The sequence below is a fragment of the Myiozetetes cayanensis genome, unplaced genomic scaffold (assembly GCF_022539395.1).
Source record: "Myiozetetes cayanensis isolate MyiCay16 unplaced genomic scaffold, myiCay2020 scf16, whole genome shotgun sequence".
NCBI classification, from domain to species: domain Eukaryota; kingdom Metazoa; phylum Chordata; class Aves; order Passeriformes; family Tyrannidae; genus Myiozetetes; species Myiozetetes cayanensis.
In genome coordinates, this window is record NW_026087270.1 from 9,461,760 (window position 1) to 9,740,511 (window position 278,752).

The 278,752-nt window shown below is 45.8% G+C and overlaps 20 protein-coding genes and 1 non-coding gene across 34 annotated transcripts in view; 9 read left to right on the top strand and 12 right to left on the bottom strand.

Moving 5' to 3' along the window:
* The first annotated feature begins 20,635 nt into the window (after window positions 1-20,635).
* DNAJA2 (DnaJ heat shock protein family (Hsp40) member A2) lies at window positions 20,636-32,455 on the top strand. Its single transcript, XM_050311164.1, has 9 exons — window positions 20,636-20,841; window positions 23,442-23,501; window positions 24,497-24,717; window positions 26,093-26,173; window positions 26,500-26,633; window positions 28,251-28,447; window positions 29,899-30,043; window positions 30,212-30,339; window positions 30,844-32,455. Exons 1-9 carry the CDS (start codon window positions 20,764-20,766, stop codon window positions 31,030-31,032), a joined length of 1,233 nt encoding a protein of 410 aa, XP_050167121.1. The 5' UTR covers window positions 20,636-20,763; the 3' UTR covers window positions 31,033-32,455.
* Window positions 32,456-33,360: 905 nt separating this feature from the next.
* LOC126637736 (borealin-2-like) lies at window positions 33,361-40,172 on the bottom strand. Its single transcript, XM_050311165.1, is given in 11 exon segments — window positions 33,361-33,506; window positions 34,262-34,348; window positions 34,571-34,703; window positions 35,891-35,929; window positions 36,635-36,702; window positions 37,496-37,563; window positions 38,199-38,259; window positions 38,579-38,619; window positions 39,615-39,743; window positions 40,014-40,077; window positions 40,080-40,172. Coding segments are annotated over 11 exon segments (831 nt in total). The 3' UTR covers window positions 33,361-33,458.
* Window positions 40,173-51,927: 11,755 nt separating this feature from the next.
* LOC126637942 (carbohydrate sulfotransferase 6-like) lies at window positions 51,928-59,383 on the bottom strand. The gene is made up of 2 exons (XM_050311504.1): window positions 59,237-59,383; window positions 51,928-54,039 (listed from the first exon to the last, which is right to left on the bottom strand). The coding sequence occupies exons 1-2, from the start codon at window positions 59,362-59,364 to the stop codon at window positions 52,830-52,832; spliced, it is 1,338 nt and encodes a 445-aa protein (XP_050167461.1). The 5' UTR covers window positions 59,365-59,383; the 3' UTR covers window positions 51,928-52,829.
* A 2,255-nt stretch (window positions 59,384-61,638) lies between these two features.
* On the bottom strand, window positions 61,639-65,979 carry TMEM231 (transmembrane protein 231). The gene is made up of 7 exons (XM_050311505.1): window positions 65,821-65,979; window positions 65,575-65,744; window positions 64,473-64,601; window positions 63,322-63,465; window positions 62,973-63,054; window positions 62,728-62,838; window positions 61,639-62,049 (listed from the first exon to the last, which is right to left on the bottom strand). Exons 1-7 carry the CDS (start codon window positions 65,960-65,962, stop codon window positions 61,865-61,867), a joined length of 963 nt encoding a protein of 320 aa, XP_050167462.1. The 5' UTR covers window positions 65,963-65,979; the 3' UTR covers window positions 61,639-61,864.
* A 340-nt stretch (window positions 65,980-66,319) lies between these two features.
* On the top strand, window positions 66,320-71,521 carry GABARAPL2 (GABA type A receptor associated protein like 2). The gene is made up of 4 exons (XM_050311129.1): window positions 66,320-66,478; window positions 66,789-66,844; window positions 68,748-68,920; window positions 70,941-71,521. The coding sequence occupies exons 1-4, from the start codon at window positions 66,445-66,447 to the stop codon at window positions 71,029-71,031; spliced, it is 354 nt and encodes a 117-aa protein (XP_050167086.1). The 5' UTR covers window positions 66,320-66,444; the 3' UTR covers window positions 71,032-71,521.
* Window positions 69,340-95,908, bottom strand: ADAT1 (adenosine deaminase tRNA specific 1). 2 transcript variants are annotated; one of them, XM_050311127.1, is made up of 10 exons: window positions 95,664-95,908; window positions 94,841-94,909; window positions 94,074-94,128; window positions 93,182-93,312; window positions 91,474-92,092; window positions 89,265-89,410; window positions 86,952-87,051; window positions 84,303-84,389; window positions 76,450-77,916; window positions 69,340-70,659 (listed from the first exon to the last, which is right to left on the bottom strand). In XM_050311127.1, exons 1-9 carry the CDS (start codon window positions 95,830-95,832, stop codon window positions 77,784-77,786), a joined length of 1,509 nt encoding a protein of 502 aa, XP_050167084.1. In that variant the 5' UTR covers window positions 95,833-95,908; the 3' UTR covers window positions 69,340-70,659; window positions 76,450-77,783. The 2 variants fall into 2 exon arrangements, with proteins under 2 accessions (XP_050167084.1, XP_050167085.1); XM_050311128.1 differs by lacking the exons at window positions 69,340-70,659; window positions 76,450-77,916; window positions 84,303-84,389 and adding an exon at window positions 84,947-86,367.
* Window positions 95,909-96,145: 237 nt separating this feature from the next.
* On the bottom strand, window positions 96,146-106,375 carry KARS1 (lysyl-tRNA synthetase 1). Of its 2 annotated transcripts, none has more exons than XM_050311575.1 (14): window positions 105,997-106,375; window positions 105,155-105,299; window positions 104,803-104,968; window positions 104,248-104,341; window positions 103,809-103,995; window positions 103,426-103,551; window positions 102,582-102,701; window positions 102,209-102,371; window positions 101,936-102,109; window positions 101,146-101,231; window positions 100,355-100,440; window positions 99,901-100,027; window positions 97,349-97,492; window positions 96,146-97,081 (listed from the first exon to the last, which is right to left on the bottom strand). In XM_050311575.1, the coding sequence occupies exons 1-14, from the start codon at window positions 106,065-106,067 to the stop codon at window positions 96,995-96,997; spliced, it is 1,776 nt and encodes a 591-aa protein (XP_050167532.1). In that variant the 5' UTR covers window positions 106,068-106,375; the 3' UTR covers window positions 96,146-96,994. The 2 variants fall into 2 exon arrangements, with proteins under 2 accessions (XP_050167532.1, XP_050167531.1); XM_050311574.1 differs by lacking the exon at window positions 105,997-106,375 and adding an exon at window positions 105,771-105,937.
* TERF2IP (TERF2 interacting protein) lies at window positions 106,197-108,479 on the top strand. Its single transcript, XM_050311577.1, is given in 5 exon segments — window positions 106,197-106,232; window positions 106,234-106,601; window positions 106,603-106,823; window positions 106,914-106,990; window positions 107,563-108,479. Coding segments are annotated over 5 exon segments (1,143 nt in total). The 3' UTR covers window positions 108,004-108,479.
* A 1,620-nt stretch (window positions 108,480-110,099) lies between these two features.
* LOC126637988 (carbohydrate sulfotransferase 4-like) lies at window positions 110,100-111,979 on the bottom strand. Its single transcript, XM_050311576.1, has one exon. It carries the CDS (start codon window positions 111,868-111,870, stop codon window positions 110,653-110,655), a length of 1,218 nt encoding a protein of 405 aa, XP_050167533.1. The 5' UTR covers window positions 111,871-111,979; the 3' UTR covers window positions 110,100-110,652.
* A 12,317-nt stretch (window positions 111,980-124,296) lies between these two features.
* On the bottom strand, window positions 124,297-133,949 carry TAT (tyrosine aminotransferase). Its single transcript, XM_050311579.1, has 12 exons — window positions 133,786-133,949; window positions 131,978-132,220; window positions 131,730-131,834; window positions 130,897-130,964; window positions 130,347-130,505; window positions 130,042-130,180; window positions 129,467-129,519; window positions 128,955-129,107; window positions 127,924-128,052; window positions 127,409-127,492; window positions 125,728-125,826; window positions 124,297-124,965 (listed from the first exon to the last, which is right to left on the bottom strand). Exons 2-12 carry the CDS (start codon window positions 132,210-132,212, stop codon window positions 124,822-124,824), a joined length of 1,368 nt encoding a protein of 455 aa, XP_050167536.1. The 5' UTR covers window positions 132,213-132,220; window positions 133,786-133,949; the 3' UTR covers window positions 124,297-124,821.
* Window positions 133,950-140,896: 6,947 nt separating this feature from the next.
* Window positions 140,897-143,167, top strand: MARVELD3 (MARVEL domain containing 3). The gene is made up of 3 exons (XM_050311580.1): window positions 140,897-141,072; window positions 141,420-141,490; window positions 141,612-143,167. The coding sequence occupies exons 1-3, from the start codon at window positions 141,014-141,016 to the stop codon at window positions 142,211-142,213; spliced, it is 732 nt and encodes a 243-aa protein (XP_050167537.1). The 5' UTR covers window positions 140,897-141,013; the 3' UTR covers window positions 142,214-143,167.
* Window positions 143,168-143,686: 519 nt separating this feature from the next.
* PHLPP2 (PH domain and leucine rich repeat protein phosphatase 2) lies at window positions 143,687-179,030 on the bottom strand. Its single transcript, XM_050311578.1, has 19 exons — window positions 178,883-179,030; window positions 178,431-178,675; window positions 171,722-171,855; window positions 166,106-166,296; window positions 165,568-165,693; window positions 164,203-164,357; window positions 160,023-160,169; window positions 158,012-158,242; window positions 157,087-157,289; window positions 156,519-156,579; window positions 155,832-155,927; window positions 154,510-154,665; window positions 153,558-153,758; window positions 152,924-153,086; window positions 151,557-151,687; window positions 151,091-151,201; window positions 150,440-150,628; window positions 150,079-150,310; window positions 143,687-148,741 (listed from the first exon to the last, which is right to left on the bottom strand). The coding sequence occupies exons 1-19, from the start codon at window positions 179,006-179,008 to the stop codon at window positions 147,602-147,604; spliced, it is 4,038 nt and encodes a 1,345-aa protein (XP_050167535.1). The 5' UTR covers window positions 179,009-179,030; the 3' UTR covers window positions 143,687-147,601.
* Window positions 179,031-180,061: 1,031 nt separating this feature from the next.
* On the bottom strand, window positions 180,062-219,572 carry AP1G1 (adaptor related protein complex 1 subunit gamma 1). Its single transcript, XM_050311584.1, has 23 exons — window positions 219,423-219,572; window positions 210,575-210,778; window positions 206,171-206,295; window positions 203,991-204,132; window positions 202,676-202,772; window positions 201,779-201,855; window positions 199,498-199,593; window positions 198,923-199,003; window positions 198,579-198,677; window positions 198,117-198,172; window positions 197,155-197,268; window positions 194,324-194,464; window positions 193,960-194,014; window positions 192,780-192,902; window positions 192,358-192,447; window positions 191,726-191,853; window positions 191,020-191,124; window positions 188,782-188,923; window positions 188,112-188,238; window positions 187,577-187,672; window positions 187,169-187,329; window positions 186,092-186,190; window positions 180,062-183,978 (listed from the first exon to the last, which is right to left on the bottom strand). Exons 2-23 carry the CDS (start codon window positions 210,773-210,775, stop codon window positions 183,877-183,879), a joined length of 2,457 nt encoding a protein of 818 aa, XP_050167541.1. The 5' UTR covers window positions 210,776-210,778; window positions 219,423-219,572; the 3' UTR covers window positions 180,062-183,876.
* Window positions 196,007-196,093, bottom strand: LOC126638097 (small nucleolar RNA SNORD71). Its single transcript, XR_007628505.1, has one exon. It is a non-coding gene; the product is annotated as a small nucleolar RNA SNORD71 (small nucleolar RNA).
* A 748-nt stretch (window positions 219,573-220,320) lies between the features above and the next one.
* ATXN1L (ataxin 1 like) lies at window positions 220,321-227,147 on the top strand. The gene is given in 3 exon segments (XM_050311585.1): window positions 220,321-220,368; window positions 220,580-220,729; window positions 220,732-227,147. Coding segments are annotated over 2 exon segments (2,058 nt in total). The 5' UTR covers window positions 220,321-220,368; window positions 220,580-220,689; the 3' UTR covers window positions 222,750-227,147.
* Window positions 227,148-228,922: 1,775 nt separating this feature from the next.
* Window positions 228,923-241,586, bottom strand: ZNF821 (zinc finger protein 821). Of its 7 annotated transcripts, XM_050311586.1 has the most exons (10): window positions 241,479-241,586; window positions 241,056-241,207; window positions 239,711-239,800; window positions 237,506-237,696; window positions 235,769-235,834; window positions 232,847-232,972; window positions 232,200-232,342; window positions 231,553-231,657; window positions 230,527-230,693; window positions 228,923-229,827 (listed from the first exon to the last, which is right to left on the bottom strand). In XM_050311586.1, exons 4-10 carry the CDS (start codon window positions 237,519-237,521, stop codon window positions 229,173-229,175), a joined length of 1,278 nt encoding a protein of 425 aa, XP_050167543.1. In that variant the 5' UTR covers window positions 237,522-237,696; window positions 239,711-239,800; window positions 241,056-241,207; window positions 241,479-241,586; the 3' UTR covers window positions 228,923-229,172. The 7 variants fall into 7 exon arrangements, with proteins under 7 accessions (XP_050167543.1, XP_050167546.1, XP_050167544.1 ...); XM_050311589.1 differs by lacking the exon at window positions 235,769-235,834; XM_050311587.1 differs by lacking the exons at window positions 235,769-235,834; window positions 237,506-237,696.
* A 32-nt stretch (window positions 241,587-241,618) lies between these two features.
* IST1 (IST1 factor associated with ESCRT-III) lies at window positions 241,619-248,794 on the top strand. 3 transcript variants are annotated; one of them, XM_050311593.1, is made up of 10 exons: window positions 241,624-241,854; window positions 242,769-242,868; window positions 243,470-243,650; window positions 243,883-243,970; window positions 244,269-244,352; window positions 244,728-244,838; window positions 245,151-245,357; window positions 246,436-246,528; window positions 247,703-247,748; window positions 247,909-248,794. In XM_050311593.1, the coding sequence occupies exons 2-10, from the start codon at window positions 242,778-242,780 to the stop codon at window positions 248,106-248,108; spliced, it is 1,101 nt and encodes a 366-aa protein (XP_050167550.1). In that variant the 5' UTR covers window positions 241,624-241,854; window positions 242,769-242,777; the 3' UTR covers window positions 248,109-248,794. The 3 variants fall into 3 exon arrangements, with proteins under 3 accessions (XP_050167553.1, XP_050167550.1, XP_050167551.1); XM_050311594.1 differs by having other exon boundaries at window positions 242,772-242,868; XM_050311596.1 differs by lacking the exons at window positions 247,703-247,748; window positions 247,909-248,794 and adding an exon at window positions 247,471-247,696 and having other exon boundaries at window positions 241,619-241,854.
* A 313-nt stretch (window positions 248,795-249,107) lies between these two features.
* On the top strand, window positions 249,108-252,915 carry DHODH (dihydroorotate dehydrogenase (quinone)). 2 transcript variants are annotated; one of them, XM_050311239.1, is made up of 9 exons: window positions 249,108-249,116; window positions 249,422-249,619; window positions 249,893-250,092; window positions 250,400-250,482; window positions 250,992-251,179; window positions 251,627-251,740; window positions 252,063-252,216; window positions 252,291-252,450; window positions 252,595-252,915. In XM_050311239.1, exons 1-9 carry the CDS (start codon window positions 249,111-249,113, stop codon window positions 252,647-252,649), a joined length of 1,158 nt encoding a protein of 385 aa, XP_050167196.1. In that variant the 5' UTR covers window positions 249,108-249,110; the 3' UTR covers window positions 252,650-252,915. The 2 variants fall into 2 exon arrangements, with proteins under 2 accessions (XP_050167196.1, XP_050167197.1); XM_050311240.1 differs by having other exon boundaries at window positions 250,400-250,479.
* Window positions 252,916-254,816: 1,901 nt separating this feature from the next.
* LOC126637981 (haptoglobin-like) lies at window positions 254,817-256,680 on the top strand. Of its 2 annotated transcripts, none has more exons than XM_050311568.1 (5): window positions 254,817-254,846; window positions 255,126-255,199; window positions 255,352-255,456; window positions 255,646-255,720; window positions 255,857-256,680. In XM_050311568.1, the coding sequence occupies exons 1-5, from the start codon at window positions 254,842-254,844 to the stop codon at window positions 256,618-256,620; spliced, it is 1,023 nt and encodes a 340-aa protein (XP_050167525.1). In that variant the 5' UTR covers window positions 254,817-254,841; the 3' UTR covers window positions 256,621-256,680. The 2 variants fall into 2 exon arrangements, with proteins under 2 accessions (XP_050167525.1, XP_050167526.1); XM_050311569.1 differs by having other exon boundaries at window positions 254,821-254,846; window positions 255,126-255,187.
* An 830-nt stretch (window positions 256,681-257,510) lies between these two features.
* On the top strand, window positions 257,511-266,660 carry DHX38 (DEAH-box helicase 38). Of its 2 annotated transcripts, XM_050311195.1 has the most exons (26): window positions 257,511-257,854; window positions 258,099-258,286; window positions 258,444-258,548; window positions 258,872-259,037; window positions 259,150-259,268; window positions 259,386-259,462; window positions 259,549-259,704; window positions 260,361-260,522; window positions 260,599-260,706; window positions 261,259-261,371; window positions 261,474-261,611; window positions 261,836-262,022; window positions 262,113-262,298; window positions 262,733-262,873; window positions 263,046-263,156; window positions 263,229-263,345; window positions 263,576-263,683; window positions 263,778-263,890; window positions 264,403-264,611; window positions 264,697-264,851; window positions 264,944-265,099; window positions 265,175-265,309; window positions 265,388-265,513; window positions 265,918-266,013; window positions 266,151-266,272; window positions 266,393-266,660. In XM_050311195.1, the coding sequence occupies exons 1-26, from the start codon at window positions 257,526-257,528 to the stop codon at window positions 266,475-266,477; spliced, it is 3,708 nt and encodes a 1,235-aa protein (XP_050167152.1). In that variant the 5' UTR covers window positions 257,511-257,525; the 3' UTR covers window positions 266,478-266,660. The 2 variants fall into 2 exon arrangements, with proteins under 2 accessions (XP_050167152.1, XP_050167153.1); XM_050311196.1 differs by lacking the exon at window positions 257,511-257,854 and having other exon boundaries at window positions 258,144-258,286; window positions 258,943-259,037.
* The window catches only part of LOC126638024 (transcription factor SPT20 homolog), a 36,848-nt gene continuing 24,639 nt past the window's right edge, over window positions 266,544-278,752 (bottom strand). The window contains exons 3-8 of the mRNA XM_050311634.1: window positions 268,815-269,063; window positions 268,055-268,183; window positions 267,591-267,755; window positions 267,319-267,480; window positions 267,086-267,226; window positions 266,544-266,768 (exon numbers count right to left, since the gene is read on the bottom strand). Of these exons, the coding sequence (XP_050167591.1) occupies window positions 266,544-266,768; window positions 267,086-267,226; window positions 267,319-267,480; window positions 267,591-267,755; window positions 268,055-268,183; window positions 268,815-269,063 (1,071 nt within the window). The remainder of the gene's footprint in view (window positions 266,769-267,085; window positions 267,227-267,318; window positions 267,481-267,590; window positions 267,756-268,054; window positions 268,184-268,814; window positions 269,064-278,752) is intronic.

The window sequence follows — 278,752 nt, forward strand, 5'->3', positions numbered from 1 at the left end:
GAAGAAACTCTTTGTCATAACCTCTTACAGAAAGCAAAAGCTAGGTAGGAAAGTATAAAAAAGAAAGGTTAAGTTACAAAAGTATCAGAAAGATGCTACGCAATCACAGCCTACAAAGGGCTGAAACATTGAACTGCCTGTGTAACCCAAGACATAACTCGTGTCTCTCTAATGCCAATATAAAGCTGCAAATCGAAAATAGGTTTACTTTTCTAGAGCTCAGAAACACTACAGTATTATTGAAGCACCACAGTCTAGTATGCACAATTTGTCTCATTTGTTACCAGTGAAGTTCATCACCCATCCATGGGTCTAATTTGGGTTAGACGCCACTGAAGGTTTTACACCGTGACAGTGATGCAGAAATGCATCACTCATGATCCTGATGGTGCATAAAGGAGATCAAATACCAAGTTCTTCATTTCTAGTGCAAAAAACCTCTTAAGCACAGGCAAATCTGATTACTCAAGAATATTGTCCTCTTTAGCCTGTTCCAGCAGCAAACATTTAAAAAATAGCTAAACCTATTTTCTCATCAGATGGGGCCATGTGTCCAGTAATGTCTGTACACAGCACATCTAAACAAATGTATCTTCATTAGTTTCATGTCAGTGCTAGCTCAAATAACAACAACAGTAACCTCAGATGGAATATGCTGCCAAAGCCTGCCAGCTCTGCTTTTTCCTACAGTGTTATCGTCCATTAAAGCTGTTGATTATGAAATTACTTTCTATCCTTGTCCTTCACTCCATCTGACCAACAGCTCAGTGACTACTGCTCTCTGCTGTCTGCATGCAGATAATAATTCATATTCCAACTCCAAGAAACATAGGGAAGTATGGTGGTGTGTTCCTGTAGCACTTATTTAAAATACTGACCCATTAATACCTGTCACAAATAGGGGAGACAATCTGCTAAGCAGTTATCCAGCAGCCCTATAAGTATCTACACATATCATTGAAGATATGTATATTTTCATCTTGGACAACCAAAATTTTTAAAAGTACGTATACAAGAGAGAAAGAAGGACATTTTGGAACATATAACAAGGGGATTAAATATTTCCTGGTTTATTATCAGCTTACTATCAGCATTAAAGATGAATAGTGTATGACTACCTAGAAATTACATGTCCAAACAACTGAAGAGAGAGTAAAGTTTGAACAACTCATCACATCCATCTTCAGGGAAACAAATTCGGGTACGTTACTGTCACAGATTTTGCTTGACATGGTTTCAGGTTTCAATCCAGTTATGTGGAAAATCTTGGGAACATCAAAGAAATAACTCTTCCCCCCCGTCTTCTGAACACAAACAAGTGAAAAGTTTTTTCATAAATCCTTAAAGCTGGATGCATGGCTTATACAGAGGGAAAGACAACACTAAAAAAAAAATGTTTCTCTAAATTCTGACTTACTCTGGAAAAAGCAATGATGCCTCAATTACATCTCTACCAAAACAGAGGCTTTTAGAAAATTCTTTCACTAGACAGCAGTTCACTGAATTGCTACATTAATGTACATTTCAGGCTTTGAAGTCAGGGGGCCAAAGCAGAAACAAACCAAGAAAAAAGGCATGCCATGCCCCCTTTACAATTACATTAGTGATTTCTCCCATCTCTGTGGTAAGGTTATTTACTGTATCTAGATTTCTCATTCTCCTAAAAAGACTGAGTGGGGAGACAAGATAAATATTTCTTATTTCATTTACAGAAGTTGTATAGCTCACTTATTTAATTAGTTTTGTCGTGACTTACAGTGGGCAAAGCAAGAGCAAAACTCTCTTTACATCCTGATAAGCAAACAAATGAAAGGCTTCTGTTCCTCCATTAAGGGCAGCCAAAACACCCTGAGGGCAAAATAAATAAGCAGAGAGCAGACAGGAAAAACTGACTTGCAGTGATGTGATATTCTAGCAACAACTAAGTCATAGCACTACCATGGAAGGAGAGTCCCATCAGTCAAGTATCTAATTCCTGCAGCCATTGCATTTGCAGGCTCAGAAATCAATTAGGAAAGGTCATGAGTGAAGGTACATCCGTGTTTGTGCCTTTCTACATCAACTATTTCAACAGTTTCAAGAGTACTTTTGTCTGCTGTGGACTGTAATTTTAAGCACACAACTGTACTACAGTCATATCACAATATAATACTGATTGGATAAGGATACAGATGTGGTTAAATTCCAAAAGATAGAACAATCACTTTTCTCTCAGCAGTCATGGATTTCTTCCCAATTATGTCACTGTTATCTGTTTTCTTGGTTGATCAATTGACATCAAATGATCCAATTTGTCTAGTAATTTAATGGATGCAGTAATAAAAATGTAACTAAATATTACCAATGGTGTGACAATACTAGTTTTCTATAAAATTAATTTTTAATTCTAAATGTTAGAGCAGACATGAAATATTCACCTTAGGCTTTTCAACTTTAGACTTTTAGTTTTGTGCTCTTGAAACAAGACAACATGCACATCACTGAAAGGAATCTGCATTCTCTTCATTATATTTTCCTCCAAAACAAGATTGTGGCAATTTGCCAGAGCTACTTTCCCAGCACAGAAGAAAACCCAAAACAATGAAGAAATAGAAGTATTTAAAAAACCGCATTAAAGTAAGTACTTTATTTAGGCTAGAGGGAAAGGAAGAAAAAAACCAGAAACACACAGAAGTTATGCAGTTACCAAATACTATCTTCCACTTTGATACATATGATTACTTCCTGCTGTCTCTGGGAAAAGGGCAACCACTACTCTCATTTATAAAAAAAAAAACAAACACCACTGTTTTTTGCCATATAAGCAACAAGGAGCAGAACAAAATGTGACCACAGGATGCAGGGCATGGTGCTTCTAACAAGTCTCAGTCACAGTGGGCAAGTTCCAACTTAAAGAAACAAAAAGACAGGTCAGTTGGTAAAGTAATTAACACAAGATCTCTTTAAAATTAGATTTAAAACTGTCCTAAATGAATAACCAAAGCAGCAACGAAGTAAATATAACTTTTTGTCACAATGTTAAGGTATCTGAAGACATCGGCAGGATCTTGACTATGCAGGTACCACATCTTTCCTAAGTTCTGTCTACTTTTTCTTTTATCCAGGTCCTGAAATATGAGACATTAGAGTGTATTTGTTAATGAGTAAATTATATTTAGATTAAAAAAAATGAAAAGCAAATATCCACACAAGATGGTAAATACACCCAGTACATTAGTGATAGGTCTTTTCAATTCATCTGCAGCCAGAACACTGGCATTGTTGTTGCAATGGGGATTATGCTGACAGGGGCTTTTTGGCAGCATATGAACAGGTGATGTTTATTGCTCAGGTCATGTTCTTCCAGAGTAAACATTTGTAAACAAATTACTGCTTAAACTGCCGTTTCCTGGCCAAGAGTACACGCGTGTCATCTGGTTTTGGGCACAGTTGCTTTCATCTAATGCAGATGATACTGGAAATATGAAAGAAAAAAGTAGTCACAAAAATAGATGAAACTGTTCTGGTACAGAAAGGAGGATAACAGGAATGACAAAGCTCTATTCTGGAGCAGACATGGCTAACAAAGCTCAGTGAATTGTATTTCATTTGTCTTTCAGAAGTAAAAAAAAACCAACAAAACAAAACCAAAAACCCAACAAAAAAACCAGAGAAGGGTGGGAGAAAGAACAAACTCCTTTTCTCTATAGCATAATCGGAATTTCCCACCTTGTAGTAACTTTGAATTTTGGTTCAATTTAAATCAACACAATTCCATAAAGGTTGGAATGGTCACAGAGAATGGCAGCAGGGGTTAGTGACTAGATATTAAATTGAAATGTCTCACTTTGCTGGCTTAGATCTATTAATTGATTTTTTAAAAAAATCTATTGTTTTTTAACTTATACTCAGCTCTTCTCTCTATCTAGTGCCCAGTCACCTTTGAGGTAGAAAGTAAAAGCAGCCATTCCAGCAAGAGGGTAAGTTTAGGTTACAATACTGAACAAAACATATAGTCCATTCCCTGAGGAAAAAAAGCCCATAACCCTTCAAGAAAAAAACATCCAAGTAATGGATCATTTAAAGCCTCCAAGAAGAGTCTGCTTTAGTGGAAACTAAGCAGAAAATTAGAGAAAATGGAAACAAATACTTCATTTATACCTGTGGCTATGAAAGTAGATTAAAAAAAGAAGATGAAAGGCTTCAAGTTCCACTGCTGCATATCCTGAGCCACAACAGGCTCAAAAGGCTACAGACACATTTTTGCTCTCACAGTGGAAGAGAGGACTAGAATAGCAATTCTAAACTCCAGAGACGATTCCTATCCTTTCAAAACAGGGCTCAATGATAGATTAATGTTTTTTTAAGTAAACACCAAGAGGACAGATGAATAAACTAAATATATAATAGATTTTAAACCACTCTAGTATTGGAAACATTTGAGGATTGTTGTTCTTTTAAGAGCAACCTAAGAACCATATAGAATCTAGTATAAATAATTCTCAAATCCTTCTACATTTATTGCTAGTGACATAGCATTCAAATACAAGACAGCATAATAATTAATGCCTCAATTAATTATGGCAATTAAGTTTCTTTCAACTGAAGAAACTGAGTGCTTGACAAGAGATAAGGGATATATTATGATTTACTCATCTGAGCACTTACTTGTGTTAGCAATGAATCTAGCCACATAAATAACGAGTGTGTAGAAACAAGTGGTTTTTATGACAAATGAAACACTTATTTTCAGATGCTCATAAAAACTCCATGTTCTAACCAAAGAGAGAAGGAGCTCCAGGCATGGGCAGAGCAGGTGCTGCCTAACGGGGAGGCTGCTGGAGGCAGCAAACCTGCAACGGAGCTGCCACCTGCTATATCTGCATGTGGGGAACTCTGCCCAGAGATCCTGACTGGGGACTTTGTGGGGTGTTTTTATAGCTTAGAGGTTCTTCACTCTCCCAGGGTCTCAGCCTGAAAAGGTAGAGACTCAAAGCAGTAATTCTATAGAATGTCTTCACTTCCATAAGGAAAAAAAACCATATAAAAAGATATAAAAACCTGCTTTCTCTCTTTCCCCAGGATCATGGAGTAATATCGCTATTTCAGGCAGAAGGGTATTACAAAAAACAAGACAAAAGAAGCCCAAACAAACTTTTCACCCACATCTAATTGCTTCTGGAGACCTAGCAGGAGGGGGTTCTACAAAGAGCAGAAAGAAGACTGGCACAGGACAAGGATTTCTTCTCTTGTCAGTAGGGCCCACACTGCCCTGTTCTCCTCATACTTGCACCACCAAGCACCAACTCACATGACTGTCTTTTTGAGGTGTATCAGCGATGCTTTGCTCATGTGTTTTTGTCATCAGAGTTTACATTCTTTTTCCTGTGAAAAGAATGCCTCTAGATTATACTCTACCAAATTAAAATACTGTGAGTACTATAAGCCATTTCTAGCACATTTTACCAATGCTGCTCCAACACAGTTATAATATAACATTTCCCATCACTGTTACTCTGAAAATTTTAATTCCAGACAACCTGACAGAACAAGTCTGTCTCGATGATACTTTACCCAACCTTCAAACATAAGGTTTGGAGATGATAGTTGAATATTACAGTCTTTGTTTTGGCAAAGCACCATATATCACATCTGTCCAAATTGTGCACTGTGAAATAGTATATCCTAAGCACTAGAAAACCCCAAAACATATATCTTATGTTTTAAAGCAAAAGTGGATAAAACCAGACCTTTTGCTACTTGTCCGTGTTTTCTTTTCTTGATTCAGCATTATTTACAGATAAGCTACAAACAATAGAGAGGCAATAAAAAGAAAGCTGAACTAACAAAGCACATGACAGTAAACAGCTTATCAGCAAGAGCTGTATCCCCTCCCTCATTCAAGTGAAAGAAGATCTAGAATTTATAGGATGTTGGCAAAAACACTTTAGAGATTTGAAGCACACACAGGAGGAACAGGACACTTGCCAAAGTCCGCACAAGGGCAGAAAGATATGAACAATCATTATCTGTGCAAGTCAGCTGGAGAAAGCTACTCAAAAGTATGCAGTGAGAGGAGACAGGGCTGCAAAGTCAGCTCACAGCAGACCTTTCTGCCCCAGCTTTCCCAGCTGACGTAGCAGCGACTGACAGCACCATAGAAAATAAAACATGGCAGTTTTTTGGGTCAAGCTGCTTTCCTCCTATGGGATATGTACTCAGATTTGGAAGAGACAGAAAATAAATATACTAGAAGGTAATTGTAACATTTATCTATAGATGTCTCAGACTTTGATGATGCAATCCTATTAGTAGCTCTCAGTACAGTGGCTTTTTTAACCCCTGCTAAAATAAAAGCCCTCTACTGCACAACTGATCTGGTTGTTCCTCTGAAACAGTCACTTCAAGAAGTTTGAATTCTAAAACACTAAAAAAAAATAAAACAAATAGGAATTGCCTTTTAGCGTATAAAGTTGTCAAGACAATAGAGACTTATAAAACATTAATCACTGTCTGAACATATTTGATTTATAGGCTGAAGCTATTTTTATAAGCACCAACATATTTTTTGTTAGAAAACCATCTGTTGTTCTATGCTGCCATACAATCTTAAAAGGATACAGATGCAAACCACTGAGGTACCTTCTGTGCTAGTTTTTTATAGAAAGTTAGGGAGGATTTTTGGTCCTTTTAAAATAATTTTTCTTCGGTTATTCAACTATCAGATCAGCAGGACACTTCCAGCACTAATGAATGTAGTGTTGTGTTGGACACACATGTTACTGGGATAGCTTGGATCAAAAAAAAAAAAAAAAACACACAAAAAGCCTGGAACACCAAGGGAATCCTGATAAATCAGAACAATGTAATAGCCTTGAAGTCTTCCAGGACTTTATCTCAGAACCAAGTCACAGACAAAGGTCAGAAAAGAAGTAATGAGGTTGCCCTGAAACTATGCTGAGAAAGGAAGACTGCAAGACTTTGTAATTTAGACAATGTTAAATCAGACAGTATTGCCTTAGAGAAATGCTTATTGAATTTTAAAAGCATAATCAAAACCAAAAATTCAGCTATTTTTTCAAATAATTATTTTTGTAAATACACATCCCCATACATTTATCCAAATTTACCAAAGCACTAATCATCTCTGCTTGTTTCGCTTTTACAAAATCTATTAAAGGCAATTTTGATTAGAATGTCACAAGACATGTGAGCTTACATTTGTACAGGCAAATGTCTAAACTTCTGAAACACAGCCCCACTTAAATTTCTTGCCTGCAAAACTACTATAGGTACTCTACTTCTCTATTCTTTCCCAGTTCTCAGTGCTCTGTGATCCATTTTAGCTACCAGTTTATTTTCTTTGGTATTTCCTGGGGCTTACAGGAAATAAAACATAATCCTTTCTTCCAGTGCTTATATTGGTTCATGATTGCAGAATAAAAAAAATTGTAAGAAATTCTTGGTTTTGAAGAATCCAAGGCCATGCCAGCTGCATTTCCTTCACTGTTATGATTTCTTATGTTTTAAAGAATAACACAAAATTTAATCCTTGCACTGAATAATGACAGTACAATAAAAGAATAGATCTTATTGTGCAATTTGGAGTCCTTAAGTCAACTGAAGCATGACTTTCTTCCAGAATATTTTTAACTGGAATTAATACTAATACAGTGATGGCCTCAATTCTAGCCCTGAGCACATGAACTAACACAAAAATGAAACCAAAGAGTTCCAGCTCAATAAATAGAAGCAAGTACTACAGCAGAAAAACATGTCCTGATTCATCACTGTAGAAGCACACATGAAAACTGAGAAGTTCCTTAAGCAGTTTAAGAATTGGCCCATATTTATCAGAAGTACAATAGTTCAGCTGTGGAATTAAAGACCAACAGCTGAGCACATCAAGTGTGTCTGACTGACAGCACTGATGGAGTCCAAATCAAAATACTCGTAAACCTAAATGGATAGTAAAGTGTCTAAGAATTTAAATTTCAAATTTTAGCAAAGTCCTTGAATTTTCTGTGTAACAACTTTTTGGAAAACTTCTGGAAATGCAGCGTAAAAAAAGAGTAAAGCTTGAATCACCTCTTATTAAACGGTGTCTCCCCTCACAAGTGACGTACTGACACCAAGCTGAGAATGCCTTAACCAGGTCTAATAGGTGAAGTTCAGCTCTACAAAATATCAGTTTAAATTCCATGCACCAGGTGGAGTTTACATAGAGTTTAAGAGGCACGTAAGTCCTGAGTCAGCTTCCTGCTCAGGAATCAATTTTACCTCAACGCACAAAGCAAACTACAGCGAAAGAAAGGTTAGCACATAGTATTTAAAAGAAAATATGACATTCAGAAAAAAGTAAATATCATCATAATCTCTATAGTATTCACCTCCTCGCTAAGCTAGAAATGAATAGGAGAGCTGTCAGTTCAGTCAAGAGGAGTCTGCATAATACACAAAAAACAGGTACACAATTATTGTTATTTTTATGTGAAATCCAAATTTTCTGCATAAAGATGTTCTAAATACAATCCCAGATCACATATTTATGTCTTTGTTGTAAACAGAAAAAAAGAAAAACATGAAAAACATTCTAGAACAATAACAAGACTTCGAACATTTTTCCATTGTTCAGACTAACAATATGAAATGAAGGCAAAGAATCAACCAGATAACAAGCTACGTTGAATTACATGAAACTCATTATTGGGTTGACACAAGCAAGGTTTTGTACTACATATATATATAAAAAGATTATATAAAATTCTGGCCTGGATTTACGTAAAGGGGAAGAAATTTAGATTCTATTATACTTGAGCCTGTTTTGCAATGTAACTGTAATAATTACCAAGTGAGTTTCCTGCACCACACTTGAGGTAGTATCTGATCTATTGTTAAAAATTTTGGTTTTAAAAGACTACCAAGCTTGAATTATGTTTTAGCATTGAAATAAAATCTTCAGATTCAGCACAGAATTTAGAGTCTTCTAATACACTAGATAAATAACACATTCAAAAGTATTTTCAGGAAAACGAGAGCTGCTCTATCAGTCTGGCACTATATTTAAATCTCTCTTTAAAATGCAGGTCGTTTTTCCTCCAACAAGCATCTACAGATAATAATAATATCTAAAGGTAATTTCTGGCACATATGCATATTATAATTATTTTTCTTATTGGTTTTAATATGCAACATCAGTAGCTTTACAAATTTTGATTTTTTTATTTAAAATTTCCAGCAAGAATTTGCATTCTTATGTGTGCTATTCCTCATGTTTCCTGCAATTCAGAGGGTTTGTTTGTTTTTAAACCCATTTCAGTACATTTTAAGGCAAGCTGATGTTCATTAATGTGTATGTTTATTGGAGGTTAAATTATATATTGCAAAATACCTGTCATATTTTGATTTTTCTGTTCTCATTTTATTTTTAGGGAAGTCTAGTTTGACTGACACTTTGCACAAGGAATCTACTGAATTCATGCATTGACTTTTGGCTGACACTGTAGGAATGCACCAAACCAGCTGAGGGCTTTTCACCGATGCAGACAAAATTCAGCACTGCAATACAGCAACAAGGGACAAAGAGCAGGAGAGGGAATTAAGGGCCAGGGCTGCCTCTTGCCCTGCTGTGCACCTGGTCTTGCTGTTCACCACCATCCCCATCTCCTGGGGATACCAAACCATGCCCCCTTGATTTCTGCAGCTACATAACCCCACAAAAGATGGTAACCCTCTTTTTGGCCTTTGATCCCCTAATTTTGCAGTTATGTGGATACCTTACTTGCCCCAAAATTTTCGTATAAATTCTCTCTGAGTTTACAATTCAACTCATACTCATCACCACCTCAAGACTGAGAAGAGCTGGCAAGGGTAGTTCTAGCCAGGATTTTCAGTGCAGGATTGGTTCAATTTGATTAATTCAGAATCTGTTGGAAGCAGCAGGCCAAGTCCATGTTGCTGTGTTGTAGCCAGGTTCTTTGCTCTGTGTCAGCTCAGAACCCGCACTGAACTCTCCTTCTCCTACACATTGTGGCAGTGCTTGGATATCCCCCTTTGTCACGTAGCATTAGCAGAGATGCTCCCTGTCAGGAGCACCGAGCAGTTACTGCCCAAATGTTCCCACCCTTGACAAGAAAAGGCAATGCTGAAGGTGGTGTTTGTGAGCTGGAGCAATGCTGGAGGGCAGCTGGGCTCATTACTCACTTCTCCATCTGGAAACAGCAGACTTATTGCTATGAGACCTTACCCCACCAGGGCATCTTAACGTGGAGATTATCAATATACTCAGTGTAATTCAGCTCCTCATTTAATTGTCAGCACGCCAAAGCCATATACTGTAATTGTATCAACTGAGCCAAATCAGCTTGTTTGATTAACTGATTTCTTCTGGTTTTAGCTAATAGAACTGAGTGAATTAAAGACCCCAAGCTTTCAGATTTTTTTTCCCCTCTCTATAAAAAGCCAAACTGTTTTAAGGCTTAATAAGGTAACAACCACTTAGCAACACACAGACTGTGTTCCCATATGCTGGTCAAGAAAGCTCCTCTCCACTATTCAGTGAATCCAGTTAGGAAGCCAGACTGCAACCACTGCTGCACCAGTTCTATGCTGGATTATCAAAATAAAAAGGCACAAAAATCTTAGCTTCATTTTTATACAGGTTACAAGTGATGAAAGAGTAGAGCTGATTCTCTTAAAAGGATATATTTCTAAGAGCCTGTCCACAAAACCTGAAGTTCCTTGAAATTATACCTGAGATGAGGACCATTTACAAATAAAAATCACATTTTATAACACTATATATATATTACATTATATAGAGAACTATACAAGCATAGTTCAGGATCCTGCCTTAAACATCTGCTGACATTAACAGTCTGAAATAAGCAGTGTGGTTTCCACAGGGTATTTTAAAATATTGAAATCATTAATATGTCCATTTTTTAACACCCCCCCCGAATTTAAAAATCTGCATCATCCTGTTTTGTCCCCATACTTCTACTCTACAGTTTCTGCTTTCCCCCACCCAGTGATTTGTCAGCAGAATGCTTTATCTCTGTTAAATGACACACTACATTCCTACAACCAAGAATACCACAGAAAAAGCTTCTCTCAGTCTCTTCTGTACTTTAAATAATGAAGTTTTTCCTTTCAGCTAGTAATCAGAAGCCCCAGGATTTCTGCCAAATGTGTGTTTCTTGGATACCAAGCAAAGGCTTTCTGTCTTCCATTTAGTTCTTTAGTTCCATTTTCTGAGTTAAAGTGATGGCTCCACAAAATGTTTATTCACAGTTTATAAACTTGCAAAAAGGAATAGGTTGTGTCTTCATTAACTCCTATCAATGCAATCAGTAGGAAAACAGAAAATGTTATTTTGACTGTTCAAGTTTAAAATTATTTCCTGATTAACTATTTCATATAAAAATCACCTAAGTAACACAAAAGAGGGTAAGGAGATGCAAGCCCCTTCATAACTTTATTTCTTGTTCCCTAAGAGATCCTCTCTGAACTTCTTACAGGAGATAGTTTCTCCTTGAAAATGAAAGATCAGGAAGCAAAGAATTCGCTTAACACACAAAGCTGTGATCTCTACTAAAAGATAAGGTGGGGTGTTACAAGTCCTGGCTGTGTTCATGAGATGCTCCTGAGAGATGGTTACACTTCACATTAAATGAAACAGAGAAGTAGCTTTGTAGGAGTAGCACTCTCCAGGACACAGCCCTTACCTAAACCTTCCTGCTGCTGCAAGATGTATGGCAAATGTAAGTCATCCTCTGCTTTCAATTTGGCTGCCATTTACAAACCTTTTTTCCTCCTTTTCAGCTGTTATTTATAGGTTCCAAATGACTTTATTCTTCTCACTGTTATTTCTGTTACCATGTCCAAACTGGAAACACTGGGTTATATTTGAACTGGTTTCCTGCATAATACAATATAACCAACTGCCAGAGCTGTCTGACCAGGCAACATGGAGCAGATTTTGCTGAAGGTGACAGTTGATTGAATTCACAGAAGCCCCATTACCAAGATTATTCCGAATTTAATTTACTGTCAGTTTAGTAAATTGTGTTTCTAAGCATCTATTTTCAAGTTACTATGGAAACAAATCCTGATGCTTCTGTCATAACTGAAAATTTAAGAGGAGTAATTTTAATGAAAAGTGTTACTGTGACAAATTGAAGTTTTGGGTATTTTTTAAGCAAGTTTTTAGGCGGGGCACGGCAGCGGCAGGTACGGGACCAGACCCATTTCCCGAGCCAGAGCTCCCTCCAGCGGCGTCCGGAGCGAGCAGGGGGAGCCCCGGCACACACGGGCTGACCTCCCCGCTGCGCCCATCGCAGTTTCCAAACAGAGGAAAAAGCATTCTTTTAATTAAAGGAAACAATTAAGGGGGAGAAAATAACACCCAGAAAATAAGAAAGTTCATAACCTTAAGGTAACTGAATTCAACTCAGGTCAGCTGCATCCCAAACTCTCCCAGTACAAGCTATTTTTTTTTTCTTTTTAAAGTCACCAACAACAAAATTACTTTGATTTGGAGAAGTGACACATTTTAAATACCAGGCTTTTCTCCCTCCCCCCCGCCCAAGATCTGCTGTTAAAAATGAGAAAAGAACAAGTATGTTCTTTGAACTACATGCTTCAGCCTTACTCAGGAATGAAGTGTGCCCATTTCAACTGGCTTGAGGGGGACTGATTTCTTTACTGATAGAAAAAACATTTCAAAGTTCAGAAGTTTATTTGAAGATATCTAAGATAAAGCACATTAATTGTTCTTTTCCTAGTGGGCCTGCTTCTCTGATCATGAAGGCAGAATAGGAAGATTTCAGCAAGACAGCATGGCCACCCTATGCTATTTTCAGCACTCTATTCCCTCATCTTCTGACACAGCACTAGGAATATCCACATTCCTTATCACAGAGCCAGTCTGCTTCTCCTTAACTGCCACATGGCAAACTTCTGAGATGCAGGAAAAAAGCAAATAAGCAGCAAGTGACAAGAGTTTAAGTCCTTTACCACAGACTTTTCACAAAGGGAGCTGCTGGGCATGTAACAGCACAAAGCTCACCACCTGGTGAGTGCAGTTCTTTGGCACATGACCTTAAAGAACTGTTCTCAGCTTTAATCAGAGATGGCTGGAAAGCATTCTGGGGAGAACTCTGGCCTTGAGAAACGCCTACCCCTCTCAAGCCTCAGACCTCTGGTAGAGAAGGGGTGTTTTGTCAGTGACTCTCAGCTCCAGTGCCACAGGGCTCAGACAAACAGCCTGACTGCAGGTACTGTCTGGACACAGCTGAGCTGCAGGAAACTGGGTGGGATGTGGGTGGAAATTTGCAGGGGGTGGCAATGGATATCAACTTGCAGAGACAAACAAAGTGGAATTAAGTATTTCTGTAGTTTCTCTTGACATTTTCTTCATAGGGATCAGATGCCAATTTCCCTTATTCCTTACAGAGATGTGATAAGGAAGGAAAAAAAGGAAGAAATCTCCAATACTTGGCTGATACGCTAAGTTGTGTTTTCAACGTAATACAGATTTAAAAGACAGGAAAACTGTGCACACAAAAAGTCAGATTCCCTTGGAAATCCCCTTTTTTCAGGACTCCTCCCCTTTCCTGTTTAATTTTCAAATCAGATTTCAACTGGTGACGCTGCAGTTATCTCATGAAAGGAAAAACCACCGAGCTCTATTAAAACCACTAACAAACCAAAATCATAACTGGGGTAAATTCTTTAGAACGCCACCTCAATACTGCAAATATTCTTAGATGAGAATGAGGGAAGCCAGCCTTCCCTTCAGTGGAAGTTTGATTAGATGATCTTAAATCCCCCAATCATCTGTGTGAACCCTGTGTCCAAATTATGACAGCCGTCTCTGGGGACTGTAAGTCTGAATATCTGAACTATTACTGTTTCTTACAAACTCTTTCATTATTTTTTTTCAGGCTTCCCCCATGCCCCCCCCTCCACCTTTGAATTACCAAAAAAAAAAAAAAAACCTAATTAAATAACACAGGAAGAGATTCTACTTTCTCACCTTTCACCCTTCCCAAACCTCTCATAAGAAGTCAGAAATGAGTCATTATTCAAGTGAAAGAGTATGATGACAAGTTGAGTTATTGTTCACATTTTTACAGAGCACAAAGGTAACAGATACATGAATAAACAATTTCTTCTTTTAGTAGTAGAGAAGATCTGCAAGACAACTTTAGTACTTCTCTCCACTAAGTCACATATTATTCCTGAAGGCTAAGATTTGTTGGGAGCTGAAAGGCAGACATCTCATACTTTCACATACTCTGTCCATGTTATTAGTTCAGTGACAGATATAAGACTAATCCCATTTTAACTTTTATTCAAAAGTGTTTCAAATTGGCAAAGCTTAGACAGGCATTGGATAAAGCTCCAGACTTGCTCTTATGCTGAAATCAACAGTAAAACTGAGATCAACTGGAGCAAGACTGAAGCTAAAGTTATGAAGTGACCTTTAGAACCAAAACAAATAATGCAATAGGTATTGGTGCATGGTTAAACAAACTCGTAAAAATCTATGTATAAGGATAGATGTGCCCTTTGGTACACTGCTCTGAAATAGCACTTTTGAATTGGTCAGGAAATACTGCTCCTGTAAAATTGTTTCATTTTGGAAGGCTACAAATGTGACAATCCTATGCATTTATCTAGACACAAAGATCTATCTTATACATCAAACTTTTATCAGTTGAGCTTTCTCAAAGGTAACACATAACTATAGACATCAGAATTTTGGCTACATAAAGGAAGAAAGGAAATGCTTCCTAACTTTAGATGAAACATTATTCTTTGTTGTTTTTTTCTGCAGTCTTTGCACTCATGGAAATAGCTGTGGTGAAATATTTTGTGTAGATTAATTTATCTGAGAAAAAAATGTAAACCAGAGAGAGCATGTGCAATGGAAAACATTGTAAAAAATGTAAAGACTGCAGATTCTAATAAATTGCATTTCCTAAACACCAATTGTGTGTTGATCTAGTAATAATTTGATTCTTGGCTGTAATAAGATTAATTACAAATATAAGTTCAAAGCATAGAGGAAAGAGTCACAATTCATCAGCAGGTGGAATTCAGCAACAGCTTTCAGGAATGTGTTTACTCTGTTCAAGGACAAGATTCTGTCAGAAGTTGGACTGGTTTCGTTTAAGATGGATTATGGGTAGGTTAATGAGCAGGTGTGGTTTCCTCTATAGAATAAATAAGTTCTTGAGTGAATAGCTGATGGCTTCTACAGGATACTTTCATTGCATTTTATACATGCCTCAAAATATTACACACCTTTGCTGCCTCTTTTCTTTTAAAAAGGCCTGCACTGTTGCAGATGGACACATTCAGTGGCAGCTTATTACCTCAAGAAGCCAGATTACTTTTTTCTTTTGCTAAAGCATTCTTAAAATAAGTAGACATTAAACAACTGCTGTTTATTTCTAGTTACCTTCTCCAGGGGTTTCTTTCATCCTGGCTTCAACTTTTGTACAGTCTGTTCAGCACTAACTTGCTACCCTTCTTCACAGTGGTTACCTTCTCACACTACATGTAGAGGGCCTGGTCTACTTGTAACAGCTGCAACATAATTCAGAAAAATTTAAATTGACTTCAAGGTATAATAACAATATCTTTACATTTATGTGACATGAAAATGTCCCCTTTACTCTCTTTTGAGATTAAGCCTTTTGTTGAGAATAGGTCTCCACTTAAAGAACAAACACAACACAAAGTAGTAAATGAGACTTATTTTTCACAGAATTTTTGCACCCATTACAGAAAACAGGCCCTAATAGGAGAGACTGTTAAAGGCATATAGTTCAAAGTATGTAAACTTTAGTTGAATCAAAATTTTAAGCAGGAAAAGAAGGTATTAAGAAAAAAATTCTAAAAACCACTTCTTGTTGTTTAAAGGTGAACAGTGAGGAGAAAATTAAACCCCTTCCTTCAACCCATGTTGCTCTGTGATCTCTGAAACTGCACCCAAAAACTCCAAAACCTAAATCCATACTCAAAGCAAAGGAAAAAAATATTTGCCCCATAACCTTCATATGGAAAAATCTGGTAAAGCCCAACTGCCTTGATAACCTGGCATTTAAAAATGCAGAACTCTTAAATTATTTTTCTTACTGGCTCAAAAGGAAAACCCCTTAAGCTATCCCCCTTCCCACTCCCCCTTAACAGATTCCTGCAGTACAACCTTTTTAGCTTGTTTAGCACTACCTGCCAAAGTTCCCCTCCTTGCTGATGTCTGCTTTAATTTTGTAATGAAAACATGCAGAGCATTCAGTTAAAAGTAACACTCTGATTTTCTATCAGCTATGCTCAGTCAGGGTTGCAAGCAAATGACAGGCCAGTGATTCAGTTTGGGCCAGAGATTCAGTTAACTGAACAAGATGGGAAAAACTACTGACATGGCATTAAAAAAAGTATCACTGGAAATCAAAAATAACACTATGAGATGATGATAAAAATTACAGATAGTGCTGTGAGTGTGGCTGGATCCAGCAGGTGCTCAAGGAGGAGTTAGAGGAGAAAAGGGCAGACAGAATTGGAAGGGACTATGAGGGACCTTCCGGGGAGTAAAGTCATCCAAGGCCACCAGGACCTCAGTAACTGTGTCAGTAATACCAGCTAAGGCTGAGATTATCTAAGTAACAGTATCTAAGTAACCCAAATCTGAGTGCACATGTAGCAAAACCAGAGCCAATGGCGAATAAGCTACTAGGGGTGGGTTGTTTATTTGGGAGGAGACTGAGATGGAAAAGCAGAGGTGTAAGGGCAGCAAAAACAAGGGCTGGGAAAAGGCAAAAGGAATGAGGTGTGCAAGTCATTACTGATGCTGCACACAGGAACCTGTCAGGCAGCCCTGGCTTTCGTCACCACACCTGTGCAGGACAATAAACCAAACCTGTTGTTCTGATCATATCAAAAAGTGGAACCTGCCTCCCTGGCCAGGGGAATTCGGGCAGAGACAGGAAGGGCGCTCTTCCTGATCAGTGAGGGAACAACTGGCTGGCACTCAAGGTCTGGTTGTTGTGCCCTCTCTGGCTGCCAGCAGAGGCAGCTGCCCACTTCCTAACAGGTTCTTTAGTTGGGAGTCCTAAAGTTCTCTACAAGCTTCAGGTTCTTTGTTCTTTACTGGTTTGCTTTCTTTTTCTTTTCAGTCTAAGTGCATTTTTCAGTAGTATTTAAATAGAACACTCTTTTTAATTTTAATTTGACTGTATAGCATTAAACCAGGAGTTAGTGATGCCTCATCATATTTTCATGTTAAGACCATGTTGAACACATTAATTGAACATGAAGGGGGGTTATTTAATTTGTATTAACATGAAACCGATCTCTTTCCAAATTTCCTGTAATAAACATAATCAATACTTGTTTGATTTCTAATGAAGTATTGTAAAATGCTTCATCTTCATAAAGAAATTAAATTTGTTTCATATAAAGAATTAAAAACGGGGTCTGAAACAACAACTGAATTTGAGTGGTCCCTTCTAGTGCCTGTGTAAAGCCAAAACAATACCTCGAAGAGCTGAGAACTGTGCAGTCCATGTAGAAGCAAACAAAGCTTCACATAGCAACTGCTTTTCATCACATTGTATGATAATAATAACATTAGAAACTAAATGAAAGAGCTCTTATCTGGAAATAGAGTAAAATAATTTTAAAAGAATGAAAAATACATACAAAGAAAACAGACAATGGGCAAGTGTTACCAAAAAAAGTGGGGGAGGACACAACATTTCAGCTGTGAGCCTAACGTGTTCTGTCAGTACAACTCACAAGTCAGTGGTAAAAGCAGTAATGCAGGACGAGGAAACTTCACCTTGCTCTTCGTCTACATTTTAATTTAATAAAAAGGTAATCATCTTGTGATTCCTTAGTTCCACTTGAAAATAAAATGTAAAGTTTCATCCCAGGGGAGTTTTCTCATTATTTTTTACTTAGTGTGATTGTGCAAGACACAAACCAGGCCTGTAGTAACAAGTCTGTTTTGGCAGGGAAGAGGGAAGTTCGCAAACACTGCTTCTAAACTGCCTCCTTGGCCTGTGTTCAAGCTGATACACCGAGTTCACCTCTCACCCCCATGGCCACCAATCTGCTGTCTCATGGTCGGGCTGCCAACGGGACCTCAAGATGCCAAGTGGCTTCAGAAGTCACTCAGCTCACAGGACAGGTAAGTCTGGGCTGCACCATGCTTGTGGTGAACTTCCTCCCCACAGGAATAGATAAGAATGGCACCCCACTGGTTTGAGCAACCTCACCCTCCCTTATTTTTTTTTATCACAAGGACACATATAATCGCTATAGTATGTTAAATATTACTTATATCAGTCCTGATGATTCTGCTTAACTCCTGAAGTTGCAAGTCTGTCCTGCAGGGCAAAGAAGTGCTTCTCCACACACTCCTTATTTTTCTTCCTGACTGCCTACTAAAAAGAAAATCCCATGTAACAAAGACACACAAACCCCATCTAGAAACATACCAAACTGTAAAGTAAGCACAATCCAAAACAAGATATCCTATCAAGCCAGATAGGCATGCCAGACAGTTCTTAGAGTAGCTGAATTTAGCCTTGCCAAATTAAAAGATGAAGCCAAATAGAGCAATACACAAATAAACCAAATGTGAGGCCTTATTGGGTTTAGCCACATGTATTAAACCATACAATTCCCAAAGCCTGTACACACAGCTTCCAAAAACACCAAAAAACCATACCTCTTCTTATGAGGGTATTTTTCTTTCTGCACATCTCTGAACCAGACTAATAATTACAGCCCACAGGACTCTTTCCAATAGCCATTCTCTGCCCTGCCACTATTTTTCTCCCTCAAGAACTAGTCTGCATTTTCTTTTGAAGCTCTTGACTGCTGCCACACCTACAAAAACCAGAGGTAGATATTACCATCATCTACTGACCCAGATTACTGCAGACTGAATAAACACATTGATGGAATTTAGGGCCCCATAAACACCTGCCTAAAAATGAGCAGAGAAGCCATCGCAGACTACACTTCCAAATCCAGCCACTGCAACCACAAAGCTGTGTGAAGGAACTGAAAATGAAGAGTAACCTGACATACAATGAGGGAAGAAGGCTTCAAGCACTGAGATCTGTTCCCCTTTGGCAAGCAGCCTACTCAATTTTCTACACCACAAGCCTATTCATCATTTCAAAGGGCCTTTTCTGCTCTCTCTTATATGCCAGACCAGTAATCTGTTCTCAGCAGACTCTCCTCAGGGCTCAGCCTTGCTCACCTCTTCTTCAGGGAGTACCCTCTCTGAAGCACAACCTGGGTTTATCCAGAGAGAAGTCAGGAAGCTGATTTCCTATTTTCTGCCCTTGTTTGCAGACCCCATCCTGTCATCCTCAGTCACACACTTGCCACAAATTTTGGACCCTTCCAGCAGCCCCCACCTAACAAGGGTCCAATGACAAGGAGACTACACCCGAGGAAAGTGTAGTGCCTCGCCAGGCATGAAGAGACAAATCTCTAATTAGACACAACCCAGCTTTTTATTTGTCTGCTAGAAGTGGTGCCCAGCTGGGGCCTCGGGGCTGGTACACTTTGTGAGTCACTCTGGGCCCAGCATAGCAACTGGTGCTTCAGATCCCAGTAGTGCAGCAAAGCACAAAAACTGAGCAGACGGGTACCAGTGCTGTATTTATAACTGCTTAGCAACATGTCCCTGAAGAAAGTTCAGTGAGACCAAATGCTGGGGCCTAAACTTTGGCCGCAACAACCCCATGCAGTGCTACAGGCTGAGGGTAGAGTGGCTGGAGAGCTGCCCAGTGGAAAAGGACCTGCTGTTCGACAGCAGCTGAACTTTAACCAGCATGTGCCCAGGAGGCCAAGGAGGCCACTGCCGTCCTGGCCTGTACCAGCAATAGTGTGGCCAGCAGGAGCAGGGCAGTGACTGTCCCCCTGTGCTGGGCACTGGTGAGACCACAGCTCGAGTGCTGGGCCCAGTTCCGGGCCCCTCAGTTCAGGAAGGACATTGAGGGGCTGAAGAGTATCCAGAGAAGGGAACAGAGCTGGGGAAGGGTCTGGAGCACATATCCTGTGAGGAGTGGCTGAGGGGGCTGAGGGTGTTTAGCCTGGAGAAAAGGAGCCTCAGGGGTGACTTTATCACTCTCTACAACCCCCTGAAGGAGGTTGTTGTCAGGGGCTTGTCAGGCTCTTCTCCCAGGCAACAGGACAAGACGATGCAGCTTTAAGCTGCACCAGGGAAGGTTTGGTTTGGACATTAGGACCAAATTCTTCACAGAAAGGGTGATTAGACATTGCAATGCGCTGCCCAGGGAGGTGGTGGAGTCACTGTCCCTGGAGGTGCTTAAACACTCAGGCGCTCCGGGCTAGGTGACCAAGTGGGAATCGGCCACAGGTTGGACTCGATGACCATGAAGATCTTTTCCAACCTCACTGATTCCGTGGCCGTGACAGGAGCGGAGGGGCAGCTGCGGACCCCGTTCGGGTGCGCAGCGCCCTCAGCCCGGGCACAGCCAGCCCGCCCTCCCGCCGGGGGTCCCCTCACGGCGCCCGCGCACAGCGCCCCCTGCCGCGCCGCAACGCAACTGGGTCAGGCGGCCCCGCGGCGGGGGCGGGGCCGCACCGCCCGCGCGTCGCGGGCGCGGTGACGCAGCGCGTGCGCGGTGACGTCGCGGGCGGCCCGTGCCCGTGTCCTGCCGCCGGTCCCGGCCCTGCCCGCCCGCCCTCGGCCCGCCCGGCCCCGCTCGGCCCCGCCGCCCGCACGACATGGCCAACGTGGCCGACACCAAGCTCTACGATATCCTCGGGGTGCCGCCCGGCGCCTCCGACAACGAGCTCAAGAAGGTGCGGCGCAGGGGCGGAGGCCGGGCGGTGCGGGGGGTGGGGAGGCCGGGCCCGGCCGGGCAAGGCTCGCGGGCGGACCGTGAGGGGAGCGAGGCCGCGGGGGCGCCGGGGCCGCGGGGAGGCCGCTGGCAGGGCGAGGGCCCGGCGGGAGGAGGAGGAGGAAGAGGAGGGGGCGGCGGGGCCCGGCCCGGCCCTGCTCCGGCGGGCCCCGCGCGGGCTGCGGGCGCGGGCGGGACGCGGCTCGTCCCTCCCCCGCGGCACCGCGCGGTGCGCGGCCGGGAAGAGCTGTTTTGGGGAGGGGGGGAATCCCCGCGGGGGGATTCTCTCCGGGGCCATTGTCCGCCCCACGTGCGGGCCGGGGTGGGGGCTCGGTCCCGCTCTCACAGGGGATCCCTCCCGGGCCGGGAGCGGCGGGGCGAGGTAAACAAAGAGCGGAGGTGAGAGCTCGCAGCCGGGTCATCAGCACGGCGATCACACCCTGTAGCGTATGAAGCACTTTTTTTGTGGAAGGCCGTAATGACCGTTCACACGTGAGGGAGGAGAATGAACCAGACAGTTCACTCGCAGCGGCTTCCGCGGGTGGGTGGTGCTGGCACCGACAACTGCGCCTTACCCGGCATGCTCGCGGCAGCCTCATTTGTGCAGGGATCGGCGATTGCAGTGTTGAAATATAGTGCTGGAGATGGAAGGTTGTGCTTGGTGTACAGCACTGCCCAGGAGAATATTGTATTTTCTTACAGAACTCTCTTAAATATATCCGTGTCCTGTAAGAATGAAAAACTCGGGACACATTTTCTACTAGGTTAGCCTGCATTGCTCAGTATTAATTACTACAGGTTAAACTAAACGTGGAATGTAAAGTTTCCAGCTGCTACAGCGAGGAGTTCATCAGTGTGTTATCCTCATTGAGAGGTTTCATGGATGCTTTAAAATCTCGTATTTTAGCACATTTACAACACTATAGAAAAGTGAAGACAAATAGTCGATATCTCAGTCAAAAGGGGCTGAGAGAATAGGTCTTAACACTGGTTAAATTAACTTTTATTCAAATTATAATATGTTACCAGTGTAGACCTTGATTCTGAATCTGTTTCTGATTAAATGAATAGTGGTGGCTTCCTTTAGGACCGTGGGTAGTTGTAAAAATTGCTGGGGCCTGGAATGCTGTTATCAGCAAAGAGACATCTTTTTGAAGATCACCGTGTGAGCTCCTTTCTTCCTGATTAGATAATGTTATTTAGGTTATCAGTTCAGTGGTGGTTTGTTTTTTTTCTTGGCTAGGCTCCTTAAAATATGTGGGGAAAATCCATTTTTATGGAATGCGTAGATTTGTGGACAGTTAGGCTTTGTTACTGTTGGGTAATTTGTCCTGAAGACATGTGATTTTTGTTTTTTCTATTTATTATGGTTCAGAATATTTAGCTTGTAATATCAACATTCTGGGTTTTATTTCATTAGTTCTTTTTAAAGCTTCATTTCTTGATTGATTGCATACAGAAGTACAGAGTGTTTCAAGACAAAATCAGTAAAGCGAAGTAACTGTGCAGATATAGAAAAATGAAATTTTCTTGTTCAAAAGTTGTAAAGTTATGATCTCTGTAAAGCTTTGTGTGTAAAGCTCTCTTAACACTGGAGTTCTAAAGAGTTAGTTTAGGTGGTCAGTTATACAGAAATAAAGCCTTTGGAAAGTCCACTCTAAGAACTGATATTTCAGTTTTTTGCAATTGCATCACTGTAGCTTTTTAAGAGACATATAATTTAGAGAAGAAAAGACTGTATACAACGTAACTTGTTAATATCTGTTCCTTGATTGTTTCTGAGGGGTACTGAGCTGGGGGAAGGGTTGTGGTCTTTACTGCTGGAAACTCAAATTGTAGAAACAGTCTCTTCCTGTTGTGTTAATTTGATTTGGTCCTCCGAAGTGTAAGTGGAACAGATGAAGAGCTGCTGAACAGCAAGTGATGATCCTGGGAGTCAAAGCTCTGGTCAAAAAAAACATTCTGAAAAATTTCTTCTGGCTATTTGGCTGTACTTTTTCATCCTGCTGTTTTAGAACAGTGAAGTTAAATAAATACGTACATTTCTGCACATGTAACTCATGTACTTAGTTCAAAGTGAGATGAAATCTTCCATTATTGATAGGTAAGGAAGAATAAAATGATGGTTGTGAGGAGTGGTTGTAGGGTTGAATGAGAAGCTGAGGCAGCCATTTTGTTGTTAGTTACTGCTGTGATTGAGGGGAAAGACAAACGGACTGAAATTTGCTGCTGTGCTGTAGGTTTTGAGTGGGTTCTCTAGAGTAAGTAATTTTAATGAAAGTCCAATGGGATTCTTCCTGTAAGCTAATGAAGAGAAGCAGAAAAACTAGTTCTGGCTATTGTGTGCTATAGCTGTGTTTAAATCCAAATGTAGTTAATTTATGCATGTAACAATGGCAGAATGTTTTATATATCATTTCAATGTATGAGTGATTTTGAAACACTAGAACTTTTTCATTTTGATTTATTAGGATTTTCTTTCTTTTGGGGACATTACTTGAGTTTCTTAGAAAAGAACTAATTAATTGAAATTTAAACTAATTTTCTACCTTTTTCAACTAGGCATACAGAAAGCTGGCTAAGGAATACCATCCTGATAAGAATCCAAATGCAGGCGACAAAGTAAGACAACTTCTTTCTCGTTTTTAAATGCCCTAAGTTTGCCACTACAGCAGCATCTAAGGAACAAAGTACAGGTGTTGGGGACTTGCTATTCAGTTTGTTCAGAAATAATAACTGTTAGAGGGAGCCTTGTCTAGTCAACTTTTTTCACAGTCTCAAAATCTGCCAGTGTGCTTCATGACAAAATGCAGCAGTTGGTTGAGTCAAACTGGTAGAGAAGGTAATGCTGAGGAGAAAACTGCCTCTCTTTGTCTGCTGAGATGGTGTCAGCTGGCATTGGCATCCGTGTAGGTATTTGAAAAAGGTAGTCAGTTTTCCAAGTTTTTACAACATGGAAAACTATATGTTGTAGAGGTTCTTGAAACTGCTGCAGCATGAAACAAATTACGTATGTGGGAAGGTTGAATTAGGTTTGTTATGCTAAAAGCAATTTAAAAATTGTCAATTAGGTTGACTCAGCTGATTATCTGTAACAAAATTGAAGTTCTGAAGGCTGCTTAGGGGTGAGCAGAGATGACTATGAAAAGATACTAATTTGTTAAAAGTACAAATACATTAATATACATTTTACTAAGTTACTTAATTGTTAGTGTATTTTAAGTGCCTAACGTATCTTGAAGTCTTTGCCATTAGTATGTCATTAGCTCTGTTTGGTATTTTCCCTGTTGGCTTCTGCAGACTTGTGTACTTAGGGGTTTTTCTTTTTTTTTTTTTTTAATTTGTAAGAAATCTTGTCTTATTCTAAGCACAGTATATAAGAATAAAGCCAACCAAGTTTTGCAGTAAAATGTCTTATTTTATGGTGAGGAGTAGCACAACTAAGTGACAACTAAGCCCAAGTTTGACTTTTAAGTCTTGCTTAGAATAAGTTATATTAGAAAAAGGGTGGAAAACTGTTCTGTAATTGGTGGATGTTCATGCTGGGCAAGAAACAAGTAAAATACTCCCTTGAAGTTCTAAATTACCATGCACTGTTTTGACTGTTCCTCTTCTAGTTCAAAGAAATAAGCTTTGCCTATGAAGTATTGTCAAACCCGGAGAAACGTGAGTTATATGATAGATATGGAGAGCAGGGTCTCCGAGAAGGGAGTGGAAGCAGTGGAATGGACGATATTTTCTCCCATATCTTTGGTGGTGGATTGTTCAATTTCATGGGAGGTCAGAGTAGAAGTCGTAATGGTAGAAGAAGAGGAGAAGATATGATGCATCCACTCAAGTGAGTATCTTGGTACTGCAGTTTGTACTTCCAAGCTTTCCTGATCAGTAGTTGGCTCTGCTGGTTTCTGTTCTTGATGTGCTTCTCGGTTAAGATCCTCTGCTGTCTGCAGTGGTTTTCAGACCTGCATGTTGTGTGTAGAGCAGGAGGGTGGTCAGTGGAGTTACCAACGGTTGGTTAATCTGTATAACCATGTATCAACTTGATAATTTGATTTGCCAGGTTATTAAAATGTATGTACCTCATTAGCTTTATTTACTTCGTTTTGCTCTTTAACTATGTTTGATAGTTCTTACCTGAAAAAAACTTTAACAAACAAGTATTACTTACTAGCTGGATTCTTAAAAAAGTGGAGGTGCTCTGTAAAGACTTCAGTTGACTTGCATTGATAGTCCAATATCAGCTGGAACTACAGCTGAACCTTGTAATTAATGGAAAAGTGTGTGTGGCAGGTTTGGTTTTGGTTTGGCTTTTTTTCAAAGCCATTCTTGAATGTCACATCTAATTGTGTTTTGTAGATCTCTTCCTGCAGTCATGACTGGCTTTTTGCCTGCTGAGCAGGTCCTTTCTAAGTTCTAAAGCTACGTCTTTCCTGTGGTCAGCAAACCGTGCTTAGTAAAATCTGTTTAATTTTACATGCTTAGTTTAGCAGCTAGTGCTGCTTGGTATATTATTAATTAGCTTTGATTTTGTTGCTATTTGTAAACACTGATGCCAAGCAACCTTTTCTCTATACATTGAGTTGCAATTTCTATTCACCAACAAACCCTTGTAGGAGAAACACTAAGTATGTGTACATAATCTTCTAGCGGTATATAAAGGTTATTGGAGTTTGATAGTGTGTTCAAGAGCTTCTAAAAAAATTAAAGCATGAACAAGTCTAAGGGATTAAGTGGCCTTGAGGACATGCTAATCCCACCTCACTAAACTCTCTTGTGTGGAAAGCCAGTACAGTAGTAAGTATTCTAAATGTGTTCTTACATATTCGTGCCATAAATACTGTCTGGACTGTCTCACCTGCCTGGTAGAAATACAAATAATAATTAAATATGACTATATAATAACACCTAAAATGCTAGATCAGCTTGTTTCCTATTGAGAAACACAAACAGTCCTATCTGGCTTCTTCTGATTAAATTACAGCTTTTCTCTGAAACTGTGTTCAGGTTTACAAGTGTATATTGACATGCATGAAATATTTTTTTAGTAACTCCTTGTGAAAGCCAAAACGACACTTTAAAATCATATTTGAATACCAGATTTAATCTTTTTATGAAGTTCTATTTTTCTTTCATTTGTCCTAGGCAAGTATTTTAGTTGCATGAGGAAAGTAAGTTGTTAATTGATAACCCAGGAGAAATGCTTTATTTTGTAGAGTCTCTTTAGAAGATCTGTATAATGGAAAGACAACTAAACTACAACTTAGCAAGAATGTCCTTTGTAGTGCATGTAATGGGTAAGTTTGTTTGTATTTTTGAGTTCTCTGATTGCTTTGTTGGCAGATAGTGTAACGAAGGATGTCCTATGTCGGATCTTTATCAGTATTTAACTTACTGGAGCCTGCTTTCAGAGTAGCAAATCGTTGAACTTGAATGACACTGTTGATGGAACTGGAACTATTCAAGGGCTTTGTCTGGGGGAAGGGTGGGAGAGGAGAGAACTTACTTCTAATTGGCAGTGCAGTTAGGCATGTAGGCATGTTAACCTTCTGATGGAGGGTTTTTTTTGGTTGTATGTTTCTGAAAAACTAACCTTTCATGCAACTGGTGGTTTCCATTGCAGGCAGGGAGGGAAGGCTGGATCTGTTCAGAAGTGTAACGCGTGCCGGGGCAGAGGAGTGCGTATCATGATCCGACAGCTGGCCCCCGGGATGGTTCAGCAGATGCAGTCTGTGTGCTCTGACTGCAATGGAGAAGGTAGGCCAAGCTGTGCTCTGCTGCTAAATGTGTGTGGTTGGATTCAGCCTCCTGCTTAAGTCTCAGGAGGAACTTATCCAGGACAGTTCTGCCCCCATCTACTCAGCTGTATCTCAATCTGGTGTCAACATGGAGGAATCACTTTACTCAGAACAGCAGCAAGATTTACAGTGTTTAATGCTGAAAAGCAGCCTAGAAGCTTGATAAATAGGGATTGATTGTTTTTAAAAACACTTAGATGTGGGTATTACTTATTGCTCTTATTCTTGTGTTAAAGAAAAAAACTAAGATATTGCTGGTTTAGGAGCTGCTTGTCTTTTCATATCTCCTAATATCCAAGGACAGCTTTAGGTTAAAAATGGAAACCTAAAATTGAATTTTTAACTTGTTCAAATTAAGAAGATATCTTTGGCTGAATTGGTTCTGTTTGGGGGGAACAAGCTCAGCACGTGATCTGCACTTAGTGTGATTTCTTTTTTAGGTCTTCTGCAGTTTGCAGAGTAGTAACATCACCCTGTGGATGATTGTAATTTCTGAGGGTTGTGATGAGTAAAAAAAATTGTATTTTGTGACTAGTCAAAACATTTCATAAATGATGTTGTCTTTATCATTTCACATACCTAACCTACGTATTTAGTAGTTTCAACTGCATCATAATGTTGTGCTGTGTTTCACAGAAAGGTGGTTTAAGCTGAAAAGTGTAATATTTTAAAGCAAATGCATCTGCTTGTGGCACTTAGTACTGAAGTTGTGCAGTGTGTGTGCCGTAATACTTCGGTTACTGTGCACAAAGACAAAGCTCTCTTGACAAAGGTGAGGTAGAAGAGAGTCTTGAAGCCATTTTGGAGTGTCATCCTTCAGTTTGCTGGAAACAATAATTGCCTTTCCAGAGGTCACAGATAATATGAAAAACTACCCAAAGTTCCAGAGTATAGAGGTGAAATCTCTTATGTGTCAGAAAATGTTAGATTGTTTCTGTGGGAAAACCTTTATATTGCTCTTGCATGAAACTAATTTGACCTACTCTCTTCCCATGTTTTGTGTGCAAGACTCCTGCTGGATGCATTTACACAGTACTGTGGGAAATGGGGCAGGCAGGGAACAAAATCCAGTGGTCCTTTTTCACTGTTTTTAACAGAAGTGGAACTGAGGTTTCCTAAATTCATTGAAATATTTTGGAATTTCTATTCTGACTTTTAAGGGAGAAGAGTTGCTTCAGTGTGGCTTTAGCTTATGTTATCTCTAGCATAACAAGAAATGTGAAAATAGGCTTTTCATTTATTTTAAGGGTAGTAAGTTGAATGGTAAGGACTTAAGGAACACAAAGTCTTGATTTGCCATTTTTCAAAATCCTTGATAAGACAGCTTGGAAGGTTTTGTGTATCTTTCTTGTTATTTACTGACACTCCACCTTTTTTTTTTTTTTCTTCCCTTCCTTCCCCCTCTCCCAGCTAGGGTAAATGGAGCTTGGATTTCCTCTTGTGAGGAATTCATAAAGCAACATCTAAATCACTAGTTGTGTTGCGTGAATTCTTCAGCCTGCTTTCAAATAGTTTTTCTTCAGAATTGGATGCAATTATGTGGAAATCTCTGAACTCAAAAATTGTCTTTATTTAGGTGAAGTAATTAATGAAAAAGACCGCTGTAAAAAATGTGAAGGGAAGAAGGTGATCAAGGAGGTAAAAATACTTGAAGTCCATGTAGACAAAGGCATGAAACATGGACAGAGAATTACATTCAGTGGAGAAGCAGATCAGGCTCCAGGTGTGGAACCAGGCGATATTGTCCTTTTGCTCCAAGAAAAGGAGAATGAGGTAATACTTTTATCTTTTAAATGCCCTTTATCCTAGTTGTTAATATTTAAGTTGTATAGATGGCCATTCATTTAAAGTAATTCATATAGTTGGAGCTCTGGGAGAGATGTTGAGTAACATTTAATAAATTTATAGCATGTAACGTGGCTTTCATGGTGAGCCAGAGAAAACTCTGCAAGTCCTTAGCCAGAGGACAGGCAGATTCTGGTGCTTCCTACTGCTAACAAAAGGTAGCTTTCTCAGATAAGCTCAGAGTGACTTTGATGCAGTAGATGCAGTGAAGAGCTGTTCAGGTTGTTAACTTTAATCTGCTTTGCTTGTGACACTAACAAAATGCTAAATGTTGCTTTTTTGAATGTCTTGTGACATGTCAGGGAACTCCTGATAAAATCCCCAGATGGTGCTTTCTGTGTCTGTCACTGTGGTTCTGGAAATAACACAAAATGGTGATGTTGCTGATTCACTAACAAAGCAGAAGCATTATTATTTTATACTAGACTCGTGCTCACTGTATTCTGGAGTGTATAGGTTACACTTTGGAATTAAATATGGCAATTTATCTCTTTCTGTTAAAACTCTCTTGGGGCAGAGTTGAGGTGACTGCACTTTTTTTTCCAACGCTTTTGTTTAAAAGTGCCAGGTATGACACTTTTAAATTTCATCACACATGTGATGAAATAAGAAATAGTTGGTGTGTTATACTCAGGGGAAGAGGGGGGTGTCTGTTGTGACAAAAAGAATACCATTGAGTACAAATTTAAACTCCAGTCATATATTAAGGATATAATGTTGGTTAGCTGATAATTAGGTACTTTGTAAGATTTTCAAAGCTGTGTCAAGGACTGCTAGTCTGTCAGTCTGTACTTTGTCCTAGAGAATAAAACTAGACAGACTTTTAATGTTCTTAAAATTTTCCATGAGGTGGCAGTCATGGTTCTGCCAATGGATAAATCTTAGATTTACTCTGATTAAGAATCTTGAGCAATATGGCTTAAAGATCACTTCTGCCAGCTGTGGACTAACTGATTGAAGTCCTGCTGTAGATCCAGTTTGCTAAAGCAGATATGCATGATGACAAAATAGAAGTTGAGAAACAAAGATGTGGTTTATGTACTTCAGTGCAGGAGAAGTATTGTTGTAACTTTTGTTGATATGTTGCTGTGTGGAAGATGTTGGGGTAAAAGAGCAGTGCTGCTATACAGGCCTTGTTTAATTTAAACCTTAGCTCACAGCGTGTAGTGTGGTTTGCCTTATCTTAGATGACACTTGTGTCAGGCACAAACTTTCCAAGCACGTTAAACAGTCTGAATTAACAGAATCAAGTTAACTTATACAAAGGCCATTGCTCTGACATTGAATTTTAAGGATAAATAATAATGAACTCATTAAATAATGAGCCTGGTGGAGTTATGATTATAGGACTAGAAAAGGCATCTGTTTTTGTTTTTCAGGTGTTCCAGCGAGATGTGAATGATTTGCATATGACACACAAGATTGGACTCGTTGAAGCACTGTGTGGGTTTCAGTTCACATTTAAGCACCTTGATGGACGTCAGATTGTGGTTAAATATCCTCCTGGAAAAGTAATTGAACCAGGTAAGCTTGGCCTGATGAGCATTCCTCTGATTATGCTTTTGTGATGCTTTAACACTTAATCCCATTCTTGTCCTGTTAACTGAACCTAAGCAAGAAAAGCCAAGAGAGCTGTATGGAGACAATGGTTCTGCAGTAGCACTCTCCAGCTTACTTCTCTTTGAATTCCAGGCTGTGTCCGTGTAGTCAGAGGTGAAGGAATGCCACAGTATCGCAATCCTTTTGAGAAGGGAGATCTTTACATTAAATTTGACGTTCAGTTTCCTGAAAATAACTGGATTAGCCCAGAAAAGCTTTCAGTAAGTAGTTTTTCAAGCATAACTGTGGTGTCTTATTTGACAGTGTGTGCCAATGGCATGTGTTGTACCTCACGTGCTTGCTTTCAGAGCTTAAATTTAGATGCAAGTACAATTGTTCTTTTAACCTTTTTTATGGGCAGCATGTTACTTGGAATTACTCACTGGAATAAGAATTTATATACCTGTCTTTAAGAGCCGTGCAGATGTTATGCAGGCGAAGGCAGGAGGAAGAATCTCTCTGTTGCTGTGTGATAAGTTGTCAGAGTGCAACTGTATTTACTGATTGCACTTTCAGTTGTTGATATGTCGAGCTGTTGGTTTTCTTTCTGTGGTGTCTTCCAATTGATACAAACACTTTTAAATGAGTCTGTACTTCAGGGCTTTCATCTACTTGGACTTCTAAACCAAACCTGCTCTGTGAGATGTCTTGAAGCTGTGGGAATCTGGTGACTTTACGCAGCAGTTGTAGGTGCAATACTGAATGCATTTCTTTTTTTGGGGCAGGAACTTGAAGATCTTCTGCCAGCTAGACCAGAGTTTCCAAATGTAATTGGTGATGCAGAAGAGGTAGATCTTCAAGAATTTGATACCACTCGTGGTTCAGGTGGTGGCCAGAGACGTGAAGCTTATAATGATAGTTCTGATGAAGAAAGCAGCCATCATGGACCTGGGGTACAGTGTGCCCATCAGTAAACATTTGTCTAAAAAGTTGCACAAGGATTTTCTTTCAAATTTTGCCTGACTTGTTTTCAACAATCCAGCTGGATTGTATAAGTAATCCAGATGAACCAATGGACATCTATTGCTGTATGTGTAACTTTTAAATTGGTCTATAGTATCTACAGAGTGTAATTTAAACTAACCACAAGCTTACATCTTCATTTTGACTGTGTAGCAGAATAAAGCACTTGAAAGGAAGACAAGACTCCTTTTCACATGGGTTTTAAGTTTGTCCTCGTATCTGTGCTTGATTTTTATCAGTTTTGTGTAGATTTTAAGTTTCATATTTTAAATTCAAATTCTACATTGTAAAGTTTGTGTACAATTTGTCCTGAGGCTTGGTATTTGGCTGCACCTGCATAAGCTGCTACAAGTAGAATCAAGAATTTCATAGCCTGTATCTATCATCTAGATGCATGGTAATAAATGGGCTTTGCACATAATGGGTTTAGAGCTGACTGGGAACAATGAAAGACTGAATTAGAAGTGGTTGTAAGTTTTTTCTACCATCTTGTGAACGGTTTCTGAAATTAAATAAAAGCAGTTGGTGTATAATATATTTCTTTTGCCTTGTAACTCTTACTTTTCCAGTGGCTTTAACTAGTCTGTGTACGAGGAGACTGTGTAGATGATAGACATTTTGTAAACATAGGGAGGCTGAAGCTGCTTTAAGACTAAGCTAAGGTTAAGTAACAATTGTGTGCCACGTACAAGTCTTTTCCTGAAATGAAACATGACTAAATGGGCACAGGGAAGGTTGCAGCCATGTCCCCTTTGTGTGAAAAAAACACAAGGATATCCGAATTCAGTTTGAAGATAAGAAAACATTTAAATGGGGATGCTTGTATTCTGAAATAATGGTGTTTTTCTTTTAGCCTTTGAATCCTACTCAAAGCCTGATTCAGCCTCACTTCCTAGAGAAATGTTTCCAGTTTAAAAAAAATGTATTTGACCTGGAAACATAATAAATGTAGATGGTTTTGTTACTTTCTTAGTAGTTTACACTTTGTTTTAATTATGAAGATATTAAGTTCTCCAGCTTCAGTTCTGTTACTTTGAGTTGGTAAAAACGCCCCAACAAGGCAAAAATGTGACCTTAATTAAGGAATGTTGTGCATGAACAATGTTGGGTTGGTAAGCTGCCTCTCTATAGCAAGGTTTCTCTCCCTGTTAAAGTGAGAAAGTTGAAGCTCTACTTTTCTTTACAATTCTGAAGTGTGACTTGTTTAGTTATTGCTCTGATAGTTGTTGACATTTTACCAATGAGAGGTTGGAGGGACAAACTCCAGGGGTTTCCATGTGCTTGGGTAGGCATTGGCATTTGAGTGTTGCTGAACATCCTTGTTATAGACTCTAAAAATGAAGCAAAAATAAATACTGTTTGATCTGTATTTCAGTATTGACTTATGCTGTGGCATTCTCTGGTGGATCTTTTATTTTCATTTATTAAAACTTTGGGTTGCTTTTTGTGAAGCCATGGTTACATGCTGATCCTTTCTCCTGACTACTGTTCTCCAAGAAGTCAACCACTCTAACCTGTAATGCTTAAATGATTTCAAGCACCTACCTTCTGCTTTTAAGTAGTAGCTTTAAGATACACCTCCTTGAAAAATAAGAGTAATATTCTAAACTTTAAATCTCCTTTCAAATTGCTTTTTTGAGGGGGAAGGGAGGAGGTTGCTGAAGTGGAAGGTGGAGGAGGAGTTGATCACTGTAATTCAGGCTAGTTCTCCTCCAGTCCTGAGATGGCATTAATTTAGGCTCTCACCAGCACCATCAAAATGGTGAGGCACCCACAGGGGTGTGTTGGCCTGTCGCAAAGCATGCCCAGCACTGCCTTTTCCAACCACTTGAAAAACTGCATTTTTCCCTCAGTGTAGTTTGTGAGTGAACAGTTCATGTTGAAATGTCCATTTGCCTGCAATAATCAGAAGCTGATACCCCATGATTAATTCAATGGAAAATGGATGTTAATTCAGGTTAAACTATTGAGAACTGCCTAACTATTCGTGAATGTTCTGTACACTTCATGTATAATGTAAAGGAGAAGTTTATTCTTACACTAATGAACAGCTATGTAAAAAAAACAGAGTCCTGTTTAGAATATCAGAGTTCAAACTTATTTCCTACCTCTAACCTATTACTGATCATTTTACTGTGAACTGCTGTTTAACTAAGCCTTTTACAGAGAACTTGAAAAAGTAGCATTTTCTTCTGCTTTAGTATCTTTCACAGAGATAACAGGAACTTAATGAGACACATCACATGATATAAAAGCTTACAAAAACATTTACTGGGCAGTATACAGCTTTATTAAGACATAACAGACATTATCTAAACACTTCAGAGGCAGCATGCCAGAGCTGTCACCAATATCCTGTGGGCACAAGACAGTTCCATTAACTTGGTTTAGCTGTTGCCTTTCCACAGAGTACAGTCAGCTCACTCTAAGGGGGAAAAATCATTTTAGTTCAAGCCACCCAACAGAGCTTGGAAGAAGAAAACATTGCTCTTGCTGAAGCAAGCAGTGAATTCTCACTCCCTCCCCCACAGCAGGGCCATATTATAAAAGAACAGCTTCCAGACCTTTATTTTAACTCAAATAGCTGCACTGAGGTCTCAATACCTGCACAGCTGTAAACTGGTTAATATTTCTTATGTCTGGATGGGTTTTCATTACTTCAAACTACACCCAGGTACCCTCATCTTCAGAAGAGTGGGGCACTCTGTGCTACAAAGTTTCTACTCCACTTCCTTTTGCTTCAAAACCCTTTACCTCCCTGAATCCAAGGTAAGGCAGTTCCTATTCAATTGCAGCAGAGAACTAACAGGTGTATAGTCCTTAGCAAGGACCACAGAATAGTAGATTATAATAAGATTCAAACCTTGGCTGTAGCTTCGCTAGCCTTTGTGAATATGAGGTAAGAGAATGGCACTTTGCTCACATGGTAGGAGAGACACCAGAGCGTTGCAGAAGGAAGAGTTTGTGCTCCTGTGGTCCCCCAGGCCGTTACCAAACTGCACGTGCTTTTTCAAGGGCATTTACTCCTACACGTGGTCCATGTGCAGCAGTTCTCTCCCTCCCAATTTATGCCAACCCATTTAGGCTTAAACTCCAAAGACTTAAAGCACTTAGAATTTATGTTCATGAGAGTATCTCACGTGAAAAATCAGGACTAGGTGTCTACTAGTTTAAGCTTACCACCAAGTTATGAATGTGCTGTACTGTATCCTGATTTAGTAGTTGCACATCAATATTATGGAGGTCTCCACCAGCTGTACAGAGCGTCTAAATGTGAAGAGAAAGAGTTTTAAAAGTTACTCTGAAAGTTTTTACTCTCATGCCCAGCTTCTCTGAAAATCATGCTTCCCTGCTACACTGCACAACTTTTAGCAACCATTTTTCCTTTTGTTTAGCAGCATCTCATTCAGGAATAACGAGTTATCACTATCAGAGTATTCACACTGATCAACTACTGTAAGTTAAAAATGCTTAAAATAAAAAATATACCTGTCCATCAGCCAGGGGAATGTTTACAAATGGAACTGGTTTATTTTGGGGTACTGATTTACTTCTTTTTAACATGCCTTGAACTCTTCCACGGGTAGGTAAAGTTCTTGAGCCCGTCTGTTGTAATCCAGCACTAGAATACAATAAAGATGTTAGTCTGAGGTTAATTAACTTCCTGTGGTCTGCTGGAAATTTTCAGTCAAATCCAAGTAGTAGGAACTACCCTTAAGAGAAAGGCAATCAGCTTTAAATTTGTCCAGTTCTACCACAAGACTCCAGGAAATCCAACCATCAGCAGCATTCGCTGGGTAATGTTTTATGCCCCTGAGACTGCAGTAACCTTCTGAGCCAGTTACAGGCCAGGGAGCAAGCTGACATTTGGACCACTCAGTAACAAGAATATCCACTCTCCAATATCTGCAGTGAATGTTTACAGTTTGGGAAAGAGGAAACTGTCATGCCTCAGGGCTCAAGATAAGACATGTGCTGTGTCTCTACTACAGAGGGAGAGATCAGTAAATACCAAAGCTGCTTCCTCTCAGAGGGACAGGGCACACCTTATGCCGTACAGAATTCCTAAGCTTTCATTACACAAATCTTCTTACTCTGCCTAAAAAATGGGTATGTTCTACATGGAAACAAGCCTTTGACATTTATATCAGGCCAAGGTGAAACTGAGCCAGTTGCTGGTTTTAGGACCCATTTAAGTTATTCATCCTCTCACTTCAGCTGGTGACTTGAGCCAAAACCAATCTCTGTCATGTATGGAGAATGATATTAACTGAAAATCTGTTTGGTATGCAAAGAACTGATTATCAGCGTATTTGGGTTTTGTGGGAGTTGCTTTATTTTTTTAATACAGCAGTGTTGGTAACAGTTTAATCAAGGCTGACCTCTGAGAACAAGTTTGAGCCGTAAACCCTTAAATAGTGAGTGAGAATAGAATTTATACTCTTAATATTTTTTTTTAAACTAACTTTGGTTAGGACATCAAATCCTGTACCTCCATGAGAATGCAAGTTAACACCCACACTCAAAGCAGGAAATGTAACCGGTTCACATCCCCACTGTCAAATTTAAGGGCAGACCATGAAGATCTATTACATCTGGATTGATGATGATTAATATCTAGATTGATAATAATGTAGATATAGTGTCTTGGCTCATCTGATTAGAGCATGAGTTTGATCCCTGTATGGGCTGTTCACTTAAGAGTTGGACTCGATGATCCCTGTGGGTCCCTTACAACTCAGAATATTCTGTGAAATTCTGTGGTATTTAACAAAATTATTTCTTAAGAACAAGTCAAAAACCCCTTACCTGTTGGGTACCTTTGGAGTGGCTCTGAGGTTTGTGGCACTGCAATGAGAAGTAAGAGACTTTACCCTTCTGAAAGTGTGACTTGCAGAAGGATGTTAACGCACTCCAAAAAAAGTAGTTATCAGTTTAGTGTTGTGTTTGGGGTTTTGTTGGTTTGTTTGTTTGTTCTTGTTTTATTATTGTTTTTATTTATTCCTCCTCATCTACTTCTAATGTGGAGTTTTAGCTGAGATGGAAATAGACAGATAGTGGGTTAGAGAATGGATTAGAGAGTGCTCCAGGACAGAGATCTAGGGTATACTCATGTGAAAAAGCCCTCCTGAGGTAAACATGGTATTGTGGGACCTAACAACATACAGGAACAAAAGAATTAATTAATGTGAGTAGGTAAGAGAGGGCTGCAATAACCAAACTGAGTGTTTATTACAGAACAATTTATTAGTCCTGACAGACTTTCCTTACGTGTTCTCTTCTATTAAGTATTGTTTGGAAATCCAGACTGATTCCCTAAGCTCAGAACTCTGCACCATTCAGTGGGAGATACAACTCCATGCCTTCATCAGCTAGAGGTGTTTTTTTGTCCAGGGTTCACATATCCACAGTGCATCTCACTCAGTCAGGGAAGACATCCTTATCAGATGTATTCCTGTTGGGCTCAAATCTCAGCTACTTGATTCGAAAATAATTTTATTCAGCATTCACAAGTTCAGGTGAATTAAATAAGCCATCAAAGGTCAGTCTTACCTAGAAAGAGGGTTCAGTTTGCCGTTTAAACCAGAGGCCAATGAAACCAACGACTTGGTTTTGGAAATCTGAAAATGTTTATGTAAAACTGCAGTTTAAAAGAAGTGGCATTTGAAAGCAAAATGATAGGTATTTGCAGGAAACAATACTGTAAGAATTCCCTGTGGAAAAAGAGCAGTTAAGCCCCACGGTGCTGCCTTTTATATAGTTCTACATATATACAAAATGCAAATGTGCATTCTAAAAGGAGTGTCGTACTGTCAAAACATATTCATGCTGAAGTTCTGTACAGCCAACCACCTGTCTCATACATCCCCCTTCCAGCTTCTAAACCTTACAACTAACGCCTTTAACTCTGCATAGAATGTTTTTGTCTTTGTTGTCATCTTGCTACATATTTCAGTGCCTGGCTGAGGAGCTACTTTGCACAGACAGACTGAGGTGATAAAATTAATACTTGATTTGGTTTAGAGATCAAGATGGAAAGAATGCACTAGTCATTCAAATACAGAAAAGAATTAATTAAAATAGGAAGGCTTTTTAAAAAAAGAAGTTTCAACAAAAAATGGTTCCTCAAAGCTTCAAGACTCATTGGCAAGTCAAGAGAGAATGACTATGCCAGTATTTGCAAGTCTGTGTGAATTAGTCACTACAAGTGCAGATACTATATTTCATTATGAAAATTATTTACTATACTGATTAGCCTTGCTTAACTTAAAATATGTTAAATTTATAACAGCTGATTGTTCAAAAAAACAGCAGGTCACTGGCCTGCCTGGTCATGGATCTGGCAGGGTTCATGGCAGGTCAAAACTGACTAAGCCCTTATGTTTTTTGAATATAAAGAAAAAACAGACTTACTTTTTTAGTTACTTTCTTTGCAGAACTGTGCTTGGCATCTTCATATTCCACAATTGTAGTTACCTTAACTAGAAATATATTAGCAAGACAAGGAAAATAAAAATCTCAGGAAGAGCACAAAACACCACTTCAGACTTGTGTTTAAAGCCATTTTCCCCACTGACAGTTACATATCACTGCTGCTCCCAGTGGTCAGTCACCTGGGACACACTCCAAAACAAACTCTGTCTGTTCCTTGCAGACACTGAGACACACAGGGCAGTTAAAAAGACACCAGATAATCCCTTAACTCCCAGACAAAACAGAATTACATCTCAGTGTCCTCCTTATTGCTTATATTGGGATGTGAAGAAAAATGGTGTTTTTCTTACAAAGCTCAGTGGGCAGAAGGTCAAAGGGGAAGCAAGAAAAGAGGGTGACTTCCCTAGCTCTTCTGCTATACTGTAAAGCACTGACAAGTCACTTAAATCTATATCTTCTCACCATTTTCCGTGATGAATCCAAAAGGCAGGATACTTTACAGTACCTCAACAGCAGCATAACTCATGATCCTCCACACTGAATGCTGAGGGGAACTGTTGCACGCTTTCCCCTCTTGTGTTCTTCAGGCTTAACATTCCCTTTAGAAATGCTCAGTTCAAACCAATTTAAAAAAAAGAGAAAATTTAAGAACCACAGGCTAGGTATTATTGGATTGACTTGCCTTTTTTGCTGTTGGTCTTCACCAGTTTTGGATTTGGTATGTCTTCTAGAGAGCAGTCAGTCTAAAAAAATGTTTATACAACAAAGGAGGGTCAACAGATTTTGCCTGGTAGATGAATATTATGTTACAGAAGCACATGAAAGCAAGAAGTAGGATTGGCCAAACACCAGTTTATTTTTTCAGAAACATCTGAATTTCTGCCAACAAATGACCTTAAAATTTAGGTAATGTTCATAACTGCACTGTGACTGGCTATCTTTTCATATAATCTTCGATTTAAACACACAGCCAAACAAAATATTTTGTCTGAAATATGTACAGCAGGGAGAGAAGAACTCTAATTCTTTAAACTGTGATAAAATTTGAAAACACACACTTACCACTGCAGCAGCAAGAGCCACTTCCTCCCCTCCTTGCAAATCTGTAACTCAAGAAAGCGTAACTTGTTTAGATACTATTACTTGTGTCATTTTTATCTTCAGTTTTTTATCTTACGGCCTATGAAGCAGAACAAGTAATTCAGGATTACAGTGGCTTAAATAGTTAACCTTAGTTAGCATACATGTTGCATTGGAACAAGATTCAAGTTGTGTAGAACAACAGTCATCCTCCAAAACCATGAAAATTTCAGTATGTTTAATCTTTGAAAGGATACTGAGTGTAGTCACAGAGTATATAACGTGAATTCCGAGAAGAACCACACACACACATTGTAGGCAGAATGCTTTTAGGCAGAAGTTTCTCAAGAAAAGCACTGAAATTCATACTCAGGCTTATGGTAAACTCAAGTTCATCAAGAGTCGTAAGTTTGATCTTTGTTTGGTCCCTGCAATTTCCAGCTGCAAGGTAGATTCCAAAAACATCAGTTCTCACCAGAATATGTATCTGAGGCTGAGTGTACACCACATCTTAAACCACTGCATAAATGGGAGTTAAAATTAAACTTGCTTATCAGCTCACCTGTGCTCATCAGCACAGGTGAACAACTAGCTGAGAATGGCTGTTGTAAAAGACTTCAAACTGACAAAGACAAAAAAAAATCTCTGTAGCTGGGATTGACAGAGTCAGATGGACAGAAGCACTTACGCTTTCATGCACAGAAAATGCTAGGTTTGTAATTATTCCTTGTCCTTCAGATTTTAAATGACTATTTAAGAGCACACATAAAAACCCTCCAGACTCTATACACACACTAATTCTACACCCTGTTTTACACAGATCAGTCTATTTGAACAAGAGTGCTCAGTGAGCATCTGCACGGCAAAAGCTCTGCTGATTAGCTTAAAATACTCAGCAGACAAAGCAAACTTGTTCATAAAAGTCCCCAAGTTTACAGGTTTTCTCACACCAGTCACAGACACATCCTGCCCTAATCCTGTCCTCACCCCTCGCAAGGACAGGGCCACGCACACTTACTGAGCAACTCTTTCCTTTTCATTTTCTTGATGGCAGCCGGCATCCTCAGCAGCTCCACTGCAAACGCCTTCTCAGCTGTTTGCAACAGCGAATCGAGCTCCTTCTTCATCTCTTGGACGTGCTCCTTGGCTTCAAAACAAAACAGGCTTTTATTGCCATGCGTGTTTCATATTTCGAAGTATAAGCGCTGGAAGATCGCTTATAAAAGAAAGTTAAAACAACGTTTTATCGGGAGAAACTCGTCTTGGGAGTCGAAGCGCCTGCTACCAGCCACTCCGGGGGACGAGAACCGCCGTGCCGGCCCGGGGGCTCTTCCAGCCGGAGCCGCTGTTCCCTCCACCCATCCCGGGCAAGGAAGCGCCGGCGGGCGGGCACCACCTCCTCCGCCCCCGGCCATACCCTGCTGGTCGAAGTCGCTGAGGAAGAGCGCGATGCGCTGGTCCTTCTTCCCCTGCGACAGCCCGGGGCGCTGGTCCCGCTCCTGGGGCAGCGCCCCCGGTCCGGCTCCAAGCCCGAGTCCGAGCTGTGCCGCTTTCCCGGGGGCTTCCTCAGGGGCATGGCAACCAGCCCGCCGGGAACCGAGCCCGGGACCGCGGGGAGAGCGGGGGATCCTCCCTCCCTCCGCCCCCGCCCGCGGGCCGGGCGGACACACCTCGGGGAGGGGATGGGGAGGACACACCCTCGGGGAGGGGAGGGGACGGCCCGGAGCGGGGGATGAGGGGGATCTGCGGGTGCCCCCTGTCCCAGGGATGGCCAGAGAGACATAAAGCCTATCCTATCCTATCCTATCCTATCCTATCCTATCCTATCCTATCCTATCCTATCCTATCCTATCCTATTCTGTGCTGTAGTGATAGGACAAGGAATAATGGGTACAAATTGAAAGAGGGGGAATTTAGGTTAGATGTAACAAAGAAATTTTTTACTGTAAACGTGGTTAGACACTGGCACAGGTTGGTCAAGGAGGTTGTGGATGCCCCACCCCTGACACCACTCAAGGCCAAGTTGGATAAGGCCTTGAGCAACCTGGTCCAGTGGAAGATGTCCCTGCACATGGTAGGGTTTGGGATTAGATAGACTTTAAGGTCCCTTCCAACCCCTTAACATTCTCATGCCCTGACAGGAGCTGGGCCGGCTCACACGTACACACACAAGGCTTGGTCCTGGTGGAACAAATTAATTGTGCTGTTTTGTAACTCATTTGAAGCGACCACTGCAAATCTGAGCACACAAGGAGGGAGTGCTCCCATCCCTGATGAGTAGTGACCAAGGCCAGAGGGTGTCCAGGGCCAGGGGCAGGCAGTGGATGTGCTGTCAGGGCTTGGACAGGTACTGTGAAACCTTTCTGCCCTATTTTAGAGCCAAGGCTTGGGTTTAGATAATTCATTGTGCAGAATATGAAAAGCTTCAAAGCTAGCAAAGTGAATAACCTGTTCTGCCTCATGCAAATTGTTACAGGTTGTGTAAATTCTAATCGTGTGAACACAGGATTTAATGAACATGTAATAAAGTAGAACATTAGAAAGGCATGACTACACCTAATATTGAATATTCAAATCCATATCCTTAAAAGTAGAATCCCTCGAAGAAACCTATTATCTTACATACATCCAAATAAAAAAATCATGCCAGAGCATGAGCATTTTGAGTTTTGTACAAATTTGACCAAGGAACTCTATAAAAAGGAATTTAGACAATATTTTAAAAACACTAGTGGTTTTCACACAGCGTACACAGTTGATGCTGCAAGCTCTCTGTAGTAGTTTTTTTCTGTATCATATGCATCTGGCACAGTATCCTTATCTCCTGAGCCAGATGGGACAGCCTATGTCACTGAAAAAAAAGCTGTAAAAAATCTGACGTAACTCATAAGCATTTTGTGTCAGATCATGTTCTTGTTTGTAAAACAAACAATGTACCTCCCTCCTACCATTATATTTTGATTTAAAAGTATAAGAATTGCTGTCCCAATAAAACAAAAAGCCTTTCACACCTGTAAGTTATCATTAGAAACTTGTAAACCTTTATATTTTTTTCCAGAAATATCAGGTGCAAATGCAAAGTAAATATAAAATCTATTGACTTATTAGATTACAAATACTATCCCATGAAAAAGCTGTAGTTACAAAAATAAAAAAAATATTCTAACTCCCACTGTTAGATCTTAGTTTCAATCCACACTGCGTTACAAGCACAAAGCCAGATCTCCCTTGGACACATTCCTAGACAGGAAAGTGCTGTTTGTCTTATTTTTACATCAATATTCTGATCTCCTACTATGGTTTTGCTTTGTGGATTTGTTTCATTAGTGCACATTAAGGATGCCAACAGATAAAAGGTTGTATTTATCAATGGATAGTAGCATTCTGTCTGCTGTCCTCCCACAAGTGCATTTCTCCAAGGATAAAAGCATGATTTTTTTTTCTCTCCAAGCCTCCACAGTCACTCTGTGTAGCAATGTGCCATTTCTATTCATGAACCTGGGACCACTGGCAGGTGATTGACAGGGACTAAATTCTTCTCACAGACTTCAGTGAGGGACTGTGAGCAGTACACCCACTCCTAACACTGTGTCATACTCATGGCTGCTCTCAAGGACAGTTATTGGCAACACCTCTTGTCCTCCACACATAATAAATTGGCACAGGTTCATCCAAATGGTGATTCTGTAGCCCTTGGCTTTAGTAATTTGTATCAACAGAGGATGTTGAACCAGCTACACAGGCAGCCTAACAAAGTGTTAGTAGACATGAAAATGAATTTACTTCTAAATAACAACTTAAAATTAATGACTGGATTAAATGTGATATTCTTAATGAATAAACCCTGTAAATGCTGAGCCGAAACCTGACAAATGCGAATGCTTTCACATCTGAATACTGGAAGCTCTGTTCCTTTAGCCTTTATCAGAGCCAGCAGGAGGTGTCCAGCTTCCAGCGTTGGAGAAACAGAAGCTGTCCTTTGTTTTGCAGGGAAACTGGCATAGATTAGTGGAGTCATACAGCTGCACTCTTAGATAGCAACCTCGTTGAGCCAGGCTTTAATAAGCACTCAGGGTCATTCAGCCAGTGGCATGACTGTGGAAGATTTAAGTGTCAGCTGTACCATCATTCTCTTTATGCTTGGTGCAAGACTTTGTCCTTAAAAGACCTTTTCCTTCCTCAGAAATCCCCCCCAGCATTTCCCCTGGTAACATGTGTTAGCCTTTGCCAGTTCAAGCTGGATTTTGGCCACACCACTCTGACATGTGGTTCCAAACAAATGTTCTCCATAGACAAAGCAGTTCTGGAAGTGTGTTGTGTTTCAGTCTACCTGAAAGGACTGGCTGTGCTCACATCTGCTTTGAAACACTACTGTGTGTGTAAAAGAAGTGAGTTAACAGGAGACTTGTGAAGCTGTTATGAGACTGAAATGTTCAGTGCTCTTGTGCTGGGATTTTGTGTTGAACAGCACATGAAGAAGAAGATTATATTCCTCATTATGTTTCAGTTTCATAAAAAGAGGGTTCAAGCAGACACTGTATTCACTCCTCTGGTCAAAGCTGTATATTCCATTCTGATTATGCCATGATGGCAGGATTTCTTTTTAGCAGAATTACAGAGGTATCTGCATACATGTGCAAAGATTTTTTTTAAATAAGCATGATGTACCTACATGTTTAATCAGATTTGGAGAAGACTTCATATTTAACAACAACAAAAATTAAACCAAACAATACTTATAATGTAGGGGCTTGAATTTTTGTTTAGTAGAATTTTAGGATGGGAAACACATCCCTAACTAAATAATTTATCTTGGCATTTCCATTGGGTAAAAAAACCCACAAAACAGTAATAATTTTAATGAGCAATTCTTTTTCTCAACCTATTGAGTCAAAAGTCCACAATGTAACTTCCAATCAAGGCCCAAAAACATTTACTGAGTCTTTCTTCTCACCACTTTCTTCACATTCTTCCCCTTAAAAAAAAAAGTTGGTGTAGCAATGTCTTCTATACCAGACATTAACGTTAATACTCCAATAAGTTGTAGCAGTATCTGAGACTGGTTCTTTCTATTTTGAATTTAGTTAAATTAGATAAACAGCACATTCTCAGAATATCTTTGTCCATTGTCTTCATTTGCTCTGAAGGGGAGGGGACAAGGGGAGAAAAACCACAGTAGTTTCATGCATGTTTTTCAAGAAACTTTATGTGGAAGTCTTTCACTTTCTCCAATAGGATCTTCAGCTTCTCTACTGGAGGAAGAATGGTCATTCTGAATAATAATATTTAAAGAAAGAAAAAAAACAATCCATGTTATCTTTAGAACAAACTAAACTGTGATCTTTGCCCAGACCTTGATTAATCTCAGGGCACATCAAGTAACGTTAAGTTTAATACCTGTTTTGATGTGATTCTCTTATTTCATGCTTTTATACTTTAATTGAACTATACTATTAAACCAGAGCAATTTGTTTCAGTTGCTTAATTCATAGGAATTCAATAATTGTTATTTTCTGTTGAGTGGTAAAGAAGGTCATCAGTAAGAAACAACAGCAAAGTGGTTTCCATAGCTGGGCCAAATTATACCCAACTTTTTGAGCTTTAGGAGTGGGAAGTTATGAGTAAATGTACATTCTTTCTTTAATTGAAAACTGAATTCAGAAGCATTGAAACAATGCAACATCCCACTCTGCAGTTTTTAGTCCCTTTTTCCCTTCTCCTGCATGATATGAAAATCCCACGGAGTATTTATGGCAGACTATGCAAGACCTACAGAGCAGAGTATTTTTCCCACACTGGTGCAGGAATGGACTCACTGGTTTTTCCTGGAGCTGTTTGTTACCCAGATATCTCACCCAGCTGGCTGTGTTGCAGAACTACCAAGGCTAAAGATACCCTCTGTTATTTGTTTCAGACTGAAGAAGACTAAATGCCATGATAAATTCCAGCTATCAGTGGCTTGGCTGGAGCAAAGTGCTGTTTATTGGAAGCAAAAGCAACAGAGTTTATGTTCACAGTTTGGGTATTGGATTATTTAGCTCAACACCTTGTTTTTGTAAAGTGAAAAGTTATTCAATGTTTTTAAGGAACAGTTCTATAGGGAAAATACTGCACTTTTAATGCAGTTTCTCCATATGGAAACACTGTTTAATTCCCCTTCCTCCCAAAGAAGGCAGGACAATTTTTGTAATTCTATAGCAAAGTTTAAGATTAAAGTCTAGGCTAATATTATTGTTCATATTCCTGGAGAAGGCATTTCAAATGCCAATGTATAAAAATAGAATAAAATTATGTCCTTTTTTTCTCATGAAACCTTATCTTACATTATTAACTCCTTATTCTATTTACTAAAGAAGATGAGGAACAATTGCTAATGGGACAGTTCACAAGTTCACACTGTGAATTAAATAACAGTACTTCATGGAGGAACAGGGCTGAAGAACCTACACAAAACACCCACTTCAAAAGTAAAGGGTTTAGGTAATGTTGTTATTCTCCTTGACTTGCTTGTACCTTTTTGTCAAAAGTCTCAAAATTGTACTTAGAAAAATCTAAGGCACTGACATTTGATAAGATTAAATTAATTTGAGAACTGTGTGTTCCAGTTCTGTTGGCAGTTACTATTTTTCCCCCCTGAATTATCTGCTGATTAGGAAGTCCCCTGGAAAGTTCTTAAATACATGCAAGTTATAAACCTAATCAAATAAGCAGCTGAAAATCAGCCCTATTTTTATTCTCACCTGTGTTGATAAAATTCCCTTTAAAAAATGAGTATTACACATCAGGTATCAGAGCTCTAGTTAGGAACAGAAAGACTTGTCATGTAGTGATAGAGGTTACTGACCCAAATGCAAAAAGGTAAAATTTGTAAGGAAACCTCCCTCCCTCTTTCCCAGACTTTTAATTTCTTAATCCAGACTGAGTTTCATTGTTACAAGTGAGAAACTATGTGTGTACTTCAACACAGGTTACCATGTTGCTCAGTGTACAGAGGCACTGGATACCTAAGAACAAGGCTGATTTTATAACTATATTTGAACTTACATTCCTGTTTAAATTTTAGTAAGAGCAGATCTTATTTAGTAATCTTTTTGTCATATTAAACACAGGAGAAAAGTTGAATTTACTGGCAAGAAAACTGACTTGATAATGCCTCCTCAGTATTTTTAAATGTAGTCATGTTGAATTAATTTTAAATGCACTGCATAATTCTGTAAATTTGTGTCATTACAGGATTGTCTGAGGAGAAAGGAAAGAAGACTGGTCTCTGTGAATATTTTGAGTTCCCAATACTTTGAACAGGTTTAGGAAATGCATAAAAGAATGAGCAGGTTATTGCTGACCTTTATGAACTGTGCATAAAATTCTTCTCCAGATACTGGAGGATTCACTACAATATCCACTGCTGCTTGTCCTGAGACTTGGGGACAAAGGCAAACAGAAAGCAGTTTAACAAGCTGTCCTTTAATTTCTGGGTGCTAGTAAATGACCTCCATGGTAACCTCCTCTGTAGCCACATCTGTGACAAAGTGAACAGAAAAGATTGGTCAACCTTAAGTGTATAAATACTGCGAAAGCAATTAAAGTGATTGCAGAAGGGGAAAGACAATTAAGGAGAATCTCACAATATGTAACATGCAGGTTGTTGAAAGAACTGTTACACTGATAATGGTTTAAGCTGGAACTACATGGGATGTCAGTAAGTCCTAGTATCCCATACAGAGATGAAGGTGTAAATGCAGCTTCCCTGTCAGGTGAGTTAACATGGATTGTTTAATTGTCAAAACAGGAGCACATGGCTGTAGTAACATACATTTCATCAAAAAATTCTTTTTCTTCCATCTCCTCCTCCCCAAAACAACCAAACCCAAATATTTACCGCATCAGACATCCCAGCAGTTATTGAGCTGTTCCTCTGAATGTTGGAGACCAGTTTTCCATCATCACAAGTCTAGATTGGGACTATAGGATTTCACCTTTGTGGAACTGAGATATTCAGTGTCTGAAATAAACGTGCTTATTACTTGGTGCTTTGAAAACCACAGAGCTAATCCATTACTCTGTGCTTTAAATGCTTTGTTCTGTCTCTTGATTGTTTTTAGGTAAAATTCATAGAAGATGGTGGATTACCTTCAGGTCAGTAACATGAAAGGGCTGTCCAACCAGATTAATGAGGAAGATGAAATAAAAAAACCTAAATCAGACTTACTTGCCCATGTATCCCTCAGAGGTAGAGTGAAAAGAGGCCAGCTCAACACTGTTGTAGTACTCGGGTCCCATCTCATACAGAATCTTTTTGAAAGAATGGAACTGGTATCCTTCAGAGTACACACTGTCCTGGTAAACCTGAACAGTCAGAAGACATTAATGTGCTCTGTTCTCCCAACTAAGGACAAAACATGGCCTTTTAGAGAGACAGATCTGAAGAAACAGTGGTAACACTCAAAACTTAAGGGCTGTTAGAAGATACAAGGTTCTTTGTTAAGTAATAGTTACTGTCATGATATACTTTATATCATGTGACCATAGTTAAAGGTTCAGCCTTTGGAAGAACACTGAGCTTCTTTGTATACAATTTAACCTTTACTTGCATGTTTAAATTGATTTTCCTTCTGTTTCTTTCATTTGAAGTGGTCTCAGCTTCACACAGGTTTTTAGGTCAGTTCCAACAAAGTTCCTCCTTGTGCTCCCTACGCTTTCTCTCTAGTTCAAATCCAGATCAAGCCACCTGTTATACTGATCCTTTGGCACTAAGGATCCTGAATGTTTGCTCATGTCTTAATATGATAACAGAGAATCTGTTCCCTGTACTTAAAAAATACCAATACCACACACGGAACAAAATTATACTTCATATGAGTACTCTCAGCTGTGCTTTTGAGAGAACACAATATTCCATTACCTCATCAGCCAGAAGAAAAAGTTTCTCTTCACGGGCAAAGTGTATCACATCTTCAAAGCACTTTCTATTTTGCACCTGTCCTATGGTTTATTTTTAAAGCAAGAAGAAAGTTAGCATGTCATGGCTTCCAATGATTATGCCTGATCAACTGCAAAATTCAGGAAAAACATTCTGAGCACAACACTACAGGAAAAGTTGGAAACGGGAATATCAAGATCATGATTTTTCTGCTGTGCCCAGTTATAAGCGAAGAAGTCCCAGCTAGTTCTTGCTTGTTGCCTTCCATTCACTTTATCTCACTAACCACAAGAGACCAATGAATAAAACCAGAAATTAAAACTGGGGCCTGTGCAGATTCTTCTTTGGAACAGAGACCTGTTTTAGATTAGGATCAATTGTGGCCAGCTGGGAACAAAACTGCAGTCGCATTATGTTTCCACCTCAGTAACAGAAGAGACTAAAATCTTGGGATGGAAACATAATGGTATCACGTAGTTTATGTGCAGAAGATACAGGCAGAAATGCAATGTTTGTGCTAAGGTTAGTCCAGAGGATTTACCTGTGTGAGTCTATGTATAGGTTTTTTACATGTGAAATAAATGAGTGTATTTGGTACAGGTAGTAGAGAGATTTCTTGCTTTTATAACCAAGGGAGAACTCTGATGTGCAGGTGCAACCGAAGCAAACATCCTTATCAGCATTTAATTGACAGTGCAAACCTAAAAACATCTCTTCAAATACAGCAGCATATCCTTTAGTTTCTCAGTGGTTCTAGTACAAAATCTGCTGTTCTGTGCTTCTCATCACATATTGACTCAGCTGCTAAGTTAATGATTTATAATCAACATAATTTTGTACCCACTATGAGTTTAAAAATACCAAGCATTCAAAAAATATAATCAGGACCATATTTTAAAACTCCTTAACACCCTCTGTCCCCAGAGTTATGAAGCTGCTTTATCTTTGGAAGGGCCAAATAATGAGACTCGTAGGACTGCTGGTTTTTCATCACTGGTGAAATCAAATCAGCATGGTACAGATCCGATGTGCTATGCTGCCATTCCTGACAAGCTGCCAGCATCACAAACTCTGGAAAGCCAAGTCACTACCAACATCTGGAGTGCTGCTCCCATCAGAACATTGTGATTCTGAGCTCTGCCACTAGATGTCATTAAAAAAAACACTTTTACCAACAGGTTATGAAAGGCTGCCTTAATAAAAGCAGTCTGAAACCCACACTCTGAAACCCACACTCTGGAACCCAAAAAATCCTACACTGCTTCTCTCCTTCCCCCACAGCATCTGCCACAACCACTTTTCAGTCACTTGTAGCAGAAATGTCTAGGATCACCCCAAGTTCATGTGCAGTTTACAGAGCACAACTAATAACTTTAAATAAAATGAGATGTTAAATACCCATGTGCATCATTGCTGACTATGAGCAAGAAATAAAGAGTAAAAATAAGCCCAGGCCAGGCTAAGGAGTGGATTCAAACTATGAAGGCTAAAACTGATGGACAAGGAAGTGACAAGTGCACATCTATTTTTGAGCACTGTCATAAAGCCACAGAATCTTCTTTGCTTGCTGGGTGGTGTGAAATAATTGTGCCTGACTTAAGTTTCCTCACTCAGTTATATGCTAGTACTCTTCCTGGTAATATTTCTACAAAAACATGATTTATAAAGACAGAGAAGCTTTGCAAGTACTGCACAAGTGTATTGGGCAAAACAGTAATTCAGGGCACAAAGTTCCCTGGTGTCCTAAACATTTACTTTTAGAGGACTAAAAGTTCTATTGGGTCTGTACATGGGTCTTTGGCCACAGCTGGGAAGCTGCTGGTAAAGTAGGAGAGCAAAGCTAAGCTGTCATTCTGCCTTGTGCTCATGGAGTGCCTAGTCCTGTGACTGAGGATAAAAAGAACACTTGATTGTCCTAGACTTCTACACTTAATTGTACTCAATTGATAGTTTTGACTAGAACTTGTGTGTTTTGCACTGTGGGATGTGAATAAAATAAACCCAACCCAAAAGGCTGCATATGCATATATTAGGTATTTTTGTATATAGGAGAGTGGTAAATTTCTCAAATGCCTGGAAAGATACGCCAGTTATGCCATATGCAAAGTGATGTCAATAGAATCCCAGAGTGTTTGGACACAACAGAAGCTGAGGACATAGCTGAGCCTTCATACATGGCCTAGGAGTAGCAAGACTTGATACCAAGTGTAGGGTTTTACCAAATTAACCTTCACTGGAAGTGAGGTTATTCTATTTAATATCCAGAGATCAAGACATTTATATTAAATAAAATTAAACATTATGCATTATTTATATAGGTTGGTACAGATGTGGGTGCAACACTTCAAATGACCATATTTAGTGAAGCCACTTTTGTGTTGGATCAACAAATTTCCTGAAATCGAGGTTTTGCTAGAACACAGCACTGCACTTAAAGCTACACAGAGGGATGAGGTTTTGACCTTTGATTTTTCCCAAGAAAGCCAATCTCTCCTTCTCAGCCAAGAAGACAACAGCAGTGAGCTGTCAGACTACCAACACAGTCACTTCCATGCAGCTGCAGGTCCACTCACCTCAGACTGTGTGTTTATGGAGTGCTGTGCAGAGGCTGATGAGCTCAGGGGCCAGGAGAAGGGATTGATACACAATACTGGAGACAGGGAGGGACAAGAGGAGGCAGAAAACAATATAGCAGATCAGTATACAGTGATTTTAGTTTTACAGGAATTTAGAGGTACAGTTGCTCTTGGTACATATCAATTCAAGAAAAAAAAACATTTAGACTCCAGTTACAGAACTTCAACTTATCCACTGAAACTAACAGGGTGTGTTCAGAATTATCATCTTATTTGAATATTTTAACTGTTTCATGTCTACTTGCTCAGAGTCTACTGAGCTAACACAAATTACTGGAAATACGTGATCTACTGAAAACAAAACTAATTTCTGAAGTATTATGTAAGGATGAATTTCTTCCATTTTACTCCAGCACAGGGCTGTGGGATCTTACCCTTAAGCAGAAGGGAGCACACAAGTGGACAAGACTTAGCATTCTCAGAATTCACACCACATTCCTGAATTTGAGAATCACTACAAAGAAAGATTGAGCCAAAATTCAAATGTATTCCCAGTAACTCTTACATGCCAAATGCACTGTGTGGATTTATTGTGCCAAACTACGACAGGAAAGGGATTAATTGAGGAACTTCTCAGTTTTGATAAATGTATTTTTAATGTTCTACATTAAAAGACAAAACTGATACAAAGAAGGTGAAGATAAAATGCATTCTGTATTAGGTTGTGTTGTTCGGAACAGTCCAAGGCTGAAATACTGCTAAGGTAACCAATGTTTAGGTCTTGTTTATTTTAAGAAGCTTCACAGCACCTAATCTCAAAATATGCTGGTGCAAATAGGCACTGCAATCACAAAAATTAAGAAATATGCCAATTACTGTAACACGTGCTCTGAAATGTCACTGTTGACCTACCTGAACTAAGGTAATTAAGTGTGCCAGACTCTTCACTGTACCCAGTAGCTGTAACAGTATCTGCAGAGTAGAAACTCTAGTGGCATTTGCCAGGTACAACTAGGCAATACAGCTGCTAAATGAGAAAGAATTGCTGGTCACAGCAGTGAGCTCCCTACAGCCTCCCATACTTACAGATTTATCAGAAGCAGCAGATTCAGGGTCTCTCCTTTTGGAGCCCAGCCCCAAAATGGAAGCTTCTTGCAACTGGCGGCAACTGGAACTTTAGGTCCTCAGGAAAGCGACTCCCTCCCCTGAGTGCTGGCTCACCTGCCTGAGCACCTTCGGTGCTTATATCCCATGTCACTCCCTGCACTGTACATTCACACCAATAAACAAAACCTCCAAGCTCTTCCTCGAGCTGCATCTTCCCAAGCCTGAATGAGTTCAAGAAGCTTTAGATGGTAGTCTCAGGTGTATGATGTGACTCTTGCAGATGGTCCTGTGCAGGGCTAGTGGTAGGACTCGATGATCCTTGTGGGTCCCTTCCGACCCAGCATATTCTGTGAGATTCCATGTGATTCCCTGTGCCCCCACACTGCCCCACCTGCTCAGGTGCTGCTCCCCACCCCTGCACTGCCCCTGGGCATGGGGCTCGTCCCTCGGCACCTTGCTTGAGCAAAGCTCCATCTCCAGGTACATCCAGGTGCTCCGCCAGCCCCTACGAGATGCTCTCACCATCGTTCCTCGAGAGATGCCCTGGGACCGCCCCCCTCTGGCCGCTCCCGGCGGAGGGGGCACCCGGGTGACCGCCGAGAGCTGCACCCAGAAGGACCCGCCCCTCCTCACCCTCACGGGCCACACGCGAAGGGGTAAAGGGACAGAGCGATCCACCGGGAAAGGCATCCCCTGCCCGTTCCCCGCCCCGCTCCGCCTCTGGCTCTCCGCCCACTGCCCCCCGGGCTCCAGGGCCGGCCTGATCTCCCTGTGAGCTGCCGCCCTCCGAGCTGTTCTGTTTTCCCTGCCAGCTGCCGCCCCTCTGCCCAGTTCCCAGCCAGCTCCCTGATCTTCACTGACAACGTGTGGTCCTGAAGACAGAGGGTAACTGCGCTGCAGGAGCGAGTGTGCACCTGCTCTGTGTCACAGAATGCCACAGGGACACCATTACCCACCTGTGATTCTACTCAAAGATTCTTCACGTATTTTTTGCTTTTTGCACTCCATACCAACATCACATTCGAGTATCTGATTGTAAACGTTGCCACTCCAAGGGAACCAGTATGAAATCAATAAATTAAGTTCCTATTTAAGCCTTTTACAACAGAACTTGCTCCAGCTTTGGGAAAACGTTTGTGTTAAAATTTAAAACATCTAGAGAAGTCTAAAAAAAAATACACAACTGCACAACAGCTTTAAAGGAAAGAAAAAAGTCAAATGAAGGAATTTAGTATCTACTTCATTCCATTTATACAAATAAAGAACTGTGATTCTTAAATATATAAAACATGAAAACAGAAGTGAACTACTATCAATAAAGACATCTTTGAGAATTCCTCTTGTAACAGAAAGTACTTAAATTATAGTACTTTAAAACAATGCTGTGAGCAGCACAGCTCAGTTGTATATTTACAACCTGACAATTATCTTGCCTTTTTTTGTTTTAGAGGTGTAAGAACCTCAGGAAAAAAAAACTCCTTCCATTAATGGAAAAATAGTAGACAGAAAGATACTTAAAGTCATCAGTCAAGGATTTTCCAATCACTATATGCTGAGCAGTAGAGAAACACTCAAACATCTACCTTGCCCCTCCCAACCCCCCCCCCCCCAGTTTCTCAAAAATAATGTTTCAGTGCTTTGGATTAAATGATAACCAACTGAATTGATTTTGTCGTCTTGGCAACACTAAATCCAATGTCAGATCTCTTTGTTCTTTTTCGGAATCCACCAGTTGATAGCCAAGCATGTTTATAGCACCTTTGCAAACTTCCTGTACTTTCTTAACTTTCTGAAAGGGAAGAACGTTTCTCCAGGCCTGTGAAACACTAACTGCATCTCGAGACGTGATTTTGAAGGCTTCTTTTTTTTTTCCCGGTCCCTGTCCATGTGTGATATTATAGATCCAGCTTTTGAGCCTAGGAGTCAAATTAAGATCAGCAAATTTGTACATTTCTGAGATTTCTGATAATGGATCTCTCACCAGATCTTCAAAACGGATCATTAAATAGCGATTTTTAAGGAAATTAGGTGGTTTTAGAGTAGCCGTTTCATAAATCTGAACGTGACTTCTACAAACCTCTTGCATGACTTTGTATTTGCTGTCTTCCACTTTAGTGCCATTGGTACTCAAGACAATTCCATTGTCACGGGCTAATGCTTTCACCGATTGTTCCCGTGACTTAACGACTGCCCTGGGGTCACGGACCAGGTGAATAATTTTGAGATTCAGGGATGGGTCAGTGAGAAGAGGGTAGAGGACCTTCAAGTCAAAGAATCGAACTTCCTTGATGACAACGTGGCTGTAAGTTTTACAGGCTTCCTCCACCTTGCTGAACGGATACCGCCCACAAAGAGTCTTGCAGGCCATTTCACTGGTGATGTCAGTGCGTTGAAAAGAGTCACAAGCAGGAGCTGAGCACAGAGCCCGACTCGTTGCCCACTGGAAAAGATCGGATAAGTTTCTTTTCCAAGGCATGTAAGCATCAAACACAGACATGTCACACAGGAAGACCGACCGGACTAAGTCCCGCACTGCCATGTGTAAGACTTTGGCACTGTTCTGAGACATTGTAACCCACACGTGCCACGCAGGCTCCATCAGGTAGAAGACACTGGGGTGCTGGCTGAAGAGCTGCCCGACAAAGGAAGATCCCGACCGCCAGGAGGAGAGAATGAGGATGTGGACTTGGGACGGTTTCTCCTCAGCCTGAGGCATGAAGCTGCTGTACCGGGCATACATGAAGAGTAAGAATCCAGTCTGAACTGTAACAAAAAGTATAACGACTGTGCTAGGAATCCGAATCCTTGCCATTCTCACCGAGGAAGAGCAATAAGAAAAGCTGAAAAAGAGAAGAGAAATGCTGGTGAACCATTGCTGCTGTGGCACAATAACGATAAAACACAATAGAAACTCTTGCATTAGTAAAACCTTGCTTCAAATAGGCAGGTATGTATGTGGCACTAACTGCTTCCTTAACCAGTTGCACTTGGAGATGGTCATGTGCAGGTGAGAGCTGCTAGAAACTGAAAGGAAGTAACGTGTGACAATAAGATCACTGCACAAATAAGTAAATGTCTGATGTTGAAGAAAACCTTGATGCAACTCAACACTTGGATTTAAAAAAAAAAAATCTACAAAGTACACAAAGCTCTCAACTTGAATACTTGTAAATACTGCCAAGTAAAAAAAAAAAAAATCCCTCTGAATCACTCCACTGTATTTCTGCTTCAGTTTGACACTACAAGGACTTCTATTCCCTAAAAGGAGTAGATGGGAACATCAGTAACTGGCTGCTGAAACAAAAAACATCTTCTTTTCTAATGTGAGTGCTGTACTCTGCAGTGGCAGTAGGATGCTATACCAATGGATGCTTGTGCACAACCCTCTATTTTTCAAACTGCAGAAAATGGGTGAAAACTCATAACCTGAAGCCACATGTGGCCACAGATGATAAAATGAAAAAGCAGCTGACATGTGTCTTTGGTTTGGAACACATATACCCCAAGACTGAATACCCTGAGTTTGCATTTAAGGGAATTACCTATTTGGCAATTAGAAATGTCTGCACATAACTCCTAGAAAATTTTAGACATATCAACCCCAAGTGGAATTGTTTTACTTTGTAATCAAAGTTCAAGTCATATGCATTCCTCACAGCTTTTAACAAGAGGGTTTTGGCACCTACTCCTTTGTGCCCTCAGTTGTGCAGATTCCACTTGTAAGCAATCAGTATAAGTTAGCAGGCAAGGTATTAGGAAAGTATGAGTCTTCGTGTATGCAGATCATCTCCATATTTGCTATCTAGCTGCATTTACACAATTTGTGTCTTGTTACTGTGAGAGAGACATATACCAACACACTCTAGACTCTTGAAACCATGCAGACTAGCAAATACAGATACACACTCGTTTGGCATAATACAATTCATTAAGTTCTTAGTGCTGATGTGCCCACAAGAATTCTTCAAGACAATATAGCTGAATACAGTAAGGAACGAAGATCAACGCACAAGGACAGTCAATGACTTCTGTAAAAGGAATACTGAAGTGGCAATTGCTCCTCAGTCTAAAAAAGAGGTTCCCTAGAACAGGGAAATCACAACTGGCCTGGAGAGAACAACTGCAAAAACACTCATAACTGCTCAAAATAGGAAAATTGGGGGAATTGAATTAATGATCTCTCATTACAAAACCTCTTTGTATGCTGAACCTAAAAATATGAAACCCTGCCTTAAAATGCTGTGGCAGCAGAACTATACAAGAGTTCAACAAACAATTATATTGATTAGAAGCAAGTAATGGAAGAAAAGCCTCTCAGGACTCACCAGAGGGTGCTGTTAGGCCAGCTCTTTCAGCACAGAAAGGCAGTGTGCCAAAACTGCATTGGTTACTAGGTGAAACACTAGTCTGTGACTTGCTCTGCATTGCCTCACCTCTACTTCTGCCAGTGCCCTCCTCCTCTGCCAATGGCTCAGCGGCACCACCTGTCCATCCCAGGCTCCTCTCAGGAGAGCCAAAGAGGGGCTCGTTCTGCCTCCTTTCTTCCTTCTTTGCTCCACAGCGGTGCTTCCGTGGCTGCACCTGCCTGACCAGAGCAGGCCTGCTGACCACAGGCATGGGGGAAAGGGCAGCAGAGGGGCCAGATGTCCTTACTGCCAATCCAGATGCCACCTCAGTGACAAAACTCTAGCAAGCACCTCCTCATAGACTTGCAATCATTCTGTCCCTAAGTGGCAAGGGAGCTGCAGCAGGCAGAAAAACAGACTGTGACAGCAAGTTGCAGCACAGAGCACTCCAACACCTCTCAGGCATGAAGTATTGCAGTACTCGATGGCATCATGATACATGTTTTTGTAAATATTGAATACTGCTAAGCATAAATTATTTTAATAAAAGTTACACTGTTATTCCTTTTCTGTGAGTGTAATGTAATGCAGTAATGCTTTGTTTGTGATACTGTTTCTTCAGGAAGAGCCCTGGTAAAGAGCAGAATAATCAGAAGTTGTACTCTCACAACTTCTTGAAACACAATCATCTCTTTGCAGGCCAATGCAAATGTTCAAAATGTGATCTGAAAAGCATCTGAATATATGGCTTAGCTGACAGTCCCAAGTCAAGCTCTGTCACCGGGCCTGCCTGCTAACAGCTACTAATGGAAACGAGATCCTGGACTAGATGAACCCTGGGATAGTCCCAGAATAACTATTCTTCCATAACGTCCAAAGGAAATTATACAAACTGGCCAACAGAGCAATCATTTTCTTCATGACTTCAACTGTCTCTGATAGACTGCTGAGCTGCAGGGCTGCTTGCATCTGCCACTGCTTGCCAAGAAACTAAATACAACACAGAAAGCTATCCAGTTTTCCCAAGCAGGGTAAAAATACAGCCAGTGGTAGCAGGGCTTGTTTTCTAAAGAGAGCACTTTTCAGACCCAGAATGGCAGAAAAGAGAGAAAGAAATTGTGTAAAGGATGATTATTTAGCTCTTGCTTTCAGGGACTTTTATTCCTTTGTCGCGTAAGTCACGTAATGTTGGAACTGAGTAATGAGATCTTTGCAGGTCAGCTCTGAAAGAATTACAGTTTCTAAGTAACTTCCTTTCAGCACAGAATTCAACCAGAAGAGGCCTAGAAAATTGTCAACAATAAGCTTTATAGCTAAAAAAACCAAAACCAACCAAACAAACAAAAACCCTTCCTATTTACACTGCTCATTTTTTTTTTCTGGGATACTAAAAAGATGGTAGAAAGACAGAAAGAGAGTGTCTCACATTAGAACTGTAAAAAAATATGCTCTCTCTTTGAGTTTGGGACAAAAGGTTGGGATGAAAGACTCCCTCAGAACCAACAGGCCTAAGTCTGTTTTGGGAAGACTGAAAACCCTGGCTGGAATAAAGCAAAATATCTGAGTGAAGAATTATAAATACCTGCTCCCCTACAATGACTTCTGAGCAACTGAATTTTAACTGTCTTTATCAGTCTTCCCTGGCCATTTTGAGTCTAAGAAAATGTCCAGCACACATTATTTTAAAACAGTTTATGCAGCACTTTTAAAGCCAAAGTCTTTATAGATTACACAGAAATTACTTCAGCTTCATATAATGTTCTCAAATAATTTCCCAGATTGATCTTTTCCACTGAAAAACAAATACCTAGTGCTCTATTATATGTTCAGCCTTTTGATAGCCAACAATGATTGTCCTGTATGTTTGTCATACACTAAATGCTGACTTTTCAGAGCAATATATGAGATGAATATATGTAGTTATGTACTTATGATTCACCAGATGCAGCAGTACTGACTGTGAAAAGAATAATAATGGTAAATGTCATCATGCATTTTGTAGAAATAATAGGAAAATATTTGTGCATGGCATGATAAATAGAGCAAAGATCACCTGAAGGTCTACTATCCCTCATGGAGATGTTTACTCACTGCATACTTCACCTATAAGACATCACACCAATGACATCACCATCAGAATTGCTTCTGTGGGCTCAACATTAGGAACACACTTCGCTGCTTTAAAAAGTGAAATGCAGGAATGTGACAAAGCTGGTCAAAGAAAAACGCACAACAATAGTACCAGTAATTCTTGCCGCAATCACCCAGCTGACAAAACATCACTTTCCAGTGTTCTTCTGCAGCTAAAAAGCACACACCTTCCTAAGGCTGTTATTGCCAACAATACGCAGATTGATCTTTGAATGGGGAAAGAAAAAGTTCGTTTGGAGGGTGCCTTCTATAAGTATTGCTACTTCAAAAAGTTAAAAGTCTTTCTAAGAGCTGGCCAATAGTAAATAGTTGAAATTCAAAAGCCTGCTTAATTTTTTAATAGAACAGTGAAACTGCAACTAAAATAATTAAAGTACAGTAAATGTACTGTAATAATTCTGAATTATAACAATATATTGGTACTCCAGCTGATACTGTTAATTTAGCTTTTGGAAATGTACTTCTTTTCACAATCTAGGGGCAAATGAGATTGGAACAACTGTTTCTAGGAAATTATCTGGCTTAAATCATTTATGATACAATTAAACGTACCATGGATTTAATTACATTATGATTAGAGGTGTGGTTTTTTAAAAGGTACTGTTTCCTTTGTGTTATATTTATAATTTCTGGAGTTAGATAAAGTTGTCCAGCCTGAAGAAAAGGCAGTATCAAGGCATAGCCCTACACCGCCTGTTTCTCCATGCAGTGCAGCTGAAGATCATGAAGTGTTTTCAGCTACTAGAATTACTGGTGCTCAAGAAATGAGGTCTGCTTAGCTGCAATTTTTGTTAGGAATTTTTACTATGGCAAAACTGGGGTGGCAAAGAGACGCCTGCAGCGACTGAATGCTATTCATTTACTTGAGACTCTGCCTGCAAAGGTGCAATAGTGTCCTCAAATTCAAACCGTCAGAGGACAAATGGGCTGAGGTGTGCCCTGTATGCCCCACTGAAGCAACTGTTGCAACTAAGAAATAAAGACAAATTCTTCCGACCGGTGTGTGACCTTCATTTGGAAAGAGAGGCTGGACACAATAGAAAAATGGGAAAGGATTTCCCGGAACGACGGGAAATGTCCTCTAAAGCACCTTATTTCACCACCTAACTCTACCACCTCAACCTGAATCAGCCATGTTCTCTAGGGAAGAGGGAAGAAGAAGAACAAAAACCTAACCAAAAAAAGGTCTGGTTTTCGACAGCGCTTGACCTCTGTCAACAACCGCCTACACCTCAAACAACGGCCGGCTCGAGACGGCGGACAACGAACGACTCCGCCGCACCTGGGCTTACCGCTACTTCACCGCCACGGGCAGGGGCGAGTGCGGACGCCTCGAAAACATCCCCCGAAACCTAGCGCGAGTGCGAAGGGCTCGAATACATCCCCCGAAACCTAGCGCGAGTGCGAAGGGCTCGAACGCATCCCTGAAGCGTAGTGAGACTGACTATAAGCACCGTTGAGACCGGAAAAAACGGTCTGACTGGGACGACGAGTCCCCTGCCAACAGCCGCCACCCCCACCCGCAGCAGCCCGCCCGTACCTTCCCGCCGCCACCGCCGCGGCTCCGAGCTGCCCACAGAGACAATGAGCCGCTTTCAGACGTGGCCGAGGCGCCGGGGCAGCGGGAGGAGCCCGGGAGGGAGCCGATCCGCCCCGCTCCGAGAGCATCCCCGGGCAGAGGCGCAGCCTGGCAGAGGCGGCCCCGCCCAGCACGGGCTGCCCGGCGGCTCGAGCGGCACCGGCGCCCGCCCCGCCGCAGCCACGAGAGCCCGGTCCGAGCGCGGCACCCGCCGGGGACGGCTCGGGGCAGCGCCGCGAGTGCCTCGGGCCCGCCTGCCGCCGCAGCCCCCTCCTCTTCCTCCCTCTCTTCCTTCTGCCCCCGAGCCCGCCCCAGCACCGGGCGCACAGGGCTCGCCTCAGGCGAGCAGAACCGGAGGGTCCTGCCCCTGTAAACGGGCTGCTCGGCCGGTTAACGAGCACCGGGGTCGTTTCTTTTATCCCAGCTCCACCCCTTAAAAGACTCCTGAAACATGGCTCTTACACGGACACATTCCCACTTCAGTTTATGCATAGGACCTTTAACCAGATGCTTACTTTTTCTTCCTACAGAACCACTTACAGGACTTTGATTAATCACAGCAAGCCACTGTGTCCTTCCTCAGTGAAGAGCATTTAGGTTGTTCTCTGGCATATGTGTACACATAAGACCTGTGTAGTAGCACTGTGGTGGATGGCAGTGGTTTCAGATGGTTGTCTTTTTATTTCGGGTCGCTTAGAAAGCTAAAGGAAGAGTCCTTGCAGATAGCCTTCTGAGAAAGGCTCTTCCTACACGAACCTCCCTTAATAGTACTTGCATTGGATTCTCAGGTATATTTTTTCCCTGTAGTTTAGTTTATTGCTGCAGCCATAAAATCTTAGCTTTTTTCTACTGCTTGGTTACTTACAGAAGTAGAATGTCTCTTCAAGCTTGAGAAAGGAGTCTATGAACCAAGAACTATTTTCATTATAACAGTGATCCAGGAAGTTACCACAGCAGAGGTACCACAAACAAGTTTTTTTTTCCCTTGCTCTGGTCACACTTGCCTTTAGGGCTCCATTTACCCTGCATTCACTTACCACAGTCATGAAGCACACCTCTTTCAAAAGAAATGGAGGGATTGTTTCAGGTCATACTAAACACTTACATGCCACTGGCAAACAAATAACTCTTTGATTTCATCCTTTTAAATTATATAGTTATCTGCTTAAATTACTGTAGAGGATTTTTTCCAGCTTTCCCTTTCTAAAGGAAAAGAGAACATAAGGATATTTTAATCTGTGTTTCCTTTCTCCATTTCTTATTTCACATGTATTCACTGAACTGTTGCTCTGAGCAGCATCTCTGGTCATTACTTAATGTGAAAGGCTACAACAGCAGAGAACAGTGAGATAGGAACTAATGGAGTTTCCCGGTACTGTTGTTTTCTGGCACTAGTGTCTTTCCTGTTCCTGTTGCTACCTTAAACATGTTTCTGTTCAGCTAGGAGGAAGACTGTTATATACATTCCATTTTTGCGAGAGTACAACATTCAAGTCCTTAAAATGAGGTCCTGTGGTCTCTCCAGAGATTTCCACCCCTTGCTTATGCCCATCCTAATGCTTGTGCAGACACATACTCAGGGAACTGAGTCATCTGAAAAAGTGATTATATTTGGTAAATATCATCTTCACCAGGTGATTATAATTGTTATCAGTTCTAAGCTGTTTAAGTTCTGAAAGTAATTATTCACTTCCTTTGGAACTCCAAAGCTTCTCTGGTAGTATTTTTTGTTACTTTTCTTTCAATAAATACCAGGCTTCTCTGTTTTACTATTCACAATTCACAGTTAATGGTCTAGTGCTACAGTAATAATGCCAATAGTAAGTGGTTATGCAAACCTTGCACACAACTATCACCCACAACCCAGTTTCTCACATCAGCCTTGAATTTATCCACCATCCAATTTAATAACTAAATTGCTGAGCATGTAACTGTGCCACGTAACTGTGGCTGTACTGTGACAGGAGTGTCTCTGACCTTAACTCATCCATACATTTTTTCACATTCCTCATATTTTGTTTCATTTCATAGTGCACATCAATGCATGTACAAATAGCTCTGGACAGAAGTCTAAGTCAGCAGTGAATTAATTCACAAGACAGTAAAAACAGTTTATATTGTTACTTTTAGCATATTATTTTCAGTCTTCAAGCTATAGCAAAATGAAGATAATGCAAAAGCAGACTCATTGCTTCCTACTCGCTTTTAAAGCATGTTCCAATTGCAAAAAACAAACAAACCAACCAAACAAACCAAAAAAACCAAACAACCCCCCCCCAAAACCCCAAACCAAACCAAACCAAAAAACCCCAAACAAAACGAAACAAAACAAAAAAACAAACAACAACAAAAAAACACCCCAGGCTGTTATTTAACTTTTAATTGTCAAAAAAATTAAAATTTTCAGCTCCAAAGCAGTGTTCCCAAAAAATTAGATGAATGAACATATATTTAAAAAGAAAGCACAAACAGAGCATACTTGGAACATACTTACAAAATTCGGATCTTTGAAAGTAAAAAGTGAATAGAGAAGAAAAGCAGGTGACTATTTTTGAACTGTGTTTCTTTAAAGTGTTCTCAGGCACCTTCTCAGAACTGGTGCTGTTTGTAGCTTAGTACTGGAGATGTTGGCAGAACTGATGATACTGGAATTGTAGTCAACACGTGATTCTGGAACAAAAACATCTTAATCCTACCAAACACCCAAAGAAAGATAAGGAGGATGCTGACATACTGGATCCAGGCAAATTTAATAATTTCCCAAAATCCTGGCTGATATTTAAAGAAAGTCAAGGAGTGTTAATGAAGAAGCTTCTGATTGCAATAAGTAAACAAAGGAACTCAGAGGCAGAAAGGCACAAAATCTGTTAAGATATCAATTTTTGTGGCAAATGGAAAGCCTCTTAACCACAGAAACACCAAAAAGCCTTTTACAATAGTAGGTAACAAAAGCTGCAGAGAATATCTGTCCTAGAAAGCATTTAAACTAATTCTGGGTAAAGTACCTATTTTGTGCCTGACTCACCAGAAAGTTGTTATTGGTAATAGGCATGCAGGTAAACAAACCTCGTAAGAATTATGCTCCATATAGACTCTTTTAAACACAGGCTTGTTCTTGTCTGAGAAAATGAGCAACAACATAACGAACAAAGCAAGATTCATTAAGAATATTCACTGAAAATGGCTAAGAAACTGCCTTAAAGGCCTGCTCAGTAAAGCTGAAAAGCAACACGAGTTCCCAGTAGAGAAAGGCAGAAGGTGGTCAGGCAAGAAGAACCATCTGAAGGAATGGACAAACAGGTATTTCACTAACTCCAGAACTTCAACATTTCCTTAGCTAATGAAGAAAAAGTTTAGCAACAAATCTAGGAGAAAACAGTTTTCACTTGGCCTGTAGGTGAAGGCCCAAATAATGCAACCCAGTTATGTCACAGTTTATGCAGTTTTCAAAGGATATAAAATAACTTCCACTGGGTAACGAATAGTGGCATTAATGACAAATGGTGTATCTGCTGCTCTTCCTGTCATCCAAAGAGGGCTGGGATCTGAAAAGACTGTTGTCACTAAAATGGGGAAAGGAAATATCCAGGTTAAGGGGCTTTTAGGTCTTAATACAGAACACAAATACCTCACAAAACATCTGCCAATATGTGCACTACTACCGCCCTGTAGTTCACAGCTACACGTTCAGGCTTACCATTTCTATCCCAGTATGCTGCAATGATGTTTGTTAGATCGTAGTCACTTGCAAAAGGACTTGTGCCATTGACCACAGACACCTGTTACAACAAGGAGACACTTGTATTATTTGTCCAGTCTTCGAGACAGTAATTCTACAGAGTTTCTCACACAAAGTAACCATGCCCTTGAGGGAATGCACATAAACATCAGACTGAACATCTTGGCAGAATAACCTCTTCCCTCTTTTAGCCTAACAAAACACCAGCTCCAAAGTTTCACAGTTCACTCTGTGTAGGACTACAAATAATCAGGGTGTCACCTATGATACCAGGAGGATAGAAGGGCAGGGAAAAACATATGCTCACATTGTATCTGGTATCCAGTCCACAATGGTTCAGTAATTGCCTCTGCTTCAATTTCAGGTCTCCATTCATATAGAGCCGAGACCCTGGCACAGGAGAAAAAAACTGAAGAAAAGCCATGCTCTGCATCACAAATGTTGACATTCTCTGAAATGGTGAACACAAGAAAAGAGAATTTAGGCAGGGGGACACCCCACACACACACTTTTTTACCTCTTTGTATCTATTCAGTATTTTTCTGACCCCTAAGTTTCAGATCATTACATTAGTCTAAACAAGGGAATGCCAAATAAAATATTTTTTTTTTTTAATAAAGTGATCTAACTTAAGTTATTACATACAAAGTTCCACAGGAAATTCAATCCAGCAGTCTGTGGCTAATGACATAATGACAGGTAAACAGTAGCAAGATGACTAAACCCATTCCTTACAGACACACTTTAAAAAACTCAGCAATCAAAATCAAGGACTGCTGCTCTGCAATAAGGACCAAATAAAAAAGTTCCTTAGCTCTTATCAACATGAAGGAAAATTTTCACATTTACAGTGGAATAGAAGTGTTGTGAATATTGTAACTCTCTGTGATACTAATCACTGATCTAATATTTGTCTTCCTGTAACACTTTCTTCCTCCTCACAGTTACAAGATACAGAAGATCCTGGTAGATCATTACCAACATATTAAGAGTTGTTAAGTAAGCAAAATCTATGGAGTTTTAGGCTGTTTCAATAGCCTGCCTCTCCACTTCAGAAAACTAACTGGTTGTCAAGACACAGCAGTGTGTCCTGTAACAGTAAGAGTGCACATCCTTCTCCCTACTGCAAGACTCTCAGTTATTTCCTGGTGCCACCCACACTGATACTCAGTGTTGTGCATCTCTATCCTCTATGCTGCACTACAGCCCAAGAGAATATAGAGCTTAAAAAAAATTTAAAAAAAAAAATAATTCTAACAAAGCGTATCAAAATATGCAACAGAGCTAGACTAGGAATGACTCGGTAGAGGAGGAAAAAATTAAATATTTGTTAGTAAAATACATACTTTTAGATAGGAATTTCAAATGTGAAAAGTTTCTTTTCATTGTTTGCATAACCACTATTGGAATATTACACAGGGTCTGTACATCACAACAAACATTATTAAAAATGCTCACATAAAGCTGGTAGGAAAAGAGTAGAATCAGCTGAATGCCAAGTACATGCTCTGTAGGTTGGAGCGGAAGTTCCAATTCAAAATGCAACTGATCCATTTTGCCATCTTGATTTTTGTCTTCTTCTCTAGTCTAAAAGAATATGATTTTTTAAAAATAAGGGAATTTCTGTTAGAAAGAAAACCAGAAAAGATAAAACCCCAGGGGACCTCCACAACTGCAGCATGCACAATCAAAGGAAGCAAATAAGCTGCAGCATTAGGAAAGAAAGAAAAAGTTGCTTGACTTGATAAACCAAGAACTGGAGACAAAGAAGAAGCCTGCAACATTGTCTGTTATACAACATCTCATATGCCACCCCAGGAAGGGAAAGCTCACTAGACCCTTCAAAGTCTTTTCTGCCCTACACCATTCTGACCATCTCCCCCACATCCTACAAAGCACGCCTTAGTGCTGGATCTTCTGTCACACCCTGTGCAAATACGACTGGTGGTCAGGCTTTTGCCTCCTGCCACTGCAGTGTGACTCTTAATGGCCTCTGTACTCCCATTCCTGGCTGTGAGCCAAGGCTTGCTACACCTCTGTGCCACAAACACCCAGTACCTCAGCTATTTGCAGGCATAGCAGGACTCGTAACAGAGGCAGACAGAAAAATAACTGCCACTGTGGAATCCCAGAAGGAACTATGACTGCAAGGCAAAGGCTGTGTGCTTTAGAAAGCTCATACCTGCTTCCAAAACAAGAGCCTACCTAGCAACCCATGCAAGTTCACATCATGATAAGCCATGGGGAGGAGGGCACAACTGATTTGAGGGAAGTGATGTGTTCGTGCAAACCACCAGTGGTGCTTAGGGACACGGTTCAGTGGTGAAACTGGTAGTTTGGTCAATAGTTGGACTTGATGATCTTAAGGATCTTTTCCAACCTAAATAATTCTATGATACAGAAGCACTGAAGAGGGAGTTAAACCAGACTCGTTAGAAATCACTTGTCCCAACTGAATTCTGATGTGAGGCACGAGGTTATGCGTGAAGCTGCTGCTCCTCGCAGGCAGCAGTGCCCGCTCATGCCCCGAGCCGGCTGCCCCACTCTGCAGCAGTCCTACCGCCAGGAGCGGGACTCGGAGCCGCTCCTCCTGCAGCCTGTTGAACGCTGGGAACGTGCTCCACGCCAAGAAGCTGCCCGGGCCGGGCCCGGTGGTGGCGACGAGGAGAACCTCGTACCGGAACCGCACAGTGGGCTGCTCAAGGTACGTGCTCTGCTTCAGCCAGAAACCTGAGGGCAGAGACAGCACGAGATTTCAGGGCCGAGCCGGGTCCGGCCGGGCCGCGCGGGGTCGAGTGGCGCTCACCGTGGCTCCGGTAGGCCACCAGCAGCGGCGGCACATAGGTGAGCGCGGTGATGAGCAACAGCGCCAGCGCCGCGGCGGAGCAGAGCCCGGCCCGGTAGCGCGTGTAGAGCGCGGGGTGCGAGAACAGCTCCACGCCGACCATGGCGAGCACCGCACTCGCGTCCCGCTCCCGCCGCGGGACTGACGGCGGCCGCGCCAATCAGCGCCCAGGGGCCGGGCGTGCCAGCCAATGAGCGCGCAGCACCGCCCCCGGGGACGCGGGGCAGAGCCGGCGGCGGGTGCGGTGCCGGGCACTGCGGGGACATTGCCGGGAACCGCGGGGACATTTCCGGGCACTGCCGGGCCGGCCCAGCCCGTGCCGCGGTCCCGAGGGCCCCCGCAGCGCCGCGGGCGGGGCGCCGGCCGGTAGCTCCGCTCCTGGAGCCACAGCCCCGCCCCGCGATCCCCGGGCGGAAGCGCGGCGGGCCGGGCGGTTGCCGGGGAACGGGCGAGCCGGAAGTCCCGCCTGTCGAGGCTCGGCTGTTGTTGTTGTGACAGGGATCGTGACAGCGACAGGCCCGGCACGAGCCCCCGCCCCCCGCACTCGGGCCTCGCCGCCGGCTCCGCTTCCCGCCCGCCCGCACCATGAAGTGGATGTTCAAGGAGGACCACGCGCTGGGTAAGGGTGGGCCCGGGCCGGGCGCTGCCCGGCGGCGGCCCCGCCGCCCTCGGTCAGCTGTGTCGCCATCTGCCCCGGTCGGCTCCCCCAGCCTCTCGCCTGTGGGCGGGGAGCCGCTTGCGGCCCTCGCCGAAGGGCGGTGTGATGCCATGCCCGGGGACGGCCTCGCCGAACAGCTGGAGATCTCTCGGAGGGTGGGGAGGTGGCCGCGATCCTCGCAGGCTCTCGGCCCTGCGGGCGCTGCCCTCTCGGCCTAGGACGCCGGCAGTGCTGTTACGATGCAGTGACTAATCGCGAGTTTTGTTCACAGAGCACAGATGTGTCGAGTCGGCAAAAATCCGAGCCAAATACCCCGACCGTGTCCCGGTGAGTAACCGAGCCAGCTTCCTCAGAGTACTTAGAGGCAAAGGTGGATAAGGTGTTTCCATTCTTCACACTCTTTGATCAGTCTCTACTAAGTAAATTCATGTTCCTTCTTGTATCCTTAGGTGTTTTAAAGAAGCCCCAAACACATCTAACTAATCCAGTGTTCCCTTCTCTTCCCCAGTGCCTATTGACAAATAAGCAAGAGTGCCTAACTTTATAAACACTTTTTGGGTATTTTTATGATTTATTAGTGTCTTGGTTTCTTCTAATGGCAATTATATCCCAGCAAACATCTTCATTATCTTGAGGATTCATTCTGGGCCTGATCCTAGGAAAGATTATGAGTTCTTTAAACCTTAACAATCTGTCCTGGATATATGAGTTGGATGGTATTCCCTCATGTATTGCATGCCTATAACCAATCATCACGGTGAATCTCCTCATGCAAACCCTGTTGTTTGAAGAGCCAGTTCAAGTGGTGAGCCCTCCTTTCTGCATTAATACCTACCAATCTGCTAAATAGTGAATGACCTCTCTTCTTCACTGCCACAATCCCTTTAATCATGTTTCAGTCTGTGAAATGACCACACTTCACATCCTTATGTAACAGCTAGCAACATGTCCACATTCTCAACTTACTTGCTTGTGTGTAAAATGTCCCACATCCCATCTGACCATGTGCCAGTTAGTGCTACTCCTGCCTCACCTTTTGGTAAACAACTTCTCCATTAGCACAGCCCAGAGGAGAATCTTCCCACTGCCTTTCTCTGCTGCTCAGTTGCACCTAGTTGTCACAACATTTTCTCCAGCTGCACTCTGGCAAGCTGATGTGATCCTTGACATTTTCTCTTGCCCAGCTGTCCCCTCATACATGGACTGCAGCATCCTTAATGACCACACATCTCCACAGACACCCATTCGTCCACTTCAAGAATATCCTTCTTAACTATAGGGGAAAAAAGACACAGAAACTCCCGGTGTGAGACAGAATTACATGCTGCTGTATCAGGAATGGACAACAAGGTGTACATAGATACAGGAATTGAATCTCAAATTGCAGTGTAGTGCTTTGTCTGGACAGGTCCATGTTTTCTGCTTGATGATTCAGATTGAGCCACGTGCCTTTCATAAAATAGTTGGTACCAGTTTAACAGCCAAAAGTGTTTTTCAAACAGTGTTTTAAGGGGAACACAGAGCTAAGGAATGGAGACACTGGAACATCCTGTAAAACTGATTTCCCCACCTGCTGCATTTTTCCTTCAAGAACTAGCCTGTGTGGAGCAATAAGCATCAGGTCTTTTCCACAAGTAGTGCTTAATTCTCCTTTCCCCTGTACGTTTTGTTTAGTTTTGTTTCTTTTTGTTTCATTTTGCTTGTGGCCATCTTGCTCTTTCCTTCCTGTAATCTATTTCTGATTTCCTAAGGTATGATGAAAGATGTTCTAATGTCAGTTCAGCATAATACAAAGGTGGTCTCACCAGTACCAGTACTTTACCTAAGGCAGCCCAGGACACCATTAGCCTTATTTGCTGCCAGGGCCCATGGCTGGCTTATTTTCAACTTTGGGTCCACATTGCAGTGATATCATATCATCACTGTACAAAGTTAAATGACGTGTACTTCCCTATCACGGGTTTCTTTTGGGCATAATGCAGCTTTTTACCTCATGATTGTCAGCCTCAGATATAGGAAGTTTTGAGCCATTGTGTGTATGAATGTAGGTTTTGGTGTAGCTGTAAAATCAAGTTTTACAGTGCTGAGCCAGTTCTACCTCTCATTTGGTTGCAGTCAAGAAACCTTTTTGTTCCTCCCCTCTGCTCACTGTTGCAAGCCCCTGCCAGCAAGAGATTTACCCAGGCTGTCTGTTCATACCAATCCTGACCTTCACACCTTCACTTCACAGGTCATAGTGGAGAAGGTCTCCGGATCTCAGATTGTTGATATTGACAAGAGGAAGTACTTAGTTCCATCTGACATCACCGTGGCCCAGTTCATGTGGATCATCAGGAAGAGGATTCAACTGCCATCTGAGAAAGCAATATTCCTCTTTGTAGACAAGACTGTCCCACAATCCAGGTGAGAGGATATTCACTTGGTATTCAGAACCATTTCAGCAAGCCTGTGCATATCAGAGAGTCAGTAACACCATTCTTTGAGGCTCATTCGGTGGTTTTAGGAGGTGTTTGGTTACATCTTTATCTCACTGTGAAAGGGTTTTTTCCTCATGAGTTTGATAAACATTTTTTGAGCCAGGCTTAAAGGAAAAGTGACTGAAAACTATATTATAACTTACTTCCATGGCAAAAGGGTGAGCTTTGCAGTTATGATATCCTTGGTTGAGTGCATGAACACATACATCATTAATCTTAAAAAAATAATTATTCTCAACGTAACAGAAAAGATGCATATTAAATATTTAATAGCAAATGTCATAAATTATTCTAAAAAACCCAATAACCTGTCAGTTTACAAAGAAATTATGATGTTACAGACTATTTGCTGTTACTTTTTTTTTAATTTACTTATTATCATCTATAAACAAAACAACACACAATTGCTATAGAAAGGTTTTTCACGTTGCTTTTATATAGGAGTAAGTTTCACTGTTGTCTGCTACATACAGAATATAGCAGAAGCAGCTACTACAACTGCTTTGTATTCGAGATTTTTTAATAACATTTGAAGAAATAGTACAGTCATGCTGTTACGTGGCTTAGATGTAATATTATTACTTACTTGTTGTAACAGTAACAGTCCCTCCAGGTAACCTGTCCAGACTCAGGAACATTTTTTATTTACACTGTGATGCACAGTAGGGAGAACCATGAGAACCATCTTTTTCTACTTGTTTTCTTTTAAGAGTAATAGGAATGCCTATGTCATCTTCATAACAGGACTGTAGAACAGCTAGGAACAGGACAGACAGACACACTGTCTCATGTCACATGTTCACGATGAGGTGTCACATCTTAACTGGAAAAACAGGGCCTTGAACCTTCAGTATTAATGTAAAAATGATAACTTCTTAACAGATAAAATATCCTGTTAATGGCTCTGCTCATCTCATAGGCTGAGTTTATTACATAAACTGGATGAGGAGAGGAGGATGTCAAGGGTTAGTGATCTATCTGCTACTCACCAGTTTTCTTCCACTTCAAGCGCTGCTTCCAAATCCTCCCAGCTCCTCTCTTGGGTAGAACGACACGGTCATTTTCCCTGTCACTCCCATCCAGTCTCCATCTTTCCGTTTGTGAGCCTTTTCCCAGTCTTGGAAAGCTGGAGAAAGGTGAGCTGAGGAGGAACCATTTGTGCACCTGACTGATGTCAACTGCCTGTTCCATCTGTAGGTCAATGGTTGGAGCAGTTGTACTTGCCAAGTAATTGCTTAGGTTTCTTTTTGTTTTCAAAATACAGACATTGCCCTAAAGACCACAGCTGCTTAGACTGTGAAGGGCCACATGCCTATTAAGTTTAAGAAATTTTTTATTTGATCAAACGTTCAAAACCTCAGCCACAGAAAAAGCACTAGTTTCCAACTAAATTGTAATGTATTGCCCACATATTTTTGTACCAGCACTATTTGAAGTCATCACTTTATGCCAATATAGAGAACAAAGCTTTTGCCTCCCAAAACAACTTGGACCTCAAAGAAATGGTCCAAAAAAGAGCCTGACTGAACATTCACAACTATACCAGGTGGAGGGAGGAATGAGGTTGCTCACACAAGAAACAGGATATTAACACAGCTGCATTCAAGGTACTATCAGGCCATTGGTCCTGGTATTAGTCACAGCATCTGATGCATGATTCAGAACCTGAAATACAGTAATACAGTCAGTAATTTATTTCCTATTAAATGGAAACGTTGTGACAAATGCTTTTGTGAAGAATTATCAAAAACTTACTCTGCAGAGAGCCCAGGATCATTTTGCTAACTCAGGAGTCGACTGCTTTTCATATATCCTCGTTGTTGCATTTTAATTTATATACAGATTTATAAGTTTTAGCTTTTATTACTCCTTGTTTATGCAAGGAGTGTTAATATTTGCAACTGTCATGAGCCAAGCAAATCATTTCTCTTTTTTTCCCCTTCAAGCTTAACTATGGGACAGCTTTATGAGAAGGAAAAGGATGAGGATGGATTCTTATATGTTGCCTACAGTGGAGAGAACACATTTGGTTTCTGAATGGTGGGTCTTGGATACTATACCATCCTGCTGTGTATCTTGTAAATAGCTGATCATTTTCTGTTCGGATGTCCACAGAAGTTCCTTCTATATACATGCATTTGTAACTGGATTTATTTCTTAATATATTGATAGATCTTGTTTTATTAGACTGTTAAATTATAAAAAAAAGTTTTGTTGGTTTTGTGCATTTTTGGTTTTTTCTCATGGCTGTGAATTCCCAGAGCCTCACTTCTTTGGAGGATACATTTGATGACATTGATAAAATAATAAAGCAAAGTAGTTGGGCTACTAAAACATGAAGAGAAGAACACACATTTATTCTGTTTTGAGGTGTTAGTTTAAGAAAAATAAAACCAATAAATTAGTATTGGGAACACTGGATTTGCTAGCTTCTAAGCAGGAGCAAGATGCTGATCGTGTTGAATTGAGCCAGTATGTTCCTCTTTCTCAATTAACAAACAAGTACAATAAAAATTCCTGTCACAAACAGGCAGTGCTGTCATTTCTTTACCCTAATTTTGGCCAGAAAGTTACACATCACATTTACTAGATGCTATACAGCTGCTTATATTACTTAGTAGACACTGTACAGCTTCTCAAACTTTAGCATGGCTGATGATGCAAGGAAGAAACAAGGAGCTCTCTGTGGGTTCCAAAACCAAGAGCTTCTGATCTACTGGATCTCATCAGGAAAAGAGCTGTGCTGGCCCACAGGCTGTCAATGGATGAGTAAATACCATGGACTTTGGAGAACAGGACCCAGGTGTCAGAAGCACAGCATGTAAGGAAAGGGCACCTAGGAGAAGGAATTATACAAATAGGAGACCCAGAGAGCTGAAGAAGTGGAAGGTATAATTCTTACATGAGTTATTGCAGAGCAAGAAATAATTGCAAAGGTGTTCAGATTAAAACAGCTGCATGAGCAGCTCTTAAAAAAAAAAAAAAAAAAAACCAAAACCTAAAACACCCCCTCACCCTAAAAAGTAGTTGCATTACAGGCAGTTATACACATCCTTTCCAATCACAACTCTGTAGATATTGTAAGGACGTTACAGAACCCAGTATGGGAAAGAACAGCTTCCCTGTACAGCTGACTGGTCTGGGGACACACCTCAGGGAGGGGACACCATTCAGAGGGACTGGAGAAGCTCAAGAAGTGCACCCATGTGAACCTCATGAAGTTCAACAAGTGCAAGGTGCTGCAGCTGGGCCAGGCCAACCCCCAGGATCAGTAGAGGCTGGGACCGAACGGAATGAGAGCAACCCTGAGAAGGACTTCAGGATACTGGAGGATGAGAAACTGGACATGAGCTGGCAATCTGCACTCACAGGTCAGAAAAACCAACCGCGTCCTGGGCTGCATCGAAAAAAGCATGGCCAGCAGGGTAAGGGAGGGGATTCTGTCCCTCTCCTCTGCTCTGGTGAGACTGAAGCACAGCTCAGGCTCCTCAGCACAGGAAAGACACAGTCCTGTTGGAGCAGGTCCAGAGGAGGTCACAAAAATTACCGAGGGCTGGAACAACTCTCCTATGAAGACAGGCTGAGAGAGCTGAAGATGCCCAGAGAAGGCTCCAGAGAGACCTTATTGCAGCTTTTCAGTACTTAAAAGAGGGCCTGTAAGAAAGATGGGGCAGACATTTTAATGGTTTTAAACTATGAGGGTAGGCTCTGACTAGATTTAAGGAAGAAATTTTTTTTTTTTTATGAGGATGATTAAAAAACTGAACAGGGTGCCCAGGGAGGTTCTAAATGCGCCCTTCCTGGAAACATTGAAGGTCAGACTGAACAAGGCTCTGAGCACCCTGTTCTAGTGGAAGGTGTCCCTGCTTACTGCAGGAGGGTTGGACCTTTGGAGGTCCTAACTATCCAAACCACTCTATGATTCTGCTTTGATGAGACAGACAGAATTAGAATGCTGCATGCACAATAAAGAATTCAGATCAGTTCCTCCAGTTTATTGAGCCCTGTTGCCAAAGCACGAACACAGTGCAGCAAAAGTGAAGAGCCTTAGTCAGAAACCCAAATCTTCTCTTCAAATGGGCTTAGCAAAGTTACACAGCTACTTCTACTTACAGGCAAAGAAGCAAACCTGTGGATCACCCAGGAGAGGAGGGTGGAAAAACCACCTCATTGACCCAGTTGCACAGTACTGAAGTTCATGCCTTTCTATTAAAGGATACCACTGGCTTGGAAAAGTAGCATCACTCTGACCTTCCTAAGCCAGCAAGGAAACACCAAATACAGTTTACATTCCTAATAGAAGTTTTACTTCATTTTCACACTACGTGGTGCATAAAAATTTAATTTTTAAAATGTTTCCAGTTACAGCGGGAATTTTATCCCTTTCCAAAATTAAATTCATACTAACCTGAAGTTCCATGAAGACACATCATGCCTAGAATTATGTTTGGCTCTGCAGTCATTCACAAGTATTGGCAGAAATACTGCAAAATGTGAAGGTAGGAGCCTCTGAAACGTTCACACTACTCTACTATTGAGGCTTGTCACAGTAACTGTGCTCCATGTGCTGACTGCATCAGAAAATGCTCTGTTGGTCTCAGTAAGCCTTTCATTATTCACAATAGCACTGCACTGTATAGCACTGCTTTAGTAAACATTCCGTCACTGCTTCCATCCTGAATTCCTTCTCAGCCCCCTTCCAGGCATTAATGTTTACTCTTAACAGAATTTTTGATTCAGAATGAAGAAAAGTGATTTCATCTGTCTTTTTTATTTTTTATTACCTTTTATTACTGGAAAGTGTTGTTTCCTTTAAGCTGAAACATCACAGTTTTTCTATACTTATCAAGTAGTCTTTTTTCTTATCTGTTAACACATCACTTAAAACTGCTAGATAAAGGTAATTACATGCTAGCAAATAGGTACATCTAAAAGCAAGGGAAGATGTTACGATCGAGGTGACTTTTGGATTACCCTTCATAATCCTCTTAGAGCACCATGTAACTGTTCTCTTTAATATCTCTGTATTTGTTTAGATTTAGGAGCCCAGATATGCAAGTATTTCTAAAGAATGCAAGGATTAATGTTCTACAGTAGTAACTCTACTTTTCCTCTGCAGATGCACTTAAAATGGCAATAAAACATCAAGAGATTTCCTTTTGAAATGCATAGATGAAACACATCCCTTTAGAAAGTACAGTCACTCCTGTAAAATTATTAAAAGCATTTGGGTCCCATATGATCTTCACTTGCTGTTAACCCTTTAGGACTGGGAAGGCATTTCAGTTGATACACTGAATAGAAAATGAAGAAATACCTCGTTACTACTACACAGCAGCACTTCTGTATCACCTATCTTTAAGCTAAATTGAAATGTCACCTCCAATATAACTAGACTAGTACTGGACTAATTTAGTATTCAGTAAATATTTAGTATTCTGACCAATTAGATGGTCTTTTCTCAAAAATTATCTTGCTTCTACCTGTAAATCATTGCTGCAACCCACTTATGGCATTATCAGATACTATGAGAGAAAGAACACTTTTCTTTCCTCCTTACCAACAGAATTCTCCTGCCCTCAGCAGCACAGCCTGAGCTCTTCCTTTCCTCTAGGGCTTACTGGATTTATTGCAAAGCTCATTTAACTCCTAGTGAAAGGCTACACCTTGCTTCAGACTCCTGGTTTTTCTACAAATACAGTAATTTAAATAGTCTTCAATTTACTCTGAATGTACTGAGATCAGTAAGCCTTCCAGCCTGTGTAAGATGAGCAGTGGAAGCATGCTGTGAAGATCAAAAATCTTGCTTTTTCAAAGTTAGTGGGATGATAGCACCTTGTCTCATGGAACTGCAGCCTCCAGGTCAAACAGACTGGTTACTGCTACCCTGGGACAAAACCACTTGTTTCTATGCTCTGGTGTTGACTTCCTTAAGGATGAGCAGGGAGTCTGCCCTGCCTTCTGAGAACAGAATGATGTCTGCAATAGTGAAGCTGTTAAAGAACATCCCACTCAATGATTGCAGTTTCTTTGGCAATCAGGGACCATTGGTCCCCATGCTAGTTTGGGAAAGTCAAGGACCTATCTGGGTAGTACAAATATGCTCTGCACAGCATTTTACACATCCCATGGGAGTCTTGGCACCCTCCCATGCTCTGCTGCTCCCACTACCAGCTGTTTGGTTACCTTCATTAACCATGAACTGTGGGCACTTCATTCCTGCTGCTTCCCTCCCCCAGCTCTGCTCCCCTGTGGCAGGGTCTGCACTCTGCTGTCCTCCCTGTGCCTTGCCTGTCCCTGCTTCTCAGCCTCTCAGCTATCCCAGCACAGAGGAGTGATACAAGCTTGGAACACATCAACTGGTACTTTCCAGGAGCAATTCTTCCAAAGATCTGCTGACAATGATCAAAGTGTAGTTCATTACCTCTTACAAAATCAGAGACTGTGGTTTAAAAATCAGAAGGGAAAGATGCAAAGATAGGAGAGGACAGTTTCACGGTACTGCCTACAGCATTTCCTGACATTTTTTAATTAAACAGATGCAGCATTTAAATACTTATTTTCCATCATAGAAATGCCACCCAGTTGAGTATAAGATCCTCCACAGGCTTAGTCTTTTAAATGTTGTTTTGTTTTAGCTCCTTCCCTCTCTTTTATATTCATTGACATGCTCTAGCTTAAATACGTCCTCGACCCCACCCAAAAAGTGAGGTTAATATCAGTATTCAGCACCTCAAAAACTGCTTTTAAACCTGACAAGTAACAGAAAAATGGCAGTCTATAGCTCAAATTTTAGAAAAGAGTTATAAGAATTTAAATCATATAACTGCTCATCTGAAAACCAGTCTGATGCCAGGACTACAGAACGAGCCTTATGCAACCCATTTTAATATTGCAGCTGAATAGGAAATGGGAACATTCCAGTCTGGTCAGCAGGTTCACTACAGACATTGCTGATTAACAAAGGGAGACGAGGTATGGTAAGTTAATAGTTTCTCCAAGAAAAGGAAAGGACAAAGGTAAATTTCAGGAACCTGGAAATTTACTGGTAGCTCCTTAGGTACACTACAGTACTCAGCCTTTGAAATGCTATTTGCTCATCTACAGTAACTGCTACCATTTATCTTCAGCAGTTCACCCTGTAGCCCATGTGCAATGGCATCTGGCCATTTTTTATCCTCTGAGACTTATGCAAGTCACCCATCTCCATAATCCCCTGCCCTCTACAAACACACACAATGACTCCCCCCTCACCAGTACAACTGGTCTTTCTGCATGTTAGTGCTGCATTTGAGAGGACAGGCTTATACACACAGAATTCAAGTTATTTGCTATTTCTTCAACAAGTGAGACAGAACTATACTTATCTGACACGTCAATGTAAGTGCTAAGTAAAAGGATTTACTGTAATCAATTCTCAGAATGTAATGTGATGTATACTGTTTGGTCCCATACCTAGCTCAGTAGGTTGACAGCAGAGGCTGTCTGGAGAACTGCTGTGCCCATTTTTCAAATCCAAAACTGTAATACACCGAAGAGCAGAAAATTCAAATCACTGAAGAATTCCTGAGTTCTAAATTATCCACTTCTTTCATCCTGCCATTGCCTTGTTCAAATCTTTCATGATTTCTGGTTCACGAGAGAAAAAATACAAAAGGGGAGTGTGCTCAGTAGCAGTTACACAGTCCTGAACTTGCTCAGAAGGCAATAACTGGGACAGAAAGTTTAGGGAGGATTATCCTCTGCTTCCCCCACAACTGCTTGCAGTGTTGATGGTTTTGCCATGTAGATGTTAGCTGGTAATAAAGCATGATGACAAGAGACTGCAAGACACATGCCAGAGACTACTTTCACTCCCCCCAAAGCATCTCCACCTTTGCCAGGCTATTAATGAACACTTGCCAGGGAACAGTGACATAAATGGCTAAGGCATTTCTGCTTTTAATTAACCATCTCCCACGGGGGGATAAAGGGGATGCACAGTGCTTGAAACACTGAAAAGCAGGTAAATGTTGAACCACATAATTCAGGAGATTTCTTTCCTTCCTACAGAAGCAAAGCAGTTGGAGGGTTATCTGTCCAAGTCCTGAAATTAAGAGAGATGCACAGGATATCACAAGTGGTACTATTTGACACAGACTCCTCCCCACTGCTCTTTTACTTCTGCTGTGGCTATAGCTGTGGCTATATTTAGTAAACAGCACTATATATGACGGATTACCAGAAAAAATGACATTTTAACAGAACAAGTATTTCCAGTTAGAAGCAATGGGGCTGGGGGACATGGAAAATTCTTCCAGGCACCAGACAGGGAGAGCCAAGAGTTATAAAAATATTACTTACTATACATTAGCGTTGTCCCAGCAACAGAAAAACAACCATAACATTATGAGGAGTGGAAGAAAAAAGCAGCACTAAAATTTTACAATGACAGGCTTTCTTCCATAGCACTGCTTCACTTTCAGGTGACATTACATTCACTGCAACAATTATGGCAGACTGATCATATCCTCATATAACAGAGGGCAGCATATCCCTGCTTCCTTTCTTTTGGAGGCATATTGTTTCATGCAGCTTAGAACTTTAAGTCAGCAATGATCCTTTTCTGCATTTTAATAAAAAGGGCGCTTCAACACAACTAAAATAAAGGCTTCTCTAGATTTCTTTCCTTTTCACTCCTGTCTCTTTACAGCACATGAACTGAGGACATCTTTTCCTGGACCTTGAACTGCAGAGGTATCTGCTGTGGACCAGAGCTTATTGCTGGATTTACATAGCCACATGGATTCTCATGTGAAGTGCAAGTATTCCTTGGCATTCTTGACCCAACCCAGCAGGGCTTGGCTACGCAGCACTTTCCAGGCTTCTTGATAATTTAATGCAGCTTCCTTGTAGTCCCAGTAGGTTTTTAGAGTCTTCATCCTGACAGAAAATGCACAAAAATGAAAACAATTCTGTGATCCTATTGAATGTGATGTCACAGAATGAAAAAAACAATCAAACGTCTCAGAACATGATGATGCCCTGTGAGCTCTTTCATGCTAAGAGGTGAAATCCTCTTCTAGGGAGACTTGGAGAGGTCCAGGCCCTAAAGCCAGACATTGTCAGCAGTCTTACAAAAGGAAGCAAAACAACTCTTCTACCATGCTTCATACACACTCTCCAGCAATAGAAGTGTTTAATTGTGTGACCACAGGCTACAGAAAATTTCCATGATAGCAAAGAATGCTGAAGCAAAGCTGAAAAGGTGGCTAGAGGTGCTTTGAGTTGGGTAGAAGCAGCCTTAGCTTGCTAGAATAGAAATATGCTTGCTGGCTGGAAGGGAAAGGGACAGAACAAACAGGTCAGTTCTTTTCCAACACAAAATTAATGGGAAAGAGTGAAACAAAGGAGAAAATAATTTTTTTCTTTCCCTAAAGCTAAAGAGACTCAGTGGTTTTGGTGCTCTGTTCCCCTTCCTCAAGCAGCACCTACTCCCCACCGTCTCAGCAGAACTATTGGTTCTCAGAACTCTGCTGAGTACATTAAGCCATTGATTTTCAAAACAGGGAAATTCAGGTCTAGAGTATCTGACAACAAGTGTCTCTAAGACAATTTCATCAAGATGTTTTTCCTTTCCTTGCATTCCTTTCTCAGCTTCTTTCATCTCCCTTTGCCAAAAAGTCTGTCAGCCACATGTGCTGTGCAATGTTTTTACACGTTAAACCCAATACGAAGGAAAGATGACAGGCAACGTGACCTTCACCAAGAAACAGGAAGGGCCAAACTACTACAGGAACCCTAATCTAAAAAGTCTGAGAACCACTGCACTAACTTCTAGAACAGGCTTTAATGCTCCAAGGCAATAATGATCACCCTTCACCCCCAAAAACAACCCCTCCATAACTGCAGACCATCAGAAGCTGTGTTTCAGGCATTGAGCATTCTGCTATAAATTTATTTCTAGAACACTGTGACATGCATAGCAAGCCATATTATCTATCCTGCAGACTTTATGTTCTGAATGTGTGAGAGTGGTGAGCCTGTCTATGCCTCTGCTGAACATGGGAGATGTCTTCCCCTTAAAAAACCTGCCCTGCACTCTCATCACAGCTAATTCATTCTGCTTTCTCTACCTCTTCCACATTAATCATAGTCTGTGAAACTAACTCTGAGCTCCTCTGCAAAGTTCCATGGAAGGGCCCCCTGCAACTCTCCCCCACCTGGGCAGTGGAACAGTCACAGAACCCCATAATCTGTAGTGGATCATGGTTTAGGAGCATCACTGAACAGGCAAAAGGCCAGCAACTATCTGCATAAGCAGCATTCAGGAAACAACCCAGTCCAAGAGGGATCAAAGTCAACCCTCCAGAACTGGTTCCAAAACCCTGGCATAGGCAAGCTGTTTCTCTTCCAAGTACTGTAACATGTGCCTCAAACAGAGTACAAACCACCTGCACCTTCACCTCCATTTCATCTATTTTTCATTTCTTCCTTGCTAAATGGTGCTCTTTTTTCCTGAATCTGCTGTCAAATCAGCAGCTCTGACTCATATCTATCAGTCTGACCCAATTTAACCAAAACACATATGGGATTTTTCTAACCTACATTATTCCAACAGACCTTTGTTTGGAAACTCTTACAGCAGATAGTAAAAAGATAGCTAGATCAAAAGCAGGGTAGACAGGAGCAAGATTTTCACCACACTGTAGCAACTACTAGAGCACATGTGACCACAGCCTCATGGGGTCTCAATCTCCAAGCAGACAGCAACAGTACAGTGATTTAAAAGTGCATGCAACAGAAATTTAAAAAGTATTTTAAACAGCTTCCTCAAAGAGCAGACAAAATCAATAGATTTAGTTAACTCATGCTCAATTTCTGCATTAAGCTTCTAAGAAATATTCAACATAGATACAGGAAAAGTGCTTTCAAATTCTAAGTACATTGTATATGCATAAAAACCTTATGTGACTTGACTGTACCTCAGATGTAGTTAAGGCTCTGAGCTTTAATAATGAAGAACCTGTGACCTTTTTTTGGCAGAAGCAAACACCAGTTTGCTGCCCCAGGCAAAGTTCAACACAGTCACAGCATCTCTACCCTATCCAACTCTGTCTGACATACATTTCTTGCATATTTCCCTTTACTATTTCAATCTTGCCCCTACACTGCTGTGCAAGGGAGAGACAGGGATTCTGATGGCTGTGTGCCACAGACATGAGAAATGGTCCACAGACTTCACTCTGTAAGGTAACACAAAAAAGCCTTACGCAAATCACCGTTACGCTTGAAAACATTCACACGCTCAGCTACATGCAAGGCTGAGCAGGAATGGGCTCATAAAACACGCAGCCTGCAAAGAAAAGCAATACACTGCAGCAATGCTTCCTTCTCAGGTAACAAATCCTACCTTTAACCCCATACTCAGTTTCAAACTTTTATGTTTAACCCATAACGTACTTTCAAGATTGCAGACACATTGCACGTGAAATATACGCACATAAGCACAAGGAATGGACCAAAATATTACTCATACAAAAATTAATGAATCACGTCTAAGAGGACAAAAGCTCACAGATCTTCAGTATATAAAAATCTGTTGTGAATCCATAATATAAGGGGCCAAGGAAACCAGACTTTAGCTGCTTATATTAGTATCTTCTTCAATGCTGCAGATAAAAGGCAGTCATTGCAGGCAAACTTTGTAACTGACACGAGCTGTGAAGAAGATACAGATCAAAGTCCCAGAGTGAGCCACCTCAATAAGTGAGTTCCACTCAAACAGAGCAAGTGTGAACAATAACACGGGGTTCTGTAGCATCTGGAAGATTATTACTGCACTGCTGGGTTCTATCTCGGGAGACCAGATTTCAAAACGTTACTGAAAAATTGGAAAATGAGCTTTCCAGTGTCACCTGAGACGTGGAAAACTGAATCACACAGTGTAATAGAAAAAAAAAAATCAAATTGTGAGATAATTATGATGGCTAATCACGGGCAGAAAATGCCACTTAATAACAGCCTCTTCAATCTGGCAAAGACCTAACAAACATCTGTAATGTAAAATATATAAAAGACTTTCTTAGATCAGAGGGCCTAACTGTCCCAAAGGCCTCTATGCAGTGGTAGGACCACTGCAGGAATTATTTAATGTACAAACTTTAAAAGAAAACTGAAAAGGGACTAGAAAATTGCAACAAAATTCCACATGTGTTTGTGTTGTATTGTGATTGTTTTTAACTGGAGAACAGCAGTGAAACTGCACCATCAGTGCCCCCAGTGACAGTCACTTTCATTAGGCCAACACTTCCTTACAATCACCCTCAGTCACTCCAGCAGCAAATACTTAGTAGTCACCTTTTGTTTCAGGCAAAAACTCTTAAACATGAAGCCCAAGTGAACATTTTATACTTCAGCCTACGGAGCCATCTCAAAGTCCTTGCACTCCTCTGTACAACAGCCCACCCCCTCATCAATTATGTGCCACTGGAACTGGAATCATCCATACTGCAGACTGAACAGGAAGGAGGAATAATAGTAAAATCTTAATTGTGATGGCTCCTGACTACAATTTAAGAGAAAAGAGGATTAGTCATCCATTTAACAAGCCCAGCAAGAAAGGGTAGGTTTATTTTACAAAGTCTCCTTTAGATTCAAAGGGTCACACAGCCAGACACACCTTGTTCAAATAGCAATGCCTGGTGACTCTGTATGGTGGGTGTCACTGTACAACAACAGAAGGCTTTCACTTCCTCAGATGATGAATAGGGCATGTTTTTTCTAAGAGGGGGGAAAAAACCTAATTATGCAAAAAAACTCCTTTGCCCTGTTACTACTGAGCAAACTGCAAACAATACCGCAGAGGATTTCACATAACATTTCAGATTAGCAATGACACAACACTGTCCACCTATGTGTCATCATTCCCTGAACACTGAAAACAGAAAACATGAAAAGGGAAAAAAAAAAAAAAGATGGATTTATGCACCAGTTATTTCAAAACTCTAACATGAGAGGGAGTCAACTGAAAAGAATGAAGCTTGGCAGGTGGAGGTAAGAGGTAATAAAGAAACAACATTTTAGTTAGTCTAGATAGAGAGATGATTGAGAATTGAAGTAAGGCACAGAAGGCAGATCATAGAAATTACCAGAAAGGAAGGAAGAATGGGACAACCTAATACAGCATTATCTGGTTCTTGGTGAAGAAGTAGTGCATGCCAGCCAAACACCACCTCCTTCTTAGTCTCAGCTGAAAGCAAATAACTTAAATCCTAAAAAAAACCAATGGCTGAATGATGCTGAACATCTTAGCTAAGCTTGCCTTCTAGGAGAGCCAGCAAAGTTCTGGCCACAGTAGGCTCTCAATCTGTTCCAATTTAACAGTGCCCACACTGATCCTCTGGACAGAAGCAAAGAATGAAGAAGAAAGGAAGACAAAAGAAGCAGGAGAAGCAGCTTTAGATACACAAAAGAAGAAAACAAAACATCAGAATCAGTATAAAACTTTAACTTCCCTGGTTCCTAGGCCTAACAGTGGACAACAGTTAAGTTGGAAGGAAGGGTTAAGTGAAGAATGATCCTTGTCCTAATACACCCTGCAACTACAAAACAAGCTATTCAGCAAATTTGAAATTATTACAGAATGAGTCTTCCCCAGTGGAACAGAACCAGTTAAAAAATGAATCAGCTGCACAAGCTGACTGGTGAGCTGGCACCTCTACTGTATATGTAGAGTTTGTGCAGCCTAAAAACGGCGTCACATCTGTGAATCAGCTGGACTTTGTTAGGAGTAGTCCAGACAGAAAAACAGCAGAGGACAAAAAAGTCAAAGGAAATGGCAAAGCCACTTGAGTCTAGAAAAGCCCTGAGGTGAAGTGACTTTATGTAAGCAGCACATGATCAGAACAATGAGTCACCTACCCAACAACGCACCAGTTCACAACCTGTTCTGAGGAAATTATGATGGCTAAACAAGTGAGGACAAACTCCTACCCAAAAGAAGCTAGTAATAGTATATTTTATAATAATATTATATTTTATTATAATAATAATAATTTTATATTTAAAACTGATTTAAGAAGAAAGTGTAGCTCTACTTTAGAACAAGTTGAAAGCATCTCATGCTGACATCAGAACTTTGAAATAGTTATGAGACACTTCTACAGGATTTTTAATTTAACAAAATTCAAAAGCAAGCAAGATCTATCAATTAATGATCTGGGGTGCACTTTGGCTAATTTCACTGCATCTACTGTGTTGGTACCATGAAAGGCTGAAAGGGCCTGTCTCCCCTGCTTACAGCCACACACCTCCTACTTCCTCTTTTAACTTTCCATGAGCCAATTCAGCTCATAAGTCCAAGAGAAAACACAGAAACCAAGAAAATTGTTTTCATCCACATTAGCTAGTTGAACTGACTCACTATGGGATTGGAGAAGTGCTGTTGATACAAGGGAGAAAGCAGGAAAAACAGCCAGTAGCAGCAGAGACTGCTGTGGGACCATCCCTATCAGCAGCTACAAGCAGTTAAATTAGCTCAAGAGTTGGTGTACCTGCACCCTAGAGCTGGTGAAATCATACCTGGAAATAAGTCTAAATAAAATAAACCTTCCATGGCAATGAATTTGGAACCTTCTACCTCTCTCAGAATCTCTAAGCCAAAGAGAGAAGTTTCTGTGTACGTGAAAATATGCCTTACTTTATGGCAGCTGTTTGGGCTGGAATGCCAACAAATACATAATGCACATAATGCTAAGGCAGACTGGATGATTACTGCAAGTAATTGACTCCAGTTTGATAAACCAAACTTGTTTCTAATAATGTAAAGGAAAATTCCAAGTATGGCCTCTTTGCACAAAAGCTTCCTTCTGTTCCTTCCAGAAAGTCTCCACCTATGTAACACATGCATTGCACAAAGAGCCCTACACACTATCTCACCTTATTAGCTCTTATTCCACCATACACCAAGAAAAGATTTTAGCCTAGACTTAAAAAAAAATGGTTTTACTGAAACTCTTCCTTCTTGTGAAACAAAGAAATGGCATTTGATAGAATTACTAAACACCAACTAGATATCAAGAACCCCACAATTTTCGGATGCGGGGTTTGAACACCACCAAGGGCAGGCAGCTGATCTAATAGCCATGTTTTCAAAAAAAAGATACTACTGCCTCATCTTGTGTCTCTTTTCACATTTTTCAAGTATCAAATTTCAACAATAAACTTATCTGAAGGAAGATTCATGAGCAGATTCTAGTATCATCACAGTGTTCTTTGGTTTCATTAAGATAAGCTCACTCTTCTAAATGCAATAATAATGTCTTTACCGGAGAGTGTCTGGTAGATCCTCTTGTGAAATACTTGTCACCAGCTTTTGGAATTTATGGAAGAGTTCCACTTTACAGATCTTGGATCTGATACATATAAAAAGAAAAAAATAATTAGAAATCCTGATAGAAAAAATAAATCAGAAGTTTACCTCCCCGTGAAGAGCAGAGATCAGTGTCTGCTCCTCCACGTCTCCTCCTGAGGAAGTTGTAACTGCGATGAGTTCTCCCCTCAGTCTCCTCTTCTCCAGGCTGAACAAATTAAGTCATCTCAGCTGCTCCTCATAAGGCTTCTCCTCCAGACCCTTCATTATCTTGATGGCCCCTTCTCTGGACATTATTAGCTTTATATTCTTCTTATTTTCTGGTGCTCAAAACTGCCACAATACTCAAGGTGAGGCCACCCCAGTGCAGAGCAGAGCAGAGCAGGACAATCCCCCCTCACCTGGCCAGCGATGCTTTGCGTGATGCCCCCCAGGACATGGATGGCCCTCCTGGCTGCCAGGGCACTGCTGACTCATATCCAGCTTGCCATTGACCAGGACCCCCAGGTCCCTTTCTACAGAGCACTGCTCTCCAGCCTCTCATTCCCCAGTCTGTATGTACATCCAGGGTTGCCCCATCCCAGGTGCAGAAACCAGGAGTTTTCTTTTTCAAACTTCATAATGGTTGGTGATTGCCCAGCCCTCTAATTTGTTGAGGTCTCTGCAGGGCCTCTCGTCCTTCCAGGGACTCGACAGCTCCTCCCAGTTTAGTATCATTGGCAAACTCAGTGTACCTTCAAGTCCTGTGTCCAAGTCGTTTATGAAGATGCTGAAAAGCACTGACCCTAAAATGAAGCCCTGTTGAACCCCACTGGTGACCAGGACATGCAAAGACACTCTACAATTTAATCTTCAACTTAATCTGTCAAAGGTTCATATTGTAGTCTTTGGTGATGTAGTTAATTAAGCATTAACAAAAGCACATACCAGACATTTACCTACAAATTCCTTTTGGTCAGTCAGCTTTACCTTCCTTGATATTTAGTGTTATCTAGCATATTGAAGGGGAAAAAACCTCACTCTCTGGCAATCACTGTGAGATTCCTTGAGAGAAAAAAGAACATAGAAATACTTATCATGTTTATTATTAACCACCACCACCCCCTACAAGGCTGTAAATTTCTTATTTTCATTATAAAAGTTCCTTTTGTGACTGTTTATCATCAAAGTGTAAATAGTTTACTTGTTCCTTGACTTTTTTTTTAATCCTGATTTCCTAAGGAAACAAGATGTTTGTAATCACAGTCTTGTAGACTCTAATAACTTCTGAATGTTTTAGTGAATTTCGAGCACATATTGAGAGGAGGATCTCTCAACACTAATTAAGTTCTAACACTTCTGTGCTAACTGGCAGCTAGCAGATGGCTCTCAAGTTTTAGAGCTGATACACAAATGCTATGTAACAAATTTAAGCCTCCTGAGAAAAAGGGGTTGGTTGGTTTGTTTGATCTTTCACACGTCTTCTGGAATACATTACACACCACATGTTGAAAACTACTATTCTACAGTGCATACAAAGGCTGTCTCAAAACACACACCAAGTCACCCAGGTCACCCATGTCAGCAACACCCCGAACACCAAGACTGGTCACAAAGCACAAAATTCCTCTTCTTTACACGGAAAATTTGAAAATACTAGGATATACCAGTATGAACTTTAGTCAAGTCAGGCCTAACCTCAAGAAGCTCAGAATGTGCAACTTCCAGGCATGTGAAGAAATTCTCCACAAGAATTGTCTAGGCTCCCCTTATTATGTTATTCACTACTCAGGATTATTGTCATTCTCCCAGAAAGTCTGGAAAAAATGAACAATATGACCATTGATAAACTGGTAGTAGAAGCAGCCAACAACTAATACACGAACCCTAACTCTCAAGCTGAATTTCCACAGCTCACTGATAATTTTGGTCACCTCACCTAAACTGAAGATAACACAGAGATGGAGAAATTTGTCTTCAGATGTTACAAGTAATTGTTCTCAACCACAAGAAAAATACGTAACTGTTTTTTTAAGCATCACCTGTTGATAGAAGATTAGGAGATGTTTTAAAGAGCACAGTGCCAAGACCACAGTTGGAAAGGTTACATGTTTCATGTTAGGAATGTGCTGCAAGCATTTCAATACATTTTCAAACTTTAAGGTAGAAAGTCATATTTCAAAGTAACACTTCTAACAATCATACACCCAGTTCAGCTGGCTTGGCTCTTACAGAAAAAGAAATCTGTAAAAAGTGAACCTGCAACATACACATTTCCTTCCTAGTCATCAACCCCAAAAAAACCATAAAGCAAAAATTCTAACTTCACCAGTAAATATCCTTTTCATAAAAATTTATCATAGTCAACTGCCATTATCTACAATGCTCTCAGCAATGACAAAGAACCAGGATAAACTTGTTAACTCTCATTTAACTTTTTTATTGCAACTCCCCTCTCTCCCTTACACAGTGACTCTCCCGTTTTCCCTGCTCCCTACCTTCCCTCCTTTTTCCCATTCCCCAGACTTCCCTCTACTCTGACAACACTCCACACATCACATGAGCTGACAGAGACATGTATGCTAACAAATAAAACGTGTGTCTGGGTATTACAACGTTCTCACACCTGCTCTGATGGCTCCCAATCCCCTTCTTTGTTGTTCCCTGGCGGAAGCCATTTGAGGTGACATCCAGAGGGTCCTCAGGGACTGCACTCCAACTGATAGCTGTAGGAGAAAGGATTAAGAACAAGGGAGATGCTCTTATCACAAAAGCAGAACCTAGCAGTTCCTATGTGTTCACATGCTGCTTCCCAAAATAACTCAGACTAGAAAGAGGACCATGGTTCTCTAGGGCCAAAATTTCAGGACCTAAAAGAACAGGTAAACTTCATTTAATTTTTTAAAAAAATTAAAACACGCATACACACACATAGAGAGCTTTCATGTTAATTAGATCCTTTAAGAATGCGTGCCTCTAAATATCTGGCCTCCAGCTTTGTAATTCTCCCTTTCTTAGGGGGATTCTACTTTCTTTTGCACATCCTGTCTGGACAAAGCATGAAGAAATTTCCAAGTCAGATGGCTTATTTTCACATCAGGCAGTGAATACTCCCCTAAGCTACTTGCACCAGTCATTCAGTGTTTTCCTTATTAATTTATTGTTTGCTATTATTTTATTGTGTAAGTAGTTCTATATTTGATAACTGATGTACATCAAACATCTGTGGACTTTACTTGAAAAATATTATTAGCTAGTAGACAAAAACAGTTTGCTGAAAGAGGTAGAAAATGGCAACAACCTTATCCTTTACCCCAATTTTAGGAACTTTGTAATCATCTTAGACTGTAAACTTCATAATGCTGAAACTCTGCATAGGACACATTACAATTTATAAGTAACCAGCAAAGCATCAGCAGTGTTGGCAGAACGTGGCATGTCCCATCTGCCCCTGCACATCAGGTCCTTTAACTTCTACTGCCACAAGACAACTTCTGTTCCCTAAGTTCTCCCATTTCTCTGTGTTCCTAACGGGCAAAACAGCTGCATGTTCATTAACTCTAAAGACCATCTTGCCATCCAAGACTCTCAAAGACTGGTTATGATTCAACTGCAACTGTCAGACTCCACTAAGTGTCAATTGTACCTGCACTGTGATTGAAGTACAATTCTGTATCACTCCACTAAATTACAATCTTGTGTAGCATGAAATAACATTACATATATACAATTGGTATTAAACCCTCCACATGTAGAGTATCTAAAACTCAGCTGCTCAGAGGACATGAGATTATGACAAGCAGATACAAAGTCACTTAAAAATGAGAACACCTTCTATTCTTTCACTTCTTCACAATTATCTCAAACTTCAAAATATTAGAACATGTTTTTCTTTTTTAAAAATACCAGCTGAAATGTTCCTATCGAGCATATTTCAATGCTCAGGGTAACAGCCCAGAATTTAGAGTTTATTCTGATTTTCACTCCTTCAAGAAAAGAATCAACCCAGAATAATTCATATGTGCAAAAAACCCTGTGATAAAGCATCATTCATTTAACAGAATGACCTGAAAAGTGTACAGAAAGACAGACATACACTGAATTTAGTCACAGTTTGTTTCAGATCTTTTTTGATAACTGAATTGGCACTATTTTTCAATGATGAATTTTGTTTCCTATCTCAGAAAATCAAAAGAGTTTCCTTCCTGGAACTTATAAATAACTACAATTTAACGAATCTGAATTCCATTAAGGAACCCTTTGTTTCCATTCTATTTTATCATCAGCTCTATTGTAATAGAAAAACTTCCAGTTTTGCTTCAGACAGCAGAAGGCAGGCATGTCCAAGTTTAAAGAAACTGCTTTAACATACACAGAGTGGCAGCTCCATTTTTTTCCCCAAATGAGACCATGTTGCTAAATCACAACGAGACTTGCATATTCATTCATCACCATGACAAAACATGCCATGTCCAAAATCTCTATCAATTAAACCTTTACACGATACTACTCTGTATTCTTTCTTCGTTCAGATTTCTGGAGCAATTACAAGCATAACTCAGCATGGTAAGTCTTCTTTTCATTACCAAGGAGAATGCAAAACTAACTGAAACAAGAAGTCTTTTGATATTTTTGTTTTCTTCGTGCCCTGAGAACTTTCGTTTTCCCTGGTCATTTTCTGTCTGTGTTTAAATTATAAATTCTTAATGTCATCAACCAAGTGTTTATTCAGTTTGAAAACTCCCTACAGGAAACTAGAGACCGAGCTGAACAATATTAATTATTAGCAATTAAGTTATGACCTGAAATTAATTTCCTGCTGTTCATACTTTGCCTCTGGCACTGGCACTGAATGACGTTCTGTTCCAAACAATCCAAACCACCTCATTTCTATTTGGACTTTTGCACTCAGTTATGCAACTGGCCCAAGTTAACTCACCTGCACTACAAGGAACAAGTTTTGTTTTGCTGTTAGTTTGACCTTCCTGAACTGCCTCACGACTGTGTTCGAATCGAAGATCCGACTGCAGCAGCTTAACTTCCTGAGCCAGAAAACCATCTGGTAAAGATGAGATGTGCTTACACCTAAAGTAAACCCAAAAAAATGCAAATGATTTTCAGTCTGCTCTTCCCAAACAAGCCCATTTGGTGTAAGTTTCCTTCATCTAAAATATGTTCCTTTTTTCATTAAAACTGAATTCAACATGAGTTATAAAGGAGAGACAATGAGGTTTGGAGGCATTTTTCCCTTCAACAAAAAGTATTTGTTGAAAAAAACAAAAACAAGCCAGATTAGTTTATTATGACCTTGACCATTCTAGAAAAACTACAGTGAATTGATTTTTTAAAAGGTCTATTAAAAGCTAGTACGCAGGATAAAAGCTGCAATATACTCCTGCAATCACAAAGAAAAATAATAATAATAATTAAGCACTTACATAGTCAATCACATTACATTAGCAATTTTTTAATGAGCCTAAAGGTTCATAATCAAAGCCAAAATAGACACAAAATATACTTGCAGTTCCATGTGTAATCTCATCTTTGTTATCTTAAATCACCGTTGCATACTGAATGAGATTAGCATATGACAAAAAAAGGATATGTGTTTAATCACCATAATATTTACATAGAGCAGGAACAAATTAAGACTGATGTCTTGTCAGATGCAGTAGTCTGAAAAAGTGCAGTCTAAGAATAGACTTTGCAATTGAAGAATAATGAGGCTAGGCAAATTCTTGTCACATGAGTTACAGAGGAAGGAAAGGATTATACAGAGAGCTCCACTGGATAGGTAGTTAGAGTTTCCCCATTAACAGACTATGACCTCTCTTAAAATCATCCTTGAAGGACGCAGGGCTATGGACAAAAGGAGTTACTAAACAAAGTTAAACCTTTCATATGAACTGGTCTAGTAACTGCCTCTTCAAGAAAATGGTTCAGCTCCCTGGTTTCTTTCTTGCTCTCCTTTCTCTCTACTCTGTCCAGATCCATTTACTCTTTACTACTTGCAGATGCCTTTGTTGGACTCCTTTAGCCTCCCAAGTAAGAAAAACATCCACTTCCTATCCTTTCATTGCTGAGATAGTTTTCATCAGTTCAAGGATCTGAGGAGAAAGCGAGCCAGGGCACAACAGATGACTTTCCTCATTTAGCAGCACTGCACTTCCACGTAAATTTCCCTGAGGTGACAGGTTGTGTTAGGAGAGCTCTACTCCTGACAGCAGGGACAGAGATTGAATCTTGGATGTAATTCAGACTAAAGCAGCAGACAAATTTTTACCACCACGGAAATGCATATAAGCTTTGCCTTTCCAGTGTAACACAACCCTGTCTTCTTCCAGTGGACCAGTGCAAGCTGTCACATGCTAGTCCTGAACATTTCAGTAAATCAGAGAACACCTGAGGTTGGAAGAGACCTCTTGTAAGTCATCTGGTCCAACCGCCCCATCTCCAGCAAAGCCACCTACAGCCTGCTGCTCAGGAGTGTCCAGATAATTTTGAGTAACTCCAAGATGGGAGACACCACAACCTCTCTGGGCAACATCTGCCAGTGCTCCATCACACTCACAGTAAAAAAGGGTTTCAACTTCAGGTCTAGCTGGACACCCTAATCCTTTTGTGTGCAGCTTCTTTCCATCTGGGCAGCCCCAAGCATGTATAGATGCAGGAAGCTGCACTTTCCCTTGCTGAACTTCATGATGTTCCTACCTTTCTCCAGCCTGTTGAGGTCCCTCTGGATGGCAGCACAATGCCCTGGCGTATCAGCCACTCCTCTCCATTTTGAGTCTTCAGCAAACTTGCTGGGCATATCCTCTGCACCATCATCCAGATGATTAATGAAGATATTAAACAGGACTGGATCTAGTACTGACCCTGGGGTACATGGCTACTTACACCTTCAGCTACACTTTGCCCAGTGATCACTACTCTCTGGCTCTGAGTCTGAATGACTCTGGGCTCAGCCACTCAGATTTCAATCCACATGTCTGCTCATCCAGCTCGTAGTTTAACAGGTTCTCTATGAGGACCTTACAAGATGCAGTGTCAAAAGCTTTCTGAAGTTCTGATATTTGTGTGGCACATGCTGTCTTTCCAAATTCACTGTATCCACACACGCCATCTGATTTCCAAAGGAGAGCGCTTACCTTTCGATGATTGCTCTCTGCATGGCTTCTTGGCTATACGGACACTTCCCCACTATAACTGCTGACAGATACACCGGATGCTGCAGGAAATGCATGAGAAGAGCTCCTTGGCACCCTAACACATTCCAGCGAGCCAGTTTATCACTGCAGGACATAGAGCATGTTCTGTCTCCACGACCTGGCTTCACTCGTAATAATCCCACACAGTGGTAGCCCAGCCCAGGTGTTCGGGCATCATCCAGCTCTCCAGGCACACATTTGGCTCCAGTTCTATGAACATCTACTACCTTTGGTCTCACTAAGCCAGTCTCCTTATTAGCTGTTTGCACCTCTGCAGAACATTCACAGCATTTTTTATTTGTGTTATCTTCTCGTTTTACGGATTCTTGCTGAACAGGCAGGTCTTCAGTGATTGTGGAAAAACAACCATCATCTCCAGTCTTCATTCTCTTGATTGCACGATTACTTGCCATGCTCTCTGCTTTCCTTTTATCTTCTGGACACAAATGATCGTGGTTACTTCTGCACTCTGCTGATTGTCCAGCTGCATCATCTGCAGTCACTGGCTTAGAAAGCTGGTTCTCTGGTTCAGTGATTGGAATAATAGAAGCATCTCCACCTAGAACCAAAGAAATAACATAAAATTAGCCAAAACCACATTTCATGACTGGAACATGTCATACCAGTAGTATCACAACTACTGTTGCTTTCACAGAGTTGCACTCAGGAAAATTTAACTACAAGAACGTGGTTTTAAAACAACATTGTCCTGTGCAGTGATAAATCAGATTTCACTGAAATTTGAGCCAATATATGCTCAGTTTCAAGTTTTGCTTTCTACATAAGAAACAAGCAAAATTTAGAACAAAATCTGTAAAGGAAAAGGTAACAAAGGCATTTGACAGACTACAACCAGTGCTGAAGACTTACAGGAAAACCAGTCTGATCTAACTAAACAACGTGAACCTCAAAAGAGTAATTAAAGAATAATTTGTCAAATAAGGGTGAAAACTTCAATCTGTATCACTGAAACAAGCTCAAAGCAAGCAAAGCAAGTCTGACAGGCCTGGTGACAAAAAGAGCATTTTCCATGACAGAAATTTCATTGCATTCCATAAAAAGTTCTGAGTTGGGGAGCTGGAGTTGTTTTGTTGGTGGGGCTTTTCTTGTTGTTCTTCAGGAGTTTGGTTTTAGTTGGGGGGGGTCATTTTGGGGGTGTTTTTTTTGGTTGGTTTTGGTTTGCTTGTTGGTTTCAGGTTTTTTGTGGGTTTTTTGGGGTTTTTTGTTTCACTGGGTTGAGGGGGGTATTGTTTGTTCGGTTGTTTTTAGTAACTGTGGTAAATGTCAGCATTTTTTATTAGAATTTTAATCCAAGGAGAATGTTTAAAGCAAAGCAACCACACAATATGACAGGACCTTTAACGAGTATGTTAGTTTCTGGAAAAGAAAATCCTAGCTATTATTGCTTAAAGTGAAACATTCTACCATATAATGAGCAGTATATCAGATTTACTGAGCTCTCATCTGGTGAGATAAAATGCCACATCTATCTGTAGAGGACCAGTCAAGTACATCTTCAGGCACATACCAGTAACATGAATTACTGCCTCACTCCCACTCCAGACCAAAGAGAGACCAAAGAAAGACAAGGGGCAGAAAAGATTCTAAAAGTGGGAGCAAGGTAATTGGTTCACTCCAGCATACTCACATGGGGTATGACTGGAGAAGAAAACAAATATGATATTTGGTTTGAGTTTCCATTTTCCAGTTTCAGTTCCCGGACTAAAGATACTGCACTGCTGATGGGAAGCTGCCAGCCACATCTGATGGAGAAGGTACCTGTTAGGCAGAAAATTTTCATGAAACATTTACTTCATTTTTGATGCATGGGAAAACAACAAAACTTAGATGCCCTCTAGTGCCTGTTCTTTCCTGATGGAGTGTATGAGAAGCCAATCAGTTATTCTTCTACAGATAGATGGGATCCAACATACTCCATAAACAAAAACACATAATTGGAATTTCAATAACAGACCTCAAGGAGTTGGATTCAGTGGAGTTAAGTATCTCCTCAAATTGTGTATATAAGGTACTCTCCTTCCACTGTGTGCATTTCTACCAGCACTGGAACTCATCTGATCCTGTAAGACTCGGTTTGGTGGTATCGAATTGCAAGAAGTGTAGTCATTTCTGCAGAATTACTATTCTCCTGCCTCAGTTCCTTGAACCTGCTTATCCCATGTAAACAAGAGGACTGGTATGTGGGAAACAGCAAAACTTCTACCCTTGACCAATAGTTATCAGACCTGCATTGATGTCACATGAAATTAGACCCTAATTCTTTATAAAGAGGCTCTACAAGAACACAGAAGAAACAAGCTTTTGTACAGAGACCTTTAACACCAGAAGTGTTGAAGTAAGGCTAAAATCTTGCTAACAATGGGAAACAGTGTTGCCTGCAGAAAAAATAATGCAGTGTTTCATTACATTCTCCTATCTGAAGCTGCAAAATATGGCTATTTCAGCAATAGATCAAAACCATTTGTATCTCAAGCACTTCAAGTGGCGTTGAGTAACAGCACACGAACTTCACGCCTCACCTCTGGAAGCTCCTCTTGGCCACAACTTCAGCATGACTGTCATTCAAAATGTCTCCTAAAGCAACAACCAAGTGAGAATATGAATCATGACTGAAAAGCAGACAAACAAAGCAAACAGAATTTCACATAGGACAGTTCTCCAGATCTGTTAGCATTTGAAGGTTTAACATTGGTATTACGTTATTGCAACATATTTAAATTTCCAATCACCACAAAAGGAGCCTACACAAATGAAGGATAAAAATGGCAGAGCAAGGAAAGCCCTGCAATAAATAATGAGAAATGGCAGTTGTGGGCAGTCATGTATCTAACCCATACACTTTTGGTACAAACACTTCAAACTACCTAGTTTCAGAATATACAGTAAGGGAGAAAAAGCCTGTTAGTGCCTTCCTGGTGTCACCCCTATCCAAACTCAGTAGTGGCATCTTTTGCATCAGACCACAGCCAAACTAGACTGTCAGGTAACCAAAGCACAATTACTTTGCTTGTGTTTTGCTTTGCTTTTAGCTATAATGTCTTTGAGTATGCAGACTCAAGGCCTAAGCTAAACATTTCAACATACAAAAAGTTCATTCACCTTTAAGCCAGCAAGTGCAGCAATCTTTCAGGTTGTCTAAGCTCCTCTCTCTTTCATAAGGTGAGGTCTGGCTTCATTCCAGAATAAGTCTGAGCAGAATGCCTTGTACATTTTTATTGATTCTACGACACCAGCAAGAGAGAAGGTAACATAGATAGTCCGTTCTTGAATTTTACACCATACTTACCATTTTTTCTCATTTTGTTCTGGCCAATACATTTTGTTCCAGTTCCCATAGCAACAACTTCTTTAGTTACTGAAAAAGAAACATTAACTGAACAAACTATCACCAACTATTGCCAGAAGTGATGCTCTCACACAGTCATTCTGGTAAGACAACACACAGAACATCGTGTAGAAGGGAATGGACAGGGAGATAGGCCATGCAACCTTACAGAAAAGAAACAGATGCAGAACTGAATACAGGAGGCAGAGGCACCAGTGTGAAGAAAAGTCTATGATGGCAAGGCAGGAACGCCATTACAGGCTTGATGTGCCAGGCAGCACAAGTGGACACTGGCAGAGCATTCCCCAAACACGTAAGTAATAAACACAGGATACAATCTGCCTGACAACACTGAAGTGCCAGGTAAGAGAAAGGAGAATAAACACAAGTGCAAAATGCAGTAAGACAGTCTGTTAAAGGAGAGTAAACTGAGAGCTTTCTAGAATTCTTTCAAATAGCAGCTAAACATTTTAGTGTTTATATTAGGAATTCAGGTTCTGCCTAGACCTTCAACACGTACTGAACAGCCAAATGCAGGCTTTCACCTTCTTAGTTAGTCTGGGAAGAACAGCGTTTCACTATAACCATCCCTTTCCAGACAGAAGTTGTAAAAGCTTTTACAATCACAAAGAGTAAAGAATTTGGGTGGAGATAGAAATGGGACAGGAAGGGGTGTATGCTTCTCTTAAAAGTCATCTTGGGGGCGGGGGGGGGAAGCGCATCAAGGACCGCCACCTCCTCTCCCCCTTCCCCACCTCCCACCCCTATCCCAACTCATTCTTACCCTGGAGGTTCCCTGGACTACCGAGAACCTCAGTCTGGGCTGCAGACTCCACTTTGACAACAGCTGCCAGTGAAGTCCATTCCCTCTTTGGGTCTGGCTTCCCCTGCTTGGGGAGTCTCGTCCTGTAATGGAGGTAGCACAGCCCAGCGATTTCATCGGCTGACCACATGGCTGCCGGTCAGGTGCGGGTTCCCTCCCTGCCCGTGACACCCCGCGAACACAACGCGGCCACCCGCACCGCCACCCGCGCCCTGTGAGGACACGGGCGGGGACACGGCCGCGCACGCGCCCCTGGGAGGCTCCCGCGCACGCGCGCAGAGAGCGGGGTCGGAGCAAAGATTCCCCCACCACGGGAATTTCGGCAGCGTCGAGCAGGGGTCCTTTACTGACAGCACTGGGGCGCACCGGGAATAAACCCGTTCTTAAGTGCTCGAACAACACCACAAAAGCAAAACCCTTATCTTTCCACAAGCCATTACACATTCACGCTAAATCGCGCCTAGTCCGCGCCCACTCTTTATTTATCGATGTCATTATTTCACGGTCTCTGCTCCCATCTAGCGTCCTTTTATTACAAGTACAGTCTCTCAGAAACACATCTTCTTAGTCCATAAATAATTCCGTTGTACTGCTTGTATCTTTTCTCTTCGAATGACTTGTCTCACAGCCTTGAACGCTGGATGTTGATTGGTTACTTGTCAGTTCACAGATATATGCTCTTTGCAAAAGTTATGCTCCTTTCCCAGTTCCTGTTATCTAAAAATTAGAAAATTCTCAGCAAGTTAAGCAAAAGCAAAGGTTCTTGTACACAGAACTTTAGCCTAAAATAATTGTACGTTAATTCTTTATTAACTGTTTTCTATTAAAGTGTTAGTAGAAAAAATTAAAATCTTTAAAAAACTTATACTAATAAATTCAAACTTAATTTGGAATATAAAAGATTTAGCAGATAGTGTTTTACGGTTCCCTTTCAGTTGTCTCATTTCCAGCTCATGAAACTGGTTCTTCTGTTCTTCATTCTTGGTTGGGTATCTCACAGCATTGGAGGCTGCTTTCTCATTGGTTACTCCTTTTAAGCAATACAAAACCAAACATACATACTTTTCATGTTCAAACTATGTGTCTTATCTTAAAGGTTATAGGATTCTCAGGCAAATTTCTCAGAAAAAGAAACCTTTCAACAACATTAATCTCAGGCAAGTTTCTCAGGTAAATTAAGCACAGTCAGGTAACAGCATTAACAATCTTTTTCAGGGTGCAAAGAGCATTGCCTTTATTTATGTCTGCGCCACCCCGTGCTCACACAGAGGTGCCCGCAGCGGTCTGGAGCCTCACACAGAGGTGCCTTCGGCGGGGGGCTCAGGCTGTGCCTCCTTCTTGTTGTCCTCTGGCTTCATGGCAGGGAAGAGCAGCACCTCCTGTGAATGGTGACAGCATCAGTACAGCAAGCAGGTCTTGTGAGAGCAGCCCTGGCCTAGCTCAGCCTCCCCAGAGCCAAGCAGGCACAATGAAGCTTTTCCTAGAGGGATTGTGCATCTCCAGGCCCCTCCCACGGCTGCACTGCCTGTCACTGGTCTCCAGGCCCCTCCCACAGCTGCAGTGTTGAGGAGATGGCCAGCTTTGCAGAATCCCATTCCCTGCTCCCCGAGGAGCCTGCAGTAGGCACTGCCACTGCCGATGCTTACCTTGATGTTATTGGAGTCTGTAAGGAACATGGTCAAGCGATCAATTCCCATGCCCCAGCCGGCTGTAGGAGGAAGGCCATACTCCAGTGCGGTGCAGAAGTTTTCATCAATAAACATGGCTTCATCATCACCTGCAGCTTTTGCCTAAATGAGGAAATTAATAGTAAAAGGTGGATTGTACAGAGCTAGATAGCATTACTTTTGCTACCATAAAAGAGGAATACTAGTACTTGTAGCAGCCATGTAGCTGATGAAACCTAAGCTCTGTACAGCTGTGGAAGCAAGTAACAAATGGAGGAACTGTAGCACCTGGACAACTGTGGGGGTCACTTGTACAGATGCTCCCAAAATAGCTCCAGGCTCAGTTCCTTGCTGACCTGTCATTTTCCTTTCTTGGCAAAAGCCCAGGCTCTTCACTTCAGTAAAAAAAGGCTATTTTCAAAGCCATACAGCAGAAGATTGAAACTTACTATCAAGTAAGTTAGTTAACACAAGTCTATTTTACTGACTTTGACAATTGTTTAATCCTCTCAGGCACTATGAAGCGATTAGAGAGTATAAAGGACAGCTTTGTTTCTGCAAACCACAGCATCTGACCTCAATCATTTGGGGACAAGCATGCATTCATGGCTGTGTATACCTAATTAATAACAAAATGAGTTTCAGTCACTCCTTTAAGAGGCCTATTATTTAGAGAAACCTAGTACCATAAATTTGCAAGCTAATAATTTCTAATCTGCAGCTCTGCTCTGCGAGTTGACTTAAAATATTAATAACTCAGTTCAGGACATTAGGCTATTTCTTACACAGCATTCAAACTCTTACTGGACATGAAAATTTATTTAAGAACTTAAAGTATAATGTTGTATGACTGTAGGGTGATAGACCAATTTAAGGCCAGGATGACCGTCCTGATCAGTTATGGTTACAGGGAACACCTCAGCACCTGGAGGGGGCATTCCCAGGAACCCAGTGTCACAAAGAGGGACAAAGAGACCACCATGGCTTCCCGAAAGTCCTCAGCAAAATGGGGAGACTTCTCAGCAACAGAGTGATAGGATTACCAAGGGATGGAGTGTTATGTTAAAAGCATGGCCTTTCTTCACAACATCCTATGGGAACACAGGGAGCTGATCCTAAGGCCTATGTCATCTGTTTATCACCCCAAAAATTATTATTGACTATAGGCACTCAAACTGCTTAAGAAAAAAAATTATAAAAAGAGATCAGACACAAACAAAATTGGGGAGAAGTTCCATCATCTCTGCAGGGGTAACTGACAAGCTGCCCTGTCTTCCTTTGGACACTGTAGGGGTGAGCAACCATTTACTTGGCTTTCTTTACCTTGACCTTGCCTTATACCTTATAGATGACCATCTTTCACCATCTTATCTACTAATTGTACTTTGCTACTTTGCTTTAGAGATACTAATTTTACCTTGCCCTACACCTTGTAACTTACCAGGGATATATCTTACTCAATATTCTTTTTTTTGGTTGTTCTAAATTGTACTTTATTGCTGACTCGTTGTTCATGTTTTGCTTTAAGGTGTGCACTTCCTTATCTTAGTGAATTAAAACGTGTGTTAGTGGGAAGCGGCTATATTCTTTTTTTTTTTTTTTTTTTGCTTTGTGTTAATGAGTGTGTTTAGATTTTGTTCTAGTCTCTGTACATTGGTCTGTCGTGGAGGGGGATTGCTTGAGTTTTGTATTAAGGCTTAGGTAGTTGTATTGTTTTGTAAAGTATGCTTCTGGTTTTTGGGTTTTTTATTAGTTAAGTGCCATCATGCAGTTAAACGTTATCACCAGTGATGTGAACCCTACTGTAGTTTGTCACATACTTATATTAATAAAAGTTATTTTGTGAGTTGCTAGAGTTAACCCGGTTTGTTTGTGGTGCTGGCAGCCTCGTAACTTGTAGGAGAACGTTGCTGAGAAGGTTCTCCATTGCTATTACGTGCCGTCCCCATATCAGAGTATCAGAAGTCCTGTCCATTGCAGTGAATCTGTCTAGCGAAGGGTCTCTTTAGGTGAGGCATGGACAGACTGTTTTGGGCTTTAAAAAGCTTTGGTATTCTGGGGACACTGATAGCCAATAAGAAATATGTTAATACAGGTGGGACAAGAAATCTTTGCACTGCTGCCCCTTTTTACTTGACATATGACTACATAAATACTTAGCTGGGGAAAAATAACTTTCAACCTAGGCAAGACACGGAAAAACACTTTGCTCATTTGCATTTTTCCAGATTAGTACTTTAGGTAGAATAAAAGGGAAGATATTCCAAAACGAAGTTGCACTAAAAAAACCCAATCAACAGCAGTGTTTGGACTTGTTTACCTTACAGAGCAAGGTTCCTTACCTTAGAGAGCAAGGTTCCTTTAAGAAAAATTACATTTTAATGACAGGCTTTCACTTGACTGAGCCAATATGCCTCAAAGTAGTAACTCTTTTCAGCAGTAGGTACTAATGACTGATTTGGAGGAGACACAGGAAATACTCTTTGCTTACATGTCTGTATCATTGATTCACTGTCAGCAAGACATCATACCTTGGCCTGATCCTCAAAGAGCTCCCGCTGTCGGACGGGATCGTTGAGCTCTGTGTACGCATTGCACACTTCCTTCTTCATCACAAAGAGTTCGAAGCGTTCGGTCAGTCCTGCATGGGAGCGATGCCTGAGTGAGGGAGGCAAAACAGTCAAACCTTAAAATTAACATATTTACTGAAGCAAAGAGCACATGCATTACTATGGGGGACTGTGCACACTTGGCACTATCAGCTGTCAAAACTTCAAACTACTAAGCATCGACACACTTTTTCCCTGGATGATGGGTTTCACAGCTCAGGAACCAATCTTGATTTGTGTCAGAATTCGCAAATTAGCACACAACATCAAAATCTCTGTTTTCACAAATGTGAATTCTTTTTTTTTTTTTCTTTTTTATAAAATAGGGGTAGAGGATTTAAAAGAATTACATGCTGACTGTGACTCATACTCTTACCATTTGGCAAGAGGACTCATGACCTGTGGGTGATCACAGATGAATGTAGGGTTGATACATGTGACTTCCAGGAATTCACCAACTAACTGGGAAAATGAAAGTAAAAACAATTACACAGAGTACAAAGAAAAACAATTACACAGAGTACAAAGAAAAACAATTACACAGAGTACAAAAGCAATATCTCTTTCCTAACACTGCCTTCACAAAGCATCCTGATTTCTTCCCTTTGCTACTGAAGGTGGTACCATAAATCTGAAGTTTCCCAAGTAATAATTTCTGATCATGGCAATGTCTTCATTAACTGAGTGGGTGTCTGAGTCAGATAAGAAAAATGACCTAACAAAAACTATATAATAATTCATTTTGCATGTTACAGCAAAGGCCAATAGGAAAAACATCAGAAAAACAGCTGTCAGACAATGTCTGGGTACAAAGGAATACAGCTGACAGAAGTACATGGTAAGTCTACCTGTTTGGTAAGGTACATACAGATACATCTCACAGACAAAACTGACATAAGATAAAGTAGATCTGCTTTAACCACAAGAGACTAGCTATCAAACTAAAATTCCCTAGCACTCAAATTAAGCAGACATAAGTAAACTACGTTTTAGTGTAGACAACACAAAAGATTTTGACACAGCCAATTTTCTCGCTCTAATATGGCAATAGCTGAAATGCACTTCAGCACGTTTTCCCAGGTGCAGCTAAACTTCTTCTCTGAAGAGGCTTCTGTTGATACAGATAAATCCTCAAAGACATTAGGATTATAAAAACAGCACCCTTACTTTGTCAAGAAGCCTGGCTGTTGTCCTGGGAGGTGGACATTCAATGTCTCTCTCTGCACAAAGATTATCAAAGAACTTGCGAGTTTCTGAAATTGTAAACAAAAAATTAGAAAAGCCACCCTAGTAACCATTTTTTGTTCTTACTACATCCTTCAACATGTCATAAGAGTGATTTAGAAAATCTTAATGATAGACATCATGGAGAACCATGAGCTTAAATGTCAATCTACAAAAATAGTGCCTGGCTTTAATAATTTACAGTAAAATATAAGTTATCTTATACTTCAGAAATTTGATACCACCACATGATTGCTGGACATTATTATTGGAAGAAAAAAAAAATCACTAAGAAGTGTATGAATTTGGTTTTTTATGTCTCTTGATTCCAGGAATAAAATGGCACACATGTATATTTCGAAGAAAGTCCATAATAATCATACACCTAAGCTATGACTGCAGGCACAGAAACTCAACTGCACCAAAGACAGAAGAAATAAGTAAAAAGTTGGATCCCTTCAACAGATCAGGAAATCCCTAGATCACACTTCTTGAGTACATCCTTTCACATATACTCAAAGGAAGAGCCAAAAAGAGTCAGATCCTGCCAAAGACTGCAAAGTATTAAGGCTTCTTTCTGGACTCAGGTAAAGTGACAAAACCACAGAGAAGTAATCCCGTCATTAGTACTACCTCAAAAATGCAGCTGACAAACTGCAGGCTCAGAACTTGCTACCTTTTGCACACTTTCTGTTAAGGAAGAATTACAGGACATTCATACTCAGCATCTAACCTTCAGTTTCAAACTGCTCAGTTGGTGGAAATTTCACTCCCAGGGCCTTTTCCAGATCATAGACCATGCTGATTCGCCGGAAGGGAGGTGTAAAATCTATCTCATAGGCCTGTCCATCTGGACCATCTGGATGATAAGTGATCTTGTAACTCCCAGTAATGTGTTTCACCATCCCTACAAAAGGAACTTGGAGTTTAGAAGAAGAGTATGCCACATAATAAGCAATTCTCCCAGAGATTCTTCCTCTTTTGTTATTAATACTGCATACATCACCTGAAAGCAACTTCTCTGTAATGTCCATCAAGTCATGGTAGTCTGCATAAGCCATGTAGAATTCACAAGTTGTGAACTCAGGATTGTGAGTCAAATCGATTCCTTCATTCCGGAACTGCCGCCCAATTTCATATACTCTGTCCAGACCTCCAACCACCAACATCTAAACAAAATGAAATTGTAGTAAATACACTGACTTTTTCAAAAGACTTTAAAGAGAGCTCAAACACACAACTGCAGCACAACCTTACAAATATCATTCAAGATGAGACAAGTCCACTTTTCTTCAAGAATAACTCTCATTTGAGCTACATTTCCTTTTTTAAAACAGTTTGAAGAATACAGACTTAGCCATGAGAGGCTTGCATTCTACCTTATGGTAAAGCTCTGGAGCAATTCTCATATACAAATTCATTTCCAATTCATTGTGGTATGTGATAAATGGTCTTGCCACAGCTCCACCTGGAATTATATTCATCATAGGAGTTTCAATCTGTAAAATAACAACAAAAATTGTCCTGTTTTCATCAGATCTGTTTCCAAAACAGAACTGCACAGATCAACCAAACAAACTGCACCTAGTTTTGATGGCAAATCTTTGTATTTCACTTATTGACATTTCACTACATGAAATAGATGAAAAATATACAAAAACAATTTTGACGTGCACTTCTTTCATGCAGTCAGTAAAAACAATTTACATAATTGATCTGTTGCTATCAAGAGTCGTTCACATTTACTACAAACATGAACCTGCTGTTACCAAAGCCAGGAACAGCGCCATGACATTATCACAAAATCCTCTGTCTACACTGAAGAAAATGAAGGTCAACAAGGTCAAGTGCAAGTTCCTGCACATGGGCAATCCAGTTTGACCCACAGGAAGTAAACCCTGCTTATATCTCCAGCCGCAAAACACCATTTCAGAGATGTTGTTTCCACATAATGTAGTGGAATAAGGAAAAAATAGTTTGGAGTACTACCTTGATAAAAGGTTCCCAAGTCATAACCTCACCAATTGATGAATAGTCTTAACTTCAAAAAGAGAGGAAAGGAATGGCTCTCATTACATTAAACTGATAAAACACACCATGCTAAGCTAATTCTTGTCACTTCTGGAAGTACTTTGCATATGAGCCTGAATATAAAGCACCCTTGAAGCTGAGAAGCTCTGAACACTTTCAGTATTGGGAGAGAAATAAACACTGAAGCCTTACCTCAAGGAAGCCCAACTCATCTAGAAAGCTCCGAAGGTAAGTGATGATCTTTGCACGAGTTATAAATTTCTGCCTCACGTAATCGTTAAGAATTAAATCCAAGTATCTCTGACGATACCTAGTTTCCTGAAAAGAACGTATACCCTTAGAACAAGCTAGACAAAATGTGATGCAAAAGGAAAAAAAAAAATCAAACCAAAACTAATGTTCCTTTTTTGACTGACAACATCAACGGGTACCAAAAGTCATCCATTCAGACCTATCTGTGGCATTCCTGCCCATGGTAGGGGTGTTGGAACTAAACGATCTTTAAGGTCCCTTCCAACTCTAACCCTTCTATGATCTGTGAAATTGCCTCCAAGACTGGCAGGTATGACAAGTACCTTATCTTTGAGGCCAAAATGAAGATGAGGCAACATGTGCAGGCATGGAGACAACAGAGTAATTTCATAAGGAATAATACTCAGTTCCCCTTTCTTTGTTTTCCCAGGATTCCCCTCTACACCAACAATGTCCCCACGACGTAGCTTGTTGTTAACACGGAAATACTCTTCCTCGGATTTGTAAAAGCTGTAATGACAAAACAAATGTAAGCAGGTTTGTTTAAAATTCAATCTTCCAAATGGCCCTCAAGTCTCTCCCAAGACCAAATCCTTAAAAATAAATAAAATTACTCAACAAGGAAGACAACCAAAACATTTAAGAATAATATTATCTGGCTGCCTAAGCCAACCCATAGATGAAATAGAACACTCAGATACAAATCTCTAGGCCCCAAACTACAGTGCTGTTCAGGATGCTACTGGGAATACCTCTCCTTACCTGGAATTTGCCATGACCTGCAACTTGACTCCTTCGCCACGAAGATCATAGAAAATCAGTTTCCCTCCAGAGGCACGCTTTGCATGGATTCGACCTAAATATCAAAGTACGCAGAACATCAGGAAAAGAGTCCCCAGCAGACAGGAAACAGGGACAAAAGCCACAGAATTATCACTTGGACAAAGAATCATCATCTCTGCACTCAGCACCGAGCGGGATTACTGCTGCTGAGTCCAATCTCATGCCACGAGAGCTTCAGGCATGATCCCGGAAGCCCAGGTGGAGCAAAACTGTTGCTGACTGTGAAAGAGAAGCAGTTAAGTCTCAAAGTTAATATCATATGCACTTTGGGTCCTGGAGTTCACATTACAATCTGATCTTCTGGTTGTAAGGGATGCTGCACAGGTCCACCCAGTCTGAAGGGACATGTCTCAAATCATTTAACACTGCTACAGATTTCATGACCGAGTAACAGAGGATCAGCAAAATTCAAAGAGACCAGCCCATCAATAAAAGCAGCTAAGACATATTTCTGTATCCCACAGAAGCCTTTACCTGCCACTCTCACTGTAATGCCTGTCAGGTGATCTCCTGGCTGCAGGTGACTGTACTTGTCTATAAAATCTGAGAGAGATAAGTCTACATGGAACTTGTGGGGATAGGGATCTTCATTGGTGCCCTTCAGCTGCTGGATTGCATGGCTACGAATCTTGAAGTATTGCTGTCACCAGAAACAAACAAAACCAAACGATTTTATTAGAATCTCAAAATATATTACAGGCTGTAAATTAAAATGCAGCTGCCCTTATACAGGAAAAGCCATTTTGTTACTCATGAATAAAAAAATAAAATTTAAGTCAATAAGATTTATTCACAGACAGTAATAAACATGAAGCCAGATGCTCACATTTGGATCCAAGCTTTCCTCATCAGCTCCAGCATTATTCTCAGAAGTCAAGGAAGGCTTATTTAAATCCTTTTCACTTTGCTCTTTCTGCTTTGCCTCTTTTTCAGCTATTTTTCTCTCAGCCTTTAAACGTCTTTTCAGCTCACTGGAAAAGAGAAACCAGATGTAGCAGGTACCTTGATACTTCTACAGGGAAACAATTGTATAGTAAGATTTTAGCAGAATGATACCAAATAACCCCATCACTTCTTTTAATCTGCCCAAAAGTCAAGATGATGCTTAAGCACTTTATTCTTTGAACTCTTTTAGTTCATCTCCTACGACACAATTACTTCGGGAAAGTGAAAGCGAAATGAAACAGGGGAGACAACGCCCAAGCGCCCAGCGACATTCCATTCCCATTTTACTACTATGAGCCTGACAGCCCCACGCTGCATGAAAGTGAAACAAGGCGAAGTTCCCACTGCAGAAGGTCAGAGGAACGTAGGATTCCCGAAGCCGCCTTCGCGGTCCGGCCCGTTTCCCCAGGGCCCTCAAGCTCCTGCCGCGCTCCCGACCCCGCCGTCCGGGACTCCGTGAGGACAGAACCGGTCCGAGCCAGACGCAAAGCACCGACCTGCTTCGGTCATGAAGCGCCTGCCGCCATCGGAGCGCGGGCGCGGCCCTCCAGGCCCAGCCGCGGAGCCGCGCGGCGCCGGGGCTCAGCATGGGGCTCCGCCGGGTGCCTTGGCGGAGACACGCACCGGGTCAGCCGGACACTCGCCTTGCCTTGCCTTGCCTCGCCTTGCCTCACTTTCACCTTCACCTCCCCGGCCCGGCCCCGCCTGCCCGCCCACCCTCACTTTTTGCTGAGGTGCGACTCGGTCTCCGCCGCCTCGCACACGCGCTCCGCCGCTCCCGCCGCTGCCGCCATGTCCCGCTGCCAGCGCCGCCCTTCCGCCCGCCCGGCCCTGCGCGCGGGGTGACGGCGATGGGCCGGCGATGGGCGGGGATGGGGGGCGGGATGGGGGCGATGATGGCGATGGGCGGGCTGGGGACGGCGATGGCGACGGGCGGGCGCGGGGAGTGTTGGCGATGGGCGGGCTGAGGGCGGTGATGGCGATGGGCGGGCGGAGGGAGTGTTGGCGATGGGCCGGCCCGAGGCAGCGATGGCGGGCGGGCGCGGGGCGGCGATGGCAGACGGCGCGGCGGGGGCGGCGCGGTCCCGTTCGCTGTTCCTGTGGGACGACGGGCGCCCGATGCGGTTCTACGTGCGGCCCGGGGTGTCCAAGTTGCGGCTGGCGCCGCTGGTGCTGGCGGGCGGCGGGCGGCTGTGCCGCGTGCAGGAGCCCGGGGCCGTACTCCTGGCGGAGCCCGGCGAGGCGGCTCCCGGCGGGGCCGTCTCCACCGAGTACGTGACGGAGTGCGTGGAGCGCAACGAGCGGCTGCCGATGGAGCCCTTCGTGCTGCCCGCCTGCCGCCCCCGCCGCGGCCGCCGCCGCCCCGCGCTGCCGCCTGTCCTTCACGGAGGCCGAGGACGCGGCGCTGCTGCGGGCGGTGCGCGCCCGGGGCGCGGCGCGGGCGGGCGGGCGAGCGCTGTGGATGGAGCTGGAGCGGAGCGGGCTGACCCGGCACAGCTGGCAGGCCATGCGCGACCGCTTCCTGCGGCACCTGCGGCCGCTGCTCGGGGGTGAGCGCGGGGCACACGGCGGGCAGGGCGCGGGGGGCGGTGGCGGGGCCGGGCCCGGGCCCCGCTGACGGAGCCCGCGTGTTTCCGCAGAGCTCCCGCAGGCGGAGGAGGCCTCGCAGGTCACGGGTCTCTTCGCGGCCAGTAACCGGGAGTTCGATTGCGCGGAGGTGAGTGTGGCCAGCCCAGGCAGCAGCGGTGCCGTGAGCGGCTCGGGGCCGACCCTCCCCGGTGTCCCAGGCGGCAGCACCGCATCATTAACAAGTGAAATGCCTTTGCACCGTGACATCCCTTCTGTGGCTGAACGGGAGCTTCTTGTGAGCTGTCAGCGATGTAGCTTGAGATGGATGGGGCCTCGCTGCTGCAGCTTTTCTTAACTTTGTTTTCTGCCCAAGTTAACATGAGGAGGTTTATGTGATGGGATTGTCACGTTAAAACCTGCGTTGGCAAATAGAAATCATCTTTTCACCTCAGGCATAAAATGTTCCTGCAGCTGCATCAACACTTTTGCTTTTTATGCTCAGTTTGTTCAAAGTCTCCCTTATATTTCATGCCTTTCTATGATCGAGTCTATCTTCATTAACACAGCTTAACTTCAGTCATTGAATTTTACTATGCCTAGTAATTTCTGAGGTTTTTATATACTGTAGAGTCACAGTGGAAGGTAGCTGGTAGCAGTAGTAAAAAAAACTGGCCAGAAAATACCATGTCTAATCGGTGACTCCACTTCTCTTACTCTCAGTCAGAAAGTGACGCTTCAGACGTTTCAGAAGAACTTTCTACACAAGATGGAGGAGGAAGTTCCCCAGGAGAAACAGCATTTGATTTGAAAACTGGACTAGAGGACTCTGCTTTCCCTGACACTCAGTTACAAAGGGAAGAAAGACCAACAAGCACTTGTTCTTCCAATGTGGTGGGAGAAGTAGTAAAAACTATGCAGCACTTCATGGAGAAGTTCAGTGTGGACCTGTTCACTGTTACTCAGGCCTTTCTGAAAAACAGTGGTGAAGTGGAGGCTACTTCAGACTTTCTGCAGATGGGGCAGCGCTTGGATGGCTACCCTGTGTGGAGCAGAGAGGATGATTTAGAATTGCTAAAGGATGATGAACATGTCAGAAATAAATTGATAGCAAAATTTGGAGCTGAAAATGTAGCAAAGCGGATAGCATTTAGGAAGAGTTAGCAAGAGGAGGACAACTGATCTAGGACTGTGGCAAGAACTTTACAGTCATTTCAGAAATGTGATGGAAAATTTTATCAACATTATGAAGTTTCAGAATTTTAATTTTTTTTTAATAAAAGGCCCGTTTTTATCTCTACAGATCGAAGTGTTGCAGCTTCCTTAATCTAGGCAAAGTAACACATGTACCAGACCATATATTCTAGTTGGAAAAAGTACACCAGCTTCCAGGGCCATGTGCAACAGCAGAAGTAGGAGAGACAAGTTAACTAAGAGTGCCCAGAGTTAAGGTATCATCTAAGTTGTGTTTAAGAGAGAACACCCTTGCTAGTATAGAGTCACAATCTGAAAAACTCTGTACTTTTAGCACATTGTGCTCTGGTCACTTAATATTATTTGAAGTGAATCCTATAAATCCGGAGTTCGTTCTTTTGGTGATATTAAATGGGCTGGTAAAAGGAAATTTTTTTTTTCCTAAAGATTTATGTTTTGGGTTTTTTGCTTATTGCACTGTGGCACTCAAGGTGGATTGGGAAATTGCTGATTTTAAGCCAAATTCAGATGATCTTGAAAGTAAGTAACAGTTTGATATAATGAGACTACTATTTCAGAAAACCAGAGAAACACCTGAAACACTGGGGGGTTAACCAATGTAACCAAATAAATGCTAAAACAGCACTATGCAGTGTTTTACTGGACAGGTCATTCCTGCTGCAAAACCACGAATTATTTGGCACATTCATGCTGTTCAGACTGGTTATTTGGTTTGTGTGGAAAGCCAGACAAGCACTTAACAAGGGAGTGCAAGACATCACAGCAAATAAAAGAGTAAGATTTTTTTTAATTAGAAACTTTACCAGCTGGATTTAAAATCGAGGTACTGCTGATGACCAGGTTTGTGAACAGGACATTTGTCACCTCTTGCACCAAAAACCTTCCCATTCTAGGAAGCAGAAGTGAAAGTAATTTTCAAAGCAGTATACTAAGAAAATGTATTATATATTACTTTTATGTCATTTATTTACTGACTGACTGGAAACACTATGAAAGGTTTTTGTTCAGGTAAACATTTGATACACAGCATTGGTTGAGTCCACTGAAGATAAGTATTTATAATAAAACTTAAGCCACTCAAGCACGTTGGTTAACGTAGAGATATAATTAGCAATGTATTGAAAAGACTATTTTTGTTCAAAATCAGGCTTCTTGGCACTTAAAGTAGGAAGCTCTTTACTATAACTTCAATAAGAAGAGGCTTCTGAGACCCCATGCTATTAGCTGCATATGTTAATGTCTATTTTAAAGGTACTTTGAAGAAAAACTGTCTGTGTGCGTCTCTGGCACAGTACAAGTACCACTTCTCTATGTCAGCCTACCTGCCCTGTTGGCATAAACACTGTAAAGGAAAATGCCTTGTTTTCCGTGGACTTAGTATCATGATGCCAGTGCTGCCTGCTCAGCATGGATTTTGTGATTCAAAAACAAGATCCCCCATAATAACTCTATTATTTCCATAATAAAACATCCCACCCTTTGCAGGGATTAGAGGTTTAGCTGTAGGAATATAGATATCCACATTGCTAAGGTAGCAAGTGATCTGTAGATACGTGTTAAAGGGACTCCCCAATTTACATGTGGAATAGATGTTTAGGAAGAGGTATTTGTAGGCATTTCACTCCTCCCCAAGTCTGGTAACAAGTTTTTCTTCTTGTCTTCTAGAACACCGATAAAACCAGGTAAAAATAATTCTGTTGTTCTGGTTTGAGCTACATATTCCCATTGGAGGTGGGAGAATGGCATCTCCAATTGTGCCATGGGCTTCTTCAGTCCACTCCTATAAACCTATCTTCCCAGTTCCAGTATTTATACCAATGGAATCCGTGTCCTTACCTTGTCTTTAGGATCTCAGCCTTAGCATGAATTCCAGTCACACATGTGGACTGTGAGAACTCCCAACTATTCTCAGGTTTGAAAGCTAGAAGACAGAATTATTTCAGCTAAAAAAATAAATGGATTCATATAATCTCAGAAATGGATCCCCACATGCAAATCCAGGAGTTTTTATTTTCAAAAATAGTGGGTTTATTCCATTTTCCCATTATACAGTAAGTGAACACAAACATTTCCCCAACATTACCAGCAAGGCTGGATACCCAGACAAAGGAATGGAGCAAAAGGAAAACTAGGCTTGAAAACTCAAGTGTTCAAAAAAAAAGCATCTTTCCAGAAACCAAATGTTGATCATCCTTACATCTCTTCTGGTATTACATATCCCATGTGGCAGCACAGCAAATAATGTTCTCTCTATTCAGCTTCCTTTTATATTTCCTCTTCCTTTGCAGTGCAATTGCTCCGTGTGTTTTCCCCAGTACTTAACTGTGGTCTGTGGCAGGGTTGAGTTCTGATATCTAGTCCCACTGCTTTGCTATTCCATGTGCTCCAATCTAAACATAATTTGGAGAACAAACTCGCATTACTTCAGCCTTCATTGTGGCTGAATCTCCAGGGGCCTTAGAGCTTCTGAGAGCTCTCGTGAATGCAGTCAGGATTCCTATGTTACTTGTCCTTACATCCATGCACACGTCCTTACACTTCTATGCCTGCACCTCTGTCCTCTTTTGTTCTAGTGAACAGTTCTGCACTCTGCAGGCTTCAGAGAGTAGGTACAGACACCAGCTTTTCTGCCTTTAGACTTTGGTACTCAGAGGAGTTCTGGGCAAACAAAAGATCCAGTGACATATTCTTTTGCTCTTCTTCAGATTGAATGAGCCGGTAGCCCAGCAAGTCCATCGCATCCTTGCACACATTTTGCACTTTTTTAATTTTCTGGAAGGGAAGTGTCTTCCTCCAGGCCTGGGATACTCTCTGTGCATCTCTGGACTCAATTCCAAAGGCCCGTGCTCCGAGACCTTTCCCATGAGTGATGTTGTGCACCCACTTCTGTAGTTCTGGTGTGAAATGGAGTTCTGCAAACCTGTACATCTGCGCAGCCTTTGCCAGCGGGTCTCTGACAATGTCTTCGTAGCGAACCAGCAAGTATCGGTCTTTCAGGAAGCTGGGAGTGGCCTGACTGCCTGCCTTATAAATCTCAACATGACTTTTGCAAATTACTTGCATTGTGTTGTAGGGCATCATTTCACCCTTTGCCCCCCAAGACCCCATAATAATGTTACTGTCACGTTTCAGGTCTGCCACTGTTTTCTCGCGGGAACTGAACACAGCCCGGGGATCACGGACCAAGTGAATAATTTTGAGGTTGAGGGACGGATCATTGAGGAGGGGGTAAAGGACTTTCAGATCAAAGAACCGAACCTCCTTGATGGCAATGTGGCTGTAGGTTTTACAAGCTTCCTCCACCTTGCTGAATGGGTACTTGCTGCAGATCTTTTTGCAATTGCTTGCAGTGATTATGTCAGTGCGATTGAACAAGTCACAGGCAGGTGGGGAGCACAAGGCTCGGCTTGTCTCCCATAGAAATAAATCGGACTTTTTCTTCTGGCTAGACATGTAAGCATCAAACACAGACATGTCACACAGAAAGACCGACCGGACTAAGTCCCGCACTGCCATGTGTAAGACTTTGGCACTGTTCTGAGACATCTTAACCCAGACATGCCATGCGGGCTCCATCAGGTAGAAAACACTGGGGTGCTGGCTGAAGATTTGTCCAGTGAAGGAAGATCCTGATCGCCAGGAGGAGAGAATGAGGATGTGGACTGGAGAAGGTTTTTCTTCCAAGGGGGCATTGTTGTTACAGGGCAGGAAGTGGATGAGGAGGAAGAACAGAACTACCAGGATCAGGAGCAAGTGCACTCTTCTAGACTTCACCATGGTTGCAATGCATCTGCAGAGACGGAGGAAGTTCAGCATCACAGGATCACAAAGAAGGCAGGATGTGGTGCATCAGGCTCCTGTGAATTTCTCTGCAGGCACAGGGTTTTAGAAAGCTGTCACAATACCAGTGACAACCACTGCACAAGGCGTCTTTGGAAAGGACATAAGTTCTGCAGGGCTGGAGGTTTTCTGTAACAAAAACACAGCTTGTCAGTAAGTTAGTCTAATGTTGTCAGTAAGTGTTGTCTAAAGCTGTCCTAAAAGATATTGAAAAGCTTGTCTGCATTTTTATCAAAGTTTAAGAGCTAATTGAATGCATTGAAATAAGTCTGTACACACAAATGTGTACTTCATGTACACAAGCCCTGCAGACATGATCTGGGCAATTTTTATGAAGAAAAGTTGTTAAAAAAATCACTTTTTGTGGAGAATTCAACAGTTCCACACTGTTACTTTTAAATACCTGCTCTGATCATCATTTACAATTATTTTAATGCCAAAATGCCGTAAACATACAATACAGGTTTCAGTTTGGTTTGATTGTATTCTTTTTGAAATTTCGGGAAACATTTTTTGTCACCATAGGCAAAAACTCACATACCAAAGGAAGTAATTTGGCACTGTAATAAATCCAAGCAGAACAATATCTCCTCCACAGGCAGAGCATCATAAACAGTTTTGCTAAACAGGCCTACAGTGTAGGCAGGCTTAACTGCCTACCAGCCTTCTTCTTAGCCTAACTCCTTTTTAAAGACTGTCTCCTGCTACCCTTCTTTCCTACCCCACTCATTCCATAGGTCTTGAATGAGAAGAGGTACAATAGAATGTGCTAATTAAACTCAAAGTTCTGCCCAAAGCTGGCTCCTTGTTTCTCACACTGAACCTCTGTTTCAAAAAGTACATTAAAGCATGCTCTGCCAACTGCTCCTGTCTTGTGCGCTCTCCTTCCCTCCCCCAGCAGTGCCTGACTGTGCCTTGAATACAGAGGGGTGCTCACAGCACTGGCCATCCAGGGGGTCTGCCTTCTTGAGGCCCAGGTACCATGGGGTGCTCCCCATCACTCCCTGCCAGCCTGGCAGTTCAGCTGTGCCACAGCCGAGACAGACCCCTCTCGCCAGTGCAGCTGCTTTACATTTTCCAAGGTGAACCAACATTAAAAAACCTTGCTGGTTCTTAGTCATGGTCAGTCCTTCCAGGTACATCCACAGCCAGACAGGACAGAGAGAGCAGGGCCTTCAGGGCTGTGGGGCAAGATGGAAGTTCCTTGTGGACAGAGCGGCACCAGAGCTCAGGTCCAGCGTTGTACACTACTTTTGGGCGGCCCACGACTGCACGGGCCCATGCAGAGCAGCAGCCCCCCTACTAAAGCAGCAAAGGTATAATATGTGACCCAACCAGCCACAATGCAGACACTGCTTCCCTGCTACATGTGAGCCATGTCATGTTCTGGGTCCATGGTAATCATGGCTGCTCCCAGAGTTTTCCTAACCTCCTCCTTATGACCTGCCTCAATTTCCCTCTGCAGTGAAGCTTTTCAGACTAATTTGTGTGGAGGTGCCTCCTCCTATTATTTCAGTTCCTCTAGTACTGATGTTTTAGATTTTCAGGTACAGTTACTGCTGCTTACCAACTAGGAACTCATCTGTCCCTCCAACATACATGCATAAATTGACTTGTTTATCTAAACCATCTGCTGGGCATTGTTTTGATCTTAGAGTTTATAAGGCAGCAATTATAATTTCTCAGAGCCAGGACAATACCCAGCCAAATGGGTAAGCCTGGTTGTTGCCAGTAAGTGCTACCACAATATGAATTTTCCTTTGGTAATGTCTTGCAAGGGTGGGGCTGTGCATTAGTAAGGGCCCACATGCTTCTGGTCTCCTGGACAAGAAGCCCACTGATTTTTTTGGTTACACAAACGGCCTGTAGTGTTCAGGTCTGACCAGAAGCTGAATCAGGTTGCTATTTGGACCAACCCAGGAAGAGCTGCAAACAAAGAGTGTGTAAAAGTCAGTCACTTATCAACTTCCTCCTTGCAAATACAATGCAAGGAATACAGAAGTGTTTACCAAAAGTCCTGGCTTCCAAATTAACTTTGACAATATCACTTCAATCGGATTAATATTGTTACTCTAAGTCCTCACACAGTTCCTGGACCATAGCCAGAAGTTATTAATCAAGAAAACTGTTGAGCAGACATGCACACTGGCATGAAAATGCCTAGGCAGATTTAAAACCGCAGAAATAATTATTTCTTTGGGAACTTGCATGCAAATAGTCTGAGAATAGATTCAGGTTTTTTTAGGAAGAAAGGGCATGTTTTTGTCTTGAATCGAATCAGGGTGGGATAGCTTCACGTTTTAGACATTTGACAGAGTATGCAGGCCATTCCCTTGACTGTTCTTGGTAGAAATGACCTCATGTGAGGCCAGAGCCTCAATAGCCTCTTCACTCTTATACAAGAAATAGTGATGATCATTGCCCTGACAAATCTGTTCTACAGAGGGAAGAAGGACTGAAATGAGTTGTGTGCCTGGTGAAGTGGAATAGAGTAGCAGCAAAGAACAGTAGAAGTTCTATCATACCTTCCTAATATAAAAGAAATACTAATTACATAACCTTATTTTTCACCACTGTATCTCTGAATCAGGGCAGCTGGGACGTTTCTAAACTCAGGTCTCAAGCTTAACCACATTTTCCCTACAGCAAACATCCAGAGTCACCAGGGATTCAGTTAATTTCATTTCCAAAACTGAAAATATGAAGCTCTCATAGAGCTGCCGAGTAAAGATCAGCCCAGAGCGACTGAGACAATCTCAGCTGCAGAACAAAAAAAGACACATTGATGCTGTGTGCTGGCAGAGAGATGAGCCAGGATCTGGCTGAGAGAAGAAAGAATAGGAAGAATCTCAGGGTACGAAGGATGAAGCATAGGAACTACTGAAAAAAATGACAATCCAGTGTCACTTTGTTAGTCTCCCACAGCAAATGTATGAGAACACTAAGAATCCACAAAGATCCCAATCTGCCTGCCTGAGCAGCAAGAGTCTCAAAAAAAAAAAAAAAAAAAAAAAGTAGAGTTTTATGCTTTTCCAGAAAGACACAGGGACCTTGGAAAATCTTGATCCTGGCAAAGAGCAAGCATTACAGAAAGAAACAATCAGCCCAAGGGAAATATACCCATCAAACACGTTCTGAACATTGGGTGGCACGTCCCCAGGGTTTGTTGAATCTATGCACGCCTGGGGTGGGTGTGAGATAGCCCAAAATACCTCATGCTGTGCAGGCTGGTGACTAGTGCTCTGCCAGTCTGGGGGGAGTTCTCCAGACCTGTACACATTCCCCACTGCTGAAGTGGCAGCAGTATAGTGAAGAGGATCTGGTGCCAGGGAAGCTCCCAGCACTGGTCTTTGATGGCACTGATGGTTGCTCATAGTTTTTTCAAATGCTTCTTCAGTTTGTCCTGGTCATCTTCTGCAAAATTAGAAGTCATCTACCCACTCAGAGGAGAGCAGCTGGCAGGACAGTCACTAGTAGGAAAAGCTGAGTAAGGGTACTGAGAAGACAGTCTGTAGAAGCAGGAGCTACCCTCTAAATCAAGCCAACAGCTTCTGTCTGCAGGAAGAATTGTAGCAATTTGCTGGCATCTGTATGTTTGCAGTGTTTTACAAAAATAATCTCCCAGTTCAGGATGCTGAGCATAAGCAGTGACTACAGTCCTGGGCACAAGAGCATCCACACCAGATACCAAGAAATGGTTGAAAATCTCTCACCTTAGCAAGTCCTCCTGAAGCACCACCGGGCCTGATTCAAGCAAAGCTGCCCTCAAAGTTCATTGCTGTGATGCACAGCTCTCTAAGCAGTCACACGAACACTCTGCCTTCATGCTGGGCTCTCATCTACACGTGTTCCGAGCTCCTACCTACACCTGTGGCTGCTCCCTCCTGTCCCCTTCATTTGTGTACATCCCAGCTCTAAGAGTGACTGCTCTGCACTGCCCGCCTACTTTGATCAGCTCAGGCTAGAAAGGCTCCACCCTGCACTAAGCACAAAGCATCGAACTCCAGGGGCTCAGATGACCAGGCACTGCTAATAAAGGAGAAGGGCCAGAAAGTTCACGAAGGAGGCTGAGAAGCGCTTTTAAGCTAAGCCCTGTTGCAAGCAAAAGAGGTGGCTGTCTCTAAAAGGAGGAACAGGGACATCTATGGAGTGTCAGCAGTGCCACCAGGAGTGCAGAGACAAGGTGTATTTTCCTACCATTGCTCTGGTTGCTTGTCATATTGTCAGGAAATGCTAATTCACATAAAATCTTTTTGTCTCTTCTCTGTCTGTGCCTTGCTTGAATTAAACATTTGGGGGCTGGGAAAGAAAATTGTGTGAAAGAAGCTGTGGAAGGAGCAGCTGGACTTGGCCTGTTAATGATTCACAAAGGTGCTGGAGCTGCAGTGGGGCTGTGCTAGGTAAGGTAGTGGACCAGGGCAGCCACGGGGCTCAAGAGAAATGGTACTGTGTAGAGACAATTACTTTGGGTCATTCCTATTCCACATCTCATATTTTCTGTCACACAGTTTGGAGAGATGTAGACCTTCTCTTAATGGTGTCCCCTGTCCCCAGGGACATTACTGAGCTGCTCTCAGGGCAAGTGGAGTATAGGAGACAGCAGAAGCAAAAAATCTGGGCAAGGCTGGTGCTTCCAGGAGGGGAAACAACCCGAATGGGGCAGGTCCTGTTCCATTTCACTTGCTGCATTGCCAACACAAATGGTCAAGCCCTGGTAACCCTGGGCTGGGAAACAAGGTGAGAAGCTGGCAGTGGCCCAGGTAGGGCCCTGTAATGAACCATGCAATGATTTGTGAGACCTGAATTTCAGCTGTGTGTTCCCATGCCCTGCACTGACACTGTCCGTAGGAAGGATTTACCTGTAGGTCATGAAGTGTTGCAAAACCTTTGTAAAGGTCACACTACTTGAGTGGCTCTTCCTGAAGCATTTTCCTCCCTGGCCAACAGCTGCATGAGCAGAGATGTATCAGAATTTCTGTTCTGGCTGTGTGTAGTTTGCCTGAGGATGTGTCTGATGAGAGAACAAGGCATACCTGGAGCAGTGAAACCAGCTCAGCTGTATGGTTGGATTAACCCCATGCCCTGTGTTCTGCCATTGTCAAAAGCCAATGCCTAGGGAAGAGAACAAGAAACACATTTCCTCCCTACATGCTCTCTTGGCCTGAAGCCAGGGATGTGGATGACACAATTCACCTCTCTGAATGGAGATATCCAAAATAAACTAGCGAATGATGTCCGGACAGTTCCTGTTCCTTTTCTGTTGGCTGTGACAAGAGTGGAGGGTGATGCTTGCATAAACATAGAAGATGTCTAAACTCAGTTCAGATTAACCTTGTCTTTGCATTTGACAGCACCTAGATTTTTTATATTCACTTCTCCAATCTTGTTTTGAACTCAGATACTTTTGACATCAACAAGATGTCCTGGAAATAGGTGTATGCTTGGCTGCATGTTGTGAGAACTACTTCCCTCTGTTTTGAACCTACGTATAAAAACTGTTTTTGATATTATCACTTTTTTTTTTTTTTTAATCAAGAAAGACAATGAGTAATTTCTCCCTACCTGTAGTCCTCGAGCTATCCAAGATTTTAATATCTGCTCTTGTACACCCTGCAGAACAATTCATAGTAGGCTGACACCTAAAGCAGCTCATGGCGATCATGCTGTGGAAGTCTCTACATCTTTTAGGTAGGTGATGGGATGGTTCACATTTTCTGCATCCCAAAGGTTATTGATACCAGGGAGCTGCTGGAAGAGTCAGTGCTATAACTGCACTGGTGGATGCTTACCACAGAAAGATGTCTCCCTTTCAAAGCAGAGGGAGTTCACTTGCTTTTTAGCTGACACCACTAAAGCTGTAGAGGAAAGATGGAAATGTATGGCTGTGCAAGATTGAGTATGACAGAAAGCTGCAATGGCTGCTCACATAAAAGCTATGAATGTTCTCCTGTGCTGATTACTGGATTTGAGTACTGCTGTATCATTGTGTTTCAAATTGCACAGGGAAAACTCTGCTCCTTCCAGAAAAGAAACCTGACGGTAATTTGACAGGCTGGTGTGCTCCTGCACTGAAGTTGCTAAGGCCTTTTCCTTGTGTTAGAGATAAGTTTTAAAGCTATATTTTTATTTAGAAGCAGTTTGAGATAAATAGATGTGTTTGAATTGGCACATAAGTACCCAAAGTTGCAGTAGGCAAGAGCAAGGATAGTGGCTGATTCCCTCTCTCTCACCCTGAGTGCAGTTGCAGTATCATTTATTGTTTTCATTGTAATATAGCATTCTAATATCAAGCGGTGGGAGAACAGGAAAATGGGAAAACATGAATGAAAGAAAGAAAGAAGGTTGTGAAAATAAGGCTCTAAAAATGAGGTCACATCATACTTTACCAACACATTACAGAAAAGACAAAAAAAGTAAGAAAAAAAAGTATTTATTCTACTTTTGAATTAATTTCACTAGTCCACTTCTGCCTTCTTTACATACATAGGCAGTCTATAACCAGAAATCAGCAAGACACTGAATCCTAGAGCAGAACAGCTAGTTTAGGGTAGAGAGAAACAACTGCAATAAGCAGACCTGAAGCATTCATAAGCTCACACAGTGCACTGGAGTACAGAAGAACCAACTACCATGCTAGCACCAACTACTTCTGCCAGGTATCCAGGAAATAAGTCATTTAGACCTATTGACAGCACCTACTTGCTCTGGCAAAGCTTCAGGGAACACTAACCCAAGTCAAACGAGAGAACTGAAGACAATACATGACAGCACTGTGAGAGCCTGTGCCAGACAGCCAAACCATGAGGAAAATCCCAGTGCTGCTGCCCCCCAGGAAGCTCTCCCAGTACTGGGGACACAGGCTGAAGGCCACTATAGAAGAGATAACTATAACCTTCTTCTGACCAGTTTAACTTAGCTAGTTTTAGGTGCCTTCTAGTGACTGGAACCCTGCTGAGGCTGTGTCTTTCATGGCTATCATGTCAATAGCAAGACTTTGCCCATGCTGAGCCTTCCTTCTCCTGCAGAACTCCTCTGCCCTCTCACACTCTGGTTTGCAAAATCCCTCCCAGTCACCTCAAGTAAGTATTGTTTCCCATCCCACTGCTGCTGCCTCCTCTTACATCCACAGTGTTTCCCTGACTACTTCTCTGTCGCGGTCGAGGCGGGGAGGCGACATGGGTTTCAGGATACCAGCAGCTTTTTTTATTGCAACAGTGCAGCTACCTTTATACAGTTCTGGGGTGTCACATGTACACACAGCACTGGTTTACAACTATCATAACAACCTATTATTGGACATACAGCCACATGTCCTAACACCATAGGTTGACATTCCTCACAGAAAACCCACTGTGTCACAGTCCCCACTGTCCATGGTTAACCCTCTGCCAGGTGTAAGAAGTTCCATCTTCAGGATTTCAGCATACTGAGAGCCCAGAACCAGCTGGGCTCCCCAACAACTCCCCCTCTTTTGTATTATAGAAAATTGCCAGCATCAGCTAATACAGGGCCCTTGCACTAGTGACATGGCAATAGCAATAATACAATACAATTACACACATAGGCAAAGAATTAACCAGTCCTTCTTTCATCAGTCCACAAGAATGGTATTCCTTCTTCTCAGTGTTGAATGTCCATAAATGAGTTGTCCATGTAGCTTGTGTGTGTACAACAGGCAGGTAGAAAGCAGACTGTTGGAGGATAAGAATATTGCTCCTCAAAAGCTAGCTGAACAGACAAGTATCCTCCCCCCCCCTTTTTTTTTTTTCATTTTTTTAATTTTTCCTTTTTTAAAATTTTTTCTATTTTTCTCTTTTTTTTTTTTTCTCATATTATAATTGGTAGTTTTTGACTTAAAGTCTTTCAGTGCTTCAAAAAGCAGGTGTCAAGGAAGTTAATAATTCCATGACTCCCCTGAAAGCAACTTTAGAAGTCCTGGCATCCTTGATCTCTGCTCCAAATTAGCATTTTTGCAGGAGCAGGGCATCTAGCTTGATTCCATGTTTCTCTTTAGCAATAACTGCCACTCTGGATGACAGAGTCATCCTCTCTAGATAACATGGAACCTATTATACTCCGGTGGTTCACCTGTTCTAGACAGTTGTCTCCAAAATATCTGGACCGGGCCCCTGCGACTTTCTTGTCGCTTTTAAAATCTACACCGGAGTTCCCGCCTCCAACAGCTCTCTCGGAGCTGTCTCTCTCCATCCTTGTTCAGGACGTGAAAACCTTCTAGATTGCTTAAGGAGGTATTAATGTAAGTTACAAGCAGAGTAATAATAAAAGCGAAGCTAAACTGTACCTGAAATGCTGCCTTTGAGCAGCAGACTGCTGATAAACGGCAGTTGCCGGGATACCGAGATTTCGCAGGAGTCCGAGCCAAGCGGGGGAGGCGGCACACAGCAATTTACCTGCCCGGCAGCTGCGGGAGTAACGAAGGCAGGGTCGCTCGGAACAAAGAGCACTGCTGAGTCAGGGCACGTTTGGGGTGCGGTCTCAGCTGCTCCACGCACAGTCAGGGACGTCCCGTGATAGCGGGGGGACGCGAACCGGGCACGGAGCAGGGTAAAGAGCTGCGCACAGCCGAGATGTCAGGAGAGGGGCTACTCAGTTTACATACTGGCACACAGGTTGCGTACGCAGCCAGGCGGTGTCCGTGGGGCTGCAGCTGGAACGCGGAGCGAGATAACAGAATGCTCCAGGGGGAAGAGCGGGGCAGCCCTGCGGGAAGGCTGGGAGCGGAGCGAGATTACGAATGCTCCGAGGTAGAACGGGGCAGCGCGGCAGGAGGGTTGATAACGGACCGCTCAGTAACTTACGTAGCCGTGAAAAAGTCTCAGCAGCAGCGAAAAAGTTCTCAGTAGTAGCGAAAGGCAGCTCAGCAGCGTGCGATCTCTCGGGCTGAGAAGCAGTGAAACGGGGGGGTCAGCGGCCGTCTGATCCCTCCGGGTAGCAGCTTCCCGAGGTCCCGCCCGAGCGATTCTTCGTTCGCTTCTTGTCGTCAAGTTCTCTTCTATCTTCCTTCGCAATCACGTCGTGGGTTCACCGTACGTCGCGGTCGAGGCGGGGAGGCGACATGGGTTTCAGGATACCAGCAGCTTTTTTTATTGCAACAGTGCAGCTACCTTTATACAGTTCTGGGATGTCACATGTACACACAGCACTGGTTTACAACTATCATAAAAACTTATGATTGGACATACAGTCACATGTCCTAACACCATAGGTTGACATTCCTCACAGGAAACCCACTGTGTCACAGTCCCCACTGTCCGTGGTTAACCCTCTGCCAGGTGTAAGAAGTTCCATCTTCAGGATTTCAGCATACTGAGAGCCCAGAACCAGCTGGGCTCCCCAACGCTTCTCATCCTCATGGAAGTCTACCTGTGCTTCCCTTTGCTGCGTGTCTTGAGTGATGCCACCAGAGCAAGTCAGCTCCTTTGGCCTCTGACAGGCCTGCACAGCCTGGGAGAACAAGGTTACGTGCCAGCTATGTACAGAGAAGTGTTGCATGGACACCTTCCCCTGGGGTCCCACTCCCACACCATGCTCATGCCTTGCCTGACCTCCCAGGCGCCCTGGGACTCCACAGCCTTCGTATTCGTCCCCAGACTGACTCCTGCAACCATCCTGGGTCCAGATCAGTGCAAACCACATCTTCCCACTGCAGGTGTACAGAGTGGCTACATGCTGGCAGAGAGCAGACCAGTGCAGACAAGCTCTTGCAGCAAAAAGCCATGGCACCAAGACAGGAAGACCCTCAAGGACCCCTTTGCTCTACAGCCTTGTTGTAGTCAGCCAGGGCTGCTAGAAGAGGGAGTGAGTGAGGCCAGGGCTGCATTCAGGTTCCTAAGGCACCTGTGGGAGCTGATGGCCTCACTGCTGGCAGGTGTGATATGGCCCTGCATGCCAGCAGTGCTGAACCCTGCTGCCAGCCCCTTCGGAAGCTGAGGACTAGTATACCTCATCTGCATTGGCCCCTGAGCTGAGAAGTTCCTTCCTTTCCAAGAAGAGCACTAGGCACCAGATTGCCTCTCTGCCTACATCCCCATGTCTGGGGTAGGTCACTCACCTCCTAAACACAGCCAGTCCAGACAGCAGAGAAGAGCAGAAGCACACTGCAAGCCTGTGCCAGAGTGTACCACTGGTGCTCCCCAGCTAAGACAGGGAGCTTGGCTGTGGATCAGTGTGGGAGCTGGCAGAGGCAGGATGCAGGGACAAACACAAAACCACAGATGAATTACAGAGTAAATTTATTTCCACTACCTCACTAACCAGAGGATCCTCAAAGCAGTACCCAAAGGCAGAGGCACACAAACAGGGATACCAGCACTGTGGAGCCTGGTCCTTGCTCAAGGATCACCAAACCAGATCTTTTCACCTGTATATCAGAGCTTGTTGCAGGCTTAGTTTACCACTGAGATTTGATCTTAACACAGCAGAGCAGGAATCTCAAGCATGTTCAGTGGGGTGTTTCTCAGTCTATCACAGGCCTGTGTTATCTAAACACAGATGTACTACTCATCAAACACACAAGGCTAAACAACAACTAGTCCAATACATATGTTCTTCTACACCTCACCTCAGCTGCAAGTCACTTGAGTGTGTCTACAATTTTCCTCACCAATCTGCTGTTACTTTCCCACAGTCAGGTAGAAGGGCTCTCAGGGAGTTCTACTAAAGCCCTGCAGACCTTGTCTGAGCATCTGCAAAGAGCAGCTTCAGGGCAGTGTCTTGACTTCTTGCTTGGTCTCATTACTGAAGGGGCTTTCTTCAGCACAAAGCACCTCCAAACCCCAGCTTAGGCTAGTTTGTGTGGCTGGCAGGGTGCTCTAGGCTACACCCACACAGTGACGCAAAGCATCTGAGTATAATACCTGAAAAATGATACCAGCACATTTGTGGTTTAATGCTAGTTTGCTATTTCATCAGGGAAAACTTAGGTGTGGTCAAAAGGCAGTGTTATGTTTGCAAAATATGGCAAAAGAGGATGTGGCCTTGAGAAATCTAAATATACTGAATATTGCAAGGTATGGCTCCCTCAGCATCCCAGGCCAAATGCTACTGGGTCAAGAAAAAATAAAATCATGTTAATTATTGCAAAATATTTGCATGTTAACAGACATCTCTGAGGGAACTCTGAAAAAAACGGGGTTCCTGAAGGGAGAGTGATCTCAAATGAGCAGCTTTCTCTAAAAGCAGGATCTGTTCATTAGTAATGGGGATTAAAGCCACAGAACCTTAGATGCATGAAAAGTTCAAGGAAACACATGAAACTTGTCAGCTGTAGTAGGTGCAAGATGGTGTAACAATGTAGAAACATCACTCTGTAAAGGTCTCCTGGCCCAGCAGACCAGGAGAAATCTCTAATGCTCACCCATAGTCCCAGCTTCCCTCTCTTTTTGTTCTGTGATTGCTTTCTTTGAAGTGAAAAGATGTAGCATGGACACTCAGCTGACGTGTCAAAGACCTTTTCATACACTGCTATCTTTCTCATATAGATACCTCCCCTCTAATGGACTACTGGTACCCAGATTTTGTATTAGGCAAGGTAAGGGGAGACTGTGAGATGCCTACAGAACCTGTCAGGTCTGGCAGTGTGTAATCTAGAGCTAGCTCACTTTTCCTGTCACTAGTGAGGCAGGGTTGACCCGTGGATCCCAAGTCTGCAGGAGGACAGGTGAGCAGAGCTGGAGGGGACGACGTGAGGCTCTGTGCAGCTTTCCTCCTCAGTCAGTTCCAGAAGTGGCTCCCGGGCAGCTCACCAGGACGTGTGCTCTGGTGGCTGTTATCACCTCCTCTTGTTTCCACCAAACGAACAGATATCAGGCCACTATTTCCTTATTACTCTATGGAGCTGATGTATTCAGCAATCAATAACCCTGGCCCCACTGGCATGTCACAAAAACCCCATACAATATGCACCATGGGGCACCGCCCTATGATTCACCGCTGCAGCAGAAAATGTGTGGCTGCCCCAGCCCTGAGTGCTTAGGCACCAGTACCCTGCATGGCTGGCTTGGTCCCAGGAGCAGCTGCCTCCCCACAGCAGTTGCCACCAGCACCCGCTGCTCTGTTGGGGTCCATGGTAGGAGGGCTGTGAGGGCCAAGGAGCAGGTGCAGACAGGACCGTTCTCTGTGGAGCAGCCAGGCTGCCACAGAGAGCTGCCCTGGCTCCAGTCTGTGTCAATCTTGCAGGGCCCATCCTGCCTCCAGGCCTGATGGGTTCCTTTGGGGATCTGAGGCACTCTCACCCTGTCTGTGCTGTCACACCGGACAGCTCTGGGCAGCCAGCCACAAGGTGGGGACAGACCCTGGGGCACTGCAGCCCCATGGGGCCAGCAAGGGTGACACACACAGTGACAGAGCTTGACCTGGCACAGCAGGAGCACAGTGCAGGAATGACATGTCAGAATCTTTATTAATAAAAAAAGTTACAATAACTTACTCCCTTTGTCACACAAAGGGCTCAGTATAAAGAGCTCTGGCCTCCTAAGGTAACACAAGTAAGTGAGAGGTGGGTACTTTTCTCTTATCCTCTGAGACAGTGGCCCCTAGGGTAAGCATGGCCAGCACAGGAGTCACAGGCCAACGGAGCCTTTGCCACAGGGCCTGGCCCAGGAACAGCCTTCTGCCCCTGCCTGCAGCTGGTTCACAGGCAGCACAGACCAACACAGGGTACAGATGCTGACTATATGGAGACCAGGGGGACTGGATGCGAGAGGGTGTGCAGGCTGTAGTGGAGGAAAAGAGGAAGTGGTGTCTTCTTCCCATAGTGCTGAGGGGTCTCTGGAGCACAAAAATTGACACAGCAAGACAGTGGCTCTTGCAGGCAGAGGGATGTGGGGCTGGCTGGAAGCAGCTCTGCCTGCCTGGCTGCTGCCTCACACAAGGTCTAGCCCGACAGAGGCAGGAGGCCAGTTGTGGCTACTTGTCACACTCCAGATCCTGGGCCCCCTCAGCACCCTGGTAGTGCATCTCACAGAACTCCTGAATGCGACTGCAGGCCTCCAAGATCATCTCCGCAGGCACGGTGATCACCACTCGGAAGAAGTTTGGGTACTCAAAGCACTGAAAGAAGAAAAGATGAAGCTGGGTGATGATTACCTAGGATAGTGCTGTAGTTTCAGAGCCCTGCCCTGGGGCCATGTGCTGCATCAGCAAGTGCAAATGGTTAGTGTAGGACAGCAGGGCTGGGCTCTTGCTCCCTTAGACTGTTTTTTTTTTTTTTGTTTGAAGCAAATCTCCCATCTCCATCTGTGTAGACATGACGCTGTGAGGGTGACAGGCCCAAGAACTCTCTGTGTGGACTATGCAGGCCCAGGGAAAGGACTGGGAGGAGTTAGTGAAGGAGCAGGCTGGAGAATATTTTAGGCCTTGTCCATATCTCATATTGGAAATGGAGCTGGAAGAAGGTGAACACAGGGCACAGACCTTCTCAGCCTTCCTTGGGACTACAGGGGCAGGGGGCTGGAAACAGGCTGAGGAAAAGAACATAGGTGGGAGCAGCCCCAGGTCTCTGAAGGAGCACCTTCAGCAAGAAGGTGTGGCAGTACACGGAGTTCAGAGATACAACTCTGCCAACTTGAGCAATACAGGGAAAGCCTGGAACTGGAAAGATGCTGGCAGCCTGACTGAGGGCTGTTAGTGAGCCAGAGACTGCCACACACAGCACCTGGAGCAGAAAGTCAGCTCATACACACTGTTGTAGACCATGGACACCGCACACACAACTCCCAGCCTGCCCTCAGAGCTCAGGGATGCGAAGCCCTGCAGCTTCTCCTGCCATGCTTTGGCCCTGCAGCTCCCTGGGGCTCTCAGCGTGAGGCTCACCGTGGCTGGCAGGCAGAACACAGACTGCTCCAAGATGAGCCGCTCAGTGAACTCCACATCATTTTCAAACTCCGGGAAATGCTCCATCTCTATCTCAACCTGCAGCAGAGGGATATAACATGGCAATCGAGGGCACCAAAACTATCTGCAGTGTCCTTGTTTACACACATGGTCCAACAGCTTCCCAGTCAAGTGCCGCTGTCTGCCCGCTGTCTGCCCTCAATTTTTTGGGCTGACTTGAATGTAAGATACAAACAGAAACATATTAATGAAAACTGGGCTTCTCAAGAAGCCTTCATTAACTACCTAAAGCTGGAATTTCAGTTAAGCACAACTTCAGTAAAAAGTACCTGATGGCATAGATACAGTAACCAATTAGAAATGAAAAGGAGTAAATAAAACACTGAAGAAGAGGTTGGTAGAGAACTTAATATGCATTAATAATTCTGTCATGCAAGAAATCCATATGGTAAGAAAAAGACAAACTAATGCCCTAGTTAAAAAAAAAAAAAGATAGCAAGGTATATAATATCATGAGCAAAATAAATCCTTGTAGAATGATATGAAAAATTTAAAATAACATGAAAATGCAAAAATCTTCAATAAATATTTCTGTTCTGTATTTGTAAAGAAGGCAGCTGTCCATCTGTCACTTAAAGACAGTACTATTCTGGCCATTCACTTATAGAATTCTAGAATAATTTGGATTGGATGGGACATTAAAGCTCATCTAGTTCCAACCCCTCCACCATGGGCGGGGCTGCCATCCACTGCTGGATCAGATTGCTCAGGGCCCCATCCAGCCTGACCTTTATAAACAAAAATCATTTTAAACATCTCATGAAAATATTGTTAAACACATAATTTGAGAAATAATTTGCATGCAGAAGTTCTGAAAGAGTTGGTAGGGAAAAATACACCAGATGATCTAGTTTGAAAATAAATGTTCAGCTACTGCAGAAATACAGTAGGTGTGAAAGAATCTTAGAGCTGTGCCTCTACACAAAGAGCATAAGCAGAATGACATTTGTAGCTCTGGGTAAAATTGGAAACAAGTCCACTGATAAGGATTCTCTATAGAACATGAGTGAGACTGATATTGCAATATTCCCCAGTTCTAAACCCACATTTTAAGATCTGATGAAAAACTGGAGACACTATGAGATAAAAAAAAAATAAAAGATTCAAAATATGTTTAAGTGTCCTAAATGTCTCAATTGAGCTTGATGAGAAGAAAAAGGAAATTTCAGCATATTATAAAAAGTTAAACAGGCATGGAAAAAGGCAGAAAAAGAGGTAACACCATAAGCAGAAGACAACACAGGATACTATGAAGGCTACCTCTACAGGAGGTATGAAAATCTGCCTTGTAGTGTAGGGGCTTCCCATTGCCACCTGGCTTCAATCCAGGTAAAACAAAAATCTTGCCAGTACGAGTCATGGAGATCTGTGCAGGAGCAGGGAGATGAACTGTACTGGCCTCTGCTCTGTGAGCAGTGAACAGCATATCATGGCTTTCTTAAGTGACCTGGGGATGCATCTACTGCAGAGGGCAATGTGGAAATGCACAATAAGGGAGATCTGGTGCCAAGTACCAATCTGAAAAATTGACAAGCACTGGTAGTGAGACCCATTGTGAGTGTTGGTGGTCAGGAAAAGGCACATCACTTTCCTCACTTACCATGAGGTACATGGCTCCGGAGGGCCGGACAGGCCGAAGGCCAGGGATAGCTGATAAGGCAGCATAACAAAGGTCAGCATTGGACTGAAAAGCAAAAAGGAGAAATTTCAAAACAGGTGAAATTCCAGGAAGCAGCTCAGCAAATGGAAGCCAAGCTCTGAAATGGGACTATAAGCAGGTTTGCCTACTGCAAACAAAGGCACAGCAAATGCAAACACCATAGGAGATCATGGCCTTGAGCACAGCAGGTGTTATTGAGCTGAGCTCAGCAAGCCAGTGCCAAATACTCCATCTGTCCCCTGGGCCAGCAACTCCAGCTGCAGGACTGGGCTGCCTGAAATTTATGCCAGTCAATGTTTCTGCCCGAGTTACAATGTCTCCTGATGGAGTTTGATTTGTTGGGGTCTCCTAGTCACAGACAAAACTGCGCCTTGAGGTGGGGTGGGGAAGGATGATGAGCTAGAGATACGACTCCCTCGTGAATGTTCGTGAACAAACCTTGCTGCTCTGTTTACCTTGAGGATGCTTAGGGTGTTGTGGTAGAACTCAGGTGGTGTTCGGCGCAAGATACGCTCCAGTGCTCCTTGGACAAGGGTACAGGGTCCTAGGATCCTTTGACTCAGTCTTACAAGGCCATCCCTGATCTGAGAAAACATCATGACACTTATAGCTCAGATGATGCTTCCCTTAAGGAGAGGAAACTTCAAGGCCCACTTTCTGTATTTCTACAGCTGTTCACACCCCTCTCTTCAGTGAGCATACAGAGCACTAAAGAACCCTTGCTTGGCTATATGCCACGTTTTGCAGACTATTTACAGTGCCATGCTCTGTTCCTCCTTTGCAGATTGTAACACCAACAGAGAAAACCTTTGGAGCTTCCCAATTTGACTCAAACCAGGCTGAAATACAGAGAATACAAATAAAGCCAGAGCTGTTCCAAATACCACTTTGCATTTCCCTTAGTTTTGGGCCCACACATTTTCAAAACCAGGTAAGGACAATCAACATTAGCTTTTCTGCTCACTCATTTGGTCCTCTCTTCTCCCTCTTCCTCTGCAGAGAGCCTTCTAGGTGGAAAGGTCACTGCAGTAGATGGTTGTTCTTGTAACACAGCTGAAAAATAGCCAGATAAGGCACTGGCAGCACTGCAGGGTGCATGTGTTTACTTTTAAGAGAAACCATGTAAGAGCACATAGACATCACACATGGACTCCACACACTGGATAAGTTACGGAATACTTTCAGTGCATATTGGAGCTATTTGAGAAGAGAATTTAGATGTACAAGAAAAGGACAAGGCATGTATTAAGGGACAGCAGAAACAAGGAGTGTGATACAGTGTAGATGTGTTTGGAAGACCGTGTCTGGAAGCAGATGGAGTAAGGAAGGGGCACAAAGAGCCTGGAGGTGCATAAACGTATGTAAGATCAATTCAGCGTGAGAGCAAAAGAGCAGTACCTGCCTGTATCAGTTAAAGACCTGTTGATCCATACACTGAAGACTCTGCAAGTGTGTTGCCATGACAGCAACACTCAGCGGTTCTCACCTCATTACCAAAGATGTCTCTCCTGTCGTGAATTAGGATCCAGCCCATCCGCCAGCCAGGTACGAGCCACCGCTTTGCCAAGCCACCACAGGATAAGATTGGCACATTGGTGCTGAGAGTTGCAATGGGTTCATACTTGCAATCAGCAAACACCTGTGACAGAAGACTGTGTTAGGGTTGTGCCTGCCTCTTATTGTGAGAACTGTTGGGGTGTGCATGAGACTTAATAAGAAGGGACGCAGGGAAGTGATGGGAAATCGATGCTGAAAGCTCACAGCTTCAAGGTATGAACATCGGAAGTGCACTCACAGGCAAGCAGTTTGGGAAGAGGAAAGGAGCTGGACATGAGAGGAAGCCCCAGGACTGTGTACCAAAGGACTGGGAGCTCCAGGCATGGACCCAGGCATAGGGGAGTGGAGCTGTCCCTCAGCTCTGGGAACCTGGCTGTCATGGCCAAGGTGCATCAAAAAGGACAGGCAGTACTGGGGGTGAGGACTGCAGCTGACACTCACCATGTCTCCGTAGATCTCGTCAGCAAGGATGGGTACACACTGTCTTGATGCCACTGTGGGAGAGAGGACATTCAGCTTGGCCACTCTGCATCCTCCATGGGAACAGACTTGACCTTTTCCACAGGGCCTGGCAGGGCTCTGAGGGAAGCCCTGTCCCAGGGCAGAGAGTTCCTATCTTCCTCCTATAGACTGTTCATTCAGAAAGCTCGACTATTGGAGATCCCTGTCCTGACTGAGCCTAGTGCTGCTCCAGTCTGTGGGAACTGGCAGCACAGCCCTCCCTCTGTCAGGCCAGGGCTCAGGAAGTACAGGACTCCTGTGAACACTCTCTCTGCAGAGCCAGAGTGGAGAAATGAGCAGTCCAAGCCACACAGAGCTTTTGAGGAAGACACACACTCTGCATGTTCTTGAGAAGACAAAACCCTCACACAGAGCAGGCCTTGATTCCTGAGGTGGAGTCAGTCATGAGGAGAATAGCAAAGCCCTGGGCCACGGTATTGCAGTGATTGAGACATGGGCAATGTGGGCAGACAGGGGACTGTAACCATGACCCAGATACACCCAGACAGGCTCACCTGCCAGGATCTCCTGGAGATGTCTCTTGCTGAACAGAGAGCCACAGGGGTTCGATGGGTTGTTCACAATGAGGCAAGCTGTTTTCTCATCCACCAGAGACTCCAAGTGCTCCAAATCAATTTCCCAGGCCTTCTCTGGCTAGTGAAGTAAAGAGAAGGGGAAGTAACAGCTGAGGAACTTGACTTGCCACATTGGGTGAGGTGTGCCAGGGCACTCAGGGTTATTCACATCCCCTGGCAGGGCCAGGATATTTCTGAGAGGCAAAAATGTCAGGGCTGTCCCTTCCAGTCCTGCCACCACTTACCAAGAGGTTGTAGAGTTTGACCTCAATCCCCATAGACAATGCCAGAGTCTTGTAGAGGGAGAAGCCAGGCCGTGGCACCAGGATGTTCTGGCCTGGGTTGGCCAGCACTGCCAAGGCAAGCTCTATGGCCTGGCTGCAGCCACTCGTTAAGATGACGTCCTGCAAAGAGCACAGAGAGGGGTCAGTGGGAAGCACAGCCACTCTGAAGTGCTCCAGACATGTGGGAGTGACATAACACCCAGGCTCGGCTCTGACACGTAGAGCTTCTCAGCCAAAAAGGCAGCACCAGAGCCTGACTGAAAGCATGAAACCTTCAACAGCTGGAAAGCCCAGCCTCCTCCTCAGGAGAATGGAGGTGAAGGCCTCAGGGAAGGGATGAGAGCAGCAAGAGGCCACCTTTGGGCAAGGTCATCAAAGCCTTCAGTCGCATAGCTGGGCACTGGGACAGGGAGGGAGAGCTGAGGCAAGGCTCCCATGCCTTGTGGTCTGGGCACAGGCAGCAGCACCCTGCCTGCACTGTGATGGGAGCACCTTAGCTGAGCACCAGTACCTGGGCCTTCAGTGGTGCCTCTGGGCAGTTGTAGTACGCAGCCACAGCTTCCCGGCAGGACTGGTAGCCTGAGGAAAGAGAAGTCAAACATGGAAGGAAGGTTTTTACAGACCGTTTCTTCTTCTCACCCATTTGGTGGTGTCCCAGGGTGGCAGAGACTGTCCTGCTTTAGGTCAAGAAGGATGAAACCCCAAGGCTGGGCCAGGATGGCCAAGAGCAGGGACAGACCTCAGGCAGGGAGGCAGGCTCTGGCTCCAGCATGTCCTGGGTACAGAACTGACAGGAGCAGTGTGGAGGGTAACCAGGGAGTTTTCTGAGCCAGAAGAAAGCCGAGTGCGATGACATGGCCTTCACTGTTTAGTGATGGCACTGGGGCAGCCCTCCCTGTCACCACATGAGGGGGGTGAGGCAGGCATGATCTGTACTCTGCACACACTTCTGGCACAAGCTGCAAACAAGGCTCATGTTGTTGGTGAAGTCAGGGAGCCCAAGGGGAGTCCTGGATCAAGGCAGATCAGAAAGGAGATTGGCTGCAACCCACAGCAGGGACATACAGTTCCAAGCTCTTCTGAGTGCTTGAAACCCTGCTTGCTGCAATGGCTGGGGCAGCAAACACGGCTTCTGCAGGAGCTTTGGGCCTCAAAGAGCTCAGGCAGGAAAGAGCACTCAGGTGTATCTGGGGGATACACATATTGTGTGTTCATGTCACTGCTGGTGAGGACAGCTGCAGGGTGCCAAGGGAAAGATGTCTGTGGACTCTGTATATGTGCTGTGGGGTAGGAGCTGGCACATGCCTTCATCCAACTCTCACAGGATGAACTTTGTCAACTTACCAACAGATGGAGCATAACCGTTGCACTGTCCCGAGTCCAAAACCTCCTTCACAGCCCGTGTGACCTCATCGTTTGTGGGAAGGTTTCCAAAGACCGTTGGGTCTCCTTTTCAAAGATTGAAAAAATAGTAAAGTTTTCACAATCTGTGACATGCACAGATCTGGCCTTTGTGCTTCAGAGCCCTGCAATCTGCCAGCCACACAGTTGACCCCAATACCCAGAGGCTTCAGCCACAGGACTGTGCTCACCTAAGGACAAAGAGATCATAGTTTTCTTTGGGTTGGGTTCCACCTTCATGCTGTCCACAATGGCTCGGACAGGATTGAAAGTCTTCTTTGACATTTCAGAAGCCCTGACAGCCCATCTTGGCTTCCGGCCCTTTGCCTTCCCTGGTGATATGTTGTTCCCAGCACTCTTGAGATGAACATCTCGCATAGGGGCATGGTCTCCATGGCCATTCACTTGGATCAGGTACGAGTCCATCCTGAGAACTGTCAGTGCAAAGTGAATTTCCTGGGCTTAGTTAACTCATGTCAAACAAGGAATCTGTCCATTTGAGGACCCTACCTACTGCCTATGGGCAAAGCAGCAGCAGCCAGTAGGGCTGTATTTTCACTTCCAGAATGCAGTGAAACCCCACGCGTAAGTGAGAGCACAATACAGTGGGAAAGATAAATGCAATTCTCTGTGCCAGCTGCACCACTGCCCAGCATGGACCTGCTGTGCTGAGAAGGAGTAGGCTCCACTAAAGCCAGCAGCCAAGAGTTAGCAGTACACTGTTGTCACTGCTTGACTGCAGGTTCAATATTCCACTGACAGAAGGACCAGGTCACCCCCTTCCTCCCCTTAGCTATCAACTTGCACACCTCAAGCTGCAACCACTAGGACTGGCCCACTATGTGTGTTCGCATTCAGAATGTTCCTCCAGTCTACAGACAGAAATACAACACTGTAAATCAAGTCTCAGCTGCCAAAAATGTAGTTCCTGTACAGTGCTATCAGGATGCACTGGATTGTGGCAAGGTAGAGGTTAGACACTTGCCTCTGTCAGCAGAGAACAGTCCAGCCCAGAGTGCCTAGCTCAAAAGGCAGTGCTTAGAAAATGGAGCAAGACTGGTATGGCCAAGAGGGAAATCCAGGAGGCAGAACTGCCCCAAGGAAAGGGCCTGTAGTCCCACCTGAGGCTGGGTAACAAGCAAGGCACAGCAGAGGAGCAGCTGCCTTTGAGGCCCTAAAATGAGTAGAAAAGTGACTTACACACCCCAGAGCACGAGCTACACCCAGGCAGGAAAAGCCTTACTTACAAACTGCTGACAACTCACAGCTTTCCACCTGCAGATGGGGGACAGGGCTCAGAGCAGGCAGAGACCTCCTGAGACACCAAGTCCATTCTTGCTGATACTACCACACTGCCTCGTAATCCTGCCACAAACTGCTTCTGCTTTCTGTACTGTCCTATTTCTCTGCTCCACAGAAAGGTAATTCACTGAGCAGTGGCCTTTTCCTGAGGGTAGTTATTTAGCCCCACACTTGTAGATATGCACAACACAGCTTCCCTTTCCTTGTTGCAGACACTGAGCCAGAAGGGTTGTAGTGGCTCAGGCAGGATTTGCTATCTGAACAAATTTCTCACTGTTTCAATCAAATTTGCACCTTGAGATGCCCCATCCTGCTGCAGTTGCTCTACCTTATTAAGTGCCTTATTAGGCTGCTTACAGCAACTCAGGCTGAGCTGACAGGGTCACAAAGCAAGACTTCGGCTTTCCTGTAGCTAATACCTTCTAGGTTAGAAGAAAGGCAGCTGAAGAAACATACAGCAGGTCTGCATAAAAAATTGAGCTTAGAAATGAGCCATACGTCTCAGCTCAGCAGCAGGGCTGAGTCCCAAATGCACAGTCTATCCCAGCAGAGAACATCACACCACCCTGCAACATAGTTCTCCCAAAAAGAGGAGCTGCAGACACAGGCACAATGGATGCCTTCAAGGTAGGCAGCCAGGAAAGATGTCCCAACTTCTCCCCTAAAAGAAGCAAGGTACCAGAGCATAGCACTTTACCTTCTACAGCACAGACAGGGAGACACCAACAAGCTTGGGGGTCCAGTCCCTAGTTTTTATCCAGGACAATCCCCTTGAGAGGAAAGTCCTGCGAATTCTTGCCCATGAAATAATCCCCAAAACTGGGCGTTGAGACCAAATCGTTTAGCCATTGGCTCACAGAGAGGGCTGCTCTCCCCACCCAAAAATGACCTCTCCTCCCCTTTGCAACTGTCCTCACTCCAAACACCTGGAACATGCCTCTGCATTATTAACTCTTTCTGAGGGTGGCCTACAGGACACAGCTTGGCTTCCCGGAGCACCTGGACTGCCACCCTTTGGCACCACTTCCCTCAGTCCGCAAGGACTGCTGGGGGCAAATCTGCAGAGTCCAGTATTCCAGTGCTAGCACCTTGTAATTCACTGAGAGTGGATTGATGGACCATAAGGCCTGAGGAAGCCATCAGTCTGTCCTGATCTCAAAGCCCTGGGCTCTAAATGCATCAGCTGAGGAAGGCCAGTTTGTTACTTCATTACAATCAGGAGACATGTTCATCTATAGGCTTTAGGGAAGAGGGTACTTCCCTAGCCAGTGTTTTGGAGACACCAGGATCTGAAGGATTAAAGAAACCTCAAATTGTCATCAATTTGGAGGGTTTTTTGCCTTTTCCTTTTTTTTTGGTTGCAAAGACCCAATCAAACTCCTGCCATTAACCAGAGTGCTGCAATGAGCACTGCTGAGGCCACAATGGGGGACAGGGATTCAGGGCTGGAGGCAGGCTAGGAGGTGGTGGGGTGCAGCCAGCAGGTCCAGGCAGGGTCCCCAGCCTCAGACTGGAGGGCAGGCCTCCCATGGCAGTCACCCCTGAGGCCTCTGGACAAGGAATAGCACCTTTCAAAAACCCTTCATAGAGAAACGTCAGGTATTGAAGCTGCTTGGACTGTCTTCTGCTGAGGGCTGCACAGTTTCTCTCTTCTTTTGACTGAAACCTGACATAAACAACCTTCAGAAAATCACGCAGACCCTCTCCAAGCACCTATGGGTTATTTTCTGGCTTCTCACAGCTGACCCCATCTCTTGCCATGCTGCAGCCCTGGCAGGGTCAAACATGGCATTGGGCTGCCTCAAGGACAATGCTGAATGTTCTGCCTGGCAACAACCCCCAAACTGACGCAACTGGAGCTCTACCCGTCATACTGCACACAGCAGTGGGGTTCAGGGGAGGGCACAGTGGAAGCCTGCTGCCAAGAGAGGGAAAAAATGTGGCTCTGGAGACACAGGCACAGCCAGTTACATAAGATTGAGAACCTGGCCAAAAGAGGGTTGAGGAGCGGCGTATAATGACATCAGTGGGTTTCTCCCGCTATTTCTGTGCCTTTCCCCTCTTTCTGCATGACTCTAGTCCTTCTTCAGGTGCTCTCACATAGGGTCTGCAGCTTTCCCCTGCCTTGTTGTGCATAGGGCCTCCTAGGACCGAAGCATGAACACACAACCCAGTACTTTGTATTCTAGAAACAGCCAAGCCATCCTTGTGTGGTACAGTTAAAGAGGCAGCCATACCCTGTAGGATGATTTCTGCCAGCAAGGCTGCTGGCTCTCTTGGCTGTCACGCCCTCTGCACCCCACTAGCCCTGACTAGCCTCCCCGCTGTGGTTTGCTCCCATCTCAGCAGCTCATCCCCATAGGTATCTTGTTGCTTACCTCTTCAGCTCCTTCTTTCTTGCGTAGCTTGAGCAATTGATTTTTGTCTTTTCCCAGTGGAAGGAGAAAGGAGTGATGGCTTCAATGTTTTTCATGGTACTGCCTTGCTCTGGTAGTAGGACTTCCCAGAGTCCCATTCCTGTGGACAGAGACCAAGCCAGCAAGAGCAAGTAGTTCCCTCTTCCAGGCCCAGCCACAGTCCCAAAGCAGGACTGACAAGGCGCTTCAGGGAGCACAGGCTCAATCATCGCTGCGCTGACAAACCCATCTCTGCCAGCTGCACATAGGTCATGCACCAGGAGAGTTTTGCCCATGCACCCATTCAGGGTGCAGTGCTGCAGGAACAGACTGCAAACTGGTACTCTGCATAAAAATCCACTGGGGTCAGTAACAAATCACTTTACTAGTTAACCCCTCGTATTTTGCTTTTATTTCCAGCAATTTATGTCTGCTCCTTTCAGACACTGGTACAGTCCCAACCACTTCAGGATTTGTGTGTAACCTAATCTCTCTTGTGTCTCTGCATTTCTACTTGAACCATTGAACCAGCTTTTAATAATCAAATATGTGTTGTTGGGTTTTTTGTTTGTGGTTTGTTTGTTTGGTTGGTTTGGTTTGTTGGTTTGGTTTTTTGTTTGGTTTTTGTGTGTGTGTGTGGTTTTTATTTTTTTTATTTTTGTCAATTTATTGTTGAGCAAACAGCAATGAAGCCTCCACGTCTCTCATGAATGTTGTGGCTGTTTGTTGATTCTGACAGCATCTTTATAACACTGCAGCAGGTTTTCTGAAATGCAAGGGGCAAACCTTGTCTCTTACAGGTCAGCTCACACAGGCACTCTTAAAATGCACATATTCATAGTTAAAGCTGTCTGGAGGTGTGAGCAGGGCTGCTGTGCCAAACATACACGTATCTGGATGAGTCTCTGATAAACCATGGTGACGGTTGTGCCTCCAGCAATCTTAATCGCTGAAATAGAGCATAGCACCTGTTACCTCTTTGCTTAATCAGAGCAAAAAATCAGCTCAAAAAAAACCCCAGCTAGGTTCTGAAAAGCTGTGTAAACAATGTGTTTGAGAGCCAGAAAGATGGCCCAAGTCACATAGAGTGGCTCAAAGCCAATAACAGAATGATTAAAAATATACAGTAGCTACATTTTATCTATCTGCCTGTATTTAGGATCAATTTTGATTTTATCTCAGAAATAAACATCTGAAAGAGGCACAGTCTTTCTCTAACATCTGAAATTGCACAGTCTAGTAGAGATGCCTCATTCTGGAAAAGTACTCTGTGTACAGCAAGTGATATGCAGGATGCTCTTGCCACCCATGTGAGCCATGCTTTGGAAAGTGGAGCACTGGCATCTGGGAGCTGTCTGATTTCTGCACTTTTGGAAGCGGAACAAGGTGGCTCCCACCATGCACAAATGCAGGGCACTGCAGCAGGGACAGGAACTTGCCAAGGCTCCTGGTAGAGCTCTCCTCTGCAAGCCCTGGGCAGACTGGATACAGCTTCATTAATACACCTGACTTCATTAGCACCATCTCCTATTATTTGTGATTTCCCTCTGTCAGGAAAACTAGGGAATGTAATCAAAAAATGCTTTCATGACCTCCCACAAAACCAGTACCTGAAAATGCACTGCTGAAACCTGGTAGCAGCTGTGCTGGGCAAGACAGACTGTTCTCCCCAGCCACTGACCACTGTGGCCTGGGGAGGGGACAGAGTCCAGCAGCTCTGGGGACCCTTCCTCGCCCAGCCTGAGCACCGAGTCCATTGCAGGCATGTGGGAGGACACAGAGTGCACTCCAGCTTCTTGAGGAGTTGGAAGCACCAGTGAGCAACAGGGCTGACAACCACAATGAGAGACTTGCAAGACTCTTACGGATGCTGAGACAAACATTCTACAAAGCAGAAGTGTTACTGATTCCTGGGTACAGGCACAGTGAAGAGAAACACCTTGTCCAGAGTTGTGCTTGTTTACATCCAGGAAAACATTATCCAGGTAAGTGCATATCCTGTGTTTGAGTTATGACTTCAGAGACTTGAGCTGTTGCATGATGTGTTGTGGCAGCTGTTCCCCAATGGCCTTGGAGCCACAGGGACAGTGACCAGCCGGTGGGGGTGGGGTGGAAAGGGGCACAGTGGCTTTGGGGAGTGAAATGACACTGTGAGCTCACAGTGAGTGGCATGGGCAGCACCAGCACCTCCTTCTCTCAAGAAGACAGACAGGCAGCCCCTCGCGTGACTGAATTTGAACCCCAGTAATGGAAATCCCCCAGCTGCCTGACTATCTGCTCCTGCAACTACTGCTTGTCTCTTTACAAAGTGGTGGAGTTGGTATGGGCAGGAGAAATTTTGTCTTTTTTGTACCTGAACCACATCCCTTTTGCTTCAGGATAGGCTCACTGTTTCCTGACCATGCCAACAGCAGACAGAGAGAACAAAATATTTCCCTGCTCTTGACAGCAACGTTTTACAAGTTTGTAAGTTGCTTAGACACCTCTCTATTAACAAGCTTGCAAGTTGTTAACAGACACCTGTTATTTCAAATGAGATCACTGTGATCAATCTTTTCCTCATAGGCTGTATTTCTAGAGCTTTCTTTTGCTTTCCTCTGGAGCCCCTCCAGCTGATGCACAGCCTCTGGAAACACAATGTGCAAGACTGGAGGCCAAACCAGCACTGAAGGGGGGGCAGACGAATTTCTTCATGTGCCCTACATGTGACATTCCTGTTCATACACCCTAGCAATGTTAGTTTTTTTCGCAACAGGATGACATTGTGGACTTGAGTTCAGTTTGTCATTAACAATAACCCCCAGCTCTTTTCTGCAGTATTGCTGTATCGTCATGCTGCACTCATTGTCCCTGTGATTATTTATTTATGTGGGACAGTCAATAAATCTAGTTGTGGTGTTCAGCAGTAATTGTGCTGCAGTTCCCAGCTGCCTCACACTGGAAAAACATGAGGTAGTTCATGATTTGCTCCTTCTACTTCACCTTCCAAGTTCCCAGGGAGGGCATTGAACCAGGTCAGAGCTCTTGGTCCATGGCAAGCCAGGCCAGCCCCTTCTCTCCCTTAGTACAGCAATGACATCAGAAGCAGACAGAAACGAAAGAGGCAAAAATTAAAAGAAAAATAAATAAAAGACAGGCCAAAACAGTGGTGAAGATTAATATTGGTATCCTTGGCTTCCTGTTGCTCTCTTCTGCTGACTGCTGTTGGTTGCAGAGAGAAGAGGAACCCAGAAGACAATGCTGACCAAGTTCAACTGCAGTACTTTGAGCAGGAGTGAAGTGACACAAAGCATTTTTTTATGATTTCCCATTACAGCAACAAAAGCGGAATAAGATTGTCTCAGTTCTACAGTATCTTGAGGTTTGTACCTCACCTGTTAGCAGCAGACACTCTAGTAAAACACTGAACACATCTCCAAATCAACAGTGGTAACTCCCAGCTCTCTGTCTTTGAACAGGCACAACACAAATCCAAAGAAAGCTGCAGCTCAGGTTGTTGGATGACCAGCAGCAAAATTCTGCATAAGAAATACTTATTTCATCCCTTCTTGTCACTTATGATTATTCAGCTTAGTTCTTCATATCCCTTTCATGTCAGCTAAAAGCTCTACTGAGCCCAATGGCACTGTGCACGATCCTAAAAGTTTACGAAGGGTTAAAAGCTAAAAGCTTTTAAACTATTCTGGTGCATGGCAGCAAGGAGGCCTGAGTTCTGGCACATGAACATGAGAGATGCAAAATATGCAGACGAAAAGGTGTGTGCAACCGCCTCACTGTGGAGCATCTACACTATCCTGAGTCCTCGTCCTAAGCTCCCTATGGTTTTCCCATTCCCTAGCTTAGCACACTACTCCTGTTCCCTCTGTCTGAACTGGGAGTTGAAACAAGGGTTCTTTTAAGTAAATTTTAAGGTGACTTTTCAGATCTCCATTCCTTTGTGGAATCAAGTGAAATGTTGAGGAGAATGTTTTGCTATAGTGTTGAGGTGCAGAAGTACTGCAGCTCATAGGCTTCTCACCATATTAGTCTGTAGGATTGTTGCTGTGGCTCCTGCAATGACAGAAGGGTGAAACAGTCTTACTGTTGCCACCAGTCTTACAGATGGAGCAAATGTATTTCTGCATCTTTGTGACGAATTTGGACCTCTCAGGGCACACATTCAGGCACTATGTCTGAGACCTGGTGGTGTAACTATTTCCCTGAAAATATCTGTTTTCCTAAATGCAACAAAATTATTTCTTTGAATGCTAGAGCTTTTACAGGCAGTGTTTGGTCAAGTTCTTGAATAAAAGCATTTGCTCTGCATGTGGAGTTTTCTGTGCTTATCTTTGTGTTTTCAAATTGTCCTGCTGTTTACTTTTCTCCCTTTCCTGAATCAGATCTGCCCTTACCCACCCTGAGCAATGCTGACACTTGTGCACGGGTGAGATCCTGGACACTTGCCTTCACTCCAGCCACCACCAGTAATCAAAGGAGTAATTCACCACCTCCACTGCTGGCAGGTGAGGGTCCTGAACTCAGGGGCCTGCTGGAATGGGAGGATAGATTGACAGCAGGGCATTAGTGCCAGTAAAAATATCACATCATACTGTCTGAAGGGGCCTCCATCAAACAGACACAGAAGAGGCCTATTTGGTTGTATATGGATAAATATAAGGATGGATATCTATATGGATAATATATCTAAAGAAAATTACCTGAATGTGGTCAGCCAAGTGCTGAACTGGAACCTGACAGTCGCACTGCAGGACAGATCCCAAGGTGTTCATGACTGTACCTGGAAACACAGGCTCCATGCTGGGGCAGCTGGAGAAGAAACAAAATGCTTTGCGTTGCCAAGACAAGGCAGAGGCACTTGTTCTGCTGTGATGTAAGCCCCTGGTGCACTCATGTCTTGAGTGCTGCATGAAGGTGCAGTCACTGCATCACAGGATGGGTTTAGGAGAGTTAGGGCAGGTCCGGGGAAGGGTAGCAGGTACAACACAGGGAATGGTGACACTGCTGTGTCAGGAGAGACAAAGAAGACTGAGCCTGGGGTTTCATAAAGGATCAGAGTGGCAGGACCAAAGTGCAGAGGTAGAAGGTGGCAGGCAAGCTGAACAAAGAACACTTTCACCAAAACTCACAGCACAGAAGAAAGTGGAACTTGCTAAACTGTGAATCTTTAATTAGTGAAATTTAATCAGTTTCCAATGGAAACAAGCACATTTTCTGTGGCAGGTGGGAAACCTCGGGACGCTGTCGCCACAAGGGGCTGCGGGGACAGTGCCCGTGCGAGCGAAGGAGCGGGCACACCTGCGAGCAGCAGGTGAACCGTGCAGCAGGTGCTGCAGGGCCGCGCCCCTGCGCCGCCGAGCCCAGCAGGGCCGCGCCGGAGCTTACACCGCCCTCGCTAGGACCCGGCAGGGCTGAGGCGACCACCGGGCGGCCAGAACGGAGGTCACCGCGCCGGCACTACCCCGAGACGGGCGGCCCGGCCTGGCCCCACCGCCCGACCGCAGCGCCGGCCGAGCGGGGCCGCGCCGGACCATGGCCGAGCGGGGCTGCCCCGGGGCCGCGCCGTGGGGGCGCGCCGGGGCGGGCGGACGGTGAGGGGAGCGGGCGGTGAAGGGGAGCGGGCGGTGAGAGGGGAGCGGGCCGTGAGAGGGGAGCGGGCGGTGAGAGGGGAGCGGGCCGTGAAGGGGAGCGGGCCGTGAGGGGGAGTGGGCGGTGAGGGGGAGCGGGCGGTGAGGGGAGCGGGCGGTGAGGGGGAGCGGGCGGTGAAGGGGAGCGGGCGGTGAGGGGAGCGGGCAGTGAATGGGAGCGGGTGGTGAGGGGGGAAGGGGCGGGCGGACGAGAGGGGCCGGGGAGAACAGGCCGGGGCTGGACAGGCCGGGCCGGTGGCCGCAGGGGGCCCGGGCGGGCCGCTGCCATCCCCGCTCTCATCTCCCCTCAGCGCCGTGGCCGGAGCAGCGTCGGAGGGGCCGCTGGAGCGCGGCCGCTGCCGGTACCTGCGCACGGGCCGGGGTGAGCGCGGCGGGCGGGAGCCGCCCCCCCCGTCCCGCTGAGGGGAGCGCCCGGCCCGGCTCCCTGCCGGCCGCCCGGGGGCTCCGCCGCGGCCGCCGACCCACCTTGGCCTCCCCTGCAGCCTGGTGCCAGATGGTGGAGGTGCTGCTCGCCGTGCTCGTCCTTGTCTGCAGCTCCGTGTCCGGCGGCTCGGCGGGAGGATACACCGGCCTCCCCGCCCTGGGGGGCATCTACTACTACCACTACGGCGGGGCCTACAGCGGCTTCAGCGGAGCGGACGGGGAGCGAGCCCAGCAGCTTGACCAGCGTTTCCACCTCCTGAAGCTGCCCATTGCAAGGGCAGCGATGGCTGTGGCAGGGTGTCTCCTGGTCTTCCCTTGTATTCTCATCCTGGTTGGTGTTCTACAGGTACCATGGCGTTTCCCAGTCTGGCTGCTAATTGAATGCGCCCTGGACATAGTGATTGCAGTTGGCACAGTGCCTGCTCTGTACTATTTCTTCCATTCGATGGTGGGGGTTTATAATTCATCGGTGTGCAAAGAGAGAGAGCAGCTTTATCAAAGCAAAGGCTATCAGGGCTTCAGGTGCAGCGTGCACGGGGCAGAGGTTGCTGTTGGCCTCTTAGGCTGCATGGCCACTGTGGCATACCTGTTGAGTGCAGTCCTGGCTGTCAGAGGGTACAGGACAGTTCGCCAAAAGAAACAGAAGCCGGTACGATTATAAGAGCTTCCAAATGATTCCTCCACTACAGTAATGGTCATGATTTTTGCCAGTTTCCTTAGATGAAGCAGTATGCTTTCCTTGCTTCTAGGCAGTGCAGCCTTAATGCTGCAGCAGAACACACACTGAGTGGGCATAGCTCTAAATATGGTAGTCAGGCTGTTCCTGACTTGAATTTATGTTATTGAATTATTAATGACTTCCAAGTTAATCCAGTGGCTTGTCTCCTGCCTCACAGGCAGCCCTTCCATCCCACTGTTGGGTGTCCTGTTCTCCTCCAGTGAGGTCTTGCTACAAGTCCTGCCACTACATCCTTCTGCTGATGAACAGCTTTGTGTAGCCAAAATTGTTGTTACCAAAGGCACATGACTTCACTGAGAACAGAGCTGTTAAAAACAATTGGTTGGGCCCATAGTTGTGGCAGCTAAATATTGCTTCCTTGTAGGTCTCTGGGAATTAAGAGGGCAGTATGAACATAGCATTTATAAGGCTATCAAAAAATCCTGAAAATACCTTGCAAAATGATGGATATACTTGGTATAACTTGTTGCACAATGCCTTTTCAAACTCCTGGAGAGGGCTCATTTTTGTATGAAATGGTCTTTTATATAACTTGTATACAACAGTTTTGCTTAAAAAGATGCCCTAAGTTGGGATAATGAGACAAAAGCTTTAAGAGATTAAAGGAGTGGTTTAATGTACAAGTATATTGTTTTCAAAATACATTTTTAATGTACAAGTTGGGGAAATGAGATGCTACTCATATTTTTTTTTTTTTTTAGAAAGACTTTTATACGAAATGTAACTGGGAAAAGTAGCACTAGAGTCACCAAGTTGTGCCTCAAAATGAAATGTCACTTCAGAGCAGTGCCCACTATGTGCACTGTTCATATGAGGATGGAACCACCATGGTCTTACAGATGAATTCTGCCCATATTAAAAAAATTACACACACATGCTTTACCTTGGACATATCTCCACTTTCACTGGCACCAGTGACTAAATCTTCACTATTACCAAAACCATGGAATGTTGTTGGAACTAGAGATAGGAAAGTAAAACAAATGCCAAATAGGTACTCTGGGGTTTGTTTGATTTCTCCTGCCTCTTAGTAGCTAGAGGCATCAAGTGTCTCTGCACAGGGATTTATGTGGACAGCCCACTGTGGTCCTCTTCCTGTTAAGATTTCTGTATGTCCCCTTGCTGCAGCTACTTCTAGAGAGCTGTACAGTGCTACTTAGAGCAAGTTCACAGGGCAGGATTCCTCTAGCAGGCAACAGAAAGCCACCTTAATAATTGATATTATGAATTCCACCCTCACAGTGTTCAGCTTTTGTATGGAAGGCTGATGGGTGAAGAAGCCCAGAGAGCTTAGTGAAGGAGAACCTGCAGTGCAGCTGCTGCTAGACACAGCTACCTTTGACTAGGATATGGTACAAATTCCCTCCAGCACAGTAACAGAATCAGAATAAACTGTTAGATGAAAGTAAAAATCTTTATTGCTAAGTCAGCCGAAAATTTGATGCAAAAATATTCTTCCTTCCTGAACTGCTCTATACATCTGAATAAAGAATCAATGGACTAGTGTTTTCCAGCAATCTGACATTATTTACCTCTCCAAAGCAATACAAACATAGGCCACAGTGCTGAAGGTGCATTCATTGGACAACCTACTCCACACACGATAAAAACAGGGATTGTCATAAGTGCATGCTAGAGTGGGATACAGAAAATACTCTCCTTTTTAAAAACAACAACAAAAAATAATGAAAAAAGATAATTTAATAAACAATTGGTGCACTGCAATATTTCTTTAACATGCGTTGGGTCATATGAGTCAAGTTTAAAAAAAGGCAACATTTTAAAAGGTGAAAAAAGAGGAGAAATACAGTTGAGTCTTCAGACAGCAATAGAACAGCAGACAACAATTGCACAAAAACAAAGAGGTGATCCTACTGCCTGAAGAAGGCCTTTGGCAAGGGACACGAAAGCCATCACCGTCTGGAAGGAGTGCAGAAGCTCTGCAGGTCCAAGACCTTAGGTGTGGCTGAAGGTCCTGTGTACTAGGGGAAGGATTTCAGACTTCACAGCAGCCTGTCCCCGAGAGAGGGAAATACTTGCTTCTCCTTGGAACAGGATTCTATCCTCCCGTCTAACTGAGGATTCTGGTCTGGTATGAACAGTCTGTGATGCTGCCTTCGTTGGGCCTGTTCTGGGTACTGGGGGCAACTTGGAGGATATCCCTTAACACCTGGGCCCCAACTACCTATGACTGAAGATAACCTTTATGGGATCCTTTTGCAGAAGCCTTTCTGAACAGGACAGGGCAGACAGGTCAGTACCTTCAGAGTACCTTTCTAAGTGACGGAGCTCATCAGCAGAGCCGGAATTACTGAAGAAAGATGAAGATAAACCAGCCACACCCCTGTCTACCCAATGTCAGAAACCCCCCATTTTTTGGGTGACAGTGGCCTTGAAGGATGTCTCAACAGCTGGAAACTTGTGTTAGAGAATCCAAGACATTTGCATGAAAAAATGATGTCAGTGTCTTTGCTGACACCCAAAACTGGCCTGGGAAAAAGAAGCACTTTTTGTGGTAAACAGGCACTATTTTTAATGTATGAAAAAGATTTTGGATGAGTGGAAAAAAGCTTCACAAATGCCATGGCAGAAGTGGAAAAGGAAAAGCTTGATCTTCAGAAGAAGCACACAGAAGATATGCAGAAGCTGCTTGAACACACCAATGCTTGTCTTAGCCAAACAGAGGAAGATTATTTGGAACAGATAAAGTCAACTCAAGCTGTGCTGCCCAGAGTGAGACAAACAGTTCATAATACCAGCTTAAGCAGAGAAATCTGTAGACTCTACCTAGAGTGTAAGGAAGATAACAAGCCATGTCTTCCATGACAATTCATACCCATAGGAAATAGGAGCTGGCTGTATTAAACTCCTTTTCTGCTTCAAAACCAGAAACAGCACTGAAGAAAAGGTCTAAGTGGGAATTCCTTGTGTTCCATTCTGCCACTACCATGAAGAGGAGCAGTTCAGAAATCTGCATGCTCCACTGCAGAGCTGTTTTCCTTAGTCCTTCAACACTGAGCTAGGTAGAGCCATTCATTACTAACTCCTCGAGGCAACTCTCCACACAATGCTACTGGTTCAGATTGGCAAGGACACACTGGACTTGCCACATCAGTGCAAGAAATAGAGACCTGATTTGCATTAACATCCGCCACTCTTGGAGTGCAAGGTTTGTCACAGTCTTACTCAGAAAGAAGGGTTCCTGCATCAGTCCCATTCTGGACAGAGGCTGCTCTGCAGCCCTTTCAGGTATCAGAAAGTGTTGGGCTAGGCACAGGTATTTGGTAAAGTTATCGCCAGTGATGGAATCAAAAGTTGCAGTAAAATACATTGGGATGACCCTTTTCTGCACACTTATATGATGAGAACATGAAAGAAATTTTGGGAGTTTAGCATTTGAATCTTTTCTGCTGTTGTTTCTCTACCTAAGGATTCAAATGCTGTTGTTTCTGTGACTAATAATTAGCTTCAATCTCCAGTTCCAAATGAAACAGGCATTTAAACAACCAAAAACTGTGTGAGTTTAAACTTTGGAAAAAGCTGGGTTGTTTCATGATTACATTGCAACTAGCACAAAGTATATCCTTAAATTTGCTCCTCATGCATGGTAAAAATACATTTTTTTCCCAGTAAGAAGAAATTCAAGGTGCTTTGAAATTTTCAGTGAAACTCGATTAGATTTTGTCAAAAGATCCACACTGACATTGACAGAATCCCACGAGTAGTCTGCACAGTATTCCTTCTGAGCAAGGCCTGAATTTGATCCAAAAATAGACAACTCAAGCCCCTCAGATCTCTCCAAAAGAAACTCCTAAGTTTTCTTCATAAATATAATTAACAAAGAAGAAAAGGCACTAGCCCACATTACAGTCAGGATTATTGCACCACTGACATGACCGGGGCAGCTGCTGTCCAGCTCTGTCAGCAAGGAAGACAGATCTGCATGTTCCAGGGGCAGTGGTCTCCATAACCCTTACAAAGGTGACAACACAGGCAGCCAACTTACACCCTGCATCAAAAATCCTACTGGAAACACAATGCATCTGAGCACAGACTGGCCTGTTCACATTAGTGGGGCTCTTTTAAACATCTTTTCCAACTCTGATAAAGATGTTACTAAGATGAAAAGTTCTATTTTAGCTTTTGTACTGAAAGCTAAGGAGGAACAAGCATGCTTTCACCTCGTTTCTGGCCAGATTGGGCATGTATCATGAAATGCTGGTTGCTGTGAATTTGGAGTATGACTCCTGTTTTCAGAGGCAAGCAAAGATGCTGTAGCTGACAGTGCAGATGCTTGTGTTGGTGGAACACAGCACTGGGTGCTGCAGGGAAGCCCCACTGCTTGCCAGCCCTGGAGCAGCACAGCACTACTTCCAGCTTGGCTTCCCTGACTGGGCACTGAGACAAGCACGAGCTCCTGGGCTTATCCCATGTCTTCTGGATAGAGGAAGCCACTACTCTGAAGCATCCATGATGGAGGTTGCCAAGTTGCTGATGAATTGGGTCTGTGCTCTGCAGTGAGAAGCACTAGTTCCATACATTACCTGAATCGACCAGTCCAGAGCTGATCTTTTCCATGCTCCATATGAAATGCATCAGTTGGCACCTGCTTATCACTCAGCTATGTATTTTCTCATCCTGCACAGAATGATCCCATCATAACCCTCACTGTTCTTGCACTAGTGCTCATCAAAACACTGGTAGCCTGAGTCCTCCACTGCCCTAACAATATCCATTGGAAAAAGCCCCCAGCATACCTGCTGTGGAGTGCTTTCTCCCCTAACCCTAAGTAATAAAGTGCTGGGCTGAAGGGGAGAAGAACAGCTTAAGTGCAATCAATAAAAGTGCTTGCAATTAATGTAGGAAATCATTCTTAGGTCAGCTTCATTGCAACTATCTGTCTTCTTTCAAGGAATAACAAAATCACATTGGGGAGGAGGGCAGGACACTGCACCAGAAATATTCACAGGACTCTTAACACTGAACATTTCCCCCTCAGCAGCCTCCTCACCCCACACACACGTACACCAGACCCTTTCCTGCAGAGCTGGCAGAACCTCAGGGTTTAAGGAGTTACAGACAGTCCCTATCATAGAGCTCAGCTGCTGGTCTGAGTGCTCATAGAACAACTGAGACTGCAGTGAAAAGTGGACAGCCCAGACCTTGGCACTCCTGATTCTTCCTCAACTCTATTAAGGAAGCAGCAGGTGCCTGTACTCCTTGCAGATCCCAGGTCTGCTTGGAGGGCAAGACAGCCCTTATGAAACAGAGCTTCCTGGGACAGACAACATGGGAGTGGTAATTGTAGGGTTACAAAGCTGTGTCAAATTCCTCTGGCAGGGGTGCTGCATGTTCCTCTTTTGGTTCCTGATCTGTTCCATTCTCCTGGTGCTGCTTCATTTGTTCCTTCACTTCCTCTTCCAGATCAGGTGGCACCACAAATTGATCTTCTGGCTCCATCTGGGATGGAGCAGCAAAATAGCCAGTCTTCTTCTTGGGTGCCTCTGTGGCTACTTCAATGAGGTTGAGGCTCTCCTCCAAGGGCACTATGGAGCCATTGGAAAGCTTCTTTCCATAAAGACAACATGTGGAAAGAGATTTTTGCAGTTCACACTTTTCCTTGACCCCTCTCTGCACAGTGTTGCTGTTTACGCTGTTCTGTCTCCGAATGACGAGGATGAGCCCAGAGTCATCCTCTGGCCCTGGAGCAGGGGAGTTGTACTCTGCAGCAAGACATTCAAACTCCAGGTCCTTTCCTTTACAGCAGTGGATATCCACCGCTACCTCCACTTTACTGCCATTTGTCATCACACCTTCCACAGGCTGCTCATCGTCACTATCCAGACCGTTGTCAGACTGGTTGCTAGAGAAGGTGGCACTGGAAGGTTGGCGCTGAAAGATGCTTGAGGGGGTTACAGGATGTAGGCTGCAACGTCGTTCTTGTCGTGGTAGCAAACTGCCATCAAGACCAACAGCACTGTGTTCATCTGAAGCAGTAGAGCCCACCTCACTGCTGACCTCGGAAGCAGACAGTTCACTGCCAAACTCTGAAGCAATTCCACTGCTAGAGGAAGGTGTTGCTGGCTTGGTGGTGGTGGAACTAAATCCCCCAGGACCTGTCAGAGTGAGGCCATGCATCTCACATGTGCAGTTGTCCTCACTGATGTTCAGACACACCACCATTGCACCTACATTGTCTTGGCAACCATAGCTTTGGGCTAAAGTGCAGAGTTTCTTTGCAGCAGCTAGTGGGTCGTGTAGGTGCCGCACGGCTGAGATGGCCTCTGCATAAGAAAGGTGTTCCCAGAGAGCTTTGTTCCCTAGAAGTAGCAGCTCATCTTGTACAGTCAGTGGAATGGAATTGACATGTGGTTTGGGCAGGATCCAAGGATGCAGGTAGGTGCAGCCCAGCATTCGAGTACAGCAGGTCACACCATTGACCTTATTGTCCTGCAGACAAGAGAAACAAGGCAGTAGCTTTGGAAGTGCTATTAGATCATTTGGAGAGCAACCTTTCCTATGCCCATATGCTGCTTTGGAGCCTTGAGAAATGCCAGTTACACAGCTCCAGTACAGGAGAAAGGGATCTAGGTGCAGGTACTACAGCACATTCACTGTACCTGATCAACAGGTACAGTAACCCCCATTACCCATGATGGCAATGACACACTTGTACCCCACAAGACTTTTTGTGGCACTCTGAGGAAGTGTAGTAGACTCCTCTGAAATGTTCAGACTCCCTGCAGCACAGTGATCAGAGAGTCTCACAAGTCTCACATGAAATCTATTTTTTCAGTACAAGTGAGATAGTGACTTTTGACTTTCTCAGTGTAAGGCAGATTATCCAGACATTAAATGATTTCTATGTATTATCTAAACTATTTCCCTCCTTGTTAACAGGTAACTGCATTCTCAAGTGTGGACACTACACCCTGAGGAAGAAAAGAATGAGTAGGTATCTCACACTGTTTCTGTAACATGGATGTATCACCCCCTTCTGGTATGTGGTCTCCTGGCCAGCCTGGCAGCAGCCTCTTGGACAGAAAAGTGCCCACAGCCCTCAGTCCCTTTTCCAAGTCAGTGCCTACAGAGTACACAGCTTCCCCAGTGTTTTGAATTTAATTTCAGTGTTCTTAATTTCTGTATCCTCTGGGTGTTAATGTTGTTGCTGCTGCTGCCAAGTATTAAAACCCAGCAGAGGAACATGTAGGGAGGTCTCCTTAGACAATTATTTCACATTTGTTTTTCAGAATCCATTAATGAGCCAGCTTCTAAAGCATTTGATGTGCTACATTGATCCCACAGTTCTTTTCAGTCAGAGTGCTATGGTGTAGTGTTACAGCACCTTGCAGAGCTATACACAGTGACAGACTATCCCTATGAGAAACACTTCTGTCTAACAACTTGATACTTTTTAAAAGATTCACTGAGCATAAAACTAAAGTACCTGGTACTGACTTCTCAAGATCTTTACTGCTGATGTATTTTTCCAGTTCTTTGGATCTTGCTTGTTATTTCCAAGTTTTTTGGAAGTTAACCTTTACAGAGTTCTCCAAAAAGAATTTTAATACTTTTGCATAAAATCAGTCATCCTGTACCTGTAGTTCTCAGGCTATAATGGGTGTTTTAGGAATATGTAATTTTCAACAGCTAATCAGCAAAAGAAGCAGAGCAGGAAGCAGCAGCTAAGACACTCAGATGCCCTCTCACCTACAGCGCCATGCAAGCAGCAGGGCTCAAGCTTTTATGGGAGGGTGGAAACTGAAGTGAAACAGGTCCAAACAAACCTCTGTTATAATGGCTTTTTGCTCCTTGACCCTCCTGGCTTCTTCTGAACATTGTTCAAGGCTGAAGACTTTGGAGAGAGGCAGTGGTTTTCCACTTCGGCACAGAATGGCTTGGCACGTCCCCACATTGGCCACCGTCAGAGAAAAGTTGCTGGCTGGATCAGCCACCTCGTGACGAATATAGCACAGGACAGCAGAGGAACCCAGCTTCTGCCCAGCCATGCCCAGCTTCCTGTGGGAGGAGAAGGTGTAGGAGGCTCCAAACTCCAGTGGTAGGCATTCTGGCAGGCTGCCTCACCCCACCTAATACATTAATATACCAGTGCAGGTCCCACCAGGACCAGCTTGCTCACTGTCCTACCTGTGGGAGACCAAGAAGGTGTTGGACATGAACATGGTGTCTGACTGCTGTACCTCCTCCAGGAGCACATCAGCCATGGTGCATTGCAGCAAGCGTGGCAGTTCTTCGTTCTTGTCACCATCAAACATGCCATACACAGCTTCCACCCCCTCTGCAAAGCTCCCCAGTGCCAGGGATGACACACACAGCCTGTTAGAAAAGCATACAAGCAAAGTTAATATGTCTCAAAAGATTATATGGTCCCCAAAACCACAGCCATCAGGCACCTTGCTGTGAGTGCCATTCTGAGAGGGTAGCAAAGCCACTGTCCCTACAGTCACTGCCCCAGGAGATATAGAGCTGCATTTTATTATTGGAACTCTCAAACTCTCCGTGACCACAAGCAGAAAAGGGCAACATGCACAGCTGTCAAGAGAAAAAGCATCTCTGCTGGAGTGGGAAGGAAAGTCCAGGGGTCCCAGAATAGGTGTGAAAATTGAAAGAAAAGACAATGTGGAGGTCTGAGTTACCAAGACTTAGCAAGAGATCTGGAGAGACAAAGGGATGGATGAGCTCTTGGGCAAAACAGGTCTGCATGGGTGCTCAGCAGTGCACTCTGCCCGGTACCCTGAGAAGACAAAGTGTCAGCATCCAGCAGACCACAATACTCACTTATTTCTTTGGCCTGCCATCTCAGCTACACCGTGACTCCAGAAGGAAGAAGTGAGTGCCGAGTCTGCCGTGAGGGAGGGCTTAGCATCAATCTTCAGTGTGGTAATGTGACTACAGAGAGAACAGAAGTCACACTCTTCTAGACCCTGTTGAACAGTTTGTGGCCATAGCACCTTGCCCAGTCAAGAGTTTTAGACAGCATTTTGTGGAAAGAACTGCATCAAGGAGAGGAATTTCAGGTCTTGGCCTCCTGGAGATATCTGGCTGCTTATGCCAGAGATAGCTGGGAGAACCTCATATGACCTTTTTCTATCTACAGGCAGAAGTCTCAGCTGCCTCAGGGAGGGAACATTTTAACACTATGCAGTGCTGTGATATACACTTTACTATCCCATTTCCTCCCCTGGGAAGGGTTACCCTTCCCCCTAGTGCAGGTCACTACTGGGTTGACATCTTGATAGCTCACCTGAAGATATCCAGTGTCTTGTGTTCTAGCACCAGGTTTCTGTTTCCGCTCAGGTCCAGCTCTTGCAAGGCACCTGGCAGTGCCTCAGGGATTAGGATTTCAGTTAACTCATTGCAGCTCAGGTCCACAAACTGCAGTAGCAACAAACAGCACAATGACAAAGAAAACACTCTTTGTTGTGTCATGTCATCGACTACCCCAGTGCTCCTTAGAAACAGCTCTTACTGATTGTTTCCCACACACAGGTCATGAAAATGGGTCTGATTTGTCAGCTGTAAAATTATTTATAAGCAGCAAAGACTTATAACTTGCAATAGCCAGGACTCCAATACTGAAAGATGAGATCACACTAAAGATAAAAGAAGGCCTCTATATTCAAACCTGCCAAGCTATAACATTGTCCACTGTTTCAAATGCCAGAAACTGGAAATTCCAAGTCATTCAGGGGGTAAAGATGAATGAGAGATGATCTTTGATCAGCTCAGAAAGGCGGCAGATCTAGAATGCATATCCTGTACCCTGTTCTCGGGTTGATCAAGAAAAATCATAGACCCACAGAATGGTTTATGTTGGAATGGTTTGTCAGAGCTCATTTCCTTCCACCCCTTGCCACGGGCAGGGACACCTTCCACTATCCCAGGTTGCTCCAAGCCCCATTCAACCTGACCTTGAACACTTCCAGGGATGGGGCAGCCATAGCTTCTCTGGACAACCTGTGCCAGGGCCTCACCACCCACAAGGGAAGGGTGAGGCCCTGGCATCCTAATATCCAACCTAAACCTATTCTCTTTCAGTTTAAAGTCACTTCCCTTTGTCCTGTCACTCCACGCCCTTGTCCAAAGTCCCTCTCCAGCTCTCTTGTAGACACTTTAGGTACTGGAAGGGACTCTAAGGTCTCCCTGGAGCCTTCTCTTTTGCAGGCTGAATGCCCCCAACTCTCCCAGCCTGTCTCCATAGGAGAGGTGCCCCAGCCTTCTGATCATCTTCACAGCCTCCTCTAGACTCACTCTTAATAGATCCATGTCCTTCCTGTGCTGGGATCCCAGAGCTGGAGGGAGCACTGCAGGTGGGGTCTCACATTAGCGGAGCAGAGGGGCAGAATCCTTCCCCCTTCCCTGCTGCCCACGCTGTGGGATCAGCCCAGGGCACAGGGGATTTCTGGGTGCCTCTCATCCACACAAGTCCTTCTCCCGAGGGCTGCTCTCGATCCCTTCATCCCCCAGCATGGATTGGTAGTGGACGTAGCCCCGACACAGGTGCAGCACCTGCACTTGGCCTTGCTGGCATCTCCAGTTTCTGTCCTGTTACTCTTCATTTTTTAACCCAAACTTTCCCCTGACATCTCTTTATCTTCTCCATACGAATACCTGAATACGGGGCAAATGCAGGATCTCTGGAAAGATGGTGATTTCATTAGAGTGTGCAATCAGTGTATGAAGTAGCTTGCAGTTTGCAACAGTTGTAGGAATTGTTTTCAGTTTGTTGCCACTCAGATTCAGTTCTTCCAAGTGTTCCAGCTTACTAAGTTTGCTGAAAAGGAAACAAAAAAAATACTGTAACTTACAGATAAGAACTTGTCACTTCCTGAAGCTGCAGATAAAGTATCCATAGACATTGCCCTTTATGAGCTACTTTTCTGATTTACTGATAGGAGACCAAAGTCCTAAGACATGCTCTAGAAAGAGCGCAGGGTTGGCTTGGCTTGGATGTGCCTGGCTTGGATTTGCACAACACACAGGCCCCCTCACCATCACTGCTGAAGCTGCAAATACCACCCCATTCCCACAACTAGGTATATCCCTTGGCCCTCTGGATGGCACCACAACTAGGAGGACAGGAACCTCTACAGACTACAGTAGCCTGTGCCAATCCCTTAACGCATTTCTCCTGACTTTGTGTGTAGCTTTTGTCATCAAGCCACATGGAGAGCATCTCTCTCTGCCTCTGGCTCCTGTGCAATCCTGAGGAGCACTGTCGTGCCCAGAAGTCTTACTGACTTACCTTGCAGGGAAAGTCTGCAGGTTGTTGTTTGCCAGATGCAGGATCCGTAGGTTTGGATGTCCCACCAAGACAGGGATGCACTGATCTGTGAGGTTGTTATTGGTCAAGTACAGCAGCTGCAGCATGCTCAGACTCTCCTCCCCCACACATGCGGAGGGCAATGACTCCAGGCTATTTGCAGATGCATTCAGGTACCTGAGGCTAACCACAACAAGTGCAAGAATCAGACTTCACATCATCCAAACCACTCCATTAACAGCAGGAAAAGGAGCTATACAAATGCCAGTGTGGACAGCAGCATTAGACAGGAGGCCAGGCAGCACTGTAACATCCCTACTCACATTAAGATTTACAAGTCTACTAATGACATACTACCTATATAGCACTGTGGATGCACACAGCATTTTACAGTCAACGGTGAATACCGAAGAGCCTGTGGGTAATAATGGTGGAAGCACGCAATATAAACCTTCAGTTAGACTCTTTAAAAAGAAGGTCTGACTCCTGTCTGAATAGACAATTACAAAGGGTTGTTCATTTGCAAAGGTCTCTCTTATTGTTCCCCAGTGACCTGATGTACTTTCTACTGCAATATCTGAAAATCTGTCTGGCTTCTTTCCTTTGCACCTGAATTTGTGACTACTTTTAAAGACAAAGCTCTTCAGGTAGTAACATGATCCTAAAAACAACTGCAACTGAAACTAATTCTTCAGCTGGTTGTTGGGTTAGGAAAGCCTCTCTTTTCCTGTAATTTAACAGTAACATGGACTGATTCCTTCAAATCAGCTTGATCCCTTCCCTAATGGCACCCTAATCATCTCCTCATAAAGGGCACACCTTGTTATCTCTTGCACAAGGGACACCTTGCAAGGACAGTCACAAAGGCGCCACTTTAAACCTTTATGGTTCCAAAGGATAATGCAGCCAAAAGACTTTTGCTACTGACACTCACTTCAGAGCCTTGAGAAAGAGTGTCTCTGGGAGTTTAGTCAACAGGTTGTGCTGAAGGTCCAGCACCTCCAGTGGAATGTGTTCTAGAAGAGGTGGAAGGCTGTGCAGACGATTGTGTCCGACCATCAATTTCCGAAGGCTCAAGCTGCTGAGGACCCTAGAAAGACACAGGGTTTTCTATTTAACTTGGTTCACTCCTCTTGACATACCCAGAAGTGGGAAAGGTAGTATTTACTGCAGGCTGGTATCTTGTGATGCAGGTCTGTTGGTGTGTATGTGCCCAGCATTCTCTGAGGCAGGAAGAGAAGTCACAAAGGATGGTCTTAAATGCCTGTTTTCAGCTGCAGGTAGAAAGAAGTGCTTCCTGGTGCCAAACCTAAATTCAGAGCTTTAACTAGCTGCTTAACACTCCTATATTACTTTTGAGGCAGTAAATTAATCTTTGTGTAACATACACAAAATTTGGTCTCTTTCATCCATTGACATGGCTAAAATTCTCTTCTAACTTCTCATTATCACATCCTTGTATATCCTTTTCTTGCTTTTGATGTATATAATTTTTCTGTGACAATCATTAGAATGTCACTGCTAATCACTTCCTATGCCTCTTGCTTTAACTTCTTCAACCCATGCTCTGCATTTCTTCCCTGCCACCCACTCCTCCATTCAATTTTAATGCAGCTTACCCTAGACACTGTGTCATTCATCACACTCACACCCCCGCCAAACACCCTTGTTAGGCTGAGAACATCTGTGCTTTGCTTCTTCCCAGGATATCCTCCATACCTTGGAGAAGTCATAAATATCTGTAAACTTATATTAGCTCCTGGCTCTCCTTTACTGCATTTCTGCAGAAACTAAAAGGGAAACGGGGAGAAAGGAGCTGGCTGACTGTGTGCTGTAAAAACTACCTTTGAGATTAGCTGTATTGCCCCTTTGTGGTAATTCCCTATCAAAGGTAACAGACGAAATTTCTGTACATATTAGGGCCTCACCTGTGACCTGTGTTCACAGACACTAAGGTAACACAAACAACTCATAGCACTGTGTTCTATATCAGGTGCAAACAGCTGCAGTAGCAGCCAAAAGCACAGGATGGAATTACCCGGCCTCTGTTGTTAAAGAGGCTGACCTAGAAGTTGGTTCCTTCCAACATTTGAATACAGAGTATTTTTGATGCTGCACAGATAAAGTGGATTATATCTCTGTACAAAGAATAAAGCAACTGCAATAGCACTTCTCTCTTCTTCACAGAGCTTCTCTCTGTTCCCAGACAGCCCACTGTAAAAGAAGGCTCAACTCTGTTTATGGAAGTTTGCTGACCTTGATGGAAGCTCCGCAAGGAGGTTGTAGCTCACATCCAAAACTTCCAGCTTCTTTGCTTCACAGGCCCAGTCTGGGATACACTGTAGTTGATTGCTGAGAAAAGCAAGTGGTAAAAGCTAGACACCAGAATTCTATATGGAATAGATCCTGTTTGAATGCTGCATGAAGTTAGTGACAGCCAAACCAAAAACAATAGACAAAAAATGAACACCAGCATCCAAGTCACATGGAATTTCTCTCATGGCTAAGTTGTGTAATGCAAACTGAGCTGGTGCATGACTTGGGAGGGCATCCTGTCTTACAGGTCTCACAATGCTACTCCAAGGGCAGACATAGGCAATGAAATCAACAGCAGAGATCACTGGCAGCTACTCTAAATGTTTGCTCCACACACCCATACCATTCAGCCCAGTAAGCTGCCACAAGTTCAGTGGTCCCTGCTTGGCTTTTCTGATCACAGACTAGAGCTGAAGGACAGCCAGTCACCTGGACAGGCCATACTGGGGTTCAGAGGAGCTTCTGGTCAGGAACCCTTTCACCATTTTTTAGTGCCGGGCTTTGCAGTTATATTATGTTTCATTGCTCTCAACTCTTTCAAAAGCTTAAAACTTTCAGAAAATTTTGCAGGAAACAGCAAAGGTGTCTAGCTACTTCTTTTAAATTCTGTGCTGTATGGTCACTTACTGAGAGAGTTCTAGACATGTCAGTTGACCAGGAACTGGATAAATATTGACAGCTGCCAGACCTGATGAAGTAAAGCAAATAAGTATGATTGCAGAGCTTCAGAGAGAAAACAACACAAGGAAGCAGCTAATCTATCAAACGAGACTCATAATTTTTCTCTATGGAGACTCAAGGTCTCTATTGATCCTTTCTAACACAGAATTCACAATTCATACATCTGCCATATGGCGTCACAGCATCTCACTGTCACATGTCTCCATCTGCCACATGGGGCACCAGAAAAAGGGAGAACTGTACTTTTCTTTGTGAGCTCCCAAACAGATCTCACTGGAAGATGAACTTGTTGGACAGTAACTCAACACCACAATCTCCCCCCATCACACACCCTGTGCACACACATGCAGATGTGATCCCTAGGAGTTATCCTCAGAGAACCCATCACATACGGTCTCAGCACAATAACACCAGATAAAGTATTTTTTTATGTGTGGGAGAGGGCAAATGACTGTTTTCCTTTACCCCTGGGGCTTAAAGGGAGAAGGCAGGTGAAGAAGACATAGAGACATACAATTGCTGTTGGCATAGAGGGCCCGAAGGGAGAAGCCACTCAGCGTCAACTCTCTCAGCTTATTCCGCTCACAGTGCAGCTGCTCCAGGCTGCCCAAGGAGCTCAGATCCAGATCTGTCATCTGATTGTCTCGTAAATCCATGTAAGTCACAGATTTGTTCCCTTCCAGAGTGTCAGCTGCTGCTCTCTTCAGGTTGTTCAGCCTAAACACTCAGAGATGAGTTAAAAAGTCAGAAAACAGAACACTGAACACTGGACATCAGTAAGAAGAGACAAGAAACGAAAGGAAAGGAAGAATTCTGGTGAAGGCTAACACCAAAAGTGAGCACAGTGAAATGCGTGAGGAGCAGTGGTGAATTTCAGGCAGTCAGTACAAACAAAAACATTTCCTTTGTCTACACTAACATGTATAACCATTTTACTCATTCCTCCATTTCTAAGAGATTCTGAAGGAAGATTCAGTCTAGGAAACAGAAGGCAGATCAAGGGACAGCTATTTTAATTGACACATGAAGCTAATGCAGAGAGTAGATACTAGACTGCCCCGCCACAGCAAAAGCCTCTGTGTGCCTTTCTGAGAGTACTGGAGTTGGCAGTCTGGAGAATCAGGATCACATCTCTAGGGCCAGGAGTCAAGAAAGGGAAGGAGAGATCAGAGAGCTACCAAAGCTCAGGGTAACAACATGTCATAAGAGGAAAATAGAGGGCTGGGTCACATTCAGCGTCAGGCACTGCTCAGTTAGCCCTGCTTTTCCAAGTGGATTCGGCATAGCCTGAGAAACAGAACTCCCTAAAAGCTAAAGAATCAGTAAGGCAAAAAACTGCACTAGTTTATTGCAAAATGTACTAGAAATTACACAGCTCCTCTGCTGCAATTAGAAGGCAGCACTCTGGTTTTATAGACACCTGTGACCTTCCCCCTTACCTCAGGTCCACACTTTTGATGTGACTCATACGGTTCAGCAGTGCCAGGTCCAGGGTCTCCAGCAAGTTCCCTGCCAGGGCTAGTTTGTCTAAGGCGATGAGTTTCTCACAAATTGCTGGCAGTTCACAGAAGTTGTTGAAGGAAAGCCCAAGACAGCTGAGCTGCTGCAGGTTTCCCAGCTCTTCTGGTAAGGACGTGAGGAAATTGCCATCAAGCCAGAAGGTCTGGAGACTGCAGCAGTGAAAAAGAGAAAGAAAATAATCCCCCAAAGAGTAGTAAATATCACATTTAGTATTTTCAGTGCATTTTCTCATATAGCTAGCTCTCAGTGTGGCTATTTTTCAAACACACCTAACAACTAATTTTATTCTTATACACATAATATTACTGAAGTACTTTGATCACATATGTAATAGGCCTGGAACTGCACACATGCAATACTAAATAGTTCTTAAATTATTTTGAGGGTAAACTTCCAGTCGTGCCAAAGATTGTAAATTAAACAAAATACAAATTAGTACTTACATTGTAGATGAAATTTATTTACTTAATTCCTTGGTTTTCTAAAAATGGCATAGTTTAATCACAGTATCTACCACAATAAAACACTGGTAGCAGTGTTTTTACACTCTAGCACTGAGAAAAGAATAGGGAGGCTTTCTGTTGTAAGATGAATTGTTTCAAAGTTTGCATGGCTTTTGAGACTCAGGTCCCAAATACACAATTTCCCTTATTATGATTATGTTCCAACAGAGAACTTCCTGAACAGTGTTTAGTGATGGTGGAAGTGCAATCTGAGGCCACAAAATTTTCTTATGAATAAGGGTTCAAGGGGTCATCAAGATAACTGGACCCATAACTAAGCTGTAAACCTCCTTAAAGGGTAAGCCTACCCACAGCTTTTTCCTCACAGTTTGATTATGGCTAAAAGATCGTTCTAAAAATTATTTGCTCACATCCAGTGTGGCTCCAGACACTTCTTTTTTAAAAATACAAGCTGGAAGAAAAGCAGGCCACAAAGAATCAACAGTTCGATGTTTATCTAAACAAATGTAATAATAGTCCTGCAATTAAATTTACCTAAGCTTAAGTTTTCTTACATTTGGGGTAGCTACAGGGGAATGGACAAGGCTTTTATTCCAGCAAACACCTTACGACAAAACTTTCAGATGGGATTGCCCAAGTATTTCCATGTTAAAATCCTCTAACACAAAAAGCAGCCAATTCTGCAGAACACTATCAAAACATACCAGTGCTGACAAAAATCACTAGACCCCTGTGAGAAGTTACCCCAGAAAAGTTTTCTGTAACGAATTAAAACTTCAATAGAAATTGCATCAGTACTGAAAATATTAATACTAATAATAATAATGGCCAGTCTTCGCGAGCGAAGATCCGGGGAAGGTCTCTACACCTTCCAGCCTGCGCATTGGATTTTTTAGGTGAGACACAGTGTGCGCGGAACTGAGCCCACCCTTTAATCCTAAGGTTCATCTGCCGGGGCCAAGCGAGCTTGGACGGTGGCAGCGAGGTCCTTGGGACGTAGATGGATTGCCTTTTTAAGGGTTAACGAGCTCCATCAGCCCGGGAGTGGCCCTGACCGGGAATCGAACCCTGGTCTCAGCGGTGACAGCGCCGCGCCCTAACCACTAGACCACCAGGGGCTCCTTATTAATACAAATAATACATTCAGAAAGTCACACAACTCTGCAGCTGCAGAAAAATGCATATTAACTCATCTGAGAAACAATACAATTGTCTTCAGTGCCTCAGCTGCATCAAGTTTCCTCATCTTTTCTATACCAGTAACCTTAACGTTTTAATAGGAGTGATTAAGGGATTGCACATCTTGGTTCTTGATCTTCTGCTGCAGTCAAATCAATCATTCAGCCTTCATATGCAGAACAGGCTGCCCTACACTCACACTTTCAGGAGCAGTACCTGCATGTCAGCAGTGCTCAGCTGAGGCACCAAAGATGGTTATGATCACAGGTGAAAAGAACATACTCACTTCAACAGTTTGCCAATCTGACTTGGCAGGTAACGAAGTCCATTACAGGAAATATTAAGCTCTGTCAGAGTAGAGATCTCACACAGTGATAGAGGAAACTCTCCCAGTCTATTATTGGACAGGTTCAGATTCTTCAACTGAGAAAACCTATTGGCAAGAACACTAGTTAATTCACAAACCTAAACGGCCTCAAAGCAAAAACATACAAAACAAGTCATAAAGAATTCTTAAGTCTTTGTACACTGGTGATACAATCAGCTAACTCATTACAGTAGTTCCTGCACAAATCTGATTTTAAGTCACTGATATTTTTCTCAGTGGTCATGCTGAAAGTGACCAAATACCAAGGTTTTACTGCAGAAACTGATAACAACCTTCTACCCTGATTTGACACGCTTCCTCCTAGTGACTAAGACTGAGGAGACTCAAACAGTTCAAAAAAATTACCTTCAAAGAATTAACTAGAGTAAAAGTCTACAATTACACAGCTTGGGAAAAGAGGAGCTGTAAACAGTCACTGTGACTATTCTGAGAATAAAACAGAAAAGGGGAATCCCGTTTTAAAGCTGAGCACAACAGAAAGCTAAGCAGAGCTGTGGAAGAGAAAACTAGAAAAGTGCTTGCTTCATGCTGGGAAGCCCCAAGACCTGCACCCAGAGATGCTTGAACAGGATTCCATGTCTACAGTGCCCCTTGCTCAGCAGACTACTCCAGGTACTGCCCCAAATGCTGACACAGCCCCATGGTCACTACAGTCCCCCCTGTGCTTAACAAATGATTGCCTATTCCATCCCCTTCCATCTCCCTGAGAGGTCCAAAGAGAGAGAAGGAATTTGTGTGAGCTGAGGTAACATACAGGAGGTTCTTCTCCAGTAGTTCTTGCCTCTTTCTACAGGAAACAAAAGTATTTTTCCCCTAAGTAATAACCTCCTCATCCTAAACTGGAACCACCAGAAATTAATTCAGTGGGGAAATTAATATCTCACTTTTATGAGATAACTGCAAATTTCATGTACCATAGAACTACTTCTTGGAAACATGCAGTTCATTCATCTTCCCCACCTATCTGAGTTTTTGCCAGGCATTGGTGAGTAGCTCTTATTTTGAAGCAAATGTTTTAATATAGGTAACAAACCCAAGGTTAATGAGCCTGAGGGAGAATATTGCTTCTAGCTTGAGACATTTTAAAATATAAGACTGAAAGATTCTTTAGTATTTTTATTTTTTATAGTGACCCTTCATCAGATTCAAAATACTTGGAATGATCTGTGTAGGAACTATGCATTATATTTCTCCACTTTGCTTCATAATCTTGGGGGGGTGGTTGTTCTTTTGAAAGAGGGAGTATAGCTGAAACTTGGACGTGGGTCATTTGCTTTTAGCACCCTGTCTTATAAAAAAAGCACAAGCATTCCATGTTTGCTGCAGCCACAAACTCTCTTGTACTGCAACTGAATGCCAAAGAGAAAGATGTTGTGTTGGTAAAAGCCTTCCTCAAGGGAACACATGGCATAATGCAAAGATCTAACAAGGATACAAAATCCAGAAACTTGCACATGGAACTTCAGACAATACTGGAGAGGAATAAAACAATGAGGATAAAACTGAAGATTTGAACTTTCTTATTAGCTGGTTCAACTTGAAGAGATTTAGGACAAGTCACAGCTCTCAGGTTCTGAAATCAGTAAACACTTTAATGAAATTGCTTTCTCTGGAGTTCTGCAATGGCTACAGCACCTCTCCTTAACACCAAGCAGCATTTCTTTCTCATTAGCAGAGTGTGGTTAGAAGCTGCCCCAAGAGACACAGCACTACACACAACAGCACAACCGATGTTTAGAATTCATGCCTCTCCAACAACATCAAAGCAAACACAAAAGGGGCACTAAAGTTTCCAAAAGCTGAAGGGAAACTGGTACATGACACAGCTTGTTCTGAGATTCCTCAAGCAGCCTTCCATACTCAGTGGGGAGGACAATACTTAAAAGCTTGTTGAATTCTCCTTCTGTTCCTTCTCCTTTGCCCCAGTAAGATCATGTAGGGATGTAGGAACGGACTGCAAATGCAACTGTCATTCAAGCTCTATACGTGAACCAGGTATTATAGGGGATAAAGACCCTGAAATTGTTGTGGGTCCTCAGGTTTTGGTCTGTGCTCTCACAGGGCATACTGACATAACAGCAAAGAGGTGTGGAAACAGTAACGAATCTTCCATGGGATGACCATCCTCTGCTCAGCAGCCCAAACTAGTGCTGCCCTGAAATATTCCTGTTTTAACACAACAACCTGTTCTGCCAGCAAAGCACCCCAGCACAACTCTGTATCTGCTGGCTAAAATGCTGATAAGAGACATGCACATATAACGAGTGCACACACACATCAACGAAGATCAGATCTGAGAGTGTTTTTCAGAAAAGGGAGATACTTGAAAGGCAGTTGTTTTGTTAAAAATGAGCTAGGACATATAACAAAACACATAAGGTTATTTAATGCCCTTTGCTTAACATTTTCCCTTTAGTTAATTATTTTTGTTCCATTATTATAGTTATAGCTAATTAGACTCCTAGAGCTTTAAAGAGGTCCCGAGAGGAAGAGATCTGATCATTGCAAAAAATTCTGCAATTTGGGAATTGACAGTCTCAAGGCAATGGTGGCACATACTGCAAGTGAGCAAGGGTCTTTTTTGTGGGCCTGTGACCTGAGAAACATCCTAAAAACCTCAGAAAGAAAACCTTTTCAAAAGGCAATGAGCAGCCTTATGTGGGCTACCTAATGCTACCTGTTTATTCAAGATTGTGTGAAGTGAGGGCTTCTTTTATGGCTTTTGTTTGTTTGAGGATTTCAGCTTCATCAGACATAGTCACTGCCAGGAAAAGAGTCGAGTTTCTGATATGTCAGATTTCTTGTTGACTACATGCAAGGTCAAAAGAAATTTCAAGCCCCTTTGCTGATCCTGTGAACCAAGGATACCGCATTTTAGAAAATAAAGTTCTGGTACAGTTTTCAACATCATACAATGTATTTGAAGAGAGAAGTAGAAAGCAAAATCTTAAATTATTTTAAGCAGCTTTTCCAATTACAGAATCTATTACAATTCAGCAGTTAGAAAACATTTAAACAAGTTTGGAATTAAAACAAAACCAGACTAGACTTGGCTCTCAATGCAACTGCAAAGTATTCCCATAGGTGAGCTATTTTTTTCCCTGTATACTCCCATGGATACCTGGGTATCTCATGACTCTGTAAAAAGAAAAATGAAATAACACAGTAATAGGCCCCTAGAGACAAACAAAACAAAACCACCACCCACTGCTCCTGCTCTGCCCCCAGCCCTGCAAAAAAAAAAAAAAAAAGCAAAAAGCAAAAAGCAAATCTCAAACCCCAAAACAACAACAAAAAAGCATCTCAGAGTTTTGCAAAGTTTCTCCAAATGCATTTTTCTTAAGGCACAATGTGTTCCAAACAGAGCCACTGGACAATATTACTACAGGCTTCCTATTGGTTTTTTAAATCCATAAAGTAACTCCTTGAATTCTACTTAGCATGGCTAGTATAGATATCAACAGACTAATCTTCCTCTAGATTTTTATGGGTTTTGGGAATTAATTTAAAAATATTTTTGTAAGACACCTTGGCTTACCTAAGATGACTACATCATGCTGCCACACCACCACACAACTGATACTCTCTAAAGGTAGACCATCACAAATTTCTAAAGCAAAGCTAGAGTCTCATAGGCCCTCTGCCAATTCCAAATGCACATTAAGAACTTGCCAAAGCAGTTTTTTTCAGATCTAAATTTCTTCTTACAAACTTACTTACTCACAATAGCAGCATTAAGCTTTCCCTCACCTTTTATTTTATAACCCAAGATGTTCTCTGCTTAGCAAGCAGCCTTATATTACTATTGTATCACATCCATATAAATGGCACATCACCCCACAAGGCCCATCTCAGATCAGAATTTGCACAGAATCTGTGGAAGGGACCTCATGAACACTATAAATTGTTGGGAGTTTATGCCTGCCTGTGCTGTCCAGTTCTGCTTCCAACCCCCTCACTTGCTGGAGCTTCCTGAAGATCAATCTTTTTATCAACCCCAAGAGAACTGGCAATACTTTATACCTGGATCCACATATCAAAGACTCCAAATGTAGAAGAAAAATAATTCTTTGCAGACCTGCAAAGAGAGTCGAGACTCCGTGCTCCACTTGATCTCATAAAATTGTGTCGTAGGTTGAGGTAGGTGATATCTTGACTGTAGAAGAGGTGCTCAGGTAGTTCCTCAAGGCTGTAGCATGAAAGATCAACCATGCTAAGTCGCATAGACACAACCTGAAAAGGAGGAGAAGGAGCTGCAGCTGTGCAATGGTTTTTCTCTGCAACCTAACGGAAGGCCAAAGAACACAAGCAGCAAACAATCTGCAATGAACCTGAAAGAACTCCTTGTACCCACCAGGAAGAGTCCATGGAGTATGAGTCTATGCCATTTGCTACATCCCTGACAAGGATACCAACCTGGACTCACACAAAGCCCTTCTCTGTATGTGTAAAGGGCACTGCCTGAAGTCTAGGCTGTAAGAGAGCCAAATTAATGGAGAAAAAGAGATTTTGGGCTGAGGAAACTCTGTTGAGAAAGGATGATCTCCAAGTACCTCCCAAAGGTGCAAGTAGCAACAGGAAGCAGTTGATTTTCCAGTTCAGTTCTTTGAGGTTTGCAGAACCTCTGCCTAGCTGCTTCTTCTGCAGTTCTACCTCCTTTCTTTTGTTAGTTTGTTGAGGGTATAAAATTTGAAACATAACCTGTTATGAAAAGCCTTAATAAATTATGGTTTTGCAACACTTCACGACGTCTTTGCAAATACCAGATCTCCTTTCATTAAGTATGTTTTAATTCAAGGTCTTGATGTTTCATTTGACATTTTATGACCTGCTTTATTCTGACCTTATTTCATAGTCATTCTCTCTATATATTACAAAATACATATGCAGCAATTTATACATGGGTTACAACCATATCTATGAGGCCAAAGTGTGGTTCAGCATTAAGCTATCACCATCTAATCACACTCTAACGTGAAATAAAGCAGTTCAGTGTGTTTTGATGCACACGTGCCCCGCTGACCTATGATCTCTGTGACTCAAATCTATCAGGACAACCCTGTGAATGCCCAGCTCGCACTTCAGGCAGGTTAAAGTACGGTAACAAGTGCAATTTGTAGGTTTATGTGGTTGTAAAGTCAGCCAGTCCCTGGAGTTTGCTCTAGTGACACGTGACCAAGTTACTCTCATAGGTGCAGCAGGTATTAAAACAACACAGAACTACTGCTGGACATTGCTGCACAGGTAGAAAAGAAGAAAAGGCTAAAAGAAAAATCTCTGCAGTCCAGAGCACGAAGGAAGTAAAGAAAGGTGGAAAGTGGCCTAGGTACTTTCTCCAACATTCTAGCTTCACCTCTGCCTGCAGACCATGCCTGCATCAGAAAACCTTTCTTATCCCTCCACCCACTGCCATCGTCAAAGCACAGCGTCCCCAGGGCCTCACCGTGGACGCCCTCCGGTGCCACCGCTGGCACTCCGCCAGCGAGTCAAAGGAAACGTGGTACGTCTGAGCCTGTGCTCCAGCCGAGGTGAAAGCAAGGGTGTACTGCCGACGTTTCATCTCTTCCACCTGCCAAGGGAGAATTGACAACAGTCTGCCCAAGCTCCAGCAACTACAATCAACCTGGAATTTAGGGTGAGGCATTAATGATCACCAGTAATATTACATTTTGCTGAAAACACGGCTGTAAAGTCACTGGAGAAAAACCCAGAAGCAAATCCTGCTTAACACCTTTGTGATGTAGATCCAAGAAGTAATAATTTCCAGGGTGCCATTCACAATGTTGGCTACTATTGTGAAAGCAGAACTAGTGTCTCTTCATTTTAGACTTCAGACTACTATTTAAGCAAAGCAAGTAGAAAAGGGCTGTGTTTGTTAACGCTGTTACAAAAGCCTACATTAGCCTCTTGTGGACGATTCTCATCATTACAATCCCTTCTTCCTTCCCAAACTACAGGGAGCTAAGCAAAAAAAGCCCTACCTTCCCTCCAATGAGAGGCAAGATGTGCATCTTCCCTGCATGGCTGTCCTTCACCGAGGACACAATGAGGCACGTGCCACAGAGAGTGACTGAGCGCTCTGCCCACTTGTGCAGCTGGGTCTTTCCTTTGCGGACGTTATAGACTCCAGAGAGCAGAATGCGATCCAGCTGTTCCACCTGACATGGCTTTTCTGAAGAAAAAGAGGTCATTAGCATTTACTTTCCATACATTCTTCGTTCTCATCTGAGTGTACAAATAACGACACTGATTTGACGTGCAAAACCAGTTGTTGTAAAGAACAAGTAGACAAGTTGCATTTAAAAAAAAAAGCCTCATGCAGAGAACAAGCAACTTCCTCACTCAGCTCTGGAACAGCTGAGCAGCACCACCATGTGCCTCCAAAGCAATGTTAGAATGGTTGCCATGCAGTGTGTTTTTAATCTACAGATAATTACAGACCTTTGCAAACCTACATGCCTGCCAAATATCCTTCATTCAGATGCAACAGAAAAGCACTTTCAAACTCTTATTGAGTCAGCTAAAGTCACAGAAACCATCAAATAAGTGGCTGCTACTGGGCTTTCAGGGAAGGCCTGGAAAATGAGCCACAGAAGGAAGTTCTTTCCCTGAAGATGACTGTTGTGGTTTTGCCTGGGATACAATTCATTTTTTCCTAGCAGATGCTGGACGGCTGTGTTCTGGATTCCATGTGAGAATAATGTTGATAACACCCTGCTGGTTCGGGTTGTTGCTCGGCAGTGCTCATCCCAAGTCAGGGACTTTTCAGTGTCCCATTCTCTGCAGCGAGCAGGTGCACAAGAAGATGGAAGGAAGCATGGCTGGGACAGCTGATCCAAATTGCCAAAAGGGATATTCTAGACCCTAGAACATCATGCTCACTTGTACAGAATGGGAGAAGTGGGCCAGAATGGCCCATCACTGCTCAGGAAGGGGTACTGGTCAGAGTGTGATGAGCAATTGTACTGTGCATCACTTGTGTTTTATTCCTCTCTCTTTGTTATTTCCCTTTTCATTACAATTATTATTTTACTTTATTTCAATTATTAAACTGTTCTCAGCCCACAGGTTTAACTTTTTCAAATCCTCCTTGCCATCCCATGGGGGAAGCAGTGTGTGGGGTAAGCAGCTGTGTGGTGCTTAGTGGCCAGCTGGTGTTAAACCACAACAGTCCTTTTTTGTGCCACACATGGGGCACAAAGGGTGGAGACAGATCTGACCAGAGTGTGTTAAAACAAATTTGCTATTGGTTTAATAGTGGTTGGTCACAATGTTGATTTATTTGCTCTGGTCTGTTGCACTTATGTAACACCTTACCTGTTGTAAGGGCTGGGTTAAGGTTATCGTGTTGTACCTTGTCATCTGGTCTGTGTGCTCAGCACAGCCCTCACCTCTGTGCTCTGGTGCCACACAGCGGAAAACACCAACAATGACATTGTCTGCCTTTTCTCCTTGGAGAGCCTGCCTAGGGAGCAGACACTTCCCACATACTCCTTTTCTCCACCAGGATAATTACAACAGCATTTGGGAATTTTGAATATCCTTGGGAAGCTGAAACCTACTGCTAGAAACCATGAATGTGGTTCAGGTCTTGTTTAGGGTGAAGCAACTCTTTGCAGCTACTCTAACCCATGACAAGCACTGTGGCTACTCAGATCTGACTGGAGGCTGCTGCTGAGTGCTGCCGGAATGGGCATGCTGGAACTCCAAAAGGAAGTGGAGCCAAAGGCAGCCCAGTGGTGTCACAGCTGATATAACTAATGCATTCTTCTCCATCCCTTTGACAGCAGAGAGCAGTTTGCTTTCACTTGGAGGGATGTCCAGTACACCTGGAATCAACTGCCCCAGGCATGGAAATACAGCCCCACCATCTGCCATGGCCTGATCCCGGCTGCACTGGAACAGTGGGAAGCTCCAGAACACCTGTAATATGTGGCTGACATCATCATGTGGGGCAACACAGCAGAAGAGGTTTTTGAGAAGGGAAGAAAATAGTCCAAATCCTTCTGAAATTTGGTTTTACCATAAACAAAGGTCAGGGGACCTGCACAGGAGATTAATTCCTTTAGGAATAAAATGGCAAGATGGATGTCATCAGACTGCAGTGGATGTGATTAACAAGATAAAAGCAATAGCTCCACCAACTAACAAGCAAGAAACACAAGCTTTTTTAGGCATTTTGGGATTTTGAAGAGTGAATATTCCAGATTACAGTCTGATTTGTAAGCCCTGTCCATCAAGTGGCCTGAAAGAAGAATGATTTCAAATGGGGCCCTAAGCAACAACAAGTCTCTGAACACATCAAGGAGACTGTTCATGCAGTAGCCCTTAGGCCAGTTGTTCATGCAGCCTTGGGCCAGTCCAAGCAGGACAAGACATAAAACATGTGCTTTATAGTGCAGATGGGAAGAACAGCCCTATCTGGAGCCTCTGGCACAAAGCACAGAGACACTCAAGCTCAACCCTTCAGCTTCTGGAGTCAGGGACAGAGGATTTGAAGTCCACTATACTCTAACTGAAAAGGACATACTGACAGCATATGAAGGGCTTTGAGCTGCTTCAGAAGTGAGTGGCACTGAGGCCCAGCTGCTCCTGGCACCTCGCTGGGGTGGATGTTCAAAGGGAGGGTCTCCTCTATACATCATGCAACTGATGCTACATGGAGTAAATGGGTCACATGGATCATACAAGAAGATCAAATAGGGAACCTCGGTCATCCCGGAATTTTGGAAGTGATCATGGACTGGCCAGAAGGCAAAGATTTCCGAATACAGGAGGAGGTGACACATGCTGAAGAGGCCCAGCTGTATTAAGGACCAGAGAGTGAGAAGCAATATGCCTTGATCACTGTTGCTCAGAAGTGCCTACCCCAAGCCAAGGACCTTTTAATGCCTTCCAGATGCTTTTCAAGATTCTGTCCACTGTTTATGCTATCTTACTGGCTAGGAATATTTTCCAAATAGTCACTTAATCAAACACTTTAAAGAATAGGAATAAGCCCGACCTGACAGAGCAATGAGTTTGAAGTGTTAGGAATCTCCTCATATAAAATTTTTATTCATTTTATCCTAAATAATCCCAAAGACAGATGCTGGCAACTAATACTTTGTTTTACTTTGGAAAGGATACTTTTGCTTTTAGAAGTTGCTGCTGACATGCTGCTTCTCTCTTGAAATGTCCTGATATCCAGAAGCAGCATGAAGCTGCAGGGATTCATATTCCAGTATTCTCCTCCCCCACAGTCAGACAGAGGAACTGAGTAGCCAACACATATGTCAGTCAATGACAAAAAAATCTCATTAGATGGGCTGGAAAAATATTCTCACAGTTGGTTATACATGCCCCACTTCCAGACACAAACCATACTCCAAAGATTTATTAGGAGCAAAAAGTTAACTACCAGCTAAAGCTGTTCTACTGTTTCTCAGTTAGACAGCAGATCGTCAGCTTGCCAAATCTCAAGCATTGTCTTGATGCCCCATACCTGGCTGAATTCAGCTGAAACATTTACTTGTTTATTTACAACGATTGTTTTGTTTCAGGGACATGAAGTTTGGCAGATGTCTTTATTAGTGAGAAACTGTAAGTATCCATGGAAAAAATTCCTTTGATTTCACCAGGCTGAAAGACTAGCCCCAGATTAGTAAGAAAACAGTATTATGGGACCACAAGCCGTGTCCTACTGACTGCCACAGCAGCACCAAGCATTACTAAGCAGCTACACCAATCCTCTAGTTTCCCTATCTGCTCCAAAAGCATGACACCTACGTCCTAGAGCAGGGCCAGGGGAGGCCATGGCAACAGCCAAGTGGCTGGAACACCTCTCCTATGGAGATGAGCTAAGAGAGCTGGGGTTGTTCAGCCTAGGAAAGAGAAAGCTCTGGGAAGAAAGAAATAAGAAAGGCACAGGGAGACTTTTTACCAGGGCCTATAGAGATAGAACAAGGGGCAACAGTTCTAACCTGAAAGAGGGCAGATTCAGATTGGACATAAGGAAGAAATGTTTTACAATGAAGGTGGTGGGGCCCTGGCACAGGTTGTCCAGAGAAGCTGCGGCTGTCCCATCCCTGGAAGTGTTCAAGGCCAGGCTGGACGGGGCTTGGAGCAACCTGGGATAGTGGAAGGTGTCCCTGCCCATGGCAGGGGTGTGGAACTGGGGGATCTTTAAGGTTCCTTCCAACTCAATCCAGTCTGTGATGCCATGACTCTAAGTAGTGTTTCTCTGGGGAAAATGCATACCTCCTCCCTTATGTTCTAGCTGCAGGCTTTGCAAAATTATGGTATCATCCTCCATAGCTTTCCCTCTAATTCCTCTGCTAACTTTGAGAATCACTTTGTCAGCATTTGCTTTTACTTTCTTAAAACAGGCCTCCTGAAGACTCTTCAACCTTTATATTTCTTCCTTCACAGCCTCTTTCTAAGCAGGACCAGCCTCCCACGCTGACTGACACGACTCAATTTCATTTTCTACCTACTTGCTTCCATGAAGTTGAGTCACTGTTCCTGAATCCTCAGCAGTTCCTGCCTGACATAGCCAAAATGAATTGCTCATTTTTTCTTCCAAAGCTCTCCATAGCCCTATGCTTTATGCCTCTCCTCCTTCCAGCTGAAGTAACTTCTGACTCCCTCTTCCTTGCCCCATAAATCCAGACTACTCATCACACTTCTTTCCATCTGTTATACTGTTTTGTTATATATATATATCTATATTTGCATATATACAGCATATACACTGTTTTGCCTGTTCTGCACACAGCTCCCAGGCTGAAAGGGTTTGTCTCAGGCAACAGAGTGAGGAAGCTGATTTCTCATGAATGCATTTTTTGACACTGATCACACAAATGATGGCTAGCAGCTTAGTCTGGCTGCCCAGATCCATGAAGCAAGAACAATTTCCCATTAAAAGCACTTTGTTGTTTGGGTTTTTTTTTCTGAAAATCAAAAAAATACATAAGTGAAGTATTAGCTTTAGTCTCCCTTATTTCTTTTATATTTCCTAGCTTCAGTGAATTCTCTTTCTGACTGTTAGCACCATAGACCACAGGTCTCTGACTGTCATTCTATGGCTCCTTGTGCACACTGTGTCCTCCCCATGCTGATTCAACAGCCACTGTCCCAAGTCTGGCTTCTGCAATCCAAGGCCCTGGCTTCCTGATGGCAGCTTGCATTATTATTAACCAGCTGGCACCTTCACTCTCTAGTTACAGGCTGTGGAGGTATTTGGCCAGGAGCTTCCTTGCCCATATCTACACATTTTTTGTAAATACAGTCTCCAGACACATCTAGACCAAAATGCAATATCTTTCTGATCCCACTGGGAGCTCCAAACCATCAGCTGCAATACCAGGAGACAATAGAGCAATCCCATGGACCTGTCTTCATATCAAGTCACAGACAGGAACAAAAGAACTACAGAACTGTGAGTTTCTTCTATTAATCTTGAAAATGTTTTGTTTTAAGAAATGCTTACTGGTACTTTGGGTGCTTGATGCAGCCCTCTATAAAGGCAGCAGGCCGATGACTAAGGCTTCAGCTGAGTTCCAGCTCACAGTTACAGCTACAGAACAGTGACAGTCTGCACACACACCATTTCTTACCACTGTAAAAGCGAATCATACAGCTGAGATCAGAGTTTGCTGTCTCTTCCTGCATTCTGAGAGGATCATCAAAACCCAACCCAGCCAAGTAGTCATACACAATCTGAAGGGGCTTTTCTGTGGGCTCCAGCCTCCTGTCAAAACATAGAAGAAAATAGTTTGAGAACACAAAAAAAGATTAAACAAGTCTCAATGCAGCAAAGGTGTGAGGAATAGTGACACTCTGGCTGTTCTGCTCCTCTGAGAAGGTCTTGCAAGCATGCACCCTTGGGGCTGTGCTCCTGCTTGGCAAGCAGCACTTAAGAATTGTAGCACTTGTGATTACATTGCAGAAGAGAAACAGAGAGGAAAAGCAATAGGCATAAGCCACGCAATCCATGGTGAGCATTTCCATTCCATGATTTAAGGAGCACCAGGAGGAAACAATGACAAGACACAAAACCAGAAATACTGCACAAAAAGCAGATGCCAAATAATTAAAAACCCCTACGTACAATGACTCAAAGATATAAAAGAACTCTTAAATTTTTCTTCCAAACGCAGCTGGGAGCAAAGCATATGAAGAATCCTCCTGAAGAATAAGTTCTAAAAAGAAAGAAAAAAGAAATTTCCTACTCTCTTCAGCTCTCACCAGTGCAAGAATCTCATGTTTTGGCAAAATAAACCAACACATTTAAAAAGGACTTTTTAAGATTACAGAGGATTGCAGGAAGGATTCAGTGGCTAACTTGAATAAATGGCAATAAGAAAAGTTCTCCTGAACCATCAGATTTAGTATATTCAGAACAGAAAAGATGTTTTCTGATCCTCTCTTCTCACTTCTTCCAGAGAACCTGAATTGTTATTTTCTGCAATAAAAACAACCGAGTTTCTCACTAAATTAGAAGTTTTACTTTAGGAAAAAAAAGTATTAGTGTAAAAGATTAAGCACTGAAAACATTTGGTGGGAGTTAAAATAAACCATTCCAATGGTCACTATCCACCATTAAAAATCTCCATTTTTAATCTGAAAGTGCCTAGCTTCAGATTACAGTCACTGGACCTTGACTGTCACCTATTCTTTAAGCAGGTGTTTATAAATCATGTTCAGCGCGCTTGTAGCAAGTGTGGGTAGAGCCCTTCTCAAATCTTCGTTCGCGAAGCCCAGCCATGATAAGCCATGTCATTAACCACTCAAACTTCCTCTTCAAGATGAGGCTCAATGTGCTCTTAAAATTATTCTTGCAGTAGGGTGGGTCTTCTTTGATTAAAAAGGACTTTTAGCACCCAATTTTTTTAAGTTTATCCCTGCTCTGTCAGCACCAGTAGGACTGGTCTCTGTATCCACGCACTGCACAGATGTATTAGTTCTACTCAACTAAATTTTATAATCCTGGATCAAACCTACTCTCGACTGTTTGGCACATTCACTCATATCCCTTCAATACACGAGTCCTCCTGAACCACAGTTTTGGCAAGTTATAGCCTCCTTCCTCTCTTCTGCAGAATTTAGTACTCTTGTCTTTTACATAAACAAACCCAGTGTTTTCCAGGGAATACTCCATGCTAAACCATTTACATCAGCCTGCTGCACTGACTTCTCAGTACCTATCACTTCCTCCATCCATGCCCTCCTGAGCATGACCTTTTTTTTAGCCACAGGTTATTAACAGAACAACTGAACAGTGCAAGTTTACCTTCCTTCTTTCAAACATACACTAACTCCTCATCCAAAACAGGATGCTTACACTGAATAACAGTTTCCAGTTTGTAAGGTATCAGTCAATGAGTTTTACAGGTTTGTGCACTTCTTTTCTTCCCATGACATCAGAACACAGAATCACAGGACACTTTGGGTTGGGAGGGACATTTAAAGGTCAGTCATCTACTCCAAACTCCCACCACGGACAGGGACATCTTCAACTTGACCAGGTTGCTCAGAGCCCCTGCCCAGCATCTCACTCCAACAAATGACTAATGCCTTTGGCTATTGAGCTTGAAATTTCAAAGCATCAAGATCAAGTTTGTTTGGTAGGACCTGTTTTCCACTAAACTTTGTTGACTTGCATAACATTGTTTATATTGTGTGTCTGAATGTGAAATATTTTATTGCTGTATGCACCAAACCTTTATGCTTTCTCTCACCTCTTTTCAAGAACAAAAATATTTCTGATTCTTTTCAGTGATTTTACCAGAGTATTTACACTATTATTGATAGCTTTACAAATGTCATTTCATAATTAAGGTAGGACCAATTTCATAAAACATGCATCATTTACATGTACGTAGGACTCCTCCAGGCTCCCTCTGTAGTCATCAGGACACATCTCAAGAAGATGTAAAATGACTTCAGGTATTTCAAGGAGATCCATTGCAACTCTTTCACTTCACACACAGAACCTCTTGATCACTCTCAAAGTTCTGGTGCAAAATAACAGTTTCTAGCCTGAAAAGGCAATGTAGTTGATATGCAGCTGACCCAGAAAACCAGTTCTTACTGCTCAATGCTTGCTAAGCCTGCTTAGGTCAACTTTGCTCCCTACTTTTGTTTTACACAGAAATACATCTATTTACTAGCCAGAAGGTTCTATGTGAAATAACCCCCTTCTTCTCACTTCAGAAATTGTCTCTTGGAGCTTCTATTCACTAATAAGCTGATTTCAGCCATGTACAATCAGTATGAAAAAGTGATTCATTAAATGTTGTTTCTTTCCCTGGACACAGGACAAGAGATTGGTCCAAAGGAGTGTAATGCCATCAATTCTTTTTTCTTTGCTGAGATTTCAGGCTCTCAGCCTTCTTTAGAACTGTCTGTCAAAATTTACAAGCTCAGAGCCAAGCACTTCTACAAATATGTAACTGAGGTTTATGTTATCACTCTATTTTTTTTTCTACAGGAACAGACAGCAGTGAACACAACACCAAACTTTCAAAAGAGCTTTTTTGAGGTAATCTTGGAAACGACAAACCCGTGTATCTGTCTCCTTTAGCAGGCAAGAAACTGGAATAAATAATAGACTGCACTGAACAATGCTGCCTTCCAGTACAGTACACCCGATGTATTCTATACCCTTCAGTACAGAATCCAAGAAGAATACGAGAGATTTGACTGGATCTCCAAATATCTTGCCCAAGTTTCCCTTGGCTACCCCTAGATTCCTGTTCTTCTGCTATTAAAGCCTTATGCTCACCAGAAAACAGCTTTTCCAGCATGTGACCCATGGCTCAGGAACAATAAATGCTTGAGTGTCACTCACAAAAAGAACACTTCAAGTAGTCTTTATCTAGACTTCCAAGGAAAAAAACAAACAAACAAACAAACACTCAAACTTTACTATTTGGTCACTGAACAGACAGAGGCTTTTGTGAGTACACACTGAACAATATATCTGCACATTAGAATTCAGGAAGAACAGTAATGCACTAGAGGGAAAAATGCTTTTCATACGACACAAATTAAGTCACAGTTGTACAGCTTGCTCAATGTTCACCTGAGCTACTGTGGCTTACCCTCCTGAAAAAGCTGGATATTCTATCCCATTACACTTGCCCCTTCTGGAGATGAGATCTGCTTTTTAAAATTTTTATTCTTCTCATCTTACACTTCAGCCAGAATTAATGCTGCAAGGTTTCAAAATGCTAATTCGAATTAATTAATTAATCTTTCTTGTCCACATAAATCACACTGATGTGCTCTTTGAAGACAGCAAACACTATGCCCTTAGTTTTACTTTTTTCTATGAAAGCCATGTAAAAAGGAACATTGGCAGCAATATCTGTTCAAGCCCAATCCCCTACAAATGTACCTCTCATGCCATACCACTCATTCCTATCTGAAAACCAGCCAAAAGAGCAGCCTGTACTATTGCACCAACCAGGCTTGCTGGCCAGTGGTTGCAGGACAAAAGCCTTGCCAAAAAGTTAAGTCTTCTGAATTCTGAAAGCTGCCTGTAAAACACCACAAGTTGTTCAAAGCTCACTACCTGGCAGGAGAGTTTTTAGTTTACTGAAAAATCTCAACCCAAAAAGTGGCAGGAGACAATGACCTGCCACTCTGCTTGGGGTTGAGTGTTTTAGACACAGTGGGAAGGGTGTCTGAGTCCCTGCTGGCACTGGCCATGTGCTGGACCTGTGTCCAGCTAATGACACACACAGGGTTCTGGAAATGCAGCCATGAACAAAACAGCTCATTGCCTACAGACCATGCTCCCACTGGGAAAGGGAGCAGTTCACTGAATGCTTTTGGAGACATTCTGGAGATCTGGCAGAATGGATTACTTGTCCAAATTCTCATCAAGAGCCATGTGTTTTGCTAAAAAAGATTTGGGCAGGTCAGCAAAGGGAAAACCATGTGGAATGGCAGTTTCTGTACTGAATTTCTTCACTAACTTGATCAAGGCTGACAGGTTCTGGAAGTAACAGGTAAATTGAGATAGAAAAATTTTCCTCTTGAGAGAAAGCAACTTGGTGTGAAACCCAAACTGGCACGAGATCACATTAGAACTGTACACACTCATCCTGTACCCACTGCAGATGACTCTGAATCCTGGCACACACAGGAACACCGGCTGTCACAGCAGCACAAACAGCCCATGACATCCACAGCACTATCACACATCAGGGACTGGACACTTCCACTGCTCAGAGCCCCTCTGCTGAGCACAGGTGCAAAGGCTTAGGAGACAGAAAAGCCAACAAGAAGTACCAACAGTTTCATAAGTCCTGTGCAACTGTAGCTCTCCACAAGCAACAGCCAACTTTTCAAATCTTTGCAGTTTAGGTTTTTGTTGTGAAGGGTGTCCAGACCAAAGAATGTATCTGTGCTATTCTTGTTTAACCTCTCCTCTGCAGGAAGGTATGTTTTCTGGATATGAAGGGATATAAACATAAGGAAAGATTCTAGCTAGCAGAAAGCTAAAGACTCTTGAGGTGCATTGTGAAGAAGAAAAAGTTTTGACAGAAACTGACTTGAGTTCACAAAATTTAAGCAGAAACAAAGGGTGATCACAAGGACACCGTTGAATATTTAGAGCAAATACACAAAAAAGGTTTTGCTATTCTTCCATCCAGCTTTCAGTCTTCCAAGTCAGGTGCCAAATCAACCTTTGCCACAGCTTCAGAAAGAAAGTCACCTGCTGATATTAAAAGTACAAAGAATTCAGAAGCTGTTTGGGAGGCACACATACATACGGTAAGATACGATCAGATGCTTAACAGAGTAATTGGTATTTGTGACTATTAAAGTAATCGGCAAACTTTGTTCAAGAAAGGAATTATCTCAACAGAGCATGGGGATACCTCAAGCACTCTGTCACCTTCCTGTGGACGTGCACGCAGGTACCATTCAAGCCTGCTTCCTGTTACTAACACAGGTGCTACTGAAGCAATACTGGTAACTCCCATTTCCCTACCAAGAACAGCCTCAGCGGGAAGTAATTCAAGGATCTCTTCTGTGGATTACAAGAAACAGACACACTGTAACCAAGAACTCTTCACAAAATTTACAACAAATCGTGACCAAGTTCTAGAGAAACTAAGTGGCAAAAAGAGTGGGAAGTAGTAATTTATAGCTCAGTACTCTCTTTGAAAACAACAGCAACAAATCCAATTTGCTAATCCGGTACAAAGCCTGCCACAGATCAAAGCCAGGCACAGCTAGGTAGCATGTGAAAACAGAGACTGAAAAGAATTCAAACACAAAAGCCATGTCAAGAGCCAAAAAAGTCAAAATGTGCCTCTCTCAACACATCTAGAAGCTCTACCTAAGCTTTTTCATGATCTGCAGTAATGGGTCTGCTCATCCTTCTAGATGCTGGAAAATCTGCTCATTCTTAGAGTCCAAAGCAAGCCAACTTCCTTACAAATTCTTCAAGCAACAAACAGAGGTTTTCGTCTGCCTCAGCGGCTATGTTCAAGTGTCCGTCTGTCTTCATAGAGTGTTTCTAACTAATCCATCCCTGGTTCAAATAACCCGGACTGGACATGGCAAATGGATCCAAACAGCCTTCACATAAGGAGACCACAATAATTATCTGTCCCTGAGAACAGGGGTGGCAATTTTATAACTGAATCTGAAGTCAAGAGGAATCAGTGCAATCCTAATAAAATGAATGGGAGTTTGTAAACTAGGAGTCTGTAACACACCCACAGCATAAAGCTCATGCCCATTAAACTCTGAGCTGCCTATTTTCAGCCTAAATCAACTTCAGGCATAAAACATATAATCTGATGCTTAAGCCTTCTTTATATAACACTTGCCACACTTTTTGTCTGCCTTTATTTACCTACAACTCTTCTTAGCAAAAGAATGACTAACACAAATATTACACGACAAAACTGTGAAAGCACCTTCATGTTTTGCTGACTCGGAATAACTGTTTACAGCCCCTTAAATAGCTTACGTTATCTGGACGCTAAAACGCCCATATCACAGAACATAACAAAGGAATATAGGAACATAAGCCTCCATCTAGAAAACGAGGACATATTTCTGGCTAGAGCACCACCCAAACCCTCTCAGTTAAAAGAGTTAACTAAGAGTTGTGTAAAGGGCACACCGACTACTTCATTTCTATGAATTGTATGACTCAAGGCTGTACCTCGCTGGCACCTGCCACCTCTGCCTGTTCCCTACCTGCCCTGCAAACAGGTGCAGGCACACGGTGAACGGAGCCCCGCAAATCCTTACTGAAGGTTTCTCAGCCAGAATTTATCCTTTCTCAGCCCTCACCTGACCAGGTCTCCGTGAAGCTGCAAAAAGAGGTTTTTCCTCCCTTCTCCATCACAGATCTCCGACGCTGGGGTGTCCACCGTGCACAGGACCAGACGCAAGTCCGAGGGAGCCGCAGCTGCAGAGTCTCTTCCATAAACATACACGCAGCCTCGTCCGACGTCCCCTTTCAGCCAGGCCCTCTCACGGGACCCAACACGGCTCCTGCTCAGGCAGCTCCTGCTGCCGGCGCGCTTCGCGTTCCTCTGCAAGGCAGCCAAGATCCGAGAGCGTCAGCACCGCCTCCGGCCGCGGCCCCGCCGCACAGGCCGCACCGCCGGGAGCCCCGCGCCGGGCACGGGGAGACCCCGGCCCCGCCCGGCCGCCCCGCCAAGGCCGCGGCGGGAAGAGCCCCCGGTGCCCCGCGGCCGGCTCGCCCCCCGCCCCGCCGGAGGCCCCGGCGGCCGCCTCACCTTTAGCACCCGGATGCCGCCGCGGGGCCCAGCCCGGCCCCCTCGGGCGCCGCCCGGCGCCGCCGCCTCGTCCTCCTCGGGCTCCTGCGCCTCCCTGGGCCCGGGCCCCGGCCCGGCCTCCCCCATCCCGGCCGGACCCGCACCCCGCGCGGTGGCGGCGGCGGCCCCGCCCCGGAAGCGCGCGGGGAGCGCGGCCCAGGCCCCGCCCCCGGGTGGCGGCGGCTCCGCCCGGGCCCCGCTGTCCCCTCTTGGGCCCCGCTGTCCCCTCCCGAGCCGGGGCCGGTGTCCCCTCTTGGGCCCCGCTGTCCCCGCGATCTTCCCCCGCGCCGCTCCCGGGAGCTGTGTCCGTGCCCTCCCAGCGGCGCCAAGTGCCTCGGGTGAAGTGCTCGCCGGCCGGCCGGGGAAGGGGCAAAGCTCACCTGAGCGCTGCAGACGCACCCGCCGCTGCCCGCCCTCCGCTTACCTCCAGCGTCTGTCACCAGCAGCTGCCACGGCTGGAGGAACGCAGCTCGACAGCCGAACATCGCCTTCCTCCTGGTGCCCTGCAGGTCCACCACATAAGCTCTGCCACTCTTAACTAGTGGCTGCTACTAATGATATAATTATCTACTAACGACATCATCATCGCGGTTCATTTCGGAAGAAGCTGATTAATGCTTTAGGGCAGCTACTGCTCATGCCCCAACAGCATCAAGCACAATAACAACAAAAGCCTCTCACCTTCCCCACAGTGCAATTATGTGCTAGAAAAGACCTGAAAAGTTAGCTAATGAAATGTGGCTATGACTAGAAAACACAAGGTAGACCCTCCCCGCAGACACAGATGCTGCAAGGGAATCATGATCAATGCCCACAGCACAGTGCAAAGACTGGGGAGAAACATTCCTTATGTTGAGATCCAGCACACTTTTCTAGCACCTGTACAAGCACTGCTGGTGGGAACTAACTGAAACACTCTCTCTTCAGGTGGTATTCTGAACTGCCCCAGCGTTTTGCAATTGTCCTCTCATTTTACTCTCCAAAATTTCCCGTAAAGTTTTTTAAATTCTGCCTTGTTTTGTTTTGGTTTGGGTTTTTTTGTTGTTTTTTTTTTTAAACATCATCTGAACTTGCTATGGCCAAACATCAAGAATCAAAACATCCTATCCCATTGTACTTGCAGAAAGCAACAAGGCACAGTTTTAAATCATTGAATATTGACTCATTTTATTAGTCACTTCATAATTTGTTTCAACCAAAAGACAATACACACAGCAGAAGTCTAATGCATCCCATGTAAATGTTTACATCCGTTAAGCTCCTCGCTCACCTACAACTCAGCATTTACTTAAATTTTTCACATCTCAAAAATAGGTCTCCAGAATTTCAAGTGCCACCAGGCTCCCTGCTCAAATGGCATGTTTTAACTTTAAATTTGGTTGGGTTTGTTGGGGGTTTGTATTTTCATGGGGGTTTTTGTTTGCTTATTTTTTTCTCTATACTGTCAAAGAGGTGGGATTGGGGCTCTATGCAAAATTTAAATTACAACATCAGGAAAGAAAAAGAAATATACAGGAATAGAGTGAAAGTTCAGAGGGAAGTAGTCCAGCAGCTCCTTCCCTCACAGCCTCCAAGTAGAAAACGAACACATAAAAGTGCACCAGCGTCGTTGCTGCCGCAGCTCACAGCTGGGACCAGCCTCAGGGAAGGCACTGGCACCTTTCCCAGCTGTTTCAGCATCTTCCAAGTTATAGATCCAAGGTACTGTAAAGGTGGCAGTCCCCTCACTGCTATTGCTTCAATAAGTTGTTCAAGGCCATATTTTGTCCCATCAAAACCTGGATAAAGTTGACTTTAGGACCTTCCCATGACTCCTCCCCCTTCAGGCTCATTATGGCCACTATTGTTTCTGTCATTTTTTGACTCAAAATACATTCACTTGGAAAAAAACCAGACATTCAATATCTCCCAGCTCCGAAGTCTCCCATGCAGGTTAGTAAGATTAGCCATGAAGTCTGTATCTTGCTGCCTTTATGTTCCCCTTACAGTGAAGCAAGTAAAACGTTGACCAGGCCTGTAAGAATTGTTGCATTCAGCTGGTGGGAAGAGGACTCAGTCTGGGAGTGCCTCAGACCTGTGAGTACTCTCCAGAGGGAAACCCCAGCAGCAGCACAGAGCTTGAGGAGCACGCAGGGGCCAAGGAGCAAGCAGCACTATCTGGGGTTGCAGGTACGGGAAGGTGGGAAGCCTGGCCTTCCTTCTGGCAGAACGTCAGCACCCATCCCTTAGCGAGGAGGGGAGAGAGCTCCAAGGACAAGTGGAATGTTTGGCTGCTACAAAAGAGTTCTTCATAGCCAAGGGATGGCTTCCTGCAAAACACATCTCAGGTACAGGTGCCGCCTCCTCCAGCCTCCGAGTGACAAAGTGCCCATTGCCCAAGCAGACACGGTGCAAGGGTGGCTGAAGGAGCCAAGAGCACAGAAGAAATTCATCCTACAAGCTTACCAGAGACCAACAGCAAAATCCAGCTGCTCTAGGGACAGAACACAAGCATGACAAGAGGGACAAGATACACTGTTCCCAACTCTGCTGCAACAAACTGGCCAGGTGAGAGATCATTTCCTTCTTCCTTCCCATCTAATCTCCCACACCAGTGCTCTTTCCCAGCAAAACCAAAGGCAGAGCGAGGTGTGCTGGCTTTCTGGACAAGTGACCACACACAGTTCTGTGAAGAGAACAGGATAGCTTATGAGAAGCTCAGGAACCAAGGCAAAGACTTTCCATTAGCTTTCTGTCTGGGATGCCCTCAGAGCTCACTGAAGTACGGACTTAACATGCTCAGTCTTCAACACCGAGTTTCAGCTAGTGGGGTAGTGAGTAGCCACAACCGCAGTGAAAGCAACAAAGCTAAATGCTCAGCACCAGAAATGTACCTTAATTCAGACATTTTCTGCAAGACTGCCTGTTTCATAATGCTTCTAGCATCTATGTCACCACTGATAGCCAAGGCACGACCCTACCACAACCCAAAGTTACTTTTAAGGAAATCATACATTATTCTTCTAGATTTTATAACCCCATGCTGATGCCAGTTGCAGTAGAATAAAGCTCTTTGCTAATCCAAAGGCCTTACTATTTAATCAGTAAGGTAGCAAAAATGCCCTCCAAGAGAAGACAAACTTACTCCACTACACATGACTGGCACTTATATCAATGACAGTCAGTCCTACCTTATATTTATTAATGCAGTTAAAACCAAAGCACACCAAACAACCCTTAGTGGCCTCCTGTTCCCAATTCAGTGGCAGAATAGGTCTTCAATTTTTCCAAAGTACACCGTGTACCACTCTTGCAATACTTTTGGCAAGGACTGGAGCTCAGTGTTAGCACTTCTGTGGAGACAAAAAGCTGTGTCTGAGTTTGCCATGAGAGCACTCAACGATCACTGTCTGGAAAGCCCTAGAACAGAACTGAAGCAGACGTGCCCTACCTTCAGCTTACCAGCATACTCCCAGATGAAGATCTACGATGCATCCTCCCCTCTTCCTCCCTGAAGAGCACTGAACATCTGAACAGTTTGTCACACTGCACTTTACGTCCTACACATGGCCTCAGAGACCGCCCAGAACTGCACCACCTCCCAGCAGTTCCACAGGAACATCCTGAACACAGCTTTCCGTGAGCTCACAGGGGCACTAGTGGGCCTCACCTCTTTGGATCCAAATACTCAAACAACTGGCTTCCGTTCAAAACACAGTAAAGTTACTTTCAGTCTGAACCTGAACTGGCACATTACTCTGAAAGGGGAGCAAGGAGCAAACTACAAGGATCAATTAAGTAACAAAATGGGAAAAGGTCTCTTTAAACCGCATGGTCTTTATTTCAGTGCCAATATTACAGATACAACACAAATATCCCAGTCAGAAGTAACTCAAATGGAACCCAGGGGGTCTACAACAGGCTCTGGAAATTAAACTGGGGAGAAGGTCTGGAATAACCAGGAAGAGCAACTTTGCAGCATAGTCTCTGATGAGTCTCCCAGCAGGAGCAGAGCCCTTGCCCAAAGACTGACCTACAAAATTGAATGTGTCTTTTCTACCCATAAACCACAACTAACAGGGTGAAAGACTTTGAAACCATCTGTGGTAGGAAACCAGCTGCTCCTTGGATCCCTACATCTCTCATCTCTCACTACACTTTCTGGGGAAGCTACAGAAGACTCTGTGAATCTGCATGGCTGTAGCTACTGATAGAAAGAAAGAAAGAAAAAAATTCAAGTGTAAGGTCTTCATTTCCAAGTACAGCACCAAAAGCAATTTTACCAGCTCTTGCCAGCACCTCTTTTCCTGCACTGTCCCAGGTTTGCAGATGAACTCCCAAGGCCTCACTTGCTCTTGGTATGCCATCACATAACTAAGAGGTGGGTGTATACAATAATGCACTGAGTAGGTCATAAGAAGCCTCCAGCCCCTTCAGACCTAGGGGATACAAGAAGAAAGAGGCAGGGCAGCCTGACATTCCCCAAGTCCCCATGTGAGTCCCAGATGAAAATGCCTGAAGGAATCCAGCTAGAAATGAATGACAACACGCCTTGCCCATCCCAGGGAAAAAAGACAGCAGAAAGAAGGGGCAACTGCTCACTTGCTGCAGAGAGAAGAAAGTTTCCCTGCTAGAAATTCCAGACTTCTCTTCCAACCAGGCTGTGTTTCTTTTTGGGGGGCCGGGGGAAGGCGAGGGAAGGGGAGAAGGGAATGTTGCTTCTGGCTGTGAATGCATGTGTGAGGGAGTGCACAGTAGCGTCCACAAGCCACCAGCCTCATCAGCGGAGGAGAGGAGATTAGTCTTAACAGATATGCTTCAAAGTCAGCAATCACTTCAGGAAAATTCCTCCTCATCAGCAGGTCTCATCTGTTCCCCATGCCCATGGTGCAGTTTGGGGGATTGCCAAGGATCACAACCTTCTTCCCAGAGTTCTTTTGATTGGGTGGGATGAGAATAAGAATGGTGCCAGAGCCTCACTGCCAAGACTGAGGGGGGAAGTTGTTGACTTCTGCTAGATCCTGCATTGCTGAGCCCTTGTGATTATACGTCAACTTGATCCGCATACGTAGTTGTTGCTACAAGAGAAGAGGGGGAAACAAACACACACACAAAACAAATTCAGGTCTTCCTTAAAGGTCAGCAACTCCCACAACATTCATTTCCCCTCCCTTACCCCACAAATACTCAACACAGACCTTTCCTGACTGCGAGAGCTTGCTGGAAGGATGTGCAGGGTGAGCTATGACACTGCAGATAAATGCTCAATCTGGTTGGACCTTGATTGGTCACTAGTTCTCAGATCAGGTACAAGCTCTTAGAAAAGCTATAGCACAGCTTCTACCCACATCTCTGCACTGGCCCTGCTCTTGCAAGCTCTGAAGCCCTTAAATACAAATTCCAGTTAACAATAGAAGAAAGCAGGAGGCAGATCCATACTCCACTGCTCTGCACACTTGGGCTTGCAGGGAAAGTTGGCATTTTCCAAATTGGCTGTCCACTCAACACAGTAGCCTGGAAACTTCAAGTACTGCACAGCTCAGCAGCACTGAGAAGGAAACAGCCTATGAAAGAATGGAAACAGTCTCCAAGCCTTCTGCTGGGAGTAAGTGATGGAATAGCTCAGAAGCTGCTTTACAGTGTCATTTGGGCTGTCACCCAGATACTAGGTGGCCCTTCAAAACAGCTAAAACACAGTAAGTTCCCTATTCTCCTCACTCTCAAAAAACCCTAAGAGGAAAAGCAAAAAGTCAACTATTTCTGTCTCTTTTCTCCATACCTACATGTAAATATGCAAAAGGGATAGCAGAGGGAAGAAAGGAGGACAAGGACTGCTCCAACCAGAATCAAGATAAAGAAGTTATGCTTTATCACTAATAGATCAACATCATCAGTGCCAGTTTTTTGTTTATGTGATGTTGTTTTGGAAAACTTGCCATCAGTTTCAATCCAGCATTTCATCCACTATTTTGCACCTCTGTACCCTGAAGTGTTGCTGGGAGCTGTGGTGTTCCAACAAGGAAACATGTCACTACCCAGCTGTATTTCACCTTAGGGGTTCCATCTGAGGAGGGTATATTGTGACTTCTGGCACATCACAGGAAAACTCCTAAATCCTCCAAAGTTCAGAAAATAACTTTCAAGGTGATCTTTGAAAGGTGCTCTATGGTACCACATAGAAAACTCTTACCAGATGTATACAAGACAGATTAATTAGTCTTGTGGCTTAATATAGGCAGAGGTGAGCAGACTACATGGAAGTAAGGGGAGATGCATGGAAACCACAAAAACTATGCACTAGAAGACTGCCATTCAGTGAAACCTTGGGCTGAAACTTGTGATTTTTTTCTCACTTGCATGTCAGTCTAGCAGCAACACTTTACATCTAGAGAAGTAAGTATTAATCTATGAAAAACTTCAGATGTTTTAAGTTCTTAGAGTCATTTAAGATCTTAAGGTTGTCCCTCAAAGGAGGAAACGTGATCTCAAATTTATTTTTCTTTCTGACGACATCTGAGTACTTGCAAAGCCTCTTAAGGAGGACATGTGGGACACATCCCTCCCCTCAAATCTGTTATATTCCAGTCTTGAAGCCTGTCTCTGAAGGCTACAAAATAGAATTATGATTACATCACACTTAAAGATTCTTTTAATCAACTGTTTAAAACTACACTCATCACACTAAAAACAAATTACACCACTTGAGAAAACGGACAATTTTGTTAAGAATAAGTATCAAGCTACTTTTTGTGTAGCAAACATTTCAAGTAATGTTGCTGCAGACAGGAAGAACAAATGTTGAATATCTTCATATAGTAAGATGTTCGCTTTCCAGACATCACTTTTACCACCCACATAAACATTAGGCTGAGGTCCTCTGGAAAGGCCACCAGAAAACTTAACCACTCCGATGTAAGACACAAAAGAATTCAAGATAGTAAAGCTGTGAATCTGTTTTAGTAGCATAACCAAATAGAAGGCCAAACCTGTGTCCAGAACCTCCTTTTTTTTTTTCCCAAACCTTTGTTTTTCATAACCTTTTCCTAAAGCTAACCAAAATGACCGTCATGAAAAACACATGAGTCACTACCATCACCCCTACCTCTCATCACAGATGCATCCCTAACTGACTGCCACTAAATGAACAATTCCAAGACAGTATCTTTAATAATTTTTCTTGGAGTCACTCACCTTCTGTGGATTCAGGACTTTAATGACCTGTGTGATGGTCCCCGAGTTAAATGCAGGGATGACACTGCTGCTGGGAGATAGGAGCTGCAGCTGGAATGTCTGAAGAAAGGCAAAGAGAAAATTTGATGCTTAATCAAGTAAGAACATAAAATGACTTGTCCGCACTGGGAGAAAGCAAGGAAAATCAGGAGTTCAGATCCTGGCCCTGAATAATGAGTTCTTCAATTGCCTATTTTCTTGTTCCCTAAGAACAACATATTTGCTGTCCCACCTGCTTTCTGTGCAAGTAAGATCCAGACAGCACAAATACTGGGAGGTGAGGGCTCATCGCAGCGGACCAAGATGAGCAGCGATCCTGTGTTTTAGTGTTGCACACAGAGGAACAGTTGCACATCTGTAACTTCAGGAGGCCCATTCTTTCCTAATTCCTTCCTATGGCAGGTATGAAACCAACCTGAATCCAAGGGAGGGGAATACTAATTCCCAGAAGTGAAACTCTCAGAAGTGAATGTATTTTCCCAAATTTGGAGAGCATTCCAGTCATATCCCGCTTCAACAGTTTGCCCTACTATAAACCTGTCTCACATATTTTGTGCTGCAGCTGAGTGCAAGGGAAGAATTCACTCCTTTAAATGAGGACTGCCACTAATCACCATATGATGACTCACTCAAATTTTATAAGCAGCTAATAATACCAAAAGAGTTTCTCTTTCATGTATTCATAGCTGCAAAGAACATGATATATTTCTTAGAAAATAAGATTAAAGGGAATGATTAGTGCCTCCAAAATGTTTTTTGACTCAACATTTTTTTGCATGTGGTTTAGCAGCTTTCCTAGAAAGTGACGATGTTAAACCACTATTTTGTCCAAGCAGATGTAGTCCAATCTGATAGGAACCTTGCATTTACAACATTTACTTTCAGACTAGAAAGAGACGACCAAACTGAGCACTAAGAGATCCTTTTAACATCAGCCTTGTTTACCTTGCAAGTTTCTGTCTACATGAAAAGCACCACTCAGGGAGTGTTTGCAGCTGACCCTTTACTTCTCACTAGAGTTGCCCTAAGTGGCTCTACCTTTGGTACTGCAGCTTGGAAAACAAAATCTGTCATATCCAGCTCTGTGCTGTTGGAGGCCTGTATCGTGATTACAGTGACACTGGGGTTTGTGTTCGACCTCTCAAAGGTGAAGTCAATCTTCAGTCCATTCTTGTTGTATGCAGTAATGGAGGGGATTCCTGTAGAAAACAAAAAAGCAGTAGACCTACAGAATCTGGAGATCATTCTCAACATAATAGTATGCATTTAATTATTTAATTTACCCCAGACATGAACTCCTCTGAAGATTAAACACAGTCCCTTCTACTCCAGTGTCTACGCCACATTTTCAAATCCCCTCCCCCCTTTTTTTTTTTACTACCCCTTGTTTTCTCTTCTAGTTGAGTGCTGGGGCACTTCAGGGCAAAGGATTTATATGTCCCTAACCTGCAGCAATATCATTGAAGAGAGGCTGTGATGTGAGTCCATCGAGCAGGAATGGAGGCTGTGCTATCTGGGGTGCAGGGGCAGATACTGGAGAACCTACAAAAAATGTTGAATGATTATTACTCGGCTGTGATGAAATGAAGAATAATTACTCCTTTACCAGAGGCTGTCCACCGCATGTTGTATTTCTTGAAGCTCTACAAAAAATTTGTGTTTTCATCCTCCCCTTCTCTGCTTTCAAGAACTGGCTCCTCTCAAGCTAGCAGGCATTCAAATGGAATTAATTCCTCACATCTCCCAGTCCTCTCTGGGAAAGGCTCACCGCATTCCCAGACTGAAGTGTGGAAATGCTCAAGTCTCACCACGTAATCACACGGAGTCAGTCTGGGACTTCGATCCCCAACTCCCACCTGTATGCTAATATGGATCTTGGTAAGAACAAGTGTGAAAACTAGGACTCAAAAGACAATGAAGAACTAGCTCCATCTCATTGCACTCCAGTGGTGAGAATGTGGATTTCTAACAGCCTGCTCACCTGTTAGGTTGAGGTCTCCCAGGAGGTCAAGGAGCTCCCCACCAGCAGAGGCTGGCTTGTTTGTAGGTGCAGTGGGGATTACAGGTGTTATGTCAGTTCCACCCAGTAAGTCCAATAAATCATTTGCCTAATGAGAAAGAGGATGTAATAGTTACATGTATTTAACTTTCTGCTACTTTCCATTCAAATGCAGTGGATTCTACTTGTTCTCATACTGAAGACCAACAGAGCTGCTGGCCAGTTAGAAGGGTTCTTAGTTTCACTGTGATCCCACACCCCACAAGAGATCTAGTTTCCATGCTTGTGGGATCACAGAGCTAGAGAAGAAGCTCTCATGCACATGGAGACAGGTTGGGGAATCACAGAACATCTTGAGTTGGAAGGGACCCACAAGGATCATCAAGTCTAACTCTTCAGTGAATGGCCCATATGGGGGCCATTAACCATAACCAACAGAGCTAATCCCACACTCTCCTGGGAGGCCCACGATGACCTGTTCGACACACCTGTTCTGGACACTACAGCCATCAGAGCAGAGCCATGATCTATCACCACCAGAACTAACAAAGAGGCAGAGAGGGGAAGTGAGATGGTCTCAGCTTACTGTTGGCAGTGCCTAGAGTGTGGTCTGACATGTAGGGGAAGCTCATCCCAAGTCACTTCCAGTTACCTGGGTGGCAGGCTGCAATCCAGAGGGTGGAGGTTTGGTTTCCAGTACTGCTGGCTCTGTCTCTCCGTTGGTCTGTACAATCTCAGTAGGGCCATTTGTGGTGACTTTCTCCATTACTGGCATTCTCTCAAGCAGTGCTGGCCTGAAAGAAGCTGACATAGTTACACTGTGCCATCTTCCTGGATCCCAATCCAAATACTTAGACATTTCAAGAGATGATTTACACAGGGCAACCTGCCTTTTCCTTTGAGCTCCAATGTAGGGGAACTATAAGATTGCATGACAGCTTGAGGTGGTCAGAAGCAATCCCTGGCATTCTGTGCCAGTGTAAATACATTAGTTAACATCTAAAAACCAAAGGAGACCTCCTGTCTTGGGTTTTCTCCCAGTACCTGAGAGTTTCCACGGTGGAGTTTGGATAACAAATTCAAGATACAAATTACATAAATGAGCAATGGTGGATTAGCTGCAGACCTGGGACACTTGACTGCTCCTGTCCCATATGCAGGTGAGTCAGAGTCAGCTCATCTGAATTATCTTTGCAGAAGGGTTAATCACTTAAAACAGTGGCAAAGTTGGAAAATCAATCACTGTGTTCTCATTTAGCCAAATTAAGTTTCCAAAGAGATGGAGGTTCAGCCCCTGAAAGTACCTTCCTGAAAGGATAGAGAGATTGAAGAAGAGGCGTGGGATCCCAAATCCTGACATAGGGAGAACTAGTCTGTAAATATAAGAAACCCCTTGTAGATCGAGCCACAAAGCGCTGCATGTAACAAGGGCAAGCCACACTGCCTAATACACATCTTTTGGGCTGAAAAGGTGCTCCAGTGCCAATAAACCCAACAACGGGCCACATTTTTGACCACGAACAGTCTTAATGGGCAGAAACTACTAAACATTGACCTTTACACTGTCATGAGCAGCAGAATACACTGTGTGGAAAAGTACAAACGCTGTCTTGTAGAAGTGAATGAAGTTCACATATATATGTCCCTGAAGTGCATCGCCTCCCAAAACCGGGAACAGCAAACACTGCCAGGCTGACCGTCAGGCACTGTCAGCTGCAACGGTCAACTCAGATCAAAAGGTCCTCATGCTGGATTTTTCTCAGCTCATTCATAAGGCTCCCTGGAAGCCCCAGGCACTTCACATGCTCTCGCTCCTTAACATGACTTTTCTAAGAACATCCCACAGGGGGAGAGAAAAGAGGAAGTCACAAGGATGTTGTATCCTACACACAGGAGTAGATGGTATCTATGGAAAAATGAGATTGTGAAGAGCCTTTCAAACAAGGTTTACAAGTCCCTCCAAACACAAGCAATATTTAGTCCAGTGGCACCCATTTTATCTCTCATCTAAATTCTAAAATGGATGCTTCTTCATCCAATGAATCTTATGGAAAGTTTTCAAGGGTGGATGAAGCTAATCCCCAGCACATCTCCTCCAATTTTATGATCCTCCCTGAACAGAACGAACTGTGGTGCTCCTATGTATAAACAATTAACTATTGCACATACCAGATTCATGACTATTCTGCAAAGAATTAACAGTTACTGAACAAATCAGAGCTTTAACTGCTTCATAGGAAAACAGTCACTTGTGCAAGTGAATGATAAAGTGTAAGGACATTACAAAAAGTGTAAGGAGGTTACAATGCTCACTAACCATAAAACAGGGATGCTGAGTGGTGCAGTGAAAATGCATGCCTTTCCATGCAGAAAATTTGAGATTTTAAACAGATACTACAAGAAGATATCGTAAATTAAAAAGATGTCCTGAAAAACTGAAAAGTACTGATAATTAGAAGAATTACTTCCAGTTCAGAGCACAGCTTAGGAGGACAGGTCAATGCATCTCTCCATGTTTATTCCAAAGGCATTTTAAAATCAGTTTGAACATAATGACTCTGGTAATGCTAGCACAGTAAAAGCTACCTGCAGGTATTAACTCACCTAGGAAATTTAAGAGTCAACACCTAGAAGTAAAAAAATCAGTCCAGCTCAGGCTCAAAGCAGGACAAATGTTTTGGCAGAGGAAGTCTTTGATCACAGAAAAATATCACAGGGTACATTAAGTCCTTAAAATACTCACTAAGCCCATAGATGGGGAAGGGATTCTAGTTCCCCTGCAAACCTACCAAAGTCACCAGACAAAGCTCTCACAGCACAGTGTCATCAATAGGAGATCAGCACGCATTACAGTGACCCTTTTCAAACACCAAAACTCATCAGTACTTACCTCATGTGATCATATTTCTTGAAAAGTGCATTATACTCCACGGCTCTCTGCTGCAGCTCCACATCGATGCTGCTGCCGTAGATGGAAACTACCTTCTTAATGCGACTGTCGGGGCAGGGGGAACAAACAAACACACCATGGAATTAGCAGAAGTGAGCGAGGGATTAGCATGTGCCATCCTGAAGATGCTACCTGGCCTCTGTTCAACACAAGTCCCCTGTAACTCATGTAACACAGCAGTCCCTGCAGTATCCACGCAACATCTGTACCTCAATTGTCCTCTCGCAACAGCATCAGCAAATGATTATTGGACCACCTTAAGGTACAGCATCAAAAAGCTCAACTACCCCTACCAAGAAGCCTCCAAGAGGAAACAAGGCTGTTTTTCTTTCCATCATCTGAAAAAGGAACTGGAAAGAACAGCCCACTGAAAGTAAGGACTTCTCTTTCCCATAAGGAGTTTTCAAGAAATGGCAACATGGATTAAGTCCCATACAGTAGAGGACATCCATAGAGAAAACAGTACAAACAGCAGACATCCTCCACCCAGTGAGCAAAGGAGCACTGTAAAAGCCAACAAATAACAGGATGACTCTTGTAACCCATGGAAGCAGAACATGTTCAAGGAGTACTCCTATTGAAGACAACTGACGCCAGGCATATTTGCAACAAAGCCCTGCGCAGTACACCACCAATGAGAACTCACTTGACAGTGCAGGTGAACCTTGTGGAAAGCTTCATGATGGCAGTGAGAGCATAGCCTCGTGTCACAGATGCAGACATATTAGATATCAGGACGCTTTCTAAAATATCAAGAACTTCATCCTCTGTTACCTGAAAAGGTACAGAGAGGTTAGGCTGAGACAGAGAGGAGCTTTGCAGCAAGCCTGCCAGAGCATACTGTAAAAACCTATCTCTTGCTTAATGGCCATGTCACACCTCCTCTGCTACTCTGAGCCTGTAGCGTTATGCTCAAAGCATGTGAGACAGATGCATCCAGGTGGAGATCTCATGGTAGAAATTTTAAAATACAGTTCCTGCTCCACACACTGAAGGGCAGGTTTGTCACCAAAATACACAGTTAAGACCCTGGCAGACTCCTTGCAAGGCAGGTTAGCACTAAAACCACACCATTCTGCCAACTGCAGCGGTACTCCACACAGCCAGTGTTTACACAGTCCATGCCTGCAGCAGGGGAAGGAGATTCCTGCCCAGAGTCCATCACCATCACAGACATTAATGCTAAGGAATTGTTGCAAGCTTTTCCCTCATATAGCCAGCACCAAGCAGCTCCAGCCTCAGCCATGGATACCACTGCTGTTCTTTCCCAAGCTATACCTGTATTGGTTCCTCCTCTTCACACTGACCGGACACCAGAAGATCGCCATACTCTCCTATGCACCAGGAGGCCACTTGCACCAAGGGCTGCTGTTGGAAGAAAAACCAGAGAAGTCTCAGCGATAAATGGATGCCTGTATGATAAATTAAGCCACCTTCATTTCCAAGAGCAAGCTTAGTCTTCCTCCCAGAGAAGGAAGTTCTCCACAGCAGAAAAAAGAGGAATGTTTGATTCAATCAAGAATTCTGAAAGAGAATTGAAGAATCTAAAAAGAGCATGAACTTATAGAAGGCATGCCTTCTCTGCAATCTGTCCCTTGGAGCCAGACAGAGTGGTGTTGGCTTACCTTGAGATGCTCAGTAAACATGCACATTTATTGCAGTACAACAAGGAAACTGAAGCTGGCTATGTCTGGTTTTACCTGAGAGTAATCTCCAAGGATGGCTTTGTAGAGTCTCTGCACAGTGTAGGCATGCATCTCCACACTATTAGTTATTAGCTGGATCAGATTGGGAACAGCATCATCACGAACATAACTTCCTGCCTGCAAGAACAATTGTTAGGTTTTACTATCCACCTTCTCAGTAACACCCAGCAGCTGCTGCTATCTTCCACAAAACCACCTGATGTGCATGGAAATAAAAATCAACCTTCTGATCTATGAACACTTCATGGTTGATTTTGAGCAGGCTCAGAGATGCAGAAGTACAGGAAAGCATATTTACCAATGAACAAAACTGTACCCAGAGAAATCCATATTATAGATAACCTCAAATTGCAAGAGGTTATAATATGTGGTTTCTCTAGCAGTCAAGAAAAAGAGTTACTTTATTGAATGAGGTCATCTGAGAGCAATTCTCACAGCCAACCTTCTAATGGAAATCGATTCTCAGCTCAGAGGAATCTACTTTTCTCTGTTTCTGGGTGGCAAAACAGCACACAAGCCAGACTCACTTCTTGATGAGCTTCTCAAATTTGAACACTAATACTAATAAATCTCTTCCCACTCCTTTGCCTGAGGGAACACACTGCCTTACCCAAGTTATCAAGATCTCTTTCCTCATTTGCCAAAACAATACTCCAGTTCCACCTCAGCTATGATGTTTATAAATAAATTAAAGTAGGTAAAGAGTAATAATTAAACACAAAGAAGAGGAAATGGAAGGTTATTGATAAAGTTTCATTAATAAGTTTTGATAAACTTGGAATAATTCCAAGAAACTGCTTCACTCCCTTTCTCTTTGCAAGCCATTTAAGGTTGTGCTCACTCTCCTCTGAAAACACTATATATTGCAATCAGACAACACAAGAGTTGTCCTAACTTAGAAGCTAACATGACTACTGCAGTAGAAACCCTCTGCTACACACTCTTATTCTTACGTGTTTCTGAAATCGCACATTTCCTCTAGAAAACCACTCAACCATATTTACTGAGTTTACATATTTCTGACTGGCTGCTTTAGGTCACTAGCATAAATACACTTCCTCTGTGTTTGTTATCTGCCAGCCTTTAAAGCCATCTCCAACTTGATGAAGAGTAACTTCCTAAAGAATTAAGAAAATTTTATGTAGTCACATACAGCAGAGGCAATTTCACTTACCGTTGTTAAGACTCTCATAATCGTGTCTATGTGCCAGCGCTTGGAAGGAGCATATCTGACAAAATTAAGAGAACAAGTTGGAGCAATAACCGCCAGCCTTCAACAGCCAGCAAGAAACCCATCATCATCAGAACATCACCCCTCATTTAATTTCCTGGTCCACTGCTTCCTGAGGGGGGACACCAACACTAGTGTATCCTGTTCCTCAGAGTGGGATACAACTGATAAACCACCCACAGATCAGCAAACAGAGAAGAACTGATCAACACATTCTTTCTTGGCGAGTGGGGAAGGAACAATATACAAGATGCTCACAATTCTGAGGATGCATCAAAAATTAATAGCAAGTAAAATGACTCCATACTTTTCAGCTGCAAGAAATATTCCAGATGCACAGTCTGCTTTGAACTCTGGCTCACAGGAATCTAGAAAATACAGCAACTCCTTCATCATTCCACGGACATTGTTCCCATTAACAAGAGCAAAACTCAGTTCCATTGCACGCCTAGGGCAAGAGACAGAAAACAATCAAATATCTTCACCTAGTGAAGGAAGGCAAAAACCCCACAAACCACAAGTCCAGCTACAAAAATGCAGTTACCTTTTAATTAAGAAGAGAGCATTATTTATTAATCCCATGGGAATAGCCTTTCACACTAAATATGCCAGTATTGTCCTGTTCATAGGCAGACAATAAACACCCACCCCCAAAAAACTAAGGGGGAGTGAGGGTGCAGAATGTTCTAGAAACATCTATCCACGTGTCCTTAAGGCTGGCAATACCTTTCAGCAACCAGAGCCCAACAGCATTAAACTCTGACTGTCCAAGTGTTTGTAATCACTTGCTGGTCACTTCTGACACACAAGTGCAACAACTAATCCACGTTATAACATGCTTTCTCCAGATTCAGGCATACAGAAGAGACCTGTTTCCAACTCTATGTATTAGAGATTCAAATACAATAGATATTTAAAGTATTAATTGATAGGCTTTACTGTATGCTCTCAGATAGTATACATAAGATTTCTAGAACCCAAAGCTATCCTGATGCTCCATTCATTCCTCCCTACAGACAGGCTGACACCACAGTTAGTCAGAGTACCAGCTCCCTGCTGTTCCTTCTGGGGCACATCCAGAGCTCAGAGGCTATTCCTTGGCCTTTCTACTTGAAGCTTCTGTAGTTGATTCCAGCACAGGTCTCTAGTTCTTCTGACATTTTTTGGATGAAGACTACTACCTTCAAATGTGATTCATTTCTGCACAACTTTGTAATAGTTATATTAAAATGCATTAAAGCAAGCTCACTAAACAACCCTGACTGATCTTTAAAATGGTATTGGACACAAGTTATTTGTTCTCAAGAATCTGAGAACATCTAGACAGCATTGCTTCTTAACATCTTCCTAATTATTATTATTGTAATAAGGATTTCTACAGAATGGTGAATTGTAAAAAATGTGTTACTTTGCCTTTTACCCAACTAATACCCAGGGACTGAGAAAACACAGAGGTGTTCAGACTTAGGGTGAAAATACTTAATTAAATTGTTACCTTTTAACATTTAAATCTGGCCTAGTTAATGACCTAGACCATTATTAGAATTATTTCCATTCCTCCAACTAGTTCCCAGCTCCTTGCACTGACCATACTGGGTTACATATTTATGTTTAAATTTTCAGTCACATTATAGCAGGTATAGCAAGACTGCAGGTGCACAGGAGTACATTGTAATCTTAATACCAGCCATTTACCTCAGCATGTATTTCTTACCTTCAGTCATAGTACATGTTTCATTTCTGTCATGGAGCTCTTAATCATGTAGTTTGATCATATTAAGCAGACAAAAAGACCTGAATTAAATGGCAAAGCCATTCTGAATTATACTAGATGGACTAAAGACACACTGCAACAGTTACATGATGAGAAGAGGCCATGCTTCAGACAACCAAAACCAGGTATCATGTCTTTCCCTCAAGTCCCAGCCCTTGAAACTTGCTACCTGGGGACTCTGACACACATCCAGTCAATATATTGCTTCAATGAAGAAGTGCATTGTCAGCAGCACAAGTGTCAGCATGGCAACATCGTGCTCTGCTGATGGATCACTCAAAGGCTTCATCCTCCAACAGCACTCAGACATGAAGCTCAGTTATGTTTTCCTAGCAGGCACCAATAAAAGGGTTTCGTTGCCATCTATCCAAAACTTTATTGGGCCTTTGCTGTTCCACAGCCTAGCCCTGTGCTGAGTCTAGCACCAAAAAGCAACAGCAGCCTGACTTGCTTAGTATTTAAGATACAAATTTGTGTTTTGGGATAGATTGCAACTGTAAAAATAGCTTACATGACACTCATTACATAACAGTTTAAAGTAAGTCTCAGAAGCAAGACAAATCCACTTTGTTCCCTATTCTTTACATATTAGACTGAGCAGTGCTTCTAAAAAATTTAGATCTCATTCAAAGATGGACATAAATTTGAAGAATGCCTATAAGAACAAGGTTTGGTGCTGTGATCACTGCCTTGGGGAGCCTATTCCAGTGCCCAACCACCCACTGAGTGAAGAAATAGAGGAAGAAGCTAAGACTGAGCATATGACAAAAAGTATTTCTGTAGTGAGAAGTAAGATTGTAAGCTTTCCCACTGCCCAGAGAAGCAGTTACATACCACTACTTAAATGACAAATGAACACCAAGAACAATAAAAGGCAATTGTAAGCAGTTTGTAAGCAAATTGTTTGAACAATCAAGTTTAGTCTCAATTCTACCACTGCCTAATCCATTTAATCTAGAATACATTATCTGGATGATTTAACACTGTTTCATGACAACATGGCACTGCCTGTTCACCTGGGAGAGAAAAACATAGTGGAACACGTCAGAGTAGATTTGATCAGGATCATACTGTACAGAGGCTTTCCATCTCACTGAGAGCACACAAATCTGATCTCCAATGAGATTCCATTTTGGAAAAATTCAGGCAAATAGAAAAAAATTTTTTCCCATGAAATGTAACAGCAACTTTCCAAAGAAGGTGGCTGCACATCTTCATTACCTTTTTTGAATTACAAACCATACTATATATTCATACTGGTCTCATTAACGGTTCCCCAGGATTATCATCATTTTCCACTATGCCCTGCTCACCTTCCATACGCTGTCAACCTTGAGAGTCTATTTCACTGAGACTTCAATTACCTTTTAATGGAGACATCCAGATCCTTCAGGCAGTCCACAATGGTGCTTCTGTGCCTCTGGACTGCATTATGGTCTGTCTGCACCGTTTTCAACAACGACGTCAGAGCTACATATCTGCGATAAGGACACACGGTCATCAGTAGCTGACAGCAGCCATTTAATTTCTGTGCACAGACACTGCCCCCCTTCCCCCCAACTCGGTCTTATTTTCCAACAGAACAGGATTCTCTTGTACTCAGTAACAAATGGAAATCCTCCAGGGGACTGCCTGGCCTGTCTTCACAGGTGAGTTACCTGACTAAGCTGTAATGTGCCTAACAACACCCCACTGCCCAGACAAGCTCCTGCCCCAGTTCCTGGGCTCACATCAGCTGTCCAGTCTTCACAAAGACTTTGAAAAATAGGGCAATTAAAGATTAGACCTCCATGGATCTTATACTCAAACTAGCAAGAGTCAGAGTTCCCACAGCCAAAGTCTGCGACCCATACCATGATTTGCCATATCCAACTGCCTATAGAGATGGGACTCAGTTCTAGCAGTTACAGCACTTCCATGTCCAGATTATTAGTGACCAAAGCACAACCAAACTCCCTCGTTGCCACCACCCAATCAGAAAAATCAGTCTTTGCCTAATTTGTCAGATCTCCAATGCTGTCTCTGATTTGAATTGCACCACAGAGCACCTGGGACAACGCAGGGGATCCACACTTATTAAAAATCACACTTTAAGAATTAGATCATACACCCAGGCTTATCAACTAAGAAGGGTAGGGCCACAGTTAAGATTTGTATGAAGAAAAGAACACATCAAGAAAGCAGCAAGCTCGACAGCCACATTAATTCCAACAGCAGTGATCCCAACACAGTCTCCTGGAAAGCTCCACCTCAGCATCATCTTTATGTAATTGCTGCTCATGCATTTTAAACTGGATGTTGTCAAAACACGGTTTGTACAACTTACCTAATATTTTTGTCGTTGTTTAATAAGAAACGGCCTAGGATGTTAATGGCTAAGACCTGCAGAAAGAGTTAGGGAAGGTCAGTGATCTTCTAAAAAGGCTGCTGGTCATCTTCATTGTTCCACAATGATTTTAAAGGCAATCTGTCAAAACTACCATTGTGGTTCTTAGCCAAGAAGAACTCCAGGAGCTGCTTAAGCAGATGAAAAGCTAATGAAACACACAGCACAGGCTCTCACCTGCACTCAAGGAAACACAGTCTACAGGAAGTTTTGCTTTTTAATTTTTGTTATTAAAAACCCCCAAAACAAAAACAAGCACCACTTTCTGAAAAGGTTACAGTCTTATCTAGAGTCAGCTGCATAGCTGTGTTTGGGTGAAACAACCTTTCTTCATGCCCTCCAAACAAATTACTCTAATACAATCCTAGGAAAGAACCAAAAGCCATAGCAAAGGTAACTTACTCTCAGGCCACTCTCAGATTTTATGTCCATAATAGTCAGCACAGTTTCATATAGAATGGCATTTCCCACATTTTTACTTGTTTCTGTGTTAGTGGCAACCTGAAGAAAGGAAACAAAATAAGCAACTCCAACACACGCAAAACAGATCCCCTTTGTGCTGCTGTGCAGAACAAGCAGTACAAGTAACTAATCCTAGCAAACAGCATCACACTTGTGAACATGCATCTCTTTCAGCAAAATTCTACCCAGCATGACAAGCAGCTATATCCTCCCCAGTGCTACTGAATCCAAATTATTAAAAAAACATGAGAGTTTAAACTGCTCATCAACCTTTCAGACCTCACCTGTGCAAGTATATCATTCATTGCTTCACTAGAATCATCATCATTTCTCCCTAAAATTCTTAGTAACCGCAGGATTCGTACCTATTTGACAAAATAAAGGAAAGGAAAGCTCATTGGATGGCAGTGTTTGACACGGGGTCATGAAACACCCAGTACACTTCCCGAGGAGTGGCAGAGAAGCAAAACAGTCTGCTGATTTCCATTCTTAAGCAAAATGCTTATCCTGAGTACGACCTTTATCAATAAGAACATGCTTATGCTGAGCTCATTTTCGTCCCACTAGCCAGAAGTGTTCAGAGCCCCCTCACTACCAGGCACAGCCTTGCAAGACCAATACATGCTGCTGCTTCTCTCTTTTGTCACATGACGTGGGTGGGGTAAGGCCCTACAGCTGCTGGTTAAACTAAGGCAGGTGTCTTTCACTAGGGCAGATGAAGAACATTTTCACAAACAGCTCTAATGAAGACACAAAATCTTAAAATCAACACAGCTGCCCTGAGATAGTCACCTCATCACACCTAAGGCTCAAAACACTAGAACTATAGCTATCAGTCACTGTTTGAATGAGTTCTTACCTGCAAAAAGGGGTCACTGATCCCAGACACATCATGCTCTGGTGAATATCCAGACATGATAAGGTTCTTCAGAATACGAACTAATTGGGGAACAAGCTGTGAAGAAGAGAGTTGCCCTATTAGTGTGTTGTTCTTTCCCCAACCCCAGCTTTGAAGCACAGGTCCAAGAGCAAATCTTGTATTTGAAAGCAAGTCAGTCTGAGTTCTTCCACAAAGTTCAACCTGCACAGCTAGAGCTGCCTGGCTAGGGCACAACTTGATGCTGTATGAATACTTACAGCCTGGCTAGGCAACAACTAGAAACAGTTAAACTGGGAACTGGAGCACCACATTATATCTTTAAAGTACTAAATCTACATTTGTGGTACAGTGCAAGAAGAAAACCAGCCAAGATTCCCCATTGTCTCTTTTTGTTCCTACCTTTGCTCTTCAGGAGTTACATACTACTCTGAAAACATGCATTTAACTAAACACACAAACAAAGGCAAACCTGAATTTCCTATTTCTGCCTTAAAGAGGAAACCAAAAGGTGCTGCAACATCTTCCCTCAAGACAGAGTAAAAGACAAGTGGAACATTTCTAGAACCCTGATTAACATTTTCTTTGCCTTCCAACATGCAAAAGTTATCAGGACTGAGGACAAACAGAAAGAAACATTACAGCCATGGAGATCAGTTGAGGGCTGCCCCCCTATCTTCTGGAGTACAAATTACACCCATGAAGAATATCAGCACTGCAGATGGACTTGCAGCTCTTTTCAGCACAGTAAGGCTTTACAGACTCTTACAGGCAACTAAATAACTGTCTGTCCTGCTCCCTTCTGGGAATCACTCAAAGTTGCCCCATGATTCAGGCAAAACACAAAGCCAAGTTTGTCAAAAGCAGAAAGCCGAGGGCTACAGCTTGTACAGACAAAAAAAAAATCCCTTAAGTATTCCTCATATGAAAGAGAGCTTCATGAAAACAGACTGATGTTTGGAGAAGGCCACAACTCAGATTCAGGGCTGTCATGGGTCTAGAGGTTTAGGTGACAAGATCAGCATAGAAAGAGCATTAGACAAGTACAGCTGATCTAAGCATGCAGCATCAATCACAAACGTGTCGTTAAGAGGCACTGCCTCACAAGGGACAAACATCTACAGATTCAAGGTAAACATGAACCATCTAAAAAATTTAACTCTTACCTTTTCATTCTAACTCAGCAGGATTCCAAACAGACAAAAGGGACAAAACAGACAAAGCAAGCATTAGGGACAGGTCAATGTTACACCATTCACAGCATAAACAAGTACAAAAAATAGCTAGAAACAATGTAGCTAGTAACTACATTTTGTGGACTCAGCTCTTCCTCCTTTTCCCACATCTATCATCTTAACTGAGCATTAGTAGCAGGGATGGTACCTGCAAAATGAACTTCATCCGAGTTTCATTCCTGCTTTGACATATCAATCAAGGCAAGGGAAAATACATCAAAGGATGCACAGTTTGAAATTCCTAATGATATAGACAAGCCAAGAAGAACAGTAAACCGGACATGCAAATAAACAAACACCTTTAAGACTTTTCAGAGGAGCAAACAGCCAGTTCTGTTCTACCAGCTTTGTTCCGTTTCTCCTTTGACCAAGAAGTCAAAATGACAATCAAGGCAATTTTCAGATGCCCTTCTATTGATAGTCTTTCACATGCCAATAATACTCTCTCCAAATTACAGCAAAAAGCATAAGGAAGCCAGGAGGATGGTGAGAAGCAAACATTCCTAACCAGAGGAGGAAGAGTGACACTGACTCTCAAAGCCTTAAGTTAAAATGGAAAACGATGTAGCACAGCATGAACCAGGCATGAGGTATCTATCGAACTCCCATGGGTATTTTTGACCTGAGTTTATACAACTGTGTGGCTGTGGTTAAGGCATTCAGGTATTGGCATAAGTTTTGGTTTTTCATCTTTGACTCTTTATGTTTGTTACATTTGTGACTACAATGTCACTATGCAATTAGATACAAAGAGTGGAAAAGACCTTAAGGGACCATCAAAGGCAACACTTCAAATCTAACTTCAGGATGTTCTATACTGCACAATCTTAAGACTGATGTTCTGTAATTTACCCACTTACTGAATGCAATTAGGCCTAGACACACACAAGATTCACACATTTAATAATTTTTTAAAAAAATTTAGATAACAAGTATCAGTATCATTAAATTCTACACCCAAAGAGTTGTAAGGATTTTATTAAAAGGCCATGAATATTAATTCTGCAACATTACCAGTTCACACTTACCTTTCTAAAGTGTGCAAGCATGTCTGGGCTTCTCTCACACATCTCTGTGAGAAGGACAACTGATGTGTAAAGAACACCTAAACACGTGGTAGGGAAAAGGAAAATGTATCTACATTTAACATCATTTCGTTGCCTCCAGACACATGACAAAGATCATAAGAAAACAAAAGGAAATCATTAACAAAATACTACTCTTGAATTCAGCATCTACCACTAAAGATATTTGTGACTGCAGCTGTGCCCAAGGGGAGGCAGAGAGCAATGTGGTCATGTCTTAGATCTGTAACAAAAGGCTAAAGGAGGAGAGAAATTGGTCTGCAGAAATTTGCTACATGACCCTTAAGGACTCTTCTAAATCCAACCACTCTACAATTCTATACAAACAAAAGACTCTGGAAGGACAATATGTGTTAATGGCATTGTGGATGTTGGGTTCCTCACACTTCCTGAGTTTCTCTTCTGATTTAGGTAGCCTAGCTGACCTTATGTGACCTGGATTGGGCATTCCTCAGACAGTCTCAGAACTCCATCTAGAGAAAGACTACACAAAAAAGAACCCAAAACCACCAAACCTAAAAAGTGCACTTTAGAGTAACTTTAGGCAGTGTATTGGATAAAAATCACAAACTTTCCCAATTCACCCATTACTCTGAAGTCTATCAATACACAGTGACAGAGTTCTTTTTGTCAACTCTGCCACATAAAAGTCTTACTGACTAGCAGAGTCCTACACATCCCTTCCTTCTGAAAGATATTTGCTTTCACTGCATAGAAAGGGGAAGAAACAAATCATACAAATACACCTCAAAAGTTCCCTCCAAACTAAAGGCTTAGGTAGCAAGGACACCATCCTGTAGAGAATGGTCTAGCCTTCCTAAACACTGTCTCAGCTATTACCATGGTTCTTCTCATTCAGCAAGTTTTTGGTGGCTGGCAGGAACATCTCCATGAGTTCAGGCACCTTTCTGATGACATGAACAGCACACAGGGCTGCCTGGATAGGAAAAACACCTCAGTTAGTACACACTGCATTGACAACAATACCGTTCTGAGAACGTCTGCCATAGTGGGAACTATCACAGATTTCACGATACACAAAGGCCTGGAAAGTTTATGGCACATTTTTTCACTAAACAGCATCACGGAAGAGAGTTCAATAAAACTGCCATGAATTGGGGTGTGGCAGCACTGAACTACAAACTAATACTCCCACTAGCAGATGGTTCACTTTTACATTATTCACATCAGAAGTTCTACTATCTGCAAAGCAACTCTGCCTTTAACAGGGCTACTTCAGCCTTGTCTTCCTGTTGCTAGGGAGGAGGTCAGTTTAATTATTTGCTTCCAATGCCTTATGTCAAATTATGGCTCATTTACTTTCCCTTGAATATCATCTCCTTCCCACAAAATAACTTCCTCCTGCAGGTGATGGGTGCTACAAGAAACAAAATATACTTTCAGGACCAGCCTATTTTTTCTAAGATGCAGAAGCAACAGGAAAAACTATTCTTTGCAGCTGCTTCAGAATTGTACTAAAGGCCTCTTCCCAGAATACAGCAATACCTCTTAGCTTTGCTTTCTCTCCAATCTCTCTTAGATCCAGCACTAGACAAAGGAGTAACAATGGACCTCTTCCTAAATCTTACAGCTCCACGCTCCTCACAAGATTTATCAGTAAATAAATCTAGAAGGAGGGTGATCACCCTCTGCAGATGTTACGGCACACTTACTGCAGAAACAAGAAAATTTGTGTTTTCCCATTTCAAGACCTTAACCTTTCTAGCTCTCTTACTACTTTCACCATCATCAACACAAGATATCAAATAGGAATAGGTCCAAATCTTCAGATACCAGTCTGCACTGCTAATAATTAAAGTCTCTCAGGACTTATCTGACAAGAAATAAAACTGATGACCGTGAGTTTGAGGCTAATGTCTGTGGAGTGTCAGGTATTCACATTACCATCAATAACCTTAGGATAGAGAGTACAAAAATACAAACAACTGCCTCACCCATTGAAGGCCTGTCTTTTAGAGGCTTACACACATTCCTGCTATCGACAGACAGGGAGTTTTGAGCTCTGTCTCGCACAATGGCAAAATATTCAGCCAGTGTCATCCCAGTCATTTAGTATGCCAGATATTAGCAGGGTATTCAATCAATCTTGCCTTTTAATCCACATAACAAAGTATTCAAAAGTTTCCTGAAGTACCTTCTTCCTAAGATAAGAGTTGGAAGTTTTGAGGAGCTTTTCCACCTCTCCTGCAAGGTCTCTGCACATTTCTGAGGAGCCCATGCAGCCAAGAGTACAGAGTGCCAGCCCCTGCACATACTGCGTGCTGTGATTAAGGTCACTGTAAAGGAGAACAAAAAAAGTCAATCTGCATGCACACAGAGAAACTGAACACACAAAAAAAGGCATCTATAGCTACAGTCATCTAACCAGCTGCACACATGGGCCAAAAGAACTTTCCAGATTCTCAGCTATGTGGGAGCACAATTTGGGAACAACAGCAGCACATACCATAGGGTTTGCTACTCCTTCTATTTAAAAAGATAAAATACTTGGTTCAGCTATCAGGTGGGAATCCAGGGACTGAACTGTCCCAGCTGAAACATGTTCTAGGACAGGCTTTAGCTTCTGCATTTACAAATCAAACAGAATAGAAAAATCTGCATAAAAGTATCCTCTATCCTGACCAAAAACCACAAACCCCACCACTTGCACACCTTGAAAATAATCCATACAGGAATTCTGTTTAGCAATTCTTCCTATTCATATGCCTAAGGAAGTTGTGAAAAGCAGTCAATAAGAAGTTAAACCACCTAACAAGAAATACTATTTATGAGGCCAGCTACCAATGTCACACTAAGCACAAGGCAACACAGGTTCCACACGGCAATCTCAACACCTTTAAAACCTGTTTGCACACCATATCTCTATCTGTGTTTGGTACTCAGGTTGCCACAGCATCCAGGACTCAGTGCTGAAGAAAGTAAAAAATATGGCTTCTGGCTTGGGAGGCAAGGGGAGCTGGGGACTGCACAATGGAAGAGCCAGGGAAACCAGTGGTGGGTGACCCAAGGCGCAGGAGGTGCAGAACAGAGAAGGAACAGTATCCTGGTTGTAACACCGAGTAGTTATGGCAACATGCAGATGAAGGAACAGGTAGCACGTGCTACTAAATGGGTTGGTTTTTTGTTTCCTTCCTTCAACCAATTTTTGGCAGCTACATAAAGCTGTGTGTATATCAAGTACCTGCCTCAAGAGGCTGCTCACCTTTTTGTATCAAAAATCTAGGTTTTGCTATAAAATAACAAAAAACAGTGAGATAAATCAAATCCCTAAATGTCTCGATAAGAGCAAGACAAACTGGTAGATATAGAAAGTCAAAGGAGAAATCAACAAACAACCCAGGGAGGTGGTGGGAAGCTCTCCACCGTTTTTGCTCAGCTTCAGTCTGACCCATTTCCAGTTCAAACTCACTGCACCTTTACCAAATTCACTGTAGTATAAACAATCAGAAGAGGTGTTAACCTGCAGCCTGGTTCTAACAAGAGCCTCATCAGTATGGCATTTCAATGAAAGATCGTTACACAAACATCTCTTATCTCCTGGACACTGGGTCCAAAGTCAGAAGTTTTGTCAAGTTTCTTTCCAAGCACTTTGAGGCCACAGTCTAAGTGAAGATCAATGCTTTACTTGCTCATATATGAGAGGTTTATGAGCTAAAAGTAAATCATAATAAAAACAAACACACCACACACAACCAAACAGACCTTTGGGTAAGTCAACTAGAACCCAGCTGTTCCACTCCTGCTCCCATCCATCTTGAAGGGAATGTTACTGGAAACACACTAATCATCATTTATTATACTGTGATGTAAAAAAATCCCAGTTTAAAATCGTTTTGCTGAGAAAAAAGTGTTTAAAAAAATTCATTTCCATTCCCTCTTGTCTCATTTCAGCAAAATGACACACAGACAGCACATCCCATATTGCTGCCCTGCTTCCAAGGAAAACCATTCATCAGGACTGTCAGAGCAACCTTAAAAAGAAAGCAAGATACACAGCCTTGCTCCTTGATGACTCTTCAGAGCTCATCAGCAGAAGCAAAGAAACACAGGACAACGTGTGTTGCTTTCTACGTATGCCTCTTCAAAACCAATGTAATTTTATAGTCTCTTCCCACTCAGGAAGCAGGATCATCCAATACAGTGCAATACTAAACCAGTCTTATTAAGGTCAACAGTATACAACAAATTGAAGATACCAGTTTTCTAACACAAGAGCAAAAAACTAAAGTGCTCAAAACATCACTGTCAGGAGTGTACTTTCTGATCCTGAAACCTCAGAGCATGTGTTGATGGAGAGAGAGGTGGTACCCTTACTTCTTGATGCAATTGGTCATAAGAAGATGGACATCCTGTCTCTCATCCAGCAGCAACATGGCACCTAAATACCCAATGCGCTTGTCTGTGAATTTCTGAGAGGCAATGAGCTTGAGGCACTCCAACTGGAAAAAAAAAAAGGAAAAAAGAGGAAAAAAAAAGACAATTAGCTTAAAACTACTTCTTAGCTAGAGGAAACAGTTTGAATTTTGATGCATGCTAATTTAGGTCTCTCAGAATGCATTTTTAAAAGTGTATTTGATTCCCGTTTTGGTGATGTGGAAAACAAAGAAAGGTTAAATGACCTGCCCAAAATTCCCAGCAAGCCAGCAGGAAGGTCATTAGCAGCTCCTGTGTCTTGAAGTGGCCAGACACTGTTGGCCTTCCACAACCTCAGATATACCAAATATGTGGATTTATGTTACATCACAAAAGGAAACAATAACATATTGATAAAGATGAGAGATCCACAATTAAAATCAAAATTGTAAAGATCTAGAAATCTAGGTCTTGTGTCTTGTTGATTATGCACCAGAAACTTCTGAACCAGATTTAAGAGCCTCTATTTATCTACCAGAGAGAGGATCAATGCTCTTTAAGTTGGCAAAACAAGAGCATGTAGTGATAGGACAAGGGGCAATGGCTTCAAATGGAAAAAGGGCAGGTTTAGGTTAGTTATTAGGAAGACATTCTTGGCTGTGAGGGTGGTGAGGCCCTGGCACAGGCTGTCCAGAGAAGCTGTGGCTGCCCCATCCCTGGAAGTGTTCAAGGCCAGGTTGGATAGCAGAAGGTGTCCCTGCCCACAGCAGTTGGAACTAGATGAACTTTAAGGTCCCTTTCAACCCAGACCATTCTAGGATTCTATGACTCTAAAAACAAGATATTATGATCTGTAAGTAACTTGCTACCTAGGTAAACCTGAGATTGCCAGAGATAGTTAAGTTTCTGCATTGCTCTTGAATCTCTGCTGGAACACCAGAAGTCTACTAAAATCATGTGTACTGTAGCCACTACAAACTTCCCTTCACTGTGTAGAAACAGCAACTGAGTCCAATAGCACAGAGGAAATCCCAAAAACAACACACATAGCTGCCACTTGCACTCTGCTGATTAAGGATTTAATTGCTAACCCAGTTTTAAAATTAGCAAAAAAAGAAAAAAAAAAACACAAACCAAACCAGAGATATTCTGACATTACTGTGCACTAAAATATTTTCCTGTAACAGAAAACTAAACAAGTATAATCAATGTCTACTTTCCAGACAGGAAAATGAAGATCTCTCCCTCACAGACACTTCCTGTAAGTCTGCTTTATGAACTAGCTGGGGCAACAAGTAGGTGTACATGATGGGTTTGAGGAGGGGTCAGACAGAGCTGGCAACAGGAAAGGAACTAAAGGGGGCATGCACAGGTAGAGATACAGGGTGTTAGGAAAAGGGATTCATGGCCTCAGCTAGATGGAAGCTTGAACAGGGGCAATGGGCACAGGAGAGATGCAAGAAGCACACAGATTACAAGGGGAAAGTTGCACAGGATACTGATAAGAAAATTAAAGTTGAAGTGCCAGAGAAAGAAAATGCTATGGCCTAGTCACTGCTAAATTCTCACAACCACGTGGCATCAGAACACACACCCAACTGGGCAAGTTGTCACGTGTGAACATCGAGCTAGTGCAGAGTGACAAACAGGTAAAAAAACCTTGTAAGACAGCAAGTTCAGTTTTGCTAGGTTTAAAGGGGATGAAAACCTAGAATAAACACCTCTGAACAATAAGACCAGTCATCCACAAAGATAACTGAATTTGTACAAATGGGTAAGATCAACCAGGGATAAGGTACAGAACACTAGATACTGAGCTCTCATCTTTCCTGTGCTTTCTGTAAGAGAATAATGCACCTGTGAATCAACTTTTTTCCCTGGGTTTACAAGATACTTTCTTATACAATCCTCTGCAAAAATGCAATGTAAAATTGATGACATCTAAGCTGCAGTATGAGAGCCAACAAAGGCAGAAGATGAATGACTGAGGAAGAGCATAAGGAAACTGATGACTGCAACAGATACTCTAAGATATATTTCTAGTACTTTTGAATTTAAAAGATATTAGTGAAGTTTACCCCATGAAAGGCTGATGAGTTCTTGTTTCATTTGTATATAAATACATGCAAACTAGATACATGCACAGCAACACTAAGAAACATGATCAGCTGAAGCTCTTACTAGGTCTAATTAGTGGAAAAAATCCTGATACTGTTATATCCATTTCACTCAAAGGAACAATTAAAATCTGCTACATCAGTACTGTAACAGATACATTAGCAAAGCTGGATACGATACTGTCATGTAACAAGACTACAACTTACCCAGCTTTTACTGACATAACCACTCTGACAGCTACAATTTTTTTGCAAACAGAAACAATAACAATAGTAACGTTATTTGACCATTTGTCTAGGCTGTCTGACAACTTCCGAACGTGCACAAATAGCCTTTGCACATGCTCAAGAGACAGCTTGCTCATGCTTGTATTTGTGTACAAGATATCCTGGGTGAAAGTTGAGGATCCCTGGCTTGGAAGGAACAATACTGTCCATTCACTCCTGGTTACTCCACCCACACTGTTAACTGCAGGCTCCTTACAGCTTTAAGAGAGACTAGCACCACTTGTGGCTCTCCTGTTTTTCACCAAAACATCTGATTTGTGTATTTACCTCGTCACTCTCAGAAGCTTCCTGTCTACAACACAGGACTGTTTCTCTGCACCACTCCACTGCTGGAACAGCACATGTCCTCAACAGGCCCCCAGTTCACACAAACTACACTCCTCCTGCACAACAGCAGCATCTTGAAAGATTCCTTCCAGGAATAAGCACTGAGGACATGCAAAGGTCTCTAACTCGCTCACTTGGAGAATACTTGTTAAAACCCCTTTTCAGCATCTGAAGGTGCCTTCAAAGTGCAGCTGATAAACTCCATGAGAACCAAGCACACTGAATGAAGTACCCTGCTCCCAAACAGCCAGAATAGATGCTGCTTCTTGAGATGTAGCAATCCTGGCAACAACAGATATTGAATAATCTGCTTTATCCTTCTTTCACCGAGAGTGAATTTACCACTACTGATCAAAGCAGAAACTGCAAGTTATTAGATATCTGACCTAATCTTCTATATGTTACAGAATCGCAAAATATACTGAGTTGGAAGGGACACACAAGGATCACTGAGCCTAACTCTTAAGTAAATGGCATTAAATATTTGAGTAATAAGATAAAAGAATGAAATTTAAACATGTTTGTAACATAGACCAAATGCAGAAATTCTCAGTGACACTTATCTGTAACACTTATCATTATTCTTACAGTTCTAAGATACTTAAGTCTTAATTTTTGTGACAGGAAATTTCTCTCTTGGACCAGGGAGCCTGGCTATGAAAAGTGTTAAAGACAGAATAATACACAAATCCACTTGCTCTTACTCAACAACTCATTATCCTGAGAGAAGAATCCAATGATACAGAAATAAGATGATGCACTTTATATGCAAAAGCACAGCCCACACTCATTCCCTAACACTATTTGCATTTTGATTTCACTGGTTTGAGCTTACTGTTTTCAGTGATACATATCAGGATTGGAAAATTCAATCATGAATGGAGAGACTCACAGGACATGAAGCTATTTGAAGGGATACAACAATCTGACTGGCTTCAACTTTAGTGAAGACTAGATTAGATTACCACTAAGAGGACACTTACTGACTTCTAAGCAAAACAGATTGTGCCCCAAAGACTAAGCAAAGCTAAACCTGCCAAGAACTTGTAGATCAAGAACTTCCATCTTCTTGTCTTCCTTTTCTACAATCTGCATCAAAAACAGCACATCAAAAATAAGCCGAGATAGAAAACTCATAGCTACATTCTCCATGTCACCTCACTAAGATGGGGTTAAGGAACACAACTTCTGATTGCTGGGAACACACCAGCTCTTGTCTGCCTCAAAAACACTGCTTTAGAAGAAAAAGGGTATAGAAATTCCTTTGAAGTATTTGGTATTTTCCACTAGAGACAAAAGTCCAAAGTGCTGTTCTGAACCCATCTAAAAATACCTCTGTCTTGGACTGTGGTGTAAGCACTGCTGACCTGCAGACACATGGGTAGTGAGGTGGAGACAGTATGGCAAAAGCAGACTAAGTTTCGAAACAAAATATGTAAGTCCCCAAACAGCAGATCTCACTAACAAAGTCAAAACTAACTAATGTAAGTTCAGATCATACATGAAAACACACCTCAAAACATCCCAAAGGAACAAAGCAAAACTGCACACAGGAATGCTCCGAACAAGTCAGTGTGCCCAAAACCAGAAGGCAGACTGGCATATGCACAGAGGGCACTGAATTCTGACCTACCTGTCCAAAATGTGCAGGATATCCCAGCATGTGCATATACAGCAGCTTTGCCACATTTCTGCATCGGTATGTGTTATCTTCCTCTCGGAAGGATGACCGGATAGCAGCACATTCCTTTTGGATCATCTCACGCTCTTCTGCCTGGGTTCTTGCTGTCCGGATGGTCCGGATCAACTCCCGCAGTCTGATGGGGGCTGGCATCCTCTGGGAGAAGAAAGAGGTCTGTAAAACCGGTATTGCACCTAAAGGTTTCATCCTGCTCTCATACTGCTGTGTAGTTTTTTTAATTTCTTACCCTACCAATAGATAAGAAAAAGAATGAAGAAAACATAGGCTGCTTCAGTAGCATGGTTAAAAGTAAACTTGAGAACATGAGGAATTCATTGTACCTCACATTTGCTTTTCCAGAACATTAGAAATGGGAATTGCTGTGATTTGAACTACCTGTCAAGTGAATATAACATGACTCCCCACCTGAAACAGGCAGAAACAGCATTCTGCAAGGTACTCTCATAATCATATCATCTGCCTCTCTCCAGAAAAGCCAGGTTCCAAAGACAGCTGATCCCAGAATCAAGACAACACAACTCCATTTAATAACTTCCACAAGATTTAACACAAGTGCTTCAGATGGCCATGCTTCAAAACTCCTGCAAACCTGTGCCATACACACTTCCTTCACAGCAGTGTGGAAGTCAGCAGAACAGCAGATGGAAGAGTAATCCTAGCTGTGTGGATATTTCAGAGAATCCTGTTTTAAAAATAAATAAATCAAGTTGACACCATCCTTTTATCACATCCTAAATAGAACCAATTTCTGTGAACCAAACAAACCCTGTGACAATACTATCTGGTGGCACTGGTATGAAAAGAGTGTGCAAGAACATTCAAGAGTAGCTTCACCTCATCAGATGGAATACTGATGGAGCCATCTGACCCTGAGAGTAACGTAGTCTGCCAAGTATCTGGTAAGAGGGAAGTGGCTCTCAAACAGGAGCCAAACTTCAGGATTATGTTCAACAGTTGAACTTCTAAGTTCACGCTCACCAAAGCTCACTTCTGACTTTCTGGGAGCTCACACTACACAAGCATCTTTACAGCCTTCTTTCATGCATGCCAGCCTGTGAACAGAACTGAGCTCTTCCGATAACAGATAATGTCCCACAACTTGTAAAAAGTTGCCATGGCAGTCTGTTACAGATTTTTGTCTGGGTCACCATCCCCCCAGAACAGTGTGTCATACATTTTAAGCATTACCATAGCAGAAAAAGATGTGCATTCAAGTACTGCGCTAACTAGCTTGCCTGACACCACAGAAAGGCTGGGACACACACAGAGCTGAGAGGGGGCTTGTTTGCTTTCAGAAAAGCAGAGAGAGATGGATGTTCAACAAGCAAAGGTGGCCTCACAGTAAGCCAGCCAAAGCCAGGTCTGTACGTCTCACTTATAAACTCATATGTAACATTAAGCCTCTTCGGCCAAACCAAGTAGACTCCTCATATTTCAGTTCCCCATCTTCATACTTAGAAAGTTTGAATTTACAGAGACACAAAGTATTCAGTTTTGAAAATGGAAGAGATGTTCTTCCTGCAAAAGAAAAGTGTCCCAAAATGCTGACGTGCGTACGATCAAGGTTATTGGACACATTATTCCTCAGTCTTGCCTTGTGTCTCCACGTGAATCCATAACATTTCCTCACATTACTGCGATATGAATAAATTAACTGTTGCTATGCACTCCTGCTGCACTAACACACATCACAGAAATAGTCCGAGAGAAAGTAAGAATCTCCAGGAATGCTTCCCTGACCATTCCCTCTGCTGCCTTCCCTGCACATTCTACAGTTCTTCTGCATCCTTTCTGAAGGGAAAGGAGGGCAAAATGCTGCACTCAGGACCTGAGAGGTAGATGTGCTATTGATTTATTTCTATAAAATATCTCCTGTTTTGCTCTCTACTATTTTCTTTATAATTGGTAACACTAATTTTGGAGTTCTGATTGCTACACTGTCTGTTTAAAGTTCCCAATTTTAAAGCCTGGACTCACCTATTATTCACATATATCACATGGTTCTAAACTGATTTTGATAAGCCAAGCTCTTGCTGCAAAATTGGGCAGAAGTTAGAAAAATAAAAGCACTACTGCAGGAATATTCCTCTGCAGTCTACAGCCAAAAATTTCATAATCACCAAAACCAGCCATGTGGAGGCTCATGCTGAAAAAGGTGGCTCCAGTCCTTCCTCTGTGCTGATCCTGGCATTCCAGGGACAGGGCAACACATGAGGCACTGTAGGGCTGAGAAACAGCCTTCCCCTTTCCTCCCAAGAGCAGTGCCCAGACATATCAGTTTGGCTTGTGCAGACACAAAGGCAGCAGCGAGAACATGCAGCTTTGGGAGACGTGAGACCAAGTGGGAAAGAGGAGAAGGGTTCCCTCCAGCAGTAATCCACTGCTATTGCTCTGCACTCTAATTAAGCTGATCTACAACTTTGGTGTTCCTGAGAAGACAGGCAGTGTTTATTGCAAGCTAAAACTATGACTGTTATTTTAAAGAAAGATTTCTTTAGAAAGTTTTTGAAACACCAACACATAATCTGCAAACAAACTGAAGTTTGGCAACAAGTTGCTTCGCTCCCACTCTGTATCTGAAGAGTTTATAAACTGCTGAACACTGATATCTGCAGCCTGTGACTTCTACAAGCCCAGTGCTTTCCTTGCCATGGGTCCAAAACTTTCTGTAGCTATGCCCGTGGAAGGCTTCAGCATATTAAGTTTGGCCTTGGACAACAGAAAGTAAAAGCACAGACTGCCTAAACAGTTCTAGTCAATGAAAAAGTAGAATTAAACAAAGTTACCATATATTCTAAGTGCAACTTTCTATGAATATTTTTTTGCATCCTTCCCCAGTGTTCAGGCAGGACTTTCTACCTCACTGAGAAGGCAGGTACAGTGAAAACAAACACTGAAGATCTAATAGGACTTCACCTGAACATCATCCAGGTGCTGAACAAAACAAATAGCCCATATTTACAAATGCCCTTGTATAAATAAAGAACCAGCAAGGCACACTGTAAAGATCATTTCTTCTCCTCACCTCCCAACCACAGGAAAGCAATCAGAAAGCAGCGCAGAAAGCAGAGAATTGATGAGTAAGCCTCAACAGCCAAATTCTGAGGGTACCTGCTGTTCTCACTCATGTAACACACTGACACACAGTTCCACAGACACAGTCCAACCTGAGACTGCCTAAGAGCACCTGCATCCCACACCAGCCTCCTGCCTGATGAGAACAGAACAATTCAGAACTGCTGTGATGGAGGACAAAATCAAGGACAAAAGACAAAGCTATGGTTTATTTTCCACCACTGAGAACTTCTGTCCTTTTGCTGCAACTACATAATCTTTTTCTTTCAGTCAACACTAAATCATTCGGCTTTTTAATATACCTTTGAATGCTTCCCATAAAAAAGGTTTTGCACCCATCTATGTAAAATAGTGTCTCCCCCCAACAAATCACCTCACATGCTTATCCTAGAAGCTTGAGCTCCATTCTTGTGCACACACTCTTCCAGCATCTCAATGCAACACAATTCCCATGCAACATAGCACGTTGGGTTTTCTTCCCCTCCACAAGCCTTCTCTTAATACCCAGGAATTCTTGCAGCAGGTACCTGTGCTCTGCCTTCATCGACTTTCAGATTCTTTTGCATGTTAATACATTAGAAATCTCATCTCAGTTTGGAGTTTCAGACATTGCAAGTAAGCATAAGCAGTAGATACTGCAGATGAGAAGACACTTTGGACATGAGAACACTTAAATTCAGAAATATTCCAGAAGAGATTAGCATTTACCTATTCTCAACAATTCCATAGTCTATTATAATGCCAACAGACATCCAATGCAACAACAGGAGGAAAACAGTATCATTTACCAACAGCAGACCTGGAATTTTAATTTAGCTGGTGCCTAAGTGCTGCTTACAACTTCCTCCAAAGTAGCAGATCTTGTTCTTCAGGACTAGTTAACATTTTTCACCAGCACAGGCACATGCTTTTAGTCTTCACACATTAACATAAATTACAAGGCAGTTTTTAGAAGTAGTTACCTATTTCCTCCTTTGGTTTATAGCAGAAGTGTCCCTTGGCCATTTCTTTGCTAACTACAAGCTCCACAAATCAGGCTCTGAGTAAAACCTAATAGTTAATATTTACAATATCTGGTAGGACTGCACACAGAATTCTTCGCCCCCATCAGATCTGTTTCCCCTTTCTCACTGTGAAGGCCCTGCTCCTCAGAAGAACCTACTATCAAGATCAAAACTTCTAAGAGAGTCAGATACCTAACTCAGATTCGTTCAAAGGGTGCTTGGTGTCTAAGTTCCTTTGAAAAAAGAATCCCAGCTTTTTTTCTGTTCTCTGGATTGCACGAGAGGTGCTACCTCAGTGATTCTCCTCCCTCTGCTATTCAAGAATTCTTCCCCTGAACAATAAAAAGGCATCCTCTCTTTATGCAACTCATTCCTACTAAACTATCCAAAAGTGAGAAAACAACAAATAAATAAAAAAACCAAAACCTGCAATGCATTAAACACTTAATTTTCATCTAAATTATGCTGTTAAATCAGTATTTTCTGCTCTTTTATGGTCTTTTACTAGTTAGCTTGTAACATTTCAGAGTTGAAGATTTTATTCAACAAGCCATTATATCAAAAATATTTGAGTATAGAACTTTACCAGAAGTCTCTCTTAGAACACAATCACATTCAAATACGGTGAGTCATCTTTTATATTTACAAGAAGCACCTAGTATTACCAAAAACCACCTTGAAAATGCTCAAGTGCTTCAGTCAAGCTATGTTCCTCCATCAGGAATTGCAGTGTAAAGACAAAGGACAGACTATCCTTAAATGTTGAGTTGATACCTTCTTCTCTGGAAACTCTTCAGAAATATTAGCTTATATCTAAAATGTCTAATGTGTCTCTATGGTAATGATATTAAAAAAATTAACAGTTGCTCTAAAACTTCTTTAGGACAAATTATCAGACATTTAACATTATAACATTCCATTATTATTTAGTCTTGAATTCCAGAAACATTAAGACAAAGGCCATCAAAGCTCATTCAATTATTCACAGAAGGACTTTACTGTTTGGGGAAATAGTCTGAATTTCCAGTTCTGCTGAGACACCAAGTTACAGCTTCTCCTGTAAACAGTCTTTCTGAAGTCGGTTCTGTCCAGAAAGCACCCCAAGCCTGAAGCAGCGCACATTTCCCACACATCTAAAATACACACCTCCCCTTGCTCCACCCCAGTGCGCACAGGCAATCACACTCCTCGAGCAAACACAGCTTCCAGGAAGTTGCACAATGAAAGCCTGACCCAGCTCCCAACTGAAATCAGTAGCAGAACTCCCCCACTTGCTTTGGTCCCACTGAATCCAGCCTCCTGCACACAAGAGCAGAGGATCTGTCTGCAATGTTGATATACAACACTGACGGCCTCAACTCCACACTGCTATCAGTGAGCTTCACACTTCTATCAGATGATTTAAAACAAAGATACATTGGCAGTAAAACCAGAAATATGCACTGCAAGCAGAGATGAAGCTGTGAACAATAGCAGAGGTATTGGCACATGGTGTAGTATTATCAATATTTATACAGAAAACAGTAAACACCAAGTAAGGAGCACCATCATCATCAAGGGCAAAGGCAACACAAAGAGTTGAGGGAAAGGGCAACCAACCATGTGGCATGCTAAGAGGAACAATCTCTCCTGAGAAAAAGCTATTGGATACAAGAGAATTAGAAAGTAACAACAGAAAATCAGGAAGAAATTAAGGCAGCGGGGGGCTTCCAAATGCATTCTCATAACAAAAGGCATCAGGTTTATGCTTCGCTTTATACAAAGACAGCTGAGGGAGAGGGGGGAGGTCAAGTAAGGAAAAGAGTGCCACAGAATGAGAGAGACAAAACAGTTTTGGAAGAAGTGATGGTCCCACTTCCAGTTATATGTTAAAAAAATGAACAAGAAATGTAGCACAAAAGTATTGAAGAGGCGAGGCAGGGCGCTGCTCAGGGCCAGAGGGAAGGGGAAAGGCAGGGGAGGACCTGTTTTCATAGACCCTGGGTGTGCACAGACCCTACTGCCCCCTCCCACTCTCTGTGGTCACGGGCACAGCCCCACAGCCCAACTCAGCACGTGTGATGAGGTTCCCACTCCTGCACAACTGTGCACACACCCCGAACCAAACAGCTCCTCAACGGCCTTCAAAAGATGCACTGAGCTCCCAACCACTACAAACACTGATCTCAACAGCTGCCCAAACAGAAAAAAAATATTTCCTTTTTTTAGGTGCTAACAAAGGTAAGAAGAAGAATTAGCACAGGTACACAGCTGATCAGCACGACAGTTGCAAGCAGAATTCCAAATTTCCTGGTTTCCACTTCTATACTTCAATCACCACTGATCTACATTACCTTTGTATTTATTACCTACTTCTAGTTCCCTCGCTATTTTAATCTGTAATCTGCCTATTTTACTTCCTGTTCACTTCCCTGTACAATTAGAGTTTAAACAAACAAAAAAAATTAGCTACTACTTTGTGACTAAAAACCCCACACTCTTCTTTACGCTGGTTAATGCCAGATGAAAGACACAATGCCTCATTTTTACATTCATTAATATAAACTTTACAACAGGCCAGGTAACTTCAGCTATGCCCTAGGAAGTTCTAGTCTTCAATTTTATCTGCAGCATCTCTGCCAAACAGCAGGTACAGGTTGTACTAATACCTGTGATATCAGCAGATTCACTTGTACTCATGTACAAGTTTTCAAGATACAGCCTCATCATATATTTACTTATTAACACCCAAACTTTCCTCCAGTGAAGGACTTTGGTGGTACCAAGGCAGAGTAGACACTCTTCCCTAGAGAACAGCTGAGTATCACCTACAACAAGTTAACAACACCTTCAGTCAGAAGAGTTTGCCCTGGCACTAAAAAATATGAAGAGGTCAAGCAACCCATCTCCTGAAGTTACACACTGCCTACTCACAAATACAAATATTCGCACTAGAGAGGCTCGAGGAGCTTTACTGAGTGAGTGACACCAGCTTTAGCAGCAGTTAAGATTTCCATGAGCCCTCACACCTGGAAAGGCAACGTTCCAAACCTGAACTGCACCGAGCAGGGCAGGCTGTGTGTGCCTGAGAACAGACAGCCTGGGTTCCTTTGCTGCTGCCCACAACTCCTCACACCATGGCCTGACACGCTCACTCACCCTGTTGGACAGCGGTGCCACTACAAGACTCTGCACACAAGGAGCTACCAAGAACCAGACCATTTCTGTATCCCTTTCTCTCTCACACAACACTACAAAGGTGCTACAGGATCCCCCCCATCCCTACCACACCACCTTAGGGAAAACAGATCAGCAGTCAGGGAACACAAAAGAAAAGAAAAAAAGGAAGATTATGGGGGTTTTTTATCATAAAAGGAAGAAGTCTGAAAGTTATCTTACACACTGGAAACACTGAAGTTGGATCCCTTCACAAAACAATTACCACAGACTTTCCCTTCCTCAAGTCATAGGAATTTAAATACCTTTCCCCTTCTTCTCCCAGGCCAGAAGAATGAAGGGGTTCACACTGAACCCCTCAGAAAAAAACACAAGATCTCCTGCCTTCGCTGAGCTCCTGACTACCCAGTAAGTTTTCAAACTCTGTGCCAAACAGGAATGCACAGGAGTAGGCAAAATAAAGAATTCAGTAACAGGAGGGGACATGCAAATAAGCAAAGGGAAAAATACCTAGTGTAGTTTAGAGGAGCAGTGGTGGTGAAACAGGGGTACAAAAAGTTGCTGTGCTCTATAAGAGAGAAGTGGAACAGAAAAAAAAAAAAAAGAGAAAAATAAAACAACACAAAATTCCCTACCATTTTAAATGTGGGATGCTGGAGCACCATGCAAGGGAAAACATATACATATTGTACTCTGTTTAAGCCACTACAGACCAAACACCTTCTAGCCACACGTGTCACATGTGCCCAAAGGTGTTCCACTGGGATTCCGTACCGTCCCATTAACATCTCAAGCATCAGAAACTGAAATACATCACTCAGCATTTTTACACATCACTTACAACATAATAAAAAGCACACCTGTTCCATCTGCTAACTTTAAAAACAAATCTCAGTATAACAAAAAAAAAAAAGGCATATATAGTTTGTCTCAGAGTTTGTGCGAGAAGAGAACTCAACCAGCTTCGACGACAGGACTTGAAGCCGCCCAGACGGACCGGCCGCCAGACACAGCTCACTGCGAACGCCTCCGGCCGGACTGTGCCTCTCCCGCGCTCGCTGAAAGCCCTGATCGCTGCGAACACGGCAGGCACTGGGGACGCCGTAACGCTCGGAGCGGCTGCACAGCCCGAACAACCGCGCTCCGGCGGCAGGACGGGCACAGGTCCCGGCTGCTCCCGGGACGGCCACAGGCCCCAGCAGGGACCGGCCGGGGCTGCGCTCCCCGCGGGCACGGCGGCACAGCCCTCCCCGGGGAACGGCCCGGCCCGGACACGGAGCGCTCCCAGCGCCCGGGCAGGCAGCACCGCGGCGCGGGGCAGAGTCCGAGGAGGCCGAGCCGCCGGGCGGAGGCAGCGGCGCCGGCAGCGGGAGGGCACCGGGCGGCCCCGCGAGCAGAGCGACCGCGGCCCGGCCGCGGAGCTCGGAGCAGGCAGAGGTAGCAAAGCTCGCGGGGCCCCGAGCACCGAGCGGAGCGGAGCGGAGCGGAGCGGAGCGGAGCGGAGCCCCGGGCCGGGCGGCGGCGCCCAGGCCGGTCCCACTCACCGGGCCGGTCCCTGCAGCGGCAGCGGCGGACGGAGCCGGGCATTCAAAATGGCGGCGGCGGGGCCGCAGCACCGATACCGCAGGCGGAGGGATCCGCGCGCCGGCTCGCTCACCGCAGCCCCTCGGGCCGTCCCGGCCGCAGGCGGAGGCACGGCCGAACCGGGCCGGGACGAGCTGGGCGGGAACGGAGCGGGGGCCACGCGACACCGCCGGCGGCGTGGCGAGAAAGGACCTCGGAACTAATTTTTTTGGCGGAAGCACCCACGGGGCTGCTTTGACGAGGTGCGGTGCGTCTGCACCGTGGCAGTCCCTGATGATGTCACGAGAGGGGCGGTCCCGGCGGCGCGCGCTCCCGGCGGCGGGGCCGGGCGGGTCCCGCCGCCCGCGCCCGGGGTTCCGGGGGGCTACGGGACCGCTCCCCGCCCCCCGCGATCTCGCCCTTCTGAAGCGTCCGCCGGCGGCGGGGGGAGCGAGGGTGTATAGCTGCCCCCGCCCCGGGCAGCTATTCTGTCCGCCCTTCCAGGACCTTTTGTCACCGCAACGATCACCGAATGCCGAGAAACTGCCTTCTGCGGGGCTCCGGCCAGCAGCGCGAGCCCAGCGAGACACTGCGGGGGTGCGAGAAAGGGAGCGGGCCCCTTCAGAGCGCAGGTTCCCGCAGGTAAGCCGGGGGGTACCCGCGTGGGGCGCGGGCCCGACAGGCTCCGCACGGCGCTGCCGCCGGGCCCGCCTCGGGCCGACGCGGCCGGTTGCCACGGCAACGGCGCTGCGGCTGTCCCGTGACGTCATCCGGGCGCGGCGGCGGCAGGGCCCCCGCCGGCGGGTGAGGCGCTTCTGGAGCGTCGCGCGCGTCATCGCGGCGTGCCGCGTCATCGCCGCGCGCCGCGGGCTGGGAGGAGCCGGTGTGGGCACCGGGCGGGCCCCGGGCTGGACCGGGACATGGCGGGTGAGCCGCGGGCACCGGGCGGGTCCGCGGGGCCGGGCCGGGACGTGGCGGGTGAGCCGCCGGCACCGGGCGGGGCGGCAGCGCGGCCGGGGCTCCGGAGCCGGGGGTGGGGCGGTGACCGGGCTCGGGCGTCTCCCGTGCCCGGGATGCCGGCCGGGGCCGCCGCCGCTCCCGTGCGCGGGACTCACGGCTCCCTCTGTTCCTGGCGCAGGTGAGGCGGCGGCGGGCGGCGCGGATCCGGGAGCCCGCGCGGGGCAGCCCCGGCGGGTGCCCCCATGAAGGAGCGCGGCGGCCGGGGCAGCCGGGACACCGCGGGGCGCCATGAGAGCGGGCCACGAGCGGAGCCAGGAGTGCCTCCCGCCAAAAAGCGGGACCTTCCCGCCGCCAGCGCCGGCACCGAGGCGGGACGGGCGGGGGGCCCCCAGGGCTCGGGCTCGGGCCCGGAGTGGGCCCGGACGGCCGGGCCGGGTCCCGCCGCCCCCCGCTACACCCCTGGCGAGGCCCCCGAGGCGGCGGCGGGGCTGACGGTGGACCAGTACGGGATGCTCTACAAAGTGGCACCACCGCCTGCCACCTTCTCCCCCACGGGCCTGCACCCCGTGGTGAACGTGAGCCCGCTGTCCCCCGCCTTCAACGTGAGCTCACCCATCATCCAGCACCCGGGGGTGCCCTTCCCCCCCATCCACTACGCGCAGATCCCTCCGGCCTCCTTGCAGCTCATCGGGTCCCACTACACAGTGCCCTACGCCGTCCCCCCTGCCTTCCTGCCTAGTCCTCTCCTATCTCCTTCCACCAACCTCGCCGCCCCCCACGTCCCCCACTTTGTGCCATATGCCTCCCTGTTTGCGGAAGAAGCTGCTCCTTCCCCCCAGACTACCTCTCCCACCCACAGCTTCAACAAATCCGCCTCTGCAGCCTCTCCTGGGCAGGTGCAGCACCACTCTGTGCCCCAGCTGGACATGGCCCCGGGCAGGATTCCTGTTTATTATCAGATGTCCCGCCTCCCACCAGGGTATTCGGCCTACGAGGCACCTGCAGCAGGTGGGAGCCCAGTGTCTCCTCAGCAGGACAGTCAGCTGAGCTCAGAGGTGGCTGCAGCCAACGGTGGGCAGAGGCCCCTGGAGCAAAGTGTGGCCAGGAGGCCCAGCGAGGCCGTGGACTCTGCCAGCAGTGCAGCTGAGGACTGCCAGCCCCCGGGGGCTGCAGCAGGAGGTGTGGGTGACGGACAGTTCCTGCCAGGTTACCAGATGCTGGGAAGAGAGATCTCTGTGCCAGCTCACAGGAGCACCCCAGACGCTGATCTGGAGGTTCAGAGGGTGGTGGGAGTGTTGGCATCTCAGGATTATCATGTTCTGGCAGCCCCGAGGAAAGATGATCCGAGCCCTTTGAGCCTTTGCCATAATGTCTCTGATGGGCAGGAAGACATGCTGAGAAACACCATGGATAGGGCTGGGAACAGCCAGTCCCGGAGCCCATGTGGAATGTCCACCGAGGAGGCTGTTAGACAGAGACAGTTAACCAAAGGAATGGTGGTAGCCAATGGCAAGCCAGTCCTTGTTCCTGTTGGGTCTGAGCCCGTCAGGTCTTCCACTTCAGAAGCCCTGGTGAAGCAGAGCCCAGATGCACAGGCTCGAGGAAGTGTGCTGGAAAAGGAGCTGGCCCAGCTGCAGCCACCCAGCTCCTCCCAGCTGCCCTCTCACTTCATGAAAGGAGCCATCATCCAGCTGGCGACGGGAGAGCTGAAGCGGGTGGAGGATCTGCAGACTCAAGACTTTGTTCGCAGTGCAGAGGTGAGCGGGGGCCTGAAGATCGACTCCAGCACTGTGGTGGATATTCAGGAAAGCCAATGGCCTGGGCTTGTTACACTGCATTTTGTGGTTGGGGAGCAACAAAGTAAAGTGAGCATTGATGTGCCCCCGGAGCATCCCTTCTTTGTGTATGGCCAGGGCTGGTCCTCCTGCAGCCCGGGGCGGACTGCTCAGCTCTTCGCTTTGCCCTGTCACAGGCTGCAAGTGGGGGATGTCTGCATATCAATCAGTTTACAGAGCATGAATGGCAACTCTTCTTCTCAGGCCAACTCCCCTCTCACAGATCAGCTGGGATCTGCCAGGGAGAGATTGGAACGAACAGCTCAGGGGCTCCGAGAGCCACCTGACAGAGCTGCTGAAAGGAAGAGCCACACGGACAGGGACAGCGCGGCCCAGAGCGCTCGCGCAGAGCCCCCTCAGCCTGAGGCTGGCACTCAGCACAGCTGGACAGCCCCAGGCTTCCAAAGATACAGCATGCAGGCAGAGGAGCCTCGGCCCTCCCTGCTCCGTCCCTCTTTCATTCCCCAGGAGGTGAAGCTGTCTATCGAAGGGCGTTCGAATGCAGGGAAGTGATCCCCTGGAGGTGTGAGCTGGGGCAGCCCCGGCAGGTGAGCCTCCCCCTCAGGGGGAGGAATTGCACAGACTCTGTGACAGGTTCACCAGCAAGGCTGCTTTCTGCCCTGCAGGACTGGCTCTGTTCCAGTTCCGTGGCTGACCAGTCCCTCTTGGGGAGTCAGGAGGGCTCCAGTGCCTCAGGGAGCAGCGACAGGCTTAGCTGGGATGGGGAGCAGGGACGTGCTCGTGAGCATGCAATGAGAGCATTCCAGAGGCTGGAGGCTGGGGCTTTCTCCCACCTCCAGGGATAACTGACTCCCTGCAGGGCAGGGGCTGAGCATTCAGGACAGGTGGGGAGATGAGGAGGGCAGACACGGCTTAAGGTAGCAGATAAAATTGCTGAAGATTTTATTCCTCCTTTCTCGTGATGGGGAGAGACGGCTCCCCACTGGAGTCTGGGGGCTCTACTCCCAGTATCCCCTTTCTTCACACATGCACTTTAAAAGGACCGTTCACTGAGGGAGCTCTCGAGGGCAGGACGGAGGTGCTTCTCTGGTGGTTCTGATTAATGTCTCTTCCACTGAATCCAACTGCTCTTTCTTCTTGCAAAGAATGTACAGATTTGAATGATTCACGGAAATTCAAGAGGAAGGACCAAAAGGATGGGTTTGGGTGTAGGTGAATAGGGAACTTGACCACTTGGGATGGGACACGAGCTGGGAGACATTTAGTTTCCTGCTATAAAATACATTAAATTGTTTGCCACCAAATCAAATCTTTCTTCCCGTGCTAGTAACTTTAAAAAAAGATCCTGGGCTTATAAATTTGCGGAGTCTCTGCCTAGGGATGAATGAGGTTGAGGTTTTTTATCTGGTTGGATTTGGGAGCTTGATATTTTGTTGATTTGTATTTTTTTAAAGCTGGATTAAAATATGTCCAGCATTCTCCAGGAAAGGATGAAAACATCCTTTTTCTGTGAGAAGACTGAGGCTATTTTGTAATTAAGTCAGAAAAAAAAACATTCTGGATGGGTAATTCTTCCCTGCAGGCAGTTTCCTGAATAAGTTCTGGACAAGAGACAAGTGTTTGTGCATGTGCAGGCAAGGTACAAAGTTTCTGCTAAGTACACTATGATTTATGTAGGAGCTCTAAAAATATCACAGCATCACAGGGCATTTTGGGGTGGTTTTTTTTAGTTTTTCTGATTCACTTTGGAGTTCCTCTGTCGAACAACATGGTAAAATCAAGAGTAGTCTCTTTCATGGTGAGATTTAACACAATTGTGTATGAATACCTCATTGTGGTGATAACACTCTATTGAGTGAAGGCTCCTGTAGTTACACTAATCTGCCCTCTCTGATGGTGTATTATGACACCAGCTCCAACTGCTCAGCCAGGATAAAGAATGGTCACTGTTCTAGGGAGGAAAGAGTTTTCACTGACTTAACCTGGGTTAAGTATTCCTTGTGTTAAGGTGCCCATCTCTGTGCTAGGACCAGGCTTTGGAGGGGGCTTTCCTCAGTGTGCAGAGCCCTCATGTCCAGCATGCTGTTTCTGTCTCCCTGCTCTCATCTTCCTGAAGTTTCTGTCAGGTGTGCCTGACTGCTGGGGCACCGCTCCTCCCTGTCACAGAATGGTGTGTGTCAGCACCTCTTGCAGCGGTGCTGCCTGAGGGCTGTTCTGCACTCACTAGCAGTGTGTCCTGTAACGGGTTGGCTTCTACTGTGTGATGGGCAGGTGCTCTGCCTGGGTATCAGGCAAGTTAGAGAGCCTCCAGAATGTCCCTTCCATCCCGCTCCTGTTTTCCTAGCACATTGCTAGCTGTTTCTGTTGCCTTTGAAATGCCTGCACCTGGACAGACTCTCTTCAGGCCTTGGGTGGGATGTGCTAATCATGCCTTCAGTGTTTGTGCCTCATGGGGCTCTCCAGAGCGAGGGTGCTGCCTGTATCATGTGTAGCTGCTCCCAAATGACACACTACTTCGGATCTCATCAGCTGTATTTGAGATGTGTGAAGTCACGGTGATGCTGTCGGGTGAAGATTCTGCCTCCTCAGGTGCAGCATCTGCAGGAAAAGACGCTGTTTTCATAGCCCTGTTTGTCAGTGAAGTGTCCCCCTGGGCCCCCCCGTCACCTGGGGGTGTCACAGCTCCTGTTCACTGGACTCTCCTACACAAAGACCTCAACTAATGTTGGTAATCAGTACTTAATGCTCAGGATACCCGAGTTGTCTGTGGCCAGAGGCTGGAGACAGAGGAGCCCATGTTCTTGTGCATGTTCTTTGGTCGATGCACGCAGAGGAATTGAGAGCTGTGAAAGCTGAGGAAGGGATCTCACATACGTATGGCGTGTGAATGTAGAGGGGCTGGCCACACCATAGAGGGAATGTCTGAGCAGCTGAGGGTGCAGAGCCCCTCACGTGTGTGAACACAGGAGTCTGTCTGAGTGAGGATTTGGAGAGCCTGCCTTATCCCCTGTGTGTTACTGTGACTCCTCCCTGGTCTCAGCCACACTGTGCTGTGCTCTGAACGGGCAGCACAGATGACTGAGGCAAGATGCTGTGTGGCTAAAACAGCTTTGTACTGTAGAGAGCTGAAGGGCTGTGAAGGTGCTCACCCTCATTGTTTACCTGGCTGCTGACCTGGACTTTGGCTTGCTGCACCTCTGTTGAGTGCAGTCCTGAGCTCTGTGGAACAGGCCAGAGTGAACTGGACCTCAGTCCTTCCCAGACTCCCCGTCAGTCCCACTGTTGTGCATGTTTCAGCTGCCAGCTCCTCCCTGGTGGCAATGCTTTGGGGCACAGCCCAAAGCAGGCCACTGAGCCCTGGAGAATCTGTGCATCTGGCTGCTTGCCCCAAACGGTGGGCAAGAGGGGGTCCTCCTGCCCAGCTCAGCAGTACTGGTATCACTGGAACCTGTCCTTACAGGGCTGGTTGTGTGTCTCAGCGCTGCAGTGGTGGTTATGCTGATCACTGAGACTCTCCTGAGACAGGGAGGGTGTGAGATAGGCTCTGCTGCAGGCAGAAAGGCTGTGAATGAGCCCATGGAGGAGACTTTTATTTCTTGGGTTTACAGGGAAAGGAGGAGATAAAGCCAGGAAAATATTGTGGAGTGGAATGGTTACCTGGGCTTTTCTGCTGGCAGAGATGTGACAGACTTCTCAGAGAAATATGTTCCTGCTGCTATTGTGAAGGAGAGGAGAGCTGTGGTGTGTCCTGCCTGGAGGAGGAGGAGGCCTCCTGGTCCTGGTCTTACCCAGCTCACACTCTGTAGCAGGAGTCTGTGGGATGCAATACTGAGTGTCTGTTGCCATCTGTCCCATCCCATGGAACATTCCTTGGGTCAGCTGCCCAGCAGAGCCAGGCCTGTCATTCACAGCAGAGAGTGCTCATGCCTACGACTATGCAGAGGAAGCTCTGTCTGGAAGAGAGGAAGCTGCAGAGGGCCCCCTCTGCCTTCCCCTTCCAGCCGCTGAGCAGGTATAATGCACTTTTCACATTAAGTGTCCCTGTCCCCACCCCCACACTTGAAGTCACTTTGCCCCTTAGAGAACTAACAATCTTTGTTACTCAGAAAATATTGTTAAAGAAACTACAGCAGCTGGAGTAGCCCAAATGGTAGTTCCTGCCCGCAGCAGCACACGTGCCTTTCCCCAGCATCACTCACAACTGCTCCTTGTCTTTCAGGCTGTCCTAGGGCCTGACACTTTGCAGAAGCTGCTACGATGGCCACGAGTGCACATTCTGTACAGTTTGGCCCCGGATGTTCCATGTATGGCTTAAAAGGTTGATGGTCCAGGCCCTTGCACAGCTTTCACACCTGTCTGCGGAGGACAGGATTGCCCCTAAGGTCCTTCCAGGCTGCTGCTGCCAACGTGCCCCTGCACACTCGGGTTGTTTTCGGCTGTCATGGCACCTTAGCGCCAGGGAGGGCCTGCCCAGAGACAGACAGACAGACAGACAGAAGCAGGGGGGCCGGCTGGGCTGCCCTGAGGCAGGGAGGTGTTTGTAGATAAGTGCTGACCCCTCACTATAACCCCAGTATATGGCTGTATTAACATGTAACCGACGCAGTGTATCTAAAGCCTTAGAACTAGTCAGGTGCTCCCCTCCAACCCTGTCCCTGCCCCTTTCCTCCTACCTGATCTTTAACAAAGCATTAATAATTCTAAGGATAATCTCTATTTTGTTGTGCTTTTTTTGTAACTGTTTTAAATAAATCAATTTGTACTGTATATTTGTACTTTTGGTGAGATCCTTTCTCCTGTTTTACCATTTTAAGTCTGTACTTGGCTACACACAGATTGTATTTTTATTGTTAATGCTCTTATGAATATTGCATTTAACTTGTTGACTCTGTAAACACAGTATATATCTATATATATATATATATCTATATATAAACCAATAGCTTTTCCTTTGGTGTTTGAGACTTTTTGCTCATCTGTAGCATCAGTGATCATCAAGATGTGGCTTCTCTGGTCTTACACAGTGATCTGGAGACTAATGACAAGGGCAAGGTACGGGTTGTCTGACAGATGGATTATAAGCCATAATTTTGTCAGATACTTTTGTTTTATGTGGTCTCTCTTGAACCCCTTGGCATAAAGATGCCAGTGGTGTTGCAGGGAAAGTTCCAGCTGCAGGTTGCAGAGTGAAGGTACATCTCTACTGGGCAGGCAAAATTTATGAGGTAGAGCAAAAGCAAATATTGCCAAAAGCAAACTGGGTTTGAGTATGAAAATGGACAGAGGTAAGGAAAGAAGAGAGATCAGAGAACAAAGGAGGAGATGAACAAAGGAACATGGAATTGAACAGCTCCTTTCCAGATCTGGTGCCTTTTTCCAAAATAAGAGAGATGGGGATGGCTCCTGGATGTCAGTTCTACGTGATGAATTTCATGTTAAAACAGCTTCTGTGGGAGGAAACAAGATGTTGCAGTGGCATGTGGAGGAAACTAGCACTGAAAAGGTTCAGTGCTCTTTCCTAGCAGTGTCCCCAGGGCTGGCACTAGGGGTAGTTCATTATCACCAGAAAAATGCAACATAAATGCACTTTGAAGGCAACTTCTGTAAGTTTAACGAGGGCTTTAAGGGACTGCAATCAAAAGGTTTTTCAAAATGAAAAATGAGGGGGAAGTAGGGTTCTAAGTAGTCTGGTCAAAAGGTTTTGCTTCTTGTTTTAACTTTACTCTTCTGATCTCAAATAGGAGTCTTGTGGTCTCCATTTCTCTGCAAAGCAGAGAGACAGCCATCAGAGAGAAGACAGTAGCTCCCAGGGTGTTTGAACCAGTGTGTGACTCCAGATCTTCACTGGGAATGCTATGGAGCTAGTAGGAGTCTTCAAGCTACAAAACACAGAGGTGTGGCACACTGGTTGATGTTTGCAAACCACAAAGCTACACCACGCATTTTCAGATGCACATTCGTAAAGAAACCCAATAACAGAGAGTGTACTGCTTCTTTGCCCCTCATGAGTCCTTCTGTGCCACTGCGTTTTGCCTTTTCCGCATTCAAGATGCCTAGATTTAATTTCCATAGTTTAATAGTGGGAACATTTTCCTACAGGCATAGGCTATGGTCACATTTTGCCTCCAGTACACCGGTGCTGCTCTTGTGCTGGGGACCCCAGCACTGGACACAGGACTCCAGGTGTGGCCTCTGCAGTGCTGAATAAAGAAGAAAGCAAACCCATACAGTCCTAGAAACTGACCTGCTCTATCATTTGCTATTCAACCACTTCTTCCACTTGCAAACCTGAAATGCTGTTTAGGTGAAAATTAACTTATGAGTAAAGCAGCAAACTTGTCTGCTGTTTGCTTTCCCCAGCCAGCCTTTCTTTTACTGTTTTTATGGGGTATCTTACAACAGGAACTTAGTTTCCTCTTCATTTTTCCATGGCTGCTACTGCAAATAAGCACATAATATTAGTGTTAAGAAAAATGGTGTGCACAGCCATTTCCAGAAGACATCCTCCTTTCTTTCCTTGTTATGGGCACAAACTGCAAAGGCTTTATTCCTGAAGGACTTGTGGACTACCAAAGTCTTCAGCTCCTTAAATCATGCTGCAGTAAACAAGATCCCTTTTTAGTGAGGTGGGTTTCACCTGCAGCAGAACTGCTGCAGCCCAGACCCATATATGGGGCAAGGGTCCAATACCACGACAAAGCATGAAAGGTAAAGAAGGGGACCAATAAACGTGAACATTAATTTATTTTCCTTCTGTCACAGGCTGTGACTTGGCCCCCAGAGCAGACTGTATACTCAGAATCTGCTCCCACCAGATGGCAGACATCTCTCAGCTCTGTTCTCCTCCTGGGTTCAGAGGAGAAACAGAACAACCTGTCAGGGAAGGTCAGAGAGAGACCCCCAGCAGCCTGTGCAGAAGCCTGCTAGTGCACCTGGGGCAGGCACAGCAGAGGCAGCACCATTCGTGGCTGTGGTTTACTGCAGCGCGCTGTTGCTCTGCTCCTCAAAGGTCATTTTGCCCAGCAGCTGGCTCTCCAGCTCCACATTGCCCACTGGCAGCTGGAAAAAGTTCATCTCAGCTGCCAAAGCAGCCATGGCAGAGGGGTCCTGGCCAAACTGTGCCCGGAGCATCATGTCCATTTTCTCCAGGCGCCGCTTGAGCCTCTTGGCCTCGCGCTCCCGGATGAGCCGGGCCTGTCGCTTCTCGGGGGTCTCGTTGGCGCGTTTCAGGCGCATGGCCTCCCGGTCCCGCTGCAGCCGCCGCGCCCGCTGCTCGTCCGTCTCCTGCATGCGCTGCAGCCGCTTGGCTTCCCGGTCCCGCATGCGTCTCACTTCCCGCTCCTCGGGCGTCTCATTGTCCCGCCGGCTCTTCTTGGCCGTGCGCTCCCGCTCCAGGCGCTGCAGCCGCACCTCCAGGGGCTCGTTCTGCCGCCGCAGGGCCCACTTGCGCATGCCGGGGCTCTGCGCCTCCAGCAGCTTGCGGTACGCGGCGCAGTTGTTGCACACCAGCAGGATGCCCGCGGGGTACACGGGGGTGCGAAAGGCAACGTCCTTCCCCTCGGCGCCGGACGGGCCCTGGCTCTGCGGCGCCGGCAGCCGATCTGCACTGAGCACCTCCGGCAGCTTCTCACTGCAAAGCATAAGGAGCAGAATAAGAGACTCGGTGCTGTCAGCAGAGTCCCCATCTCAGAGTTCCCAGGGGCTTCCATGAACAGTGCTCCCACTACAGCCTATGGCAGAGGCCTCTGCTAAACCATTTGCCCACAGATACGTGTGAATATCTTCCAGGGTAGGAAGCGGGTGAGCCCAGAGCAGCATCTGGGTTGGAAGAGCGCAAGAGCAGGAATTAACCAGTGAACTGCTCCTCCCCATCATCTCTGGATTTTTCCTTTCAGCCCCATTCCGCTGGTCAGTGGATAATTTCCCACCAGGAAGGGCACAAAGAAATAACATTTTGGTCTCTGCCTGTATCCCTGCTTTGGAAATGATGAACCCACCTGGGCAGCGCAGCCCTGTGCTGACGGGTTGCTGGGTAAGGGAAGTGGTGTGCTGTTCTCTGGTGACTGGAGACCCCAGTGGTTCTTGCACCCCTCTAGCTCTGCACAGAGCTAAGGAGCACCCTTTTAGCACCACATCCCCTGGAGGTCTTTGCAGGGGATGCAGAGCTGCAGACAGGAAGGGATCAAGGGAATCTCACTCACTGGGGATGTTTAGCACTGTCCTACAGGCCTCAGTGTGTCCAGAGCCACAAGTTCTGAGTCATTTAAGGCAACCCACCTAATCTTTAATGTGGTGCTCTAGCCCACTCACCAGCCAGGGAGACCCTGACCTGTTGAAGGTGGCGTGGCTGGTGAAGCGTGCTCCACACACTGCACAGTTGGACAGCTGGTCCTCCGAGTGGATCAGGAGGTGCCTCCCAAGGGACCCCGGTGAGCTGAGGGCTCTGCCACACACAGGACACAGGTAGCTCTTGGCACTCACCACTGCTGCAGTGTGCTGCAAAACAACAACTCAGGTGTTAGTTACACACTGCCCAGCTCCCTGCCCAGTCCAAGGCACGCTCAAACCATTCTGTTCAGCCTCTTGGAATGGGAACCCTTTACCACTAAACCTCTGTCTGACAGCAACTAGATCAAGCTCAAGACATTTGGTGTGTCACAGGTCAAACAAGGAGGAAACCCTTCTACAGCTCCACTCCGGTGCAGGAGAAACCATTAAGGCCAAACACACATGGATCGTAAGACCTGACCCTTGTTTTCAGAAAGGCATTTGGGGAGCAGCTGGTCCTGGACAAAGCATGACTGGATTAAAGCAGGCAGGATGCTGGTGAGGAAGCACTTAGATGGAGGCAGCTGGTGCAGATAAGGGGCCAATTCAGTTCTGCTTCATTCCTTCTGTTACAGGCTTTGATGTGCTATGAAAAGAGCACTGACAACAAAACCTGAGATTCCACCACAGATTTCCTGCAAAACTGGAACCACGTAGAGGAAGAACAGCTATTCTTATGGATAATTACACGAACTGTAATGAAGTAAAAAATGAGTTATTAGGAGGAAGGTTTCTTATCTCACTGAATGATGTAAAAATTGCTTCCGTTTAATCTGAAGGAACTGTCTGGTTTTAGCCTGCAGTACTTGCAGAGACTGCCATGGGAGAGAGTTGTGTTTTTCAGATCTGCAGACTGGTGCCTTGCTAATTCTTTCCCCAGGACACCCTCTGGACACAGTTTACTGCTGTCAAGTTCAGTCACATCCTAGCTAGAAGCTCGGTTCTCTGATTGGAAAGACCAGAATAAAGTTACTCTGTGCTTTGGGCTGTTTCTGGACTTGGGGCTTCAGGCCAGAGACATCCCTACCTGGTACACATGAGCAATGAGCTGCTCTCTGCTTCCACACTCCAGCTGGCAGAGGGGACACTGTGACAGTCCCAGCATGGGGTCAGCGTTCAAACTCTCGGGCACCTACAGAGAGGAACAGCCACTTCAGTGAAAGGCACACAGCCTCCTCCACAGCCCCCCACCCTCCCTGAGCTCCGCCCAGGGCTGCTGCAAATCCAGTGTTGTGTGCCCAGTCCCATTGGAACTGCTTTGGGTTCCTGACATCTGCAACCTCCTTCACATAGCCTCTGAGCAAAACTCCTGCATCTCAGGGAGAAGAGGCAGAGGCCTCATGGCCTCCACTTGTACACAGGCTCTTGCCAGCACGGTGGCTCTGGAAGGCAGGGCCTGCTCTGGGGCAGGGGGAAGGAGAAGTCCATCGGAGAAAGGCACCAAAACTGAAGGAAGGGGACACACTCCATAAACATTTTGGCCAGTTTGTGCCTGCTGTCTCATACTCCTGGCAGCCCAAGAGCTATTCGTACCCTTTCCTCCTGCCAGGAGACGTTTGGAGGAGGTGGGAGGGAAAGAAAGATAAAGAACCATGATGGGGAGAGGAGGTGTTTACAGAGTACCCTTCTCCCTCCCTGGAGGCTACAGTGAGTGCAGAGCCAATACACACTTGCCTCATTTTCTCTCATCAGGGGGGTTCCAGCCATGGGTCGTTCTGCATTCTCTAATTCCTTCTTCACTTTCACCATTGAGCCATCCTCCTCGGATGTATGGGAAGAAACTTCATCCTGGGTCGTTTCCTCATCATCACTGCCACCTGAAACACGCAGAACAGTTATGCCAAGTTCAGGACCCTGAGGGCATTCATAGGCCTCAGGCTCTTAACTCATAGGTCTTAACTGTCTTGACCAGCATCACATGGTGACTCTACCCAACCCTCCAACCATGGACTCCATTTAAACTGAGTCTGGGGCACTTCAGTCCCTGAGCTGCTCTGCAGAGTCCCTGGGCATGGCCTCTTGTCCTGCCTTCCTCACTAATTGCCAGACTGTCAGCTGGACCTGCTGCCATTCCCTCCCTGCTCTGGTGAGATGGGACTGTGTCCCGGTGGTGAGGGCATTGCCCAGTCTGTGCTGTGCTGGTCCTTGGCTCTGGGCTTGTCTTCTCTCAGGACAAAGTCCTGCACAGGAGCCAAGGGCTGACATGGAGGAGGAGCTGGCTAAGATGGTTCTCAGAGTACCCCCCACACCCTGTAGCCTCATCTCTTCTCAGAGTCTCCCCAGTCCACTACCTTGCCGTTATTGGAAAGGGCAGAACTCACTGCTGCTGGAGTCGGGGTCTTGCAGCGGACGGATGGCTGGCCTTTGGTCCCCAAGAGCTCCAGGAAAGTTGTTTTTCATCATGGCTTGGCGGGCTTGCTCCTCCAGCCCTGCAAAGACTTGCTCCCCTGGCAGCCACAAGGACAAAGAGTCAGACTAGTGCTGTTCCATCGCGTTCACCACCACAGCTTGCCAAAAACACAACAGGCATAGGGCTGCTCACCTGCACCGTGCAGAACCTCTGGAGTCACCTCTTGGAAAGCACTTAGGTCACTTCTCTGCTTGCCTACCCTGCCACACCAGCCTCTGGCACCTGCTGGTGCAAGTCCAGTTCCTGGGTGTAGAACAGTCTCACTAGGGCAATGTCCAGCACTGGGCTGCCCCCTGCATATGCTGTATATGCCACTCCAGCCACAAAAAAACCTGTGAGGCCCCATATACCTGCCTTAGAAAGCCAGGCGGCTTTTGCTGCCAAGCTATCCACCAATATCCTACAGCACAGCTCTGGGCTGTGGGAAGCCCCTGGGGACTATGACAGGGGGATAATAGTGTATAGCTCTTCTAAATCATTAAGTCCTATTCCCTGCTATAACGGGCATCTTGCACAAAAATAGAACCTCCCTAAGTGCCTGGTACATCACCTGCCCTCCACAGTGATACCAAAACTAGGGGCTGTCCTTGGCATGCTCTGTCACCTCCTTTTGTCTCAGGAGAGATAAGGACAAGCTGTCCTTGCAGAAGGTGTTTGTGCTTGGAGCTGGTGTTCTCCTGTGCACACGATGGATGACTTGCTCCACTACCTTGCCTTGCCCAGGAATGGCTATCCCTAAAGTAAATCTCAGTGGCACTTAATGTGCTCAAACAGAAACCCAAGGGAGGGAACCCAGAGAGCTGAGATGCACGTTTAGGACAAAACAGCCTGTTCTGTTGCAAGCGCTGACCACTAGTACCTCAACTCAACAGTTGAAATGGCAAACACCTTGGAAGAAAGCAGTTATTTGTGCTTCTCTGAAAGAAAACCTTCAGCAATCCCCACTCAAGAGAACTTTCAGTTCCAGAGAATACCAATAAAAGGTAACCATTAATTTTCATATTCAAGCAAACAAATTACTTTGTTCCAGGTGTAATTGTGATTTACCTTTTTCAGTAGATGAGCTGGGAGGCCTGGAAAAGATGCTGAAGTTCCCAGCAGGCTGGCTTTTGGGTTGCATTTATCAACTAATTTGTAAGTGCTTAAGGACCCCTCAAAGCACAAATGCAAAAATGCCAAGGAAGATGCAGTGCATTTTTCAAATAAAATCAAAACACAGCTTTCAGAAGAAAATGTTGCTTTTTAGTACTGGGTCACAGCTGACATCAGTTTAACCAGGGAATTGAATTCTCTAAGAGAGCACCAGTCCTGTTACAAGGACAGGCACATTCCCACATGCTGAACTGTTCCAGTGTTGCTCTGTGGTCCCACTCCCTGCCTTTCCTGGGGCTTACCTCACCATTTTGGCAGGGCTTTAAAAAGCCATAATTTAGAGAAGATTTCAAAGACCTTCAGAAGTTTCACAGAGACTGTGGGAGAGGAGTTTTAGTTCCCAATGTCCCCATGGAGGTTTCCAAAAGCATTTGAAGGTTTTTATCATTCTGTTTCAGAAACGTGAGAAAGGTTTCTGTAGATGACTTGAGAACACAATCCATGCATCCGAGGAGAGGTGCTGAGAAGCACCCCAAGTCACCCAAAGCAACAGGAACCATCATGACTCCTGTGACACACGTAGCCCGTTCAGAAGCCATTCCAGCACCCAATGGTTTTCATGACCTGGAGTGGTGTTTTTATGTCTAGACCACAGCTTCATGTTGGTAGGATTGAAATACAGACTGTACAAGCAACAGACACCACAGAATCCCAGAGCCTCTCCAAGAAGCAGACACCCACAAACCACCAGGATAAAAGCCCAGAGACCAAAAAAGCATTGCAAGAGAATGGTGAAATGGTGAAATGAGGAAACCTGTAGAATGCAGGACAAATATAAAACTACGGTGGGAGATGTGCTACCTGTGACAAAGTTCCAAAAGAGGATTCCCAAACGCCACTGCAGCTGCTTGTAAAAGCAGTTATGTGTTTGTTTGCTTCCCTCTCTTCCCTTCCAGACAGATTACATTCCCACTGAGCAGCAGGCTGGAGTCCAAAGGCAGGCAGGTTGCTGCTCAGTTACACAAGCCATGCAATCGTCTGCAGGATTTAAGAGCTAGGATCTCTATCCAGGTGACAGAGGGAATTCCTCCCATCAGAAACACTGGTAAAAGTCACAGTAACCAAGAGCAATTGTGTGTGCCTGGGGCCTCTGCACAGCACTGTGCTCACAGCACAGAGCCCAGTGAGCATTGACTTAGCACAGTGCAGAGAACAGCCAGCTTAGAGCCAGCAATGCAAGCTGTTAACCAAACCCGTGCTGTTAGCAGGGATGCCCTCTGCATCCTCCACAGGCTGAATCTGAAAACATCACGGGATTGGGAAACGCAAACGTGTAAAAACGCTGTCTTCAGCTTGTACAAAATTTCTTATGTGTTATAAAAACAGCGTCCAAAAGAACTTAGCAAAGAGTGTCCTGCTCACCTATTGATGAACTAAGTCCTACGTTGATGAAGCCTTAGAGCTTTAATGTTTGATAGGTACAGGATTGTACTTTTGTTGTTTCTGCACACACATGCTCCCATACAGCCACTTACGCCCCTCCCTCCACCCCACTTTGGATTCACTTCCATTCATTTGGAAGAGGAGTAAGATAGGCAACAGCTTTAGGATCACTGCCATAAATAAAGGATGTTATGCTTAATAGTGAATTCACAGACTCTTCTCCAGAAGTTTCTTTATTAAATACAAAAAGGGCTGCAGGCTGACCACAACACCAAAACAAGTCACTGAAGTTGCTTACAAGCAGCTAGAGATGAGAGATCACACAAGTGCCTCTGCTTTGTATTCCATTCTCCTCTCCATACTCCTGTGAATGAGTGGGATACCAGGTGAGCAGCGGTGGAGGTAGGGGACAGCCCTGTGGTACTGTGCAACAGGGATAGGCATGACAGTTAGGGTCTGCTGGGTTATCAGCCCTGAGCCCTTCCCTTCTCCAACTGTATGAGTGCAGGACAACTCTCAGGTGTTCTGGAAAATAAACACACAAACAAACAACTCCCACCCCAAAATCCACAAAACAAAATCCAAAGGAACTGCATCATTCCCCTGCCTTCCTTCCTAAACAGAAAGGTCTCTCAGAGATGAGTCACTTTATTCCCCCCTTGTACATCAATTTTAAGTCCCTGTTCATGTAGGTCTTCTCTGTGTTCCTGGACCTGAAATTTGCAAGTCTTTCCACCACTGTGGATCTATTCCACCTGCCCCATGGCTATTCTGGGTTGTCCACACTGCTGTAGTGGTTACTGAAATGAAAAACAACACAATTGAAAGGGTTAACAATGGCAGCCCATGGAGCCCTTCAGAACCAAGGGTTTTGATGCAAGTAACATTTCTGCTTGGTTGAGAATGCTGGGTGTATCTTGCAAGATATGTTCTCTTCAAACTGGGAATATTATAGACAGCAGAATCCAAGGAAGACCAAAGAGCACAGAATGTGTGTGTGTCAGAGAGAGAGGGAAGCAAATAGAGGATTAATGGGATATTAGGACCATGATAAATAGAGCTCAGAAGTAGGAATTAATCTGACTAACAGAAGCTGTTCTCCAGAGTTCTAAAATAAGCATCAGTTGCAGAGGGCACAAGCAACAGAAAGCAAAGCAGCTCGTGGACAGCAGGGAGAGAGAAGTGCACGCTAACACCAGCAGCAAATTCTGGCAAGCACAAAGACAGCAAGTGGTCCACGACTGATGGGGTGACAGCGCAGCAACGGATGGGCTTGAATGCAAGAGCAGATGAATTGCTTAGAGATTTTTTATACTTTTCTACTTCAGACTCTGGGAGACAATAAAGACCAAATTGAATCAATTAAGGTATCTCCACAGAAACAACCTAACTGTATTCTATTTTTCAGTAAATATATTCCACTGTTACCGTTCTCTTTTTTAGCACTTTGTCAAGTGTGTTTTTCATGCACCACATGGCAAAATAAAATTAAATTATCAAGAGCCAATTATGTGCTGCAGGGAAAATTACTACAATTAAAACTGTAGGACTGGCCACCATGCACAATAAGACTTTTGGGATAACAGTAATTTTTATCATTGTTTTACCATTGCTTCAGTATTATTTTGAATTTCCTTACACATCAACCTCCACTTAAAACTCTTTTGACTTGTAACACAATCTCCTAGCTGTTCTCTCTGCATGCCAAACAAAACGATCCTGTGCTAAGTGAGGACAGCAAACCATTTTGTGAGAGCAAGGTGAAATGAGAGCCATGCCAAGCCTGGAAAGTAACCCTGGAAAGAGGAAGCACCAAGCAAGCCAGGGAGAGATCTGCAGCTGTCACTTGCCCTGTGAGTCCAAGAAGAGAACATGGAGTAGCCATGCAAGGAAGAAGTAGGCACCATCCTCTCATTAAATTTGTCCAGTCAGATATTCACAGTTGTATTTATGCAAATCCAAAAAGCACTTCCCCAGCCCCAGAGCCTGCCAAATCAGATCCCAGCTGCAGACAACTGTGTAAAAAGCTGCATACCTGCTGTCCCTTTCATTCCTCTCCTCCCAACCACTGCAGTCCCTGTGAAGAAGTCCCAGTAACGTGTCTGCTATGTCTCAGCCTGACTCCTCATTCTGCTGGCTCACCCCGTTCTTGGAGCCGATGCTCTCTCCGATTATCCTCGTCAGGGCACTGCACGGCATTTCTGGGCCCTCCAGACACACAGCGGGCTAGGTAGACAGAGAAGTCCCAACGATTTCGTGGTGTTCATCATAAGACAGACAAGATTTTCCATCCCAAGGTGGAGACATCATCACTGACATGTTTCTGGTATCTTTCGGTCCCTTTATTTTCTTGTGGTCCTACTTGCTGCTCCTGATGGCTCCTGCTGACTAGTTGCTCTGTGGCAACGTACTGCATGTAAAGGACGTGAACAGGTCCCAGAATTCCTCTCCATGGCATACCTGATGCCATAACCTCAACCTCATGCCCACTGGTAGAGTGTTTGTCAGGCAGCTTCTCCCAAGACCAAGACTGGAGATACAATCACTTGTATTGTAGATAGAAAAGCAATGTTCACTATGAAAACAGTGCACAGCTGAACTCTGTGATAGAGTTTTATATATAACAGTACAAGCTTCTGAAGAACATAACCCTTACACTGTGGAGTGCAGAAAAGTGCCCACCTAAACACCATGGAAGCTGTACCTGCACCACTGGAGCTGCTGTAGCCCTTGGTTTCCATATTCAAGAAAAGCCCCAATTCTGCCCCCAGGGAGACAGCTGAAGTGCATGCCTGATATAAACCTGAGCTCAATGGCAGTACTACTACCTGGGCACTCTCAGAAGCAAAAATATGTGGACATAAGGCATGTTATTGGCATCACAGGACAAAATACAGGACATTCCAGATTTCTCTAAGGAAAACAACTCCAAAGTCATTAACGCAGTATCAGGCAAATCACAACTATACTCTGCCCACTGTGGAACCCAGCGCCCAGAAGCAGGAATCAGAGAGCACAGGGCAGTGCAGATGCCACAAGCCACACCCCGAGACCCTCACGATGGTCACCAAGGACAGCCTGGTCGGCTCTCCGGAGCTGAGTGGCTGGTGTGGCTGCAAGTCCCAGAGAGAGGCAATTCTTCCCAGTGCACTCACTGAGTGCGCAAGGTGTGAGGCTCCAACAGTGTTTCCTCACACAGAGAGCAGCATGCACAGATCCCTGCTGTGTACCCGTGCACGGAGGCAGCACACAGACATGCAAGCCAGCAGCACCAGCAGTGAGGCAGTGTTAGGGCTGCAGCGCTCAGCTCTGTCTCATATTCCTGACAGCTACTGCAGCTAGCAGTATCCAGGGCCCTCTAAGCAGCCTTGCTCTCATGGGCCTACAGAAATGAAAGAACAACTTGTTTTCCTCATTCCAGCCCAAACTCCAAGCATGCCTCCAGCCACAAACCCGGGTATGAACAAGGGCATAGCTCTAGGCCCCTCAACTTCCCTCTGCTACCACTAGTCAAAGAAAAGCCATACATGTGCAGTTTCCCCCCTGCAGCCAAACCTCCATCCTTGTCTCCCAGCTGCACTGACACCTGGCTATAGTCTGCGCACAAAAGTGCTAATGTACAGCATCTTCAGCCCGTCAAACAAATGTTCAGGTCTTGGCAAGGTTGGAGAAACAAAGATCTGTCCTACCAGCTCAGCTCAAGAATGATCTGGTAGACAGTATTTGTCTATCCCGTGAATTACTTGACCACCACCCACTCCCTGACAGGAAAGAGCAAATGGCTTTATTTAATTATCTAGTAGGAAACTGGGGTACAGTGAGCTTAAGTAACATGCCCAAGGCCAGTCAGCTCAGTCTGGTAGGACGAAGATCAAAACCCGGGACTTGCTGGCTTTCAGCCACATGCCCAAAGCACCTTGCCTACAACCTCCTTTGCTATCCAAGACAGGCCAGAGCCCTAAGTCATATTCCAACTCACGCTTATGACACAAGGCCCTGCACATACAAACCTACCTCTACAGCATTAGCTGTTTGCTCAAGCCTATCCCTGTCGTGCCACGCCAGGGCACAGCCAGCTCCCCTGACACACAGAGCTCAGTTTCTCTTCTTACGCTCCCTAAGACAAAATGTGAGTAGCCACCGTTCCCCGCAACCTGTACCTTCCCGTCATTCCCATCCTCCCTATCTCACTCCACAATCCAGACAGAGGTCCCACACTGCTGTGTAACATCATACTCACAGTGAACTTTGTTAGGAGTGGTCTGTTTCCGACGGGACATGTTTCCCTGACCTGGGAGCAGAGTGTTCCTCCCGTCAGCAGAGGGCTCACCTGAGAAGAGAAGATCCTGTCACACACTTCACTGGAACCTTCCGAGTCTCTGGCCAAGCTCAGGTGGTTGTCCCAGCGTCACTCTCCACCTTCTGCCTAGGGGGCTCGTTCTGCATCACCACAGCTGGATTTTGTGCCAGCATCCAACACGATCCACAAGCATTTCACAAGTCACCATGCACGGGCAGTCCTATCCAGTTCTCAGGCAAAGGTTTAAGCAATCCTGACACGCTCCCCCAAACTGAGTGCCCCCTTCAAGAGTGACTGCAACCTCAGTCCCAACACCCTTCTCCCTCCTGTCCATTCCTGCAGCTTCATCATCGAATGCTTGTCCTCAGACTGACAGAGGAAGGTGACAATCCCAGCAGTCCCCTTGGACAGACAGACAAAAGGAGGATCCGAGCCCTTCCCCACAAGACAGATGGTCACAGGGATCCCATCAGCCTCCTCAGAAAGGTGGACACAGAGATCCTGTCAGCCTTTCACTGACACACTCACAAAGATCCCGTCAGTCCCTCACCGACTGATGGACACAGGGAACCCATCAGCCTCAGACAGACAGACAAAGGATCCTGTCAGCCTCTCGCTGACAGACTGACATAGGGGTCCCGTCAGCCGCCTCAGATGGATGAACACGGGGATCCCGTCAGCCTCCCCAGACAGCGGGATGCAGACGGCAGTCCCAGGACACGGGAAGCGGCAGGAGGAATCGGGCCCGCAAGCGGCCGGACACACAGACAAAGGGACGCGGCTTCCCTGGCACTGGGACGGACCGCCGAGGGTCCCGGCCCGGCAGCCCCGACAGACAGACCGGCCCCGGCAGCGGGGGGGCCGCCGCGGGGCCCGTCCCGCCCCTCGCGGGCGGCAGCGCCGGCCCGGCCGCCTTACCCGGTCCCGCCGCAGGCGCCGGGAGCCACGGACAGACAAAGGGCAGCGGACAGACGGACGGGCAAGATGGCGGCGCCGCTGGAGCGCGCGGCGCGGGCACGGGCGCGGGCACGGGCACGGGAGCAACAGCCCGGCACGGCACCGGGACAGCCCGGCACGGCACCGGGACAGCCCGGCACGGCACCGGGACAGCTCGGCACGGCACCGGGACAGCCCGGCACGGCACCGGGACAGCCCGGCACGGGCACCGGGACAGCCCGGCACGGCACCGGGACACACTGGGAGCCCCAGCCCAGCGCCGTCCTGGCTGTCACCGACTCGCCCGCAGACCTCAGGTGCCGGTTTTTCATTAGCTGAAGCGTCTCACCTGTTTGCCATTGATCCGCCCCAGCCCGCGGCTCCCGGCCGCCCGAGGGAGCTCATCCGTGCCCGCGGTGGGGCTCCCTTGCCCCGGCCGCCTCCGCCGGCAGCTCACCGGGAGCGCCCGTGCCGCCCCGGCTCACCGGGATCTCGCGTACCCTGCAAGGCCAAAACCCACGGGTTTAGTATTAACCCGGACCCACCGCGCGCGTTGTGAACTGGTGCTCCCACCGAGAGCTGAACCACCCCTCCCCGCCGGCTCGGGGCGCCTCCCCTCGCAGGCCGCCGAGCGCCGCCGCCGCGGGCCCGCTCATCCTGGGGCTGCGGCACCGGGCCCGGGACCAGGCTGAACCTCGGCCCGACCCTCCCTTACGGTGGCACTAGCGCCGTGTGACCCTCAGAGAACCGAGGACGCCCCGGCCCCGCTCACCATCCGCGGCCGGGGCACGGCGCGGCAGCCACGGGCGGAACACCGCACTGCCGGAACCGCCGCGCCGGGGGCGGGCACCACCGGGGCCTATCGGGCGTGACACCATAGAGCCGCGCACAGGATCCCTCCGCCGAGCCATGTAGTCCCTCTGCGCCCCTCTCCCGGGGCCGTTCCCGCTCCTCCCCGTTCCTGCCCGGTAGCCGCCGCGCCGGAGAGGCATCTGGGGGGCTAGACCAGAAGAGCGCCCGCCGCGGCGGCTCGGCCGTGCCCCGGGCAGGGAGCGGGGAGTGCCGGCTCTGGGGATCCCTCCGCTCGCGGTGCGGCGCTGCCACCGGGGCGCGCCATTTTGGGTGACAGAGGCGCGGAGCTGCCGGAGGTGAGCGGGGTCCGGGCCACGGAGGAGGAGCGGGGCAGTGGGGCGCGCTCTGCGGCCGAGGGGTGCTGCGGTGACGGGGAGGCCCTTGCCCAGAGTCTCCCGCAGTCCCTCCTGCGCTGTAGGACGTTCCCGTTCGCTGGGGAGAGAGAGGGAATTCCCCCCGCGGCTCCTCGGGTGCAGCTGCGCCGATGGAGCCCGCCCAGAGCACTGTCCGAACTGGCCCTGGGCCCTGGGCCGGACACGGCGGGTCTCGCCGGGCGGCTGGTGGGGCTGATGTGGCCGCCCTGGCAGCCGGGCCGGGTCACGACTCGCCCCGCGCTGGGCAGAGCAGCCGCCGGCACCGAGGATGGGAAGGCGAAATACAAACCAACGTCTTCCTATGTGATATCTTTTCAGGAAGCTTTAGGGGTTTTTTGATTAGCGGTTCTCGGCAAAGCAAAATGCTCTAATTAAATATCTTCAGAATTGGCTTTCTGTAGGTTTATTGAGTTGACATGGCTCCTGCGGAGACTGGGGGAGTGCCAGAGCGTGTGTTCAGTAAGCAGGAAGAGTGTGGGGAATGTGGAATGGCAGCTTTTCCTTCTCCTGACACGACTGTTAAAACCTTAGTTTCTGCAGTTCTTGGGGTAGTTATTTAGCCGGTTTATAACTTGCATATTGGTAGGACAGAGATGGGCTTTTTTCTTCCAGTTGACTTTCCTGTTTCTTTAAAAATATCCAGGAAGTTTCCTGGAAGCTTCCAAGGCCAAACCTGTTGGGCTTGGTTAGGCGCAGGGTTGTGAAGTGGAAGAGGTAATGATGAGTGCTGGAGGTCCAGCTATTTATAAACAACCAGATTCTGGAATGGCAGGCCTGGGCTTTTGGGGGAATTTCTTGGCCTCCCCAGTTCCTGTGACCCTCCCTCTTCTCCCCAGAAGGTGTTTATGATGCTGGGCTCTGGGTTCAAGGCCGAGCGCTTGCGAGTCAACCTGCGCCTTGTTATCAATCGCCTCAAACTGCTGGAGAAAAAGAAGAGTGAGTACTGGAGGGGGCTGGTAGGCTCCACCATACCTTTGGGGCTCAGGAAACTTAGAGGTTTTTCTGAAGTCAGGGTGCTTTTGTGGGCCGAGTATTTGGTATCTTTCTGCTCTTCCATGCTGGATCCAGGCCTTGCAGCTTGTCCCAGTTTGTGAGGGCCCCGAGGAGCAGGCTGGCTACAGCTGGCTTCTGTCTACCTGCCTGGCAGGTGCTGGAGTGCAGGGTGTGGACTGGTAGCTGTGGGTTGTGTGTGCTCACAGCACAGTGGGAAAGAAACTCCCTGGGTGCTGTGGGAGGCTCTCCCTACCTGCCCTGCCCTGAGGCAGATAAGGTCTGTGGTCCTGGCTGACTCTGCAGGGAGGTTGTAGGTGCAGGAGTGTTTCCAGCAGCTAAAGCCCACCCTCCTTTCTCCTGTGAGTTAGTGTACTTGGACCTGGACACAAGGGCTCTGCCAAGCCATGGCTGAGTGTCTCATGCTGAGGAGGCTCAGTGGGGGAGAGAAGCTGCTGGTGGCTTTGGGTGTGGTGGGGACTGTGGGGGGTCTGGAGGCAGCAGCCCCAGCCAGCACGGTGACCACGCTCGGGAATGTGTGCTGCAGCTGAGTTGGCCCAGAAGGCAAGGAAGGAGATTGCAGATTACCTGGCAGCTGGAAAAGATGAGCGTGCCAGGATTCGTGTGGAGCACATCATCCGCGAAGATTACCTTGTGGAGGCCATGGAGATCCTGGAGCTGTACTGTGATCTACTGCTTGCCCGCTTCGGCTTGATCCAGTCCATGAAGTAAGCTTTGACTGAGAGGGTCCTGGGCTCAGGGAGGGACACTGCTGGGGGGCAGGTCTGGGGTACAGAGGGGCACCTGTGTTTGTCTCAGTGTCCTAAGGCTCCCAGAGACCTCTTCTTCCCCAGGCAGGGAAGACTCTGGTGCCCAGCGTGGAGAATGGGAACTTTGAGGCTAGGCGGGTTGAGAGCAGCAAAGGCAGGGTGCATGAGGGAACTGGTTTTTGTGTCCTAGGGAGCTGGACTCTGGCCTGGCAGAGGCGGTATCAACCCTGATTTGGGCTGCACCACGTCTCCAGTCGGAAGTGGCTGAGTTGAAGATTGTGAGTAGGGTTCCTTGAGGGTGTTGTGCATGCAGGGTGGGGATGATGCTGCCAGAAGCTGGTGGAAGCCCTTGTCTGGGACTTTGTGTCGCTAAAACAGAGGATGTGTTTTCACGAGCTCTGCAGATGGAGACCTGGTGTCCCTGGAGCATGCAGGGTGGCTGTGGCTGCTGAACAGGGATGCTCAGGGGCAGAAATGAGAGGGAGGGGGGCAGCTGTTGGAGGTACAGCAGGTGTGAAGTGTGTGGTGGGGGAAAGCAAGAGTGTGCATGTTCCTAGAGTTTCTCTCCCGTTGCAGGTGGCTGACCAGCTGTGTGCCAAGTACAGCAAGGAGTATGGGAAGCTGTGCCGGACAAACCAGATTGGAACAGTCAACGACAGGGTAATGAACCGGTGGAACAGCTGGAGCTGGCAGAGCAGCCACACCTGCCGAGGCTTACTGCCCCTTGGGCCTGTGGGTGATGCCCACGGTCACTGCAGAGCAGGGTGGGCATATGGAGCCCTCCTGTGTTGGAGCATGGTGCTGAGAGCTTGGGCAGGGGGGCCCTGCCGTGCTGGTTGTGGATGGGGAGCACATGGAGCCCTGGTCTGTGGCTGCCCACAGTGTGCTGCACTGGGCAGAGGCTCCTCCAGAGCTGCTCAGTGCTCCCTGCAGCTGGTGGCCCTGGCTGGGATAGAGCTGGGATGGTGCTGGGCCGGGGCTGTGGGGTGCTGCACTGCCCTGGCCCCACTGAGTCTCTCCATGTCTGTGTTGCAGCTGATGCACAAGCTGAGCGTGGAGGCGCCGCCCAAGATCCTGGTGGAGAGATACCTCATTGAGATTGCTAAGAACTACAATGTGCCCTATGAGCCTGACTCTGTGGTGATGGTGAGTGAGCTGTGGGCTGTGGCATTGCAGTGAACTTGGTGATCATTGTGCTTCAGTATCCTGTAGACAGCCCCAGCACAGCACGATCCTTGTTCCTTCCCACAGCCCTACAGCATGTGGCCGTAGTTACTCATGCTTCTGCCTGGTTCCTGTTCTGTTTTCCATAATTCCACTGTAAAGCCACTCTCTCTCTTCTGTCCTCGTTGTTTATTCCCATCTTGTCCAGTGATGAAGGCTGCATCTACTGCTGTTCAGAGGGTGGTGATTGGAACAGAGATGTGGTGGTGAGCAGGATTCTTCTACCCTTTCCAGGCTGAAGCCCCAGCAGGTGGAGAAGCAGATCTAATTGATGTGGGGTTCACGGATGATGTGAAGAAGGGTGGCCATGGAGGGGGTGGAGGTGGTGGATTTACAGCCCCGATGATGGGTCATGATGGGTTAGTACCCATGCCCGTGATGATGCCCATGCCCATGCCAACACCAAATCCACCCTTCTCCTATCCACCTCCAAAGGGACCGGTAAGTTCCTTGGCATTGTGTGTTTCTTTTTTCTGTGAAAGACTCTGAGTATGGCACTTAGCCTTGTGCCTGCTGACTGGAAAGTGTCTGTACCTGATACCTTGATGTGTCAGAAGGCCATTGTGTTGGTGTGAGATTACATGGGATGGAGACTGTTGGCAGTGCAGCTGAAGCTTCATGTTGCTTCTTGACTGTGGAGGTTCCTATCCCTGTTCTCCAGCCAGCCCTCTTTGCCTTCAGGGAACAGAGGAGTCCAGACTTAACTCCTGAGGCAGTCTTCTGACTGCCAGGCTTTTGTCCAGGAGTTGGAGCTGCACTTCGAAGTTGGTAGGCTGGTAGTGTGCCAAGATTCAGTCAAGGAAATCAGGTGAGTTTTTTGGGGTGGGAACAGCACAGAAAAATGCGGAAGAGCCTTGCCTTCAGACCTGCAAGGGAAGGAGACTAAGCCAATGGCTTTTGCAGATGACTTGCTGTGAGGGTGGAATATGGGAGCTGAAAAGAGCCCCATTCTCTAAATTCAATAATTTTCAGGATATCTGTGTAGACTCGAGACTGTCAGAAGAGTGGGATGGCTTGGAGTCTTAATATGGTCCCAGTAGTGCTACAGTGTTTTTTGTGGAAGATCTGGGCCAAGTATCATCAGCTGGCTGTTGGCCCAGGCATAAACATGCTGAGGACTTGTGCCAAGTCTGCTTCCTAGAGGCACTGTTGTGTTACAAGTGAGAGTATAATACAGAGCTTTGTGTGAGGCAGAAATCTCCTTCCTGTTCTGTGATACTACACAAAGGCCCAGAAATGGCAGAGTATTCCCTTTTTGTCCTGTTACTTCTTATGCCTTGAAAGATGAAGTGTTTACCTGTGCTGATTCTTTAGAATAATCCTGTTAGCTGGGTCTGCCTGCTCCAGGTGACTACAACTGATTTAATACCTGAGAATCTTTTACTTGTAAGCATAAACTCAATCCAGTTGGATACTTGCTTGCATTTATCTAAGACTACTTCCTGTGGCTCCAGTAGCAGCTGTAGGTGTTTGGTATCCCAGGTGAGTAGTCTGGTGCGTGACTGATCTCTCTGTACAGGAGAACTTCAGTGGCCTGCCAGTGGGGACCTACCAGCCTTTCACTAACATCCACCCACCACCGATTCCGGCAAACCCACCCACATATGAGTCTGTAAGTGCCTGAGCTGAACGGCCATTGCAGGTAGCAGAGGGACCCTCAAAGAGAGTGCAGTGGTAGCCACAGAGAAGGGAAGTGTTCATTACTGCTGCCGACCTTTGGAGCTTTCGGGGTGGTGCTGGCATTGCTTACGGGTGAATCACTGAGTGCATGTGATGGGAGGATGACTTGCAGGGAGAAGTTCCTTGTTCAGCTCTGTGCTTTGGCTGCAAAGGAAAGCCAGGATTTTTCTTGCTGCATCGTTCAAGTAGCGATAAATCGTTAACAAGCAGAAGCAGAGTCTACAAATCCTGGGTTTTGCCATGTGAAGGGTTTATCACCTCAAGTCTGTTTAATTATGGCTTTTGAACTAATTAATAGTTAGCCTGAATGACAGTTTTGGCTGACCCAGATGCTGTATGTTTAAACACTCTTCTTTTCCCAGACTTTACTCGGTCCTTGGGGAACAATGAAAGAGAGGCTGGAGACTTCCCCTTCTTTGCTTGTTTGTGGTTTTGTTGCTGTAGTTCATGGTCATGCCTCCCACACTCTGGTGACATGCTGCTTGTTTTTGCGTTATTCTGAGTAGGGAGGAGCAAAGCTGAGCACTTGTGTGTGCTTAACCTTGGGCTCCCTGCAAAGCAACCTAAGTCTGGGAGGGGCAGGCACGCTCGCAAGCAGTGCAGGTGAACTGGGTGGGGATGGATGTCGCTGACTGCAGCCTGCAGGGAATGAGGAGCTTTGCCAGCACAGCCAAGTGTGCTGTGAGCCTTTGTCCCAGCCAGACCAAAACCTGAAATGCATCATTTCATACCCTGCTGCTAGTCACAAGGGCTTGTCAGTGGTTTATGATGAAAGGCAGAAGAGCTGTGATGACATGGGTGAAGAGGGCAGTCTTTTCTCACTCATGCCCTCGAATGTTTCAGACGTGATAGTGGATATGCTCTGTTGATTCAGTTCCAGAATATGGTCAGTGAAGCTGTTTTAATTGGAGAGGAAAGCTGAAGTGCTGCCTCTGTTTTTTGGGAAGAGAGGCAGATTGTTCCAAAGCCAATGCTGCCTGCTCAGGGCAGGGAGGAATGTGCTCTGCTCTGCTGGGACTGTGTCCCTGAGCTCTGCCTGCACGCTGGATTGCTGGAGTGACCGTGCCTGCTGAGACAGAGCTGTAGTAACTGAGAGTCTTTTTCAGATTGATGAGCCAAGTGCTGACAAGGACATTGCTGCACCAGTGCCTGGTATGTCCAGGGGTTTGGGAAACTGGGGGTGTTAGAGGCTGTTCAGAAAAACCCATTGGTGCTGCCTGTTTCCTGGGATGAGCTTTCCCCTGTGCAGCTCCGTTTGGCCCGGTGAGTGTGTGCTTACAGTAAAGTGCAATGATACTTCTCTTTTGAACAGGGCCTGAGCCCAAGCCAGAAGCTTCTCCTAAACCAAGAGCTGGAGCTCCTAATACCATTGATAACTTTGTGCTGCCTGAATTACCGTCTGTGCCGGACACGCTGCCAACAGCATCTGCTGGCGCCAACTCCTCTGCCTCAGAAGACATTGACTTTGATGATCTTTCTCGGAGATTTGAGGAGCTAAAGAAGAAGACATAAAACTTCCTGGGCTGCAGGAAGGAGGGGCAGGAGCTTCTCCCTGAAAAAGACTTTCCTTGAAATTGGTTTCCTGTATTAACCTCGAATGAACGCACTCCTTTTTGAGCTCTCTTCCTGCTATACTTACACCAAGTGCTGCCACTTTACTGATCTTTGTTGCTTCAGGAGGTGAACTGTGGGGAATCGTGTGAGACTGGGTCCCTGTCAGCCTGGGTAGCTGTACAGGGAAGCTGTGCCTGATGTTCTTGGCACTGTTCCTGGCTGCCTCCATGACAGCTCTGTGCTCCCAGAGGAGGCTCCTCTTGGGGAGCCCTTGCAGGTTTTCATGGTGTTCTGAGGGGAGTCTGTTCCCAAGGCTTTACGTTCTGCCTCGGCCTACTGAGCACGACTGGCTGTGCACAGGGCAGGGCTAGGGGGCTCTGCTGCTGCCGGGCACTGAACAGGTGTGGAAGCTGACGGGATATGTGGCAGCACCTTGTTTTTTGCCGAGCCAGGGGTGGGGTCTCCCAGGGCTGTACTTTACCTGTCCGTGATGCTGCCACACCCGTGCAGTCCCTGTCCTGTGCCTGTCCGTGATGCCGCAGACGGTTCCAATAAATCTGGGCCCCGGGCTGTTCCGTCCTCACCATCGGTTCCAATAAATCTGGGCCCCGGGCTGTTCCGTCCTCGCCATCGGTTCCAATAAAGCTGGGCCCGGGCTGTTCGGGCCCCGCCGCCGGTTCCGATGAGGAGCGGCCCGGGCTCCCTCCGGCGCGCCCGCCCTCACCCGCTGCTGCGTCGCTATTGGCTGGGAGGGTCCGCGCTCTGCCAATCACCGCGGAGGCTCCCGGAAGTGCTGCACGTGGCGGGCTGAGCCCATGGCGGCGCCGCTGCGCGTGAGCGGGGCGGGGGGGCCGGGGCCGGCCTGGCCGCTGCTCACGGGGACCGGGCACGGCTGGGGATGGGGCGGGACGGGACGGGATGGGATGGGTGGTGTGGGGTCCGGGGCCAGAGAGCCGGGATATGAGGGTATGGCATGGGAAGGGGGTGCCGGTAGCAAGATGGGATGGGTACCAGGGTGGGATGGGTGCGGTGGTGGAGTGGGATCGATGCCGGTACGAGGATGGGATGGGTGGTGGTGCGGGTGCCGGGTTGGGATCGGAAGGGGGATGGGTGGGTGGTGGTGCCGGTAGGGAACGGGGAAAAATTCCGTACCGGGATGGGTGGGTGGTGGTGCCGGTAGGGAACGGGGAAAAATTCCGTACCGGGATGGGTGGGTGCTGGTGCCGGTAGAGGGGCTCGGTGCTGGCGCTCCGCTGACGGCCGTGGCGCAGGGGCGGCTGCGGGCGCTGGCGCTGGGAGGCTGCGGGCTGCTGCTGGGCTCGGCGCTGGCGGCGGGAGACGAGCGGCTCTACGCGGCGGCGGTGATGCCCGCGCTCCGGGCGCTGCCCCCGGAGGCCGCCCACTGCCTGGCTCTGCGCGCTGCTGCCCTCGGACTGCTGCCCCCTGCCCGTCCCGACGGCCCCGCGCTGGTGCGGCTCTGGCGGGAGGAGATCGGGGGCGGGGCGGGGCAGAGAGTCGGGAGGGCGGAGTGGGTGGGCGGGAGGTCGGGTCCCCGTGGAAACCTATCACGGTCCGCGGGAGACGGCGAGGATCTCTCGGGCAGGCACTCCATGGGGCCACTCCATGGGGCAGTGGAAGGGAGGCCTGGGGAGAAAGCCGGGGCTGCTCGGGAGGGGTCTGGAGTGAGGCCCCGGCTGTGTTTCCTGCGGTCAGTGGGCCCTGACCCAGACCTGGCCCTGCAGGAGGTGCGAGTCCTCGGGCAGCGATTCCGCAACCCCCTGGGCCTGGCCGCTGGCTTTGACAAGCAGGGTGAGGCTGTGGACGGGCTGTACAAGATGGGCTTTGGCTTTGTGGAAGTGGGGACCGTCACGCCCAAGCCCCAGGAAGGGAACCCCAAGCCCAGGGTCTTCCGGCTGGCAGAGGATGAGGCGGTCATCAACAGGTGGGAGCTGAGAGTGGTGCTCAGCCATGTCCTGCAGTCTGCCCACCCTGAGGGTGGTTATTTGGGGAAGGTCAGGGTGATTTTTCACCCCATGGCTGGCTTGCACTCAGGGCAGCAGGTCCCTCTGTGCCAGCACCTGCAAGTGTACATGGCAGTGCAGGGTTATTTGGGTGGTCCCAGCTCTGTGGTTGGTACTGTGGTGACTTTTGGGTTGGATGTGCTGAGCAGAGCTGCAGAGACTACATGTCTGCTTTGTTTCTCCCATGTCCTGTTTGGGCCCAGCCCTGAACACTGTGTCCTGGTGCAGGTATGGATTCAACAGCCATGGCCACGTTGCAGTGGAACGTAGGCTGCGGGCCCGCCAGGAGACACAGACCAGGCTCACTGGTGGTGAGATAAGACTTTGCTCTTGGGGTCTGCAGGGTGGGTTTGGGGGTCTCCCAGGTAGCTGTAGGCCAGGAAAGGTGTGTAACACCAGTGTCCAGGCACAGGAGCATTCTGGCCAGACCAAGGTACGCTCGGGCAGCAGGACCCTCTTGGGGCTGTAGACTCTCCCCCTTGGGATTGTGATCAGGCACCTTTCTCTTGCCATTTTCTTTGGGATTAAGTTCCACTTATTGCCTTAGGCAAAACATGTTAAAGCCAAAGCCAAAAAGACCCCAGCTAGGTGGATCTGGAGGGCAACCTCTGCCAGGCTGTGGTACTGGGAGGTGCTGAGTGGGGCAGCTGTGGTGATGCTCCTGTGGCTGTGGGACAGTGCCAGGCCCATTCCCATTAAATAAGTGAGTTGCATATCCCCATCTTGATTTTAGCTGGTCCTGGAGCCTCCCTTTTTGTTGCTCTGGCCCTTGGGTGGGGGTTGGTCCTGCTGCCCTAGTTCAGCCATGTCTGTGTTCCAGCGGGTATGCCCCTTGGAATCAACCTGGGCAAGAACAAGAGCTCCATAGATGCAGCAGCTGACTACGTGGCCGGGGTCCGGACGCTGGGCCCTTTGGCTGACTACCTGGTTGTGAATGTGTCCAGCCCAAACACCCCAGGGCTGCGGGACCTGCAGGGCAAGACTGAGCTGCAGGACCTGCTGAGAAAGGTGGGTGGTCCCCGCCAGCCAGCCTGAACTGCAGCTGCAGCACCGGATGCATGCTGTCCCCTGGCAGTGTCTGCTCCAATCCAGCCAATGGGTTTGCCCTGGCACAGGGATAAGTGGGGTGGCTCCCAGGAGTGGTGGGCAGGGCTGCTGAGATGTCCCCTGATCAGCTGCTGCCATGGGGTGCACCAGGACACTGTACCCCAGCAAAGGGCTTGGGAACAGTGAGATATCGCCATCCACTCTGCTCCTGCCAGAGGCAGAAAGTCGCCCATCCCACGGCTTTGGGTGTCATCAGGGTCCTGTGCTGGCTGTGTGCCCCAGGCCCTGTACTGAGGTACCTCTCTGTCAGAAGTGCCATGTAGAGGAGCAGGGCCTGTCCCTGTGCTGGTTGGTGCTCATGGCTCCTGGTCAGGGCATGAGGCCTCTCCCTGCCATGTGCACCCACAGGTGCTGGCAGAGAGGGACCTGCTGTCCTGCAAGCATAAGCCAGCCGTGTTGGTGAAGATCGCCCCTGACCTCACTGCACAGGACAAGCGTGACATTGCCAGCGTTGTCTGCGAGGTAAGATGGGAAGGGGAGGCTGGTGTGCCTTGTGCCTCACCTCACACTGCACAGGGGCAGAACTGTGGCACTCCTGACAGGTCTCTCCTGACAGGACAGCTGTACCTGCAGCTCCCTGGCTGCCACAGGATGGTATCCTGGGTAGCTTGGAGTCTGTCTTGGGTGACCTAGACAGTCCAGGCACTGAGGGGCAGCTGCTTTGTGCCCAGGCATGTTTCTGGGTCATATGCTGGGGGAGCCCTGAGCTGGCAGCCCAGGGATGGGATGGGATGGGGGAGAGCTGCTTGTTGTGGCTGTGTCCTCATGCTGCTGCCCCCCTCAGCTAGGTGTGGATGGGTTGATTGTCAGCAACACCACTGTGAGCCGCCCCAGCAGCCTCCGGAGCAGGCAGCGCATGGAGCCCGGGGGCCTCAGCGGGAAGCCCCTGCGGGAGCTCTCCACACAGACCATCAGGGATATGTACTGCCTCACCCAGGGTAAGGGCAGAGCAGGGCTTGGGAGGTGTATGCCAGCATTGCCCGTGCCATCCTGACCCTGTGCCTGCCCACAGGTCGGGTGCCCATCATCGGAGTGGGTGGGGTGAGCAGCGGGCGGGATGCCCTGGAGAAGATCCGTGCTGGAGCCTCGCTTGTGCAGCTGTACACAGCCCTCGTGTACCACGGGCCGCCGGTGGTGGGGGCAGTGAAGCGGGAACTGGAGGAGCTGCTGAGGTGAGTGGGGTCCAGGTACCTCCCCAGGGAGCCCCTGGGCCCAGGGTGGCTCTGATCAGCTTCGTGTGGGCGCACGAGCAGCACCACCACGGGGCTGAGCTGCAGTGCCAGGCCGGCCCAGCCATCTCGCACTGTCCCTGCTAGGGAGCAGGGCTTCAAGAATGTCATGGATGCGGTTGGAGCGGATCACCGGTGCTGACATGCTGCAGAACCAAGGTCTAGCCGGGAGGACCCATGGCTAAGCAGGGATGAGTCTGATAATTCCAGTGCTGAGCAGGCTGGGACCAAGCCACGGTCCTGGTGCCAGCCCCTGAGAAGAACCTGTGATGGGTGAAACAGGGGCTGCATTGGTGGGGAACAGGGGAGGGGACCTCCACACCAGTGCCACCGCCCAGAGCTGTGTTTTGGCTTCGCTATGGTCAGCTGAACCCAGCCCAAGTGTCAATAAACGTTTGGCTCACCTGGTCTTATGTGTTACTCTGGGGATACCCTATGGGCTGGAGGGACACAGCCCAGCTCTCCTGAGCCAAGCAGGATCAGCTCTCTATGTTGCTTCTGCTTTTCTGGTGGGAGAAGCTGCAGGACAGCTGAGCTCTGGGATGGACTGACAGAAGTGCACCAGGGCTCCCCTGGCAAGGACCTCTGCCTGAGGCCAGGCACTTGGGGGTGCTGGGTGCCAGTTCTTCCCTTTGCTGGCAGTACACAGCTGTTTGGAGATGGCTGCAGTTACGCCCTGTTATTATGGAAAGAGTCTGATTGGTAGTGCTTCTGCCTGTTGATTTTGTTTCTGAAGCCTCTGGTGCTGACTGTTCCCTCACCCTGAACTTCCTGCACTTATCTGGGGCTTTTCTTGAACAAGAGCTTACCCTGGACACATCATTCCCTTTGGCAGCCTTTTGCAGTCCACCCTGCAGAGCAGGATTGCGCCACAGCACTTCCCCAAAGTTGTTTACAATTGCTGCCCCTGCTCTGAGTGGCCTTCAGCTCATGTCAGGGTCATCACCCACCTGCTCCCCCCCTCTGCAGCCCCATGCACTAGCCTCTTCATTTCCCAGATTCTCTGCTGTGGGCAGGTGACACTTACCGCTGCTCTAACAGGGAAATCACCTGATCTGTCGGCCAAGGTCTTGATGTGCTTTGGAGAGGGCCTGGGAGACTCTTGCTCTTCCAGGCTGAGAGTGACATAGCACTAAAGTTCCTAAAGTGCTTGCACGGTTCACGGATCAGAGCTGCCAAGCCCTGATGAATTGACTCAAGCTTTCTGTGTGGTGGCACAAGTATGGCTGGTGCTGGATCAGAGATGTCAAGCTCTGCATTGTTTGGGGGCTCAAATGCCCCATGAAATAGGAAGAAGCTCACAGAGGATGGGAAAGCCACATGGGCTGTTTAGGACCAGCCACCTGAGCCTGAAGAGCTAGAGCATCCAAGGGGCAGGGGGCCACTGGCAAGACCCTGTCAGGCCAAGCTTCAGTGGCTCAGGGCTGGGGCTAGCACTGCATGCTGTGAATGATTTTGAGGTGGCTTCCCTGCAGCACTGGTTCCCTCCCCTCCTGTTGCCCCTCAGCTGTGCTGCTGGAGGCAGACTGCTCATGGGAACAGGCTGATGTACTCTGCCCTGCACCCCTGCTGCTGCCCAGCCACATCCAGCTGGGCACTGGCCAGCAGTTGCTGCTGTGAGTTCCCGTAAGCCTGGGTTGAGCCCTCTGCTGCTGACAAACAACCTGCACTCCTGGGGCCAGGGGCTGCCAGGACACAGGGCTGCAGCCCCACTGCGTGGGAAGGGGTGGTTGGAAGCCGGCTTGCCTGGGCTCCCTCAGAGCCTGTCCCTGGCATGGGACATGCTGTTCCCCTTGGCCAGTAGGGCTGGCACTGCCCAGGGCACTGGTACCCCAGCTCTGGGTGGGTGTGCCCTACCTATGAGCAGAGCCAGGCATGAGATGGAATGGACCCAGCTCCTGGGACCCAGCTTCTCCTGCCAGCACTGGGGCAGTCGCCTGTGCCCTGAAGGGACTGTGGTAGGTGTGGGCACAGGGCAGGTTTGCTGAGGGCAGGGGCTGGTCTCTCTGTGAGCCTCAGCTGGTGTCACAGTGCCAAGGCACCGGCATCGGCAGCCAGACCCCTCCCCCATATTTGTAGCTGCAAAATCCAGGAAACTCTTGGCACCTTGGCTTCCCGTGGGGGCTTGGCAGCTTCCCAAGAGGCTCTGCCAGGCCGGCGCAGAGCCAGGTGGGGCTTTTTGTGCTCCTCCTGCTGGGAAAGGTGCTGGCTGCAGGCAGCAGGGTCAGGAGGTCTGGAGCTCTTGGGCTGTACTGGTGGGAGGGAGGTGGCAATAAAAGGGGTAAGGAGGGAGCCCAGAGCAGCAGTGACCTGCAGGAGGAGGCTGCTGTGAGCATGGGGTGAGCAACACTGATGTTTCCCTCCATATGCTCAGTGCTCTGTCTGTCCTGCTTGCCTGGCTGAGGACCTGGCCCTGCTGAGGGCCATGGCAGGACCCATGTTGGGCCTGGAAGCATCCCAGGTTCCAACCCTGCAGCCCTGCCCTCTGCAGCAGCAGGGTCCAGGTCTGGCTCCTGGGACAGGACATGAGCTCGACCAGGGTCTTGGTGGAGCCCATGGCTGGGAGCAGGGGAGCTCTCTGGGAGCTCTCTGCTGATGCTGCCCTCTCCTCCCTGCAGACCTGCAGAGCTGCTGATTGCTGGCCTGGCCTGGAGCGTGCTGGGGACTGCAGCTGCCACCGGTACCTTCCAGGGCAGGGGGAGCACTGGGGTTCAGCTGGAGGGGAGGGACTTGGCAGGGAGCAGACATGGGGCAGGGAAGATGGAACTAGGGAGGGAACCAATGGAGGTGGGAGCACGTCCTCAGCTAGGTGCTCTGGGCCAGCTGAGCATTCTCTGCCTGCAGAGTGGAGCTGTGCAAAGCCTGCGGAGATTGAACACGGCCATGTGGAGCACCTGGTGGTCAGGTACCGCTGTGACCCCTACTACCAGCTGCGTGGCTCCGGTGATGGTGAGGCACATCCCCACCTCCAGGGGATGAAAGGGGCTGCCCCAATGCTGGGGATGCAGCACCCCACACACACACTTCCTTGGGGGTATGAGTAGCTACACCTGCTCACCCAAGCCCTGGGGAGATACAGGCACCTCTGTGCCTCCCTGGTTGCAGGGCAGGGATGCTGACTCTGGTTTCTCTTCAAAGGAACATACAAATGTGATGGGAATCAGGTTTGGGTGAGTCCTGAAGCTGGTAAGGAGGTGCCTGTCTGCGAGCCAGGTGAGAGCAGAGCTACAGGGGCTGGGGCTGTGAAGAGCAGTCTGTGCAGTCAAAGGGCTGCAGGGGCTGCTCCCTGGGGCTGCTGAGCACCACTGGGCTGAGAGGGCTCACCTGGGCCCTGCTCTGCCCTATGCAGTGTGTGGAAAGCCGAAGAACCCGCCCCAGCACATGCAGCGCATCATCGGGGGCCTGCTGGCTCTGAAGGGCAGCTTCCCTTGGCAGGCCCGGATGGTGACACGCCACAACCTCACTGTGGGGGCCACACTTATCAGTGACCAGTGGCTGCTGACCACGGGCAGGAACGTGTACCTGAACCACAGCGAGAACACCAACCTGGAGGAGATCGCCCCTACGCTGCAGCTGTTCCTGGGCAGCCGGGAGCAGCCCGCCTTGGACATCGAGCGCATCGTGCTGCACCCTGGCTACCCGCAGGCTGTGGACCTGGCCCTGCTGAAGCTCAAGCAGAAGGTGCTTGTTGGAGAGGAGGTGATGCCCATCTGCCTGCCCCAGAAAGACTACGTGCAGCCAGGGAGGGTGGGCTATGTCTCAGGCTGGGGCCGTGGTGCCACCTTCGCGTTCTCCGACATGCTGAAGTACGTGATGCTCCCGGTGGCTGAGGACAAGCAGTGCCAGGAGTACTATGGGGCACGGAATGCGTCCTACTGGGTGCAGCCCATCCTCAGCAACGATACCTTCTGCGTGGGTATGAGTGAGCTGCGGGAGGACACCTGCTACGGGGATGCCGGCGGGGCCTTTGCTGTGCAGGACCCCGATGACAACACCTGGTATGCAGCCGGCATCCTCAGCTACGACAAGACCTGCACTGCTGCCAAGTACGGCGTGTACGTGGACGTGCAGCGCGTCCTGGCCTGGGTGAAGGAGACGGTGGCAGCCGGCTGAGGGGCCGCGGGGGAATAAAACTGTCCTGCCCTGGGCTGCAGGCTGTATCTTTGTGCAGGCTCTGTGCGTGTCTGTCTGTCTGTCTGCAGGCTCGGTGTCTGTGCAGCACAAGGGCCTGTCTGCGCGGGGGCGAGCGTGTGCCTGCCCTCGCCCCCCCCTCACATCCCGGTGGATCCCTACAAGCCTCTGTCAGCGGTGGCTGGAGGGCCCAGGGCTGCAGGGGCTGCCCGGGGTTCTGGGAGGTTCTCGCCGCCGTCCGTGGTGTGTGGGCGTCCGTGGGGGGCTCTCTGTCCCCGGACTGTCCCTGTGGGGGGCTCGCTGTCCCCGGGCTGCCCCTGGGCTGCTCCCATGGGGGCTGTCCCTCGCTGTCCCCGGGCTGCTCCCATGGGGTCTGTCCTCGCTGTCCCCGGGCTGTTCCCATGGGGGCTGTCCCTCGCTGTCCCCGGGCTGCTCCCATGGGGGCTGTCCCTCGCTGTCCCCGGGCTGCTCCCATGGGGTCTGTCCTTCGCTGTCCCTGGGCTGTCCCCATGGGGGCTGTCCCTCGCTGTCCCTGGGCTGCTCCCATGGGGGCTGTCCCTCGCTGTCCCCGGGCTGTTCCCATGGGGGCTGTCCCTCGCTGTCCCCGCCGGTCGCTCCGGTCCGTGACTCCCCCGCCGCCCCGGCGGCCCCGTGACCAGGGGGCGGTCCCCCTGCCGGAAGTCCGCCGGGAGCGGCAGCGCGGCTCGTCCAGCCGTGTTCTCACCCGCCGGGGCGGCGCTCCCATAGGCTCTGCCCGCCGTGTCTATGGTGCGCGGGGCTAGAGCGGCTCCTCCCGCGGAGCACTGTGGGGCGGCCATGGCGGCGCTAGGGCAGCCGGGCTGCGGCCGCTGAGGGAGCTGCGGGCGGTGCCGGCGGCGGGGCCCGCCATGGCCGCGGCCAGCGAGGAGTCGCTGCACCGGCTGTCGGGGACGAGCCCGGGCGGCGAGGCGGGCGGGCTGGTGCAGCGGGCGCAGGGCACCGAGCAGCACGTCTTCAAGGCGCCGGCCCCGCGCGCGTCCCTGCTGGGGCTGGACGTGCTGGCGGCGCAGAAGCGGCGGGAGCGCCAGGAGGAGGCGGCCGGGGGAAAGCGATCCCGGGTCGCATCCTACAAAGACTGGGAAGAGGGTCGTGACGAGGCGGGCAGCGCCGAGGAGGAGGACGAGGACGAGGAAGAGGACGGGGACGACCGGAGCAGCCGCAAAGCTCGCAGGAACAGGTGGGGTCTTCGGGGGGGGGCTGCTCATGATGCCCGCGGGGTTCGCTCCCGGCCGGGAAGGGAGCGAGGGGCGAGCACAGGCGGTGTCACGGGGCTGCGGCCTCCGGCGTGGCGGGGAGGGAGGCCTGAGAGCGACTGCGAGCCACTAGGGCAGATCTTGGAACTGGAGCCGTACGTGACCAGCTGAAAGTCATCTGTTGCTTAGCACTCCTGAGCGTTTCTTCTTTCTGCTCTGCCTGCCCAGGCATTACCGCTCCGTCCACGTGGAGACACCTTCGTACACAGGGGGTGTCAGCGAGGAGTTCTGGGAACGCAGCCGGCAGCGGGAGAGGGAACGTCGGGAACACGGAGTCTTTGCCTCCTCCAAGGAGGAGAAGGAACGGAAGAAGGAACGCAGTAGGGATCGGGACCACGATCGTAAACGGGACCGTGGTAACTGCTCAGAGACCTTTGTGGTGCTTCTTTCTTTGGGTCTGGGCTTGTCCCACCGCCTGTTTGTAGTCCTTAGCTAATGTTTGTGGTGATTTCTGCAGCAGACTTGGGAAGCTTGTATGTGCAGTAGGCACCTGATCCTGCTTTGTTTTCACAGAGGAGCGGGACAGGAGTCGTCACAGCAGCAGATCAGAAAGGGATGGCTCATCAGAACGAAGCAGCAGGAGGAGCGAACCTGAGAGCCCCCGACATCGACCCAAAGGTGGGAGCGGGATCCAGTAGAGCTCCTGTGTGAGACCTAACAGGGAGGGTCTTGGGTTTTTTTTTTGCTTCCTGGTGGTTGTATCAGGACAGAGATGTGTGAAAATCTGGCAGATCTCTGCAGAGTGGCATTTATTCTGGGTCTGTGTGATAGAATTGTGGCCCTTTGGCAATTCCTTGAAATCACTTGGTCAGCCCCTGCCCTTAGAGGGAGGGCAAATGAATAGTCTCTCTCCCTGCTCCTCACTAGAAGGTGTTAGGTAGCTCCAGATGCTCGGGGCCGCTGTTTGAACATCAGGCATCAAACCCCACCTCCTCTGCCAGATGCAGCCACACCATCTCGCTCCAGCTGGGAGGAAGATGATAGTGGCTGCAGCAGTGCCCGTCGCTCACAGTGGGAATCTCCCTCACCCACACCTTCCTACCGGGACTCGGAGCGCAGCCACCGGCCATCGTCACTGCGGGACACGGACCGGCGGGAGCGGGACAGGTACCAGTGCCTGGGGCAGGGCTGTAGGCTGTGGGGCTGCAGAAAGGGGACGGTGTGCTTGCAAACAGTGCTGGGCTGTGGCACCAGGTCCTCACTCGTGCTGCGTTTTCAGGTCTGTGAGGAGCAGGTACTCAGACAAGACACCATTGCCCACCCCATCGTACAAGTACAACGAGTGGGCTGATGACAGGAAGCACCTGGGGGCCACGCCACGGCTGTCCCGAGGGAGAGGTGAGGAGTTGGGGCTGGACCGCCTGGGGCAGGCAGCACGGAATCCCGTTCCCTGCACAAGTGTCAGCTCTGTAGGGTTTCCTCGGGAGCATTCTGGACCAACTGTCTCACCCGCAGGGCGGCGCGCAGACGGGGAGGAGGGCATCACCTTCGAGACGGAGGAGGAGCGGCAGCAGTGGGAGGATGACCAGCGGGTGAGAGCCGGGGGCAGGTGAGGGGCTTGGGGCTGCCAGGCTGTGGGGACCAGGCAGAGCTCAGCGCTGCACCTCTCACTTCCCAGCAAGCTGACCGGGACTGGTACATGATGGATGAGGGCTATGACGAGTTTCACAACCCCTTGGCCTACTCCTCGGAGGAGTATGTGAAGAAGCGTGAGCAGCACTTACACAAGCAGAGGCAGAAGCGGATCTCAGCACAGCGGCGACAGATCAATGAGGTAGGGCTGAGATGTGGGATTGGCTGCTCTGAACACGTGGGGTTGGCTGCCTCTTGAGAGACCCCACGGGCTAAGCCCTTGCTATGAAGTGGAGAAGGACGCTCTCAGTCCTGGCCCAGGCTGATGGAGGGCTCACAGGCAAACTCTGATTGAGTTACCCTGGAAATTCCAGCTCTGTGTCTCCTGCATGGGCAGACTTTGCAGTTGGAGTGGTTACTGGATTGCAGTGTCCAAGGCAGAAGGAGTGCAGAGGCCTGTGCTCCTGTTGTTCTGAGTGTGAGCTACATTTACTGAGACTGTCCAATGTTGGCCCAGTGGATGCTACCTGGGGGGCAGCTGTCCTCAGCACACGAGCAGCACTATGTCCAGGCTTCTTCATGCATTCTGAGTGGGATAGGGACCTTGTGGGCAATGTCTGTCCTGCATTTCCTTGGAGGCAGTCCTGTTGACCATTGCCTCACGTGGTCAGTCTTTCTTGTACGCTACTTCCAGCTACTGTTTCTTCCCTCGTGCTCACTTTCAGGCTCCCTAGGTCAGAACCACCAGTTCCATCCTGTTACCAGTGTGGCACCCCAGCCTGAGCTCAGTGTTCTGGTGTGATCTCTGGGGCTTTTTGTGGCGTCTTCTCTGTGTTTATGATATGTTGTTTCCTGCAGGATAACGAGCGCTGGGAGACGAATCGCATGCTGACCAGCGGTGTGGTCCATCGGATTGAAGTGGACGAAGATTTTGAAGAGGATAACTCTGCTAAAGTTCATTTGTTGGTGCACAACCTGGTGCCCCCTTTCCTAGATGGAAGGATTGTCTTCACCAAACAGGTAGAGGCTGTAGCTGAAGGTGCTGATTGCTGCATGTATGAGCCCTTTGTACTGAAGCAATGCCTCCTCCCTCCAGCCAGAACCAGTCATCCCTGTGAAGGATGCCACCTCGGATTTGGCCATCATAGCCCGGAAAGGCAGCCAGCTGGTGCGCAAGCACAGGGAGCAGAAGGAGCGTAAGAGGGTATGCTGTGACCTTTTGGCTTACTGCCATCTGTACATGTTAGGTAGTGCCTCACAGCCTTATTTGGACTCTGCAGAATTCAGGCTTTGGCAGCAGTGATGATAAGGAGTTCATATTTTTGTGACTTGGGACATCTTGGCCGCACAGCTCACTGCATTGCCTCATAGCAGCTGCTGTGCTGTGATTGGCCTTGGATACTGCCTGGGATATGAATCACTGTGCACTTATGCAGAGGAGGCTGATCCAAAGGACATTTGGATCGTGGAAGAAGAAAGCAGGAGAAGAGTGCCAGTTAGCTTGGGGACAGCCATCAGACAGTATGGTGGCAGTATGGCATACTATTTTCTCAGGAGGCAGTTGCTCATCCTGTGCCTGTATCCATAGCAGCATCTTAAAACTCTGCTCCAGTTCATTTGGAAGAGGGAGACCTGATGAAGAGTGGGGTGTGCATTCTGCATTGGGAAATTGTGGTACACATATCTTTTCCTAGTCTTATAAGTAGGATTGTGTGTGCTTCCTGTGGTAAAGTTGTGCTGCTCTTTGTCCTTCCAGGCTCAGCACAAGCACTGGGAGCTGGCAGGTACTAAACTGGGAGACATTATGGGGATCAAAAAAGAAGAGGAGAAGGATGAAATGGTGACAGAAGATGGCAAAGTGGATTACAAGTAGGGACTTGCTCTGAATTACTCTGCTCAGGTGGTGATGGGGGCTGTGGGTATAGCAGAGTGTGTGGAGAGGCAGCTTCAGGACTTGTGATGTTTCCTTAGGACTGAGCAGAAGTTTGCTGAACACATGAAAGAAAAAAGTGAAGCCAGTAGTGAGTTTGCCAAGAAAAAATCGATCCTGGAGCAGAGACAATACCTGCCCATCTTTGCTGTGCAGCAGGAACTGCTCTCCATCCTCAGGTATGGCTGCCAGGGCATCCCCAGGGCATTGGCCTATGTTTTGGAACCCAAGTGAGGAATTCTTCTAGATTCAATGGCCGTTTGGAAGCTGTATTCTTGGGGAACAAACCCCATTGCTTTCTGTGGGTGGTGGCAGCTCCTAGCTGAGCAGGATGACACTTGGCTGGTGAACGCAGAAGCCCTTCTTTGTGGTGTACAAAGAAATACTTTTTCCCTTTCCTCAGAGACAACAGCATTGTGATTGTGGTTGGGGAGACAGGGAGCGGGAAGACGACTCAGCTGACACAGTACCTGCACGAGGACGGCTACACTGACTACGGCATGATCGGCTGCACCCAGCCCCGCAGAGTGGCCGCCATGTCAGTGGCCAAGCGTGTCAGCGAGGAGATGGGGGTGCGTCTGGGGGAGGAGGTGAGTCTGGCAAGGGGTGCAGGGTTACCACCCGATGACAGTGAGTGCATGGGGCTGTTGGAAGACTTGCTGGTATCTCTACCCTCCTAGGTGGGCTATGCCATCCGTTTTGAGGACTGCACGTCCGAGAACACAGTGATCAAGTACATGACAGATGGGATCCTCCTCCGTGAGTCGCTGAGGGAGGCTGACCTGGACAACTACAGTGCTATCATCATGGATGAGGCACACGAGCGCTCGCTCAACACTGATGTGCTCTTCGGGCTGCTTCGGGAGGTGTGTGTGAGCCCGGCCTACAGGACAGCAGCGGGGGGCACTTTGAGCAGAGTGTTGGCAGGGACAGCCCTTCTCTGCCAGGTCTGGGAGAGGGAAGCAAAGTTGCCATATCTCAGTCTGCACTTGCTGCTCCAGCATCTGGGTTCCTGGTTCTGGAGGGTTAAATCTCTCCTAGTGCTGCCAGAGTCTCGCTGGCTGAGTGTCAGAACTCTCAGTACAGAGATCTTTGCTAGATTAAGGCTTCCTGGACTGAGGTTGGTGGGTCTTTTTAACTGCACAGATCATATAGCATCTGTGGTCCCTGGCATGAGCTACCAGTGCCTCTGTACTACAGCAGAAGCTCTATTCTGTGCTATTGTCTCAGTAAGAATGGAAGCAGCCCACAGCCATGCACAAATGCCCCTTCCTTACTGTTCTTTTCATCTGCTTTCTAGGTGGTGGCCCGACGCTCAGATCTGAAGCTTGTTGTCACCTCGGCCACCATGGATGCAGAAAAGTTTGCCTCCTTTTTTGGGAATGTTCCCATTTTCCACATTCCTGGGCGCACTTTCCCTGTGGATATTCTTTTCAGCAAGGTATGGTCAGTGTTGTGGAGGGAAGTGCTGTTGTGACAGGAGGGGGTTGTGATCTGGATGTGCTGTACTCTGAGGTGGACACACAGGATGGGAGGAGTGGCCATGGTGTGCTGCACTCAGGACAGGCCAGATGAGGTTATTGGCCCTTGTTAAGGTGGGCTCTGCCTTTCAGACCCCACAGGAGGATTATGTGGAGGCTGCAGTGAAACAAGCCCTGCAGGTCCACTTGTCTGGTGCTCCTGGAGACATCCTCGTCTTCATGCCTGGCCAGGAGGATATCGAGGTGAGCTGGAAGGGCAGGCACTGTCCTACCCCCTTGTTTCATTTTGATGTTTATACCCCTCTTTGTGTTTAGGTGACCTCGGAGCAAATTGTGGAGCACCTTGAGGAGCTGGAGAAGGCACCTGCTCTTGCTGTACTGCCAATCTATTCTCAGCTGCCCTCGGACTTGCAGGCCAAGATCTTCCAGAAGGTGCTGATGTGTGATCTGTGATAGGGGTGGGGACAGGGAAAACTGGAGCAGGAGGCAGTACAGAGCAGGAGGGAGGGGTGCAGACATGCCTCTGTATTGAATGTGGAGGGTGAGAGAAAGCATAGCCCCCATTCCAGCTGTCACTTGGGGCTCTGTGTTGCTGCTCCACTCTCGTCCCGGGGGAGCAGAGCCTTGCCCAGGGATGTGACTGATGTGTAGTGTGCTTGCAGGCTCCCGATGGGGTCAGGAAGTGCATCGTTGCCACTAACATTGCAGAGACCTCACTGACAGTGGATGGCATCATGTTTGTGATTGACTCTGGCTACTGCAAGTTGAAGGTCAGCTAGGATTTCCTGTACTGTCTGTCTGTGATCTTTCCTGTGATTGTGATCCAGCCTTCCTCTTACTTCCATCTGATCTTGCACCCTACAGGTTTTTAACCCCCGCATAGGCATGGATGCACTGCAGATCTACCCCATCAGTCAGGCCAATGCCAATCAGAGGGCAGGCCGAGCTGGCCGGACAGGCCCAGGCCACTGCTTCAGGTAGGCACATCACTGGTGTTCCTGTTCCTCTTGTATCCCCAGCTTGGCATCAAGTTACGTATGTTTTTTTCTCACTGGAGCTGTTCATTATCTTGAACTTTGGAGGGATGTGGGCAGCAGGCAGGCCTGAAGGACTTCTCCTTTGGACCCAGTGCCTCTGCAGAGAAAAGGATGTGCTCCAGCTTCTTCCTGTGCCCATCTTCACTTTTGGCTGTTCCGCCCTGGATGCTGTCAGGATAACAGCCAAGCCAAAGGCCTTTCCCAGGCTTTGCTCTGAGACCAGGGAAGGGCTGTGCTTGGGCAGGTGCTGTGCTGCAGCCCAAACACCCCGATGTGCTGGGGAGGACACACTTTGGCTGGGGTAGAGGTGCCTCCCAAGGGTCCCACTGTCTGGGTGCAGGGTTGCTGCCTTGTGCCATGCCATGCTGGGCTGGGCTGGGCAGAGGCTGGCAAGTCTGTAAGGAACACAGTGGCCAGAACAGGAGGAGCATGCTCTTGGCATCTGTTCCCAGGCTTTACACCCAGAGTGCTTACAAGAATGAGCTACTGACAACCACGGTGCCCGAGATCCAGCGCACCAACCTTGCCAATGTAGTGCTCTTGCTCAAGTCCTTGGGTGTGCAGGACCTGCTGCAGTTCCACTTCATGGATCCACCCCCTGAGGACAACATGCTGAACTCCATGTACCAGCTGTGGATCCTGGGGGCCCTGGATAACACAGGTATTGGCTGCTGGGGCAAGCTGCCAGCACATGGAACTGGGACCTGCCCAGTTGCTGATCAGTGATCCCTGTGCTGTTCCTACAGGTGGTCTGACCTCAACGGGACGTCTCATGGTGGAGTTCCCACTGGACCCTGCACTCTCCAAAATGCTCATAGTCTCCTGCGACATGGGTTGCAGCTCTGAGATCTTGCTCGTTGTCTCCATGTTGTCTGTGCCTGCCATCTTTTACCGGCCTAAGGTACCCGTTTCGTTCCAGCAGCTTGGGGCCTTTCACTGCTTGGGGTCCCTGCTTTTTCCCTGACTAACCCATGTTCTTTGCTCACCCTTCAGGGCCGGGAGGAGGAGAGTGACCAAGTGCGGGAGAAATTTGCTGTTCCAGAGAGTGATCACTTGACTTACCTGAATGTTTACCTGCAGTGGAAAAACAACAGCTATTCTACCCTGTGGTGCAATCAGCACTTCATCCATGCCAAGGCCATGCGGAAGGTGAGGCTGTGGCCATGGGGCTGGGGGAGGGAGCCTTGTGCAGGAGAGGGCTCTGACCAGCACACACCTTTGCAGGTGCGGGAGGTGCGTGCCCAGCTCAAGGACATTATGGTGCAGCAGCGGATGAGCCTGGCATCCTGTGGTACGGACTGGGATGTTGTCAGGAAGTGCATCTGTGCTGCATATTTCCATCAGGCTGCAAAGCTGAAGGTGAGAGGTGTCTGAGCTGTCTGGGGGCTGTGAGGCCCTGCCTGGGATCAGGTGGGCTAAGCACACTTGTTTTTGCAGGGCATTGGGGAGTATGTGAACATCCGCACAGGCATGCCCTGCCACCTGCACCCCACGAGCTCTCTGTTTGGCATGGGCTACACACCAGACTACATTGTGTATCACGAATTGGTTATGACCACAAAGGTGAGCTTGAGCTGAGGGCTAGCAGGAAGGGTGACAAGTGCTCCGAGGAAGATGGGAGGGCTTTGCTGTGAGACTGGGGTGGCTGTGAGTGACAGTTCTCAGCCTTTCCCATCTATACCAACTAGGCATGACTGTGTAATCTGCAGGGACCTGTTCATCCCTTTCCCAATATTTTTATCTGTCCTCTGTGGGACATGTTTGAACCTTCTTGTGGTCTCACCAAATCCAACCCATAGCAGGGGGCCTCCTGAGGCCAGGAGGAATTGTCTGGAAGGGGTATGGTCCCAGCCTGAGAAGTGCCATCAGCAAGTGGGGGAGGAAGGGAGCTGCCATGGCTCTAGTCATGGTGCCCAGGCCCCAAGAGTACCATCCTGCTACCCTGGTCTTCACTTCTGTCCCTGCAGGAATACATGCAGTGTGTCACTGCTGTGGATGGAGAGTGGCTGGCAGAGCTGGGCCCCATGTTCTACAGTATCAAACATGCTGGCAAGTCACGCCAGGTAAGTCTCCTGTCCAAGATGAGCTAGCAGACAGCAGGCCCACTGTGTGCTGTTTCTGCTGCTGTGTGTGTGTTTTTTGACTTGGAGGGAATAGGCCATCTCTCTCCTGTCCCTGACCTGCTGCTGCCTTGCTCCAGGAGAACCGCCGGCGTGCCAAGGAGGAAGTGTCTGCCATGGAGGAGGAGATGGCTTTGGCCGAGGAGCAGCTGCGTGCCCGCCGGGAGGAGCAGGAGCGCCGTAACCCACTGGGCAGTGCAAGGTGGGTGCTGGCCCTGCCTGGCCATGGCTTGCCTGCATGGAGCATCCCAGCTTCCCCATGGGCATTCTGGCACAGAGAAAGGTTGCCTTTTCCATTAATCACCCTCGTCCTCTCCAACAGATCTACTAAAATCTACACCCCTGGGCGGAAGGAGCAGGGGGAGCCCTTGACGCCACGACGCACCCCAGCCCGCTTTGGCCTCTGAGAAGGCAGTACCTGTTGCTTTGAGACTTAAGGACTTCCAGGAGCAGCTGAATCTCAGGAGAGTGCCCTACACTGTATTCTGTGAGATCTCTACAGCTTTTGGCCCAGGAAGGCTTTGGTGCTTGGCACTAATTTTGCTACAGAACAGAAAGAATTTTATTTGTTTAAAGGTTGTCAGTCTTAATCCTTGCTTTGTTTTGCGCTGCTTCTTGTCCCAGAGGCGAGTGTTGGGTGGAGGCAGCTCTGCAGAATTGTGCGAGGCTAGTGCTGTCAGATTGTTGCCCTGGAGAACCTGGAAGGAGGCATAGAATTTCAGTGACCTGGAGGACAAATACAGCCTGTCCCTGTTTCAACCCTGGCCTGTACTCATGCAAAGGCAGTTCTCCCACAGCCCATGCCCTTGACAGGTAGCTTGTGCCCAGCTGTCCCTGCACACCTGGGACTGTTGGCCCGGCCCTCTTTCAGGCCAGGCTGTGCCAGGATTCTGCTCACTTTTTCAGCTGCTGCCACTTGTGGGGCTGCTCAGGTGTTCTGACTGTGAGGTGTGGGTTTTACATCCTGCCTGGTGTATCTTGAATGCCTGTCTGTATCCTGCACCTGCTCTGTCACCTTGCTGAGCTCTTCCATAAGGAAAGCCAGCTCCACCTTGCAGACAACCAGCTCCTCTTCTCGCAGAGCCAGAGCTTTCTCACTGTCCACATGTAGCTGCTGCCAGTGTTGGGCTAGTCTGCTCAGGTCATGCAGGCTCTCCTGGAGGGAGTAGACATGCCAGTGGCACAGTGAGAAAGATGGCCTGAGGACAGACTCCTGGTGTCCCACAGGAAGGCTTGAGACATCCTTACCTCTTGCTTCCTCTGCTCCTGGGAGCTCTTCCTCAGCCCCTGATGGAGCTGCTGGCTCTGTGTCTTGTGGACTGCAATCTTTTTCTCCTGCTTGGTGCTCTGTTGCCGGGCTTGGGCCAGTTCTTTCTGCAGGTTAGCTGTGTCCTGCACCTGCCCACAAAGCTGTGGGGCAGGGAGAGTGGTTGGCTGCACCATGGGCAGGCTGAACCTCTCCTGGAGGCAGGAGAGGGCCCTGGCACTGAGGCTGCATTCCTGTCCTGCCCTGCCCTCACCTGTTGCTGCAGCTCTACCACTTCTTGATGTGGGCCTTGGATGGTCTCCTTGGCTCCGCTCAGCTGCTGCAGACTCTGCTGCTTCTGGGCCTCGGTGCCTCCAAACTGCTGCTGCAGCTGAGCCGGGCTGTGCTGCAGGTCCTGACTCTGCGCCTGTGTCCCCAGCTGCAGAGAAGGCAGTGCATCTGTTGGGTTGGCCTCATGCTGTGTGCCCTTCCCTGAGCAGGGGCACAGCTGCCCTCCTTGTGCTGCAGGAAGCTCCGGGCCAGCCGGTGCCGGCTGTATGAGGCAGTGGGGACAGGCTGGCGTTGCTGCCACCCAGCCTGCCCCAGGGTTTCTGAGGGAAGTGGAGCAGGGCTCGGCCCTGCAGCATGTTTTGGGACACCAGATGTACTGGCTCCTGTGCCCCCCTGGCTACTTCCCCCTAGACTTAGTGCAGTGGCTGGGGGGTTGCTGGCACTGACCTGCTCGAGGAGCTTTCTGCTCTCCACTGGGATATCGTGGCTGGTGACAGAATGGCTGTGGGCAGCCGCGTTGGAGGTGACCTCTGTCTGCACTGCTTGGTCCTTCAGGTGGAGGGATGCATCACTGACCTGTGGGTAGCCAGTAGGATGTGGGATCACCCTGTGCCCCTGCTGTGCAGAGCTGGGGCTGGAGATGGAGCCACTTTGTGTCAACCCATGGACAATGAGCTGTGGGGGGAGGGCCTGTGGCAGAGGAATGTGGCCTGCACCAGGTGGGAGGCAGGAAGGCTGCTGGCTTTCATCCCTGTGCAGCCTCCACCGTGCCCTCCCTGTTGTGGCAATGTCTGCTGGACAGCCAGCAACCCTAGAAAGCCATCCCTGTGGTCCCTGACCTGTGATAGAGCATGGTCACAGGGAGAGTGGTGATCCCAGCTCGCTGATGAGTTGCAGGCTGCAGCAGTGCTGCCAGCCCTGGGACAGTGCCCAGGGTGTCAGTGGGGCCATTGAGGGGCTGCAGTCTTCCAGCTCACCTGGGTGGACTGTGTTGTGCCAGCCATGCCTGTCCTGTGACTGTGCTGCTCTGTACAGGGTGTGACGCTACAACCCTGTCCCTTGTGTGGCTGGCAGGACATCCCCTACCCTCCCATAGGGGTTCACCAGCTGTTTGCACAGGCTGTGGGGAAGGCATGGTGCCTGTGATGGGAAGGCAGTGAGGGATACATGCAGCGTGGCCTGCAGCTGTTGTGTCCAGCACTGGTACCTTGTCCATCAGCACCTGGCACTGCTTCATCAGAAAGACCAAGTCCTGATGCTCTTGCTCCATTTCACACTCCTGCTGCTGCAGCTGGGCCAGTCTCTTGCGATTCACATCCCTGCAGAAGTCCAGGTCCCGCTGCAGTGACTGGATCGTGGCCAGTACCTCAGCTGGCTCCAGCTCCTGCTGCTGTGTGTCCTGGCATACTCCGGGCTCCCCAGGCTGTGGCTCCGGCACCAGCGATTGCCTTTGGCCCTAGGACATGGTGTGAGCAGCATCTGTGCAGCTCATCACTGTGGCCAGCCCATCTTGCAGCTCCTGCCTGGGCAGACACCAGGGCCGAACAACTGTGGCAGTCCTGGTTTAGTGCAGAGCAGCAACAGAGCGTATTGCTGACAGGTGGGTGCAACCCTATCCACCTCCAGACACCACCACCCTCTGTGTGTGTGTGTGTGTGACATACACAGCCCCCCTGGGCTCACAAATGGCCAAGCCTCCAACACCACTGGCCCTCAGCACTGCAGTGACACCAGCATGAACTGTGGCACTATGGGAAGTGGTGGCCATGGGACCAGTGCAACCACAGCAAGACTGGATACTTCCAAGTCCTTGTGCTCTCCCCAGCCCTGGGGATGAGCTGTCTGGTGGCTCAGTCAAGGCTGGCCAGCGTCTCCTGTACCACCTGGCTGCCAGCCTGTGGCCACATGACCAGCACCTGGGTTGAGCACAGGGTTGGCACTGCTCACCTGGGACTGCCTGGCCTCTGTCTCCTGCTGAAGCTGCTGGATGGAGTCACTGAGCTCTGGTGTTGTCTCCTCTGCCTCTGGTAGCCCTGTACAGTGATACCTTTGAACCCTCAGGCTGGCCCTGAGGTACAGGAACCTCCCTGGATGTGCCACATTTTGGCCAATCCCTCGCTGCTGGAAGGACCACAACAGGGGACAGGCCTTTCCTGTAGCACCAGACAACACTCAGTCCCAGGGATGTCACCCAGCCCTGCCTGGGGCAGCCCCACCATCCCATGGCATTGACACTGCCACTCCCCATCAGAGGAGCACCTGGTGCCAGCAGGAGAGGCTGAGCCTGGGACACCTAGAAAAGCAGGGTAGAGCTGTGCGGGACCGCAGCCCACCCTCAGCAGCACCTGACCCCACCTGCCCACAGTCCTCACCGCAGTCTTCCTGAGCCATGATCCTCCTCACCGCTCTTTGTCCACAGCAGGCCGTGACACTTCCCTGTCTGCCACTATGAGGTCACCAGGTTCGAGTCATCATCCTCAGAACTGGGCCAGGACACGGCAACACCCTTGTGCCATGGCGGGGCCTTGCCGCCCTCACGCTGCCCCTGCCCTGTCCTCAGGCTGAACTCAGCCTACGGCTGGCCCCAGGACACGCCACAGGCCTGTGGCCAGGGCTGGGTGGCAGCGGGACCAGCAGTGGTGTCACACTTGGGGCTGTGCCCTAGGACAGTCAGGCACAGCAGCCTCCACAGTGTGGTCCCTCTGCTTCGCACCTCTTGCTCGGGGCAGGGCCAGGGAGATCCGCTGCAGGGGCACGTCCTGGCGGAGCCGCAGGCCACAGGCCCCAGGGGAGGCAGAGCGTGTGTGTGGCCGGTAGACTCGCCCTGCCTGGGGCCACCCCACAGTGCCTGGGTGCTCAGAGCAGCAGAGCGGGTCCCTGAGTGCCAGCCACACCTTGAGTGTGGGCACAGAACTGCCACTGGCCTGTGCCAGTGGCACAGGGCTCCCTGTGCTGTGTGCTGTCCCTTGGCAATGCTCAGTGCAGTTTCACAGGTAAGTGTTTTAACTGGAAATTTCCAAGGCCCGGCTGGGCCCAGAAGGTGAACGCAGATGTACCATAATAGAAATCATCGGTTGCTATGACGACCTGCTCCACCAGCGGGTCGCAGCCACAGGCAGTGGGAGCAGGCGCAGCACCAACAGTGCTGCTAACAGGGCTGCTGACCCCCCCTGGCCAGAACACAATTTGACCATAATTTCTGCCAGTGCAAGGGAACAAAATTTCCCTGCAGCTTTCAATCTTGTTCAGGCAGCAACAGCCAGGGCACAGAGCCTCCACGGGGCATAGAGGGTCCGTGGGGCACAGAGCCTCGTGCTGTGTGCTGCGCTGTGCCATGTTCCATCATGCCATATGCGATGCCATGCTGCATTGAGCCAACACATGTGCCACACCATGCTGAGCTGTGGGCTGTGCCTGTCTGTAAGGGCTTGACCCTGCTCCAGCTCTCTGTGAGCCTGTGGGGCAGCCCCATAGCCCTGACCCACAGCTGCCCACTTATGCTTGGTTGGGGCTGAGGGGACAGGGTGGTCAAATTGGCCCTTCTGCTCGGTGAGCTGCAGTCCTGGGGGTGGGAGTTGTCTCACTTTAATTACTGCCGTAATGTTATTCTTTTCAGTGCCACGTTAATTGAAATTAAACAGCTGCCGCGTTCAGACTGGGACAAAAGTGAATCCTTTTTCATTCTCCTCTGGTTTAATGAAGACTGACATGCTGGGAGAAAACAAAGGCAATCCTGCTGCTGCCTCTCGCTGGCACACACACCAGCAATTACTGGGAACCCTGCAGGCCGGCAGAGACACCCTGGAGCACCCCACAGCCGGAGCCCCAGGCAGCCCCATCCTGTGTCCCAGGGTGCTCCTATCCAAAGGGTCTGGCTTGGGCATGCAGGGAATGGGACACCCACAACACAGGGGATGCCAGCACGGGTGTCTCAGTGCCCAGGTGCTGAGTCCAGGCTTTCATTCTGTCTCTTAAGAAGCATCTGGCCACCAACCATGTCCCAGTGTGGCCCCTTGGCCTTGCCATGCTGCCAAAGTCCTGCCATCCCTGTAGGCTCAGCTGGCTTCAGCCTCACAATGCTCACAGTCCCCAACTGGTCCATGCAGCCCTTCAGCCTCAGCCAGGGCAGCAGTGTCAGCCCAGGTGGGTGCCTCTCTCTAGCCTTAACCTTTTTTCTGTTTTAGGACCAGGAGTTTGCTCATGATGCCATTCAGAACTTTAAAATATGCAAAATGAGGCACTGGTACAAACCTCATTAACACCCGCCTCCAACATCATTAAGATGTTTCCAAGAAAATTAATTGAGAGACTCATTAAAAATAAATTAAGAAAAATGTGTTGCAGAGCGCCTGCTCCGAGCTCGTAAATCACGGCTCAGAGCTCCAGGCCGCTGCACAGGCAATTAACGCCAGCCAATTTGTTTTATCCCGGCTGCGAAAATTAGAAAGCAGACATGGAGATTAGATTAGGGCTGTCTGTCAAGCGGAACTTGGAGTGAATATTTTAGGATACAAAATGGAAATCAGGAAAACAAAGCTGGGACTTCATTCGGGAGAGCTGGCGGGCAGAGGGTGGAGGGGAGGAGGGAGGTTTGGATGTTCTCTGTTCTGAGGACGGCACCATGGCCGCGTGCCGATGACACCCATCTCACGCTTCCGCCGCCCCCAGCTCCATCCTCGCCTGCTCCTCACCATCCTCGGTGGCTGAGCAGATGCTGATGGCCCCTCTTGGGGAGTGTGAGCGAGCAGTAAGAGCACTCTGAGCTGCTGAGTGTGACACAGCCCAAGCCAACATGTCTCCTGTGTGTGCCGATTACACACTCGGCTTAGCAACCACAGCGCAACTGGGTGAGAACACTGCTTGGGGCTCCATCAGCTTTGGGCCTTTGGTACCCCTTTGCCCAAGCCCAGCAGCTTCCACCACAGCAGCTCAGATCACTTTATATTCATGAACAGAACTGCAGGGCCTCTCTGCAAAACAAGTGCTGTGATCCCCATTTCACAAAGGGGAGCCAAAGGAGAGGTGAGTTGAGGTCTTGCTTGTACCTATGTGAATGCACAAGCAGTTCATGCAGCAGCAGCCACTGCACTGGCACATCCCAGCACTGTGTAGGGCATGCCAGTGGCTGCTTGTGGAGCCAAATGTCCAGCCATGGTGGTACACGGCCCTGGTGGCAGTGGGGGCCCACATGCTCCCACTGCTCATGGTGTAGGGGGACCTTGGAACTCTGGGAAAGGCTCTGGGAGGAGACACGGGCACTGAGTCAGCCTGTATGATTTAAGTGATGCTGAGTGAGGGATTTAGTGAAGAGTGAGGGGTAATTTGGTCACATATCAGAATGTAAAAGCAGAAAATGGGAATGGAGCTGTTAGCAGAAGGCTCTTAGGTCAGCAGGTGAAAGTGCATGCCAATCTGATGGCTGAGATGAGACAAGCCAAACTGAAACTGGAGTGCAGCACACACAGGAGTGGTTACCTCTGGGCAGAACAAGCTGGACACTGTGGCCATCCACAGCCGCTTGGAACAAAATCTGAACAGCTCGTTTCCAGCTCTGCCCACCTGTGCCTCATCCCAAAGGAGACAGTGATGCTGGTGGTGTCATGGTGGGGTGGGACACACCAAATGAGGTCTTCATTGCCCCCCTGGTGCCCTGAGACAGCCAGCCTGCCCAGGGGGATGTGCTTGAGCGGCAGGGGAGCTGAGGTCACCGGTGTGTCACTGTCTGCAGGCTGGGGACCACAGACATGGCCACAGACTTGGGCCAAACTCCTTCTGGAACGCTCCTGTTTGCAGCTAAAGTTTTCCATGCTGAGCGTAAAAATACATTTAATTCAGATGTTTGATTAACCTCCTTTCAACTATTCCTGAGTTATGGAACAAGTGGAGAAGTTTTGCATGTAAAAGATTACTAGTGTTAAAAATAACTGTAACCACAGGAAAAAATAGCTATACATTTTCAGCTAGATTGGACTCCATCCTCCGGTAGCCCAACTCTGACCTCAGAATAAAACAAACATGTTTTGGGCCCCCTCCGTCAGCCTGTGCTGGGAAGGGGAAAGGACAAACGAAAAAACAAAAGCCCAACCAAGTATCCCAGGATTTGTGTGGGAAAGGGTCTGGAGAGCCCTGGACAGCTTTGGAGAGCTGCAGGAGTGGCTATATCAGGGGCTGGTTGTGCATTTCAGTGACAAAATTGACAGAGATGGCATGTGGCTGCTTGGCAGAGCCTGCTGCAGGATCGAGGAATCGTGAAAGGGTCGGGGTTGGAAGGGACCTTAAGCTCATCTTGTTTTTGGGGGACACCTTCCACTAGACCAGGTTGCCCCGTCCAACCTGGTCTTGGACACTTCAGAGATGGGGCAGCCATAGCTCCTCTGTGCAACCTGTCCCAGCGGTGGGCGGGGGCTGAGAGAGGACTGGGGGAGAAAGGAAAGCAGAGAGTGAAAAAAACCAGGAGTCCCCAGGACAGGGGGACAGGGGTGCGGGCAAGCGGGTGTGCCGGGATTTGGGGTTCCGGGGGTGTCCTGCGGGCACCCAGGGGGGCCCGGGCGCTGCGGGCGGACAGACCCCGCTCCGGAGCGTTCCGGACCCCGCCCGGCAGGGGTCGCTCTCGGCCCGCGCTGCGCTGCTGGCTGCATGGGGGCGGCTCCGCCCCGGCGGCCCCGGCACCTCCCGGGCACGGCAGGGCACCCCCGGCACCCCCCGGGCACGGCAGGGCACCTCCCGGGCACGGCAGGGCACCCCCGGCACCCCCCGGGCACGGCAGGGCACCCCCGGCACCTCCCGGGCACCCTCGGGCACCTTTGTTCCGCCGCGGTCACGGTCGGGGCTGGGCGGCGCGCCGGGACCGCTGCCTGGGCCCGGGGTGCCCTTGCGGGGGTGCCCGGGGATCGGGGTGCCCGGGGATCGGGGTGCCCGGCGCCCCCACCGCAGCGCGGCCCCAGCCCATAGCAGGTGGAGGGCCGGCGAGTCCTGAAAGGGGAATGGGATTCATGAATGGGATCAGCGTTTGCGTCGGTGGAATTTTAATGAGTCTTGAAGGTTATTTCTGAGCGGTTCTAGTGACAATTCCCGGGTCTTCCCGTTGGGAGGGAGCCATATCCTGGCCCGATCCCATCAGGTGCTGTCCGGGGCACACTCCTGTGTTTGGGATGAGGAACAGCAACAGCAATACCAGCAGCGTGGGCAGAATCCACTGGGAGCGACAACAACCGGGACAGGCTTGCAGGCTTTGCATTCCGCAGTGGGAATGATCTCATTATCCTTCCCGGGGTCTCGGCCAGCTACTTGAAAAATACTTATTAAAAAACCACGGCAGCTCTCAGGAGAGGGTCCTCGCCAGGAAATGGAGAGAGAACAAACTGGATGTGTAAAAACAGAGCAGGGGGAAACACCCACAGTAGCAAAAATGGGTCGGGACCTGCCCTGCTGTATTCTCGGTGCACACTGAGAGCCCAGACCACATCCCAGAGTGGACAGCAGTGCTTTATGTCTCCTCTGTCCCTTCATCTGCCACTTGTTCCCATGAAACCTTGGAGTAGGGAGTGTTGGTGCATGTGGGGGCCCACCCAGCCCAGTCACACAGGAGCCAACCTATGACATTCCCACTGCTCAAAGACAGGGTGACCTGGCTCATCCTCTCGTCCTGTCTAGGCAGGGTCAGCCGGAGCAGGGTGCCCAGTGCTGGTAGGGTTTAAATGCCTCCCCTCAGGGCCAGGGGAAGGTGCAGACAAGCACGGGAGTGACCCTGCAGGGGTGCAGCAGCCCCCAGGGCCACCTCCTGCCCACTGTCCATGTGCTGGCAGTGCTCTTGCAGCTGTTGTGTATTCATGCCATCACGGCACCATTTCCACTGCTCCTGCTGCCAGCTGCATCTTGTTTTTTTGATTCTGTGGGTTAAGGACATACACAAGCTGTGTAGGAGCTGTCATGTTCCTATAAGGAACCATGAGTTGGAAATCAGCAGGAAGCACAGATCCTGCTGGAAGAAGGAAGGAACAAGTGAGAGGAAAGCAGCACTGCTCAGGTCTGGTCACAGGACACAAGGCATCGGTGGTTCTTGCAGTTACGGCCGCCAAGTCTGGGAGAGAGGGATGGTGCACCCAGACAGCCACCTCCTTCAAGCCAGCAGTGATGGCAGCAGTGGGCGGGAAAAGGTTGGGAAAATATGGAGGATGAAGGGAGGCAGAAACCTTTCCCTTTCCCTTTCCCTTCCCCTTTCCCTTCTCCTTCCCCTTTCCTTTTCCCTTTCCATGGTTAACCTTAAGTCTCTGGCCAAAAAGAAAGCAGTATTCTAAGATAAAGCATAAAAACAATGGAAAACAAAGTTGAGACCTATACTGCTGCTGCATAGAGAGCTTCATTAGCCCTGTTGACACAGCAATAACCACAGAAAAAAATCAGTAGGAGTGATGCAAAGGAACGGACTGCCAGGGAGGATGTTGTGCTTTTGCCATCTCTTGATGTCTTCAAGCGCAGACAAATGCCTGGTCTGAAGCTGCCTTAGCCAGACAAGTTACTGAATTCCACAGTAACATGGTGAAATTTTCTTGACCACAGGTACAGAAGATCAGGCTGCCCAATCCACTCCTGCTCACCCTGGGAATCTGCAGGAAGGAAGTGCAAAGGAGGACCACAAGAACATGATGTTCTATGTGCTCTTGGGTAGGACTTCACGCCAGTGCTGATCCATCTGGCTCCAGCAGCATTCCCTGTGGAGCCATGCCTGTGATGCTCATCATCACAGGTGGTGAGAGGTCCCAGAACTCCTGGGTGATGGGGCTGGCTGCTCTTCAGCTCTGCCCCATGTGGGCTGCCTGTCCCTGGGCCACCTGGGTTGTCCCTGTGTCCCTGGGCCACCGGCACTCCTGTGCCTGTACCGCAATGACCTTAGTGCTCCATGTGATGGTGAAGGTGGGGTCTCAGTGGGAAAAGGTGTCCAGACTCCACAGGGGCAGGCATTTTGCCTAAGAAGGCTCCGTGTCCAAGTGCAGGGCAAATGTGGTCCCTTCCTGGCTGTTCTGCCTGGCTCTGGTGAAGAGCTGGCTCCCAAGCTCTCCCCACAGGGTTACTCAGCCCCTCAGCTGGGCAGACACTTGAGGCTAGACCTGCCTGGAAGAGGCCAGGTCTGCAGTGTGGTGAGGCTGACCTTGTAACATTATTTCTTCTTTTTTCAATGTTTAGCAGCTGTCCCCAGTTTCCAAGGTATGACACAGCCAGGTAGGCCTAATCTTGCTGAGGGTCTGGGGCATTTGCACCATCTTTTTCACAAGATCTCACTGCAGTCCTAGCTGCTCTAGCTCTTCCTCCTCGGGAGTGAGGGCCTGGAGCTGTGCTAGATACAACCAGATGGGGATGGAGAGATGGAGCTGTGGAAATGTTTACTTAGTGCCCAGGAGCAGTCCAAAAGGCAAACTGGCTGTTAACAATTATCAGCAAAATAATGAAGAGCAGATCACTGTTCTGCCACTGAACAGATCCATGGTGGAAGCGTGCTGTGATTTCCATATGCAGCTATGTCTGCCTCTCTCAAGAAAAAGAGTTGGAAGAGTTTCAGAGAAGAGCAACAAGGATGATCAAATGCAAAGAGTATTTTCCATGTGAAGAAAAGGTGGATAGTCTCTTTAGCCTGGAAAAGAAATGACTGAAGAGGATTATAGTATCAAGTTTGGCAAATAGAAGTTGTCTGCAGTGTGATTCCTCTTTGTCCCTTCAATATAAGAACCAGCAGCACCCCATAAATTAGCAGGTAATAACCACAAAACAAAAAGCAGGGGTTTTCTTGAATGTCATGTGCTGTGTCAGGCTGCTTCACACAGGGTATGGTGGACCCTCAAAGTTCATGTGCATTCAAAAATAAATTAAACATTTAAATGGGAAAAAAATATCCACTCACATTGACGGAATGCTCTGATTCTGTTTCTGGAGCTGGGAGCTGTGGGTGGCTGGCACTGGCAGAGTGTTCTGGGCATCACGGCAGGGTCTGTGCCCTCTATACCCCAGTGCAGATGCACCAGCCAGACTCCAGGAATCAGTCACCAAATTGCACTGTCTCCTGGAACAAGCTACCAGTGGAGAAACAGAAAACAGGGGTTTGTAGCTATGCTGAAACTTCACAGTTGATTTTAAGCTTCTTAGACAGTATAATATGACTGCAGATTCCTGCTCAGGGCTATCGACTGCAGCCTGTGCCAAGGCGCATGGAACCCCCCGTGCCATGCCTGCATGTGATGGAGTGCATCCCTGCACCAGCAGTGTGACTGACTCAGATCAGAAACCAGCTTCCCGGGATTTCCCACCAGCATCCTTTCAGATTGCCATCCAGCAGCAGAGATCTGTGCAGCCAGGAGGTGACAGGCACCAGGAGACAGCATTTTCTTCAAACCACGGAGAGGAATTAGCACAGGCTGGAAGCAGCCCCCTGCCGCCTGCTGTCCAGGGTGGGACATGCTGCCTGCTGGGCTGTGGGGAAGGAGGGGGCTTGCCCTTCAGATGTGGCTTTCCCAGGTGAGGTGTGCTTGTAAGCAGACACTGTGGCAACAATTTGCATGTTCTTGCAGTGTAAATCCTAACCTGATTTTCTCAAAGCACCTGCTGTTGTGCTGCTATGGTGCTAAGGAATGTCTGCATGGTGGAATACAATGCTATACCTTAAATACTTGAAATTAATTGAGATCAGTGGTCTTTTTGTGCTGTGGGACCACACCAAGACCACTGATTATTTACAGTCCTGTAGGTTAGAGCAGCAAGGCAGCTGCATGGGTTGTCTGGGCAGGATGGACAGTTTGGCCAGTATGGGCCATGTGGCCAGGCTACCAGAGCAGCTCCTGCAGATCAGTTTCATGATGCTGTTCCTGTTGTCACTTTAGGCAGTGCCTCTGCTTTGTCACATACTTCCTATTTTGCAGCACACTGCTCTCTGCAGTGCAATCACAAATCCTCCATCTTTTTATCAAGGTGATTCCTGATCACCATTATTTTTGCATACCTTCTACTACAAGAACGAAGAGGCCAATACTGAGCTGCAGTGAGTGCTCAACCAGCACAGTAACCAGCCAAATTCCATATTAGCAGCATGGTTTAAATGCCCAGCCTGGTTCTATGCAGTGACCAAGAACACAGCGAGTGGAAGGGACCCCTGCTCTA

What these genes read in the sequence shown, in the direction of transcription:
- DNAJA2 (XM_050311164.1), top strand. Translation starts at nt 20,764, where the DNA reads ATGGCCAACGTGGCCGACACCAAGCTCTACGATATCCTCGGGGTGCCG. An exon ending in ATCCAAATGCAGGCGACAAA is followed by an intron (nt 23,502 to 24,496) that starts GTAAGACAACTT and finishes TTCCTCTTCTAG; the next exon opens with TTCAAAGAAATAAGCTTTGC. An exon ending in GATATGATGCATCCACTCAA is followed by an intron (nt 24,718 to 26,092) that starts GTGAGTATCTTG and finishes TTTATTTTGTAG; the next exon opens with AGTCTCTTTAGAAGATCTGT.
- LOC126637942 (XM_050311504.1), bottom strand. Translation starts at nt 59,364, where the DNA reads ATGCTCTCGGAGCGGGGCGGATCGGCTCCCTCCCGGGCTCCTCCCGCT. An exon ending in GCGGCGGTGGCGGCGGGAAG is followed by an intron (nt 54,040 to 59,236) that starts GTACGGGCGGGC and finishes TCTCTTTTTCAG; the next exon opens with CTTTTCTTATTGCTCTTCCT.
- TMEM231 (XM_050311505.1), bottom strand. Translation starts at nt 65,962, where the DNA reads ATGGTCGGCGTGGAGCTGTTCTCGCACCCCGCGCTCTACACGCGCTAC. An exon ending in AGCATACTGGGATAGAAATG is followed by an intron (nt 62,839 to 62,972) that starts GTAAGCCTGAAC and finishes TCCCCATTTTAG; the next exon opens with TGACAACAGTCTTTTCAGAT. An exon ending in AGTGGAAGTTATTTTATATC is followed by an intron (nt 62,050 to 62,727) that starts CTTTGAAAACTG and finishes TCTTTAAATATC; the next exon opens with AGCCAGGATTTTGGGAAATT.
- GABARAPL2 (XM_050311129.1), top strand. Translation starts at nt 66,445, where the DNA reads ATGAAGTGGATGTTCAAGGAGGACCACGCGCTGG. An exon ending in AATACCCCGACCGTGTCCCG is followed by an intron (nt 66,845 to 68,747) that starts GTGAGTAACCGA and finishes TTCACTTCACAG; the next exon opens with GTCATAGTGGAGAAGGTCTC. An exon ending in AAGACTGTCCCACAATCCAG is followed by an intron (nt 68,921 to 70,940) that starts GTGAGAGGATAT and finishes TTCCCCTTCAAG; the next exon opens with CTTAACTATGGGACAGCTTT.
- ADAT1 (XM_050311127.1), bottom strand. Translation starts at nt 95,832, where the DNA reads ATGTGGTCAGCCGATGAAATCGCTGGGCTGTGCTACCTCCATTACAGG. An exon ending in TAGTCCAGGGAACCTCCAGG is followed by an intron (nt 94,910 to 95,663) that starts GTAAGAATGAGT and finishes TTTCTTTTTCAG; the next exon opens with TAACTAAAGAAGTTGTTGCT. An exon ending in CAGAGAGCAATCATCGAAAG is followed by an intron (nt 89,411 to 91,473) that starts GTAAGCGCTCTC and finishes GGTTTACTTTAG; the next exon opens with GTGTAAGCACATCTCATCTT.
- KARS1 (XM_050311574.1), bottom strand. Translation starts at nt 105,862, where the DNA reads ATGCTGAGCCCCGGCGCCGCGCGGCTCCGCGGCTGGGCCTGGAGGGCC. An exon ending in TACAGAGAAGTTGCTTTCAG is followed by an intron (nt 102,110 to 102,208) that starts GTGATGTATGCA and finishes TTCCTTTTGTAG; the next exon opens with GGATGGTGAAACACATTACT. An exon ending in CAGACTCCAATAACATCAAG is followed by an intron (nt 97,082 to 97,348) that starts GTAAGCATCGGC and finishes CACCATTCACAG; the next exon opens with GAGGTGCTGCTCTTCCCTGC.
- LOC126637988 (XM_050311576.1), bottom strand. Translation starts at nt 111,870, where the DNA reads ATGCTGAACTTCCTCCGTCTCTGCAGATGCATTGCAACCATGGTGAAG.
- TAT (XM_050311579.1), bottom strand. Translation starts at nt 132,212, where the DNA reads ATGGACTCGTACCTGATCCAAGTGAATGGCCATGGAGACCATGCCCCT. An exon ending in TATGATCTCTTTGTCCTTAG is followed by an intron (nt 131,835 to 131,977) that starts GTGAGCACAGTC and finishes ATCTTTGAAAAG; the next exon opens with GAGACCCAACGGTCTTTGGA. An exon ending in CCGGAGCCATGTACCTCATG is followed by an intron (nt 125,827 to 127,408) that starts GTAAGTGAGGAA and finishes CCTCTGCTGCAG; the next exon opens with GTTGAGATAGAGATGGAGCA.
- MARVELD3 (XM_050311580.1), top strand. Translation starts at nt 141,014, where the DNA reads ATGGCCGAGCGGGGCTGCCCCGGGGCCGCGCCGTGGGGGCGCGCCGGG. An exon ending in CGCGCCGGGGCGGGCGGACG is followed by an intron (nt 141,073 to 141,419) that starts GTGAGGGGAGCG and finishes ATCTCCCCTCAG; the next exon opens with CGCCGTGGCCGGAGCAGCGT. An exon ending in GTACCTGCGCACGGGCCGGG is followed by an intron (nt 141,491 to 141,611) that starts GTGAGCGCGGCG and finishes CCTCCCCTGCAG; the next exon opens with CCTGGTGCCAGATGGTGGAG.
- PHLPP2 (XM_050311578.1), bottom strand. Translation starts at nt 179,008, where the DNA reads ATGGGGGAGGCCGGGCCGGGGCCCGGGCCCAGGGAGGCGCAGGAGCCC. An exon ending in GGCACCGGAGGGCGTCCACG is followed by an intron (nt 164,358 to 165,567) that starts GTGAGGCCCTGG and finishes CCTCCTTTTCAG; the next exon opens with GTTGTGTCTATGCGACTTAG. An exon ending in AAGACACTGGATATCTTCAG is followed by an intron (nt 151,202 to 151,556) that starts GTGAGCTATCAA and finishes TTCTCTCTGTAG; the next exon opens with TCACATTACCACACTGAAGA.
- AP1G1 (XM_050311584.1), bottom strand. Translation starts at nt 210,775, where the DNA reads ATGCCAGCCCCCATCAGACTGCGGGAGTTGATCCGGACCATCCGGACA. An exon ending in AGGTTCACCTGCACTGTCAA is followed by an intron (nt 191,125 to 191,725) that starts GTGAGTTCTCAT and finishes CTGCCCCGACAG; the next exon opens with TCGCATTAAGAAGGTAGTTT. An exon ending in AAGTCCTGAATCCACAGAAG is followed by an intron (nt 183,979 to 186,091) that starts GTGAGTGACTCC and finishes CTTCTCTTGTAG; the next exon opens with CAACAACTACGTATGCGGAT.
- ZNF821 (XM_050311592.1), bottom strand. Translation starts at nt 233,281, where the DNA reads ATGGGGCCTCACAGGTTTTTTTGTGGCTGGAGTGGCATATACAGCATA. An exon ending in AGACCCCGACTCCAGCAGCA is followed by an intron (nt 232,343 to 232,846) that starts GTGAGTTCTGCC and finishes TGCGTGTTTCAG; the next exon opens with GTGGCAGTGATGATGAGGAA. An exon ending in CCCTGATGAGAGAAAATGAG is followed by an intron (nt 231,658 to 232,199) that starts GCAAGTGTGTAT and finishes TCCTCTCTGTAG; the next exon opens with GTGCCCGAGAGTTTGAACGC.
- IST1 (XM_050311593.1), top strand. Translation starts at nt 242,778, where the DNA reads ATGATGCTGGGCTCTGGGTTCAAGGCCGAGCGCTTGCGAGTCAACCTG. An exon ending in GGCTTGATCCAGTCCATGAA is followed by an intron (nt 243,651 to 243,882) that starts GTAAGCTTTGAC and finishes TTTGTGTCCTAG; the next exon opens with GGAGCTGGACTCTGGCCTGG. An exon ending in AGCCTGACTCTGTGGTGATG is followed by an intron (nt 244,839 to 245,150) that starts GTGAGTGAGCTG and finishes TACCCTTTCCAG; the next exon opens with GCTGAAGCCCCAGCAGGTGG.
- DHODH (XM_050311239.1), top strand. An exon ending in TTGCCAGCGTTGTCTGCGAG is followed by an intron (nt 251,741 to 252,062) that starts GTAAGATGGGAA and finishes TGCCCCCCTCAG; the next exon opens with CTAGGTGTGGATGGGTTGAT. An exon ending in GAACTGGAGGAGCTGCTGAG is followed by an intron (nt 252,451 to 252,594) that starts GTGAGTGGGGTC and finishes TGTCCCTGCTAG; the next exon opens with GGAGCAGGGCTTCAAGAATG.
- LOC126637981 (XM_050311568.1), top strand. An exon ending in TGCCACCGGTACCTTCCAGG is followed by an intron (nt 255,200 to 255,351) that starts GCAGGGGGAGCA and finishes CTCTGCCTGCAG; the next exon opens with AGTGGAGCTGTGCAAAGCCT. An exon ending in GCTGCGTGGCTCCGGTGATG is followed by an intron (nt 255,457 to 255,645) that starts GTGAGGCACATC and finishes TTCTCTTCAAAG; the next exon opens with GAACATACAAATGTGATGGG.
- DHX38 (XM_050311195.1), top strand. Translation starts at nt 257,526, where the DNA reads ATGGCCGCGGCCAGCGAGGAGTCGCTGCACCGGCTGTCGGGGACGAGC. An exon ending in TCTTCGGGCTGCTTCGGGAG is followed by an intron (nt 262,299 to 262,732) that starts GTGTGTGTGAGC and finishes TCTGCTTTCTAG; the next exon opens with GTGGTGGCCCGACGCTCAGA. An exon ending in ATGCTGGCAAGTCACGCCAG is followed by an intron (nt 266,014 to 266,150) that starts GTAAGTCTCCTG and finishes GCCTTGCTCCAG; the next exon opens with GAGAACCGCCGGCGTGCCAA.